Genomic DNA, 286,232 nt, shown 5'->3' on the forward strand with positions numbered 1-286,232 from the left:
GCCTTCCACAACCAAGAGTATGTTAGTTGAGTTTCTTTGGTGATGGAAATCCAACTTACTCTTAGAACATACAGTCCAAGAGAAGAGCAAGAATGGAGCTGGGTTTCAGGTGAAAAATAGAATTAGGAACACTATTGGGCCTATGTCTGTCACCCATCTCTGCTTGTCTCTTCATCCTGGCTTAGTCTTTGTCTACCCACAGAGCAGCTTTATCTACATGACAGAGAATAGGAGTCTTGACTTTTATATCTTACAGCTTCAGCCACCAAAGAAGGACTAATTCAACTCTCTTGGCCCTATTCCAAAACTCCTTGGGGGAGACCCATCAGCCTCGTTTGGATCAGGCACCCATTCCAGGGTCCATTGGGCCATGGGGGCAGGATTATGTAAGAACTGGGTATCTTTCACAGGAGACATATGAATGGAATCATGGGCAGGGGGAAGTATTCAGAAGTTGGGGGGAGGGGAGATGCTAAACAGACATCCCGCAGTTGTCTACTACAGTGATCATGAATTCTGGCACCCAGCATGGAGCCTGCCCATTGGAGGCACAAGACACAGTTGGCTGTAGACAGGGGAACAGGAGAGACGATGGGAGGCTTTTAGTTCAAACTTAATAGGCAGAAGTCTCAGCCCCACCTGCACTCCTTGGCATTGTTCTGCTTGTCTTAACAGGTCAGGGCTTATCCTAGGCCATTTGGTTCTAGGACAGCAGCTTCCAGCTCCCAAGTTTCTGTTAGGATCACCTCTAGGCAAATGCTCAAGGTCAGGTTGGGCTAGATTGGACTAGGGGGCTACCCTCTGGAGCACAAGTGTGTATGTTATCACATTGCTCTAAGACTTGCTAAGCCAACTTGCTGGGGCCCCCAGGCAAGGCATAAGGTAGGAGGGTGCCACCATAGCCAGAGACCATCTGGGGTCCTTTGGGACAGATTTGGGAAAAGCAGCCTTTTTGTGTCCATAGGCCTGGACCACATTTTCAAGGTCAGGGAGTCTGACCTACAACTAGCAGAAAGGGAGAGTGACGGGTGGGTCCCACCAGAGGCCCTACAATTGGAGCAGTTGGCTGGGCTAAAATGGTCAAGGGCAGGATTAATACCTGACTCGGCTCATTCCGCGGAGGTCCTGAAATGTGAGGCAGCCTTCCACGGAGGCAGCAGCCTATTCTCATTTCCCTGCCCTTGGCCCCCACTCCAGCTGAGCCCTCAGCTGGAAAAGGGGGAGGGGGGCTTTGGAGGCCTTTGCATATCCTTTCCCTCATCTCTCCCAGCATCAGGCCCTTAGGTGAATATGAAGGAACCTCTGGAAGTAAGGAGGAATCAGGGGGTACAGCAAGGTTCAGCCTTGGCTCCAGGCCAAGGGCCAGAGATTCCCATCCTGAGCAGCTTCCCCAGAAACCAGGGATCTGGCAAAGCAGAGCCCGGAATTGGAAACTTGGAACTTGAAGAAACCATAGAAACTAGTTTACTGATGGGGAATCAATCTCAGTGTGTTCATTAGGGAAAAAGACTAAGCTGCTATTACAAAGAGACTCCAAACTACAACTTCCTTTCTCTCTCTCATAATAGGTGATAAAAAGTGCAGACTGTGAGGGTTGTTCCACAAGGTCACTCAGAAACCCAGCGTCATTCCATCTTGTTTTCCTGCATTCCTTAGGGTGTTGTTCTTTTTGGCATAGTCAAATCTGGGTGCCAGAATGTCCATATTCTAGCTTATAAGAAAGCTTCCTTCTAAGCGAAAGAGGCAAAAAGTCGGTCTATCTCTCCTGCCTACAGATGAGAATAGTAGCTTGTCTACACCTACTTGCAAGAAAAGCTGGGAAAGATAGTCTCCACTGGAGCAGCCCTGTGCCCCAGAGGGAGGGGAGAACCGAGGCTGGGGACACCACTCGCAGTCTGCCACACTCAAGAAGGAAGAGTTGCTTGAGATTGGCAAGAAGTGAAGTCAGAACAAAAATCAAGATCCGGGCCTGAGCCGTCACCCCCAAGTCTGAGAGACCCCAGGGCGGCACTGCAGGCTCTGAGGGTTTGAATTGGCAGCCTGTCCCCAGGCTATGTGCCACCCCCCCCCCCAGGCTTTGGGTGGCTCGTTCTGCCAGGCTTGGGCACATCTAGTACAGGCCCTGAGTGGTGACCAGCTGTGACCTCCAGCCCTGACAGGACTCAAGTATTTCTATGACTCACCACAAAGGGTGGCCTGAGTGCGAGGGCTCGAAGCCTGGCTTGGAGAAGCCCAGACAAGTCCAGAAAAGCAGTAGCCACAGGGGATCATGTTTCAGGGGTACTTTTTTCCTCCAACCTCATATCATGTGGAAGTTGGCAGGATCTCTCAGGTTGGGCACTGGGTGAGGAGGAACCCCTTTGGCCTCTTTGATCTAGAGGGGAGTGGGACAGGAGAACCCAACTAGAGACTGGGGGGGAGCAGACAGCGAGGGCTCCCTGACCAGCACCGCCCACCACAGCCCCAGCCTGCAGCATCCGGGACTGCTTGTGAGATGTGTGTGCTGTTGGGACATGCGGTCGTAGCTGCAAGGGGACCACCTGTGTGTGGGTGTGTTCACTCTGGGGAGCTTGTCGGGAAACAGTCTGTTCTCTGGGAGTGAGTCACGGTTCTCGCCCCACAGGCCAGTCGGTCAGAGTCCATGAAGCTCCGGAACCAGCACCAGCCTCAGAAGCACGTGGGAACCCCTAGCCTCTGAGAGCCAGCCCAGGATCGCTCCAGGTCTCCAGGCCTCAGTGGACAGGTGATCAGTAGGGCGGGAGAGGGTACAGAGGACCCCTCAGCATGCAGAATGAGGATTCAAATTGAGATTCTGAAGCCACAGGTCAAACTAGGGTTTGGCTGCTGGACTGTGGGTAGCCTCAGAGGGACCTTGGGGCTCTGGGAGTTCATTTGGTGAGGGTCTCTGAAGGGTGGGAGGTGCAGAAGTAAAGCCATTTGAAGACTGGGAGAGTCCCATACTCCAGCCGTGCCTCATTCTAGCTGGCTGGGGAAGCCTGAAAGCTCACCAGCACCTCCGAGGGCTTGGTCATCACAATTTTCAGAGCAAGCTAGTTGGCTAGATAAATCAGAGAGTATAGGGAGATATTTGAGCCGGGCAAATTCTCCCAACTGGGGGGCAGGGAGGAGGATGGTGGGGTGAGGAGAGCAAGAGCAAGTTCAGAATCTCAGAGTTGGGTTAGACCCCAGAAGCCTTCTTGTCCGACCCATTTCTCTCCCAAATCAGGGGCTGGAGGAGAAGATGCAAACACTTACAGCTTAATAGTTTTTCTCTTATCCCTGTCACACAAATAATTATACAAATAACTATGTAATTAACTAGATCATTGTGATAAGAGCTATGGAGGAAAAGAACAGAGGGCTGTGCCAGGCTGTAACAGGGAGGTCTAACCTAGTCTTGAGGGGAGAGGCCACCCCGAGAAGAGACATGACATTAAATCCCAGATCTGAGGGGTGAGCAAGAGGATGTCCAAATGAAGAGGAGAGGAAGAATATTCCATGCAGAGGAAACAGTACATCTGCAGGCCCTGAGACAGGTGTTGGTTCAGACAATGTCAAGGGCAATCTGCTGCCGTGTGGGAGCAAGTGGTGGGTGTCAGGAATGGGAGATGCTTTGGGAAAGTCTGTGCATGCAGAGCCAAGGGACGGGCAGAGAATGGGGGCTTTCTGGGGAGAGCGCCGGGAAGCCGTTAAATGTTTGGGGGTGGGTTGACAAAATCTGATTTGCATTTTAAAAATATCTCCTGGCTGCATCTGGAGTATGGAGGCTGGATTAGTGGGGCTCAGGGTGGATGCAGGGAGGCCAATAAGAAGATCTTGAAGCAGTGTGCAGAAGATAACGATCGCTCGGACTAGGGTAATAGCAGTGACTGTGTGATTGGAGGGAGTGCCAAAAAGGACTCTGACTTATTTCCAAATTTTGTTAAATCACAGATTAATGAAAAGAGTCTAAAAGTGTATAATAAAAAAAGGTAAGACTTTCCCCTTAATTCCCACCTTCCGTTCTCACCTGCTAAGGTCACCATACTGACAATCTGAACAGGGGCAGCCAGGCACATCTTTTCTTCATGTTCATTTGAACAGAAAGAGGTTTTCTTTTAAATGGGGTGATATTACTTGCTACCGCAACCTACTTTTCTAACTTTAACAGTACATCACAGACATCCTCTGCGAGTCAGTAGCTGTAGCTCTAACTCATCCTTTAACAGCTGCATGATATTCTTCATGAGGTTGTACAACAATGTAGTCAGCCGTTGATTGATAGTGGTATTCAGATAGTTTCATTTTCCGCCACCACAGGCAATGCAGAAATTACAGGGTTATCCTTGTATACAGGTGATTTTTCCCCCCATAGGATGCATTCCCAGTTGGAGGATTTCTGGGTCGAAAGGCATGTGCGTTTTTAATTTTAATAGATAGTGCCAGGTAACTTGCTCCAAATTGTAATAGATAGTGCCAGATTACTTGCTCAGCAACAAATGAAATTAGCCATTTTCTCAAATATTTAGCAGACCTGACCATTTTACTCTTTAAAAAGTTTTTGCCAATCTGATGAATTAAGGTAATGAAAACTGATTTTGCTTAATTTGCATTTTCCCTTGGGATGCTTGGGTGGCTCAGTCAGTTAAGCGTCTGCCTTAGGCTCAGGTCATGATCCCAGAGTCTTGGGATAGAGTCCCACATCAGGCTCCTTGCTCAGCGGGGAGCCTGCTTCTCCCTCTGCCTGTCACTCCTGATCGTGTTTTCTCTCTCTCTCTTTCTCTGACAAATAAATAAATAAAATCTTTAAAAAAATTTGCATTTTCCCAACTAATAATGAGGGAAAGCACTTTATTGGCCATTTAGATTTCCTCCTCCCAGAATGGCCTGTTCATACCTTTTTTCCATTTTTCTCCTGGGCATTTGTCTTTTTTCTTTACAATGTAGAGAAATTCTTTGTATATTCTTTGCATATTTTTCCTTTCACTGTTACATATTTTGCAAATATTTTTCTGGTATGTCATTTGTCTTTTTTTCTTTGTTTATGTTATCTCTTGCAATTGAAGTTTTAAAAATCAAATCAAGTATGTCTTGTCTTTTGTTACTCTTGCAGGTATCCACCAAATTCATTCATATTATCCAAATCTATTCAATTTTTCCCCTAACATTTCTAATATTTTCATTGTTTCACTCTTATGTTAAAATCTCTAACTCATTTGGAACATAGTCTTTATATTTGGGGGGTAGGGACCCCTTTTGTTTCTTCCAAATGGACAACCAATATGGCAACACCATTTTTAAAGATGACTTTGTTGAGATATAATTCACATACCATAAAATTCACCCATTCAATACACCTTAGTCTACTCACAGATAGGTGATTCAGTACAATCAATTTTAGATCACTTTCATCTCCTCAAAAAGAAACCCCAAACCCTTTGGCTGTTACCCCCTATAACTCCCAGCACCTGGCACTCACTCATCTGCTTTCTGTCTCTCTAGACTTGCCTATTCTTGGCATTTCATATGAACGGACTTTTGTGACTGCCTTCTTTCATTCAGCATCATGATTTCAAGGTTCATCTGTTTTGTGGCATGTATCAGTACTTCATTCCTTTCTATGGCTGAATAATATCCATTTGCCAGTTGCTGAACATTTGTTTTTTTCCCCCTCTTTTGGCTATCATAAATAATACTATCATAAACATTACTGTACAAATGTTTGTATAGATGTATGTTTTCCATTCTCTTGGCTGTATACTTAGGAGTGGAAGTGATGGGTCATAGGGTGATTCTGTGTTTAACTTTTGAGGAGACAGCAAGCTGTTTTCCAAAGTGGTTGCTCCATTTCACATTCCTACTCACAGTGTATGAGTTCTGATTTCTCCATATCTTCACCAACATTCGGTATTTTCTGACTTTTTTTTTTTTAAAGATTTTGTTTATTTGAGATAGAGGGCAAGCATGAGTGGGGGGAAGGGGCAGAGGGGAGGAAGAAGCCCCGACTTGGGACTCAATCCCAGACCCTGAGATCTTGACCTGAGCTGAAGGCAGATGCTTAACCGACTGAGCCACCCAGGAGCCCCATTATCTGACTTTCTGGTACTAGCTTCCTAGTGGCTGTGAAGTGCTTATTGTGATTTGATGTGTATTTCCAATGATATTGAGCATCTTTTCAGGTGCTTATTGGCTTATTTGTATATCTTCCTTAGAGAAATGTCTATTTAGATGGTAGTCCATTTATTAATTTTTTTCTCTGATGAATTGAAATGCAACTTTTATCATATATTAAAGTCCTTTTTACATTTGGACTTATTTATTGGCTCTCTATTCCTCTGATCTACTTATCTCCCCCTGATTTACACCCTACCGCTCAGATCACAGTGGCTTTGTAGTGTGATTTATTATCCAATAACACAAGTTCTCTCCAACTAATCTTGCTTTTCATGTGTTCTTAACTAGCCTCAGATATTTATTTTTCAAATTGGAATTTTTAGCAGTTCTAAAAAACTTTTTTTTATTTGGGATTCTAAGAGAAATTGCATTAAATCTATAAATTAATTTTTTTTTTTTTTAATTTATTTATTTGAGAGAGAGATAGTGAGAGAGAGCTCGAGCAGGAAGGAGGGGGAGAAGCAGACACCCCGCAGAGCAGGGAGCCCGATGCGGGGCTCGATCCCAGGACCCTGGGATCATGAGCTGAGCCGAAGGCAGAGGCTTAACCATCTGAGCCACCCAGGCGCCCCAATCTATAAATTAATTTTGAAAGGATTCACTGTTTATGAGAATAAATCTTTGAAACCTGGCTGTCTTACTATATGTTCGGATCTTGTTATATGTGCTTCAGTGTGGTTTCATGGCTTTCTTCAAAGAAGATCTTTAACTTTGTGATGGTGGTTCTTGTTTTAAAATTATTCCTGAATATTTTATTGTTTTGTCACTATTGCAGATGATCTGTTTCTTCATTTCTATTTCTAATACCTCATTGCATTTAGGGAAAAAATACATATTTCCATTTACCTTGTATTTAGCTATCTTCCCCATGATCTAATTAACCTAATAGCTTTTGACCTAAATTTTATTGGATTTTCTCGATATATAAGCACATTATTTGTAAACAAACATATTTTCATCCTTTTTTAAACAGCTACTTATTCTGATTAGTTCATTTTCTTGTCTTATTGAATTGGTAAGAGTTTCTAAAATATGTTGAATAATAGTGATGAAGATGAGCATCCCATCTTGTTCCCAATTTCTAGAAATGGCTTTTGAATGTCATTGTTTATATATTTACTACTGGGTTTTGGTTAACAGTCTATCAAATTGAAGTAGTTTTCTTCTATTTCTGTTTTAATATATGATTAGCAATAACTGCTGAATTTTATCAAGTGATTTTTGGCATCCATTACTATCATTGTATTTTATTCCCTTTATTTGTTGATGTCGTGACTTATGTGGATAGATTTTCTGATGCTGAATGATGTTGTCAGTGTTAAAAAATAAACTCTCCCTTATATGGTGTATTATTCTTTTGCTACTTTTCCTATATCCAGTTAGCTAACATCTTATATCAGATTTTGCATTTAAACTGCTCTGTGATTTTTTTTCTTTCTTTTTAAATTCAATCTTTATAAGGTTTGGGAATTAAGAAAATGCTAGCTCATAAAACAAACTAGGAAGATTTCCAACTTTTTCTTTTGTCTGGAATAGTTTAAATAACATTAAAAATCATCTGTTTTTAAAGATTATGTAAAACTCTGGGGCGCCTGGGTGGCTCAGTTGGTTAAGCGACTGCCTTCAGCTCAGGTCATGATCTCCAGAGTCCTGGGCTCAGGTCATGATGTCCAGAGTCCTGGGATCGAGCCCCGCATCGGGCTCCCTGCTTGGCGGGAAGCCTGCTTCTCCCTCACCCACTCCCCTTGCTTGTGTTCCCTCTCTCGCTGTCTCTGTCAATTAAATGGATAAATAAAATCTTTAAAAAAAAAAGATTATATAAAACTCATCTCCAATATAATCTGTGCCTTGTGATATTTTGTATTTTATTTCTAATTATGGTGAAATGCACATAACATAAAGTTTACTGGCTCAACCATTTTTAAGTGTGAAGTTCAGTGATGTTAAGCACATTCATATTGTTTTGCAACCAATCTCCAGAATTTTTTTCATCTTGTCACACTGAAACTCTACACCCATTAAACAAAAACTCACCATTTCTCCCTCCCCCCAGTCCCTGGTAATGGTGGTTTTTGTCTTTATGAATCTAACTATTCTAGGTACCTTGTAACTATTCTAGGTACCTTGTATAAGCAGAATCATACAGTATTTGTCTTTTTGTGACTGGCTTATTCCACTCAGCTTATTGTCCTCATGGTTCATCCATGTTGTAGCAGGTGTCAGAATTTCCTCCCTTTTTAAGGTTGAATAATATCTCATTTTATATATGTATGTGTGCGTGTGTGTATATATATATATATAATGTATATATATGTATATCTATATATACACATTTTGATTATTCATTCACCCATCGAAAGATACCTGAGTTGCTTCCACCTTTTGGCTTTTGTGGATAATGCTGCCATGAACATGGGTGTACAAATATCTATTCGAAAGCTTGCTTTGAGTTCTTTTGGGTATATGCCCAGAAGTGGAATTTCTGGATCATATGGTGTCTTGTGATATTTTAATGGCAGAGTTTTCATTTCTTTTTAAATCTCTTCTGTTTATTGGTCTATTCAGAATTTCAACTTCTACACTCAATTTTATTAATTTTCTACTTTGCCTGGAAATCATCCATTTCCTCTTGGTTCACATGGATTTTCATAGGCTTACACATGTTATTGTTATAATTCTTTAATCTTTTCTGTATGTGTGATATCTCTTTATTTTTTTAAAAATTTTTATTTAAATTCCAGTCAGTTAACATACAGCATAATATTAGTTTCAGGTGTACAATACAGTGATTCAGCACTTCCATACAACATCCAGTGCTCATCACAAGTGCACTCCTTAATCCCCATCACCTGTTTCACTCATCCCCACCATCCACCTCCCCTCTGGTAACCATCAGTTTGTTCTCTATAGTTAAGAGTCTGTTTCCTGGTTTGCCTCTCTCTCTCTCTTTTTTTTTTGCCCCTGTGCTCAATTGTTTTGTTTCTTAAATCCCACATATGAATGAAATCATATGGTATCTGTCTTTCTCTGACTGACTTATTTCTTGTAGCATAATACTCTCTAGCTCCAACCACATTGTTGCAAATGGCAAGATTTCATTCTTTTCTATGGCTGAGTAATATTGTATATTTTGCCTTTTTTTTTTTCCAACCAGTTTTGCCTATTTTGTGGGTCGTTTCAAGAAATCAAGTTTGAGTTTTAATTTTTCTTTTAATTATTTTTTTACTATTATTAGCTTATTTTCTATTAAATTAATTTCTGATTTTGACTTTATTGATCTCTTTCTACATTCTTTTGGCTTAGTTTGTTCTCTTTCTGATTTCTTTGATTAAATACCAAGATTGCTGTAGTCCTTTTTTTGTTTGTTTAATATTAAAAGCATGTAAGGCTATATTTTTTCCTCTAAGTACAGCTGTGTCCCAGAAGTTCTGCATGGCACTCTGTGTTCTCTTTTTCATTTCTAGATGATTTGCAATTTCAGTTTTGATCTTATTTTTGATCCACTAGTAATTTTAAGAGAATATTTCTTCATTTCCAAGCAGCTCATGTTTGAGGCCTGGAAGTTAGTTTTATTTGACATTAATATTGCTTGTTTGGGAGTATTTCTTGTAAACAGCATTTGGCTGTATTTTATTAGTTAACTTATTCAGACTTTTGTCTTTCGATAGAGGAATGCAGTTAGTGTAATAACTAACAGTGTAATAACCTGATATACTTAGCTTTACTTCTTTTCTCTTTCTTTTTTTTTTTTCTTTCTCTCTCTCTCTCTCTCTCTCTTTTTTTTTTTTTTTACTTTTGTTGGCTTGATTGAAATTCTGGTATTAAAAATGGAGTGGCCAGTTAACTGAAACAAGATGAAGAAAGATTTTGGAAGAAATATCAAGAGTTCAATTCGGATTTTAAAATTTAAGATGCCTTTGAGACATCCAAGTGGAGATGTCAAGAGAGCATTTGGAAATACGGGAATGGAACTCAAAGCAGAGATCCTAGCGAAGGTCACACGCACTGGCAGGCATGGATGGCACCCCAGGGGAAGGTGTTCTGAGATGGCCCAGGACCCAGTCCTGAGGAATGTCAACAGCTAAAGACTGGATGAAAGAGGAGAGCCAGCAATAGCTAAGGTGAAAGGCAATGTCCACTGGGGGACGAGGAAAACTCAGACAGCATGTTAGTATAGGGAAAAATCACGTTCAAGAAGGAAGGAATTAAATGCATTATTAAATGCTGGGAGGTCGGGTCAAGTGAGGCCTGAAAATAATCCCTTCGTGTCATAAAAATCACTGGTGACCTTGGCAAGCCTTGTAGAGACCTGATAGGAGTGGGTGCGGGAAGAGCGGGAGGTAAGGAAGTCAGACAAGAAAAGGGAATGGGTGGCAAATATCTCTCAAGAATGATGTGCAGTCCAGGGACTTGTTTGTTTTAGATGAGACACCAGACCTTTTTTCCATGCTATGGTAAACTGTCCAGCAGAAAGGGGAGATTGAAGGGGCCAGGAAGAGCCAACAGAACACCTTGACAGCTGGTAGCAGGTGGGCCAGGGCACCAGCTGAGAAATAGGGCCCAGGGAGGAGGAAGGTCATATTTGCCACTGCTTCGGGAGAGAAGGTGCTTGTGACCAGGGTTCTGCTGCAGATGCTGACGATAAAGGTAGGAGCATAGACTGGAGGCAGGAAAGGGAGGGCCTTCCTGTCTGATACCTTCTCTCATCTGAGTCAGGTTGGAGGTGATGTCATCTGCTGAAACTGGAATGGGGCAGGAGGACCAGATGGTTGGGGAGATGAGAAGGAAATGAAGTATAAGTTCAGGAGCATTGGAGAGCAAGCATGGCCTCAAGAGGCCCTCTAGGCAGGGAGGGGCAGTGCAAGGAAAGCCTTTGATCCGCCTAATGACCTTGATGTAGTGCCCTTCGTGGCTCCTGCTGAGCTCCACTGCCACCAGGCAAAGCAGCCAGTGGGGGCTGCTCCCCTCTCATTGTTCTGGCTCTTTCTTGCTCACACAGCCTTTCCCTTCATGCGCATCATGTAGCTAGCTAAGACAGGTTGAAACATAAAAGCCATACAAATACCAAGTATCAGGTCTCACACATTTACAATAATTAGCCCCCAAATCTGATCCCCTGATTCTCCTCTTCAGGAACCTCCTTTCCAAAAAGTTGTGAGACCTTCTGGGAATGCTTACGTGTGTAACCCAAGTACCTCTGGGCACCATGAGAATTTGAGTTCTGGAAAGTCACTTTCTCATCTCTAACAATTCCAGCGTTGGGAGGTGGGGTTGATGGGCCTGAGGTATAGATGCCTCTTGTGTAATTACAGCTGCTGTCTGATGCTCCTGCCATCTTGTCATCCACTCCATGCCTGTGCTTCTGCCAAGGCCACCAAGCTGCTGACCCTAGCTGCTCTTATCCTTTTTGACCCAGCTTGGAGATACCCCCTGCTCCTAGTGACCAGCTCTTTCAGAGGGGGATCCCATAGCAGAGCGATGGGCCCAGAGTGACCGGGTTCCTCATTTCTACCACTGCTCTCCACTTCCTGGGGCGCTGGTTGGGAGTGCGTCAGGCCCAGCTTAGCACTGTACCTGGAACTTAGCCCACTAAACTCCAGGCCTTGTGGTTCAGTCTGGTCCTGTCCCAGGAACCTCACTCTCTCTCTCCTCCAACATGGCCCCTGTTAGGGACCTCGGTCTTCATGGTAGGTCTGTCCATGTCTGAATCTCAGCTGTGGACTGAGTTCAATGTCTTTCATCAGGGCTTGGGGCTGGGCTTCTATTTCAATATCCCTGACCACTCCGTGATGGTTAAGCTCTCTGAACTCTCTTTTTCTCTGTGACAACTAGGAGAATGGTCTCCTAAGAGCTCACCAGATCCTTGGTTGGGGGGGTGTGGCAGGGCACAGGGATGGCTGGGGGACCTCTCAGGCTGGCTTCTCTGAGTGTGAACTCTGGCCAAGCAGAGATTCTCAATTGTAGGGCCATGCTAGCCCACATGGGGCCCTTGCACAAATTAGAAAAAGGTGCTTTCTCTGAGTGGGTGCAGCCTACACCAGGCCCACGGTTTAGAAAGCAGAAAGAGGGCAGAACTTCAGCTCCCTCCTGCCCCCTTGGCCGATTGCCCTACTGCAGGAAACAGCTATCACTAATGTAGGCAGTGGCTATGCCTACCGACCCAGAGGACTAAACACTATGGAGACCCAAATATTGGGCCGACAGAGGAAGCATGTTTCTGGGCTCCGGTCCCATGCCATCTGAGATCCTGGGGGGGGGGGGGGGCGGAGATGATGCCCAAGTGTCCCTCTTTCTGAGCCTCCATTCCTGTATCTAAATTTCAGGAAAGCAGGGTTCATTCCCCTGCCTCTGCAGCTTCCATTTTCTCCAGTGACCCAGTGTAGACTCTTGATACCGTATCTCTCCTCCCACTCCAGGGGAGAGCTGAAACACTCCCCTCGGGGGCTGATCTCATCCCCCAGGCCTCAACTAAATAATCCACACACCCCTCAGCAATAACAGCCTTCACACAGAGACACCCACTTAGAGGAACAGAGAGGAGCTGTTTCCTTAGAGGATTTTGAGACATGGGCTGGGGCTTCCTAAGCAGAGGGATTCCCTGAGAGGAGTCCCTGGAGCCGGAACCTGCCTGATATGTTCAGTGATAGGAAAATAGTCCAGAGGGTGGGGCAGGAGTATAAAGGTGGTTGCTGGAAATCAATAGAGATCAGTGGAAATAAGGGATAGTGGTGGTCACAAAGACTTCTTCAGATCTCGAGGAAGGACCTGAAATGATAGGATAAGTGTTAGGGTTTTGTCACGAGGACACTGGAGAGCCATGGAAGGTTTTTGAGAAGGGGAGTGGCAGGGTCAGATCCTGACAACAGGAAGATGACTTTAGCGGCTTGTGCAGGATGGTGAGGAGGAGGACTTGCCACACCCTGGTGTGCTTACATTCAGTGCTAGTGGAAGACTGCGAGTAGCAGACTTGGAAGATCATTCTGAAGAGCACCTCTACGCTCCCCTTTTCTTCCCCCAGTTGAGTATCATTCAGTCATTTCACAAACTTTTCAGATACTGCGTGAGTCCAAGTGCAAGGACAGAGGAGGGCAGGGAAAATCAGGATGAGCCTCCCCTTCCCACCTCCGCCCAGCCTTTTCTCCACCCCTCAGTCAGAATGTGTTTTGGTAAGTGGTGGCTTGGGGACAGCCTAAGGGTGACAAAATGTGCCCCCCCCCCACCACCAATTAAATTTTTTAAAAAGCTGCCATGGAAGGAGCGAATATTAGTTTCCTGATTTATAAAGCCAAATGGATTAAGCTCATTCATTGCCTGAGGAAACAAAAAGGAAATCTTCAATACCTCTGTGCACATTGAGAACAGGAACAATACTGGTCTTTAGAAAGCAGAAACCTAATTTGGGGGAATCAATTACCCTCTGTGTCCCAGCCTCTGTGGGCTCTCATACTCGCTCGCTCTCAATAGAGATTTCCTGGGAGGTAAAATGTGAAGTTGGTCAACCACAGACACACCCTCGGTTCAGCCTGGCAGACAGGAGGGAAGAACTAGGCAGAGGGTGGGCGGAGTTGGGTGGGGGTGTGCCTGGGTGGCAGGCACCTGTGGAAATAGGGGTAGAGGCAGGGGCAGGGAGGGCTGTAGGATAAAGGCTGGGGATGGGGTGGGGTGGGAGGCAGTACCGAGATGGGCCAAGGAAGGGGAGCATGGGAACCTGGGGTCTAAAAAGGGGGTGGGCTGGGGGAGCCTGGGGTGGCGGGGGAGGGAGAAGCATAGCCCAGCCAGTGCAGAAACACCACCCACCACTTCCTGATCCTCACATTTCTCTTCTGTGTTCTGCACTTAGCCCGTGGGCTTGAATGTGCAACCGGCAATGCCGGGCAGTAATGAAAAAAGAAAGGGGATGGGGCGCCCACCACAGTAGCCACGGAGTCAAATCCACAAAGTCACACACAGAAGCACTCACAATCTCACCATTCCTGCGCTGGGTCTCTAACCCTGGCCCGCAGTCCCCAGACCCAGAGCCATACCCAGCCCGGTGCACTCACAGTCACACGCACGGATCCCCCACTCACACCCGCGCGGCCACAGACTCAAACTCCCACCCGCGATCGTACACATTCCGCTACCCCCACGCTCACACGGCGGCTCACCACCCCACACTGCCCTTGCTCTGGCGTGTGGTCACACACACACACACACACACACACACACACACACACACAGTCGCTCACACGCACACACTCTGGCTGTGCTTTTGTGTTTTGTCAGAATTAATGAGAAAAGTTCCCGTGCCCTGCGGGTAATTAGTGTCCTTGGAGTTAAATAAGCTAATGGCGGGCACCTCTGGCCCAAGCAATTATGTTTGTGTATTGAATAATTGATTCAAAAGGGGGAAGGGCCGCTAATCAGATCTGAGCATAATGAATTGATTTAATTAACAGGGGAACTGAGGGGCCCTGGGAAACGCAGGCTGCACTCGGCAGAGGCTAGCGCGGCCCGCGCGGACGGAGAACGGGCGCGCGGCGGCTCCGGCGGCGGCTCCGGCCCGGCCCGGGCAGCGGCTGCTCGCGCGGCTCCGGCGACCCCGCGGCGGACCGACGCGCCCCCGCCCCCGCCCCCGGGACGCGCCCGCCCTCCCGCGCTCCCTGCCCGCGGGGCTGAGCTGCAGGCGCCGGTCCGCCCGCCCCAGTCCCCGGCCGCCGCTCGCGGGGCGCGGAGCCCGCGCGGGGCCGGCGGGAGCAGCGCAGGCGGGCGGCGGCGGAGTCCGAGCCGCGTGCCCCTCCGCGTCCTCGGCCCGTGCCGGGCTGGCGCCGCCGGGGGACCATGGTGTTGGACCAGGAGGACGGTAGGTGTCCAGGGTTGGGGGGAGGGCGCGGGCGGCGGCGGCGCGGGCCCTGCCGAGGCCACCCCGCTCGCCTCGCGGCGGCAGCGTCCCCCGCGCCGGCCTCGGCAGCCTCCGGCAGCTCGGCCGCTTCCCGGAAGCGCGGCGCTGGGTGTGCGCGCGGGCGTGCGGGCCGGGGGTGCGGGGCTCAGCCCCAGGGTTCTTCAGCCAGGTCGGGAAGTCACCCGGGCCGCCGCGAGCCCGCCAGCCCCGCACGCTCGGGCCGGGAACTTTCTCTCTGGCTCTTGCCGTCTCGCAGACACCGGGAGCGCCTCTGCGACCCGCGCCGCGGGCTTCCCCGCAGTGCCCCCAGCCCCCGAGTCTCCTAGGCTCCCTGGGTGTCTGCGCGTCCCCCCTTCCGCCCGCTTCCGCCCCCGACTGCGGAACGGCTCCCCCAGGGGGATACCCGGAGAACCTGCAGGCAAACCGGCACGGTCCTGGGGTCCCTCAGATCTGGAACTTCATAGCTGAGGGATGGGTGACATTGCTTCACCCCTGGCACGGTTCCCCCAGCCAAGTGTGTCGGGAGGTGCCCTGCTGGCTAGGGTCGGGCCCTGTAACCAGAATATCGGGGAGCGGATTTACCTTGAAGCCAATGAAGTTTAAGCTTCATAGTCCTTCGGTGGTCATTTTGTGTTAGCAGGCTTGTATTCCTTTTCTTAAAGAGCACCCCCGACCCCTAAACTGCATAAGTAAGCTTGGCTCTCAAAAAATATGGATCCACCCCTGAGCCCAACTCACAGCTTTCCCAGTGTAACTACCGATCTGCAAGAGAAGACACAGCCTGGCTGCCCCATGGGAGGATCCCCAGGGGCTAGGGCAGTTCCTTAGTGCCTGGGGGATGAAGCCCTGAGCAGGAGGCTGGGGAAATTTGAGGCTGGGAGGCAGCTGCTGGTGTGCAGGGAAGGGTCTAGCTGCCTGACCTTTCTCTCTGGCCCCACTAGTCCCTTGTCCCAGCCTACCATCTCCCACTGTGGTCTTCAACTGTCTTGGTTTGCCCGGAACCGTTTGGTTTTAGCCCTGAAAAGTCCTGCCTCCTGGGAAACCCCTCAGTCCTGGACAAACCAAGACAGCGTGTCAGCCTACATCCACAACCTTCTCAGAGCTGTTTTGCAGGGGTGGCTTGGCCTTCTTCGGGAGGATGGGAGAGACTTGCTTTCTGGGTGGCAGATTTGGCCTAGGCCTCCACCAGGCCTAACAGATGGTAACTGCAGCTTCCTAGAAGGTCTTCCAGAAACCAAAGGGGGAAAGTTTGTCAACTGTGTACTTCTCCACTCTAGCTAATTGCAAATTCCTGTGTTTAGGCTGCTTTTGTGTTAGTAGAGGGCAGAGCAGGGCATCTGAACTTGGCCAGCAGGCCTCCTGATTGTACTGCAAAATCTGTGGGGTCACTTGGTCCTGTCAGCTGTGGCGGCCACAGGGAAGGGGCCCTTGTCAGTCCAGATACCTCTGTGAGCTTCACCTGTGAAGCCCACTGGTAACGCCATCTTGGAGACAGCTGCACTGTGTTGGAAGCAGGGCCCTCAGGCTGAGGCACATCTGACAGCCTCCGCTGAGTTCTGGAATATCTGGTCTGCCCAGACCCTGGGGCAAAGAGTCTCCCCCTGCCCCCCTACACACACCTCCCAAACCCAGTGCAGGAACCCTTCCTCAGGACTTTCCTGCCAGGTGCAGGGACAAACTGCTAGGACCTGCCCCAAACTTTGAAAGGCAGCCAGGAGCACCCCCTTTCTCCTCACCATAACCTGGGGGCTGATCAGCTGGTCTGCCTCTGCTGTCCTTAGAGGCATTTCAAGGACATTCCAGAGCACTCTTGGCAACGTTGACTTGAGAGTACATGCTCATCTCCTGTGGACTGTGTTGGGTGCAAACTACCTCCCCCAGCCGCAGGGGATCGAGGATTCCACCCTGGTGTTGTGAGTGTGCGCCTGGACCTGGAGACAGCTCGGGTGGGGCGTAGGCCCCGGGCACAGGGGTTACCTGCCTGCCCAGCAATTCCCCATGAGCTGAGAGGGTGGCTGCTGGATAGGTGAGGCTTATGTCTGGCCCTGTCCATCCAGCAGTCCCCTTCCTGGCTAAGAGCTCCAGTCACCTAAACCCTCCAAGGCTTGCTGGGTAGCTCTATAAAGTGGAAGGCCTCTGTGGAGGCCCTTTTCCAGATCACTGTGGGAGCTCGATGCTCACAACTGGGGGTGCAGAGAGAGCTGCCTGTGGACACAAGCAGCGCTTCACACATAGCAGCGATCCCCTGCTGACATACCCTACCTGCTTCTTCAGCCCCTGGCTCAGCACCCCAGGCCTGCTCCTGTCCCTGAGGTGGGGGGCACAGGGCCCCCGACTCCCCAGAGGGATGCTGATGGGGTAGCTGCTAATTGGAGGCTTGGGGGAGCTGGTGTTGGGACAGAGCCCCAAGCCCAACACATGAACAAGAGAGTGGGAAAATGCCTCCAGCTAGTCAAGTCCTGGTTTGTGGGTCAGGGCCAGACCCTTGAAAGGGAGGAGGAGCGGCCCTGGGACTTGAGAGTAAAGCTGCAGCCCTTATGGAGGGATCAGGTAGCACAGAGGCATCTAGAGCCAGAAGCTACCCCTTGCCAGCCTGTCAGGCCCATTGCCGTTGACCCTGTGTGGCCCCCAGCTCCGGCTGGGGTGAGGGGTTGGTACGAAATGTGCCCGTGGCAGCAGTGCCTAAGCCTCCTTCAGACCCTCAGGGTATAGCTCGGGCTGCAGTGGCAGGGGGGACCTCAAGCTCGCAGTCCTGAGGGACAGTGAGGCTGAGCAAAATGGTATATTTAACATCAAATATACTCAAGGACTATTAGGATTAAGTATTCAAGATGAAGGGGAAAGCAAAACCCTCTGAGCTGCGGATGAGGCATCTCATTAGAAGCAGCCTCTCTTCTATTTTCTCAAAGCCTGACTTCCCCGCTTAGGCTAGAGGAAGATGGGCTGTAGCCCCACTCCCCCATTTCCACCCCTGTCAGGTACCCTGCTTTGGAGCCTCCCAGGGCTTCAGGGGCACAGCCTGGCCTCCAGGTCTCATGTCTACTCAGTAAGTCCCCCCATGGTCGGGGTGCCACAGTTTACAAGGCACATTCACATACATTAGCTCATCTAATCCCCACAGCAACCTTGGATAGCGGAGCAGGTCTCCCACTTCACAAACAGGGAAACTGAGGCCCAGACAAAGTGATTTGCTAAGGTCCACCATTGGTAATAGGCAGAGATGGGATGAAATCCCAACTGGTGGTTCTTGCCTTCTCCTTGCCTGGGTCTAGTCCTCAGAAGTGTCTGCCAGGGATGAACCTCTGACACATCTTCTTGAAGCCCTCCTTGGCCTTTAGAAAATCCATTAATATTTCCATTCCCTCTTGGAACATGGTACCATCAAGAGGGAAAAAAAAAAAGCTCTTGGTATTTAAGAGTGGCCTTCCTAGAGCAGGCAGCCTGGGCACTAGCCCCAAGGCTCTTGGGGAAAAGTAGGGTTCAGGAGGAGAGGAGATGGACACTGTCTTCCTTCCTGCCTCCTGAGTTACAGAGCAAGAATTTTCAACTCCGAAATAGCAGGAATCTTTTGTTCACTGTGGTTTTGCCAGTGCCTTAGAATAATACATGCTCAATAAATAGTTTTGGAATGAGAATAACCTTCAAGGCCATGCTGTGCTTGCTCAGAGAGAAGCTGAGACAGGATCCTGCTCCCTATGGAATTAGGATGCTCTTGGGGGGTGGGGGTTGCTGGGGTAAGGGTGATGCTGGAAGACTCAAAGTGGGAGAGTTTGTACCCTGCAGAGTGTTAACTTTGCCAAACAATCCAGGAGGTAACCAGAAGCCTCCGGCAGAGCTGGTAGGAAGGGAGGGTACGAGATCAGAGAAAGATCGCCCAGGTGGGCGGGGGGGGGGGCAGAAACTAAGGCGGAGGGGGGGGGAGTGGAAAAAAAGCGTGGTCCACGGGACAAATATCTGGGATGAGGACCCTGGGTGCTGCGCAGAACCAAGCGCCGAGCTAGGGCCGAGCGACCTCCAGGTGGCGCTGCGGAGCCGGGCAGCCGCGCGTCTCCACTCCCCATTAACCCGGGAGGGAGGGGGACCTCGGGAAATGTGTGCATTTATTCAGTAGCAGGAGTGCAAACCTCATACATTGAGGGAGAAAGGCAGCGGGAGACGGCCGCCGAGATTCCCCCATCTCTTTGAATATAATTTTAGATTGAGATTCAGATTAAATCCGAGGGGAAAACACTTTATGAGGCTGAAAGCTGTGTCGTTGCCAGAGCCAGGGTTATGAGCTATCAAATGCAATTACATTAAGACAGATTATACTGGGCAAATTGAGCCATTTAGAAGGTGAGAATCAAAGAAACGGCTCTGATCCTCTCTTCCCCCTTCTCTCTCCCTCTCCCTCTCTCTCTCTAAATTGCAGTTCGTAGTTCCTTGCAATTCTGAGGCACAAAAGTAGGTGAGACTGCTTTTGTATCTGCGAAGTGCTTCGCTCCTGAATGTAATTCTAGCTGAGTGCAATCTAGGTTAAGAGCCGGACAAGCGGGTAATTAGAGCCCGCTCGCTGCCCGAGGACCGGCCGCCCCGCCGAAGCGCGCCCGGAGTCGGCGCCCTTCTCCCGGCCGAGCCGAGCTGCGGCTGGACACGGAGCGCCCGAGATGATGGTGCTGGACAAGGAGGACGGTAGGTGGCGGGCAGGGGGCCGCCGCCCCGCACCCCCTCGCCCCCCGCCGCGGCGCGCGGGAGCACACGCCGGGACGCGGGCGCGCACACGCCGGGCTGTGCCGGGTTTGCCGGGGGCGGGTGGCGCGCCGGGGGCCGGGCCGGGGGCGGGGGCGGCCAGGTGGGGCCGGGGGAGGGGTGAGGGAGCCTGCTGGCTGGCGGGCGGGTGGTGGGGCGGCCGCGTGCAGGCTCCGGTCCCCTCGGATCTCGGCGCAGTGGCGCTCCGCGCGCGGCGTCTGGTCTTTGCGGCGGCTCCTCTCACCGCAGCCATCTCCCTCGCGCTCTGCCTCGCGCCGGCCGGGTAACCCGAGAGGCCGGGAGCGCCGAGCAAATCAGGGGCCTCGGGAGAATCGGACGCCAGAGCTTGCGGCCAGCGGGCGCGCGGGAAGACCGTGCTGGCCCCGGGGCGCCCGGCGGGCGAAGCGAAGGCCCGCCGGCCCCTCGGGGAGACAGACGCCTCCTGTGCCGGCCCGCTGTCTCCCCGTCCCCTGAGCGCGCAGGCGGGAGTTTGGCCCCGAGGAAGAAAGTGTCCCGCCACCGGCCGGTAGCACTCGTGCAGGCGAGGCCCTGGAGAATGGCATGAACCTGACGTGACCAGGAGCCTTAGTGCGCCCCAGAGGTCAGAACACAGGGGCTCATGGTAGCTGCAAGCCTCTAGCACGTGGTCCCATAGACCCCAAAGCCTTCCTGACTGGAAGGGTCCTGGTATGTTTAGGAGAGGTTGGGGAACGCAGCTCACTTAAGGGTAAAACCAAGTGGGTGCCCCGTGACCCAAACGCAGACGCGGGCGGCCAAACAGTAGGTGTTCCTTGGCTGGCCCCGGGCCCTCCTGCCCTGTAGGTGAGGGTTGCCCGGTGTGTTGGTGTTGTAGGGAGATGAGGATGTAATTGTTGGCACCCATGCCGTCGCCTGGTTTCTACTAGTAAGGAACTGAGAAGGTGGTTTGCACATGTCACCAGTAATCCTCTTGGATTGATGGTGGTGGCCATTCTCTGACCTTCTACTAGTGAGTCTCCCCTGGGCCTGTGCCTGGGTGAGTGGTGTTACTGACATGGTCACTTGGTGAAAATTCCAAGTTAAGTGACTTGCTCAAGGTCACACAGGACGTGCACTTCGCTGCTACCACATGCTGGTGCCCCTAGCCTCCCCACCACCTCTGAGACCTCCTTTAGGGAGGGGCATTTAAAGTGTCTGGCCTGGGGGTGGCATGTGGGGGAGCCTTGAAGGCTGTTTCTCAGCATGTATACAGTAAGAGAGGAAAGGGGCAACTAAGTGCTTCTGGCCAAAAGAATGCATTTGCCAGGGGCTGGCCGGGGTGCGACCTCCATCTCTAGTATGCTCTCAGCTCTTCAGGGCCTCTCCAGGATCCCTCTGGGGGCTGTCAGAGGACTAGGCTTCTGCAGTTCTGTATAGAATGACAGGGAGAAGGACCCGGTCAGGCCAGACCAGGAGGGAAGAGGCATTTTGTCTTGAGCTCCCCAGGTTCTCTCAGACCAGTCATGCCCAGAGCTAGCCTTCACTTTCCCTCTTGGTAAAATGAGGGGCTTGCAGAAGCCAGTGCAGAGGGCCCCTCCTCGGTGTGTGGAGGTACTCTCCCCATGGGGAGATGTGGACCTCAGGGTATGTCTTCAGCAGTGGTTATTTGGCATGCTTGTTCCCCAGGCTCAAGCCAGAAATGGAGAAAACCCAGGCCCTATACGTGGGAAGCCTCAGGCAGGGAGATTGGTCTCATGCAACAAGATGACCCCACCACTGCCACCTACGTAGTGCTCCGGGCAGGCACCCCAGAGTTCCTTTGAGCTCGGTGATACTCAAGATTTTCGGATGAGCCCTGGATACGAATAGATACCTGGAGGTCATTTTAGCCAGTATCCTGCCTCCAGACAGCCACCCTTGGGCCTGCGTGTTTCCCCTCGTCTCCACCAGATCTGCAGAGGAGAGCTCATGATGCCCCTCAGTCCCCCACTCGGCTCAGTCTGAACAACATGGTGCCCCCTACAGTTCATACCACTGAGCTCTGGGGCCCAGAGCACCAGCAAGGTAGTAGGCAGCTGGGGCCCTGAGGAGCCGTTTGATTCTTGTCCTGCCCAGCCCAGAGGTGTCCTCCAAAAGCCGTCTTTCTGCTCATACATCTGCCCTCCACTCCCTGTTAGAGGCTGGCTTCCCCTAATTCCAGGAAACCCTGAAGGTGGCACCTTCCATTGGGGAAAGGAGAAAGGCTCTGGATCGACTCACCTGTCCCTCCGAGCCTGCTGCCTGATTTCTTCCTGGCACTTATGCCCTTTCAGCAGGTGGCCCTCTGGGCTAGGTGGCAGCCTTGCCCTCCAGGGCCCCCAAGAAGCATATCCCTCCGGGATGCAGCACCGCACCCTTTGTCTGGCTACAGCAGGGACTCGGGGCTCTTATTAACCACCCCCAATGCCTTTTCTCCACCTGACAGCATCTTGTCGGAAGAGGCCGGGGCTCCTCTGGTTGAAGTCAGGTCTGCTAGCTGCCGAGGACCAAAGCTCTTGCTCTGCTGGGCGGCAGGGCTTTCATGTTGCACTTCTGAAAGATAATAAAATATCAATCGCTTTGCCGTAGCAACGGGTTTAAGAGACTTTCTGAAGTATTGAATCGTCAGAAAAAAATTTTTTTTTTTTTTTGCTTTTAAGCACAGTGCATTATTAATAAAGTAATCCATTAGGTCGAGCAGTGAAGGGCCACCACAGAGAGGAAAGATCTGTTTTGCAAATGGTTAAACTTCTGGTTTTAAGATTAATTGCTTTCATTTGGACGCTTGCTCTTGGCCTAGCCATCTCCGCTTTACTGGAACTCAGGGTCCGGGCTTTCTAAATGCCGTCGGGCCTGCCTGTCAGCAAAGGAAGCCCTGCTCCAACTTTCCCGGAGAAAGAGCCCTTCTTTCCCTGGCACGGGTGCTTGAGCTAGCACTCGGCTGGGGGCCTTCCGGGGGAGGGGGGGGGGCTTGCAGTCTCCAAGGAGCAACGGGAGCTCCTGCCCTGAGCCCTGAGAACCAGATTAGTCCTCAGGCCATTGGAGAATCGGCCCTTGAGTACTCAGAGGCAGGCAGCAGAGGGTCCAGGCAACCCCAAGCACAGGGAGAGCCTTGGGTTGTGGGGGGGACTGGGCAGGAGACGCTGCGGGCGCCCTCTTGGGGGTGCGTGCTGGAGAAAGGCAGGTAAGCGGCCTCTGCAGCGGCCCCGTAGGAAGACTGGGGTGACCATAGGAAACAGCAGGCGGGTTGCAGAGCTAAACACCAGACATGATTCTGAGAGCATTTTGAATAAGTAAAATTGCCTAAGGAGAGTGGAGCTGGCCTGAGGAGGGCCAGACAGCGAGTCTTCAATTGTTAATGACCGCAATGAGTGTGGCCTCCGCAGTGGACCTGGTTCATCTGCCAGGGCGGGCTCTTGGCTATTCCTGGGGACTGACCAGCTTTTGCTCAGCCCTCAGCAGGACCTCCTGGGCTATGCCATCATGCCCCGGAGGGCAAAAGTCCCCGGGGTCTCTCCTAGCAGAGTGTGGCCGGGACCCTTCCTGGCCCCAGAGCTGGAGGCAGGGAGTGCGCCCTGATGCTTTTCCACGCCAGAGAGCCCAGCGGGTCGGCAGGAAGGCAGAGCCCAGCAGGCACTGGTGTCTGCCGAGGGCGTGTAAAGGCCTGGGAAGCCTGGCATGGTGGGGACCAGGCCTGACACTTGCCTGGGGCCTAGAGGAGGAGGGTGTCCGTCTGCAGCTAGACTGGCAGCTCTGGCAGCGGCTCCCTCCGCAGCTGCTGGGGACGAGGCTTCACACATCCTGAGCAGCACGGACAGCTGCTTACCCTTCCTGCCCCAGTTCAGCCCGGCAGAGAGCCTATAAAGACGGGTCTCCCTCACCCCCTCCCGGAGCCTTGTGTAAAGAAGCAGGTGCTTCTCTCTCTGTTCCCCGCTCTTCCGTTCATTTGCCCACACGGAACACTAAGGGGGGGGGCGGGGGACAGGGAAACAACATAAATTGGTCTGTCGTCCAGAATCCATGTCTCGCTAATGTACCCAGATTAACTCAACTGTAAATTGTCTCCTTGGATGGCAGTGTCTTGCTAAAAGTTTCCCATATGATTCATGATTTGGATTGCTTTTAACGGCTATTGGCTAAGCAAGCTGGTGACTGTACAAGGTGATGCAATTGGCATTAGTGAGGGGAGGCACGGGAGCGTGTAATGCAGTCAATACTGCATTAACTACTGATGCCCAATTACAGGGAGTGGGAGAGAGCTTTTCAGGAGCATTAGGACTGGGGGAAGCTGAGATCACCGGCCGCCGCTCGCCTAAAAGCTTCACCCTTTGCGTGCCGGGGCTTGGCGCTGACGTGGCCACTCACTTGGCCTCTGTAGCTGCCTTTCTGTCTTACTGTCTCTTTTTTTCTCAACATGTCCCACAAAGATGCTTTTAGCACAAGGAAATGTGCGTTCTCCTAGAGCCGGGGCCTGCCTCTCATCCCTCAGAGAGCTGCTTCCCCACCCCAGCCGGGGTCCCAGAGTCAGACCTGGAGGCCGCCCCACCCACTTCCATTTAAGGAGCCTCCCAGCAGGGCCCCATTTGTGAGTAGGACCAAGAAGAGATCTATTTTGGTCTCTCTCCCTTGGAACAGATGGATGATTGCCAGCGGGCATGGGCGGCCACCCCTCTGTGGTCACGGGCAGAGGAACCTGAGGTTCGGCCTCGGCGCAGTGGGCTGTGCGTGCACGGCTGCTAGAGTTGGGAAGTGGCCATGGTTGGACGGGGCCGGGCCTTCTCTGAGCAGAAGAAAGAGCTGGGGAGCCTACTGAGGGGCAGGACCCAAGCCATTCGGGGGTCTTCAGCAAATGTGGGCCCCCTCCAGAGCTGCCCCCAAGGAGACAGCGGGCCAAGGCTGCTGTTCAGATCCACCTCCATGGCCCAGAGGAGCCACTGATCGGGAAGGAGATTGGAAGGAGTTAGGGAGGAAGGTAGAGAAAAGGGCATTGGTACCACAGTGTGCCAGGAACCAGTGGGCTGGCTGCCACTTCCACCACCCTGCTAAGCTCTGCAGGTCCAACATGTCCACTGTGGGTTTGTACCCCGTGCCCACCCAATGCTCGGGTTACTCTGCCTCTCTAGCTCTCATCTCTACAATGAGAACAGTTGCATCTAACTGGTTGGGTGGTTAATGAGAATGAAATGAGATGATGTCCATGTATACACCTGATAAACCAGGAGGAAGTCTCATGCTTGTGTGAGGTGACATTGTTCTCCACGCAGTTACACTATGATCAAATAATCCGGCGCCCAATGTGGTGCCTTGTTCACTCACTCTACCTCTTCCAGTTTATCCATCATGACCACTGATCACTGCTATCCAGGAGGCAGGCTGACTTCACTACTTACCACTAACCAGATCCCCAAGGCAGGTAACGTTGTAGGAAGAAGCCTCCAAGACCACTCTCTGCAAGCCCTTCCATCTATAGGGGGACAGTCAGGGCTGAAAGTGGGCAGGAGAGTTGCCCGGGCTCATGTAGGGAACCCAGAGCTTCAGCATCTTTCTGGGTTCTCTGCCCAGGTTCCGTGCCCTCTGATCTTTGCCCTGAGGCATGATGAGGCTGGGTGGTAGAAAAGTCCGATTAGGAGGGACATCACCTGTCCTGCTGCCAGGTGCCTGAGCATCCCGGTTGTGGCCCCAGCCAGCCTGCTGACAGCCCACAGGACACAGTTCTGTCCTCAAATGTTAGTCCTGCTGGCAGGTGCTGATGGGCACTAACCTGGCCCGGGTCTTCATGGACTAGAGCAGCCCCAGAGGTACATATGGCATGTAGCCCATCCTGCCTGCCCGCCCTGCCTGTGGTGGAAGGACGCTGAGGCACAGAGGGCATCCTCCCCCCCTCGGGCTTAACTCTTCCCAGTGCTGCTAGAGTGAGTTGGCCTGGCAGGCCTGCACTCGGGATAGGAGCACACCAGTGGAGTCGGCTTGTATTGGCCTACAAGAGCTGATCTTACACCTGTCTTCCCAGCTCTGGAGTTCGGTGGCATCACATTGGTAGCAGGAAATCAGCCATGGTGGGACTATTAGCCCCATGGAAATTGGCGGAGCCAATTGTGAAGTGTTTATCAGCACACAACTGGATTGCATTCATCTGGGGCTCTGGCCCCACCTATTTCTGTTCTGCTGCCTGGCCTCCCCATCCCCCTGGCATCTTGCTCCTGGTGCTCACTAGAGCCAGGGCCCTGGTCTGTGCTGCCCTGGCGTTGTGCGCGAGACCCGGCCGTGCCGTGTTCCAGGCAGACCCCGCGACTGCCGCCGCGCTCTTGTTCATGGTGTCCCCCCTGCCTGGCATGCCCTTTCCCCTGTAGTTGGCCTTGCAGGAGCCTACAGGTGGCCAAACCCTCTTACAGACCATTCCAGGCTGTGCTCAGAGTCACATGCACCCTCCCTTGGTGGTCTTTTGTTGGAGCGCATTCATTTTGTGTTTTGTCTAAGGCAGGCGTCCACAGTGGCCAACACAACTTGGGGCAAATTAAAAGCAGGGGGTGAGAGAGGACTGAGCAGGCTGGTCCAGGTTGCAGGGGCAGATGTCCCAGAGTGCAGGCCTGCTGGGTCAGATTGGGTCACTAGCTCCTACCTCCTGCCTCTTCCCAGCTGAACTTCCTTGAGTGGCCTACTGTCTTCAGGCACAGCCTACTGGCATGCTTCAGGAGACCCGGGTGCTAGTCCCAGCTGACTGCGGTGTGACTCCAGACAACTTACTGGGCCTCAGTTTTCACACCTCTGTAATGGGAGCAGTGCCTAACTGGCACCTAATGTCCGTGTACACACTTGACCAACCAGGAAGCCTCATGCCTCTGTGCAGTGACCTTGCTCTCTGCACAGAGACAGTGTGATCTCTTTGACCTTAGCCTGTCAGTGTTTAGGGCTCATATAAACACACTTGCTATGTGTGAACCCTTACTTAAAAGTGAGGTGTTGTGCTCTGCACATGTATCAGCAAGTTATTGCTGCATAACCAACCGCCCCACACCCAAACTCAGAGGCTCAAAACAACAAGCATCCATTTAGCTCTTGAACCTGTAGGTCAGTGCTTTAGGCTGGGCTTGGCTGAATGGTTTCTCGGGTCTCAGCCGGACTGTCTCATGCCTGGCAGATGGCTGATCTGGACGCTGGGGGTGTAAGCGTCCCTCATCATCCAGCAAGCTCTTCCAGCCCGTTCTCATAGTAAAGACAGGTCAGGAGGGAGACTGGAAGTACACAAGGTTTCCTGAGGCCTGGGCTTGGCTCTGGGAGGTTTTCGCTTCAGCCACATTCTGTAGGCCAGAATGAATCCCAAGGCCAGCCCGAGTTTGGGGGTAGGATGGGGGCGGTCAGAGTCTGCTCTTGAAGGGAGGAGGTGGAAAGTCACATTGCAAAGGGCATGCATGCCTACCAGCAGGAGGGGTAGAGAATTGGGGCCATTTCTGTACTCATTCCACCAAAGCATCTTCCACGTATGATCTCATTGAATACCCTGAACCACCCTGGGAAAAAGCCACATGTATTATCCTCATTTCACAGATGAGAAAACTGCTCTCCAAAGAGGCTGTGTAATTGGTCGCAGGTCCCACACTTGCAAGTGCCAGAGTTCAGGCCATCTTTACTGCAGGGTGTGCTCTGTCGCCTCCCTGTTGCAGCAGGTGGACTGGCGGGGTGGGGGTGGGGGGCGGTTTCAAGGGAGACGAGGAGGAGCCAGAAAGAGGATGGCTGGGGACAAGGGGAGGGAGGCTGGCTGGCCAGGGCAGTTTTTCCGGGGCTGCCATTGGAGGGCAAGTCTGGAGGGGAACCACAATGAGCTCAGCCCCCACTGCCTTCTCAGGCTTTTCCTCTCTGTCCTGCGATGCTACTGGATGGGTGGAAGGGGTGAGAAGCTCTGTGCTTACCCGAGCTGACTCAAGCCTGGGTCTATATGCAGATGCAGCCAGGCAGGAATCAATTCATTGGTTAGCCCCTTGCCTCAAAAACGGGGCAGTAAGTGGGCTGGTGAGAGGCCTGTGTACATTCATAAACCAGCTGATTGAAAAGCAATATTTCAGATAAATACAAGCCAGTGATCTATCAGTGGTTGTAATAAAACCCAGGCTTCAGGCTGTGATTTTATTTTGAAATAATAAGAATTGCTTGATTCTTTTTACTTGAGTTACCATGGTAATTCCGGCGTGGAGCAGTGTTATATTGATTTAGAAAGTGGACAGTAATATTTCTTTTGTGTTATTCTGTTTCTAGGCCTTGATTTCTAATTTCCACTTGGAGATTACTTTTATAAATTTCTTAAGTCCTTCCACTTTTTTTCCTCTCACAGTATAATTTTCCTCTCATACGCCACTGTGTTCTGAGCTTATTGGTTTGCTCTTATTTTAAATTAAACTTGCTGGTTTCAAATATTGAAATGACATCTTTGTCTGTGTCTGTACTTTGGTTTAGCAAAATATTACAGTCTGATGCTTTCTGCTTAATAATTTAAGGGAGGCATTCTGTCGGCCCTCACTGGGTGCTGATAACTTATGACTCAACCAGCGCAGGCCTTAAACTCCTGACATTTTAATATTGTGGGGCGGGAGCAGCCTCCCCTCTGCTCGGAGTCTCAGTGGAGAAACACCCGTATGGTACCCCAGAAGGGAGTTTTAATAATTCAGCCTCGCCGGTTGGTGTGATGACTTGACGGAGAGGGGAGGGAGACCCGTTCTTCCCATGTAAGAGGGAGCAGCTCTGGCCGGGGCTCCTGCAGCCCATGGCTGGCACCTGCTTTGTCCTGTCTCTTCCCTCCCTGAATCTTTAAAAACTCCAATTCCTGATCCCTGGTGTCTGGGAAGGATTGCGTGGGGGCTGCCTACGGGTGCCATCTGGATGCTTGATCTCTGTTTCTCAGCTTCCCCATTTGTAAAGCGAGTGGAACTAGTGTGGGCTTTGAGTCAGACAGACCGTGTTCAGATCCCACCTCTGCCACTTCGTGATTCTGAATAGTGAATTGTAATAGTAGTTTTGACCGGTCAATTGGGTGTGATCACGACTCCCTTTTAGGGCCGTTGAGCCTTCAGTAGGCCAAGCTCCTGATGGTCTTACAGATGGTTGGTACAGTTCCATAAACTTTGTCAGGTTTTAGTGAGGAGCAGGGGAGAAAGCGGAAATGGTTATACTTTGAAACACTTACTCTGCTCCAGACACGCGTGGGGTTCGGAGCCCTGGCAGGATTGCTTTTTGGAAAGGACCTGGGCCTTGGCTTCAGGAGGTGGGTCAGCTCTGCCCACTTTCCCGGCCTGCCCAGCTGCAAGCTGGGGGAATCTGTCCTCTGGGCTCCTCATAGTACCCCATAGCAAGGACTGGACTCTGGAGGGAAACTCACAACAGTATGGCTTATGGGGCTGAGATGGGTCTGCAGGGCACCCCCTCTCTGGCCTGAGGAGAGGCCCCCATCCTGTGTGGTATGCCAACGTGGTAGTGTATTCGCTACCTATTGCTGCGTAACAAATTATTTCACAATTGAGCATCTTAAAACAACACCCACTTGTTAATCTCATCGTTTCCATGGGTCAGGAGTCCAGGTACAGCATAGCTGGGTCCTCTAGCTCAGGCTTTTTTACAGATGATAATTGAGGCATTGGCTGGGGCCTGGTCTCATGTCAAGATTCATCTGGGGATTGAGCTTCCCAGTTCACTCATTTGGTTGTTGGCAGGATTCAATTCCTCCTGGGCTGTTGGGCTGAGAGCTTGCATTCCTCACTGACTGTGGATCAGGGATAGCCATCATTTCTGTGCCACATGGGCCTCTCCAATATGGCAGCTTGTTTCCTTAAAACCATCGAGAGAGTGTCTGCTAGCAAGCAGGAAGTCACAGTCTTTTATAAGATATGACACATCTAATCACAGATGTGACATTCCATCACTTTGGCTGTATTTTCTTCCTTGGGAGCCAGTCACTAGGTCCAGCTTGAACTCAAGGAACTGGGGGTATTACATAAGGTCATGAACACCAGAAAATGGGATCGTTGGGGACCATCTTAGATATCAGCCTACCGTGAGAGGTCAGCAAACTCTGGCCGCAGGTGGCCAACAGTTTAGTTGCCCCCAGAGAGAATGAAACGTCAGCTCCATCCCCAGAAGGCCCGTTGCCTCTGCCTCACACCAGGGAAGGCCACGGATGTCTCAAAGCCTTTCATGAAATCTTCACAGCCCCCTTGGGAGGCTGGGAGCTCAAACACTAGCTCCATTTTGCAGAGGAGTAGGTTGTGCTCAGAGAGGGAAAGACACTTGCCTAGGATAGCCCGGCAAGTCGGTATGTGGCAGAGTTCAGATGAGAACCAGGCCTCCACCTCCCGTGAGCCTGGGGAGGTGGTGGTAAAGGCACTCCCAGGCCTCCCCAGCCCTGGTGGTGAGAGGCAATAGCACTGACTGTAAGCACAAGCAGGGACCAGGACCGGGGATGGGAACTGCTAGATTCCTCGTGTCACAGATGGTAGGTTTGTGGGGGACATTGGGAGCCTGCCGCGCAGCTGTCTGTTACCCTAGGGCCTCTCTTCTCACTCAGTGGTGACCCTGGGAGAGGGGGACAGTGGTTCCTCCCTGAGCCAGTCTTCCTGCAGCTGTTGGACTGAGGCCCTCAACCCCTCCCCGGCTGTTGCCAGGCCAGGGGCAGCCAGCATCTTTGAGGCGGCCTGGGCAGAGACCACTTGAGCAGCTCTTCACATGGGAGCAGGACTGATGGAGGCTCTCCTGTGGGCTGGAGCCCAGGGCTGGGAGCCAGAACTCCTGCATCCACAGCCTGGCTCTGCCCCCCCACCCCTACTGCCAGTCTGTCCCTGGGCAAGGCAGGCCCCTTCTACTCTCTGGGTCTGTGCTTCACCATTTACATTCAGGGGTTGCGGGCTGCTTGCTGCCTAGTGGTCCTGGGTATGGAGACATGTCTGTGGGGAATGAGTGTATTGAGGCCAAGGCCAGGAGAATAACCTCCCTGACCAGGTTTCTTTGTCTGTCTTTGGTGTCCTGGGGTCAGAGAAGTAGAGATCCCAGGTGAGAACATCTGTGGCCTCCGGCCCTCCATACTTGGTCTTGCCACCTTTGAATCCAGGTGGGCTGTCTCATTTCCAGCTATTCCCAGGCAGAGCCTCAGCTAAGAGCTAGAGGGGACCCCTGAAGCAGGCCCAGAGCCTGGAGGCCAGTGAACCAGAAGTCACAGCCTCAGGCCTAGAAGGACCCTGATTAGTTACCCACCCCCCACCCCCCTTTTATGGCAGGGATACTAAGGCACCAAGAAGCATCTGGGTCCTCTCTCAGCTGAATGTCTCAGAGATACTTTCAGGGTAGAAAAGTCTGAAGCCCAGCAGAGGCAGACTCCAGCCCATGACGGGATGCCAGATGGGCCTCTCCAATATGGCAGCGGCCAGTTCCTAGTAGTAGATGCTTAGCAATTATTTGTTAAGGGAATAGTGAGTGAATGAATGAACAGGCAAAGGAGGTTGGGAGGGGAGCAGAGAGGATCTCTTTGCCTGTCGGTCAGAGGCTGTCTCTTGCAGGCAGCTCCTCTCGCTCCAGCCAGAAGCTCTTCCCCATCTGTGAGGTGTCTTGGCAGGGGCTAAGGCTCTGGAGGAACAGAGGGCAGGGGGCAGCTCTCCCTCGGGTACCGGCTTCTGACCTGGTACTCAACCCAAGTGCAGAGTGTGACCTGCCTTTCTGCCCCATGGATGTTTTCACACTGTTCTTTGATCCTCAGAATGCTTTATCAGATCAGTGCTAAAATATGCCTGTGTGTGAGAATAACATCTCATTAATATTATTGAAAATGTAAAAATAAAAAATATGATCGAGGAAAAAAATCAAAATTGGTTGAAATAATTAACACAAAGCAAAACTGGCAACAGTTAAGACTGCACCTGGCAAAATATGTTATTGACTAAAAATTGACGGAGGAATCAAATCTTCCTGAGAAAATTTAGATCTGCCAGAGTTGGCTCAGGAGATATTTTTTGGTAAAATAATTATCACAGAAGAAATCTCAACGGTGTCAAAAGCTGTAGTTAATAAGATTTAATATGAGCCAAAAACTGATCATGAACCAAATAGTCACTTTAAATTTAAAAATAATCAATCCCAATGAAAATAATTCCAAAAAGGAATTTTTTAAAGAAAATTGTTTTAAGTGCCAGGAAAAAAAAAAAAAGGAATTCTAGTAAAATAAAAATGGGGAAGGGGCAAAAAAAAAAAATCTTCATTTAACACTAGTGACTAGAAAATTGATCAAGGAATCAAACTGACTTAATGAAGCTCATTAAGAACTACTTTCTTGACAAAAAATCATCAATGTTAGTATAATTCTTATTAAAATATACGGTTTAGCGGCCAGTTCCTAGTAGTAGATGCTTAGCAATTATTTGTTAAGGGAATAGTGAGTGAATGAATGAACAGGCAAAGGAGGTTGGGAGGGGAGCAGAGAGGATCACAAGGATTGCTTTGTCTCCTTTTTTAAGATTTTATTTATTATTTGAGAGAGAGCGTGCACATGCAGGGGGAGCAGCAGATGGAGGGGGAGAGGTAGACTCCCCACTGAGCAGGGAGCAGGGCTCGATCCCAGGACCCTGAGATCATGACCTGAGCTGAAGGCAAACGTTTAACCGACTGAGCCACCCAGGCACCCCAGACTTACACTTTGTTGAGACTATTTGTACTACTCTGGCATGTTTTCCAGCACCACCCAGCAGTTCTCCAATTCTCAGTGGACACAGACTAGGTGTCCTACAATTTAACTCAGTTCTGACACTATCTAGCCTTAGCTCCTGCAGGTTTAAGGGCTCAGTCCCACAAGACTGCCCCCACTTCAGAGGCCAATCACAAATCCCAGTTGTCATCTCTACTTCTGATCGGCCTGCTATAAATCGGGGTTCCCACAATCCCCTCCTCAGGTTAGAGAATTTGCTAGGAAAGCTCACGGAACTCAGGGAAACATTTTCTTACATTGACCAGTTCGCTGTATAGGATACAGATGAAGAGGTACATAGGGCGAGATCTGGGCGGGTGGTTCCTGAGCCCAGGAGCTCTGTTCCCCAGGGAACTGGGTTGCACCACCCTCCTGGCACCTGGGCGCATTCACCAACCCAGAGCTCATCAAGTCTTGTTCAAGAGTTTTTGTAAAGCTTAATCTCCAGCCCCCTCCCTGTCTTTCCTGGAGGTCTGTCAGTGCATAGGGCTGGAAGTTCCAGCCTTCCTATTGCTTGGTCTTTCTGGTGACCAGGACCAGCCCCACCCTGAGGCTAGCTGGGGGCCTCGCCTTAAGTCACCTTGGGAGCATAAATGCAGGTGTGCTCATAAGGGGCTCCTCACAAATCACAAAAGATAGTCCTATCACTCAGGAAACTCCAAGGATTTTAGGAGCTCTGTGCCAGGAACCAGAGACAAAGACCAAATATATTATACCACAGCTACTCTGGGGAAAATAAATCAGAGGAGATAACATTAGGGGCAGCAAAAACAGTGCATGATGTGAGGGGGGAAGCATTCTTCCTTTTGAGCTTTCCAGGGTGTCCGCTTCCCACCCCTCCAGCCTCAGACTGCTCCCTGCTCCTTCCTTCCTTCGTTCAGTTTCGTGAGCCTGCAGTCTGGGCGTGTGAGGGGGCGGGGTGCAGATGGGGGTCTGGGTGGTCAGAGAGGAGGCAGCTGAAGTCCAGGAAAAGAAGGGTAGAGGGCATGGCTGGAGCTGTGGCCTTGGGAATGTGGTGGCTCATCTGAGGTTTCCCAGGGATCAAGATCCCGACTAGAGCCTCTTAGCTGCCAACAGCAGGGCTTGAACTTCCGGAGTTGAGCCCCAGGGAAGGCAGACTAAAGGTCCTGGCTGCACACCAGGCCTCACCTACCTCCATCCCAGGGGCCCTTGCTTGCTCTGCCCGAGGCTTCCCCTGACCCTCCCCTTCCTCTCTGTTGCTGCCCCATGACCGGACCGAGATCCTGGCTTTCCAGGCTCCAAAGGAATGATCTGAAGGCCATGGGCCTGAGGCAGGCAGGAGCACACCAGGGCAGGGAAGCAGCCAGTCCAGACCTGCCTAGCCACCCATGGGCCAGCTCCTAACCCCTCTGCTTCGTGTGATCTGTCCTTAAAGAGTTTCTTGGCCCTCCTAGCTCTGGGCCAGTTTTCTTTCTCAGACTGGCTTCCATGAGAGCTTCTGATTCTGGGAAAGAGCTACATATTTCTACCTTATCTGTATCTAATGTAGTCTGCCCCCTAATTATATATATAGCTAAGATGGGCCCTGAGAAGAACAGAATCTTTGTGTCTCAGGGCACCTCCGTGTGGTGCAAAGGAATCTAAGGTCTTGCCTCTGCAGTGAGCTGACTCTCAGGGGCATCCGTGGGTGGCCACGCTCCTGCCTGGCTGCCCAGGGCCTCAGAACCCAGCCGGCCCGCTCCATCCTGTCTCAGGGCCACAACCTCTTCTCTGCAGGCCCCACATCCCAGCAGCTGTGCCTTCTCTTACGGGGGGTAAGGCTTTGGATTCCCTCCGCCAAGAGGAGAGAAACCCCCAGAGCATCAGCCCAGATGCAGGCAGATTTGAAATCTCTCAAATTCGCTAAGAGCAACAGCGGCTGCAGGAGCGGGTGACAACCTCCTGCAGAGGCAGCTTTCTTTGGCCTTGGGAGGGAGGCAGTGGGTGTGGGCTTTGGATCCCAGTCCTGCTCTGCCTTCCTCTGGTGGTGAGCTGTCAGGCAAGTCTGGCTCTTCCACCCAGCGCTGTGTGACCCTGGGCCGCACCATGTGTCCTCCCCGAGCCTGTTTCCCCACAGGGAAACTAGGGCCCAGAGCGGCCTCCCTGCCCCTTGCGCAGAACTCAGATGGGAGACTATGTTTGCGTGAGTTTGGCCCATGGGACAGCACTGTGCCCACCCGAGGAGTAGTTAGTGAGAACGTGGTGGCTGCATAAAGGGAAGGGTAGCTTCCACCCCTTACCCCTGAGGGGTCCCCTCAGCCCCAGGACCTGTAGGACTTCGGAGAAGTTTGGAGAAGCTGGGGGATCGTTTCCCTTAAGGGGCTGCTTCCTGAGACAAGCAGCCCATGATGAAGCCATGAAGACTCATGGAACCAGGCTCATGCCTAGAACCCGGGCTTATGTCCTCTCGTCCCCATGGCACAGACCTCCTCCTCTAGTGACCAGAGCTGTCCTGTCCCCTCCTTGGGGCTGGTCTGTGTGCTGAGATGAGGCCTGAGGTGCCCGAGCTTTCAACCTCCAGCCTCAGCGTGGCGGGGCGTGCCTGTCACGGCGTGGGCCTGGCGCCCCCTGTTGGCCAGGGTGCTTCATCTTCTTGAGTCACCCTCTCAGATGAGCCGCAAAGGAAGCGGTCCTGAGCCTGGGCACTGTGTGCGCGCTCTTCCTCCAGCAGTATTCGGTATTCGTTTCACCCAGAGGTAGCCTTGCCCAGTTCCTCCCTGGCCTCCATAGCCTGGATCCAAGCCTGCACACCCCTGTCCCAGGGGGGCTCCCAGGCTCTGGGAGAGGGCAGCACTCCTTAGCTGAGCCTGGGCTGGGAGCCTGGAGGGCCTCACTGTGATCTTATTCATTATGCACATAGCCTAACTCGTGGTACCCAATGTGGGACAAGCTCAAGGTCTGAGAGAGGCACCCTCCCCCATGGGCACGCACAATTTGTGGGTAGGGCATAGGCCTCCGAAGATGCAGAAATTGCAACAAAAGACAAAACGTGAATGCAGTGGTGGAAGCAGACAGATCAGAGGAGAGTGGTGGATCCCTGGGAAGCAGGGCTGGAAAAGTGGGTTCAGCCAGATTTCTGGATGGGGGGACAAGGAAGGCAGGCAAGGGGATGCTCTGGGGAGCAGCCAACAGGAGATGGGGGGAGCAGGGCCTGACTTCCCTGCGAGGGCTGACTGCTGCACCTCCCAGGCACCCTCCCCTGACCCTAGGACTCGACCTTCTTTTCAGCTGGTTTCTCCTGTTCTCAAAGGGGTGTTTGTTTTGTTTTGCTTTCTAATGGCTTTATTGAGATGTTTTTAAATGTATAATTCAGTGGTTTTTAGTGTATTCACAGTTGTGCAACCATCCCCTCTACCTAATTCAAGAACATTTCCGTCACCCTGAAAAGAAACTTCATACCCATTAGCAGTCACTCCCCATCCCCGCCGCCCCCCCCCCCCCCGGCAACCACAGATCTATTTTCTGTCTCTGTGGATTTGCCTGTTCTGAACTTTTCATATAAGTGAAATCATACAACATGTGGTATTTGTGGCTGACTTTTTTCCTAGCCTGACATTTTCAAGGTTCATCCATGTTGTAGCATGAATCAGTACTTCCCTTTTATGACCAACTAATATTCCATTGTGTGTACATATCACATTTCATTTATCCATGCATCCTTTTTAGCTATTGCGAGTAATGCTGATACGAACATTCGTATACAAGATTTTGTGTGGGCACATGTTTTTACTTTTTCTTGGGTATATGCTTAGGAGTGGAATTGCCGGGTCATATGGGAACTCTCTGTGTAGGGATATGTGTTTTTCATTTCAAATAAGCAGTGCCTGAGTATTTCAGAGAGAAATCCTTGGCTGTCTGAGCTTCCTTGCCTGGCCCCTCCTGGGCTGCTAAGGTTCAGGGGAACCGTGGGTAAGTCCTTTCCCCTGCTGGCTTCAGTTTTCTGATCTGTGACATGGGGTTCTCAGGGATCCCTGCTCACCTTAAGGGCCTTTGTTAGTACTTGTTACTTCCATAGCATGTCAGGGATTGCAAAGCATTCTGCTGCTGTTAGCTACTTCGGTTCCTTAGCCCTGTGAGTTGGGTGTCATGTTCCCATTTTGCTGACGGGGAAGGCAAAGCTCAGAGAGGCCAAAGGACCTGACTGAGGTTACATTGTGGGCCAATGACAGAGCCTGACCTTGACCCTGGACTCATCAGAGTCCAGCTCCCTTGCCTGAACTCCTGCCTCACGTGTGTCTCTGGGTGAGGCCGGGCTCTACACTCCGGAAAGGCCTGCCTGAACCACCACCACGTTTCATGCCGCATCCTGGGCACTGGGAAATGAGGCCCCAGACGTGGCCCGGTGAGGGCTCTGAGGTAGAACGGTGCTATATGAATAAGGACTCGGCAAAAGTCCACTTTATAGCTGTGTGTCTTTGGCTAAGTCGCTCCACCTCTGTGAGCCTCAATTTCCCCAACCATAAAATTGGAACTGTAATTGCTACTCCTCACACTGGGGAATGTGCTGAGTTGCTGTATATGAAGGGGCAAGTGTGCCTCCAGGAAAACAGAAGGTGTAACCTACACCCTTAGCACAGGTGGAGAGCTTGGAGAGGGTACAGAGTCTTGCTGGACCATGGAGAAGTGGCTGGGCGGTTCAGGACCGATGCTAAGGAGGAGACATCACCTGGGCTGGCCAGGAAGGTGAGAGGTGGGCGGTCTCCCGGGCAGGCCCAGTGTTCCCCAGCCTGGGGCTGCCAGAAATCAGGAGGGGTTTCCAGGGGACTCAAGAAAGAGCTCCTGCCTCCAGGAGAGTGTGTAGACAGGCCCTGCTGGTGCCCCCAATCCTCTCCCTGAGCCGGGCCCGTAGATGCCTGAGAGGGGGGGCTTGCATGACTGCCTTACTTACCCCGAGTGGTAATAAAACACTTTAAATTTATTGTGACATTTGGATTTAATTAAAAAGTACACACTTAGGGAAGTAGAACATAATGGGGAGAGAGGCAGGGTGGCTTTTCCCCTCCTTTCTTCCCCAAACTAATTAGCGTTGTATTTTAAATTGTTTATGTGCCGCTAATCATCGTAATAAATCATTTATACTGAAAAAGACACACTCGGCTGTGCCCGCCGCGCGGGTTCCGCTCGCCGGGCTCTATCGCGAACAAATTGATCTGGAAGTGAATTTATTAACCACTGGGGAAGAAATCATTAGTGCTTTCTCTAAACATTCCCCAGGTACGCTTTATTGCTGCAGTTTATGCTGTAACTAAAAGGAGCATTACCCAGGCCCATGTTGTAATTTCCTTGCAGAGCTGGCAGCCCACTCCCAAGCTGGAGGGCGGGAGGGGTGGGGAGCCCTGGCCTCCTCTCCCATATGTGGTCCAGCAACCCCAGCCCTTTCCCTGTGCTCCTCATTCCAAAAGGGGCTCCGGGCTCCCTGGGAGGTCTCTGTGGGCCCAAGGCTTCAGCCACCCCTTCTGTCGTCTCTCAGCTGAAGAGTAGTAGTTCACAGTCACTCGTGTTTATGTCTCAGGAGCGTGGCTTAAAGGAACAGTGGCCTGAGATTCAGAGAACTGGGGAGCAGGGGTTGTGAGGTCATTGGGGCCAGAGAGGCTTGTCATGGACCTGCTTCTCCACCCAGAGATGGAGAAGCCATCAGTGGTGGGCCGATCGTACCCTTGGAGGAACAAATGTGGCTGAGCAGGGACCCAGGCAGGAGCAGGGGGACCACAGCTGAGGCTGCCAGGAGCGTCCTCTGCCGGCCCGAGCCTCCAAGGCCTTCCTACTACGGGCCTGGGGGCCTTTTCCAGGGTTTGGCTGAGCAGTCTGTTCTGCTCAGCTGCCTGATGAGGCCTGCTGCCTGGTGTGTCCCTGTCCATCTCACCATGCCAGGCCCAGAACGATACTCAGCACTCCACGATTGTCAGCTCCTTGGTGGCAGACACCATGCCTTAGATGATACGGCCTGCGGCAGCCACACCAGCTCACCCGGCAGCCAGCTTGCCCTACCAACTCACATGCAGGATACTTTCTTTCCCTTTGCGCTGGGGGCTGCAGACCACTCTGACTTCACGGGGCCTGCTCTCCAAGACACACACTCACAGCAAGCTTTCTCCCACCCGGTTTCTGGAAGGGAAATCCACTTCTGAACCAAGATCTCCCTGGGAGCCCGTGGCTGGTCTAAGATGCAAACCCTGCCTGTCCGACTCCCAGGGTCTTCTAAATGGCTTCATCCACTGGTGACCCACAAGCCTCCTCAACCAGGTTGGGAGGGGGACAGGGATCTGGCCCACACAGGCCTTGCCTTCAGCTTCTTTCAGCCAGGTCTACAAAGGAGGGTGGAGCAGCCCCCAGGGTCTCAACAAGAAGCCTCAACAGGCACCCCAGAGGTAGTGCTGGGTCAGCAAGAGCCAAAGGGGCTCCTGTCCTTGTGACCCTTGGGGGCGGGGCACTTGTCCTCCCTTCCCTCGGCCAGCGGGTGGCTAGCAGATAAGTTCTGGATGCTTCGAGAAGGAAGCAGAACCCAGCATCTGGCTAGGCTGAGCCTGCCTGGAGGGTCCCCTCCTTGTGTCTGGAGAACACATTTAAAAGTTTGAATTCAAAATTGATTTTGAAGGGCCCTAATCTCTGATCCCCTGGCGCTCACGGTGTGTCTGCAGCTCCTGCCAGACTCTCGTTTTCTGGTTCAGCGCGTTAGTGCTCATGTCCCTGATGGCTGTGAAATTGAGACTCGTCTGAGTGTCCATGCCCTCCTCCTCCTCTGCAGAGATTGCAGGCCCCTTGGGAGCCCTGTTTCGTTAGATGGGTGATGTGGGCTTTGCGGGTGCCCAGGGAGCAGCTGAGTTGCTGTCTGGGGAACACAGCTTCCAGACGCTTCCCCGCTGATTCCCCACAGCTGTGCAGCTCCAAGCAGCATCCTGTCAAGGGGCCTGGGGGCCTGCTTCAGCAGCCCAGGATAGGATAGGGTTTGGTGGAGGCTACAGATGAGAAAGGCTTGGGCCTGGGGTTCTTCTGTAGAAATCTTCGGGGGCTTTCTCTTCCCATTGGCCCCCAGAGGCTCAGACTTGGCTGGGAGGGGAGAGTGGTCACACCCCTAAGCCAAAAGGACCCTCAGGTGGGGAGTAGGGGAGGCTAGGTCTGTGCCAGGGGAGGTGGGGTGCCTAGGCCACAGGCACAAAGGGAAAGACTGAGCTGCTGAGGTTACACGGATGACTGAACTTTGGGGCTCTACCTCCACCCCCTGAGGATTGGGATGGAGTATTTATGTGCAAAGGGACATTCAGAGGGGGACTTCATTCCTCACAGGTCCGCAGGGGTTGAAGAAGAGGATTGCTGTCCCTTGATCTAGGGGTAGAGGGTTTATATTTGCAAAAGAGCTGTCATTTCTCAGTTGGAGCCCTGGGCTGGGCGTCTCATAGTTCCAGACTGAGGATGGCAGGACCTAGGCACTGCCACAGTTAGCTCTGCTTTGGCAGAGCCACAGAGCTATAGATGCCTAGCGGGGTGCGGCGTGGGGCAGCAACACGCCCGATCAAGGTTCCCATCTCCGGGGAGGCTGCCTATCTGCATCAGTCCCCTCTGGCCAGCAGACTCTTACCAATAATATCTGGATAGATTCTGCTCCGTCTCTTTATTCATTAACTGAACTGATAGTTAAAAAGGGCTCAGTGCTGGAGACACAGTGGATGAATAAGACAGGACTCCCAAAATAGGCCTTTGTGGCACTTTCATTCTCATGAGAGAGACCAATCATTTGTCGTAAGTACAATCACACAAAAAAAGTAAAACAATTACAAATTATGTTTAAAAACTGAGAAGGAAGTGACCAGGGAGTCATTTCAGTAAGGAAATAAGGTGATCGAGGAAAGCCTCTTTGAGGAAGTGACATTTAAGCTGAAGTCCAAGGATGAGAAGGAGCCAGCCACATGAAGAGGCAAAGAAGGGTATTCTGGGAAGGGGGGGGGGACAGCATGTGCAAAGGCCCTGAGGCAGGAGGGAGATCTGGAATGTGGCTGGCACACAGTATGGGAGGTGGAGGCAGGGGCCAGACCGCATGAGGATATCATAGGCTTGTTGAAGAGGGTGGATGTTATTCTCAGCCCACTGGAAATTATGGAAGGGTTTCAAGCTGAGCAGTGACCTGGCCTACTTTGTTTTGAAACATTTCTGTAGCTGCTATGCGAAGAATGGATTGTAGCTAGTAGACATGAGAGGCTGGTAGGGAGCTATGCCGATAGTGTGGTGAAAGATGGTGGTGGCTCTGGAAATGGACGTGAGAGGCAGGCTGGGGAGTGGCAGTCAGCAGGCGAGAGGGAGTGAGGATGATGGAAGATCTGAGGGTGACCCTGAGTCTCTGGCCTGAACATCTGGGTGGGTGACAGTGTTAGTGTGATGAGGGGAAGCCTGGGGTACGGGGACAGGAGCCGGGTTTCGGGGAGGAGAGGTAGAGTCCCGTTTTGGACCTATTGCTTTTGAGGTGTGTCTGGGACTTACAGAAACAACCAGAGAACTGGAAGAGAATGCCTGCACTCATCCTGCAGGTAACTATGCAGTTAGCTGAAGCATCATTCCCCTGACGGACTCCAAAGAACACCTGCAGCTTCTAACGTTTCTAAGTCCCCCTCACCGAAGAACGGCAGAAACGGCGTGCCTCTGGAGAGCAGGTTCCATTTGCACCTGCTCGAGTGCATCATCCAGGCCCCTGCAAGGTCTAGACTGGGTCCCCTAAAGCCACCACCAGACACCAGGCTTTGCTGGGTTTGGCTTCCCTCAACAGCGAGGGCCGATGAGATGTGCGAGGAAACTCCTCAGCCCCTTCCAACTCCAGACACTCGAGGGTCACTGCAGGGTCAGGCTTTAGGACACATTATTCCGAAGGAGGTTTGAACCCCCAAAACGTGCTGCAAAAATACACCTTCATAGGAAATGGCTCCTCTGGGGGGCACTGGGGCCCAGAGGCCTGTCCTGCCCTGATGTACCCCACAAGGGGTCTTTAGAACTTTCTTCTTTTGCAAGGACCAGATTGGGTCCAAGCAGAAGTTCACTTTCCCCACTGCTTAGGAAAAAGATGATGCCATTCTGCCTCTGGCAGGGAGATAGAGCAGGAAGGGGGTGGGGCCAGCCGCCTGGGTCCCAAGCCCCCACTTGGCCACTCCCAGGCTTGCCCTTGGGCAGGTTGTGTGACTTCTCTGACCTCCGGGTCATCAGGAAGATGAGAGTTAGCGAGTGTAAAGCACTGGGCACAGAGTGGGCAATAAAGGCTATTGTCATGCAGTTGGACGTGACCATAGCGGCTGCAGGTGTATGGGGACAGCATTGGATGGTGCTTCTGCCTGCCCTGCTGTGGCGGACTGTGGAAACTGGAAGGGACCTAACACTTTAGAGAAGGCAATTATTGCTGGACCTCCTTTCAGCTGCTTACCCTGAGCTGGGCCCCACTCTAGGTCCCCCTCCCTCCCCTCTTCCCTCATTCACGCACCAGCCCCTGGCTGTTGATTGAGAGCCCCCCCAGCAATTGGGGTCTGGGTCTGGAGCCCCCAGCCCTCCCCTCACAGCTCGGCCCACCCCCCTGAGGACATGTGCCGTCTCAAGGCTTCTTTGTCCCTCTCCCGGCTGCGATGCAAACATCTTAGGTCTGCCTCTACTCGGCCCTTCTGGTCCCCATCCCCTTTCTGGCCCCGCTTCGAAGCCCTTCCGAGGTCCCACAGCAGCTGTAGCTTCTGTGGGACCGCCAGCTGAGCAGAAGTGGCCTGTGACCCACCAGACCATGTGGACTGTGCCCTGCCTGGGCCATCATTTCTCCTGTTCTTATCCAGGCCCTGCTCTAGGCATGCCCCCGGCCCTCACCCCAGATCGTTCTGGCATCGAGGCCACACAGGGGGACCCAGACACCGCCCCAGTGAGCCTTCCTCAACCCGTCTGTGCAGAGAAGCCATGGGGTGTGGGCTGGATGAGAACCTGATCTCCGGAGTCCGCCAGGGGGGAATTCAGTCCCTGCCCTGCGGCCTCCTAGTTGTGTGACCTTGGATAAGGGCTTGAACGTCCCTAGGCCTCTGCTTCCTCGTCTGTTGAATGGGGGTCATCATTAGGACACCAGAGTGAATCTGAGGATTCCCTGAGATCACGGGTGTCGTGAGTGCTGAGTAAACGGTGGGTTTTATGAAGAGGCGTCCAAAGTCTTGGCCGAGGGGTGCCCATCTCAGTTCTTTATTTTTTTCTTGGAGGTGTAACGTGTATGCAGTAAAATGCACACGTCTCAAATGTTCAGTCCAATGAGCTTCTGCGTTTACGTGCACCCCTTTAAACACCACCCAGATCAAGGCTGGGACATTTCCAGTTCTTCACCGGGCTTCCTCACACCTCCTGCCAGGTGATAATACACACCATTATTCTGACATTTCTCGGCGCAGATCGGTTTTGCCTGTTTGTGTGATACATGTAAATGGAATGATACAGTATATACCTTGTGTCTGGCTTCTTTCAACATTATTCCATCTGATTCATCCATGTTGTAGGTGTATCCGTGATTCCGTCTTTTTCGTGGCTGTGTGTTATTCCATTGTGTGAGTGCACGATAGTGTATCATCCATTTTACTGTTGATGGGCATTTGTGGTGTTTGCATTTGGGGCTGTTATGAAGAAAACTGCTCTGGACATCCTTGTATATCCCCTCTGGTGGGCATAAGCTGTCATTGCTGGTGGGGGTAAACCTAGGAAGAGAATTGTTGGATCATAAGACATAGATCATTTTTCTTAGCTGAATTTTTTTTAAAGATTTATTTATTTGTCAGAAAGAGAGAATGAGAGAGAGGATGAGAGAGAATGCTCACAAGCAGGGGGAGCGCCAGGCAGAGGGTTAAGCAGGCTCCCCACTGAGCAAGGAGCCTGAAGCGGGACTCGATCCCAGGAGCCTGGGATCATGACCTGAGCCGAAGGCAGATGCTTAACCGACTGAGCCACTCAGGCGTCCCTTAGCTGATTTTTTTAAGCCGCTATATCAAACAGTGTACTTCATGTCCATACATTGTACTTCATGTCCATTCATTTAATCCTCAGAGTAATTCTTTAAAGTGGGCTGTCCTCATTTAGCAGGTAGGGAAATTGAGGCAGAGCTGGGAAGTGATGGAGCCAAAGTTCAAGCCGAGGCCGTCTGTCTGCAGGGCCCACAGTCTTTGGGTCTACACCACCTGCCTCTTCTCCCAGACCCCCTTGAAGGGACAGTGCCAGAGCCAAAGGGGCCAGTCCTCCAGTGAGCTGGCCGCCACCCCCAGCGTCCCTCCCCTGGCCCAGTGGGGAGTTGGAGGCCACGGGAGCCCGACTCTTCTCCCTCATCTCACGCAATGAGCACACCACCTGCGAAGGGGTGCGCGGAGGGGTGGTAATGAACGTGCTCTAGGTGGCTGTAGCCTCGCGTTTCAACAGTTGTTCTCGTTGGCTTTTGATTCCAAATGAGTAGGAAATGCTATTAGTTCAGGCCTCGCCTGCCACATGGCAAGGCCCTGGGATAGGAGTGCAGTGAGACGAGAAATTGTGGAGATAAAACTGGTGTGAAATGGAGGCCTTCTCACAAGGCTGGATGTGTCCGTGCAAAATGAAGTTACTTCTGAGAAAACGAGATTTAAAGAGATTCTGCAGAATTAGATTACACTTTCAAATTTCCTTATTAAACAGGATTGATGCCATGGAGGGGCCGCTGGCTGGCTCTGTTTGGGACCCTACTCTGCCGTTCTAGGCCCAGGCGCGGGCCCATGTGGGCACAAGCACCTTGCATGTTGGCCGCGACCCAGATTCCCCAAGCCCGCAGACCCCACCCCGCCCCCAGCGGCTGGAGAGGGGATGCGATATGTGGGGCGGCCTTTCTGGAGAAGCACCAGCGCTCCCATGGGTCATCTCGGGTAAAACCCAGGGGCTCTCGCTCTTCCATCTCCTTGGGAAGGTGGTGTTGAGAACAGGGGCACCAGGCCTCTTACTCGTGGGTTTTGCTCAAATCAGAGCTTGATTTTGAGCTACGATCTACTTTCTGGAAATGTTGTTTTTGAAAGGCAGTAAAGGTGCATGTGACTGCTTGTGCATAGATGTGTGTAATGAGCACGCCCATCACGCGTGCGCTCGGATGCATAGATGTGTCTGAGCACTGTGCTGGGTTGTGGAATAAACCACACGGTCCCCCCTCTAGTGGACCCAGCCTACATGCATGTGATTACGTGTCCCCACACAAGTATCCGTGCGCTGCTGTGCGAGTCCTGCGTCCGTGTTGCTCTCTGTTTTAACGCCTCCCTCCTGGGTCCGCGAGCACAGGAGGTTCCTGGCACACATTCCCTGACCGCACAGCCGATCAAGCCAGTGCTTGGGCCCTGGAGACAGCCGGCCAGGATTCAAATCCCAGCTCTGTCACTTACCAACGCTGTGACCCCTGACAGGCTGGAACCTTCCTTGGGTCCTGTTGGTAAACTGGGAATAATAATAATAACGGTATCTATCTCACAAGGCTGCTGTAAGCCAAGCACTAAGAAGCTGAGCCCTGCTAGCTCAGTCAGCCTTATCTCCCGACAAGTTGCCCTTAGCCCTGGGGGAGCCCAGCTTCTGCCCTGGGTGGCCGTGCTGTGGTGTGGAGAAGCACTACTGGGACACTTACAGAGATGATGAGAAATGCCAAGGTGACACCCGCCCACAGCCCCCAAGGAGCCTGCCCTGAGCTGCCACAGTGATCTCTTCCCACCTGCTTGCCTGTCATCCAGGCGGGGCTGCTTCCTTCTACGCACGTCCGCCATGACCACGGGACTGCCCTTCAGGTCACACTGGACTCTAGCCGGTGCCTGTGTGACTTTAACCAGGGTGGCACACTCAAATCCGTGTATTTGCCTCAAAGTTCGTGATCGTCACTATTTGAGGGACCTGAGATGGAGCTGTGACTAAGGTCATCCCTTCCCCTGTGCCAGATGGGGTGACACTAATCAGAGCTAACTGTTGACTGCCGGGTCCAGTCAGTCCTGAGCACGTCACATAGATTTACTCCCTTATTCCTCATGGCAACTCTATGAGATGTGGACTGTTTTCATACTCATTTTACAATAAAGAAAACCGAAGCACAGAGGAATTAAAGTCACACCATCAAATGTGTCACAAACCCAGATTGAAGGATACTCCATAACTGGCCTGTATCCTTCAGAAATGCTAGTGTCTTGGAACACAAAGAGAGGCTAGGAATTCTTCCAGATTTAAGTAGACTAAACTTGACAAGTGAATGCAGTGCATGATCCAGAATGTTATTTTGCCATTAGGGTTTTATTGGGGGAATTGGTCAGATCTGAATGAAGTCTGCAGGTAATAGTGTTAGATCAATGATAATTTCCTGGTGGTGTTAATTGTACTGTGGCTAAGTGAGAGAATGTCCTTGTTTTTAGGAAATACACATCAAAGTATTTAGGAGTGTAAGCCTTCCTGTGTGAACCCAACTCGCAAATGACTCAGGAACAAAATTATAGGTAGATGTATAGAGAAGGATAAAGCAAATATGGTAAAGTGTTCCTATTCAGGGAATCTAGGCAAAAGGTGTACAGGAATTCTTTCTATTTTGCAACTTCTCTGAAGGTTTGAAATTGTGTCAAGATAAAAAGTTACAGGAAAAAGGAAACAAGGGTCAGAACAGGGGGAGGGCATCCTGGGATGCATATTAATAATAGTCCCCAGTCCCCGTGTCAGTCCCCCCTGGAAGCCAGACTCGGCTGTGGCTTCATAAGCATGACCTTGTTCTGTCCCCACCACCATCTGTGTGAAAAGAGACCTTTTTGGCTCCCATTTCACAGAAGCAAGTCAGAAAGATGAGGGATTTGCGCCAGGCCCTCCAGCTCCTTGGGACAGCGCTCGGGCTGGAAAGCAGGCTCTGGGAGTTCAAGCTCCGGCCCCTGCGCCTCACCCCCACTGCTGACTCTGAGTTTGGGTGGAGAGTGGGATGGGTAGGACAAGGCATTTCTTCCTGGGGCCGTGGTGGAGGTCAGGTGCCGGGATAGAAGCAGACCAGGTCCATTTGCAGGATGGAGAGGGATATTATTCCAGATTCTGCAGGGACCAGATCCCGAGGTGCCAAGCAGGACAAAATGGCACGTGGGAGGGGGCCCCGGACCTCGGGATGCCAGCTGGAGCAGCCAGCGGGGGCCGCAGTGGTGCAGGGCATAGCTGGGAGTGACCGGGGGCTGGGTCGGGTGGGCATTCTCGGGTGGAGGACTGGCTTTGGAGGAGCTTGTTCGAGGCAGGAGTGCTCCCCAGCTGGGCTCAGCCTGCTGTCCAAGCTGGAGGGAGGCATCAGGGGGACTGGGAGCCAGGGGGGCTTGACACGCCCGATATGGGGGCAGCGTGGCCTGGGGTAGCTGGGCAGAGATTGCTGAGGATGTGAGTCTGGCCGGGCAGACCCCTTGGGGGGTCCAAGTGAAGAGGAGGGCTTCTCTCCTGGCTGGAGGGTGGGTGCAGGAAGAGCCAAATGACCTCTGGCAGTCCCTCCTGGTCGTTGGGACTGTCTGGCTCTTCCCCAGATTAAAGAGCTGAGGGTTTGAGTGTCTGGCAGCCAGATGAGTCAGACTGGGAGGCTGCTTCCTGCTCCTATCAGCCTGCCTGGCATAGAGGCGGGCTAGGGGTTTGGCCTATCTCCCCTCAAATGGCATCCCCCCTCCCCACACCCTGAGATGGAGGGCGAACACACGGGCTATGTGAACCGGTTATTTTGCCGGGTCCTGTGTGTCTCTGAGCGTGTGCTTGCGCGTGCGGGCAGGCTCAAACATCATCCATTGTAAAATATCAGTGTTTTCATGGGTGAGTAGTAATTACTGGGTAATGCTTTAAAACCTTTCCTGAAGGAGCGCAAAGCTGTTTTTTTCCTAAAGTCAGGAGTACATTAAAAGGATTACCATGTAGATTTGATTTTTAGATAACACTAAAATGGATCCCAAATGGACTTCAGCAAAGGGATGCTATCTCCTTAATGGAAAGTGCATGGCCCAAGGCTCAGCTCCCAGAGCCAGGCAGGGGAGGGAGGGAGGGAAGAGGTGTCTGCAGGGCTGACTGGCAGGCTGGGTGGGGGCTGGGGAGGCAGGGCGGGGAGGGCGAGCCCTGACCCTCTGGGGAACATCTCACTCCCATTTGGAACAGGAGACCAGAGATGCCCCCTTTAAATCTCCTTGCCTTTCCAGGAGTGTTTTCAGGTCTCCTGAACCAGCCCAGTGAGAGAGCAAACACAGTGTGGGTGCCCAGTAAAGAGGAAGGGGTGAGTCAGACTTCTCCCACGACCTCAGCCTTTCCAGGCAGAGAGAGCCCAAGGTCCCTCTATGCTCCGGGAGCTCCTTAGCCAGGCTAGCGCTGGAGGTCTGTGCCTCGGTGGACATCAGACACTGTTTGGCAGGAAGCCTTGTGGCTTCTTAAGAGTTCTCCAGGGCCCAGGAAGCAGAGTTCCCAGGCCTTCCGGAGCCCGGCGGTGTGCCAGAGCCAGCCCAGGCACAGGGAGGGCGCAGGGGACCTGGGCTAGCTTGTGGCTTCGCTCCTCACGGCCTCCCTGGGTCCTGTAGGTTCCAGGCCGGGCCAGCTAGGGCTACAGACCACAACTCTGCGGGCTCTGCGGCCGGGCGTGCTGGGGCCTGAGCTCAGAAGGCCAGCCTGGCCAGGAGCCATGCCAGACGGAAGACGGAGCAGGACAGACACTTCTGGTGCTGGGGTCCCTCCTCGTTTCGGTATATAACTTAGTGGATCCAGTGTATCCCCTGCGTGTGGACATTCTAGTTACTCACACACCTCCTGCTAGTGATAGCACAAGGGTAGAGCCCTGGGCAGGCGAGGGGGGCCGGGCCTGCTGCCCATCCAGGTACCAAGGGGGGAGAACCAGCCTCGGCGGGGCTCTCGTAGAGGCCAGGCCTGAGGTTTTCCAAGTTGGTGCGTGTGTACTTCTAGCTGTGCGGGCTGGGTGCTCCCTTCACGGGACCCAGGGACAGTGGTCCCCCCCGGGACCCACAGACATCCTCACATCCAGCTCTCCCGACCCCTCCCCTGTTTGCTCACAGCCGGTTCCTCCCCGTAGGCCTGGCCTTGGAAGGAGCCCTTCAGAGCCCCCTTAGCTCTCAGGGATGCCCGCTCCCCAGCTGGCTTCCACGGCCGCCTCAGCTCTATGACCAGACTGGGCCCTGCTGGAGGGGACACAGGCAGGCCTGAGGACATAGTCATCCTCAGCCCCCTCACTGTCTCAGACCAATTAACCTTTAGGGCTGCATTAAGGAAATTAGGTGGCAAGCATCCCAGCTAACAGGCCCTGCGGGGTCTGGAGCAAGGAGGCAGGAAAGAGTCCGCTGCTGGCCAGTGCTGCCTCCCCTCGGCCGTCACCTGTCCTGCTCCTGGGCCCTAGAGGGCCCCCTCCCCAAGAGAGGTCTGAAGAGGCCCCAAGGCACAGCAGCGGGGAGGGCCCCCCGAACCAGCTGGATGATGAGTGGCTTGCACTAGACCTGGCCTTCAGACCTTCTGTGCCTCAGTTTCCCCATCATTCCTTGGAGCATTTGCCTGGAAGAGCTCTCAGGGCCCTTCTGACCTGACATCTGTGGATTCTAAGACTGAGGCCCCTTGGAGGCTGACTGTTTTCGGACGTCTGAGGAAGGGTCAGACACCAGCAAGAGGGAAGGGGAAGGAAGCAGCTCAAACTCTGGGCGGAGGGCAGTGAGCAGAGGCAGGGATAGGAGGGATAACCAGGGAGTGGGAGCTGAACCCAGAGCCCTCGAGAGTGCTGGGGTCCCTTGGAGAGGAGGGGGCCAGGAGGAGGGCAGACTTCACGGGCTTGGTGGAGAGCCAGAGAGGCAGGAAGGGGTGGGCTGTTCCCTCCAGAGAGGACTCCTCCGTGCTCCCGAGCCTTGGTCAGGGAAGGCGCACACCCCCACCCCCACTGTCTTCACAAGGGGTTCTCAGGCAACTCCTACAGGTACCCCCACCTGCCCTCATCCTGGGTCTGGACTCCGAGACTCCCTGCACTTCCCTCCAAGCAGTCTTTACCACATTCAAGCCTCAGGGCTCCACATTGGATGTCCAGACTCAGGATGACCTCTGTCCCCACCTCCTCCTCAACTGTTGCTCCCTGAGATCACTCCTTGTGGCCCCAAGGCCAGGGACTAGGAGCCTGAGCCTCTGTGCACATGCCTGCACGTGACTGCGCGCTATGCCTGTGTGCGTGGGGTGTGCATGAGTGCACACACTTGCCTGCTGGGAGGTCAGCTTCTCCTTCCAGTAAACTCCATGCTGAAATTCTTACCCTTTGTATTTTTTCTTATATGTTGAGAAGCATGCATGGGCCCTGGGAGGGGGCCCATGGCTCAGAGACCCGTGTCCTGGTGGGAGGAGCAAGGATTCAGACTCAGAACCTCCCCATCCTCAGGCTAGGGCAGGTAGGAAGTTTGAATCTAGCTAGAAGCATTCCTGGGGGAGAGTCCCAAGGAGGCCAGGCCCAGCTGCCTTCCTGCACACTCCCTCCAGGAGACCCAGAGCTCCTGCTCCCTACTGGGAGTGTCAGGGGGCACCCCACTTGCTTTCTGATCCCGCCACAGTTTTACATGAGTAAACCAAAAGGCTGTAGCCTGACTTTTGAGGGTAAAATGGTCCAAGGCACAAACTATGTCAGGAAGTCTTGAGGTAGCAAAAAGATCTGGGAGTTCTAGTGGACCCCAGCCCGTTGTGAGATTCAGTTCTTGGGGCCACTGGGAGAGCCAGTCAGATGGCGGCTGCCTGTGGAGAGTTTCAGGCCTCCTGTCGAGCAGGCCCCGCAGAAGGCAGTGGCCGGGTGGGGAGAAACAGCTCAGGGGGACTGTGGGCCTTGGGGCTACATGTGTGCTGTGCAGCCAAGCAGATGCGAGACGCGGGGCTCTGCAGTCTGCCTACAGCTTCTGGAAGGACCTTCGCAGGCCAGGGGAACAGCCTGTGCCATGCAGCTCAAAGGACAGGACCTGGGGCCAGGCAGGGAGCTTGCTGGGGAGCAAGTGAGCACTCTGGGAATCCCCACCCTGGAGGGGGCAACAGGGAGAAGCAGTGGGCTCCCATTCCTCGAGGGATGGGCCTTGAGGCCCGGAGCCACAGAGTCCATCCCGTGTCCATCTGTCTGTCGTCTGTCCATCCACAGGCGTTCCGATGCTCTCCGTCCAGCCCAAAGGCAAGCAGAAGGGCTGTGCGGGCTGCAACCGCAAGATCAAGGACCGCTACCTGCTGAAGGCGCTGGACAAGTACTGGCATGAGGACTGCCTCAAGTGTGCCTGCTGTGACTGCCGCCTGGGGGAGGTGGGCTCCACCCTCTACACCAAGGCCAACCTCATCCTGTGCCGACGCGACTACCTGAGGTGCGCCTCCCGCTGGCCCCCGCCCCCCCTCCCCGGGCCTGGCACGGCTCCGCCCCTGCCTCTAGACCCAGGCCCTGAGTGCTCATCTCTGACCATCCTGGCCCGGCCCTGCTCCCCCAGACATCCACAGAGCCCCGAAGACAGAGCCACACCATCAGCTGCTTGGCTCAGCGCCCAGCGCAGGGCCTGAGCCAGCCTTTGTGACCATGGGGCACCTGAGAGAAGTTTCCCAAGGGCACCAGCCTGGCTCTGCCCGTCTTTGCCAGGTGCTTCTGACCCACCCCCAGAGGCCTTCCAGGAGCAGGTGGGGAAGCCCTGACTTCCCCGGGCCCCTCCTGCCTGGTGAAGTTTCCTTGCCTCCTCTTCCCCATGCCCAGCGGGCCCTGGCATTAGACATCTGGGTGCCTGGGCGTCTGGCAGGTAGCCAGACCCTGGGAGAAGGACCACTGATGTCGGAGCTTAAAGACCTGGGTTTGAACTAGCTCCGAACCCTCTGGCTTCTGACCTTCTCCAAGCCCCAGTTTGTCCCTCTGTGAATAGTATGAAGACTAAAGCTTCCCCAGCTCGCATTCCTTGGAGCTCTAACCCACCCACCCCACAACCTGGATCCTATTCCCTGGGGCTGTCTCCCCCAATTAACCCTCCCTTAGGCCATTTGTGACATCAGCAAGGCTGGGAGGAGGCCACAGAGAGGGGGCCTTGGCTGAGACCCAGCATCTACATTTGGCGGGGTGGTGGTGGCCACATCTTGCGAGGAAGGAAGGCCCGTCGCACTAATTAGTAGGTCTGGCAAGGGCTTTGTGGGGCCCTCCCTCTGTTCAGGTCTGGGCTGTGGTAGGGGGCAGGGTTATCAGCAGAGGCTCCCCTACTTTCGGGAAGAGCCTAAGGCTTACCTGCCTGCACCTTCTCTTTCAACTTCTGCCTTCAGCCGGAAGCTTTTAAAGTGTCGCAGTAATCCAGGATCTGTGACTCAGTGCTCCTCGCTGGGCTGGAGGAAAGGGCTGAGGCCAGGAGGAGGGGCTAAGGAAGAATATTTCTGGGGACTCGCCCCTCGATGACCTGGAAGGGCCCTCCAAGTGGGAAGGTCTCAGACATCCCCTGGGGGCTGAACCTCCTGGGTTGAGGAGAATTGGCACACTGACCAGTGAGTCCCCAGGACCTGGACTGGGGTGGGGGGGGGCAGCGCAGGATGGGCTCGTCAGTAGAGTCAAAGCACCTGCAAGCATTCTGAGCCCTGCCAGCTACTGAAGCTTGAAGGTATTTTTTCTGGGCTCTGGCAGAGGCCAAGGAATGACTTTGGGGCCAGGTAGGTCAGTGGGCTGGGCTGGGGGTGGGGCTTCCTTGGGCTGCTCTGTCCCAGAGGGGGCTGTCCGAACGAAGCCTGCCCCGTCTACAGCCATGGGGGCGTTGGGCTGGGGGCAGTGAGGCCCCCCTTGGCAGGCAGATGTTGTGGCCCAGTCTTTGTCTGCCTTAATCTGAGCCACCAGGCAGCTCAGGCTGATGAATAATGGAGCCAAGCTCATCTGCAGATGCCTGAATTTGAGCTGGACAAATCAGGGATTAGAGGGTCTCTCGCCCGCCTCTCAGCCCCCCTTGCCTCACTTGGGGCTTGCTCAGCCGGTGTGCAGAAAAGAGGCAAGGAGGAGCCTGGCCGGCTCCGACCATTGGAACCCCGGCCCGAGACTGGTCTGCTTGGGGAGAAAGTGAGTGCCCCATCCCTGGAGCTCGGCAACCAGCAGCTAGGAGGGAATGGCTGCATGAAAGAGGCCTTGTGCCAGATGGCCTTGGAACTTTCTTTGGGCATCAGTCCTGTTTTAGAAGCATTTGAACAGGATCACCTAGTCCAGCACCCCCTTTTGAAAAAGGATACACTGAGATCCAAGAAAAGGAAAAAGGGATCCAGGCAAGTCACCCATGAGTTGGTTGCAGAAAAAAGACCACCCCATAGGGTTGTTGTCAGGATTAAATGAGTTGGTCTTAGTACGGCCCTCAGAACAATGCCTGGCATGAGGCAAACCCACTCGGTCGAGGCGTTCACTAAGTGGTCCATGACAGAGAGTTAACTGAGGTTTCCACAACAAGCCTGCAAAGGATGCGCTTCAGTCTCCGTTTTAAAAAATAAATGCGGCTCAGAGAGACCCATGAGCGGCCTGAGGGCAGGCGGACTGCCCCCGAGTTCATACCTGTGTGACTCTGGAGTCCTCGCTCATGGCCCAGCCCCGTGTTCTTCCAGTGGCCCTGGGTCCCAGTAGCCTGACCCCAGTGGGAGCCTGCGAGGGGGGCCTTGACAGGCCAGGCCGGGGATGGGCAGTGTCATCCAGCCCCCGAGCCCCTATGCTCCCCTCCCTGGGTGGCTGGGCCGATTTCTCTGAAGCCCAATCTCTTCGCGGAATCTAGAAGCTGCCCTCTGTGCTCCTTCTCCCTTGCCTAGGCCCACCTGCTAAGCCCACAGGAGTAGGGACCCGCGGGGCCCGGGGTAGAGGCAGTGCTCCGCCCCGCAGGCCCCTGAGCCCCCTGCGCCCTTCCCTTGGCAGGCTCTTCGGCACCACAGGCAATTGCGCTGCGTGCAGCAAGCTGATCCCAGCCTTCGAGATGGTGATGCGGGCCCGGGACAACGTCTATCACCTCGACTGCTTCGCTTGCCAGCTCTGCAACCAGAGGTGAGCGCTGCGCCTATAGCAGACCCCAGCTGACACGTGCTGGGGCGGCGCGCGCTGGGCGTGTCCGTGCAAATGCCCACGGGCTCGTAGGGCACGTCGTCTGGAGCATGCATGTGCGTGTGCGTGTTCCGTGTGGCCGGATGTGTGCCCTCCGGCACTGTCGTGTGCGTGTCTGTCGGGCCCAGGTCGGAGCAGTGTGATGGCTCACACGCGCATGTGCTTACTGTGTACGTACATTGTGTCGTGCACGTGTGTGGATTTTTAAACGTGCGCGGACAAGGCAGGTATGGGTGCGCTGTGTGCATGTGTGTGCATGACGGATGAGTATGAACGCGAACACGCTTCAACGCGCATGTACAAGGGGTCTGTGTGCACGCCCTGTGCCCTTGGGTGTCTGCCATTTGTGTGTGCATGCGTGTACATTTTAGTGAGAAGGTGTTCGTGTGCCTGATGGTAGCAGCTACTCACCCCTGTGATTCTGGTTCCAGCCCAGCCACTTTCTGATCCCTACACAGTGTCCCAGCCCCGCGGGAGGCCCCAGGGACTGAAGGAGCCAGAACCCCTCAGCCCTGTCTGGGGACCTAGCACTGGAAGACAAGCCCTTTTCTCAGGAGCCCCCATGTCAGGAAGGAGCTCATGCAAGTGTTCCCAGAGGATGAGGTCCCGAGGGACCTGTAGGGAACACGGAGGGGGATCGCTGGGGGCTTGGACAGACCCGCCACTAAGAGGGCTCGGTGAAGTTGCAGTGCCACCTGGTGGTTGGATTGGGATCTGCTGGGACTGGGCCCATGACCCTGGGGTCTGGCTGAAGCCCTAGCCACCCTGGGGACATCTTTGGGGAAAGGGCTGAATCCTCCAATACTGTAGAAGGACTGGGGGTGGGGGGTGGGGGTAGCAAAGCAAGGCCTTTTCTGGGTGGGAGGGAAGATGGTGGGACAGGGTCACCTCCTCCTGGAAGGATGCTCCAGGAAACCTACAGATTCTGTTCAAAGGAAGAGTTTCATGGAGTCATCCCCTTAAGTTGGGGAAAGGAACAGGATAGAAAAATCAACCATTTTACCACTTCCTCCTTCTCCATTTCTACCTCTCTCGGTCTTTTTCTGTTTCTTTGTCCTTCTCTCTCTTTCTCCCTCTCTGGGACTGGGGTAGGTTATTCCTACACCTTCCTACCAACCCCACCCCTCCAGGGAAGACCCGACTGTGGGCCAGACTTGTCTGTCTGTCTGTCCTACACCCCAGACTACAGGGCCTGGCTGAGGACTGGGCTGACCCAGGGTGATTGACCAGGTTTGCTATGAGACCTTTGGGGATCCCTTCTGGAAAGTTGAAGGAACAAACTCTCCAGGACCTCAGTTCTCACATGTCCACCTCCTGGGCTGGGCTGGGGCCTGTCTGCAGCCCCTACCATCCACTGGGACCCCTCCATGGCCTCTCTCTCCTGCTTGGATTTTCCAGATTTTGTGTGGGAGACAAATTCTTCCTGAAGAACAACATGATCTTGTGTCAGATGGACTATGAGGAGGGACAGCTCAATGGCACCTTTGAATCCCAGGTTCAGTAATGCCCGGCGCCTGGCCTCCAGGCCCATCTGTCCGTCTGCCCGTCTGCCTGTCTGCCCGTCTGCCCACCCGCCTGGCCGGCCAGCCACTCTCCTGCCGATTAGAACTCCTCCGTCCTCGATGGGAGGGACGGCCCTTCCTCTGCCGCCCGTCTGTGTGTGACCCCTCCTGGGGCCGGGCTGGGCCTGAACAGTCTGTCTTCTGTACATAAATGGGAACATTTATTTTATGAGAAATGTAATGCGATTTTATTACTGGCGTGGATTAAACTTATGAATGTTTCCGGGGAGGTTACTGTGCGTTGATCACCTGACTGACACAGACCTGGGGTCCCTCCCCTCTGCTTGGGAGTGAAGCAGGGCCCTCCCCTGGGCCCCTCCAAAGCTGGGCATGGAGCAGGGCATGGGACTCCAGTGTGTGCTATTGCTGAGCAGGGCAGGGGAGCTCCAGGTGGGCTTTAGGGGGTAGAAGCTGGAGGGAAGAGGACAAGCCCACGCATCCCATAGCCAGAGGCGGGACTGGGGGTGTCCTCCCCTCCCCTGGCCCCCAAGATAAAGAGACGTCAAGATGAAACCCTCCCTTCCCTGGGTTCTTGTGTGACCTCCCTCCACTGAGGCCACCAGCCAGGAACTCAGCCTTGATCGCCCCCCACAGTAAGACCCCAAATCCTGAGCCTTCTACCATGGGAATACCATTCTCAAAACCCTCTTCCCTTTCAGGGTGATGGACAGCTTTTGCTGTCTCCTCCCTGCAGCTTGGGCCTGCTCTGGGGCCCACCCTTCTGCTCTTCTGGGTGAGCGAGAACAATCCCGTTGGCCTGTATTCAGCCCACGCAGGCTAGAGGCTTTCATTCATTCATTCAGCAAACCTTAATCCACTCTGTCTCAGCCCCATGCTGCAAGCACCAGACGTGCGGATGAATCATGGATCGGACACAGTCCTTGCCCTTGAGGAGGGGGGAGAAAGCCAGGAAAACAAGTGGAGCCCAGCACAGTGAGGACGAAGCCCGCAGGGAGACCTGGGACGGGCCGGTTGCCTTGCGCGGAGCAGCAGCACTTGGACAACTGCGGAGAGTCAGACAGTGGACACACGCAGGCAGACAGATGGACACACGCAGGCAGACAGATCTGCGCGCCGGCGGGCAGGAGACCCGGACACGCGAGCAGACGGGCGGGTAGGCAGAAGTAGGCGGGGCCAGCAGCCAGCTGCCGCCCTGGGCGTGGTCCGTGCACCGGGCTCCCCGGGGCCGCAGGACGGCTGTCCTGCTCTCCGCTGCAGCCGCAGCACCAAGCACAGAGCCTGCACCCGCGATGGCAACACTGAGTGGTATGAAAAGAGGGACTCGTTGGATCCAAAGGCCGGACGGGGAAGGCTGTACGGACAGGCTCCCCCCACTGTCAGGCCACTTGCTTCTCCTCCTCCGGGGACTGTTCTCAGCCTGGCCTCCGCCCCAGAGCCCAGGGTGGATGGAACCCGCCCACTGCTTCTAGCTCTGCCTGCTCCTGGATGGGAACCGCACGTCACCCTGCCCCAGGCCTGCTCCTCCACTGGGAGTGATGTGGGAGCATGGCTACCTCCCCACATTGTGGTTTTGTGGCCGGTGGTCCAATGCGTGGGCAGGGATCGCTAGGGTCAAGGATCTTGGGGTAAGGGTTCTCATCCGTGGGGCATCCCCCTTCTGTGACGGAGCCACGCCCGCCTGTGTGACAGAGAAGAGGGGCAAAGAGCCAGGCGGCCTGGCCGCAGTGGGGGTTTTGTGTGTGATGTGTCTGATGTGACTGTGGAACTGGGGAGCTGTGTGTGGCTGTGTGAGATGGGGACCGAGTCGGAGTGCATGAATTTGCAGGCTGGAGTCTGTCGTGAGGAATTTTCTCGCTCAGCTTGGAAAAGTGAATCATTTCCCTGAATGGTAGCAGGACCCCCCCCCCCCCGCCCCCACGTTGTGCCAGACCCTCCCTGGGCCCTCAGGCCAAGGAGGGCTCTGCCCACCCCTAGGCCCCCAACTCCTAACTTCAGAGTTTACTGCAGATGAAGTTGTAACACAAGTTAATTACATGGTTATCGAGAGATAACGGAGCCACTCGAATGCAGTTTCTGGGCAATTACAATTGTTTCCAACAGAGTTCCCATATTGCAGCCATGAAATAACATGTCGTTTTGCAGTAATTATGTAATTAACTTGTCTCACCGCTCTAGGTTGCACAACAATTAATTCACTCACAATGAGATAGACTCAACATCAGGCAGCCGGCCTCTGAAAGCCCCCGAGAGCAGAGCCGGCCTTCTAGGAGGACCCCAGCCCCATTCTGCCTACTGTAGACCTTGCCAGGGGGCTTCCTCAGTTCAACATGCGGTGAAATGTGCCAGATCCAGCACCATGGCCCCACTTATGGCTGTGTCATGGTCCCCATCCAGGACGTGGGGCTCATCTGTTTCCCAGGGCAGCCATGAGGCAGAGATCTAAACTGTGAAGTGCTGTTTTTACGAGAGCTGGAGTTACCATCCTGGACATCATGACGTGCTGAGTGGGAGACCCTTCGCCTGGGAAGTCCCGCAGCAGTCCACAGCTGCTCCCAAGAAGAGGCCACACAGGCCTTGAGGACATGCGGCTGGTGTGGAACCAAAGGGAAGGCAGGGGGTGGGCAGAGAGGAGGCTGGGCTCTTCCTATAGCAGGCAGCAGGGCAGGGCTGCTGGGGCTAATTGGGGCCAGGGATTATGCTCCTGGGGAGTGCCCCAGGGGCTCCCAAGAAAAGCCTGATCCCCCTCCCCAGCCACAGTGGCATAGGGGAAACTTGGTTAAGTGCAGGGCGTGAATGGCTCTGACCCGGCTCTCCTTGGGGCTGCAGCAGGAGACTTCCTGTCTCCTACGGGGAGATAGGAAGTACCAAGCATGGACAGCTAGAGGCTACAGCAGCTCGAGCCTCAGCCCGGGGCACGTGGGTGGTGGCAATGTGGACGGACGAACATCATGTGGTGGTCATGCACAGTCCCCTCTTCCTCCAGCCAGCCCGAGGGACCCCATCTTTCCTCCCTGCGTTCCTTGGTGGCCTGTGTCAGAGACACCCTAACAAGGGGCCTGGCACCCACGGAATATGGCGCCTGCTTATGCCCCACTCCTTGGCCTGAAGCTGAACCACATAGTCTGTGTTTGGAAAGAAGTTTGATTCTAATCTTGACAGTGCTGCACGGCCCACCATGAAATCTCTCTTCTCCCAGGCCTCGCCCCAGAAACTGTGCCCCACATCATGAGATGCACAGGACCCACGGCAGAACCCACATGAAATTTCTGCCTAGGAAGTCTGATCTCTGCATGGAGACAATTGCTTTCTCCCTTAAAGCTGTCAGTGATCGTCACAGCCTGACTGCCTATGTCTGGCATGGAGTGCTCCCCAGCACCACCCATCTAGGGACGCTGCCACCAAGTGAGGGTAGATTCAGGAAAGATGCTTTGTGCTGCAACTGTGCATGACCTCTAAAACTACACTTGCCTAAAAATGAATGATAAAGATGGACTGCTGTGAAGATCAGTTGGTCCAGAAAAATACTTGGTCAAGCCTGGTTTAATCATGAGAAAATAACCAGATGAAACACACACACGCGCACACACACACACACACACACACACACACACACTACACAGAGCTCAAGAGTGCTAGATAATCAGAAGCCCCTGGACAAGGTAATCCCTGTGCCTGGGGTTCATACTGCCTTGTCTCAACAAGGGTGGGAGGTCTCTTGCCCCCCAGGTGTAGGGTTGAGGGTATCCCAGATCTCTCAGACTCCCAAGAGTCAGGTAGACTACAAGTCGATTGTTCCTGAGCTCCCTCCTGTTGCTGCCATGTTTGTCACCCAGCAGCAGCCCCTCCTACCAATTGGTCTGCCCCCAGCCTAGCAGCACCTCTGTGTTCTTGCCTGCTCCTGCGGCCACGCTGAGCTCCCTCCGAGGCTCCAGTGGTCTCCAGCACTCACCACCCCTCCCCTCCGGGCTGGGGCTGGTGCTTACACGAGTTTCACATCACACGTCTTTCTGTGGTTTCTCCTTTTCACACCTGCACCTGCTTCATGGAACAGGTGACCTCCCTTGCTGACACTTGCCTCTGGACCCTCTCCAAGGGCTCAGGGCCAGACCTAGGAAGGGGAATGCAGGCGCTGCTCAGCACATCCATCAGGACACGCGGGCAGAGCGAAGGGCGCTTTACTACGCAACTGCCGTAGCAGGAAAAGAAACAAGCTGAGGCCAGGTTTCAGGCAGGAAGGAAATCTGCAGCTCAGAGAGAGAAATGAGCTTTTAAAGCCTATTTCCCGTGGAGGAAAACAGACTTGGATTCAAATATTTTGGACTCTCCCAAATGGTTTTTATTCTGGGGCATCAGCCTTTCCCTTTATGAACCATAGTGAAAAATCCTCTGAGCTGTGGGTTCCCCCAAATACCAATTTCTTCCTCTCTAGACCCCCCTCCCCGCCGCAGGCTGCACACCTAGGCAAGCCTTCCCATGGGTGCCGCCTGGACCTCAATTCTCTGAGCTTAGATGCTCCCAGCCCAACCCAACAGCCCAATCTCCACACTATCCCACTGGCACTGGGTTTGGCAGACCTTGTGGCCTTTGCAGGAAAAGTATGAGCCCTTTGGCTGCTGGTGGCACTGGGTTGGGGTCTCTACTCCTTCGGTCCCCTGCCTTCTCCGGGGGTACAACTAGATTCCAGAGAGGAACTGGTCCAGGGGCTCCTGCCTAGGGCTTGATTTACATTCTTTCCTCCTGAGTGGGGAGCCCCTTTGGGACCTGGGGTTTCCTACAGTTCTGGCAAGTGCAGGTTTGTCTTTTTGAGAGTCTGAAGGTGCTAAGGGACAGAGGCAGGAACATTCCCGGGGCACCCTCTTGTTGTAACAGTCTCCCTGCTGCCCTTGGGGGATATGGGGCTCTCCCCACAGGGGGTCTGAGGGCTCCTCAGAATGACCCAGGATCCCCACCTCCTGCCTCCCGATCTGCCAGCACAGCTTAGGGATCAGAGATGGCACGCTTACCTGAGACAAAGGAAAAGAGAGGGAGAGATGAGAGGGACGGGGGAAGGAAGGAAGGAAAGGGGAGACGGAGAGAGAGACAGATGGGAAGAGATGAGACGGGGCAGGAGAGCAGGGAGACAGAATGGGCAACAGGTCTGGGAAGAATCTAACTGCCGGGGAGGCGTGGGGTGAGGGCAGCTGTGGTGGCAAAGGACAGCGTGGCATGGCGGTGGCATGTGGCCAGGAGCCAGATTACGTGGGTTCAGACCCGTAGCTCCTCTGCGTGGCAGCTGCCCGGCCTTCAGCAGCCCACTTCACTCCCACTTACAGAGGAGGCATTTCCTTATCTTTACAAGGAGGATGTGGATAGTACTTACTCAAGACTGCCCCGAGCAGAGCTTTAGATGAGTCATCACGTGGATGGCACCTGTCACAACGGCAGCCAGCTCACAGTGAACGCCGGAACGTGTAGCTGCTGCTGGAGCATGGACTTGACCCAGCCCCCACTAGGTCTGCCGGTTCTGAGGCCCGGGGCCCTCCTGCAGGAGGCCCGGGCTCCTTAGGGCAGCCTCTTGCCTTCCCCGCCACAGGCCACTCCCTGGAAGGGGCACCGCACCCTGGGACTATGGGGGAAATCAGCCAGCAGACCAACGGAGCAGGCTTTCCTAAATAAAAACATGCTCAGCCCTTTTCAGCTGCTCGGTAACTCAGGGAGGTGAGATGATTATCATCATCCCCATTTTACAGCTGAAGAAACTGAGGCTCCAAGTGTCATTCTAGTAAATAATAGAACTGGATCTGAACTGGGGCCTGGTCTGACTCCAGATTGCAATTGGGGAATTCCTGTGTGAAACCCCCCCCATAGGAGTGGCCCTGGGAGTACACAGGTAGACGGTACCCATGACAAAGCCCCTAGATGCCCCACCTTGCCCGTTTCTCTCTATGACCCCTCCCCCAGCTGAGAAGGTGATCCTTGGGTAAGAGAGGGACAGTAAGTGACTCGGGCACTTCTGTCCCTCACTGCACACCCTGCCTGAGCCTGTTGACGGGATGAGTGGTTCCAGGTGATGTCATCGGAGGTAGCGTGGGCCGGAGCAGTGATCCGACCCGGGCAGCTCGGCCAGTCCCTGGGCTAGAGTTTTATCAGTGAGGCAGGCCCCAGTGCGTCACCATCAGTCCGTCGGGAAGCCAGCCTGCTGCGTGGCCGCCGTGGTAGTGGGTGCTCAGGAATGGAAATCCTGGTGGACGAGGCAGGCAGGGTCCTTCTCTGTGTGGGCTTTACCGTTAATGGGGGAGACCAACGACAAACAAAGAAATAGATCAATAACAAGCTCAAGATAGTGCGGAGAGCCTGGAAAGAGACCTGCTTTAGATAGAATGGGAAAGAATGATCTTTTCTTGCTCACCTTTAGAGACCATCTTCTCTAATGTGCTCACTTTGGGGAAATTGAGGCCCAGACAGGAAGTGATGGCACACTGAGGCCAGCCTGGGTTGGGAGCTTGACTTCTGGCCCTCAGCCTGGCCCCCAGCTGTGTCTCCTGCATCCTGAGACCTTCATTCCCCAGGGGTCCCACTTGGGCACACAGTTCCTAGAGGAAAGCAGTGCTGCTCAGCCCTGACGTCTGCTCAGTGCCTCTCTCCCTTTGTTTTCCAGGTTAGCAAGAAATATGATTCCTGAAGGTACCAAGACAGTGGGCTTGGGTTCTTGGCTGCCATCGCCAGTCTCCCTGCCCCATGATGCCACTAACTTGGGATATGTTGGCTGGGCCCATGGTTTCTGGGGATCCCAGCCTAATTATTCTGAACACTTGGAGTTACTGCCCTCCATAGAGCAGGCACCAAGAAAGCAGTTTCTCTGCAGACTCCACATGACCAGTTTTCCAGGGAAAAAGAGGATTTGCTGTAAAAGCAGGAATTGGCAATGCCCAGAGGGCCAGGGGACAATGGGGTTGGCATGACCGGTCCTCCTTTCCCCTTCCTCCAGACTCACTGCCTTCAGCCTGCTGGCCTGTTCTGAGGGGAGAGGTACTCCAGGCTTGGGCTCAGCCTCAGGCCTGCTACTGGGCCTCCCTGCTTCCAGGGATCCTGAGGGAAGCCAAGGCAAGTGGGTTGCTCATGGCCGTGCATCCCAGGGCTGAGGTGTGGCGGCCCCTGTCTGCTGCCAACAACACATACCATGCATGAGGTGCCCCCTGGAGGAAGGGTTGTTTCGTTTGGCTCCTGTGATGCTTCCCGACTTTACCCTGGGCTCTCATGCAGGGCTGTGGATTTCCAGAACATGGCTGACAGTAGAGCCCCTTGCTTCTAGGCTGGGGACCCCAGACCATCATCCACTCCTAGCCTCTCACAGTGAAGGAGGGAAGGCACTTTGCACAAGGTAGGGTTGGGTGGGCACTGGTTCCATGGGACTCAGGAGACCCTAGACCCCTTCTCCAAGTTCCCACGGGCTGGCTTCCCCTCAGCCTGGGTCCCAGCTGGCCCAGGCCTGTCCTTTACCCCTCTCCTGCACCTGCCTACTTATTTCGGGCCTATTTGGAAGCTAATCCCTGCATTCATTAAGTGACCCCTCTGCCTGTTCCTCTGCTTTCATTAGAGACAAGAGAGCTAATTACCAGCCCCTCTGAGGCCCCACCACAGGCCATTTTAGAGCTGACACAGCTCTTTAAATGATTTAAAAATCCTATTTCCCTGCAATGAAATGGGCTACCCCTCCTTCCCTATTAAAACTAATTATTATGCACTTCCCATCTGAAGAGGGACTCTGCTCCTTGTCCTCCCCAGACAGCAGCTCCTCACAGAAGTCTTTCCAGGTTGCTGGGAAGGGAGGAGGTAGAAGCATCTGAGGCTCTTCTCCCTCCAGCCAGACGTCCCAGTGAGTTCAGGAAGGCTGAGCCTGATGGAGACTGGGCAGGACAGGCTCAGGCTGGAGAGTTGGGTGGAGAGACGGTGTTAAGGAGTAGGGAGAAAAACCAGCCCTGAATGGGGCCACCAGCCCCTCTGGGGCCTCAGTGCTGGAAGAGTTCCCTGCCCAAATCTAAGACTTGATCATGTCCTGTGGGAGGGGGAACCAAGTGAGGGCCACAGAGCTCTCTGGAGCTCTCTGTGGTCCTGGAGTTTTTGAGCCTCAGCCCTTGGGCTCTTGATTGCATGCACAAAGTGAAAGGGGTGGTGGAAAGCACCTCCAAGTATTATGATGTGGGCTATGAGGAGCTCACCATCTCCAAAAGCAGCTCAATTTTATAAAGGGAGGCCCCTGCTCAGGCCCCTCTGACTCCAAGAAATGATGCCAACAGTGACCTTCGTTGTGACCCTTGTCTTTCCCTCTGCCCCATCTGGGCCTTGCAAGGTGGAAAAACCAAACTTAAAAAAAAAAAAAAAGACTACAAGGGGGTTGTCTTAATTTCAGCATCTATGTAAGCTTGTTTCATTTCAAGGATATAATTTTATTTTGCAATTTAGCCATTATATTTATTTTAAATCACATAGGGGGATGCCCTAACATTTTTTTTTAACTTAGGACCTCTAACTTGAGCTCCAGACTTCATCTGGCTCTGTTCATTCAGGGCTTTGCTACATAATGTTAGAGGTCACTCCCCCTCCCACATTCTGGGAGCCCTTGAGTCCCCTCCCCAGCGACATGTGGCAGTGGGCTGTCACTACCTGCTCTCTTCCTACCCCCACCAGCAGTGGATGCACACCTATGTTTAGCCCAGAGCCAGAACATGTTGAAGTGGGAATGAATATATGGGAAAAAGGAAGCATGATCTGCCCCCTCTTGGGGACCCCAAGGCCTCTGCAGTGCAAGTCCCAGGCCAAGCAGGTCTCAGGCCTGCTGCCCTTGTCTCTAATGGCCCTCACCACCAGCAGCACTTTGAAGCATGAGGCACCATCTTCCTCTCCCCCTCTTCCGTGCTCTACCAGTTCTGTGCACCTTCAAGCTTTGCCTTCTGATCTTTTGCAGGGAAACAGGCAAGAATAAAAACTCCATACAGAGGAAGAGGCACAGATTCCAGAGTCCACAACAGATGTAGGTTCCAGGCTCCTGAACCCATCTGGGTGATGACCAGATCCCCATTACACTTCTGGTTGCCTTTATTCCCTAGGGGAATGCTCACATTTCCACCTACCCCCACTGCTCATCAGTAGCCCCTTTGTGCAGCAAAATAATGCCCTTGGGCCTGAAGAGGCTTTAGAGGGAGGATATCAAGGGCTCCTTGCTCCCTGTGGACAGTCTAAATTCCTGAGCTCATAGGTCTGTACCCTCTGGGAACTTAGCCCCAACAGGACCAATGACACTCCCCATACTAGAAAATGTTTCTGCCTATTAAATCCCATCACCTCCTTTGCTGTATTGTGTCTCACAGCGTCCCTGGGAGCGCAGAGGTTACAAGTGAGGAAATAAAACACATCCCACATCGTGATGTAGCTAGATGGTGCGGAGGAGAGAATTGAAGTCCGCTCTTCGGCATCTTGGGACGGGGGGCTGCTCTGTGGTAGCCTAGGCACACACATCAATATAAGCAATACATGGCGAGAATGAATGGATGAGTATTATGTTGCGAGAACTCTGAATGGGGCAGCCCATGTGGCACAAAATACCTGAGAGGAAGCAGAGACTGCGTTGCTTCTTGCAGAAGGAATAGCTGGAGAGATGAGAGAGGCCTTACAGGTATGGGGGAGGTCTGGAATCTTGACTGGTTGGAACACAAGAGGGGACACTGGCAGGGGAGTGGGCTTGGAGTTGAGGTGGGGGACAGGAAATGGGAAGCTGAACAGTGTGTGACACAAAGAGCTGTTCTAGGTTCTGGAGCAGGACGGGGCACACGAGTCCTCTGTTTTCTAAGTCATGGCCACTTTCAATACGTCCGTTCCTGCAGGCACATGGGAAACCTCACTGGCCACCACTTATCAAAGCTCTACCTTGGTAAGGGCAGTTATAGCCTGCAGTGAAGAAAGAGTACCGAGGAAGAAGGCTTTTGGTGGCCCCAGGAAGCAGAATTATTTGAGCTGGGCGTCCGATTCATCTGGGTGGAGACACAGAGAAAGGACACTTCCGGCTGAGACAAAACCCAGTGCAAAGGCCCGGAGGGGGGACAGTATCTGGGGAGCTCCGGGTGCAGCAGGTGGCCAGCTGTGCGGCTGGAAGTAGGGGAGGAGGCGACAAGCAAAGGGGTGCGGTGCATGGAGACACTGGATGGTCTCTGTCTTGAGAATTGGGCACATGATCGAGGTAGGGGTACCCTTTTTGGGGGGATAACTCGAGGCCCGATAGACCGGAAAGGTTCTGCAGGTAGCAGAGTTCGGCACATGGAGTGACGTTTTTCCATGACATCTCTGCCAATAATGCGGAGTAAAAGCAGAGAGGACCACTCTGTCGGCTAAAACTTGAGCATGACATGGCCCAGAGCAGAGCCCTCTGGCTTGTCACCAGGTACTTCCCATCGGATTACCGTTACTTAGTGCTCTTTGGGGGCGGTTCTTCAAACAGCTGAGTAGTATCATGTCAAATGCAGTTTTCCGTCACAGGCATGGATGAGGTTATGAAAGAATTTATCAAAAGTCTGGACACCACAAAGCGTCCCTGATAGCTGTCTGGTGCCCTAAGCAGAAAAAAAAGTCGGATTGGTTTCATTCATCCCTCCCTCCCACTGTCCCTCCTTACCTCCTTCTTTTCCTCCTTCCGCCCACCTTTCTATCTATCCATTGTATGTTGAGCATCTAATGCAGGGTAAGGCCAGAGAGGCACAAAAGGAATGAAGCAGGGTCCCTGCCCTAAAAAACCTCTCACGGGAAGGAGGAAAGTCAGGAGCCAGCCTGTGAAAAAGTCCTAAGTCAGTGTGGTCAGTGTCCTGACAGCTTCAGAAAGAAGGCAGAGGAGGTGGGGAAGTTTCTGGGGAAGGACACTGGAACATCAAACAAGGGAGAATGAGCACAGCAGACAGTGGGGAAAGGCCCAGAAGCGGGAGAGGATGGAGCTTGGGTGAAGGATGGCCCCGAGTTCCCGTGTGCCCGCACACAGACGCAGAGGTCCTGGAGGAGAGTGGCAGGGCCCAGGCGGGGGTTCTCCTGCTGGCCTGGGGAGATGGGCCTTTATCCTCGAGGAACAGGAAAATGTCAGAGCTTTGTAATTGGAACAAGGCATGATCAGATCTGCACTCTTTGAAAGATCACTCTGGGGTGATATAAAGGGAGAATCAGAGGGAGCAGACACCCAGGGTGGGGACACCTGCAGTTTCAATTGCCCAGGTGAGAAATGAGTTTTGCATGACTTCCTCTCATGAGCCCCTGCTGGGCTTTTTTTTTTTATTTTTGTATCCATTCAAAAACATATACTAGAACCGTCCTGGGGATGCAGAGGTGAAATGCTCCAACCTGCAGTAGCTTCCAAGGTCTGCTTTTTCCCTTTTCAGAAAATCCAGCCTCCCAGATCCCCTCCAAGCACCTTCACCCATGATCTGCTCCTAGGGCTTCTTCCAGCAGAGAATAAAATGGCCGAAGGAAAAATGGACACATCGGGCAAAGAATGTCTTATGAGCTGAGATGGACTGTGGCCACCTCCTCAATCCCCCATTACCAGGGAAGACATTTGGGGCTCATAGAGAGATGAATTGAGAATGGTGCCAAATGTCCCAAATGACTCGGGGCGGCGGCGGCGGGGGGGGGGGCATTTTTTGTGATTCAAGGGTTCTGTGAAAGCAGGGGCAGAAATGAGTCAAACACGTCCCTAGCACAGTAATTCTGGGTCATAATTATTGGAGAGAAATTAAAATCAGGGTACTGGGAGGCATATGCATTCCTCTGGTGAGAATCAGCTTGTTGCAGTGGTGAATTTCTCTTAGCTCTCTCCAGGAGGAAGCAATGCATGTCTGGTTGAGAGATTGAACTAGATAGAGTCAAAGCATGAACATCTTTGTTCAAAGGAGCATCTCCCCAAGACACCCTCTGTGGTGCACATTTGGTTAAGTCCCAACCTCCGTTCTGCAGATGATCAGTCTATATGGAAAGGGTGTATATACTCTGCACCATTATTGGTCCAGGGTGAGTAGGTATCCGAGTTGTTCTGATCAGACTAAGGAGGTTTTCTGTCTTTCTTTTCATATGTGAATGAGGAAAACAGGTAGCCCTGTTTGCCACCGGAAGCATCTTATGACCACAAAGGAAACCAGGAAGGCAGAATGACCCCAAAGAGGCAGAATGGAGGAATGGGAAACTCCTACATCCTTGACAGCTTCACCACACTGCTGGTAGCTCATACCTGGGGCCCCGCCATACTTCCAATGTCCCTATTCTTCAAGCCCCTTTGAGTCGGGACTTGCAGTAACTTCCTGTTACTTGCAGCTCAAAGCATCTTTACTATACCCTCTCCAAAGGACTCCAAAGGTGAAGCCTTGTACTCCCTGAACCCCCTTGGTGTGGTACAAGGAACTTTTCGGTCACATAAAATCTCATGCCACCATCTTCCAGCTTCCCATACTGATTTCAGGTGCTTAGTTGAACCCCTCAGTAGAAGAACTGCTTACAACCCCATCCTCTGTGTTAGACTTGGAGAAGACACTCAGAAAAGAGGACCTTTTCCTTTGTCCTCAGATGGGGCGCTGGCCCTGCCTTTGGGTATCACTGCCCAGAAAGGCTTTCGGGACATGAACAGCTCCCCAGGCCTGAGGGTGCAAGGGCCAATTTCCTGATTTTCCTCTCAAGAGACTATCATCATACCCATGCACTCACCTCACCTAAGGGCCAGAAAGGAGGGCCCTGAACTGCAGGTGAGAGGTAGCTGTCCTCTCCATATGCAGCAGTATATTCAATCCCATCGAGCCCTGCATTTCACCCCCTCCCTGACCCTGTTGCTCAAGGGGAGGAGCCATGCACGGGGAGGAGCCATGCACGGGCAGGCGGCAACTGGGAATCCGCTGTGCCCGGGCCAGAGCCCAGCAGAAGCCCGAGGGCAGACTCGCAAGGGGTCAACTGGCAGGCAGGCAAAAGCTGGCAGTTGCCTTTCTCGTCCCCTCAGGCTGAGGTATCAGCTAGACGGGCTCTCGAAAGCTCTGGAAGGTGCCTGCAGTGCAGCCTGCCCTAGCTCCAAGGCATGGCCTGGCTGGGACTGCTGGGGGAGCCTTCAAAGCCGTTCTCCCTCCTCTCCCTGGCCTTGGAAACATGAAAGGGATTCTGATGCCTCACGCTGGCTGCTTTGATACCCAGCCTTACCCACTGAAAAGACCTTTCCCTGTCAGCGCTCTCTGTGTCTCCCCTGTGACTCTTGCCCTGTCTCCTCTTCGTCTCTCCCTCTCTCTTTTCCTACATTTCGGTCTCTGTCTCCTTTTGACTTTCTCCCTCTCTCACCCTCCCTCCCAGGCTCTATGTAGCTAAGATACTTTGTCTCAAGTAAAATCTAAGTCACCCTGTGTAAGACGGTTGGGCTCAGGAGAGAGGTTGCCACAGGGCCTTTGCTGGCCCCAGCCTGAGGCTGCCCATCCCCCACTCTCCATTCTTAGAAAGGACATGAGTCTTTTGAAACTCAGATGCTCACAGGTGGTCCTGCCTACAGGAGATATGAAAGCCTATCTGTGTCAACTGGGAGGCTCCCCCAGGTCCCCGAATAACCCCCAGCCTTGGAGCCCAAAACCATCATTATTAGTCAAGCCACTGGGAGCCCCTGTCCGTGCACCAAGTGACACCATGTATGAGCCACACACTTTCTCTCTGAAAGGCCCTGGTTATCAGAAGGAAGAAGCTTTGGAGGGGTGTGGTCCGCTGCTTGCACAAAATGTGTCTCTCTCAGGTTTGGTTACACACAAAAATTCACACACATCTTCCTAATTCGAGTTCATAATATGGCCTTTTTAAAGTATGCTTTTTATTGAAATGTAAACAAAAGTGCTCAAATCATAAATGCTTAGCTCCACGGTTTTTCAAAAGAAGCACACCTAGGTCACCAGAACCCAAAGAAAAGGAATATCATCAACACCCTAAGAACCCCTAGTACCCTTTCCAGTCACTACCCCTGAAAGGTAACCTCTATTCTGCCAGTCCATAATACATGCTTTCCAAAATGTTTTTAAATTCCTTTCTACGTAGTGAAACTGTTGTTTGCAGGAGCCCATACTTGTCCTGTGGCATTCACAAGCCCTAGCATCGCGCTGGGCACTCCAGAGGGAGAAGCACAGAGCCTCTTCTTGCCCGTCCTCCCAGCAACTTCAGGAAATGAGGACTAGCCTTACTATTTCTGCCACTTGACAGCTAAGAAACTGATATTCAGAGAGATGTGATTTGCCCAAGGCCACTGAGCCTGAGTCAGGAATGCGAGACCCCTGCCAGCACGCTGCGGCTCCAGTGGGAAAGAGATTTGCTTCCTGGAGCCTGAGTTGTCCCATCTGATGAAAGGATTCCCGTTGAGAGCTTGATAACATCATGTTAAAGACCGACAGGGGGCAGGGGGCTGGGGTTTAAGCAACACTGACTCCTAGAACGTGGACATGGGAATGAGAAGAGGGTCCCAGGCAACCTGACCAAGGTGACCAGTGAGCCAGTGGGCACTGCCTTCAGAATCAAGCTCCTGACAGGAGGTGACCTTAGACCTCTGAGCCAAGTGTGACCTTCGACTCCCAGATCCATTACCAAATACTCAATGGCCCTTCCCTGGGGGCAGAGGAGAACAGGACTTGGTCCTGCCCCCATCGTGTGGCTGGGTGACCTTGGGCAGGTCTCCTCCCTCCTCCTCTTTACAAAAGAAGAAACTGGAAGAAATTTCCCAGAAGGGCCCAGTGTGGCTCACAGTCCCCAGGGCACCCAGCAGGGGACGCTGCCAGGGCTGAGGGTCCTGCCAAGGTCACATTAATAGAACAGGGTTCAAATGGCCTAGAAGGGTAGAGCCAGGGCCATGCAGCCCCACTGACCTCCAGGCTGGAGGCCTCCCAGCTCGCATACCCCTAACTCCCTGAGGAAGGCTGCAGCCCAGCGAAGGGGTCCCTAAGCAGATGCCGGGGCTGTAGGAAGCCTGCTTGGGGAAGATCACACCAAATTCTTCTAAAATTCAGATAATTGGAGAAGGTGATCTTTTTAGCTCCTTTTCAAAACAGGGAGTCTGAACCTTGGTGGACAGGAGGTGTTGGGGAGAGGGCGGTGGCCCCCTGCGGAGGACCTCACAGCCGGCCAGGCTGGATGCGCAGAGGACAGTGTCTCGCGTGTGCAACGGGACAGACTCACTCCGCTCTCTCCTGGCCAGACCACCTCTGGGCTTTGGACTTCAGGAGGAGGGTTCAGGACGGGAGCCAGGAGAGAGACCTTGGGGCACAAGGAGCAGCTGTCGCCACTGAGCTGGTTTACCCTGCGGGAGCGCAGCCACGGGGCCGAGGCTTCCCGACTGTGGAGCGGAGGGGTCAGAAGCGAGGGCTCAGGTCTGGCAAAGCGGGGTGTCGTGTCTCGTGCTACTGCTCTCACCAGTGACCTTGCTTCGGTTCCGTCGGGCAGGAACACTAAATGAGGTGAAGCATGACAGGGTTCTGGTATCGTGTGGCACACAGCCGTTCAGCTACTATTAGATACCGTTATGGTTATTGCTGTTATTGGCTGAGTGGCTCTTCTGGGACGAGGGAGACTCGGGGTGGGGGTCGGATGACCCTTCTCGTTATGAAAGCTGCCACAGTGCTGTGAGCTTCCTGCCCCTCGGGGTGTTCAAACGAGAGGCTGACTGACCCACCCCCACCCCACCGCCCCAACTCTAAGGGCCACCTCCAGCTCTTAGCCAGACTTTTGGGGTCCCTTCCACTTTTGTACCTGGCGGGGATGCCCAGGACCGTCTGTCAGACATCCACTGGGCTTTTATTCCAGTCCAGAGCGAAGGACACGGGCAGATGGTGTGGTCCCGGCCAGTGTCGGCAGAGGAGGATGCAAGAACTGCTTCCCAAATCATCTCTGGGCTCAGAAAAGCCCTCAGAATTCCTCTTTCTGAGCACAAGCAGCGGGATAGGGACAGGGACGAGGGCAGGAAGAGGTGGCTTAATAAAAAATCCCAATAAAGCTCTGCAGCCCCTGGTGGCCAGGGGCAGGTCCTGGGCACAAGCCTTCCTTAGACCCGCCCACCCGGGGGCCCCGACTAATATTCCTGGAGCCTCTGCCTGCCCCTGGCTTCATTAACGATGCTGAAGGGGCCGACAGGTCCAAGGGGGCTCCCAAACGCTGCCTGACAATATTGCTGAGCCGCCTACGCCAGCCCCACCCCAGCGCACGTACCCCCCCCCCGCCCACTCCGGACCCTCTGCTGAGGAATGGGTTTGATTCAATCAGCTGTTTGCCTGTGGGACCGTCCAGGTCAACTTATTATGGGCAGACGCCAGCTCCAGGGAGTCAGGCAGCCCCGGCGTGGAATTCGGAGCGAGGACTCATTAAAGAGCAGCTGACATGTGCAAGGCTGGGGTTCTTTCCCCCCCCAGAACACACCCGACCCAAGGTACTCTAGCTAGGGAAGGCCGGGCTGGGGGAGGTCAGGGCAGAAACGGAAGCACTGCCCTCCTGCTCAGAGCTGGCCTCCCTCCACTGGGAGCTCTGGGTGTGACAAGCTCAGGCCCAGCTGCCTCTACCTACACCCTACAATAAGGCTTTAAGGAGCTGGGGCTGAGAAGAGCTAAGTCTGGCCGGTTTGAAGACAGCCAGACAAAGGGCTGGCGCGGGACCGCCCGGAGTGCGAGGCGCCCAGCCCGCCTGCGAAAGCAAGGGAATAGGAGTGCGGACTTTGCATTTCGGCTTAAAAAGCAAACCTGTGAAACAGAGCCAGGCGCCCTCCCTCCCCCTCGCTCCAGCATGAGCAGGAGGGGCTGAAAACATTTGTTCCGAGCGGGGGGGTGAAAAGCCCTAAGTGCTTCTGCTTCCTTTTTTTTGCCAAATCATGCAGAAGATTCTGGCAGCTGCAAAGATTCAATTATGCACAATGCGAAAAATCATTTACAAAAATAATGGCACTCGAAAAAAATGGCCTCTCCAGAAACAGCGTGGAACAATAAATCCGTTAATTAGCTAATTAATATTCAATTGGGGTCAGTGGGCTTAATAGAACCCTTCTTGGAGACCCAAGAAATTCTAAACTGCCGCGAGGCGCCCGCCCACTGCCATTATCTCGGGCGAGCAGGCCCTTATCGGGCCACCAGCTGTGCCCGAACAATACAGGCCCTTATCAGCTGGGGCCGCAGCCCTGGCCGCTCGCTCGGGCTCCCTCCACCCAGAGGAGCACGCAGCCTCTTGGTAATTGATATATGGCGCAGCTTTGTCTGAGGCTGTTGGCTCTGCTGGTATTTAAGGCAGCGCGGGCCCCCTGATTGATTGCCATTGGCCGAGTGTCTGCCCTCAGTGACAGCCTGTCAGTGAGGGACCAGCCAATGACGGTGGCTAACCCTTCTGATGCCCTGGCCATCTGGGCCAGGCGGGAAGCCCGACGCGTGGCAACATGACCTGCTTGGGTTTGGCTTGAGTTGGGTTGCCTTCTTCAAGTGGGAAGCCAAGCCCTCATAGACTTGGGTGTTTGTGTGGGTGACCAGCATCCCCTGCTGCTTTTCGGAGAGGTTGGACCGGACCCTTGCTACTCTAAACGTAGTCCACGGTCTTGAAGCGTCCATCGCCTGGGAGATGATTAGAAACACAAATTCTTGCCCACCCCCCTCACCCTGCTCACATCTCCTGAATCTGACTTTCTGGGGATGGGGCCCAGGAATCTATGTTTTATCAAGCTCTTTAGATGGTCCTGATGCATGAAGTTCAAGGAACATTTGACAAAAGCAGTGTTCCCACTCTGGCCATGTCTTAAGAGTCGCCCGGGGTGGGGAAGAATTAAATATGCACATTGCTGGGTTCTGCCATAGAGAGTCCTGTTTCCCTTACCCACAAAAAGCAGTGGGAGGGGGGCACAAGACACTCTGGGAACACTAGGACTGGCCCCCCAATAGGCAGCGAAACAGGCTGCCAGGGTCATGGCCTGTTGGGGGTCCTGTCCAGAACAATCTCGGGCTCTTCAGGCCTTGGGCTCCAGAAAACCCATTTGGGAGCCATTGTGTATTCAAAATGCATTTTCTACAGAGAATGATGTTCCCTGTGGGAGGATGGGCCCCCAGGCTAGCCCCCAGATATTGTGAGACCCATAGCAAAGCTGAAACTCAGCACGGCCTTAGCAGGAGGTGCCACGGCCCAGGGAAGGGAAGAGAAGGAAGTGGAGAAAGGGAGGAAGATCACCGAGAGGGGATTTATCTATTCTCTTCCCAGGGCCCACACCCCGGATTCAGGCCGTGCCTACTTCTGAGTGGGCACGGCTCCCTCAGTGTCCAGCATTCCCATCCTGCTCTTCCTTTCTCTCGTCACCCCACCGGCCCACCCTCTGTCACTGCACCCGCGCAGGTCAGCTCTGGCTGGGAGGGCTCGTGTTCCATAGCTCGCCTCTCCCGCCCTTCCCCCAACTCAGACCCACATGTCCAGAGTCACAAGCACTCAGGGAGCAGCTGTGGGTGTCTCCACATGTGAAAGAGCAAGCCTGGGTCACTGAGGTAGAGGGCTTTAGTCGGATGTGGCCTTGGAGGCAGCCTAGGATGAGGAAGTGGGGAGAATCCTCCCCCTGATTGTACCCCACCTTCTCTCAGGCGCTACATGGGAGTTAGTCAAGCAATAGGACCCGGGAGGCCATAGGTAGGGACAAACACCGGGCATAATGCCCCTGATCCCACGAAGTCGGGGAGGAATCTGTAGATCACAGAGCTTGATGATAGGAGTTCAGGGCTGTGCTCCCTAGAGAGCCGAGGCCAAGTGCAAGGAGGGAGGAGCATCAGCAGGCGACAGGGCCCCAGCCAGAGCGGGGCAAAGCTGGTCTGGGCGGAGCGCAGCTCTAAGCTTAGGAAGATGGCATCCCTGAGCAGGTGACCCAGTGGGGCCTTGGACCAGTTAGGATGAAGTGATCAGCCCTGGGGCATGAGGCAGGGACCAGATGTGATACTGAGTGAGCCAGAGTGACATCTGCTGGGGCACCCTGAGGCCACAGGTGGCTTGAGAGAGGAAGGAAGGAAACCAAAGAGGCAGCAATTCGTTCCTCTAAGCAGTTCCTTTGTTTTTCATGTGAGTCCACACACAGCAAGGGCTCAAGGTGCTGCTCCTCCGGGGTCATTCCTGTCCTGAGGACCAGGTGCCCTTAGGGCCTTGACCTCTGTGTGGGAGGATTAACAGCTGCCCCAGGCCTCTGGGGAGGCTCAGCCGCAGCCTCTGTCTGAGTCACCAGCACTCAGCCCGGGAAGGAGTTTAGCTCCTGCTCAATGATCTTTTCATTGGTGCCCTCCCTCGGGCAAAGGCTGTTGAATAACATCAAAAGCAGTTATCCATCATCCATCCTGCTAGGTAAACCGACTGCCATTCTATGTCAACAGACCCTAATGAGAAAAATAACCTTCCATTAAGTAAGCAAAACATTGACTTGAGAACCCATGGATTAGCCCAAACCCTAATCTGCCAAGTTAGCAAGTAACTTCTAAAGCTTCCCAGAATGTCAGAAACAGTCCCTTCCTTCTCGCACAAATGTGCACACACATGACTTTTGCCCTCAGAGGGCTCCTTGGTCCCTCACTGAGCAAGTCTGTTCCTTTGGACACCTTGGGTTTGCTCATCTTGTCAGATCTTGGGATTGGGGGCAGAAAAGTGGGCTAGAGTCTTGGCCCCATCCCCTTTGGGGAGTGAGCATGTGATCCCAGGTTGGGGGTTCTGCCTGCACAAGATGGTGCAAGAACAAGATACCCCCATCCTCCTCTGCCAGATCGAATCTGGTTTGGTTATGTTTCAGGAGGCTACTGGATGCTGGTCCCCTTTGGAGAGGCTCCCATAGCCAGCTGGTGGTGGGAGACAGAGAGACAGTGAGAGGTGATGATGGAACAGAGACATGGAGAGAGACATTGAGAGACTCAGAGACAGACTTGGGAGAGGCAGAGAGAGACATCAAGAGTGAAGGGGAGCTCTAGTCATTGGTTAAATTATTTGGGACTCTCCTTTGGCTGCCATAGAGACTTCCATGTCTATGATGACAGATGCCAGGATGGGAGTGGTGGTGGGCTGGGACCCTGGAGGTTTTCCTGACTCCAAGTCCCTATCCTGATCTTGAGTCTCTGGTTTCCTGCGAGTCCACAGTGGGCTCATTCTTGAGCAGAGGAAAAGCTGAGCTTTTTTCCAATCCCCTCTGCCCCTTCTCCTTGAAACACCGGACTATTGGAGCCTCAGACCAGTGTCCACCCTGACTTTATAGATGAGGGACTGGGTCTCAGGGTGCGTTCGTGTACACACTCGATGGGTACATCGAGTCAGGTGCTGGGTTGGGACTTTAGAAACAGCCCTCTATCTCTCTTCAGTTCTCTACCTCCTGCCCAGCCCCTCACTCCCTCACAGGTCTCCACTGCGGGGGAGTTCAGGCCCCACCACCATAGGAAAGAAAGTTTCTGCTCACCTGTAAACCAGCCACAGCAGCAGGGGGCCCTGAGTAGTTTGGAGCTCCTTCAACTTCACGACTAATTGCAGAGAGGCAGTGGGCGGGCTCTTGGCAAGCGATTAGCTGTCCCACTGCATGAATAATTTGCATAGAAAATGCTTTATTTTGGCAATCTATTAAAGGGCCCACAGTGCTGTGGCTTATCTCAGTCTCACAGCAAGGAGAAGGCTTGGCTATCTCGTTAAGTTCTGTTGATGCATAACAATTTGAAATGGGCACAAGCTAGTATGACATTTAAAGATGCCTTCACTTAATTATATTACACAAACATGGGGTTGTTTATCCTTGGGAATAAAGTCTTTTTGAAGTCAAAGTTGGCATGTGCATAAAGGAGGGCATTTTAACTGATTTTTCAAGAGGGGGCCTCCTCACTTCAAACTTGGGGGGTTGCATTCCCCTAGGGCCTCGTAACACAGAGGGTTCTATGGCTGAGATGCAGACTTTGAGATTGGTTCTCTTGTTCTTCTTCTCTGGGGGTGGCCTAGAGTTTTGGCACTGAATACAAAATCGTGGAAAGAAAAGCTTATTAGAGCAAGGAAGAGACTCACTGTGTGACCTTGGGCGAGCCCTTCCCGGTCTCTGAGACTCTGCCGCCTCACGTGCAACATGTGGGGTGGGACTTCCCTGCTCTAAGGCGAAGACCGGCGAGCCACAGTGTATTTTTGCTTTCTCTTTGCCTCTCATCTGGTTGACTCTGTAAATAAAAATACAGCCTCTTTGTGAAGAGCCAAAGGGAACTCAGGGTCCCCATCATGCTCTTTCTAAGGACTGGAAACATGCTAGGAAAGAGAGATTGGGGAAAACTCGGAAGGGGCTTGCAGCTGCAGAGGTATGGGTATGTTTTTTGCTCTGCCAAGCCAGAAGGCCCCAGGAGACTACGGAGCTGGCAGCCTTGCTTCACTTCACTGAAAACCAGGAACTGGGCCCTGGCTGGAGGGAGTGCAAGGAGAAGCCCTAGGGGCAGTGAGAAAATCCGAAAAGCCCCAAGAAGCCTGCTTTGCCCACAAGGTGCTCAGGGAAAAGCTTACGGATACCAGCCATCTCTTCACCTCTGAGCATTAGAGCAGACACCAGGGCTGCCACGGGAGGAGCTCTGGACACGAGGTTAGGTGGGATGGTTTCTGGCAGGGTAGAGCCTTTGATGTTTCCAGCGATAGCGCTGCCTAAGTAGGTCTTTCAAGAGAAAAAGATGCAGAGAAAGGAGGGCTTGTCCAGGGCCCTGCTTTCTAGGGTCTGTGTTCCTCCCGGGGTGAAGCTTTCTGGAAAAGAGACTCTCGTCCCACCTTCCAGTCCCCTCTTTGCCCCCTAGGACTGAAGACTGAATTCTCCAAAGTTCATAGACAACACGCTCCTACTCTGCCTCTTCCAGGCACTTAAAAAAATAGATTTGTGATTAATGGACACATTATCTGTGATTAAGTATAGAGACAATTCCCAGTCCATTATGACTTCCTAGAAACAAAACTCTGTTAAAATAATTGAGAGAGTATTAATTAGCATTAATAGTTAGTTAACCTTGTATTTAACTGATGGGTACCACTTTGAATAAAACCTAAGCAAATGCTAACTCCCAGACACAATTAGGTAACTCCTTGGCTAGTCACTAACTGTTGGTCACTGCCTGCTCTAACATGATTGTCCCCAGGCTTGAGTAAAACTAATCCATTGAATATGTCAATCTTGAGTCAAAACCTTCCTGGTGGTTGCTAGAAAAAGCATCATCTCCAAATGTTGGCACTAGACCGTCAAGGTGGGGGAGCTCACTCACTGTTCGGCTTGTACCATCTTGGATAATAAGAAGCAGGGTTGCCACTCACTGAGCACTTATTCTGAACCAGGCCCCATGCTAAGCTCTTTATTAGGCTAAACTATATGAAATTAGTGTTTTTATAGTTCAAAAATAGCCAACTGGTGGCCACTTCAAATGACTCAACCTAGTATCTCATTTAATCCTTACCATCCTCTTACCATTGTTATTACTCTTTCCATAGCTCACATGAGGAAAATGAGGCACAAAGAAATTAAATAATTTACCCAAATTACAGAGCAAGTAAGTGGGGCCAGGTGCCATGAACATTGACTCCACATGCATTTAGCCCTGACACTTTACCTCTTACCAACATGTTCCCATAAGTATTTCACATGTTTCAATCAATTGACATGCTTAAACTGAACCTGGTACATATTGTGTGCTCAATTCATGTTTATTAAATGGACAGATGAATGAAGGATGGATTACAGGGTGCCTGAGGCCCTGGTAACAGAATGGCACACAGGAATGGGCTGGCTGGATACTACTGAGCCATCAGGCACTTGGCCAAGGACCCCACCCATCTGCCCCCACACACACCAGGTTCTTTTCCAGAGTGAAGTATGGGGCCAGGCATGGCTTTAAATGTGGGGTGGGGTGGGGAGATTGACCCAGGAGCTACATGGCTGTCAAGGCAGAGCACTAGGATAGGGGTTCATTTGGAGAAGTGGAGGAAAGAGGGTAAGCAGAACCATCATGCCATGAGCCACTGTGATTAGGCTAAGAAGCAGAGCCCCCCCAAATCTGAGATTCCCCCTCCAGATGTAAAATGTCCACTAACATCAGAGAGTCCTTGTGCCACATCCATCTAAGTACTTCCTGAGTACTTAGAGTCCTTTCTTCCTGAGCCCCAGGTCTCGTCTCTGGGCTTGAGTCAAATCTTCCCTCTCACAGCCACCTAAACCTCAGCTTCTCTTAACATTGCCCTGTGACCATGTCCAGGGGACTGAGGTTGGGCATATGTAGTGGCCAGCTATGGAGGAAAGGAAAGGCAGGTGAGCACCCATACAGCAGATCCACAGGGCACCCCGTGGTCCCATGCATGGTATGAATTAATGAGTTGTACTGTAATTTATGTATTTATCAATTTTTGGCCAAACATAACTAAGAAATTGAAAACTGTAAAATGACACATAGATCCCACAATAATTATAGCTCCCCTATTGAATAGCTTCCAATAACAAGAAATGGATGTAGTTAGCGTAATTGTTGCTTTCGGTTTTGTATTGAGTCGTATTTCTGAAAGTGATGGATTAATAGATCCTGATGCCACACATTGCCCTCCCTTTGGGCAGAAGCCACACTGCACACTGTGATGGTTATAGAAGTCCATGGTGACAGGAGGCACTTGGTGAAGTTGGAGATTCAGATTCCAGGCTATTTCCTCGAGGCCCAGAGGGATGGGTGGATGGGTGCAAAAGGAGGAACAGCTAATCTCTGGGGAATGGCAGATGCTGGAAAGTCTCACCTTCCCTGGGCCTAAAACCTCCAGATCTGGATCACTACTAAGGGTCTTCTGAAGAAAGAAATTCAGTTTCATTCAATGACTTACTTGGCATTTCCATACTGCCGTCATTGAGCCCTGGGGAACTACACAGAAGAACCACTCACATGTTTTGCCCTCAAGGAGCTTGCAGATTTTGCCTGGCTAAGACCTTATCTTGGATGCCATGCTCAATATCATTACCATCACAGTCCTAACCCCACGCACTATGTTTTATGATCCATAAAACTCTTTCAATTCATTAGCTCATTTAATTTTGCAGTGACCCTAGAAGGGCAGAGATAATCATTCCCAGGGGAAACTGAGGCCCCAAGAGTAAGTGACCTTTCCAAGCTCACTCAACAAGTCAGTGATGATGAAGGGACCACAACATCAATGTTTAATTTTGAGCCTGGAACTCGTCCCACAAAAGCGCACTACCTCCTGGGATGAGGTGAGGGCAGGAGGAGAACCCTGCTCTGCCAGGATTGATCTGGTGTGGAACAAACAGGGTAGAATTCATCTGGCCTTTGGGACTCACACAGAGAACATGAGTCTTCATGAAGACAGCATGCAAACAGGATGGAAGAAAGCAACAAATGGACAAATCCTCTTCCAGACATGCCTACACCTGTGTGAATGGTCCTGAGTCATTTATCACTCATTCAACAAATATTAGCTGAGATCCTACTGTGTGTAAGATACTGTCCTGAAAATATCCTGGATGACATCCTATTACAATCCCCCAACTCTGTCCTCTCCCTTCTCCCACCCTCAGTCTGGCTGTCCCAACCCAGAACAGGAAGGCAGAGCCTGGGTACCACGGACAGCTCAGTGAATGGAACAGTGAGAGCACTAGGCCAGGAAGGCACACACGCCTCCTTTCTCGGGAACAGGCTCATTTCCTGGTCTCACCCTACACCTCCCTTGCATTTAAGACAATCTATACCCCCACCCCTTTGGTGTGTGGCATCCAAAGGCCACGAAAGATGATCTGGATGTTCCAAGGCTGCTCAGAGAAACCACCCAGACCCACTCTTCCTTGCTCTGTCCTCTGCTTTTCCTTGTGACACCATGTCATATGACTCTGTGCTCTTGCTTTACAACCCAAACTCTGATCCTGCCACTATCCTTTTAGGCTTCCAGTTTGTTCTGGGTGTTTCTAGTGTATCAACTTTGATTTTTCCTAAAATAGGGCCTGATTTAGCTTGACCCTGTCCTGCCTTGGATAGGCGCTCCCACATGGTACCCAGACCCCCATGTCAGCCATGTGGTTGTGTTCCCTCCAGGCTAAACCTAAACAGACAATCGGGGTGGACATGTCTTCAAAGTGGCTCCCTAGGAGAGGAAAGGAAAGCTGACTTTAGAGAACCAGCTAGAGCCAATTGACAGAGGCTGCAATTTGTAATTGATAGAAAAGGGTATCAAAGGAGTTTCCCTATGAGGTTTCTTATTCCTTAGGGTTTTCTGATACGAGTGAAGTGAAGGAAGGTTTGAGGACAGGGAATCAATTCTGAAATAGTTTCCCTGGAAAGGAGGAGACAGAGATACTGGGGACCGACAGAGGGAGGGATGGACAGTGCTGAGGGCTCGGCAGAAAGGAGCCCATAGTTCCTAGGGTTCTGGTCCTTGTGTTCTGGTAACCGTCTCCAGTAGCACTCACTCCCTGCATGCAGTGAAGATTAGGATAAGGAGTTTTCTAACAAGGGCAGTGGGAAAACAGAGGTCAGTGGAGCTGAGTGTGTTGACAAGACCTTGCTCTCTAGCCCTGTAAAGTCCTCCACTGGGGATTCCAGAAGCTGTCGCTTTCGTTCCCATAGGCACACTGCCATCTGCTGGGAGGATGGAGGAGCAATCCAGAGGCTGCCTGGCACTTGAGCCCAAGCGAGACCTCATCCTAGGAAAGCCCCTCTCTCCTGTTAGTCCCAGCCAGTCCGTCTTCAGCTTTCCTCCCTCCCTCCCCGCCTGCTTCCTCTGGCCTCCCAAGCCCTCTCTCACACACCATCAGGGTACTGATCCCTCTCTGGCTTGCGGTCCTCTCCCCCAACTCCCCTTCCATCCCAGGCACAGAGGCGGAGGCACAGAGCATGGACCTTGGGGCATACGGCCTCTCGGGCAGGACCTGCTGCCTGTACCCTCCATCATTCTGGACCAGGCCAGGCAGGGAGGAGGCAGCCATGGGGCCTGACTTGTCACAGGTCTGGAGGGGAGGTTACATGGATGTGCTGTTTCCAGTCTGCCTGAGGGTTGTCAGCCCAGAGAACCAGGGCTCTTCCAGAGCTAGCTGCACTGAAGCTGCGCTGGGAACAGAGCATGGCCCTCTTGTGATCCCTGGGAGGAAGGCAGGGAGTCAGCCACCTAGCGAGGGAAGGAGAGGGAAGACCCTCTGGGTCCTCCCATCAGAATCCCCATTTCATGGATGAGAAAACTGGGGCCCAGAAATAGAGTGTATCACACTGCGCCTCCTGATGAGAGGGACTATTAAAGCATATTCCTAAAGGACGCAGAGGACATCTAGTCTAACCCTCTCTCTTATAGATGGGGACACCAAGGCCTGGAGGGTAGCAGGAGGGAGGGATGCTGACCTGGTCCAGGTTGTGATGCTAGTTAGTATCTGCCCTATGCTCTCTCTGTGCACAAGACTGCCCCAGTTTGAAGAGGTCAGCTCCTGATGGAGGATCTCTGCCTGAGGAGGGCTCTGGGGAGGGGATGGGCAGGGAGGCCACCCAGCCTTCTGGAAGAATGCTGAGACAGCTCCCACCAGCTGCCCTGTCCTGCTGCGGTGTTCCCACCCTTTCCTTTGCTGCTCAGAGTAAGGCCAAGATAGGAGGCTTATTTATTCCTGTGCTTTTATTTATTCATCTTTTATTCATTCACATCCTGTCAGTGTATATTGTTTACATTATAAATCATATGTATTCCCACACTCCTTCTTAAGGAAAAGGCCCAAGAATACAGATTGTTGCAAAGCTGTGAAAACGGTGGTGGTGGCGGGCCCGTGCCTCCATCCCCCTCAGGCCTCCTGGTGGGGCTGCAGAAAGCCCTCCTTATGGCAGGCTGAGGGCTGAGACCACCTGGACCTCCCCAGGCACCCACTCCGTGTGGCATGCACATCCCACCCTCAAAAGATGGAGCAGGAGAAGGAAGAGGGTTGAGAGAAGGTGGGGGTCTACAGGGAAACCTAAGGATGGCATTTTCCCCACACCTTTTCCTGAGCTGGCCAGGCAGGGCTGGGCAGGGGCACCAGCGGCCTGAAGCCATCTGAAGGGAGAGAGCCGAATGCGAGCTCGTCTGTAGGGAAAGCCTTAAGCCATCAGAGAGATGGTTGTAAATGACAAGACCAAAAGAAGAGAAGCAGATTTGTGAAGGAGAGATGGAGCCAAGAACTGGTAATCCGGTGAGGCATGGCACTGGAGCAAAAGCGGGTCAGGAGCAAATGCAGTAGGCTCTGGAAGGGCCTGGCGGGCAATCGCGGTTTGCATTTACAGACTGTCCTAAGTGAGTGGGAGGGCCTGGAGTTCTGGCCAGACTGGAGTTGGAAGACCTGGACTGAGCAGATGTATCCTGCAGCTGCCAGACTGAACTAATGAGAACTGGTACATAGATCTCTGTGCGGGGGGTGGGGGGTGTGTCATTATTTTAATTGTGTATCAGAACCTTTGGATGTGTCTAAAGCTATACTCAGAGGAGGAGTCATAGACTCAGATGCATTATTAGACAAGATAAGTAACGAACAGCTAGCACAACAGGCAAACCCCAAAATTGCAGTGACTTAACACAGTAAAGGTTAGTTCTTGTTCATGCTACGTGCCTGTTCCAAACAGTTACTTAAGGGTGCAGGCTGATAGAGAATCCTCTGTCTTGTAGCTGGATCATCTGGAACACATAGCCTACAAGACTGTGGTAAAGTAGAAGGAGGAGGAGGGAGGAAACATACTGGCTCATAACTATTTCAATCCAGACAAAAGATACACCACTTCTGTTCACAATGCATTGGCTAGAACTAGTCACATGGCTGATCCCAAATTTCAAGAGACGCTGTGATATGTAGGGGAGTAGTACATATATATCCAGTGAGCACTGTCTCAGCCACACATGAAACATTAACAAGAAACAATTAAAATAAATGACTTAAGCATCCAACTAAAGAAACTAGAAAAAATAACAAAATCATCCTAAGAACAGTAGTAAGAAGAAATTAATAATAAAATAGAAAATCATCCATTAAGAACAACTTATTAATTAACTGCCCAACTGATGAAAAGACTAAAAGAGATGAATTACTAGTTAATCAGATCAAAAAAGAAGCAAAGAAGCACAAGTAGACAAAGTAGGGAAATAACCACAAATATGTAGAAAATTAATTATAATTTTGAAATTTCACAATTCTATGTTAATATACTTTAAAAACTGTGTGAAATGGTTTCTAGGAAAATGATATTACCAAAATTGGCTGAAGAGTATTAATAATCATGGACGATATTGAGAAAAAAATATTTTAATGGTTATCTTGTATGTATATATGCACATACACACACACAGTTTCACGAGTGAATTCATTCAAATCTCTGAGGAACAAATAATTCTGGAGTTAAACTGTTCCTGTGCATAAAAAGGAAAGGAAATCTCCAAGTTATTTGTTATAGAGCTAATAAAATATTGATAGCACAACTGGACAAGGTAAAACAACTACTACAGATTAATCTCATTTTGATAACAAAACAAAAATCTTAAATAAAATATTAGCAAGTAAAACTTAGCAGTATGTTTTTAGATAATACATAATTACCAAGTCCAATTCAAAGCAGACACAATTCTCACTATCTACTACCTAAACTCCTAGCCAGAGGGGACGTGGTATAGAGGCAGAGCTTAAATGGGAGTCATGAGATCATAGTAAGGAAAACCTGTGACTTTAGGATCCCAGCTGTGAGCCTTCTGGATCTCTTGAAAGCTGAAAACCAATGGAAAACAGGCACCTAGGGCAGGAGAAATAATGTCGCTGAGAGGCTGTTTGCCACAACTCTCTTGAATTGAAGCTGTTAACTGTCTCGGCTCTCCCCTCTCCCCACACTGTTCTTCAACAACCTACTCAACTGTAGGATAATCTACAACCAGTTGGAAGTCACACAGGACCTTAGCAAAGGGTAGGGGGTGGGGAACATAAAAAAAGAACATAAACAAAAAGCAGATGAAGGACATACATTTCAAGAGGAATTAAGCAAAGGAAGGATTCAGACAAATAATTTTCTATTGCCTTCATTAAATTATAGATCACATGATCTCTCTAAAGAAAAGTACAGAGAAGAGACACAAAGGTGTAGAGAAGAGTTTGTAGGGTAACAAATAATAAATCATAAGGTGGCAAAAGTCAAGAGAATAAATGGAAGCAAAAGAAAATAAGAGAGACAGTGAGGGAATATTATAGAGAGCAACCTCACATTAGAAGAAACAAATAACAGGGAAAAAAAATCAGTGAAAATACAGCCAGAGTCCTCGTGATCAGAATTTAAGAAATCACACAAGATAAAGTGGAACAAAAATAAAAATAAAAACATGATTATGAAGAGGTTGATAGATAAGGAAGACTAAAGAAATCCAATATATATAACTGATGTTTCTTAAGATGAAAATGTCCACAAAGAAAATTAAAAATACCTACTTACCTATCTTTCACACATTTTTCCTCTCCCTTGCCCTGGTCTATCTGTATATATGCTCAGAGATTTCTGAAATAATGTTCATCAAGAGTTATAGATGGTTCTTTCCAGGTGGTAGAGTTTAGGAATGAATATTAACTTTCTTCTTTGCATCCTGTATTATTTCTTATAGTAAGCATGTGTTAGTTTCATAAAAACAAAATCATTATATTTAAAAAAAGAAATTCAAACAATAAAAACAACCCATGATTTTGAAATGTCAAGAATTAATAGCAACCATATACAAAAATTAACTCAAAATGGATAATAGTCCTAAATGCAGGACTCTCATGGAAGAAAAACATAGGAGAAATTTTCCTTTACCTTGGGTTAGGCAAAGAGTTCCTAGGTATGACACCAAAAGCACAATCCAGAAAAGAAAATATTGATAAATTGGACTTCATCAAAATTGAAACTTGTGCTCTGTAAAGGACACTGTTATAAGAATGAAAAGATCAGCCACAGGTTGGGAGAAGATATTTGCAAACCATATAGCAGACAAATGACTTGTACCCAGAAAATTTAAAAAACTCTCAAAACTCAACAAGGAACCAACTCAATTGTTTAAATGACAAAGGTTTGAATAGATACTTCACCAAAGAAGGCATATTAATGACAAACAAGCACATGAAAAGATGCTCAACATCACTCGTCATTAGATAAATGTAAATGAAAACCACAATAACATACTAGTATGTACACATCAGATGGCTAAAGTTAAAAAAACAAAAACTGACAATACCAAGTGCTGATGAGGATGGGGAGCAACTGGAACTCTCTTCCACTCCTGGTAGAGATGCAAAATGATACAGCTCTCTGAAAAACATAGTGTAGCAGTTTCTTTAAAAAGTGAAACATGGGGCACCTGGCTGGCTCAGTCACTGAAGCATGCAACTCTTGATCTTGGGGTTGTGAGGTGTAGAGTTTACTTTTAAAAATATATAAATAAATAAATACAGTGTTAAATATATATTTACCTATGTCCTGTGAATCCCATTTTTTTTTTTTTGTTTTTATTCTAGAGAAATGAAAACCTACACTCACACAAAAACCTGTGCACAAAAGTTTATAGCAATATTTTGTAATCACCAAAACCTGGAAACAAAATCCAAATGTCCTTCAATAGGTGAGTAAACTGTGCTATATCCACACAATAGAATACCTCTCAGCAATAAAAGGCAAGGAACTATTAATACACACAACATCTTCAATGAATCTCAAATGCATTTTTCTAAGTGAAAGAACCCAGTCTCAAAAGATTACATACTATATGACTCCATTATTTTGCAAAGGGCAAAAATATAGAAAGAGAAAACAGGTCCATGGTTGCCTGAGGTGGATATAGGGAGAGGATCTGAAGACGAAGGTGTAGCCATGGGAATTCTCTGGGATGTTGGAATTGTTCTGTATCCTGTGTGAGGTGCTGGTTAAAAGGATCTGGGTGTGTGTAAAACTCATAGGAAAAAAAGTGAATTTTACATTTGTAAATTTAAAAACTTTAAAAAGAATTCCCAGTGAACATTCCACTTTCCACATTCAAAACCTTGATGTGAATGAACAGCTGTATCAACTCCGAGGGGGAGAGAGTATAGAATATGCTTGTATGCATGTAACTTATTTCCCGCCAGTTTAGGAGCTTTTTCAAAGCACTTTATCTGTAGAATCTATGCACTGTCATCTTCATTCATCCACTCAAAGAATATTTATTGACACCTACCATGCGCCGGGCACTGGTCTAGGCACGGGGGAAGCGGAAGTAAGCAAAACGGACCAAATTCCCTGCCCTCATGCAGTTTATACTTTAGAGGGGCGAGACAGGAGAGAAACAAAGTAATAAGCTGTAGAAGGAGGTGAGTGTTGCTATAAACTCTATGTTTTTGCCCCTCCAAAATTCATATGTTGAAACCTAATCTCCAATGTAATGGTATTTGGAGGTAGAGGCTTTGGGATGTGATGAGCCTCATGAGTGGGATTAGCACCCTTATGAAAGAGATCCCAGAGAGCTCCCTTGCCTCTTCCTCCATGGACACTGGAAAAAGAGGGCTATCCATTAACCAGGAAGCAGGCTCTCACCAGACACCGAATCTGCTGGTGTCCTGCTCTCAGAGTACAGACAGCCTCCAGAACTATGAGAGATAAAGTTCTGTCACCCCGTCTATTGGACTTTGTTACAACAGCCTGAACTGGCTGGGACAAGGGCCGTGGAGGAAAATAAAGGAGGGCAGGTGGATAAAGGAGTGCACTACCTTACATCGGTTGGCCAGGGAAGGTCTCACTGAGAATGGTGATAGTTGAGCAAAGACTCGAAGGAGGTGAGGGGTTGAGCCATGCAGGTGTCTGGGGCAAGAGCAGTCCAGGTGGAGAGTACAAGTGCAAGGACTCAGGGTGGCGCTGCCCAGGCCTGTACGAGTGTGAGCAAGGCCAATGTGGCTGCAGCTGGAAGCAAAGACATCAGAGGACATGTGTCCAGAGAGGTGAGGACACTATTTACAGACTCTACCTGCTTTGGGACCCTTAACCACAAAATAGTAGGATCCAATCCTTCTCTCTGCCCCTTTCCCTTGGAAGATTGCTGTCTTCCAGTGCATTTGGGAGAAGCAGCCTTTATCCCAAGTGCATTCTTACCAGACATGCAGCAGCCTGCCTCTCTGCATTCACCTGGCCACCCCCCTCCAGCCCTCCATGCACATTATTTCTTGTCACCTCCGTTGTTGGGATTAGCGTTCTCTGCTGATTCAATGCTGCTCCCTCAGCCCTGGGCTTAGGAGATGAGAATGCCTTGCTCTAAGCAGGGACCAATCCCCTCCCAGATTCCCTAGCACCAGTGGCACAGCACGTGGTGTGTCACAGACTTTTCTAAAGGCTTGAGGAAACCAGAAGAGGAATGCAGTGCAAGAGGAAAGCCTAAATATCACCTTCCCAAAACCATAGCCCACCGAGTATCTCTTTCCTGGCTGACTCTCTAGGAGGCCTGCTCCTCCACAAACCATAGGGATTCAAACCCTGCTGTCTCTTCCCTAGTCCCTCGCTGTCAAATTCCTGTCGCTGAGCGTCCAGAAGAAGTCCCAAATTTTACAACATAACAGCCTCTCTGTGAAGGAACACATCACTTTAATTTATTCTGAAAAGCCCTTTGTCCTCATTGTCTTAACCCCGGCTCTGTCCAGGTGACCCTCTGGGCCTCGACTTGCCGAGCCAGAAGATTCCTAGAAGCATTTTCCCTGTGCCAAGGTAAGTCTTCCACCATTCCCTAGAATACAGAAACATCTGCCTGGCAACTTTTCTAAAAATGGCAACATTTTATTTCTGTGGTGCTTGATACAATTAAAAACAATTATGTGAGGGGCGCCTGGGTGGCTCAGTTGGTTGGGCGTCTGCCTTCGGCTCAGGACCCTGGGATCGAGCCCCACATCGGGCTCCCTGCTCGGCGGGGAGACTGCTTCTCCCGCTCCCACTCCCCCTGCTTGTGTTCCCTCTCTCACTGTCTCTCTCTCTCTCTGTCAAATAAATAAATAAAATCTTTAAAAAAAAATGAAATATAATTTTAAATATGTGTTACGGAGGAGGAGACCCATCAGGGCCAAGATAGCAGGAGCCCATGACAGACCTAAAGTGACCTTGCCGCCTGTCAGAGCCTGCCATAATTTGAACCTGACCGGGGCATTCACACTCAGCAGTTTGTCTATGCCATTCAGACTTGGTAACAAAATTAGCAAAATGAACGTGACCCTTAAGCAAAATAAAATAATATTTTTTTTCAAGTTATGAAAAAAGACAAAAGGGAGGAAATTAGGTAGAATTAAACTGACTTCTTTTGTGACTCTTTTTTTTAAAGATTTTATGTATTTTTTTGAGAGTAAGGGAGAGAGAGAGAGAGCATGAGTGGGGTAAGTACAGAGGAAGAAGCAGACTCCCCACTGAGCAGGGAGCCCTACTCAGGGCTCCATCCCAGGACCCTGGGATCATGACCAGAGCCAAAGGCAGATGCTTAACCGACTGAGCCACCCAGGCGCCCCTTGTGACTCTTTTCTAAGTTCCAGGTCCTTGATCCATATTCCTTTCTGGAAGCAAGTCAGACATCGAATAATAATAATATGCACTTAATAATAATAGTAGTAATGGTGGCAGTAACATTGAATCTGAGGCAAGCTCTATTCCAAATGCTTTGCATGCAAACTCACCTATTCTTTGAGAAAGTCATGATACTTTTCAATTGCAAGAAATAGAAATCCAACTCTAGGCAGCTCTTTCTGCCCATGGGTCCTGTCCCCATGCTTTAATAAAACTGCCTTAAAAAAAAGAAAGAAAGAAAGAAAGAAATCCAACTCTAGCCAGCAAGCTTAACACATATGAAAAAAATGGGAGAAGTGTATTGACTCATATGGCTGGGGAGGGTTCAGGGCAACCCACAGAATCAAAGGAGCAGGAAGGAGCAAGGAGAGTCTTGGGGGTTGAGCCTGGATTCAACACCAGGCGTGCTCTCCATCCACCTCATTTCTGCTTCCCTCCCTCACTGAGAGTTGCTCTAGGGCTGATAGCTCTCCAGCAGGCCTACCTTGCTCCCCAGGTTAGAGACCAGCCTTATGCAGAGAGATGCAGGACCCCAACTTGTATGCAGGAGCTATCTGCAGGTGACCTCGAGGGTGAACCAACGGGATCTGAGTGGAGCCCCTGGAACATTCGTTACAACTCCTTACAGCACCATGGCCCCCAAAATGGGGGAGCTGCTTCTCTGCCTCCAGCTCCAGCAAGCCCAGTGAGGGACCTGATCTAGCAGGCTGAGGTCAAGGTCCTACTGTGGGCCAATCACAGGTCCAGGAGAACAGAAGGCTCCTCCCTAGGGAGGGAGACAGATTCGTCTGTTGGAAGAGAAAAGGTTCCACTCGTCCTTTCCTCCACTCTCTTCAGTAACTAAAACCCATATTCGTTATGTAAGTGCTGAGTCCTAAGGCAAAGACTGGCTTGGCTTTGCCCAGCAACCAGGGCACTGACAGACACAAAACTGCCTGGCTCCCCAGTTTTCACCATTTTGATCTCCCTGCAGGAAGAAAACAGTCATTATCAAAAAGGCAATTGTCATTCTCCCTCTTTAGAAAAATTCCCATTAAAGATAAAGCAAATTTTAATTAGATTAAGTATCCAATTACTGTAATTACATTTTTTAAAAATTCACATCATGAAGATGACCCTTTTTAAAAGGGTTACAGGAATAATTAGTGTATTCCTATTAACCAAAATGTATTGGATAATATTTATACCCAGAAGACAAAGTACATTACACACATTTCACCTTTGGGGAAAGCTTGCAAATGTTTTGGCGGTGGCATGAATATTTATAGGCAAGAGTGTGCTTTAGCAAGATTATGTGAGGAAGCATTTAAATGCTCACCAATTTTTACCCAGGGGTAAAGTATACAGAAAATGTAGTGCAGAGATTATGGATATGCAAAGTGTGATTTAGGCAGGGAATTTCTATCAGTTTGCTTAATTAATTGGAGCCAAAGCCTATTTCTTCTCATTCGAGGCAGAAAGGCCCAAGGTATCCAACTGTGACTTCTCTCTGCTCGGCATCCACCGGGGGCAGGGGCCAGTGAGGAGAGGTGGTAGGAGAGTGGTAAGGACACTCTTACCTTGACCACACACCACCTGGAAGCCTGGGTCCTCATGCCCCCAGCCTCTGCCCACCCAGTCCCAGTTGGGGAAAGTTTTAGGGTGAGGAATAGGGGTCTTATAGCGGCTTCCTCCTGATAGGTTTGCTCTGAAACCCTCTCCCCTTTTCTGATTCTAGTTTTCTTCCTTTTACCTGCTTTGAGCTGTAACTACGGCTGTTGTTTCATGTTACACCCAATTGCCTTCCAAGCTCCATCACATTTGCTAGCTCAGGGAGGGAGGCAGCACAAAATCCATTTCACAGGTGACAAAACCGGGGCTTCAGAGCTTGAAGCAGCTCCCAGAACCATGCCACAGAGCTGGCCTCTGGAGAGGTCCCTGCTGCCATTGCCCCCAGGCCTTGTGTGGTCCCAGCTCTGCCTCTCGGGAAGCTGCTGTGGCCACCAATGGCGGGCACATCCCACCTCTGCTGCCCCCTAGGACCATCAAAAATGACAACCCAGCCATTGCTGTTTCCTCTCATAGATAACTTCCAAATGGAAGTCAGGCATGGGTAGGTCTGGCTGGGGAAGCAGTTCTAGACCTGCACCTGGTGGCAAGGGGAAGTATAGTTTGCTGGATTCTACATTGACAATGTGAGGTTCTTGATGTGGATAACATCAAAGAGAGGATATTCAAAAGATTCTGGACATCCACAATGAACAGCTGTTTATCACATTTCCTTCATCCCTGATGGAAATTCTACCCTTCCTTCAAGGCCTGGGTCCAATATACCCTCTGTGTGCATCCTACCCCATCTCCTGCTTCCTTCTTTAGCGTCTTCATTCTGGGCTTTGGAGATACAGGCCTTGCTCCTTTCTGCTCAGTGTTCTGGATATTTGGGTCTCATTTCCCTGTGGACCACCCCAATTTCCTGCCCATATTAAGGGTCCATGACTTTACTGTATTTCCTTTGGGCTCTTCTTTAGAACTGTTTTCAGAGACCAAGGTGCATCCTTGGAATCTCCTGTGGGATAGAAAAACCTCAGTCATGGGAGAATTACATTTTTGGAAATAGGCAAAGTCACTGTATTTTTCTGAGTTCTCCAGAGAAAGAACCAATTGGATGTGTGTGTGTGTGGTCAGGATGGGGGGTGGGAGTGGAGGGAGAGTAAGAGAGTGAGAGAGAAAGGGAGAGATTAATTTTAGGGAATTGGCTGATGTGATTATAGAAGTTGAGCAAGTCCAAAATCTTCAGGGTGGCCTGACAGACTGGAGATCCAGGAGGTCTGAAGATCTCCTGCTGCAGAATTGTCTCTTACTCAGGGGAGATCAGACTTTTGTTCTGTTCTGGACTTCAACTGATTGGGGGAGGCCCACCCACATTATGGAGGCAGTCTGCTTTACTCAAATTCCACAGATTTAAGTTAATCTCATAAAAAAAAAAACACCCTCCCAGAAACATCCAGAATAATGTATGACCACGTATCTGGGTGCTGTGGCCCAGCCAAGTTGACACATAAAATTAACCATCGTGGTCACTAGGGGGGCAAATTTGGTGGATGAGGTAGAGTGACCTATGGTGGGCAAAATCAGTGACTTTTTGAAATGAGATTCTTTGGGGTGACTCTTTTTTTAACCATATCTTTTTTAATTGAAATATAAATATACTGAATATTGACATAGAACATATTAGCTTTAGAAAAGAACATATTAGTTTCAGATGTACAACATGATTCAATATTTGCATATATTGTGAAATGCTGACCAAAATAAGTCTAGCTAACATCTATCACTACACATAGTTACAATTTTTTTCTTATAATGAGAACTTTTAAGCTCTCTCTTAGCAACTTTCAAATATACAATACATTATTACTAACCACAGTCACCATGCTGTACATGACATCCCCAGGACTTATTTATTTTATAACTGGTAGTTTATATATCTACTGTGGTGACTCTTCAAGGAAACTCTGACTGTTGATTCCCAGGAAGATGGATAGTTGCTTGGAGCTGTGGCAAAATCAGTGTATGTGTGTGGGGGGGTGTATGTGTGTGAAACCAGCAGCCTCATACTTCAGTAAGTACCTACTGTGAGCCAGTTCTGTGCTCGGTCATGTCATGGAAAGAAGATATAACCCTATCCTCCTGGAGTTCTAGTCCAGGTGAAAAAAACCCAGCAAACCCATGATAAACAGTGTCCACAGCAATTCAATGAAAGAAGAGTTAGCATGAGCTGGAGCATCCAGGAGAGCTTCCTGGAAGCAGTTCAGATTTATTTGGGCTTCTTTATTAGGCAAGGTCAGCTGTGAAAGGGGTGGAGGGAAGGAAATCATTGGCAGCAGCTGCAGGTCAGTGGCTCCGGCTGTGGGCCCTCCCGGGCCTCATATCAGGGAGCCCTGCTGGTCATTAAAAGACAAAGTAGAACTAGATTCCGAGGAGAGGGAGATGGAGGTCTTCCCCTTCTTTGGGGGTTTAAGGCTGGAAGAGCCCTTCTTTGCTTCCTACTGCACACCGGAGAAAGGTAGGTTTTCTGTCCTGGGTCTTGTGATCCATGAGCAGTTTGTTTCTGGGCTGAAACTGGATGTCAAGATAAGTGGAATAAAGGTAAATCAGGAATGTTGGGAAGGCAACTAGTATAGGGATCAGAACGCCAGGAACATGGGAGAAAGCTTCTAAGGGAGCAATTTACAAGTTCCACGGCAGTGGGATGGCAGGCAGGAGGAAAAAAGGTTTGTTCGGGGGCAGAATGATAAAAAATACATGAGATTAAGCACTTAACGATTAGGGTCAGGCATTTATTCAGAGTTTTGTATTCTCATAAATGCATGTTTGCATGTAAATGACTTAGAAGTATGCCTAGGAGAGCCTGCCGCCGCTACAACCACTCTCAAGACCAGCAAACACAAAACCTACCACTCCGTACAAGAGCGTGTCTTCTGGCTGCTCATTACACCTTCTGTTTCTGTCACCTTCTAACTTCCCAGTAACTCCTTATTCGAGATTTTTAACACCTGGATCACTATCTTCTTTTCCACCCCATTTCTGTCCTCATATTTGGGAACTTCAACATAATGGTGTAATCTAGGTTTCCTACTGTGGCCTCTCCTCACTCTATATGAGCACTCTTGCTGACGTTATCTTCTCCCAGACTTCACTTACTATTGAAGGGCCAATCGCTTTCATATTTGTTTCTAGCCCAAACATCTCTTGTGAGTTTCAGACCCATATATCCAACTGGATAGCAGTACCTGGATATTTCACGGAACTCAAATTCAACTAGTCAAAATCTGAATTCCTTGTCTCACGAACCTGATTCTTCTCTTTTCAAAATGCTGTTATATGGAATCAATACCTATCCAGTCATCCAAGTCAGAATTTTGGGGGTGGGTCATCAGTTTTCTCTGCACCTCTTAGAAGCCATATCCCATAAGGTATCACCTCCCTAGGCTGCACCTGTTGTCTATGAGTCCAGAGCTTCCCTGGTTCCAGAGAGTAAAACTGGGGTTAAGAGCGCAAGTCCTGGAGTAAGCATGGCTGGGTTCAAGTAAAAGCTTTCGACTGATACAGTGTAATTGTTGGGGAGTTACATAAGCTTTCTGCTTCTTGGTTTTCTCATCTGTAAAGTGGGTATATTATATTGCTTCATAAAACTCTTAGAATCAATTGTTATGACATGTAAAATATCTGGAATATAGTAAGTACTCAATAACTTTTAGTGATGTTGATGATATCAACAATGAGGATGCCTGAGCAATGCTGGTAGGGGCACCCACCCAGCTGCAATAATTGAGGAACAAGATTTGGAGGATCTCACCTGCTTCTTAACCGGACTTTCAACCAATCCTTTATTCAGCCCCACTCCACATCTCTGCCTTTAAAGGAACTCAATTCTTAAGACCTCCTAGCTTCTGAGGGGCAAATTAGTTTGCCTCTTAGGGGCTTTCCCTCAGTAGTTACTTCACTTTTTATGCTCTACACCTGCAATGCCCAATATGGTAGCCACTAGTCACATGGCTATCAAGCCATTGAAATGTGACTTACGAGTGCTATACATGTTGAAATAATACTTTGGGTATATTGGGTTAAATAAAACGTATTAAATGAATTTCACCCATTCGCTTTTTTAATGTGGCTACTAGAAAATTTTAAATTACATACGTGACTGTCATTGTATTTCTATTGGATAATGTCGCATCTTACAAAATGTTGACATTTCTTGTCTGTTGTCATATTTTCATTCATTCTCAGTCTTGTAGATACACTTTTTATTTTCATTTTTGTGGAAAGATAAATGGGTGTGTTCCATCTGCCATGTTGAACTGGAAGTTATATCCAGGCTTCTCACAATTTCACTCCTGTTTATATTTGTAGCCTTATCACTTTATATCCTGTCACCAGCCCTATGGCCTGGCCAAAATGAATCACTAGTCATCTTTGGAAGGCACACACAGGCTTTCATGCCTTTGCTTTCTTTGCAACCTTTGTCTGAATACTCCAACTCCTCCCACCTGTCTGTCTAGTGACTTATTCTTCAAAAACTCAAATTTCACCTACTTTCAGGAGCTCTTCTTGACCCCTCCTTCCAGTTGAGCTGACTGTTCCAGAGTCCAGAATATTTCCTGCATTTTCGTGTTTAGATACCTATCTGCCCCAGAAGGAAACCCATCTTACTCATCAGACCCTATAGTCCCATTTCCGGATTTGATACATTGTAGGAACTAAATGTTTATTATTTAATGTTTATAAATAAATGAATAAAGACAGGAAGGAAGGACTGTGGGAATACAGAGGGAGGAGAGGCTGACTGGAGAAGTCTCATGGAGGTAGTATTTTTCAGTTCTTCAGAGTTTTTCACCGGCAGAGATGACGTTAGGAATTTTCCAGGCAGAGGGAACAGGACAAACCAAGCTTCCCTGAAAGCAAAGAATCTGCTGGGGAAGAGCAAATGCTCTAGTTTGGATGCAGCACTGTTCAGACCAGATCGGTCAGGGCCTTGAGGTCACAGAAAGATGTGAGGGTTGTGCTGAGGATCAAGAGGTGTCCGTGAAGGGTTTCACACCGTGGAGCGAGATCATTAGACGCGCTTACATCCTCCCGGTTGGCTGCAGACGGAGGCTGGCTGCGAGCGGTGGGAGCTGCTGGCGGTAAGGAGCTCGCTGGCGTGGTCGGGGGCGGCCGGCGGGATGGGGAGAAGGAAGGGCACAACCGCCAGCCTTTCGCGGGGGCGGAGAACGCACCGCGGGGCGTGGACAGGGAGGAGTTTCCAGTTGGCCCAGACCCGGGGGCGCGGGTGCGAGTACGGAGACGGGGACCGCCGTGCGGGTGCCTCGCGCACTTGTCCCTCGCGCGTCGCCGTCCGCGCAGCCCGCGGTTCGGTCGGAAGAGGCCGCCGGCGCTGCGGTTCCGGTTCCGGCTGGCGTCTGCACCTGTGGCGAGGGCGGCGGCCATGGCGTACTCCACCGTGCAGAGGGTGGCCCTGGCCTCGGGGCTCGTCCTGGCCGTGTCGCTGCTGCTGCCCAAGGCCTTCCTGTCCCGCGGAAAGCGGCAGGAGCCGCCGCCGGCGCCGGAAGGTAAGCGCAGGCTAGCTCCCTCTCGGCTGCTCCAGGGAGGGGTGAGTCGAGGTCTCCTCCACACCGGCTAGAGAGGGCGGACCGGGCGGCGTTGGGGAGGTGCCAAGCCCCGCGGTTCCCTCGGCGTCAGCTGACAGCGGCGACTCCATGGGGCGCCGGGTCCGTCCCGACCTTCTGCTGGAGGGAAGGGCCGGGGCTGCAGGCTCGAGTACCTGGGCACCCTCCAGGTGGTCTCTCGCTCACCCGTTTGCAGCCCTCCCCCCTCCCGTCCCTGGCTTCAGTCAGCTGTCACATCTGTCCAGGTGCTTTTGAGTCCGGAGGGCTCCCGCTTGGATTCCCCTCTCTGGGGTTTCTGTGTGCTTTGTGTCCTGCTTTTCTATGAAGTAAAGATAATTGGCATTGCTATTGTTAATCTGAAGTCCTTGTGTACTTCCAGCGCCCAGCTTCAGGCCGTCTTTGTGCCTTTTTAAATATAATTTGAAGATTTTAATTCAGACTTCAATTACTGAGACGAAAGAATTACTACATTCCCCTTAAGTGTTTGCTAATCCTTTGTTATTGGTATGGTGTATGTGGTGTTTACAAATCCACCCAGTTGGTTGCGTTCAGGTGCTTTTACATAATAGGTGCAAAGGGATGGATGTCCAGGCTGAGAGAAGGAACTAGAACAATTCTCTCTAGCTCCAGAAGTTCTTCTGGTAACTTTTCTCCTGTAAGTTATTGCTGTAATACCCGTGAGGATGGTTTTACAGTCTCCAAACACTTCCAGTAATGTTCAGCCTTTCGACGATTGGACAGCTCCTTTTGAACTGAAATCCACTTCCCTGTAATTTGTGCACACGGACTATCTTTCCACTCTTTTGCACATCATAGATAGAAATACTGCAGATGACAAGCACTAAGCTCTGGGGGTGGAGGACAGATTGAACTGAGAATTCTCTTGATAGAATGTGCTTGATAAACTTTATGCTTGTAAAACTATCTACCTGGAAGAGACTTCTAAAAAATCATGTTATTTTTTTCCTTTCTGCCTTATTACAAAATCCCAAAGGTTTTACTCATTTTGTTTAATGATACTGCCTTGTCTGCCTTGAAGATTAATTCATGATGATCTTGAGCAGTAAAGATTTTTCTAAAATAGTATTTTACTCAATTGAATTCCATTATGCTGAATTATGTTGAGTAAGTTCTATTGCATGTGAGTGGGAGATACTCTTCTGAATGTTGTGTAGAGCCACATTAGTGGCTTTCTCCCTTGAGAACTCAAGAGTTGATATCCAATGTTCTCATCTTAGAATCTTTGCACTTTGTTCTCCTTATTCCTAGAGTGTTCTTCCCTCAGCTTCCTTCTAATTACTCAAGTTTCTGCTCAGATGTAACCTTCTCAGAGACTTTCCCTGTGGACCCTAGCTAAGATAACTCCAGCCCCATCTTTCCTTGTTCCTCATGTTGTTCTATTTTCCTTCTTGAAGGAATTACTATATGATATGAAATGTTCTTATTTACTCACTTTTTTTTTTTTAAGATTTTATTTATTTATTTGAGAGAGAATGAGATACAGAGAACATGAGAGGGGGGAGGGTCAGAGGGAGAAGCAGACTCTCTGCCGAGCAGAGAGCCCGATGCGGGACTCGATCCCGGGACTCCAGGATCATGACCTGAGCCGAAGGCAGTCGCTTAACCAACTGAGCCACCCAGGCGCCCTCACTTTTTTTCTGTTTCTACTTTCAAGAATGTAAGTTTCATGAGGGCAGGGGCTTGGTCTTGTTTACCACTATTTCTTTAGCATCTGCCTAAAATAGCAGTTGATAAATATTTTTAAATGAATAATTCAAGTTTATGAAGCTACTAATATTGTGAATTTTTAAATATTTTATTTATTTATTTGATAGAGACCTAGCGAGAGCAGGAACACAAGCAGGGGGAGTGGGAGAGGGAGAAGCAGGCTTCCCGCTGAGCAGGGAGCCCGATGCGGGGCTCGATCCCAGGACCCTGGGATCATGACCTGAGCCGAAGGCAGACACTTAACGACTGAGCCACCCAGGTGCCCCTACTGTGAATTCTTTTTGCATATATACCAAAGGAATATAATCTAGGAAAAAACTTCTCCTGAATGATGTATTTCAGTAACTGAAATTTTGCTAACTAAACTCTCTGCCCTTGGATGGACCTAGGGGGTATTATACTAAGTGAAATAAGTCAGAAAAAGACATACTATGTGATTTCACTTATGTGGAATCTAAAAAATAAATGAACAAACAAAAACAGGAATAGACCCATAGATATAGAGAACTGATGGTTGCCAAATGGGAGGGGTGGTTGGGGGAATGGACAAAATGGGTGAAGAGGAGTGGGAAATACAGGCTTCCAGTAATGAAATGAGTAAGTCATGGGGATGAAAGTACAACATAGGGAGTATAGTCAGTGGCGTTCATGGTGTTGTATGGTGATAGATGGTAGCTGTATTTTGTGAGCATAATAATGTATAGAACTATAGAATGACTATGTCATACATTTGAAACTAAGGTAACATTGTATGTCAACTATACTTCAATAAAAATTAAACTACTTAAAATCCCTGTGCCGGTATGCTGACATTTTAAAAACAGTGATTCCTAACCGTTTTGGGTTTATATACATATACCCCTTTGAGAATCTGTTGAAAGTTATGGAGTTTCTCCCTAGAAAATTCACGTACTACTTACACATACATTCAGAATTTGAGTATCAATTCTGAGAATTCACAGAACCCTGAAATCCTTGTTTTAGAGAAGGAGACAACCCCAGTTATTGGGAAATTCTTGAAATCTGTCATTGTAACTTTCATTTCTGCCCTTTGGAGTATGTGAAATAAGTACAGTCCCTTTTCCACATGACAGCCCTTAAGACAGTCTTTTAGTAAATACTTATGATGTACTCTTTCACATAGTGTATACACAGTGTACAGATAACCATGGATTCTAAGAAAAATGAGCCAAATCTCTGAGGATCACAGTTTAGTAGAGGAAAATAGACAAAAAATAAGGCCTAAGTGTCCGTTGCATGTACTCAAAGCCCTTGCAGGGAACAGTGGGGACTCATGGTTAGAATGGTCAGGTTTATTGGGGGCAAGAAAGGTGTCCTAGAGCAGGACAGTCTGGTTGTTTTTTTTTTTTTTCCCCTCTAACAGCTTTCTTGAGATATAATTCACATACAGTTCACACCCTTAAAGTGTACAGTTCAGTGGAGTTTGTTCAGAGTTGTTCAGCCATCACCACAATCAATGTTAGAACATTTTCTACCCCACCCCTCACCAAAATCCCCATATTCTTTAGCCATCACCCCCTCCAACACACCCCACCCCACCCCCTTCAGCCCTAGGTAACTACTAATCTACTTTGTATCAGTATAAATTTCTAGAAATTTCATATAAATGGAATTATACAATATGTAATCTTTTGTGACTAGCTTCTTTTGCTCAGCATGTTTTCAAGGTTCATCCATTTTGTAGCATGTATCAGTACTTCATTTTTTAAAAAATTTTATTTTAGAGAGTGAGGGGGAGGAGCAGAGGAAGAAGGAGAGAGAAACCCAAGCAGACTTGGCACCGAGTGTGGAGCCCAACGTGGGGCCCGATCTCACCACCGTGAGATCACGACCTAAGCCGAGATCACGACCTAAGCCGAGACCAAGAGTCAGACGCCTGACTGACTGCACCACCCAGGCATCCCAGTACTTCATTACTTTTTAATGGCTGAATAATATTCCATTGTGTGGATATACCACATTTTATTTATCCATTCATCTGTTGATGGACATTTGGGTTGTTTATATTTTTTATATACATAATGCTGCTATTAACATTTGAATACAAACTTAGGTAGACATGTTTTCATTTTTCTTGGGCATATACGTTTGGGAAATATGAGCATTTTAGTGTGGCTGGAATGAAGAGTGAAATTTCTGGATCATATGATTATTCTGTTTTTAACCTTTTGAGCAACTGCTACTCTGTTTGCCAAAGTGGCTACACCATTTAACATTTCTACCAGCAATGTATAAGCATTCTAGTTTCTCCACATCTTGCCAACACTTACTGTCTGCCTGTTTGATCACAGCCATCCTAGTGGGTGTGAAGTGATACCTCATTGTGGTTTTATTTGCGTTTTCCTGATGACTAATGACATTGAGCATCTTTTTGTGTGTATATTGGCTATTTGTATATCATCTTTGGAGAAATGTCTTATTCAGATCTTGTGCCTATTCTTAAATTGGGTTACTTATCTTTTTGTTGAGTTTTGACAGTTCTTTAGACAAAAACCCATTATCAGATATATAATTTACAAATATTTTCTCCCACTCAGTGGGTTGTCTTCACTTTCTTGCTGGTGTCCTTTTAAGAAGAAAAGTTTTTCATTTTGACCAGAGATGAGACCAGAGATGTTGTCAGGGGCCAAACTGAGGATTTTTTTTTTTTTTTCTGATGTACTTAAGGAGTTTGGATTTTATTTCAAAGGTAGAAGAGGCCACTGTAAGCTTGTAAGTAGAAGAGAAGCTCCAGTCTGGTTTTAGAAAGGACATCCTGGTGGCACTGTAGGAACTGCATGGTGAGGATCTCTGTAAGGAGAAGATAGTTGACGTACTCCGGTTGAGGCCGCATGAGCATCCTTAAATCAGTGTTGTTGAGCTCATCAGTTAGGATCCTCATGACAAGTGACAGAAAATTCAACTTGAACTGTCTTAAGACAAAAAGGGGGTTTATTGCTTTGTACAAATGAAAAGACCTTGTGTTAGAACTGGCCTTTAGTGTTGTCTGATCCAGAGATTCACCATCTGTTCAGGGCTCCAACTCTGATTTTATGTGTGCATTTCACTTCCGAGTTCCTTCTCACGTTGGCTCTGTCCTCTGACTGCTCTCTCAGGATAGCAGCAGTGGTTGCAACAGTACCAGACATCACCTCTCACATTCCACTGTCCAGAGAAGGAGCATGTCTTTTCTTTTAAACTCTTCCCTCACTCCCACCTCACTCATACCTAGCCCGTACCCCCACTCCTCGTTCTTTCCCAGTAGGTCTGACTAACCTATCCATGCATTGTAATGGCTTGAATTAAGTTACTTGCAGTGCTTTGGGTAGAAAGAATATACTGATTAACTACTAATTAACCACTGTGAAGTTGAGAGAGATTCCCAAAGGGAGATAGGGGTACTGGAGGAAGGAGGAAATAGAGCAGGGGAGGCTGCCATCATTGGGTAAGAGGGAGGAGAACAATTTTAAGAGCTTTTTTAAATTTTTATTTATTATAGTTCTCTGGTTTTTATTTTTATGTTTTTATGATTTGAAATTTATTTAACATTGTCAGAAATGTCAGCTTAAGAGCCATTTTTAAAGATTTACTTGAGAGAGAGCGTGTGCACACTCGTGCACACATGAGTGTGGGGAGGGGCAAAGGGAGAGAGAGAATCTCAAGCCGACTCCACGCTAAGCCTGACATGGGGCTCGATCTCACGACCGTGAGATCATGACCTGAGCCAAAATCAAGAGTTGGATGTTTAACTGACTAGGCCACCCAGGCGCCACTTAAGAGCCATTTTTAAATAGAATTGGAAGGTGAGGGGGAGGGAGGCATCTTGGATTAGTCTCAAGTTATTAGCTTAGGTGAATAGACAGATGGTGATGCCCTTCACCAAAATAGGAATGGAGGAGAATAGATTAAAGGGAAAGATGGTGAGTTCAGGAATTTGAAGACTAGCATCATGTTCCCTTTTTCAGTCTTTTTTCCTATGTTGACATCTGTAGGAGTTCATCCATTCCTCATATGACCTAGTTCCAAGTATCTCAAAACAGCCTCTCTAGAAGGCAAATAATAGCAAGTAGAAGCCTGTTAGCTCATGGAAGAGCAAACCTGTTGCCTCCCCCCGCCCCACTCTCCTTTTAAAAACTCTCACTTCTTTTAATGCATCCTGAGGATTGCTTTAGATTTTTGGCATTTTACTTGCTGACCTTGTGGTATATTAGAATGCTAAGCTGCTATTTTTTTTTTTTTTTTTTTTTTTTGATTGCTGCTCATCTAGGTTTTGTCCATTTTGTGCTGTTCACTTTGTTTTGGAACATAGGTGGGCAGGATTAGCAGTCAGCCTTGATTTCTGCACTTGGTCTTTCTGTCACAGTTGCAGACACACCAGAAGGCAGGGCTTTTTCCTTTTGTGGCCAGTGAAAAGGCTTGGCTGCTGGAACTGTAGGGGCACCGGTGTGTGGGGTTAGCTTCCCCTTTCCCAGCACAGGATTCCCTTTGGAGTGGCGCTGGTCCTTGCTGGGTTGTTTGCAGGGTATGGTGGGGCGGGAGCCGCTTTGGAGAGATGCCTGCCAGGCCGTGCAGGGGAAGGTGGGGCTGCACACATGGTACTAGTAAAATAGGTGGAGAGCGTTCGTGCTGGTTTTTGCAAGTGTCTGGCTATCTAGGCTTGGGGAGGGGAAGAGAAATGGCGCTTGCCAGCACTTTTGTTGTTGAACTCTCCTGAAGATACCTGTGCCTCCAGCATGTTCTTTTTTTTTTTTTTTTTTTTTAAAGATTTTATTTATTTGACAGAGATAGACACAGCGAGAGAGGGAACACAAGCAGGGGGAGTGGGAGAAGTAGGCTTCCCGCTGAGCAGGGAGCCCGATGCGGGACTCGATCCCGGGACCCCGAGATCATGACTTGAGCCGAAGGCAGCCGCCCAACGACTGAGCCACCCAGGCGCCCCTCCAGCACATGTTCTGAGAGTAGTAAATACATCTGTCACGTGTACCTCAGGCACTTTTCAAACTGTTGTTTCTATGCTGTGTTTAAAGCCAAGTTATTTATTATGCTTTAAGGCAAAGACTCAGTTTCCTATCTCCCTTTGGCTTTCCTGGAGTTAAGCCGGTTGATTTTTAGAGTACCCAGAGTTAAACCCCACTGATTTTATTTTTTATTTTTTATTTTTTTAAAGATTTTTTCTTTATTTATTCATGAGAGACAGAGAGAGAGGCAGAGGGAGAAGCAGGCTCCCAAGGAGCAGGGAGCCCGATGCGGGACTCGATCCCAGGACCCTGGGATCATGACCTGAGCCGAAGGCAGACGCTTAACTATCTGAGCCACCCAGGCGCCCTAAACCCCACTGATTTTAAAAGCTAAGTTAAGCTCCACTGATTTTTTTTTTTTTTCAAAGCAAGATGTTAATGGGCACTCATCTTCCCAGTGTGGGTCCCCAAAGCCTAGGGTGGGGTCTGATCCTCTAACTTCTCGCTGCTTGTGGCGTCCTTCACATTTGTGGTTAGTCTTACCTGGGTTTTTCCCCAATCTCAGCTCTGCTCCTCTGCCCTTTTTCGATGTGGCCTTCCTCCTCGATTCCCCCTAGGATGAAATGTGGAAGCACTGTTGTGCCAGTCTTTGGGTCATTTTCAGGGTCAGTCACACAGATATAGCTGTTATCTCCGAGTGTGTCCACGACTTAAGCTCAGGATCCTCCTTCTCTGCCATCTGCCTCACAATCTCCTGAAGAATCCTATTTAGAATCTAGTCTAAGAGCTACAGTGTGCTCACTTCTGTATGGGTGAAAAGTCCACCATCCACCTTTTGCAAACTGGAACAATAATCACCTACTCCATTCTTTAAAATTTTCTCTATCAATATAATTTCTTAAAATTTTCTTTTAGCTTAAGGACTTTTCTTGCAGGTTTTTTAGTCTTGGTAGAAATTGCTTAGTGGACAAACTTATTCTCCTCACCCATCTGGGACTTTATTTTTGTCTTTAGGATTGCTGATTCTCTTTCATTTAACCCAAAATTTAGTCCCTTTGATAGAGAATATGGAAGCAAAATAGAAGTTCAGAAGTTCTTCCTCAGCATTACATTTTATCATCAGGTAAATTGCCTTTTTTGCTCTAAAAATACTCCATTTGCTTTGGCCAGCCTTTTTGTAAATCTTATTTTGGACCTTGGCCTCCTGGGGTTCTTCCAAGTCTTGCCACTCATTCACTTATGTGTCTTTTCATCTTTTCTCTGTTCTTTTAGAAGAACTACCTGTACATCTGCTTTTTTTTTTTTTTTTTTTTTGTCCCCTCTGGCTTTCCTATCTGCTTGACAATTTTTGAAATGCTCAAGCAGCAATGCATCTTAAGAGCTTTCCTCTTAGGGACACCTGGGTGGCTCAGTCGTTAAGCGTCTGCCTTCGGTTCAGGTCATGATCCCACTCCCCTGCTTGTGTTCCCGCTCTCGCTGTCTGTCTCTGTCAAATAAATAAAATCTTAAAAAAAAAAGAAAGCTTTCCTCTTAGAAAAGGTCTCATGCCATGGGGCTGTTTGTTTTCAGAACTTAATTCTGCTTTCCTAGGACCTGTGCCACACAACCCCTACTTTGCTGCCACAAATATTGAGTTGGCATGGTCCCTTTCTCCTACAGTTCTCTTTTCATTTCACTGACCAATTTCTTCTTCGGCCAAAGTAGCAGTTCCCCTCCTCTCACCTTCTGCACCTGTTTAACACGAAAGCCTCAGCACGCAAGGTCAGGAGCTTGTCAGCTGTTCCAAGGTTAGCACACTGAGACTTCTGACAGGTGCCAGAGTAGTTGAAGCCCTCCAAGATGACCGTATGCTGCTTCTGTGCTAGAGTCGGCTTCAGGAGAGTCCTGCTCACCACCTCCATAGCTGGATCCTGGAGTGCTCCCACGATAATGTCGTATCTGGCATCTCTCCTCCTGATCCTGCCTGCCCATGTTTTCCAGTGAGGGACTAGCTTTGAGTACTTACAAATAGGTTTCCTTACCAGTACCTCCTCAGTGGCCCTGTTCCTTCAAAATAGCTTAGACTCTTAAGTCACCATGTTTTCCTCAGGTGAGTTTTGCCCACTGGGTCTAGAACTATCTAAGATGTGGAAATATATACACATGTATGTATAGTTATGTGTCCATATATGTATATATACATGCATATATAATACATACACATATTTAATTCTTTGTTATCTTAAGTTAGCTCTTTCTTTTGGTATATAAGTACTTGAGGACGAATGTATTATTTTGGTCCCTTACCTTTTCTTTTCTCCTAATGAAACCTCAGTATCTGCTCTGAAAGAGTGTCAGAGAAGGGAGGAGACAATTTGAGAGCCTGTGAATACATGTAAATTAGGCACTTTTTCAAGTTCAGAAACTTCTAGGGGAATGAGTGTGGAGCAGAGTTGTGGGTAAGGAGCACCTTTTACCAGTCACCCTGGCTGCCATTTTCTATACTCAAAACTAAAAACCACTCAGGATAATGTAGTAAAAAATTATTTTTAATTCTGAGAGTAACTGTGCTGGGTCTTGAGATTCCAGTAAAGGCCAGCAGGCCCAGTATAGTCATCCAGATCAATTCACCAAAGTGTACAGCATGCAAGACCCAGAGCATACCCTAGACTTTTATTCAAGAAGTTCATAGTTTGTCCTTCAGCCACAGAGCACAAGGAATGCCTGTAGTTAAAGAAGTTGGATTTATTACTTTTAGCTAGGGAGAATGCACACCATGGGGAAGCTTGCAACATCACAGTAAGATTGTTAGAAAAACTTTATTATAGGATGTGGGCATGTGTTAGGTGATTTTTGAAGAAGGTGTAAGGATGTGGGGCTTTGCTCTGGATTGGATGCCGTCAGGAAGTGAGGCAAATTCTGTGGCTGGATGGCTGGATATCTTAATAGAGTTTATCTAAAGGGAGAACAGACTAGAGAAGGGCTGAAGCTGTAATTTATGAAGAAGCAGCAGTCCCTCATTATCCGGGAATGGGAGCTATTTGATATTTTTTAGCTTAGACAGTATTCATGTTTTGTCTGTGTTCAGGCAGATTACAGAGTGGTCTTATTACTCTTTCGTCTTGATCCACGGTGGTCACAGAATGGCCTTGTTTAATGTTGATGTTCTGAAATTGCTGACGTTTAACAGGAGAACACCAAGACCTAGCTGTGAGTGCTACGCCAGCTCATACCAACACCAAGGCCTAGCTGATAGTACCAGGCCAGCTTCTGGCTGTCAGAGGCATCTTCTCTGGTGCTCTGATAGGATTTGTAAGTTTTAGTCAGCACTGAATAAAACTGGGTAGAAATAGTACTTACAGGAAGGTTTTATCTATTTCTGTTTCTCAGTCCATTCAAGGAGAGGCTGTAAGGCACGTAAATATAACTTTTGAATAAGGCCAGTTGTGATAAGTGCAATTAAAGAGGATCAAGCAGTATGTTCTAAGTGCATGGGGATGAGATGAGAAAAAGCATGGGGGATGTGGGCAGTATTTGGCCTGGGCCCTGAAGGATAAGCTAGATTTAGACATGTGGAGTTGGAGAGAAAAGCAAAATCACTGGAGTCAGCAAAAAGCAAAGGCTTAGAGGTAAGAAATCACAAGGCAGGCTCAAAGCATGGTGAGAAGTCTAGTTAGGCTGAATCAGGAGTATGTAATGGGAAAGAAATATGAAGAGGTACTTTTGGACTAGATTATAGAATTCAGTTGTTTAGAAATTCAGTTTGTAGGGAAGGCAAAACCAGAATTTGTTAAATACCCACTGTGCATGCAGGGTCCATTGTATATGATATTTAATCTGTAATCTTTTTTTTTTTAATTTTATTTATTTGACAGAGAAAGAGAGCGAGAGTGCACGTGCATGTACAGGTGAGCACAAGCAGGGGGAGCGCACACAGAGGCAGAGGGAGAAGCAGGCTCCGCACTGAGCAGGGAGCCTGATGTGGGCTCGATCCCAGGACCCTGGGATCATGACCTGAGCCGAAGGCAGACATTTAACCGACTGAGCCACTCAGGTGCCCCTAATCTGTAATCCTTGTAACAACCCTGGACAATCCGTGTAACAACCCCAATTATATCCATTTTACAGATGATGAAAATGAGCTCTAGAAAGGCTCATTTAGGGGCATCTGGGTGGATCAGTCCGTTAAGCATCTGCCTTTGGCCCAGGTCATGATCCCGGGGTCCTGGGATCGAGCCCCTCATCGGGCTCCCTGCTCAGCGGAGAGTCTGCTCCCTTACCCCTTCCCCTGCTTGTGCTCGCTCGCTCGCTCTCAAATAAATAAAATCTTTAAAAAAAAAAAAAAAAAAGGTTTATTTAACCTCACTTAAATAGTTGGAGGCCTAACCAGTATCTTAACTAATAACTCTGAAAAGATAGTACTGATTTTACTCACTTTGCTGACTGTGTAACACAGTCTTGTGTTGAAACCACTGAAAGCTTTTGATGGGAGAAAATGGCAAGACCCGTTAGAATTATGCTTTAGGAAGATGACTCCTAACAAAACAGTAATAATTAACATGCGTAGGGTATATGGACTAGGCCCTGTGCTGAGCAACTTAGACACACAAGTATCTCTTCATAGTATGTAGCGTAATTTGGGAGTGCGGAGGTTGATAAAAGATGGAAAAAAATACATGGTTAAATTAGCAGAAAACATCAAAGCAGTGGTGGGCAGAGCACAGCTTTAGGTAGGAGAGGAATGTAACAAGATGAGGGGCCCCTGGAGGAGACTGATGAGGAACAGTCAGCTGTGGTCCCAGGCTCCACTTTAAGTAATGCCGAATTAAATTTGGCCTCTAGAATTTCCTCAGTCTTTAGGGAGAAGCTTACATATCTTAAGGAATTGGCCCATAAGGATCTTTTTTAAACTGCGGTAATCAAATATAAACACATCCAGTTCTTTATTGATTTATTTGTCTTAAGAATGAAATGTTGCAGATGGTTTAATGCTTCTTTCAGAAAGCTCTTTTGTTAACAGTGTTAGAGTTTTTGTTTTTAGCAATAAGGGTGGTTATTAACAAGGGAAAGTAGAACTTCACTCTGTAAAATCCATTAAGTTTGTAGTCAAGCTTAAATGATATGCTAAGTGAAATTTTAATAATTAAATAAACCTAAATATGGGGAAAGCTTTCAATAAACAGGATTTAGTCAAGTCCCATTTTAGAGAATACGTAAGTGCATATAGAGATGGTGAACACAGCTGTTTTCTATTTTGAAAAGTGCAGTTTTAATGTTCTAGTATCTTTAATATCCTGGTCTCTTGAGCTGTTTTGTTTTGTTTTTTGATTTTTATGTATGGGAGAGAGAGAGGGTGGGGTGGGGTGGGAGAGGAGCAGAGGGAGAGGAAGAAGCAGGCTCACTGCTGAGCAGGGAGCCTGACTTGGGGCTCGATCCCAGGACTCCAGGATCATGACCTGAGCCAAAGACAGACGCTTAACTGACTGAGCCACCCAGGTGTCCTTTTTGAGCTGTTTTTTTAAGCAAAATATTTTAAAAACCACAAATCCTCTTTGTAATGTAGCTATAAAGTAGAACGTTTATAATAGTGAAAAATAGAAAATAACCTAAATATTCATCAGTTGGGAGGAGGTGAATAAATTGTGATAATGGACATACTAGGAGATGCTATATGGCAGTTCAAGTGAATGAACTGGAGCTACATATATCAAATCAACATGGTGCATTTCTAGGCCAAAATATTAATCCCCACCCAGAAAAAGAGCAGAAAAGGGAAGTTGTAGAAGAATGAGTATAGTATGATATCATAATATAAAGGTTTTTTTTATTGTAAAATATACATAACAGAAATTTATCATTTTAACCAGTAGGTGTACAGTTCAGTGGCAGTAAGTATGTTCATATTGCTATATGACTGTCGCTACTGCCCATTCATAATATAAAGTTTTAAAACTCAAGACAATATTGTATGTAGTTTATGAATATATACTTAACATAGTAAAGTATAAAGTGCACATTCTGAGAGTACACAAGTCTTCCAGTTACATCTATGTGGTAGGCAGGTATACAAGTGCTCATACATTATTTATACTTTTTTGTACACTTGAGATGTCTAGTTAAAAATTTCTTTTTTAGAAAATTATTTCCAAATGTTTTATAGCCACTGAATTTCTAAACATCCTGGGTTCAGTTCTAAGAAATACAGTACCAAGATCCAAGAGGTGAAGTTGTTCCCTGTTGAAGACAGTTAACTTTATGGGAAAAAAAAATCTCTTCCAAATTGAGCATTCTGACCCTAGCCTACCATCTCAAGAATTTTCTTGGTCACAGGTGGCAGAGGTCATAGGTCTTAAGCCTAAAGGTCTGAGAGAATGACTGTTTTTTGTTGTTTATTTTTTTAATAAACAAAAACCCACAGGAGGAGAGCAGGTTTTAGAAGGTGAAAATGAGTTTCATTTTTAGGTTTGACATGATAGTCCGACTAAAAGGACGTATATACTAATGGAATTTAGAGTAAGAGATGGGAGCTTGAGGGGGAAAGGTCAGAACTAGAGCTTTACATTTTGGAACTTATAATGGATCCATGAGAATGAGTTTGTCAAAGGAAAAAGGATAAAGAAAAAAACATGTTGAGACAAAGATCTTAGGGAGAGGATTAAAGAAGAACCTGTGCATGGGACTGCGAAAGAATAGGTTGAAAGACCAGTTGGTTGGAAAGAAGAACCCAGGAGAGTGGTTCTTGAGATTAGGGCAAGAAAGTTTGACAAGGATTTATTCAGATTAATCCTATATTTATTAAATGAGTAGTATGTGATAATCATTTTCTTGTGTTGCAGTTAAGAGTGAGACCTGAGGGGGAAAAACTATTGGATTTGATGGTTAAGGCACAGTTGCCTTGTTGCTGGAACTATATGGCTCATCTGTAAACTCTTTAATTTAAAGATAGGGACTGTTTTATTTATCATTTATTTTTTAATTTATTTTTTTATTAGGATATGTTAAAGATTTATTTTAGGGAGAGAGAGCGCACGCATGAGTGGGAGGGGTAGAGGAAGAAGGAGAGAGAATCTCAAGCAGACTCCGAGCTGAGCACGAAGCAGGATGTGGGGCTCGATTCCCCTGACCCCGAGATCATGACTGAGCCACAACCAAGAGTCAGACGCTTAAATGACTGCACCACCTAGGTGCCCCTGTTTTATTTATCATTTTAATCTGTGTCTGGCGCACTAAGTGTTCAGTAGTAAATTGTGTGAAGTATTACACCAAATACAAAATGCTGAGATTTCTCCTATGATATAAAACCTATTTTTACCACCTAGCCTATCTGTTCCATTGCTCTCCAATTCCTTCTATTACCTTTGAAAATAGTTTTCCTCCACTTTTCAGCTCTTCTTTGATTCCAGTCTACAAGCTCTTTATCAGTCACGTTTCCCTACTGTTTGAAACCCTACATTTGATTTCCTTTCTTCCGCCCATTACTCACTTATTAACTCAATATAAAGAAGACTATTCTAACAGAGTTGTTCAGAGGTGGCATGAGCTTCCTGGGGGCAATACTGAATTTCCTGTTTGATTGTATTCAGCAAAGTTAGATCTCCATTTAAGGAAGGTGAGGGTATTGAACTCATGTGGTTAGACTAGATGATTTTTTTAAAAACTTGGAGATATAATTCACATACTAGGCAATTTATCTATTTAAAGTGTACAATCAGTGGTTTTTAATATAGTCAGAGTTGTGCAACTATCACCACAATCAATTTTAGAAATTTTTATCACCCCTCCCACATACACACAAAAAATTCCATACCCATTAGCAGTCACTCTCCTTTCTGCCTCCCCCCGCCAGCCCTAAGCAACCACTAATCTACTTTCTGTCTCCATAGATTTGCCTGTTCTGGACACTTCATATTCATGGAATCATGTAATATATGGTCTTGCATGACTGGCTTTTTCTTTTTCTTTTCTTTTCTCATCTTTTCTCTTTTTTTCTTAGCATAATGTTTGCAAAGTTCATCCATATTGTAGCATGTATCAGTACTTCATTCTTTTTTATGGCCAAATAATATTCCATTGCATGGGTATAGCACATTGTATTTATCCATTTATTGTCAGTTGATGGACTTTTTGGTAATTATGAATAATGCTGCTATGAACATTTTTGACACGTTTTTGTGGGAGCCTATTCTTGGGTATATACCTAAGAGTAGAATTGCTGGTCATATGGAAACTTTGTTTACCCTTTTGAAGAACTGCCAGGCTGGTTTTCAAAGTGGCTACGCTATTGTACATTCCCATCAGCAGAGTATGAGAGTTCAATTTTCTCCACATCCTTGCCAATACTTTCTCTTTTTTTTAATTATTACTATAGCATCCTAGCCGGTGTAATATAGTATATCTCATTGTCAGTTTAATTTGCATTTCCTTGATGACTAGTGGTGTTGAACATCTTTTCATGAGCTTATTGGCCATTTGTATATCTTCTTTGGAGAAATGTCTATTAAGAGCCTTTGACCTTTTTTACTTGGGTTATTTCTTTTTATTGTTGAGTGGAAGGAGTTCTTTATCTATTTTGGATACTAGAACCTTACCAGATCTATGATTTACAAATATTTGCTCCCATTCAGTATGTTGTCTTAACTTTCTTGATGGTATCTTTTTTTTTTTTTTTTAAAGATTTTATTTATTTATTTGACAGAGAGAGAGAGAGAGATAGCAAGAGCCAAGAACACAAGCAGGGGGAGTGGGAGAAGGAGAAGCAGACTTCCCGCTGAGCAGGGAGCCCGATGTGGGGCTCGATCCCAGGACCCTGGGATCATGACTTGAGCCGAAGGCAGATGCTTAACGACTGAGCCACCCAGGTGCCCTGATGGTATCTTTGGCAGCAGAAAAGTTTTAAAATTTGAAGTCCAGTTTACCTATTCTTTCTTTCTTTCTTTGTGGTTTTGGTGTCCTGTCTAAAACCATTGCCTAATCCAAGGTCACAAAGATTTATGTCTGTTTTCTTCTAAGAGTTGTGTAATTTTCTTATATTTAGGTCTTTAATCAATTTTGAGTTAATTTTTAAAAATAGTGTAGGTAGGGGTCCAACTTCATTCTTTTGCAGGTGGATATCTAGTTGTCTCCATACTATTTGTTGAAAGACTGGATGATTTTTTTAAGCCTCCTTCTGACTCTGAAGATTACATGATGCCTTGTAGTACATTGGTTTCTGTTATTATCTAAATAGGTGGATAGTCAAGATTTCATAGGATGGCCATCCTTTTCTCAAGAATACATTGTGTCTAAAAACAGGGATTGTCATTAGTCTTATATCAGTTTCTTAAACTTCTCATTTGTTTTCAATTCTGCCCTTCTTTGATTATTTATTTATTTTTAGGATTCTGGTTTGCATCTGGTCTTTGACAGCTCCATTTTCTTTTCTTCCTCTTTTTGCACATAAGTACACCTATCCCACCAACACTTTTAATATGGGAATAGTTCACTCACTTTATTTTTTAACTTTTTCATTTAGGTAGCTTAGAGTTTCTTCTCAAGCCTAACTGTAGCCTAATAAAAATTTCTTCTGAATGTGCCACCAACACCTGGAACTTAGTGTGTGAAAAATGTGTATTTAGTCTTCCCCTTGTCATAAGCCCACCCAGTTTTTTCATTATCTTCTCTTAGTATATTAAACTCCTAACCTTGGAGTTTTCTGACCCTTTCCCTCATTAGTTCTATATTCTGTTCAGTAGTAAATGCTGCTGATCATTCCATGCTCAAGAGCCCTTGGATCTGTTGCTTCCTCTTTATTGTTATAGCCATCCCCTCAGGCCCTTACATTTTAGAGCTTAATTACTGCCTTCTTGTTGATTTCTCATACCCAAGTTTGTCTCTGCATTAGGCCCTATACTCAAATGCTAGATTTAATCCCTTTCAGGTACCCTTTTCATTAAGTCATTTCCCTGATCTTAGACCCATAGTATCAAATTTATCCACCACAAGTTAGCATTATCAACCCTCCACCTCCACTTCCCTCTCCTTATCTCTTGTTACTTCCCTAAATGGGGCCAAACTAATTTGGTAGTTAGCCTTCTTTATTCTTATTTCTTTGTCCTCATCTCTTTCTTGTTGCAGAGTTCTTCTTTCCTTCTGGCATGCCTTTGCTTCTTTATTCTGTGTCTCATTCCCTTCAATGATTGATCCCGTTTGATTCCTCTTTCTTTTTCTCTCTTTGCATTCTTTTAATGCTTAGACATTTAGTTTATCTAGTAATGTCCATGATAACCTGTCCTTTTTTGTTGGTGTTTGTTCTGAATATACTACTTTTTAAAATTCAGTGTGGGAACTGTTGTTTCTATTTTATTTATGGCCCGCTCCTACCTATAGCATAGAGTCCTGAACATAACAGTTGTCCTATAAATCTTCCTGGCTGACAGACTAAAAGTTTTGGGGCGAGAGGTGTAGTGTTTAGCATTGTCAGCATTTTTTAATTTTAGAAGTGCAAAAAAATATTTTTGTGCCATTACCTGACTTTTATTTTTAATTTTCTTTTGTTTTATACCAAGTTTTGGAGACTGCGTTCTCAGTACAGTATAATGAAGTTCAACAACGTATATTACTACAAATATTAAATCTAGTTTATTGAACACTAGCCATCTATCTATCAGATTCTCTCAAGAAAAGGGTTAGCTTTTTGGATGCTGGCTAGGCATTTTTTTTTTGAAGGTGCATTATAGCCTTAAAGCCATGACTCACCATTTAATATATTAAGATCCTTGACAATTTAATAGCTACATAGTCACCAGCACCCAGAATAAGGAGTGTTGACCTGGTTTTCTTCTGTCTGAAGCTCTACTTTTGTTGCTGTCCTCTTGAAAAGCACGTCTTCCCATAAATTCCGTGTCCTCCAAAATCAGTATTGGGAGGGAAAGGAGGATTATTGGAGTGGAGCTGGCTGAGAGAGGGATACAAGACGGAAAGCAGTCTTCCAAACCTAGTAGGGGTTAGCTGTCTTACCTCCCTGCCTGCCCGCCTGCCTTCTTTCTTACCTGAGGAGCACAGCTGACTTAAAGATAGTCATCAGTTTATAGCACCTTATTAACATGAGTGCAAGTTTTTCTTGTTCTTTTCTCTTTAACCCTTTATCTTCAGTCCACATGCCCATTCCCTTTCCCATTCATATGTATCTACTGTGTTTATGTCCCTATACCTACATATTTGCTTGAAAGACCTGCAGTATAATTATGATGTCTTCAGCTTACATAATGGTATTTGCTTTTTACTCAGTGCCGTGCTTTTTAAGAGATTCATGTTGCTGTAGGCACATCTAAAGTGTGATCTCTAAAAGCTGCATAGAATTCCATATTTGTATCCACTCCATTTTGATTTTTCCATTCTTCCAGTTACCGAAATCAAAGTTACTTCAAGTAACTGCTACATTATCGTCACAGCAAACATTCTCACACAGGTCTATAAAGTCTGTAATTTGTACATAGACCATTCTATTTGAGAATTTCTCTGAAATTTATCCACCAGAGTGGGATCACTGGATCACATAGGACAGAGACATACTTAATGTCACTAAGATCTCCTAGCAGAATGGTTGTATCTGTTTACCCTCTTCCCGATGTCTTTGCCAACCTTTGCTGTTATCTACCATTCTCATTTCTGCCCTTCTGATCGGTATAAACAATGCTATCTCATTATCTTAATTTGTATTTTACTCATTGCTTTTACTTTGAATTTGATCATCTTTTCATTTACTTGCTAGTCATTTCAGCTTCTTTTTTCTGTAGGTTCCCTACCCATAGCTTTTGACCATTTTTCTTTTGGGTTTCTTGTGATTTTTATATTAAATTGTAGGAATTCCTTGTCTATTCTAGACATTTACTCTGTCAATGTTAGATGTTGCAGGAGCTTTTCCTTGTCTGTCATCTATTATAGCTCTGTTCGTGGTATTCTTTATTGTACAGAAATCTGTAATTTTGTTGAAGCCAAGTCTAACAGTATTTCTCTATATGGTTTGTATTTTTGGAGTCTGATTTATGAAGTCTTTCTTCTCTCTCATGTTTTCTGCTCTGTAGTGTTAGCTCCCAGTGTTGTTTCCCCACAACCCTGTTTACATGGCCTTTTGAAGAGCGGTCTTTCCTTTCTTACCTGTGGCTCTCAGGAGGCTTGGCAGTTGGTGTTAATGTGTGACTGCCCCTGATGGAGGAAAAAATGCAAGGAAATTGATGCACGCTTTCTCTAAGCCCTGTGCTTCTACTCACAGAACCCTGTGACCCTGTTTGTGCTACATGAATCCTGTCTGCCCAGCAAAAGCTGATCGGAAAGGGATGCATACTTCCCCAAGCAGAGTAATCAAAATCTTCCTCCAAGGAATTTGAAGTTGTGACTAGTCTCTGCTGGCCTCTTGAAGGACACACAAACTGAAGGGTTTTGGGGTGCCCATCTTCCTCCATGTTCACAAAGAAGCTAGAGAAGTGGTCTGCCAGAAGGGAGAATAAAGATCTGCACAGAGAAGCACAGGAAAATGCCTGTGGCACCATAGAGAGGGAGACAAAAGTAGACTGTGAGAGTAGCTGTCCTGGATCCTGATGGCTTTCCAGTTTCTGGTTCTTTTCTCTTCTGAGACCAGATTGCACTTCCTTTTCTGTAGTAGTTAGCGGGGGCTAACTGCTGTAACAGACTCCAAAGTGTATAATGGCCCTAACACAATAGAAGTTTATTTCTCACTCACATAAACAGGTCCAGATGGTTCTAAGTTGGTTGAGTGGCAACACTGGAGGACTCTGTGCCACACAGTTATTCAGGAACCTAGATTGATGGAGGCTCTGCCATTTTCATCACATGACTTCAGAGGTCTCCCCTAGGTCAGCATGAAGCCTGCAGATGGGAAATGAATGTGGAGTTTAATACATGGGACGTTTTATAGGCCAGGCCTTGAATCAGCACATATCACTCCCATTCCTCTGGCTGGAACTCCATTGCATGGCTACATTTAACTGTATAGGAAGCTGAAAAATGTTATCAAGCTGTGGACCTAGAAGGAAGAGAAAATGGGTTTGGTGAACAGCTAGAGATTGCCACATCATATTTATTATGTGTGTCATACCTCTGTATCCTTGTAATCAAGTTCCTGTTTTTTTAACTTGTTTGAATTGGCTTCGGTTATTTATGCCTCAGTGCGTGAGGTGTTTTTCATAAGAGCTATACTTAAAATAGTAGAAGAAATAAATACTGGAGGAGGGGAAAGATGGCAGAGGAGTAGGGGACCCTATTTCAACTGGTCCCCGGAATTGAGCTGGATATCTACCAGACCACTCTGAGCACCCACGAAACCAGCCTGAGATGTAAGAAGATCTGGATCTCTACAAACAGAATATCACAGGCGGTTGGTTTTGAGGTACAAAGCGGAGAGCGGTGATTCTGCGGGCAGATATCGGAGGATAACCGTGGCGGGAGGGTGCCTGGATGTGGGGATCCTACACCGCCGGTGAGTGACAGCCTCACGTGCTGTGGACGGGCACAGACTCGCAGACCGGTAGCCTCGGGAAAGGACTTTAGGGCAACCCCCAGGGTGGAAAACCAGACCGGCGGGGTCGCGCGCACTCGAACCGCAGCCCCCCCCCCCCCCCCCCCCCCCCCCCCGACAGAAACCCGGAGCGACGGTTGCGCGCACGCGAACTGCAGCCTCCGAGAGGGAAACCCGGTGCGCCGGGGTCATGCCGATGAACTGCAACCCCCCGGGTGGGAACCCCGAGCGGCGGGGTCGCGTACGCGCGAACTGGGAGCAGCTGGCGGTTTTAGAAGCACAAAGGGCAGAGACATGCCCCGACCTGGAGGCAGGACTGGGAGCGCTGCGGAGGGGCGCACAACCCAGGCCTCTGTAGTTTATAGCAGCACGGACAGAAACGGAGACAGTGTGGCCTGGAGAGCTCACTGAAGAACAGATTGCGGTCTCTCTGCTCTGAGGCAGAGGGTTGGAAACGGTCTCTTCTGCTCTGACTCGCGGAAGAGACGCGGAAAGCCACCAGGGAAAGGCGCCAGAGAACAAAAGCCCCAAAGACTGATTCCCGCTGAGCCCATCCCCTGCCACAGGGGCGCAGGGCAACTCCGCCCAAACAGGGTTGCCTGAGTAACAGCCCGGCAGGCCCCTCCCCCAGAAGACAGGCTGGGAAAACAAGAGGCCAGCAACCCTAAGGTCCCAAGAAAACAGGTGCATCTTGCTTGGGTTCTAGTCAATCATTTGGACTCTATACATTCCCTCAAACACCCATCAACAGAATGACTAGGAGGAGGAGCCCCCAAAATAGAAGACTCAGAGATTATGACTTATGCTGCAGATTTACAAATGGATGCAGATATAACCAAGATGTCGGAGATGGAATTCAGGCTAGCAATTGTGAAGACAATGGCTAGAATGGAGACATCAATTAATGGCACATAGAGTCTCTAAGGGCAGAAATAAAAGGTGAATCGGCAGAATTTAAAAATGCTATCAAAGAGATCCAATCCAATCTAGATAATCTAACAGCTAGGGTAACTGAGGCAGAAGAGCGAATAAGTGACCTGGAAGACGATATAATAGATAAAAAGGGAAAAGAGGAGGCCAGGGAAAAACAACTCAGAATCCATGAAAATAGAATCAGAGAAATAAGTGACACCATGAAGCGTCCCAATGTCAGAATAATTGGAATCCTGGAGGGAGTGGAGAGAGAGAGAGGACTAGAAGATGCATTTGAGCAAATCGTAGCTGAGAACTTCCCTAATCTGGGGAATGAAACAAACATTCGAGTCCTAGAGGCAGAGAGGACCCCTCCTAAGATCAAGGAAAACAGGCCAACACCCCGGCATGTAATAGTAAAACTTGCAAATCTTAGAACCAAGGAAACCATCTTAAGGGCAGTTAGGGGGAAGAGAGTCCTTACGTACAGAGGGAGGAACATCAGAATAACGTCAGACCTATCCACAGAGACCTGGCAAGCCAGAAAGGCCTGGCAAGACATATTCAGGGTACTAAATGAGAAGAACACGCAGCCAAGAATACTTTATCGGCAAGGCTGTCATTTAGAATGGATGGAGAGATGCAGAGCTTCCACGACCGGCAGAAACTGAAAGAATATGTGACCACTAAGCCGGCCCTGCAAGAAATATTAAGGGGGGTTCTATAAAAGGAGAATGACCCCAAGAGTGATATAGAACAGAAATTTACAGGGACAATCTATAAAAACGTCTTCACAGGCAACATGATGACAATTAATTCATATCTTTCAATAATCACTCTCAACGTGAATGGCCTAAACGCTCCCATAAAACGGCACAGGGTTGCAGATCGGATAAAAAGACAGGACCCATCCATATGCTGTCTACAAGAGACTCATTTTGAACCTAAAGATACATCCCGACTGAAAGTGAAGGGATGGAGATCCATCTTCCATGCCAGCAGACCTCAAAAGAAAGCTGGGGTAGAAATTCTTGTATCAGACAAATTAGATTTTAAACTAAAGTCTGTAATAGACACAGAAGGACACTATATCATTCTTAAAGGGCCTATCCAACAAGAAGGTCTAACAGTTGTAAATATCTATGCCCCCAACATGGGAGCAGCCATCTACATAAGCCAACTGTTAACCAAAATAAAGAGTCATATTGATAACAATACGTTAATTGTAGGAGACCTCAATACTCCACTCTCAGCAATGGACAGATCATCTAAGCAGAAAATCAACAAGGAAACAAGAGCTTTGAATGATACATTGGACCAGATGGACCTCATAGATATTTACAGAACATTCCACCCTAAAACAACAGAATACTCATTCTTCTCGAGCGCACATGGAACTTTCTCCAGAACAGACCATATACTGGGTCACAAATCAGGTCTCAACCGATACCAAAAGATTGAGATTATTCCCTGCATATTCTCAGACCACAATGCTCTAAAACTGGAACTCAATCACAAGAAAAAATTTGGAAGAAATTCAAACACTTGGAAGCTAAAGACCACTCTGCTCAAGAATGTTTGGGTCAACCAAGAAATCAAAGAAGAACTTAAACAATTCATGGGAATCAATGAGAACGACAACACATCGGTCCAAAACCTATGGGATACTGCAAAGGCGGTCCTAAGGGGGAAATACATAGCCATCCAAGCCTCACTCAAAAAAATAGAAAAATCCCGAATTCACCAACTAACTTTACACCTTAAAGAACTAGAGAAAAAGCAACAAACGACGCCTAAGCCACACATTAGAAGAGAAATAATTAAAATTAGAGCAGAAATCAATGAATTAGAAACCAGAAACACAGTAGATCAGATCAACGAAACTAGAAGTTGGTTCTTTGAAAGAATTAATGAGATTGATAAACCACTGGCCAGACTTATCCAAAAGAAGAGAGAAAGGACCCAAATTAATAAAATTATGAATGAAAGGGGAGAGATCACGACTAACACCAAGGAAATAGAAACAATTATTAGAAATTATTATCAACAACTATATGCCAATAAACTGAGCAATCTGGATGAAATGGAGGCCTTCCTGGAAACCTATAAGCTGCCAAGACTGAAACAGGAAGAAATGGACAACCTGAATAGGCCAATAACCAGTAACGAGATTGAAGCAGTGATCAAAAACCTCCCAAAAAACAAGAGTCCAGGGCCTGATGGATTCCCTGGGGAATTCTACCAAACATTCAAAGAAGAAATAATACCTATTCTACTGAAGCTGTTTCAAAAAATAGAAACAGAAGGAAAACTTCCAAACTCATTCTATGAGGCCAGCATTACCTTAATCCCCAAACCAGGCAAAGACCCCAACAAAAAGGAGAATTTCAGACCGATATCCCTGATGAATATGGATTCCAAAATCCTCAACAAAATCCTAGCTAATAGGATCCAACAATACATTAAAAGGATCATCCACGACGACCAAGTGGGATTTATCCCCGGGATGCAAGGGTGGTTCAACATTCGCGTATCAATCAATGTGATAGAACACATTAATAAGAGGAGGGAGAAGAACCATATGGTCCTCTCAATTGATGCAGAAAAAGCATTTGACAAAATACAACATCCTTTCCTGATTAAAACTCTCCAGGATATAGGGATAGAGGGAACATTCCTCAAGCTCATAAAATCCATCTATGAAAAACCCACAGCGAATATCATCCTCAATGGGGAAAAGCTGAGAGCCTTTCCCTTAAGATCAGGAACACGTCAAGGGTGCCCACTCTCACCACTGTTGCTCAACATAGTACTAGAAGTCCTAGCAACAGCAATCAGACAACAAAAAGAAATAAAAGGTATTCAAATTGGCAAAGAAGAAGTCAAACTCTTTTCGCAGACGACATGATACTTTATGTGGAAAACCCAAAAGACTCCACCCCCAAATTACTAGAACTCATCCAGCAATTCAGTAATGTGGCGGGATACAAAATCAATGCACAGAAATCAGTTGCTTTCTTATACACTAACAACGCAACTGTAGAAAGAGAAAGAAACGATTCCATTTACAATAGCACCAAAAACCATAAGATACCTCGGAATAAACCTAACCAAAGAGGTAAAGGATCTATACTCTAGGAACTACAAAACACTCATGAAAGAAATTGAGGAAGACACAAAAAGATGGAAAAATATTCCATGCTCATGGATCGGAAGAATAAACATTGTTAAAATGTCTGTGCTGCCCAGAGCAATCTATACCTTCAATGCCATCCCGATCAAAATTCCAATGACATTTTTCAAAGTGCTGGAACAAACAATCCTAAAATTTGTATGGAATCAGAAAAGACCCCGAATCGCCAAGGAAATGTTGAAAAAGAAAAACAAAGCTGGGGGCATCACGTTGCCCGATTTCAAGCTATATTAGAAAGCAGTGATCACCAAGACAGCATGGTACTGGCACAAAAACAGACATACAGACCAATGGAACAGAATAGAGAACCCAGATATGGACCCTCAACTCTATGGTCAAATAATCTTTGACAAAGCAGGAAAAAACATGCAATGGAAAAAAGACAGTCTCTTCAATAAATGGTGCTGGGAAAATTGGACAGCCACATGCAGAAGAATGAAACTTGACCATTCTCTAACACCACTCACAAAGATAAACTCAAAGTGGATGAAAGACCTCAATGTGAGACAGGAATCCATCAAAATCCTAGAGGAGAACATAGGCAGTAACCTCTTTGACATCGGCCACAGCAACTTCTTTCAAGATACATCTCCAAAGGCCAGTGAAACAAAAGCAAAAATGAACTTTTGGGACTTCATCAAGATAAAAAGCTTCTGCACAGCAAAGGGAACAGTCAACAAAACAAAGAGGCAACCCACAGAATGGGAGAAGATATTTCCAAATGACACTACAGATAAAGGGCTGGTACCCAAATTTTTAAAGAACTTCTCAAACTCAACACCCAAAAAACAAATAATCAAGTCAAAAAGTGCGCAGAAGAGATGAACAGACACTTCTCTGAAGAAGACATACAAATGGCTAACAGACACATGAAAAAATGTTCATCATTATTAGCCATCAGGGAAATCCAAATCAAAACCACACTGAGATACCACCTTACACCAGTTAGAATGGCCAGAATGGACAGGGAAAGAAACAACAAATGTTGGAGAGGTTGTGGAGAAAGGGGAACCCTCTTACACTGTTGGTGGGAATGCAAGTTGGTACAGCCACTTTGGAAAACAGTGTGGAGGTTCCTCAAAAATTTAAAAATAGAGCTACCCTATGACCCAGCAATTGCACTACTGGGTATTTACCCCAAAGACACAGATGTAGTGAAAAGAAGGGCCATATGCACCCCAATGTTCATAGCAGCAATGTCCGCAATAGCCAAACTGTGGAATGAGCCGAGATGCCCTTCAACAGATGAATGGATAAAGAAGATGTGCTCCGTATATGCAATGGAATATTACTCAGCCATCAGAAAAGATGAATACCCAACTTTTACATCAACATGGATGGGACTGGAGGAGATTATGCTAAGCGAAATAAGTCAAGCAGAGAAAGTCAGTTATCATATGGTTTCACTTATTTGTGGAACATAAGGAATAACATGGAGGACATAGGAGAAGGAAGGGAAAAATGGGGGGGGGATTGGAGGGAGAGATGAACCATGAGAGACTATGGACCTGAGAAACAAACGGTTCTAGAGGGGAGGGGGGAGGGGGGATTGGTTAGCCCAGTGATGGGTATGAAGGAGGGCACGTACTGCATGGAGCACTGGGTGTTATACGAAAACAATGGATTGTGGATCACTACATCAAAAACTAATGATGTATTGTATCATGACTAACATAATATAATAAAATTAAAAACTACAAAAAAAAATCAGTATTGAGAATATAAAAAAAAATGAGATAAACTGCTAAAAAAAAAATAAATAAAAATAAATAAATAAATACTAATTATTTTCTCAGGAAAGTTGGGTCGATTTCCACCCATGATGCATCATCACCAGCCACCCTCAGATGGCCAGACCCCTGGGGCTCGTTTCCAGAGGTCTCACCTTGCAGAGGCATTTGCAAAGGCCAAAGGATCAGGTGGAGGCACTGGAGGAGGAGGTCGTGGAAGAGGCCTGATGGGACAGATTATTCCAATCTATGGTTTTGGGATTTTTTTATATATACTGTATATTCTATTTAAGGTAAGTGGAATCATCTTGATTATATCAATAAAATCTAGTGTCATAATAAAAATCATTGTTGGCATTAAAACTCTTTACAGTTCATAACCTTTATTCAAATCATCTTTAAATCTTGCCTCCTCTTTATGAGATACTTAGGATAACTGTTATCTTGGTTTTACAGAAGAGAAGATCTTAGCTCAGAGCTTAAAGGGTTTGACCTAGAATTCACAACTAGAAATGCAGAATCAGGACTTGAGCCTCGGTCTTCTAGTTGCTAATGCAGTGAGCAATAAAGGTCAAAGAAAGCCCCCTCCCACCCCAGTTGTTTTGTTTTTTTTGACTGGATGTCTTTGCAAGCTGAAAAGGCCTAAAGATATTTTAAGGAGAACTTTATTATTAGGATTGGCACAGTGATTTCCAAGTAGCCACTGTGAGGCCCAATAATGACCATACCAACACCACTTTGCCCTCCTTTCCCACTCCAGGAGTATGAGGTGCTGGTTTAACATCCACTGCAGTAATTCTGAAACAAAACTGCCAATCCTGGAAGTAAGCCTGATGTCTCCCTGCTCTGGGGAGATGTGGTTTGGGTCCTTTAAAAGCAGACTCCCAATTAAGTTCCACCTCTAGGCAGGCTTCATCAAGCTATGGGCCTAGACACCGTGAAGTGGAGCAGAAGTCACGTTCTGCAGCCTTTTTGGAAATCTTAAATATTCACTGTGCCCTTCTAACCAGAGTAAGAAGCAAGTCCTTCTTGCCCAGAAACTGCGGGGGGGGGCTGAGTTGCCTCTGTAAGAACACCTCTGGGGGTTGCACATCCCCTTTGAGATAAGTGTGGGTAAGGCAGATGACCTGGCCTTGTGCCTTGATGGTTTTTTCACTTCTTGGGAACCTTCTTTTTTTTTTTTTTTTTTTTAAGATTTTATTTATTTGAAAGAGAGAGGGAGAGAGAAAGCAGGAGGAGAGGGAGAAGGAGACTCCCCACTGAGCAGGGAGCCTGATGCTGGGCTCGATCCCAGGACCCTGAGATCATGACCTGAGCTAAAGGCAGATGCTTAACTGACTGAGCCACACAGGCGCCTCTCTTGGGAACCTTCTTTTGGTTCTTTCTCTCCTTTTTTTTTTTTTTTTGAAATGTTTCTCTGATACTGATATTTGATTTGACTTCTGACTTAATTTTTGTCTCCCAACCTTTTTTCTTTTTTCATTTAATATGAGGGTTTCCATGACTTTGAGGTTCTGAGCTGCTGTTGATGTGCTGTACCTCCTTCAATTCTCAGCTTTCAAAGGGGAAAACTACTGCGGAGGATCGGAAATGCTCTACTGCCACAGCTGGAAACACCCACAGGAAAATTAGTAAGTGCCCCTTCTCAGTATATGCACAAGTTTTATTGAGTCAGACCGCCCTAATACAGTCAGTGGGACAGTCTGTGGGTAGGTCTTAAAAAGCATTTCTGAAAAATTGCCCCAAGTTAATCTGATGCCATTTTTACCTAAGCTCTGGGAATTCTCAAGTTTCCAAATTGATGTTGGGCTTTTAAGAGAAAGAGAGTTACAAAAAGTACAAAACTGTCCATTTACTTTTTTATATATTAGCAAGTTAATATTTCACATTTGGAGTGGGTTATTTCTCATTTCCAGACCTCAGAATATTTGTAGCAGATACCTTTATTTCATAGAGAGGAAAACTAAGGAAGAGAGATCAAGTCCTTGCCAAAATCAGTTATTAGATCTAGGGACAGGGTTTAACACTTCTGACTCATGAAACATGGTCATCAAATATTTATTGACCAAGTAGAATATTCTGTGCTCTCTGGGGAAATGAGATGTATATGGCATAGCTCTTCCCCCTAATAATTCATAGTCTGGGATGAAAAATAACTTGTGCCAAGTTTACTGTCTAGAAGGGGACTTGGGGAAAGCCTTATGGGAAACGACATGGAGCTGGGTCCTGTCTGATGGACGGGATGGCTTGAGGAAGACACAGCCTGACATAGGACGGCTGTGGGAAAGAAGGCCTTGAGGAGTAGGTAGGTTAAGCCATGTTGTTGAAGGCCTTGGAGGCCAAACTGCCTTATCCTATGGATAATGAAGCCTCATCAGAAGTTTTTAAAAGAGAGACAGCAGCAAAATGGAGTGAGGCTGAGCCGCCGCAGCATCTGCCCTTGGCCATAACTGCTTTTTGGGTTTACTCCAGATTCTCTGTGGAAGTTGATACCCCAGTCACAATCTGCATCCTTTTTAGAAATCTTAGATATTCAAGAAATCCTTTAATAAAGCTCTTGTGTTCTTAATTGAGATAACATCTAACCAACAGTGATGGTAAATGCATCGGTAAAATAATTTAAAAAATGTTTGGACTCTGTCGAAGAATAACAAATTCTGTATCCAGTCACATAATGCATTGAAAACAGAAGTAAATAAAATGAATTCCTAGGATCAGCTGTTTTATAATGTAGCAGTTATATCTGCTTCTTATCCTTCAGTTTTGAATCATGCAGAAAATAAAAATAAGCATTTATGTGGCACAGTCCTCTAGACACTTTGCAGATATTAACTGCATGCATAAGAATTTGTTCTAGAAGTATTAAAAGGCCTTTGAAATACTGTATCTTACAGTGGCCTTCTAAATATATCTGGGTAGAAGGGTACTCATGTATGAAACAGAAAAACTGGATTATCTGCGTAATGAAGAGCATTTTGTTTTCCTGCTGCCTTTAAGTTGATTTCATGTACTAATTGATCTATTTTTTCTGCTCTACTTTTTAGGGTCTTAGTGTTCATGTCAGTAGATCTATGTGATCTCTGTTGACCTTTGTTGAGAATACTGGGGGCCAGGGTTGCACCACTTCACCCCAAATGACGAGGGTAGGAAACCTTGGGCAGGGAGGCTTCAGCCCTCATTCAAGACTTCCCCTATTGAAGAAGCATAGCATTGAAATCATGATCTTCCAGATATGTTTTCAAACTTCGGGTGCAGGTGAACTATTGCTCATTTCAGGGTCTTAACTCCTTTTCTAAAGTACCTTGCAGGCTTGGTACTTTGACCCTCAAGCATCACTGGGACTAGAAAGGATAGGTTTATCTTCTTCATTTCTTCTTGGGTGACTGTGTTGAGGTTTGTTTTGTTTTTTTGCTCCTGGGTATTTTTCTTTAGCTGGTCCTGCTGTATTTCTGTGTGTAGGAGGAGTGATTTGTGCATTACTCCCTAAACATGTATCCTTTAGATCTCAGTGCCCGCACCTTGGTACCCCTCGTGTCCTGATTGGACCAGCTGGAGAGACGTGGAGTCTCTTCTCTGAATCTCTGAACCAGCTGGGATGATTGTAGGGTGTCACAGCCAGCCAATTTTGGACAAGAGCTTTTGGAGTTGTGTATGATGGTTCTTAGATTGATGCTTGTTTTTCAGCCAATTTTGAGCTTGTTCAACTGCAAGAAAAACTAAAGGAGACAGAGGAAGCTATGGAAAAATTAATCAACAGAGTGGGACCTAATGGTGAGAGGTAGGTTTTCACACACCAGGACTCAGACTATTGCCCATTTAGAGAATCCATTCAGAATTTTGTTTTTCCTTGATTTCTGGACCACTTACTTTCATTTTATATAATTATCAACTTATTTGTCATTTACATATTATTTCTCACTAAGCATCCATTTTCATACCATATGCTTTCAAGAGTCTCAGCTTTCAAGAGTTTTTGTTCAGTGTTGTGCACATTATTGTGAGGAGAGGTTCATGAGCAGTTCTGTGGGGTGAAATAACCAGGTTCTAATGAAGATGATTTCATAGCTGTCTAATAATCTGGTTTTACTTAAAATTATGCCTTTTTAAATCTGCTTGAGACAAAAAGAAGAGGGCAGGTATAATCAGATCAGGCATTTGTATTTTGTGTTGACTATGCCAGAACAAGATTAGACATGTAAAGTGGGTGTCAGGAGTCACACTGGCCTTTTAGGATGCCCCACAGGGGAGACAGCCCTCCTGCTACAGGGCTCGCTGAGGATCTGCAAAGGTAGCTTCAGAAGGTTGATGAAAGTGGGCAAAAAGAAAGAACATATGGATGTGGGGACGCCAGGGAGGAAAAGCCAGAATGTGAGATTGAGAACAAAGAGGGATTCAGTCTCCGCTAGGCCTTCTGACAAGGATGGAGGAAGAGCTGGGAGGTGAGTGGCAAAATCCCAAGTGCTAAAAGGTCCCTCCTGTGGCCCTGGGCTCACCGTGGAGTCTTTGCCCCAGGAAACTGCTGCTCCGCCATGGCCTCTTCTGTTGGCCCTCGTGGTGCTGCTAGTGCCTGGTATCCTTTCCTTGGCTCCTTGGCTCCAGCCTTGTGCATCTTTGGCTAGATAAGGCAAGAGTGAACATCCTCAGATTGCAGCTCCTTGGCTTGGCTTTTTCTACAATGTCTACAATGCTGCTGAAATGACATTTATGAGGCTGAACCTTGCCTATCTGCGCCCAGGAGCCTTGACCTTCTTTTGGTCCAGAAAGCAGAGTGACTATCCAGACTGTTGGCCAGAGTGGTAGAGGAATGTGTACATATTTATACATGAATATATCTCTGTAAGTGTGTAATACAATTTGATACTTGTTGAGCACTTACTAAGGACCAAGCTCTGAGTGAAGTGCTTTATATACATTATCTAATGTAGGTGTTTTTGTAGGAGTGTGACTAAACCAATTTGTACTATACTTTTCTGATCTTTTCTGCCCTTACCCTCTACTACTCACAGTCTGGGTGGGAAACTACCAGCCTTTTATGACCCTTGTCCCTCAGAAAGTATCTGTACCCTGGTTCTGGTCCATTTGAAGACCCATGCCACACCTAAGGGTCATGAAAACCATAGATGAAAACCTGTGGGCAGGGCCTCCTACCTGGGAGACTAAACCACTGGGCCTTGGAGTAAGAAGCCAGAGAAAGATATTTTCTCACTATTACTGCTGTTCACACTCCCTTAGCTCAAATCCCATAGCTCTACCTTCCCACCTGTATATACCATCTGTGCATTGCCCAAGCCAGCGATGTGGTACTGTGACCCTGACTACTTTCTGTGCTTTGTGCTAGCATTACTTCTCTGTAAGGCAGAGGAGTTGTCCCCACCCTGCAGCTGGAGTTGTGCCATCTCATTATTTCTGGGGCCACAGGTCCTAGCTCAGAACGTTTACTCCTTTTAAGATGCTAAGGTGTGGACTCCTTGAGAACCTATTGATTCCAGCCTGCCACATGGCAATGACTGTAAGACATTCTCTGCGCAGTACTTCTCAAGAACTAGGGATCGGCTTTCCCTCCACTGCAGAGAACATAGCTTGTGGCTCCCTTTCCCAAATCTTTCCTCTTCCAGTCCTAAAAAGGTGACCTTCTCCCTGTCACTCCTAATCCAACACCTTTTATCCTTACAGGTAGGCCCTATGAGACTTCACCTCCAACACTGAAAGGCCCTGGTAGCCCCATGTTTTACATTGTTTTCCTTTTTATACTTCTATCCTTTAACCTTAGTCTCTGTGGCATTAGTTCTTCAAGTCTGTGTTTCTGTGATTATTAGAAGAGCCCCAAATACCCTAGTATTTTTCCATCAGATCAAAATTGAACACATTTCCAGGCTCTGGGAGTCTGAGAGGATTTAAGACATAGAAGACATGTTCATTTACAGCCTTCGAAGTCCCTTTATAGAATGTTAATTCCATAATTTTAAGATTTTCTTAAAATTCCAGAAATAGTTTCTGAGACTTCATCTCCATGCTTATGTAAGAATCAAAATATGGGGAAGATTTTTAATATTATCTAATAAAACTTTCAGACAGCTTTTACCTGTGAGCAATATGTCTATGTATGTGTTTAAGCCTTGTAGAAGGTTGGTATTGTGTCATGTTATGCCTGATATTAAGCACAGTATCCATCCCAAGGACATAAAGACTAAGAAAAGGATCTAGGAATCAGAATTGAGGTGTCCTTATTTCTGTCCTTAAGATCAGCAGCGCTTCCTTTCTGGAGCAGCATGTCTGGTTGTAATCCTTCACCTCCTGGAAGCATGACATGACCTGAGGGAGCAGTGAGGGTGCAGCCTGGGGCAGAAAACAGCCGTAGCAGGCATGCTGAGGACGTGTGTGGCCCTGTAGATTTAGGGCATGCATTGCTGGGATATAAACTTACAGAGGACAGACTTAGTCTGTTTCGTTCACTATGTTCACATAGTAGATACTAAGGAAATTCTTATTGTTGAAAAAGGATAGGTATTCACTTTTGAAATAAGCATTTGTACATGTATTATGGTAGAAGAGGTAATCATGGCATTCTTTGCTAAGGTCTTCTCTTCATTTCCTGTCCTCTATATTCAGGGTCCTACTGAACATGTCTCATAGATGACCTGCCCTTCTTCAGTTAATAAATGTCTTTTGAATGAATGAATGTGCAAAATGAAAATCATCATCTATCCTCAACTGACTCTACTCCACCTTTAATATTCTCCATCTCCTCAAATGGCTCCACCATCTACTTAAAAGCCCAAAGCAGAAATCTAATATTATCCTTGGTTTACCTTTTCCTTCACTTCCTATGTCTCTTCGATCATCCTGTCTTGTCATTTCTTCCTAGTTAATAAGTCTGTCATCCTGCAAAAGACTCTAAGCTCTGCTAGGGCAGGGATTATTTGTATTATTCCCAGAGCCTAGCATAGGCCAACAGTAGGCTCTAAAGTGTTAGTTGAAATGGAAGAATGAGTGAGTGAATGAATTTTTTTTTTTTGAAATATAGTTGACATACAGTGTTCTGTTAGTTTCAGTATATGTTACGTAGTACTCACCACAAGTGTAGTTACCATCTGTGACCATACATTATAATATTATTGACTATATTCTCTATGTGGTACTTTTCATCTATGTGGCTTATTTATTTTATAGCTGAAAGTTTGTATCTTTTAATAATTTCCTTTACCCATTTCACCTATTTCCCTCCGCCCCCCACCAGCAACCACCAGTTTGTTCTCTCTATTTGAGTCTGTTTCTGTGTGTGTGGTTTTTTTTTGTTTGTTTGTTTCCACATGTAAGTGGTAAGGTATTTTGGTATTTGTCTTTCTCTGACTTATTTCACTTAGCATAATACCCTCTAGGTCCATCCATGTTGTGAATGGCAAGATCTCATTCTTTTTTATGGCTTAGTAATAGCATTCCATTGTGTGTATATATATACATATATATATATATATACACACACACATATATATACACCACATCTTCTTTATCCATTCATCCCATTGATGGACACTTGGTTGCTTCCATGTCTTGGCTATTGTAAATACTGCAATAAACACAGGGGTGCATACTTTCTGAATTAGTGTTGCTGTTTTCTTTGGGTAAATGCCCATAGTGAAATCACTGGATTACATAGTATTTTTTAATTTTTTGAGGAACGTCCATACTGGTTTCCACAGTGGCTGCAACAATTTACATTTCCACCAACAGTGTACAAGGGTTCCTTTTTCTCTATATCTTCGCCAACACTTGTTATTATCTTTTTGATTCTAGCCATTCTGACAAGTGTGAGGTGATATCTTATTATGGTTTTGGTTTGTATTTCCCCGATGATTAATGATGTTGAGCATCTTTTCATGTACCCGTTGGCCATCTGTATGTCAATATCTGTTCAGGTCCTCTGCCTATTTTTAATTGGATTATTGGCTGGGGAGGCAGTTTGGTGTTGAGTTGTAAAAGTTCTTTATATATTTTGGATATTAACCCCTTATCAGAACAATCGTTTGTAAATATCTTCTCCCATTCAGTAGGTTGCCTTTTCATTTTGTTGATGATTTCCTTCACTGTGCAAAAACTCTTTATTTCAGTGTAGTCCTAATAATTTATTTTTACTTTTGTTTTCCTTGCCTGAGGAGACATATCTAGAAGAATGTCACTTAGGCTGATATAAAAGTGATTACTTCCTATGTTTTCTTGTAGGAGTTTATGGTTTCAGGTCTCACATTTAGGCCTTTAATCCATCTTGAGTTTATTTTTGTGTATGATGTAAGAAAATGGTCCAGTTGTATTCTTTTACATGTAGCTGTCCAGTTTTCCCAATACCATTTATTGAGAAGACTGTCTTTTCTCCATTGTATATTCTTGCCCCCTTTGTTGTAGAGTAACTGACCACGTAGGTGTGGGTTTACTTCTGAGCTCTCTATCCTGTTCCATTGATCTATGTCTGTTTTTGTGCCAGTACCTTATTGTACCAAAGTGGATAACTACAACTTGGTAGTTTATCTTGAAATCTGGGATTGTGCTACCTACAGCTATGTTCTTCCTTCTCAAGATTGCTTTGGCTCTTTGGGGTGTTCTGTGGTTCCATACAGATTTTAGTATTTGTTGTAGTTCTGTGAAAAATGCTATTGGTGTCTTGATGGACATTGCATTGACTCTGTAGATAGCTTTGGGTAGTATGGACATCTTAATATTCTTCCAGTCCATGAACATGGTATATCTTTCCACTTGTTTGTGTTGTCTTCAATTTCTTTCATTGGTGTCTTACAGTTTTCAGAGTATAGGTCTTTTACCTTGTTCTGTGAAAGGGAGGCATATGCAAAATGATCTCCAAAGGCCTAAGGAGCCATAAGATGGAAGAAAAAGGCTGAAGAATCCAGTTTTCCAACAAGTGGTTTATTTTTTTATTTTTTATTTTTTTTCAACAAGTGGTTTATTAAAGGGACTTATGAGCAGAAGTGTGTTGTGGGTGGCTGCAAGACAAGTAGATCTGCACAACCCCACCTACCATAAGTCCTGCTTTTATAGCCTTAGAGACTGGGGAGTATATATGCTGGGAGGAAATGTTTCAGAATCACAGTCCTCTCTCCAGAGAATATCAAGGACCTTATACCTCAAGGGAGTACCTAAGGGTGTCATCAAACAAAGAGTATGTGTGGTGGGGGAGTGCTATACTGAAGAAGGCTTCAGGTCACAGAGTGGTCATCATGGTGGATTTGTGCAAGATGGTATTAGTCTTGTTCACACACACTTCCTTGGTTACATTTATTCCTAGGTATTCTTTTTGGTGCAATTGTCAATGGGATTGTTTTAATTTTTCTTTCTGCTACTTCATTATTAGTATGTAGAAATGCAGGTTTCTATAAAATAGATTTCTGTATCTTTGGTATCCTGCAGCTTTACTGAATTAATTTATCAGGTGTAGTAACTTTTTGGTAGAGTCTCTAGGGTTTTCCATATATAGTATCCTGTCATCTGCAAATAGTGACAGTTTTATTCCTTACCAGTCTGGATGCCTTTTATTTATTTTTTGTCTGACTGCTGAGGCTAAGACTTCCAGTACTATGTTGAACAAAGGGGCAAGAGTGAACATCCTTGTCTTGTTCCTGATTTTAGAGGAAAAGCTTCCAGTTTTTCACTATTGAGTATGATGTTCACTGTGGGTTCATTGTATAGCCTTTATTATATTGAGGTATGTTCCCTCTAACCTCACTGTTGAGACTTTATCATGAATAGATGTTGAATTTTGTCAAATTTTTTCTGCATCTATTGAGATGATCATATGAATTTTATTCTTTGTTTTGTTAATGTGATTTGTCATGTTTTTGTGGAAATTGAGCCATCCTTGCATCCTGGAATAAATCCCACTTGATCATAGTAAATGATCCTTTTAGCATATGGTTGGATTCGATTTGTTAATATTTTGTTGGGGATTTTTGCATCTTTGCTCATCAGGGATATTGCCCTGAGACCTTTACTTTTGACATAGGTCAGGACTATCTCATGTGGTAGCTCATGTGATTTTCTTTTCTCTAATTTTGCCTTTCTTCAATTCACTGTCTCTTCCAAACAAATGGATTGTTTTTTGTTTTGTTTTTTTGCTTTAACGCTTTAACAGGTCCCCGTTGCTTTTGGTAAAGTATAGAATCTTTAACTTGGCTTACATGGTCTTGGGTGACATGGCCCTACATACCTTTGTTGCTTTATCTTTCTCCATCATTCTCTCTCTCTGCTCCAGCCACACTGACTACTTGCTTTTCCTCGAAAATACCCATCTGCTTTTGCTTCTAGGACTTTGCAGATACTTTTTTCCTTTATTGACTGTCTCCCCGACCCCCATCCCACACGCCCTTATTTTAATTCTTTCTTATAGGTCTCAACTTAGACATCATTTTCTCTTAGCATCCGACCCTGAACCTCAAACTTGGTTAGGTGTTCTCTGATGGGCTTCCATGCCACCTCGGTTGGCTGAATATTGTAAGCATCCTATTACTTTCTGATCTTCTGTTAACTTTTCTGTGCTCCCTAATGCCCTGTAATCTTCTTGAAGATAGGAAATTCTCATTGTTCAAACTTGTATTCCTGATGCTGGTGCACTGACAATGTCCGTACATATTGAAAAAATGAATGAGGTAGATCTAAAGAAAGTACTTCAAATAAAGCAGGCTGTTTCAGCAATAATAAGAATATCTTCTCTGGCACCTAGTTTGATTTACTCTTTGCAGCCCTATGTGGTTGTCAGTGGCAACTATTATTTTCTCTCTAAGGAACTGTATCTCCGAGCAAGTGTGCTCCAGGGATGGCATTAGTTTTCTGTGGCCGCTGTAACGAATGACCACAAACAAAATGCCTTAAAACAACAGTTATTATCTTCACAGATCTGTTAGATGTCCTGCACTGGGCTAAAATCAAGGTGGCAAGGTTGCATTCCCTTCTGGAGGCTCTAGGGGAAAATCCATTTCCTTGCCTTTTTCAGGTTTTAGAAGCTACCCGCATTCCTTGGCTCAGTGGACCCTCTCCTTCATCTTCAAGGCCAGCAGCAGTGGGTTGCGACCTTCTTACATCCTATTACTCTGACCTCTTCTTCCTCTCTCTTCCATCTCTAAGGACCCTTACAATTACATGCACCCTCACAGATAATCCAGCATAATGTCTGTTTTAGGGCCAGCTGATCTGCAAGCTTAAATCTATCTACAACTGTAAGTCCCCTTATATATAAAGTAACATCATTATAGGTTCCAAGGATTAGGATGTGAACTTCTTTGGGGAGTGGGAAAGGGAACATGATTCTGTCTACCACAGAAGCTCTGTGGAAAAGGAGGAATTTGAATAAGCCTTACATGATGAAAGGATCTCCTCTTGCACAATTTGGTTGGGGGGGGGGGGGACATTTCAGAGGGAGAGGGTAGTAGCATAAGCAGCAAACAAGGTTAGAAAGTCAAGGCATGTTTTTGGAACAGTAGGTAGTCCTGAGTAACTGGAGTAGAGCATATCAGGGCTGGGGTAAATGGGTAGGGAGGTAAGGGAAGAAAAAACTAGAAAAGTAAACTGGGCCCAGACTGAAAGGCTGTGAATGGTAGGCTGAGAAGTTTGAAATTCATTGTCTTTATAGTGGGATGTCTCTAAAGGCTTTTGAGGAGAAATGTCGTGATCTGCTGTACTTCAGAAAAGTAACTCTTCTAGTGACAGGTAGAACGGCTGCATGCTAGAAGGTTATAGAAAAAGTTCCAGGGAAAGGTAATAAATAGGTCAGTGAGAGTGGAAATGAGGGTCCAAATCAAGGGGACTTGACAGAAGGGAGAAGAAAAATTGCAGGCTGTTGGGTGCCTGCGTGGCTCAGTTGGTTAAGTGTTTCCCTCTGGCCTTCCCGCCCACTTGTGCTCTTTCTCATTCATTCAATCTCTCTCAAATCTTTTTTTTTTTTTTTTAAGATTTTATTTATTTATTTGACAGAGACAGCAATAGAGGGAACACAAGCAGGGTGAGTGGGAGAGGGAGAAGCAGGCTTCCTGAGCAGGGAGCCTGATGCAGGGCTCGAGCCCAGGACCCTGGGATCATGACCTGAGCCGAAGGCAGACGCTTAACGACTGAGCCACCCAGGCTCCGCTCTCTCAAATAAATCTTAAAAAAAAAAAAAAAAAATTGCAGGCTGGGGGCACCTGGCTGGCTCAGTCAGAAGAGCATGTGACTCTTGATCTCGGGGTTGTGAGTTTGAGCTCCATGTTGGGTGTAGAGATTAGTTAAATAAATAAAAAGTTTTTAAAAATCACAGGCTGTTTTCAGGATTCCTTGGTAGCAAACAGCCAACTCTGGGGAGCAAAAATTTGGAGACGGCGACAGAATTTATTGGAAAAGTATGGGATAGCTCATAATATCAAAGGAATAGCTGAAGATCCAGGTTTCAGAAAGAGGGGGAAACAGAACAGCTCTGGAGAGTTAGAGGACAGAAACAAATGGACAGGTTCTTCAAGGACTGCTGTCAGAATGAATTAACATGAGAAGTTTTCAGATCTGACTTCACTGCATTCAACACCCAGTTTTAGGAGAAAGTACAGTTGTTCCAACTTGGGTCCTGTGTATATCACTGAATCAGTCACTGCAGCCCAGGGATGGAGTGTGATGATTGGCTGTGGGCCATGTGGCCACCCTTGAAGGAGAGGTAAGGGAAAGGATAGCTTCACTCTAACCTTTACACTATGAGCAAAAGAGGGGTTGGTTCCCCAAAAGAAAAACTAGGTAATAGCAATGAAAGAGAAGAAAGAGATAGAGATGAGTTGGAGATTTGTGGCCCAAATGACAAGGAAGATTATAATACCAACCAAGATAAAAACACAGAAGAGGAGAAAGAAGATAAGGCTTTGGTATAAGGATCATGAGTTCAGCTTTAAATATGGTTGAGGTGCCATCAGAACATCTATGTATGATATACAACAACAATAGGAAATTTGGGTATTGAGGTCAGAACAAAGGAAACAAGTTTAGAAGTCATTTGGCTGGAGGTAAGTAAGGGTCATGGGGAAAGAGGAGATCAAATTCTTTTTTTTTTTTTCCTGAGTTTTATCGTTATGTTAATCACCATACATTACATCATTAGTTTTAGATGTAGTGTTCCATGATTCATTGTTTGTGCATAACACCCAGTGCTCCATGCAGAACATGCCCTCTTTAATACCCATCACCAGGCTAACCCATCCTCCCACCCCCCTCCCCTCTAGAACCCTCAGTTTGTTTTCAGAGTCCATCGTCTCTCATGGTTCGTCTCCCCCTCTGATTTCCCCCCCTTCATTCTTCCCCTCCCGCTATCTTCTTCTTTTTTTTTTTTCTTAACATATATTGCATTATTTGTTTCAGAGGTACAGATCTGAGATTCAACAGTCTTGCACAATTCACAGCGCTTACCAGAGCACATACCCTCCCCAGTGTCTATCACCCAGTCACCCCATCCCTCCCACCCCACCCCCCACTCCAGCAACCCTCAGTTTGTTTCCTGAGATTAAGAATTCCTCATATCAGTGAGGTCATATGATACATGTCTTTCTCTTTTTGACTTATTTCACTCAGCATAATACCCTCCCGTTCCATCCACGTCGTTGCAAATGGCAAGAGAGGAGATCAGATTCTTGAGGCACATCATACTGTGTGGCAATAGCTTGCAATCTTTTGCTGGTCTGAATTCTGTTCTAATCATGAATGGTGTTGTAAGAAACTGTTTCATTCTCTTTACTTTTGGATTCAGAACTTGATGATTCCTCTGGGTTTATAATACTCAAATTCTGATCAGGTATCTTCCAATCTGACCTTCTATTTTTCTAGCATCTTGGAATCTGCCATACCCAACCTCTCCAAACCTGGCTGCTCATGCAGCTGTTCCTCATCCTGGGCCAACTAGGCCCTGTTTTGGAAGAGTGGGTTTGAGGTTAACTGCATTAATAGCAAGGCCTCTAAGTGGAAATGCCCTAGATCACTGGAGTTATGAGACTGGTTTTCATGTGATAAATCGGGATTAGAGGTAGAGTATGGGTATCATCCATGTAGAGGCAGTGGTTTAATTTGTGATACTGGGTCTGCTTCCTGAAAGATGACTGTAAGAATGGACAAGTGAGAGCCCGAGGATTTAGCCTTCAGGAAAACCATGTGTTTAGAAGGCGGATGGGGGAAAGTGAGCTAGGATCAGCAATCCAAGGAATGGTTAAAGTGGGAGGAATATGGAGGTCTTAATAGCCAAAGGAAGAGAATATTTCAAGGAGAGGATGGCCCAGTACAGAGAAGTCAAGAAGAATGAAATGTAAAAAAAGATTCTTGGACTTGAGAGTAAAGTGGTGTTGATGATTTTCACAAGTTTTGGTATAATGATGGAGTAGAAGCCAGATTTCAGGGAGGTGGGAGAAAACAGACGGTAAGGAAATGGGGACCAGTTAAACTAACACATAGTTATTGAGTGCTTGCAGTGTTCGTGGCACTGTGCCTATACTGTCCTGAATTCATCAGTGCCCTCCAGGACTATCAAACCAAGTTGAGACAATGAGGAATCTATGAAAACCTTCATTCCATAGATTCAGAAGCTGTAAGGCAGACCATGATTAATTGCCTAATGCATGATATGGACAATAGGAATATGCTTGTTTGGAGGTAAAAGAGGATGCTTTAATTTAGAATTCTCTGAGAAAGCTTCACTTGCCTGTTTATGCTTCTCCTAGCAGAGCTCTCCCTTTTAAAATTAGGGGTTCTGGTTTTCCGTGAGTTAGGAAACAGAGTCAAGACTGTTTCATTCAGTAAAAATCAAAGTGCGCTGAGTACAGTCCAGAGAAGTAACACGTGCGCCCAGGGGCCAGAGCTTTGTGATAAGCACATAGGCTCTTTTTTTTTTCTTCCAAGTTTTTATTTAAATTCCAGTTAGTTAACATACAGTGTAACATTAGTTTCAGGTATAGGATTTGGTGATTTATCACTTACATACAACACCTAGCACTCATCACAAGTGCCCTCCTTAATCCCCATCACCCATTTACCCCGTCCCCCAACCCAACTCCCCTCCAGTAACTCTCAGTTTGCTCTACATAGTTAAGAGTCTGTTTCTCTGTTTGCCTCTTTTTTCCTGCTATGTTCATCTCTTTTGTTTCTTAAATTCCACATGAGTGAAATCATGGTATTTGTCTTTCTCAGACTTATTTTGCTTAGCATAGTACTCTCTAGCTCCATCCATGTCATTATAAATGGCAAGATTTCATTCTTTTTTATGGCTGAGTAATAATCCATTGTATATGTATAGCACATCTTTACCCATTCATCAGTTGATGGATATTTGGGCTCTTTCCATAGTTTGGCTATTGTTGATAATGCTGCCATAAACACTGGGGTGCATGTACCCCTTTGAATCAGTGTTTTTGTATCCTTTGGGTAAATACCCAGTAGTACAATTGCTGGGTCGTAGGGTAGCTCTATTTTTAACTTTTTGAGGAACCTCCATACTGTTTTTCAGAGTGGCTGCACCAATTTGTGTTCCCAGCAACGGTGTAAGAGGGTTTCCCTTTTTCCACAGCCTCGCCAACACCTGTTGTTTCTTCTGTTGTTGATTTTTAGCTATTCTGACAGGTGTGGGGTGATATCTCATTGTAGTTTTGATTTGCATTTCCCTGGTAATGAGTGATGTTGGATCATCTTTTCATGTGCCTGTTGGCTGTCTGTACATGGTCTTGGACAGAAGACATTAATAGGCATTTTTTCTATTTTTTGACTGGGTTGTTTTTTGGGTGTTGAGTTTTATAAGTTCTTTCCATATTTTGGATTCTAGCAAATAGGCTTTTCTAGCTAAAAAGGTGCCCTAGCTGAGTCAGAAGCCCCCCACAAAGTGGGTTGTTGTAATAGTAAGAATTAGGAGTTCTATAGAGCAGATGAGCAGTTGTGACAAGTCAGGACTCCTGACTTGATAGGAAGACTAGAGCTGTAAGAGGCCTGCTACATGTAAGATTTAACTGAGTGTGGGACAGACAGGCTTCTTCAGTTCATGGCTTTGAGGCCCTTTAGTGTGGAAGAAGTGGAGCTCATGGTGCTTCTGTTTTCTTCCCACTGAGGTCTGTGGAAATGTTGCACCTTCATTTTCCTCACTTAACCATCTTAACATTGGAGGGAGGAACACTTTTTTCCCCTGCTGGTCATTAAGGCTAAAGTTTGTTAGACTAAGCATAAAAAGGAACACAGGCTGGAGACTGGCTGATTAGAAAAAATTGATGGCACCTCTGTGAGGCTATATTAAAGGTCATTTTTCCTTCATGAATTTATATTGCCTTCAAATGTTTTGGATTTTTAAGAGGAGAATAAGTAGTCTCTGTTAAATCCTGCCACTAGGTAAAACTGGTTCCAAACTAGTTTTCAGTCTTCTGAGTAGGACTTTGTCTGCCTATGAGTGTGATGCAATGCTTCCATCTCAAAGAAAATTGTCCTACTATTAATCTTGAGCCTCATCTTATTTTTGTACACATCTGCCCAGTGTTATCCAGCTAAATTGGGACTCAAACCCAGGTTTTCTAAAGTGGAACTTGAGCATTGTGCTTTAAGAATTGCATAGAATGCTATCAGAAGTCAGAAGACTTTAGTTGTAGTTCAAGTGATGGCATTAACTAGCAGTAGGAATAAATGTAGAATTTCCCCTCTGTGGGCCTCAGTTTCTCTGGTCTCGATGACTGATTTGTCAGAATGATCCAGCTCTGAAATTTTTGGATGTATCTTTATTTCTGCATAAGTATATGCAGCCTAGTGATTCCAGGGTTGGGCTAGTAGGATATTTTTCCCTAGTTGAGTCTAATGACTCAGCACATTTTCTTTTGATGACCTTGCTTTGGAGAAAAGTGGCTTATAGTAAATGGGTAATAAGAGTAACAGTGAAATTTCTTAGAGATTAGAGAATGAGGGCAGTGAGGTATACTGAAAGAACACTGAACTGAAAGCTGAAACATCTGGGGTCTGGTCCCAGTATTGGCCTTAATTCATTGTGGGACCTTGGGCAATCACTTGATCTTTTCTAGGCCTTAGTTTCCCCATTTATAAAATCAATCAGAACATTGAACTAACATATCTAGTTATCAGCAATGCATTTCCAGGACCAATTTCTAGAATATTTACCTGCTGCTGTTGGACTTCCTATTCTAGGATCCAGACAGATCATAGTGATGTCTATATTCATTGCCCAGGAGTTCATTTACCATTAAATGCCTGGGTTGTCTGATATCTCTAAGCAGAGCACAGACTGTGACTTCTGACCAAGAAAAACGGTTGCTGCATCAGCTCCGAGAAATCACCAAGGTCATGAAAGAAGGAAAATTCACTGACAGGCCCACTCCAGAGAAAGAAGCTGAGGAGGCCCCTTACATGGAGGACTGGGAAGGTAAACAGTGTCTTGTCATTTCTTGGTAAGCTGTCAGCCCAGAAAAGAGATCTTAAAAATTTTTTAAAATATAATGTATATATAATAAAATTCACCAGTTGTAAGTGTCTGGTTAGATAAGTTTTGACAAATGTGTAGAGTGGTATAATTATACCACAATCATGATCTAGGATGTTTCCATCCTCTCAGAAAGTTCCCTTCCCCTTTGGAGGGAATCCCTTCAACTGCCCTGACACAATGTAACCACTTTCTGTCCCTATAGTTTTCTATATAAATGGACCATATTGCACATGCTCTTTTGTTTCTGGCTTTAATTTAGCATAATGCTTTTGAGAGTCATGTGTTGAATGTATCAGTATTTTTTTTTTTAATTGCTGAGTAGTATTCTGATACATGGATATACTGTTGTTTGTTTTTCTGTTCACTAGTTTAGGAACATTTGGGTTGTCTCCAGCTTTGAGATCTTATGAATCAAGCTGCTATGAACTTGCATACACATCTTTGTTTGAACATATATTTTTATTTCTTTTGGGTATATCCTAGGAATGAGATTTATCTCTGGGCTTTTATGTTAAGTGTATGTTCAACATTTTTAGAAACTGTCAACCTGTTTTCCAAAGTGGCTTTGCCATTTTGCCTTCTGCCAGTGATGTAGGAGTATTGTAGTTACTCCACATCCTTGGTAACACTTGATATTGTCAGCCTTTTTACTTTTAGCCATTCTAGTGAGTGTATAGTGGTATCTCAGTTGTGACTTTAATTTGCATTTCCCCAGTGACTAATAACGATGAACATTTCTTAATGTATTTGCCATCTGTGTATCTTTAGTAAAGTGTCTGTTAACATTGTTTGCCAATTTTTTAATTGGGTTGATTTTGTTTTTATTGAGTTACAAGAGTTCTTTATATATTCTGGATATAGGTTTATTATCAGTTAGGTATTTTACAAATATTTTCTCCTAAACTGTGGCTTCCCCTTTTATTTTCTTAGTGGCATCGTTCAAAGAGCAGAAGTTTTTATTTTGATAAAGTTCAGTTTATCATTTTTCTTTTATGATCTTTACCTAACTCAAGGTTTGCCTGACTCTTACGTTTTCTTCTTCTAGAAGTGTTATAGTTTTAGCTTACATTTAGGCATATAAGCCATTTTGAGCTAGTTTTTATATATGGTGTGAGGCATTAGGACTGAAGTTAATTTTTTTCCATGTTGATATCCAGTTATTCCCACTTATTTTGGAACATTTAATTACTTTGGCATGTTGGTTGAAAATCAGTTGACCATGTATGTATGGGTCTATTCTGGATCCTCTCTTTTTAAAAATTTTTTATTCAAGTATAATTAACATACAGTATTATTAGTTGCAGGTGTACAGTATAATGATTCAACAATTCTATACATTACTCAGTGCTCATCATGATAAGTGATGACTCTTAATTCCCTTTACCTGTTTCATCTATCCCCCACCCACCTTTCTGGCAACCACCAATTTGTTCTCTATATTTAAGAGTCTGGGTTTGTTTGTTTGTTTGTTTTAAGTTTATTATTTGAGGGACAGAGAAAGAGAGCAGGGGAGGGTAGAGGGATAGGGAGAAGCAGACTCCCCGCTGAGCAAGGAGCCTGATGTGGGACTTGATCCCAGAACCCCAAGATCATGACCTGAGCCAAAGGCAGACGCTTAACCAGGTGAGCCACACAGGTGCCCCTGTTTCTCTTTTTTTCTGTTTTGTTTCTTAAATTTCACATATAAGTGAAATCATGTCTATACTTATACCAGTATCACAATGTCTTTATCACTGTGTCTATATATTAAGTCTTGAAATCAGGTAGCGCAAATTCAACTTGTTTTTTTCCCTTTTATTTCAAAATTATTTTGGTTATTCTAGGCCCTTCATATTTTCACATAAATGTAGAATCAGTATGTCAGTATCTATGAAAAAGCCCAGTGGGATTCTGATTGGCATCCTATTGAACCTTTAGATCAATTTGGAAGAATTAACATCATAGCAATATTGAATCTTCCAGTACATGAACATTTTATATCTCATCATTTATTAGATCTTTAATTTTTCAGCAGAGTTTATAGTTTTCAGTATATAGGTCTTGTACATGTTTTATAAACTTATGCTTAAATATTTCATATTTTTGAAGATAATGTGTTTATTTTAAAATTTCTAATTGCTTGTTACTATATAGAAATACAATTGATTTTTGTATTCTGACCTCATTTCCTATCACCTTTCTAAACACACTTAGTTCTAGTAGATTTTTTTTCTTTAGATTTCTTAGGATTAAATTTCATAGAATTTTCTACATAGAGAATCAAACTGTGAATAGACAGTTTTACTTCTAACTTTCCAATCTATATGTCTTTTATTTTTCTTGCCTTATTGCATTGGTCAGAAACTCTAGCACAATACTGAATAGAAGTGGTGAGGGCAAGCATCCTTGCTTTCCTGATATTAGAGGGAAGTACTCACATGTTCTCCATTAGTGTGATATGAGCTGTTGGTTTTTCATGGATGCTCTTTTTCAGGTTGAGGAAGCTTCCTCCTAGTGTTACTTTGCTGAGAGGTTTTTTTGTTTTGTTTTTAAAGATTTTATTTATTTGAGAGAGAGAGAACATGAGTAGGGTGAGGGGCAGAGGGAGAAGCAGACTCCCCGCTGAGCAGGGAGCCTGATGTGGGGCTCAGCCGGGACTCTGGGATCATGACCTAAGCTGAAGGCAGACGCTTAACAGACGGAGCCACCCAGGCACCCTTGCTGAAAGTTTTTAATCACAAATGGATATTTAATTTTGGGGAATGCCTTTTGTTAACTGAGATCATATTTTTGCTTTCATCTGTTAATCTAGTGAATTACATTGATTTTTTTTTTATTTTTTTAATATTTAAACAACTTTACATTCCTGGGATAAACTACTTTGTTATGATGTTCTTCTATATGGCTAGGATCAATTTGCTAAGGACTTTTTATTTTTGTGTTTATGAGGGATATTGGTTTGTGCTTTGCTTTCTTGTCATCTTTTTGGTTTTGATTTCATGGTAATGCATTGCAATGTGTTTCTTACATTTTCTGGAAGACTTTGTATAGAATTGCTATCTTTTTCTTAAATACGGAATTTTCCAGCGATACCATCAGGGCCTAGAGTTTTCTTATTGGTAAGAGTTTATTAACTACAAATTGAATTTCTTTAACAGATACAGTGCTATTCAGATTATTTCTTCTTGAATGAGCTTTGATAGCTTGTTTCTTTCAAGGAATTTATGTATTTCATCTAAATGGTCAAATTTATTAGTATAAAGTTGTTTATGTTCATTTAATGTATGTAATGTATAGGGATGTTCTCTCTTCTGTTTCTGATACTGGTAATTTGTTCTTTCTCTAAATTTTTTCCTGATCAGACTGGCTGGAAATTTATGTCTTTTCAAAGAACTGTATTTTGGTTTCTGTTTCCTATTTCCTTGATTTCTGTTCTGTTTCCTTCCTTCTGCTTACTTTTGGCTTAATTTGCAGTTTCTTTTTCCAGTTTCTCAAGGTGGCAGCCTTGATCTTTGATTTCCCCTCCCCCCAACCACTTTGGCCATTATTTTATTAATGATATCTCTTTCTCTTTTTCTCTTTCTGTCTTCCTCCTTACCACTTCTGATTCTCCAGTTGCACATTTGTTAGACCTTTGAAATTGCCTTATAGGTTGTACATAGACTGTTCTTTTATTCATGCCATGCTAAATTTTGGATAATTTTTCTCACTGTGCCTTTAAGTTTGTTAATCTTTTCTTTAGTAGTATATGATCTGTTCCTAGTCTCATTTAATGTATTTTTTTTTAAAGATTTTATTTATTTATTTGACAGAGAGACACAGTGAGAAAGGGAACACAAGCAGGGGGAGTGGGAGAGGGAGAAGCAGGCTTCCTGCTGAGCAGGGAGCCCGATGCAGGGCTCGATCCCAGGACCCCGGGATCATGACCTGAGCCGAAGGCAGATGCTTAACGACTGAGCCACCCAGGCGCCCCTCATTTAATGTATTTTTAATTCAGATATTGTATTGTCATTTCTAGAAGTTCTATGTGGGTCTTTTTTAAGTCTTTCATTTCTTAAATATTTCATTTCTCATATTCTTATACCTTCTTTAAAATATGAGGCATATTTGTACTAGCTTCTTTAACAGTCTTAGCTGCTGATCTTATCTTCTGGGTCTATTTCTAGTGATTAATTTTTCTCCTTGCTGTGGGCCCTAATTTCATGCCCTTTTTACATGCCTGGTAAATTTTGACTGGATGATGGATATTACTTTTATATTATTGGATTCTGGATTTTTGTTTTAGTACTTTAAATAGTTGCTGGACTTCTTATTAACACACAGTTAAGTTACCAGAAATGAGTTGGATTCCTTTAAGGCTTGTTTTTAAGATTTGTGAGAATGGGTCCAGAGCAGCCTTTACTCTGGCTAATTTAGCCCCACTAGTAAGGCAGTACCCTTCTTAGGATTCTGTCTGATGCTCTGCAATGTTTTTCTACTCTGGCTGGCAGGAACATGAACTATTCCCAGCTATGTATGAGTGCCAAGAATTTTTAGGCCTAATGCTTTCAGTAGTTCTTTTCCTGGCCTTGGGTAGTTCTTCCACATATATGCACAGATCAGAACTCAGCTAAAAACATGAAGAGTTCTCTCTGAAGATCCCTGAAGCTCTTTTTCTACAAAGCTTCTTTCTAGTATTCTTCCCTGTAAATTCTAGCTGCCCTGGCCTTCCTAAATTCTAGTCTGTCTTCCCAACTTAGTGGGACCACTGGACTCTGTTTCCCTTTTCTCAGGGATCATGCTATACTGCCTATTAATGTTTGAAAATTGGTGCTGCCTATATTTCATTTGGTTTTCTGGCTGTTTAAAGAAAGGGGTCCCCATGTTTCCATCATTGCTTGAGCAGAAGTAAGAGCCTGCACATTTAACAATGAAATAATTCCAGATATATTAAGTAGTTAGGGATGGAGAAGAGGAACCTTTAAAGAGTAGAAAAAATTGTTGCAAATATGTACTGGCTCTTTAGCAGGAAAGGATTTCTTGAGCATAAAAGCAATGCAAGACCCGTTCATAATAAAAACTCTGAGAAAAATAGGAATAGAGGTGAATTTCATCAATTTGATAAAGAGAATCTACAGAAACCTACAGCTAACATTATATTTAATAGTCAAAGGCAAGGGTGACTACTCTTATTCAGCATAATACTAAAAATTATAGGTAGTGCAGTAAGGCAAGTAAAGGAAATAAAAGGCCTACAGATTAAAAAGGAAGAAAGAAAACTGCTCCTCTTAGCAGATTACATGATTGCCTATGTAGAAAACCCCAACTCCCAGAGTTGGGGCACCTGGGTGGCTCAGTCAGTTAAGTGTCCAACTCTTGATCTCAGCTCAGGTCTTGATCTCAGGGTCATGAGTTCAAGCGCCATGTTGGGCTCCACGCTGGGCCTGGAGCCTACTTAACAACAACAGCACTCCCAGAGTGTGTTCAGCAAGGTTGTAGGATACAAGATAAACAGACAAAAATCATTATATTTCTACATATTAGCAATGAACATGTTGATAGCAATTTTAAATTTGGTATCAAAATTTTTACCAAAAAATGAAAGACTTAGGTGTAAATTTAGCAAAACATGTACAGGGCTTGTGTGCTGAAAACTATACAACACTGATGAAAGAAATCAAAGGTGTAAATAAAGGGGGAGATCTATCATGTTCATATATTGGAAAACTCAACATAATACAAATATCCATTCCCACATTGACAAATGCGTTAATGCAACCCCTATCAAAATCTCAGCAAGATTTTTTTGTAGATACAGACAAGATTATTCTAAAATATATATGGAGGGGCAGAGAAAATAGAATAATTAAAAAATTTTATAAAAGCAGGAGGAGTTAGTTTACTTGATTCCAAGACTTACTATATAGCTAACAATCAAAACTGTGTGATATTGGTATAGGAATAGACCCATAGATCAAAGGAATAAAACCGAGAACCCAAAACCATACAAACATGTACAACTGATTCTTGACAAAGATACAAAAGCAGTTTTGATAGCCTTTTTAACAAATGGTGCTCTAGCAGTTGGATATCTATAGCAAAAAATAATAAGCCTCGAACTAAGTTCTACATATTACACAAAAATTAACTAAAAATAGATCATGAACATAAATGGTAAAACTATAAACTTTTTTTTAAAGATTTTATTTATTTATTTGACACAGAGAGACAGACAGTGAGAGAGGGAACACAAGCAGGGGGAGTGGGAGAGGGAGAAGCAGGCTTCCTGCCGAGCAGGGAGCCCGATGCGGGGCTTGATCCCAGGACCCTGGGACCATGACCTGAGCTGAAGGCAGCCACTTAACGACTGAGCCACCCAGGTGCCCAGCTATAAACCTTTTTTGAAAAATGTATAGAAAATCTTGGGGATCTGGGGTTAAAGAGTTCTTAAATTTGACATCATAAACACAATTCATAAAAGGAAAAATTGATAGATTGGAGGTCATCAAAATCTAAAACTTTTGCTCTGCAAAAACCCTGTTAAGATAATGAAAAGACAAGCTACACAGTGGGAGAAAATATTTGCAAATCACCTATCCAACAAAGGACTTATATCTAGAGTATATAAGAACTCTCGGAGGCGCCTGGGTGGCTCAGATGGTTAAGCATCTGCCTTCGGCTCAGGTCACGATCCCAGGGTCCTGGGATCGAGTCCCACATCGGGCTCCCTGCTAGGCGGGGAGCCTGCTTCTCCCTCTGCCGCTGCCTCTCTCTATCTCTCTCTGGACCTCAAAAAAAAAAAAATTTAAAAAAAAAAAAAAAAGAACTCTCGGGATGCCTGGGTGGCTCAGTGTCGGTGAGGCATCTGCCTTCGGCTTGGGTCATGATCCCAGGGTCCTGGGATTGAGCCCCTGAGTCAGGGCTCCCCGGCTCAGCGGGGAGTCTGATTCTCCCTCTCCCTCTGCCCACCGCCCCCCCCCCCCCCGCTCATGCTTGCTCTCACTCAAATAAAATCTTTAAAAAAAAAAAAACTCTCAAAACTCAACAGTAAAAAACAATCCAATTAGGAAATGGGCAAAAGATACGAACAGACTTTCACCAAAGAAGACATACAGATGGCAAATAAGCACACAAAAAGATGTTAAACATCATTAGCCACTAGGGAAATACAGATTAAAATCACAATGAAATAACCACTACACATCTATCAGAATGGCTAAAATAAAAAACAGTAACAACACCAAATGCTGGCAAGGATATGGAGAAACTAGATCCACTCATACATTGGTGGTGGGGTTGTACACTTACTCTGCAAAACATTTTGGCAGTTTCATAAATCTTCAACTACTCTACAACCTGGCAGTTGCACTCCTGGGCACGTATCACAGAACTTAAGACTTAAATTCACATAAACTTATACATGAATATTTATGGCAGCTTTATTTGTAGTCACCCCAAACTGCAAACCATCCAAACATCCTTCAACAGGTAAATGGTTACAAAACTGTGGTACATTGATACTTTGGTATACTACTCAGCAATAAAAAGAAATTGATACATGCAACAACCTGGATGAATTTCCAGATAATTATACTGAATGAAAAAGTCTAATTCCAAAAGGTTCCATACTGTGCAATTATATAACTTTATTGAAATGGTAAAATTATAGAAATGGAGAACAGACTGGTAGTTGTCAGAGGTTAAGGAGGAAATAGAGGCAGGAGGGAATAGGTGTGGCAAATAAAGGGCATAAGGGATCCTTGTGATGATAGGAATGTTCTGTATATTGACTCTATCAATAATAATATCCTGGTTGTGTACTGTCATATATTTTAGCAAGATATTACCATTGGGAGAAACTGGGTAAAGGGTACATGGGATTTCTGGGTTTTTTTGTTTTTTTTTTTACAACAACATGTGAATCTGCAATATTTTTTTTGACACAGAGAGAGAGATCACAAGTAGGCAAAGTGGTAGGGAGAGGGAGAAGCAGGCTCCCTGCTGAGCAGAGAGCCCAGTGTGGGGCTTGATCCCAGGACCCTGGGATCATGACCTGAGCCGAAGGCAGACACTTAACTGACTGAGCCACCCGGGCACCCCTGCAATTAAATTTTTTTAAAAGCAATGAAGAAAATTGTAAGGGAAAGTTAATGTAGCCTCAATATGTAAAACCTTTACTTAGATTAGAGAATACCACACAATTTAAAGCCAACACTAAACTAGAAAAAGTATTCGTGACAAATGACTGAAAAGAAGTTGATACCTTTAATATATAAAGTGTTCTACAATTTATAAAACTGATATCCCCCTGTGTAAGCAGTACACAGAACAAAAAATGCACCTTGCTACAAAACACTAGAAAGTATTTCAATCTTTCTAGTAATCAAAGAAATGAAAATTGGCATTTTCTCCTCTAAATTGCAAATCTTTTTATATAACCTTGTTATATAAGGTTAAATCTTTATCATGTTTATTTTCTGTCTTCCTCTTAGGTGGTGTTGAAATTATATAGAATTTTAGCTCCAAGTGATATTAACTTTCAAATATATTAGCCTATTTTAAGTATTTTAACAATGGCACTAAATTTCTAACCGTTTACATTGATAATTCTTATTGATTCATTGTTTACCACTTTCTCATATACAGTATATTCTTTCTCAGATTTTTAAATTTTTTTTGTATTTGTCAGAATTCTTAAGTACCTCCACCCCCTACCCACTCACCCCCTTATAGATTGGTGTATTTTCTGAGTACTTGGATATCTACACATACCATTTTTCACCTTTATACAAATAATTATTTGATCATGCCATTTTTCTTTGTAAGTCTGAAAACTTTGCTGTATTAGCTTTCATTTGATGTTGAAAATGAGAAATCTTATCACAGTCTGATTCTTTTTCTCAATAGGCAGTCTGTTTTTAGTTTTCTGGCTGGAAACGTATAATCTTTTAATACTTAAACATTTGAATTTGGGCAGGTTCATTGGCATATATCTGAGTGTGTGAGTATGTGAATTTTTCATAGTATTTTTGCCTAGCATTTAGTGACTCTTTTCCATCTGAAGACTTGAATCTTTCTTCAGCTAAATGATATTTTCTTTTATAACCTTTTTTTTGGTTATTGCTTCCATTTAACCTACTCTGCCCTCATTCCGGAATTCCAATAATTTGGAGATTGGATGTCCTGGATCAGTTTTCAATGCAGCCTATATTTTTTTTTTCTCACAATTTCCATTTCTTTGTCATTTTTACCTTTGTCATATAAGAATTTCTATACTTTGACTTCTAATATACTAATTTGGCTTTTAGCCCTGTCCGTTTTAATCTATATTCTCCCTTTCTCAAGTTTAAATATTTTCTATTTCTAAAAGCTCTTATTTCCTGTTTGCTCCCCTTTTTATATTGAAGTCTGATTGGTTTTATCAGTGCAGTAGTATTTTGAATATTACTGGGAGTATCGGTTACAAGTTGATATTAACTCTTGTTTGCACCATTGACTGTTGTTTTTTTTGTTTTTTGTTTTTTTGTTTTTTTAGGGGCTGTTTACATAGTTTGCTTAGTTTGGTTCCCCTGCTGACTTCCTCATAGGATCAATGAGTTTTATAGCTTGCTCATATTTTTAATGAAGTTCTTGAATAACCAGCGATGTTGGCTGATAGTGTGCTACCTGAGCAGCCCGTTTGTGAGCCTCTATTTGGTTTTCCTTAGCAGGCCTTCCCCTCTTAACCCAAAGCAGATAGCCATGGAACTCCAAAGGTAAGCTTTGTCCTAGGTGTGGAGAAGGCAGGAATATGCCAGAAAATGGACTTCTCTTAAGTATTCAGTGGCTGGGAGCTGATTAGCAAGTATGTTTCTCCAGCCCCTGCCCTTGACCAGGGAGGCTGTGAGGGCCTCAGGTGACTAGGCTGTTTGACCTCGCATTCCATCCACAGTGAGTTAAGCCAGCGGACTGACACTGCTTCACATGCCACTGGCAGTGATGACGAGGATGTGATCAGAGGGACAAGTTTTTATGTCACCGGTAGGACGGAAAATATACATTCTTCTGGAAAGCCATTTGGTGGAGTGTAAAAACAGGCTTGGAAAATGTCTAATCCCTTTAGTTCTCACATTTCTAGCGGGCTATCTTAAAGAAATAGGGAAGTGGACGTAGACTTCTATTCAGAGATCCTAACTGCCAAGTTACTTATAATAAGGGGAAATTGGAAAGAACCTACATGTCTTACAGAAGAGGCTCGGCCAGTCGTGTCCGTTATGTAGCTGTATGATGGGATGTTTTGCAGCTCACGATAGAATGCTGAATGAAAAAATCAGAATATTACATTTTACACACAGTATGTTTATACATGATAAAAAGGCCAGAAGTAACACAACAGATTATTATCAGTGGTAGGATTCTGGGTGACTTGTGTTTTTTTTAAAGTTGCCTGTGTTTTTAAAAATTTTCTGTAGTGAGTTTGTATGACTTTTATAATCAGAAAAAAAAAAAAAAACAGTAAATGTTGTTAAAATAGGTCTCTCCACACTCTACACTGCATCAAAAAAGACCCCTGCTTTTCAGAATCTGCAGGCAAAAAGTGGTTTGCATTAGGGTTGAATTTGCCAATTATCATAATGTGCAAATGGATTTTGGATTCGCTGGCTTCTCGCATCGTGTAGGGCGCACGGCTGACGCGCCCGCGCCGGCGTACGAGCTCGGGTGAGGCCCATCTGCTGTTCCAGCACAGCTTGGCGGACACAGATTTATTTCAGTTCATTCTTTAATTTGGCAGTATTTCTTCTTTTCTCATTATCATAGCTGGGATTCAGTACCAGTATTACTCATTTTGTTTACTGGTTTGTTGTCGTCTTTTGTTCTATTTTGTGGAGACGAAGAAGCCAACAATGGGAATTCTGTCTTGTGAAAACACAGTGCTTGTCCTTTGGGATCTTGGGCATGTCTTGCTGAAGGGGCTCTCTCTTTCTGACACTCGCAAGCCGTTTCAGTTGTTTCGATTAGTCGAAGCCTTCGTGGTGGTGTGTTTTTTTTTTTTTTTTTTCCAAAGAGCTTAGTCTTCCTTCCCCCCCCCTCCCCCCCCCCCCCCCCCCCCCCCACCGCAGGAAGATTTGGAAATGGATCCAAATAGAAATTATAAACATTAGCCTTGAGCTATGCTCTCTCCATCTGGTGTTTGGTACTTTTTTTTTTTTTTTTTTTAACTGAAGGCTCACGTTGTTTGATCTTAGTCACTGCAGAAACCAGGGGAGGGGGGGCGAGACTTCCACTCTGCCCTAACCACCCTGCACTTGAGAAGGGATTTTCTTCTGAGTTGGTTTGTATTTCAAAAAACACTGGGATAGTCCGCCAGATCGCTAAGAATTTACTCAAGTAAAACTTTAGAACTGTTAGAGTCATCTTAGAGATTTTTTGAATGGATTTGTTGGGATAGGATGGCTGCCGCCTGAGAAGCCTCTTTGAGCCTGATACTTTCTGTTGAAGAGACATTCCTTGTAAGACTTTGTGCTACTTTTTTCTCTAGGTTACCCTGAAGAGACTTACCCAATTTATGACCTTTCAGATTGCATCAAGCGTAGGCAAGAAACAATCCTGGTGGATTACCCTGACCCCAAGGAGCCCTCTGCTGAAGAACTAGCTGAAAGAATGGGAGTGCTGGAAGGTGAAGAATCAGATCATTTGGGTTGGGAAATGCCCACTGACCCCAGAGTCGGGGAAGAGAATTCTGTTACCTCAGGTGACGCAAAGCCACAAACCTGTTCCTGCTGTTTTCATGAAGAAGAGGATCCTGCTGTCTTGGCAGAGAATGCTGGATTCGGTGCAGACACTTACACTGAGCAAGAGGAAACCACCAAAGAAGTATGGCCCCAGGACTTCAGAGATGAAGGCCTGGGCATCAGCCCTGATCAAGTATATATAGGCGGCACACTGAGGAAGCGGAACCCCCAGGTTCTGCTTTAGTTGGTTTGGGGAAGTATCCATTACTCTAGTTCCAAGGTGACCTTTCTCTCCTCTCTGATTTCATCCTTGGCCCTGTGCCCTGAATTTCATTCTGTTTTTAAATATCCTAGCTAATCAGGCCACTACCATGGATATCATGTATCCTTCCTGGTGCTCACACACCTGTCACCTTGTAAAACACCGTAGCAATTAGTATGAACACAATACAGCTTCACTCTCTCTCTTCATGCCTTTCTTCCACCAGAGAGTTGATCCACTGAGGAATTATGTTTGATCTGTTGGGCCCTCAGGGGCAGAGGTCTGACTTCGTGCTAGGAGGAGCGGGTGGTTTACCTGTGACCAAACATTAGTGTACACGTGATGAGGACTTAAGGCTGCAAAAGTGAAGATTATCGAGTCCAGGACGCCTTACTCTGTGGGCCTTGCGCAGGTTAGTGGTCCCCTGGGTTCAAGAAGAGAACATTTTGTTAGTGGGTATGATGGGGCCAGAGCAGGGTAAGACTCTGCTGTGTGAACTGAAGAAGCCCCTTCCTCACAGCGAGGGCCTTTTGGGGAGCACTGCTGCTGCCTCAGATACCCGCTTTTCTCCAGAGTAGCAGAAGGCTCCCAGCGACCTGTGAATGAGCCCAGAGACCACTTGGGGGACTGTTACTCTGGTTTTGCTGGGTCTCTAGCTTCCTTTATACCTGTTCTGTTTCACAGAACTGCCAGCCCAGAAGCACCATTGTACCTCTGGCCTTCAGTGGCCAGAGGAAGCTTTAAATAGAGATTTTAATCCTTGCCCTGCAAAGCCAAGGTTGGAGGCTGGGTGGTGGACCTCCACGAGATGGTCAGAGAGCGAGGGGTAGGGAGAGAATCTATGTACTTAAGGACAGCTATTTCTAAATGTTGTGCCCTCTGGGAAATTTGTTCTTACCACCACATGAATTGAAACAGAAATGAGGAGGACTGAACCTATAGACAAAGTGCCAGCCCGAAAGGAAAGTTGCAGTGTGTCTGTTGCAGAGAACCTATAGCAGTGCCCAGGGAAAGAGACTATTCTATATTCAGGTATCTGGGTCTTTTGAGAAAGCTGGGAAGGGGAGGAGGTTGGTCAAAATCCTCCCAGTCTTAACCTCACTAAAGGCCTAATTTCTAAGGGTGCCACCTGTCTTTTTTTTTTTTTTTAAAGATTTTATTTATTTGAGACACAGCAAGAGCAGGAACACAAGCCCGGGGAGTGGGAGAGGGAGAAGCAGGCTCCCCGCTGAGCAGGGAGCCCGATGTGGGGCTCGATCCCAGGACCCTGGGATCATGACCTGAGCCGAAGGCAGATGCTGAACGACTGAGCCACCCAGGTGCCCCTGTCATCTGTCTTCTTGAGATAAGATGGCACCCATGTATCCTGTCTAGGAAGGATGAGTGAATTCAGTTTACATGTATGACCTGAGAGTTTAAAGAAGACACATTCCCAGGAACATTCCTTGTCATGAAATGTGGAAGACTTGAAAACTAAAAAATGATGTAAAGGTCGATAGGGCTTTTGGAGTTCCATTGTTCCTGGTCAACCAAAATGCCAGGAAAATAGCTAAAATCAAACATATAGGCATATAGACTGCTGTCAGAAGGTTATGGGACCATATTTAGATAACATGTCAGCTAATAATAGGCATTTCTTAAATTAATGAAATTAACGTTTCTTGTTACAGAGAAAAGTCATTGAAGACTAAGTCTGTAGGAAAAGTATATTGCATCCATCTGTGTGTGGAACCTTTGATTCACTTTAGAGAGTATAGTTTTAAAATGTACTAGAAGTGATCTAGATGTAATGCTCAAGGTAAAAAAAGAATGTAGGTGCTCTTTACTGTTTTGATAAATCATTTTCCCTGTCATTTCCCTTTTTTCACTGCAAGGGGTTGATTTATAAGGAGTCCTGGGTCCCTGGTTCCTTCTTTTTTGCCTTAGTATATATGGTTCCCTTATTAGAGATGTGCGTTTCTTTCTAGCTTATTCATTCATTCATTTAGCACACACTGCCCACAGCTGGGCAGTAGGAACAGAGCCTCAATTCCTACCTTTAAGAAACAAAAAAGCTTAGTGTGGGAGCCTTGTCCAATTTTTTTTAAATGAACGATTAACTGTAAAAGGGCTCAAGATTGTGAATTCTGCAGGCAGAGGAATAGTGGTCATGATTCCATCCCGGCCTATTGTGTCTGTACTCTTGTTGGCTCCTTACCCCTCCTGAGCCTTGGCTTTCTCCTGACAGAGGGGAGTCGAAGTCCAGCTCTCCCAGGGTGGGTAGGAGGATTAAATGTGAATCATCAGTGCATCTAAAACAGCACTGGCCCTCCCATCTCCTCCATGCTAACCACTCACTAGGTGGTAGCTAATTTACTTTTATTGTACGAGGTTTTACGCTGTAATTGAGATGTGGACCCAAATCTGCAGGAACACAAAGATCATTTTTGCCAAAGTACTTCCAAGGAGCTTTACTAGGGAGTTGGATCTTTAGGCATGCTAAGAACTTCTCCAGGTGGCCAAGGAAAAGAACAGTCATTCTTGGCAGAAAGAGCGGTGTTGGACAAAACAGAGACAAGTGTGGAAGTATGTGGATGTTCAGGTATTTTTATGAGGCTGGTATGTAAGATGTCCTATAATCAACTCTTTATTTTGAATGTTAATCTTTGGGGGAAATTGGCTTATGGAACTATCTCCTGCCAGGAGTACTAAGAGCTCATGATGGTTCCCACTGCCCTCACTCTTGGTTGGCTTATACAGCTGGGATATATTAACATATTTATATTTCAGAAATATTTATGTGTTTGGTCATTTAGATTAGTGCCTTTGTGGATTTTCCCCAATTATTTTATCCTTCAGGGATGACAATTATGTGTATATACAACCCAGGATGACCAAAATCAGAGGACTGGTTTTTGTCATGTGTACTTTTTCCTTATGGTCTTCACTTCTCAGAACTGGTCTGGGCTGTGAACTTGATCAGCCCCCACGTACTAGGTCCTCAGTGACCTTTGAGCACTGTGGCACAGAGCCTGAAGTCCTAGCTCTGGGGATGGATAAATGGCCTAGGAAACAAGGGCATCACCTGGGACTGTGCTTGGTTAAGTTAGGAGGGCGAGCCAGTCAGGAGAGCCTCCTTCCTAGTCCTAATAGGAGCACAAGGAAAGCACTTTGTGAGCTCCAGGACTAGCGGTGCACGTGCTCTAAAAAACTAGGCCCAGGGAGGAAGGCATGTTGAAGAATAGAGGCATACTGGACCTTTAGAAGAGATGGCCTATGAGAGCCACTCTCTCTGTACCTTCTATGGCTTGGGTGATCAGATAACTCATGGTCCAAACTAAGGCTCCTTGAGAGAAAGAGAAAAGGGAGCTTTAATTAGAATGATGCCAGGACAATAGGTATAAACCGGGACTGCCATGGACCTATGGTCACCCTGTCCTTGGCTGTTTAAAAGATTTGTCTTTCACCTGACCGCTAACCAACAAAAACCTCTGGTCAGAACCTGCATCTGCGGTTTCCCACAGAGGCAGAGCCAAGGAGCTGGGCCGTGGTTTTGGCAGGATCTTGGCCACATAAAAACGCCAAATCTAGGGTAAAAAACTAAAACCAGCTCTCCTTTTGTCCTAAGAACCAGACCCCTAGGGGCATATTGAGGAACTAAACCGCCCATGCTTGCAGAGGACTACTCTAACCGAAAGTCTCTTCTATCCAGCCCTTCCCAGCCTGGGTGTGGTTCTGCCCAGCCTTAAATCTGACGAGCTCAGCCACAGGGAGGACAGCGTCAGCCCACACAGTAGTATTTTCAAACAAGCCGTGAGCCCTTCCTACCCACCCCCAGGCTCTTAGGACAGACGGAACGAATATGCTTGTAGGTAAGAAATGTTTGTTTTCTCCCCTTTTATAGAAAAAAAAAAAAAAAAGTGCACAGCAGTGTTGAAACAGTTCAAGTTTAATTTGTTGCTATATGGTCTGTCCTTAGACAAACACTAAGTTCTACAACATATATAATGTCAACATGGGAAAATACCAACTTTGTCATTGCACATACCAGTAAATAAATACATTTGCTCAAGAATACCAGAGTTTATTCAAAAAGTCACTTAATAAAAGCACAGTTTTGCAAGTTTGTCTAAAACTCCAGATAATTTGGAACAAAAATAAAATGACCACTCCAGAATAGGAAAAGACAATCTTGTGCAAATGGACATACATATTCTAGGCATTAGGAAAACTGGCTAAATGGCTAATCCCAGCAAGAGAAGTGCCCCCCATCCTGACCAAGTCCCCTTTGAAACTCTGCAGGATTAAAGAGGCCGGAGTCAGGCTTCCCTTTCTAAGCCACTCAAAATTACACTCTAGGAAACTCTGGATCTTGGCCTGATCTGCAGCTCTGCCTGGACCTTGATGGGGGAAGGGAGAGGGGCAGTAGAACGGGAGAGAGGAATGGGTGTGACATGTTTCTGAGGAAAGAAAAAAGGCACAGTGATGAGCCAGAAAAGGTAGTGATGAAAGCAAGGAGCAATTTTCATTCACCCTCATTCTTATGCAGCTGTGACAGCCTAACCTCAGTGTGTGGATGAGAAAACGACCTAGGAGGATCACGTGGTTTGCTCAGAATCACATAGCTAAGTAAGTGCACTAGTGCTCTCTAGAAGACCAACGTGCCTCGCAACGTGGTCAGAAAATTAAATCTATCCGCACGCTTCTGCTCTGCCTCCCCCCCCATATCCTGAGATGGCAAGACTGCAAACTGGAGGTACAGAAAGGGACCCAGCACAAACAGGAGCCCTGCCCCTGCTCTGTTCCTGGGGGCCGCTACCGGTCAGTGCTGGGCCCCACAACACAGCAGACTCCTTCAGCTCTCTGGGAAAGTGTGCTCGGAGGTCACAGGTACAGCTCAGCTGGGGCAAAGAATGCTGGAGGGGCGGCCAGTGTGCCGCAGTGAGGGACCACCAGGGACTCCAGCCAGGAGAGGGTTTGTGCTTGCGTCACAGAGCCACGGGCCGCCCGGCGTCTCCCCTCACTGCAGACCCCACTGTGAGGAAAGCATGTCCTTAGGAGGTTTGAAATCATCACCACTGCTTATTAAATTTAGAATTTCCTCTAAATGTAAACTTAGAGGTAAATGCTCTATTTCCAGACCAAACACAAGCTTCTGCAATTTTGTTGCCCTTTTTGTCACTGAAGGACACAGACTCCAAATTTTCACACTCGCTGGATTCTAACAAACACCTGTCTTCAGCATGCATCTGGACCTTAACTGCTCCTTCTGAACTAGTGTCGTGATTTTTAAGGCACATTCACTAGACTATGTTCAAATTCATCCCAAAGCATGCATGTAACATACCAATTTCTTCAGGTAATGCAAATTGGAACTGAAAAACCAAAATTTCTTAGACGGTATCCTCCTAATCTTTCTCCCAAGAAAGAGCTGGTACTTTCCCAGGTTTACTTTCTGACCAAAGACCATGAAATGAATGAACAAAATCCACAGGTAATCGTAATATCCTTATTCCTTTCCTACTCATCCTTAGAACAATGATCGTAGTAAGAAACCTCAGTGGGTGAGTTACAGATTGCCCTTTTCCCCAAATATACACAGACATGTAGACACACAGACAGAGACAGAGCACCTTGGAGCCAGAAGGAAAGAAAAGCTAGAATTGGAGAAGAGTGGGGAAGTGAACATCACAGCTCTACAGAAGAGCTGTTTGGGGGAAGAGGGTGTGGCCCCAGGAGCAGTGACAGAAGGAGCTGCCTGAGGTCCCAGCTGCCCACCACCCTTAGGGCTTGCTCATTCCATCATCCAGTCCCATCTGGGTAGAGGGTGTGAAGGACAAGAGCTCTTACCCTGGGAGATGCTGAGCCCAGGTGGGCTCCAGGGGCCCTGGCAGCTTTTTGAGTCTTTGGGCCCATGGCTAGGAGGCCAGTGGTCAGGGAAAACCAGCATCACCAGGAATGGGGTCTTAAGAACAGACCTTGTGAAGCTAGGTCTTGAGCAGGTGACTCAACTGCTCTTGTCACTCTGTGCCCAACAGAGTTTTGCTGCTGAGCTACTGTCCCCACTTCTAGGCTGGGAAGCTCAAGCCACGTTCCTAACCCCTCCTCGTCCTCTCCTGCATATTCAATGGAATGCAGGGTATGAGAGTTTGCCCTTGTGCTTCTGCCTTTTCCACACTGGCGCCAGGCTTTCCTCTCAGATCAACCTGTTCTACTCTAAAATCCTAGACCCAGAGAAACAGCTTAAACCAGACTTCAGAGATCTAGCTTCCACCATCCCAAATGTCAACAGGTCTCTTCCCAGTCAGGAGAGTAAGAGCCCAACTGGGATTGTGGAAAAGTGGACCAGCCCCAGTATGAAAAAGTCTAGTGCCCTCAGAATGACCCCAGGAGTGGTCCAGAAACTAGTCCCGTAGAGGGGCCTCACCCAGATCCCCGCTAGAACACTCCACATAGGACATCTTCTAAGGCAATGAGAACACACTGCTACTACCACTTAAGTCAGAAGCACTCCCCCTCACTACAGAGCCTCACTCGAATGTTGCAAGTAGGACTTATTTAAACCAAAAATTTCTATGCAGCCTTTCCAAGCACATCATCTCCGCTGAAGGGAAGAACAACTCCTGCTTGCTTCCCACTGAGTTCTGGCCTCCGTCTGGGCAAGCAGCCTCGGCCAGGGTCAATGGCAGGCAAGGGCTTAGCGTTCCCAAGGCTTCAGGGTCAAGGGTGCCATCCGAAGAGGAGGATGGTGGAGATCAGGCCCCGCCCTGGAACACTCACGCCTCACCCATCACACCCCAACAGAGAAAGGCACAACGGCCTTGGTGAGGCCTGCCCTCGGGGAGAAGCCAGACACTGGGCAGTCCTGATCAGACTGATGTTCAAAAAGCCAGCTTTCAGCAGGAAACGGCCTAATTTCCCTCTGACAACGGTTTCAATTTCGTACATCAACTCCGACATTTCTAAGTCTCTGTAATCAATCAGACAAAAGGGGGAGGGCATGCAGACCGGGGGCCCAGGAAGGCCAGAGAACCAGAGAGAGCAGTTTCTCGGGGGATGGTAGGAACAAAGAAATCGAGGGGGTGGAAGTTCTGAATTCTGCCACTGACCAGCTAGGTGACCCGTGCAAGTCCATCTTCTAAATGTGATTCACCTAAAGTGACACGTTGTACTAGTTCATCTTAGGCTTCTGCCACCTCTCCTCTCTTGTGGTTCTAACGTACTCCCTGCCTTTCTTCACCCTGTCCCATTCCCACCCCAGAAGAACCACACGCAAGTCCTCAGCAGCCCCGACCTAGGCTGCGCACAGGGGCTGCGAGGCACAGGCCAGAGCACCTAGAGCTAGACTTTCTTCCTGGAACACGCCATGGCTTAGGACCGCTGCCCTGCCAGCTAGAGGCCCAGGCCTGCCTACCTGAGTGCCCTCTGAGGCTGGGGGCCCGGCCCCGTCCGCGTCTCCTGGGCATTCTGCACGAGCCGCCCCGCAGAAAGCTCCTCAGGCAGCCTGTGCCATGTACCTCCCACATGCTGAGCCTGGGGCCCGCAGACCCCGGCCTCTAAGACATCTGGCCTCCTGCTGCCTCCGTGCACACAGAGAAAACCTAGAGAAATCAAATGGGCGGGAACCCTGGGCCACCAACCAATTCGCAGAGCCGGGCCCCCGCAGTCCTGACAAGGTCTTGCCACTCTCCTTTCCCAAACCCCCATAACTTCTCCCAGCCTGGCTGAGCCCTTCCGCAGTCAGAGGACTCTCTGGAGTTAGCAAAGGGCCTGGAAACCGATCCTAGACCTTCTATATAAAATCGATGTACCCAACACACACATACACACCCACACTGTGCCCTTCACTGTCGGGGACCCGCTGTCACCTGATTCCTAGACTGAGTGGATGGCTGGGCCCCAGTAGCCCTGCATTGTGCTTCCTCTCCCTCTGTTTCTTCCTACCTTCCCAGCTGAAGAGGCTGCCCAGCTTGGCAAACACGGCTGCAGCAGGATACTAACTCAAGAGTGGGAGTGTGCGTACAGACCTTGGGGCCCAGGAAGAATTCACGCTGGCGCCTCACACACACACCTCCCCCACCTGGTCCTGTCTCCACAGTGGAGGCAGGAGTCCGGTCTGAGCCGGCTGGGCCAGGGAGCCACTGAGAGCTGAAGGTTCATCTGGCGGGAGGCCTATGTACAGAGAGAGGGTAAGCAGGGCTGTCTCTGCAGGCAGGCAGCTCCACTCCAGGCTGGGCAACCCCAAAGGGCACAGGGGGGCCCTCTACTCGCAGGCCAGCTTGCTGTCGAAGCTGGACAGGGCGATGGCAAAGGCCTGCAGCGCGCACAGTGGGTAGTTGTAATCCATGGTGAACACATCCTCTGCCACACGGCCAAACTGCATCACAATGTAGTCCGCTGGAGCCCGGCACACGCGTGCACAGGGAAAGCCACACAGGACAGGGCAGAGAAGGGGTGGGGGGGGCGGACCGACAAACCATAACGGGCAGAGAAGGTGAGCAGAGATGCCCAAAGGAGGTAAAACAATTGGGAGAAGTGGTGGGAAAGAGGGAGTAGATGACAGAGGAGAACGAGAGGCACACAAATACCAGGAGACAGAGAAGAAGAAAAAAAGTCCATTCAGAGGGTGTTCCCACACCTGAGACTCTGCTGAGTGCACAGAGTCTAGGGTTAGGGCTCCAAAGAAAGTTCTTCCAAGGGCCTCCCAGTCATAGGGTCAGAGAATTTTTGACCTCTGATCGAAGCCATGTAACCCACATCCTTGAGCTCTGGCCTATGAAGGCAGGGCTGGGTGAGCTGAACCCTGAGCTAAAGGCTCTGGGTGTCATGGGGACAGTCCTGAGGAAGGGCAGAAACACTCACGGTCATTGCCATGGATGATCTGGAAGTTCTTCACGGAGGCCTGTGTGACGCGCCCATGGAAGTTGAGTACGTAGGACTGCGTGTCGTCATTCCAGACAGGGGTCTTGTTTTGCAGCTCGATGATGCTCTCCGTGTTCTTACTCTGCCAGCGTGCTAGCAGCGTCTCGTGCTCCTGGGAAGGCAGCCTCGCCTGAGTCACACCTGGCCCCGTGCCTTGGCCGCACAACCGCCCTAAAAAGGGATCTGCCCTCGGGACGGAGTCCTTAATCTCCCTAGACCTCCACCTAGAGCCCCGGGGCTTCTTCCACTGCGTCCCCTACACCTAACACAGCACAGCTGCAGTTCTGCTCCCAGAAGTGCATGCACATGATGGGATGACGGGGGGTGGGGAGAGACTCACGTTTCGCGGCCGGATGGAGACTCTCTCGTGAACCATGTTCATGCCTGGGACAATCACACTCATCTTCCGCGGCCCCTTGAAACCTAAGACGTTGGTCTCCTGGGAAACAGAGAGAGGACTCAACACTGGCCATCTGAGGACTCTACTTACCTAATGGAGAGACTGGGAGGAAGGGAATAAAGCTGACGAGCTAGTTTTCACCATCTCCGCCTGAATGTCTAACAGGCATCTCTACACTTAACCCAACCGAACTGAGCTCCCGAATCTCCACTCTGCCCAAACCAGCTCCTCCCTACCGTCTTCCTCGCTTCAGTTGACAACTCCGTTCTTCCATTTGCTCAGGCAACCTACTTTGAGTCATACTTGACTACTCTCTTTTGCTCACAACCCACTTCTAATCCATCAGATGATGTCACCTCTCCCTTCAAATTCTATCTGGAACTCAACCACTTTACCAGCACCGTCTCTCCCTGAGGTCACAGTACTAGCCTTTATCTGGATTCCTGGTTTCCGCCCTTGCCCTGCCCATCTGTTCACACGGCAGCGAGTCGTCCCGTTAAGTCACATCTTTGCCTCCACTGTTCATGCAGATTAAAAACTGAAGGTCTTGACTGCAAGCCTCACGTGGTAGGGCCCCACTACATTCCTCTCCCCGCCACCTACTCTCCTCTGCGCTTTGCTCTACCCACCCCCCCGGCTGTTCCCCACACATGCCAATCACTCAGGACATCAGTTCAGGCTGTGTTTTCCACTACACGGCTGGCTCTCCCTTCCTTCTGGGCCTTACCCAAGTGCTACCTCAGGGAGGCCCTCCCTGCCATCCTTACTGAAAGCTTCCACACATCTGAACATTTCATTTCCAGGCCTGATTGTTTCTTCTTCACATTTATTTATTTGTTTTACTTATAAATCTGTTTTATAGCTTGTCTCCCCACTAGGGGTTTAAGTCCCATAACGGTATAAATTTGCATCTCTTGTTCACTACTGTATCCTCAGGGCCTCAAACAGTATTAGCTGGGCTCAATGAGCATTTGAAGAGATTCGGGCTGCCTCCCCAGAGGTGGCCAGCAGGTGGCACCCCAGGCTCATACAGAACAGCTATGGCTTTCCCGATTGGCCTCCAAGTACCCAGGCCCAGATTAATGGGTGTACCAATCCCTCATTTTAAAATAAGGTAGAGGGTGCCTGGGTGGCTCAGATGGTTAAGCGTCTGCCTTCGGCTCAGGTCATGATCCCAGGGTCCTGGGCTGGAGCCCGACATCGAGCTACCCGCTCGGCGGGGAGCCTGCTTCTCCCTCTGCCTCTCTCTCTCTGTCTCTCATGAATAAAAAAAAAAAAATAAGGTAGAAAAATTCCCTGTATTTACATTCCAGTTTGGTCACTTATGTGCTGTATGACATTGGCAAGTGACCCAACCTCTCAGCTTCAGTTTCCTCATCTATACAGTAAAGGAAATAGGACTGAGCTCTCAGGCCATGCATTCCATCAGATGACTATGCAAAGGGCCTCGTAGTCCATGCAGGGCCCAGGTGCTGGAGGGAGGGGTGCAGGGATGCGCCAACACGATCTCAGGCCTCCTGCCGCCTCCTTTCCCTGCGATCCCCAGGCTGGGCTGCACAGAGCTCAGCCTGGTTCCCGGAGCTCCCCAGGCAGATGGCTTTCTGTGGCCTGAGCTCTGAGGACAGACAGGGGCCATGCCAACAGAGGGCAGCCCAACTCTGTACAGTCTCATCTGCTCACAAAGATAGATGGAACAGCCCACAGTCCGGGCAGCAGGTCCTCAGGGTCATGTCTAACTTGGAGACCAGAGACTCAGGAACGCACGACTCACGTAGCACACGGCTGCCAACTCCTGACGCAAGGCTCCACTTTCCAAAGTAGAGGCTGATGCCTTCTGGGGGTTCACTCCATTGTCATAAACGGTGAACTTAGTGCCCATGAGGTTGGACCTGAAGGACAGGCAATCAACAGAGGATCATGCACCCTCTGCCTCAGGGCAGGGAGCAGCTCAGTCTGTCCCGTGAGGAGCCTGCAGAGCATTCTGGGTTGGGCCAGGAGCAGACCTGGGAGCACACTGCACACTGAGTCCCCATCTCTGAAGCTCCTTCATGGGGAGAAGGCCTGGACTCGCTCTGAATAGAATCAAAGGGCATCTTAGTTGAGTGAGGGAAATTCCAGGAGATAAGTCTCAGTTCCACAGGTTTCCCTGGAGGAGCAGGAGTGCTCCCCTCATGGGAGGCGAGCAAGCAGATGGCATCTGGCAAGACTGCAAAAGGCACTCAACATCCCACGGAGAGTGGATGACACAACCTCCTCTCTCCTGTCCAGCCTGTTGAGGGTTGGTCTAGCCCCATCTCCAGCATTAGCTCCTCACCTCTAAGCTTGATTTATGCTCCCCAAATCTGGCACTCTGTTCCTTGGCAAACACTCCCCTAGCTCTGAGGCCCAGCTCAGAGCCTTCCCCCGACCCCAAGGTTGTGCTCTCTTCCCTCAAGGGCTCACTCACAGCCTTCCCTCTGGCACTGACCACGGGGCCAAGGCAATTCTTCCAGGGTGGCCCACATCTTCAGTGACTTCCTGAGGTCTGACCTGTCCCTCTTGATGGGCCTATGTCCCACCGACCTGGGAGTAGCTTAGGGTAGGGTATGTGAGCTCCATCTCCGAGTCTGGCTCTAGGCTGGCACAGGCCCGGGCCTATGGTTGGAGCTGACGGACAAAGAGGATTCTATGAGAGGATCTGACCCCTGACCCAGATCTCCCTCAGGGACAAGACATGCCCACTCCAGAGTCTGGCCCTGCCCCTCCCTCCCACCCCCACCTGCTTCCTAGGGGAGTGCTAGTACCGCAGTTTCCCGATGTAGCTGTCCCCTCCTCGAGACAAGTCTGTTGGGTCCACAGAGATGAGGTAATTGGAAGTTTTACTCTTCTTTCTCTTCCTTCCCGCCAAAAGGAACACCTTGGGGAATGGAGCAAGGTCACTTTCCAGGCCCAGCCTCTGGTCACAATCGTGGGTGTGACTCACACACACACGGCTCTCTCTGGCTTCAGCTCCTGAACATATGTACACGTACACACACGTACTTACGTACACACACACACACACACACACACACACACACCAGCAAACACAAAGGTACGCACTGACCGGGCACGGAGGCTTCTATCCCTTGGGGGAAACGGAAAGCTCAGTGTTGGACCTGAGGCTTCCAGTCACATTCCAGCCCATAGGACCTCAAGCCTGCCTCAGGGAAACTGCAAGTTCGGGCCAACCTCACCTTCTTCCCATCCTCGCGGTCCAGGTGCAAGAAGTAGGTGGGGTACATGCCCCGGTCCATCCCCTTCTTGTCCCGCGTGATGCGGCACTTGATGGTGATACCTTGGGGGGCTGGCCTCAGTGCAAACTCCTCAAGATCCTGGACCTCGACATCCGCCGAGGGTCCTGGGGCTGTCGGGCTGGGGGCTGAGGCTGCCTCCTACAGGGGACAGAGTAGGAGCCCGAGCCCCAGAGACCCTGAGCAGCTGCAACTGGCGGTCTGGGACCCAAAGCTGCCCCCTGATGTGGTGGTGGTGGTGGTGGGACCTAGGGCAGGGTCCCTGGGATGTGGGCCCGGCCATCCCGGCCCTGGGGTCAGCAGCTAGCTCCTCAGCCCTTCCCCCACCTCAGTCGTCCCCAGGGCAGGGGGAGATGGAGGATGTGGGCAGGTTCTCAGGGCCATCCCTTCCAACTCGAGCCCCCCCACTCCTGGCCTGGCTGAAGAGAAGAGAAAGCAGGAGAGGACAGAAGAGCCCTGGCCAGAAAAGCTCCTGCTCGGTTTCTAGGCCCAGTCCCAAGAGAGCCAACTCTCCATTTCTTCACACGCAGACCTCTGGGGACCACCGCCCACCCCCCCACCCCCGCCCCCCGGGCAGGGGAAGCGCCTCACCCTGACGGACTTCCCGCTAGTAGCAGAGCTGGGGCGGGTGGTACTGTTTAGCTGGGAGGAGCTGGAGCTATTTTCATCCTCATCCTCCTCTTCCTCTTCAAAGCTCATGCTGCTAGAGACACCTGGGCAGGGCAGAGGAACGGGAAGGGACGAGTGGTCATAGGCGCGCCCGGACACCCGTTCCGAAGCACTGAGTCACCCGTGCACACACAGGGCCGTATGTCCACACATGCGTCCACACACATACATCCAAATATATGGAAGGACATGTTCTCTCGAGGGCATGCATGAGCTGGGGCTGGTCACCATCCTTAGGGTGTAACGCCCCCCACCCAGCTTTCCGCTCAGTCCTCCCATGAGACCCCCCTCTCAGGCAGTCAGTGCCCATCTGCTGGGCAGCGAGGCCTGAGTGGAGCTGACCCTGTGCCGGGAGCCTTCGAGTCTACTGGCGGCCTCGGCTGGCACAGGCCATGGAATCTGCTTGGGAGAGGCCCAGCTCCTTCCTCCCCCGGCCTGATGCACGTGGCCCACTGACTCCTCTCCCAGCCTGCCTATGGCCTTCTGTCTACACATTTCTCCCCACCTGGAATGCTGTCCCCAGCCTCCTGCTGCCTCGATGGCCCTTCCTCCAGGAAGCCAGCCCTGATCTCATTTCTTGGAACGTGTGGCCCTGCCAGGCTTCCTTCTGCCACCCTGTACCAGGGACTCCCTGGGGCGGGGCTCCTGGTGGGGAAACTCTCTGGGCAGCAGGTTTCCTGGGAGGATCTGCCCTGCCTCTGGGCATTCTGGCCCTGCTCCCCGAGCTCAGCAGATGAAGGGGAAACACTTTCAAAAGGACCTTTTTCAAAGGAGGGAAAGGGAAAGGAAATCTGTCTCCAAACCTGGGTCTCCCTGGGGACAGGAGATGGAGGTGGGGAGAGAAGGCTGGGCTGTGGACTGGTTGCTTTCCCTAGTTGATTTCCCTGAACTTGACCTTATCAGGGACCCCTACACCCAAGTTTCTCATTGGTCTCGCACTTGCCCCCTACCAGGGCCATGCTCCTTAAGAACGGTGCATCTGAGAACCTGGGACTGAGCTTTGGGGGTGTCACTGAACCCCCACAGGGCTCACCCTTCCTCTGCATCGTGGCACGGAGGTCCTGCCCGCTGGGCTGTGTGCCCCCGCCGGCTGCCGTCTCCCCCGCGTCCTGAGCGTGGTCTGACTGGCCCACAGTCAGGATCCGCACCGGGTCTTGGGCCTCAGACTTGTCTTCTGCCAGTGCAGCTGGCCCGCTGGTGCCTGCAGGCCACGTGGGGGGGGGGGGGGGGGAGAGCCTGGATTCTCAGACGTCTTTGAAGTGGGTGAGGGATGAGTGGGGGGAACCCTCTGCAAAACTGATTTTTAAAAACACTAATGACTGCTGCCAGCCTCTTAACGATCAACAAGCTACAAAGGGACATGGGCTTCGTTTCTTCTGCTGTTCCCCCAGATTAGTTGCCGAGGGTTGGTCTGAAATGCCTCACATCCCTAGGCAGAAGACAGCCATCTACAAAACCAACTGCACAGTGAAAAAAATAAGATGGAGAACAAGGACCAATCATGACCATGGCCAAGGCCACCACTCGTTCAGACACGGTCACCTCCCAGTCATCAGTGCTGATCTCTCTCTCTCTCACGTGCACACACACACACACCCCATAACTCACACACATCATTCAAAACACATGGGGCCCCTTGAAAAACACAGAGGTCGGCTTGCACTCCCCTTCCCAGATGGAAGCTCTCCCATCCCACGTCACCCTGCCCAAGGTGCCCAAGTAACAGAAGGCCTGGCCCACACAGGTGGCAGTGCCCTGCCCGGCTGAGCTATGCCCCTCAACGCCGCAGTCAGCTCCAAAAGCCTATGAACCCTGACACACCACTGCCCAACCACGTCTCAGACGCCTGGGAATCACTGCGCATGCACACGGGTTGGGGACACAGGGTGTCTAGCCAGCGGAGACAGGACTCGTGGCAGGAGCCACCGTAACGGCCCTTGATCTCTGGGGATCTTTTCTGGAGAGAGAGGAACCGAGAGAACAGACTGGTCTGTGGGCCCAGAGGGTGGAGTTAGGGCTAGAGCGGAGAGTCGAGAAAGCCCACGTGACAGCCTCGAGTACCGCACAAGGATGGGGCAGGCTGCCTGGGGCAGGACAGAGGTGGAGGGTGCTCAGGCCTGGTGGGGGAGGGGCTGCCTGGGCTGGACCCAGGCGAGCTGCACTTCACTTCCTGGCAGTGCGGGGAGCCTGCCCATGCCCACGGGCAGCCCAGGAACCCCCGTGAGCTAGAGGAAGCCTGAGCGCCAGCTGGGTGGGGGCCCAAGTGCCCTTCTGCGCCTTCATGGAGGCCTCCCACCCTGTCCCTTACCTCCAAGTCTGGAGGAGAAGCCTCCCCCCAACCCTCCAGTGGGAGCCAGGCCTCCTGAGGAGGGGCTGTCGTGGAGGCAAGCCAACCTTTGTGCTTCCCCTGCTTCTCCTTCCTAGAGGCCCCGCCCTGGCCCCCCGCTGCAGCTGCTGCCTTGGTTCTCTTGGCTGAGGCTGGTGCTGTTGGGCGGGCGTCTCCCAGCTGCGCACTGGTAAGTGAGTCGGCCTCTTGAACTGCTCAGGCGAGAGCCCGAGAGAGAGAGAGAGAGAGAGAGAGAGAGAGAGAGAAACATGGGCCCTAGGTGAGACCAGAGCTCCAAGTGGAACTCCTCAGCACATTTGCCAGGGCCCCACCACCACCCAAGCCCTGCCAGGGCCTCTGTCCCACCCACCTCTACAAGACAAAGGGGCCGGGGCAGGCCAAGCTGGAAGGAGGTGGTTCCTGAAGCCCCATGTGATAGTCAACAGGCTGGCCCACGGCATGATCAACCAAGAAGCACGCAGTCAGAGCTCTGGGCCAGCAAACTGTGTGAGCCTGGGGAGGGCGAGGGAGAGCATCTGGGAGAAAGTGGGTCACTCAAGGTGCTGAAGACGGAAAAGGCTGCATTTCCTAGAAGAGCCCAGAACTCGTAGGGCAAGCACTCCAGGGAGCCTGCACCGGCCCGCGTGGGACAAGCCCATGGGAGCCTGGCACCCAGAGTACCCCAAGCAGGAGGGTAACTCTGGCCTACAAGGAGCTGCACACACCAACAGGGTCACAGCTGGGGGGCCTCCATAGTCTCCACACATCAGAACCCCAACCTGCTCAAAGTCTTTGAATGACTTCTCATTGCTCGTAAGATGAAGACCACCATTCTTCCGAAAGTCTGGCCCCTCCAGCTCCCTTCCACTTGGCCTTGGCCTTCACAGCACACCCCTCATCTCCCGGGCACCCCAAGTCCCAGCCCCACCAGGAGCTTTCATTGCCTTCCCTCTTGCCACAGGGGCTTTGCTCTACTTTCCCACCGTCTGCACTGTCCTCACTCCGGACGTTGGCCCCCCTGACCCCAACTAAACTCCCACTCAACCTATGGATTCCAGCTCAGGCGTCACCTCCTCAGGGAGGCCTTCCCTGGCCCTCGTCTGGCAGCAGTCTCTCTGCCGTTCACTCACAGAGCCTGTTTCTCTCCACCAAGCACACCTGTGACCACCTGTTTAACTCTCTCCCTTCCTAGACCTCCAGGTCCATGAACAGAGAACATGCCTGTTTTGTGCTTCCCCAGGACCCTCAGCCTCTAATCCAGAGCCTGACACAAAGTAAGCCCTCAATAAATATTTAAAAAATGAATATACAACATGGATGAGCATGGTCAGTGAAAAACTGTTCGCTGGGAGCAGTTCTCACTGATGCCAAACCCCCTCAGCCTCTAGAACCGACCCCCTTGTATTTCACACCAAGAGCCAGCAGAGGGCAGAGCAGGCGGGGCTGGAGGGGCCCTCGGAACCAGGGACCCCGGGTCAGCCAGCCGCGCCTCCTCAGGGCTTGGCGCTGGGCAAAGGCCCCCCCCCCCCCCCAAGCCTGGGCAGCAGTCTCCGCAGGGAACAGCATTCACGACTGGACCGCGGGACACACAATGGCCGCTTCGATTTTTAAAGCCCCAAGATACAGGATGTTCCTCAACTTTACGAGGGGAGAAAATAGGCCGAGAGAGAGTAAGTGACTTGCTCACAGCCACAGGGGAGCAGAAACTATCTTCCGACGGGCGCGGGACCCGCTCTCTCCGGAGGGGCTGCAGCCTTTCTGCGGGCCCGGCCCTGCCCCGGGCACGCGGTCGGTGCTCAAGGAACACCCGCCAAGGCGCCCAAAGCCTCAGGATGCCTGAGCACATGCAGGGGCCCCGGACTCCAGGTCCCGGCCTCCCTCCACCTGGGCTGGGCGTCGTCCGGCCTGAGCAGCCCGACGGGAGGAGCCCCTCGGCCGCCCCGGCCGGCCGGAAGTCCGTGAGGGGCTCCCCGCAGCAGTGCCGGCGGGAGGGGGGCGCGAGGCCGCAGCACCGGGCCCTCCCCAGGCCCTCCCCGGGGCGGGCTCTACCTTGGTAGCTGGTGCTGCCGCTGCTGCTGAGGTAGGACTCCACCAGGGGCGCCTGCTCCTCCGACTGCCGGGCCCGCCGGCTCCGGGGCCGCCCGTCCGCGTTGGCCTGCACCATCAGGGGCTCCTGGCGCTTCTTCTTCTGCTTCTGCTCCAGCAGGGCCCGCTGCAGGCACGGGACAGACACAGAAGTCGGCGGGCCCTGAGAGCGTGGCCCGCCGCTTCCACCCGGAGGGCAGGCTCCCAGCTGGGACCAGAGAGAGGGCCCCGATCGCTCAGCTCGGTTCTAGGGGTTGCCGGGGGGTCCACAGCCCACTTTGGGCCGACGCTCCGTGCCCTTGGCACCTGGAGACTCAGGGTCCGGGAAAAGGAGGCACAAGTCAGCTCAGGTGGCCGCCCCGGCAGGACCACGGCACGGATGTCCGGTGCTCCGACCGCAGCCACCAGCTGCCTGCCCGGCAAAAGCCCTGAGCTCTGGGGCAGTGCTGATGCTGAGCTGGTCCAGACAGGGCTCGCCTCTCTTCTGTGAGAGCCTCCTCCCCACCAGCCAGGGTCACCCCAGGAAGGGAGACAATCCTCGCTCTCCACCCAGGATGGGGAATGCTGACTGCCCGTCCTCCCGGCCCCGGCCCCGGCCCCGGCCCCACTCACCTGCCGGTCCAGCTTCTGCTGCCTCAGGTTGCTGCCCTCATCATCTAAGACACTGCAGAGGGAGACAGGGGCACTCAGGGCCTGCCGGCCGGCTGCCACAACAAAACCCAGAGCCCGCCCCTCGCACATCTGGGTTCTTTAAACCCCTCCCGTCAGGACTCCTGGGTACAGAGGAGGGGGGGAAGGGTGGAGCTACTATCTGGAAACTGGCTCCAGACAAAAAGGTGGGAGCTGTATTTTGGCCACTTTAGGAGCTTTCTCCTGCTGGGGTCCCTGCTGACCCAAGGAATTCCTAGTCAGCCTGGCCCCGGTAAGTACAGAAGGAGACATGCCTGAGATCCAGGGGAACCTGCCCAGAGGCGTCAGGTGCAAGCCAGGCCCAAGGCTGGGCTTCAGACCCAGGCGCCTGTCGGCTCCAAGTCCCTCTCGGATCTCACCAGCTCTTCCCATCTTTCTGTCCTTCCTAGAGGAGGCTGGATCCTTTGCGGCAGACTCTTTCCTCTTCTATTCAAACTCCTGGCTCTCCAGGTGGCAGAATGGAGGTGCTGCCCACCCCCTCCCCTCTTAAAGAAGGCTGAGGGTCCCCTCATTTGGGAGAGCGAAGCTAAAAGACCAACCAGCCCCTGAGGGCAGGGCTAGGGCCGGGTGGGGATATCTGCAGGCAGACACAGCCCAGCAACCAGCCAACATGGCCCAGGGGGCACCAGGGCATCAAATCCTTCAGTCCCTAAGGTCTTGGAACGGGCAGCGTCACCTCACATAGGCTGGACCTGCCTCCCAGGAAGACAAGCGTAATTAGGGAGCTCCAACCACTTAGCATTCCTTCTAGTCCAAGATACATCCGTGAGCCGTAGCCCCCAATTCTATAAAAGCCAAGGTTAGGGGGTAGTAGGGCTGGCGTCTGAGGACCTGAGCCCTGGGAACCCCCAGACTACCCTGGCCCAGTGATGCTGGAGCCTGCCCCTGAAGCAGACCTTGAGCGGGTCCCTGCACAGGCATGCCTGAGTGCATCAGGTCTGTATGCGAAGCTCTAAGTATACGTCGTGCGTGTGCACACACCGGGAGGTGTCCACATACACGAGCACATCTACAAGTGTGAGCACACACCGCACAGCTGTGCAGATGAGCGCCTGCGTAAGAAGTGGGTGCGCTTGTGTGCAGGTGAGCACAGTAGGCGTGTGAGGAGGGAAGGTGAGGGCGAGTCACCCCGAAGACAGGCTGCAGCCAGTGCCACCTCCTCCTGACGACAGGAGCTCTTCTACCGGCAACAGTCATCGACCTGCAGTGTCCCTTCGGCTCATCCAACTACCCGTGTGCCCGTGTGCCGGGGGCCCGGCCAAGGGTGTGGCAGGAAGTGCATGGAGTCCACAGCCCACCGCCCACCTCCCCGGCCACAACCTAAGACAACTGCCCGGTTTTAACTGGTAGCTGTCCTCCTTACTTGAAGGCCTTTCCTGACACCCAGGGGCTGCCCTGCGCTCAAGAGGAGCCCCAACTGTGCTGAGTCTGGTCACAGCCTTATTCTCCAAAAGCCTTGGCTGCCAGAACACAAGGGAAGACACTACTAAACAGACGTGCTTCTCAGTCAAGGCCTCAGTCCACCTAGAATCGCCCACAGCTGCACGTGGGACTCCCTGAGGGCACTGCCAGGACCAGGCGGCAGGGACCCGGCTCCTAAAACCTCAAGCTGGCTGGCACAGGGAGTGCCATCCGAGAAAGCAGGCACCCCAGGCCGGAGGGCGGCAGCGAGAGTTCTGAAGGAAGGATGCGTTTATTCGGGTGAGCAAGGTGCCTGGGGGCCCCGCCAGGTCTGAGAGGCTACACCTCTGCCGCTGGCCTCTCCACCTTAAGTCAGTGGCCTGACTGAAAACTGCCGAGGCCACGCATCCGCTCCCACAGACCTCAAGGGCTCAGTCCACAAACGCCACGGTCCACCGGGGTCTGCGGCATGAGCAACGCGGATTCCTTACAAACCAGCGGGAGATGGATAGAAACGGCACTCTGGACTCCACGTGGCACCGCTGACGGCAACAACGGGGCCTGAAACCCAGCCGCGCTCCGCCTGCCAGGCTCTGTGCCTGGGTCCACGCGGGGCAGCCCGTCATCTCAGTCATGCTAGCGCCCTGGCCACAGGAGCCCACGTCGCCTCCACGAGACCGCTGGCTCTGAGTCCTGGGGCAGGAGGCAGCTTCGTGGCTCCCTGGCATGGCGCAAGTCCCCTGCACTTTCGAAGGGCAGGGCCAGGGACAGCCAGGTCATCCGGGGACTGAGCTTGGGGAGCAGGGCAAAGCCCCGCCCTCTGTGGTGCTGACGCAAACATCTAGGGTCATTCAGAAAAGGGGACATCGGCCGTGAGTTAAGCTGACACAAGCAAAGCCACCTCCAGAAGCGCCGGGTCACAGCTGCAGCTCGACGGACAAGGGTGGCTCTGGTGTCCCTATCCGTTTGGGGGGGGGGGGGCCGCACATCCCTAGCCCAGGCTACCGTCCCACTGCCCGGACTCTCCACAGGTCAGGGTCAGGGTCAGGGTCAGGGTCAGGGCAAGGAGGCTGCTTTCCTCCTCCTCCGGCCCCACCTCCATTCCCTGATCGGGCAGAAAGAGCCAGAGCCGCAGGCCTTGGTACCGCCGGTCACCTGGCAGGACTACAGGTGGAACGGACTTCACGACCGGCCCTCACAGAAAGATGGATGAAAAGGGGTAAGCTTCTGAAGAGATTCCAGAAACTCGGATAGCCTGGAAGTGCCTGGAGAGCCACGCCCCACCTCCCTGGCCACCCCGCAGGGCACACTGGAGCGGCGGGGGGGCCGGCCTGTGCAGGGGCGCGGCTGGGAGAAGCCACGTGCGCCCGGCCAGGGGTGAGGAAGAACGTGCCTGGCTGCGCAGGACCCCCCCGGGAGGGCCGGCAATCCACGCAGCTCCGAGCGGTGGCTCCAAGAGTGGGCGACGGCGCGTCCAGGAAAGCAGATTCCTGCCAGGGCCCTGTTTCTAGGACAGCGGACCACGGGCCCCCCGCAGGGACGAGCCCGGACAGCCTGACAGCACTGTGTCTGAGGCGCACATCGGCCCCGATGGAGAACAAATCCCCCGCAAGCCCCAGCGGCTGCTGAGAACCACGGCAACAAGGGGGGCTGTGTCCAGAGAGTGGAAGGAAACCCCTCTCCCCTCCCGGGCAGGCCCCGCCCCCGGCCCCGCCCCAGCCCCACCCCTCCAGGCAGCCCTGCCCCTCAGCTCCCACCAGGGCTCCTTCCTTCCTGTCCCGCCGCCACTCCCTGGCCTGCCTCTACCCGATGGGCACTGTTCTGGGCAACACTAAATGGTAACCACAGAGGAGAAAGTAATGGCTTTTTAACAACTCGGGCTCCAATTACGGAATCGCTGCCAAGCCCGGGCTGGCAGCTGAGGCCCCGCCAGGAGCCTCGGAAAGGAGACAGGGCACTGATGGATGGGTCCTCCAGCTGACCCTGGCGGCTCCTTCATCACGGTCGCCTCCTGCTGGGGACTGGACCAGGGAGATCCAGGAACGCACCGGCCACTGGCTCCTGAGGGTAGGAGAAACCCAGTCGGCCGTGTCCACCAATCCACCCATTCTGCCCAGGGCCAACGAGGTGGCCCTTCGCCTCCCAGGGAGACAGCCCCTCCATGTCTTGCCTCTCCCGAGCTGCCCAACAGGTATCTGGAGAGAAAACCATGCTTGATAACGAATGAGAGGAGGGGCACTGCTCCCAGGGGATGGAAAAGCCAGCCGTGGACAACACATTTAGGAAGCCGGGTCCCTGCCTCTCTTTAGACTCCACCCCCTGCATGCTCAGCTAACCCACCAGAGCTGACCAGAGCCCTGGGGGCCAGGCTACCTAGGGACAGGCCCGTACTCCACGCCCAATTCACTCTCCCCTTTTATGCCCACATTCCTTCCACTCAGTCACAGCGGAAGCTGCCCCTGCTGGACCCAGGGAGACAGAGGAGTAAAGAGCACGCAGGGAGCCAGGCTGCAAGCCCTGTACCTGTGCCAGACTTCCCCACCCCCACCCCAGCACGCCCAGATCTGCCCCTAGTGGCTGCCTGGAACACCAGGGAAACACAGTACGGGTGGGAACAGGGGCAGCCCCAAAAGGGAGAAGCCCACAGGGCTCACAGGAGTCCCAGCCTCCCAGGATGGGCCCTCTCCATTTCTGCCCTGGGCTCCCAAACTTAGCACGTCATTAAAACATTCGGCCCTGACTTGGTGATTCAGAACTGTTGGGGAAGTTAGCCCAGAATCAATCCCTCACCTCATTTTCTCTTTTAAAGCAAGAAACATAGGTGATTTTAATGTTCAGTCATGCAAATGAGGGCCATGAGCCACAGCTGGTGATCTCTAAAGAACAAAAAAGAAATCCGAGAGTTGCTCAAAGTATGCAAATGAAGCCTTCTGTTCAGATGGGGGAAGAAATCGTAGTCTGTAGATCGATCAGTCTTACACAGGCCCCAGGTAAGATCATGGGACAGATTCACTGAAGAGCTAGAAGACCTAGTGATCAGCAGGACTGAGCCCAGTCGGCCAGCAAGTCAGGGCACATGCCCCCAGACCTACCCGGGAAAATGGGAGGGCAGCACAGCCAGGCTGCCACATGGAAATCGCAAGGATCAGTGACAGTCACTAGTGGGCAAGATAAAGCAACGTGAGTGGCATGCTCCTCCAAAGAGACAGGGTTTTGCGACAATAAAGCATGCCATAATCAGAGGTTTCCAGCATCCTGCTTCGCTTGCTTAGCATGTTTACTGATGACCTAAAGACAAGGCAGGCCTCCCAGCAGACTTAGAGGTGACACAAAGTCGAAGTGATACTAAACTGTTCATTAAGACAGTAGGACTTCAGAAGACACCGGAGAGCTTGCAGAGTCTAACCAAAGGAAACCTCACAGGGGAAGGTCATGTCTTACATGTGGGTCCCCAAACCCAGGTCTGCCCCACACAGGCAGAATGGGGGACACAGGGCTTGACATCAGCCTGATGAGACTTTGGAGTTCTGTTTACAGAGGCCTCAAGGTGACGAGTCAGTGAGCCAAAGCTGTCCCCCATGACAGGGAAGGCCCAAGGTCAACAACGGGAGCAGGGCCCCCAGCAAGGAAGTAACAGCCTCCCTCTGCTCAGGGTGGGAGAGGCCACACCCAGGAAGCTGCAGGTGGCTCCAGACGCTGGAGGAGGGCAGAGACCAACCTGAGGGGAGCCGCACAGTCCCTGCTCCCTGAGTCCTCTCTCACCCCTGTGTTCCTGCTCCTTCCACCCGAAGCAGCAGCGGGACGACTTCCCCAGACTTCCCCAGGGCGCCGGGGCTGGGAGTAGCCAGAGATTCTGCTCCTCCTCCCTGCTGCCGGAGGTGAAGCGGCCACCATAGCATCCACGGCACCCCGAGGCTTCCCACACAGGCAGAGCTGGAAGAGCCAGGTCTTGCTTGGTCAGCAGTCCTTCCACTCCCCCGAAGCGTCGTCCGGAAATGGTGGGAGGACCCTCACAAGAGCCAAGAGGAGGGAAAACCCAGAGGCACGCTGAGGCTCACCCCGAGGAAGAGCTTTCTAACGGTCACCCCCACGTGATGGAAGGGCGCATTCACACAGAGGACCCGACAGCCTGTAAGGGCCCTCCCAGCTGCGATGCTCATTCTCTGACGCAGGGCCACACTTGTCCAGCACTATTCCTTTCCCTGAGGGGAGACTACTACATCCCTCGGGTGTGCTGAGAACCCAGGTGTGCAGCCAGGAAAGCCAGAAAGTCTGAAAAGCCATCTGGGGATGCCTCTTTGACTCAAAGTAGTGCGCATCTTGTCTATGCTGGGCCACGCCAGGCACACAGCCCAGGACCAAGTGCGGTCCCTGCTCTCCAGGAGTTCGGGGCCGGGTTGGGGGGAGACAGTGCAGAGAGAGCACTGAGGACAGGGCCCGCCATTGCTCCTTCGCTCTTAATGCTCCACCTGCAACTCATAAAAGGTTGTGAAGCCAGGGAGGAGGGGCATTTAATACTCAAGAAGAACACAGATGAAGAGAAAATGGCAGAAGTGAAAATTATTACTACTAATAATAGAAAAAAATCAAAAGGCAAAACATTATTCCAGTTGTTCAACTTTATAAACTAAATGGCTCCCTTCTGAGTCAGAATGTGAGATTAATCCATGATCATTATAAACTGAGCCACAATTACCCTTAAGAAGATTATCGCCAACTGGCAGTTGCTTCAAAGAAAATGAGCCAGGCCTAGGGAACGCAGGTGCAGCCATCACAGAGGGAGTAAAACCCCCACCAGGAGAGCTAACAAGAAATCGACCGACCTCTCTCCCCCAAACCAAACAACGCATTCCAGTTCTGACACGCTGTGACACTGGGGAAACCTCATACGGAAGCACGTGCCCACGTGCCCATCCCCCTCATCTGCAAGTAAACGGCCTTGCCTGTCTTCTGCCCCAGTTTTCTGCGATCACACAGGCATGTGGCTTTAACTGCAATCAGCAGCCCAGTTAATGAGAGAGGCAATTTGCATCTCCTCTTCTCAGCCCAGGTCTCCCCGTTCTGGAAGGCTACACCCAAAGTCCAGTGCTTTCCCAGGCTCAGGGCATGCTCAGAAAGACCCCAGCAAGGCAGGAGAGATTCTGGCAACTTCTGACTATAGCCTGCCCCCGCTCGAGACCCACCCTCCCTGCCACAGAGCAAGAAGGCAGGGGTGACAGAGCAATGGGACCGCAAGCAAGTAGGGCCACAAAGGTGCCAAGCTGCTCCTCAGGGATAGGCTTCCAGGGCAACAGGATTCTGTGCTCCAGGTGGCGTGTTCGGGCCCAAGAAAGGAATGCGGGGATAGGGTGGTTGGGCCTAGGCCGGGGCAAGTGCCAAATCACCCCCTGAAGGATGCGAGTGCCCTGGGCGCCGCTGGAGGACAAAGCCATTTCCCAGAGACAAGCCCACCTCCCGAGGGACCTCTTTCCTAGAGGGAGGCTTTCTCTAAGACTTGTGCACTTACTCTACACACTGTTCTGGTCTTTGGCTTCTGAGAGAGGCTTCCTTGACCCATGATCTGGCCTGGACCCCCGTTCTGCCAGATCCTAAACACACCATCATATCCACAGCCACAAGGGCTCTGCCTTCCTGCCCTCCTAAGTCAGTCTGTGGCCACCACCCTGCCACGTGCCCCCCCCACTCGTACTTCCACAGCGTTAGAGGCCACTCAGCCTGCAGGTGCTCCCCAGGCACCTCTGCTGGGCGGCTAGAAAAGGTTAATGGTACTCCGTGGGGCTGCACGGTCTTCTAGAAGGTCCTCGGCACAGACGCGTCAAGCCAGGATGCTCCAGAAACTACCTGCGCCCCTAGCCTGGATGCCCGGTGCAGGGAAGCAGCTCCTGAGTCAGCAAGGCCCCAGTCTCCCGATGGGAGTATCTCCCTGATCTATGGGAGACTCTGAGGTGTAACTGCATTATGTCTGCAGGAAACCCTATGGGTGACTCGTGTGTGTGCACGTGTGTATGTTGGTGGGAGGGGCACCCACAAATTCTAACTTGGGAAGCCCTAGAGCCCCCAAAGGAGCTTAGAGACAACAGTTCTCAGGAGAAACCCTGAATCCCCAGGTCAGTGACAGGTGCTTGTTTGCAGAAGGATCTCCTTTTAACAAGCCTCAGGCGGTTTCAGCTGGTTTCCATTTTGGATGCTGTCTGGACAGACTCCTGGAAGAGCTCTGTCAGAAGTATTTTCTATCGGTGACCAGAATCAGGTCCCTTCCCCAGAGCTGGCTGTGTTACAAGGCGGGTCTGGAGGCTCTGCTCCTCCAGCCCGCAGGCATGAGCACCTCGGCGGGCAATAGCACAGTGGCCCTCAGCAGTCCAGCACCCATCTTACACACGTGCCTCTCTGGGAGGCCTGGAGACAGCCCCGTAGCCCATGGCAACCAGGAGCCAATAGGTGGCCAAGGATCTGGCGCTGCCATGACGATGAGCTCTATTCCAGGGGTAATGGAGAGAATGAAGAGTGGATGGGGGAAAGGCCTGCACCTGTATGAGAAGCCTCCAACACCCCTCCCCCACCCCAGCCACCAGGCAACCGGCAAAGCCCATCTATCCTTGGGACAGACCACAGAGTCTGGGGACACAGGGTACCCGTGCTTTCGTGAGTGCTCTTATGCGTGTAAAGGCGGTCTATGTATTGTGAGTTGGTGGGTGTCCAGGTATAGACCTGTTCGCAAGTGCATTTCCGAGTCTCTGATATGAGTAGTACCTGTGAATGGGTAGCGGGTGTCAGGTATTGTCCAAATACAGGATGTGTTATGGGCACGGAGAGTAGGAGTACACCTGTGTGAGACCAAGAATCAGTGTAGGTGGAGACGTACGGGGGCATGTGTGTATGAGCGGCCTGTGCTCTTGGTTCAGAATAACTGTCTCCAGGAATTCATGCTCTGCGTGTGTGAACAGACCAGCAGGAGTGTCTCTGGCCCGAGGCACCCACGGGGGGTGCATGCCTGCAGCTGTACGGGTGTCTGTCCACAGCTACACCGGCGTGTGACCCGCTGTGCTGGGCCTAGGAGGAGGGCAGAGCAGTGCGCTCCCTCCCCGGGCGGCCACATGGCGCTGCCCAACCCAACACGGCCCACACAGGCCCAGAGCACTGGCCCCTTCCAGCAGCCCCGGCGGACGAGAGACGGAGCAGGGCAGGCCGGTTCAGTCCGCCCGGGGCCCAAAGTTGGGGTAGGAAGGCCCGGCGCCTCCAGCCCGCGCCCGCAGTGTGGGATGGGATAGGTACGGGGGCCCTGCACCCCGGGTCGGGGTGGTGGGCGCCGCTCGCCCCGAGCGCTGGAGGGTAGTGGGCCGAGCCCGCGCCCCCGAGCTGAAGGTGGGGGGTGGGCTGGGCGCCCGCGTTACCTGTAGGGAATCCAGTCGGAATGCGGCTTGGAAGTCATGTCTCCCGGGGGCGGGGCGGCGGCTGCGGCTCTGGAAGCCGGGGCCCGCAGGGGACGGCGCGGGGGCCCTGCTCAGCTCCCGGGCCGCCCCGGGCCGCATCCTCCCGGGCCGGGGCGCTGGGCCCCGCCGAGGCCCGCGCTGCACGCCAGGGCCCCGGCCGCGGGCTCGGCGAGCGGCTGTCTGCGCGGCGCGATGGGCGAAGCGGCGGAGTGCGCGGGGCCGCGGCGGGCGTGCGCGCGCGTGGAGGCGGGAGAGGCTCGCCCGCACCGCCGGGCGCCACTGGAGGGGCTCGGTCCCGCGCCGAGGGGCCCGAGCGCTGCGCGGCGGCGGCCGCGGCCCGCCCCCACCCCCACCCCCGCCCCCTCGCCCCGCCCCTGGCAGAGACCCCACCCCCGGCCGGCGCCGGCGTTCCGAACGCCCCCGCCCCCGCTCCTTCCCCGAAGCCCCGGGGGCTCCCGCGCCGCACACGTGACCGCGCCCGCGCCCACCCTGGGCTAAGGCCGCGGCCGCTGGGCGGGTCCCCAGACCTCCGAGCCTCAGTTTCTTTCTCTGTGAAGCGGGGATATTTCTAACTCCTACCTGCCTGCCTGCCTGGCTTACCTATCTCCACCAAGGGACGGGAACCGCTGCTTAGATGGGGAGTGGGAGGAGCAGTGGGGGGTGGGATCCTTCGGTGCGGGGAAAGAGCTGAGGCCTGAGAAGAACCGAAGAGGTCTGGGGGAACCTGCAGATCCGAAGTGTGGAGGCTGGCCTTCCCCTCTCTGCCCCTTCCACTCCCCCACACCCCCCTCGTCACAGGCCCCAGGGGAACCTTTGTTTTTCAGTAAGGGAGCTGCTTTCTCAAAGCCGTGGGTCTTTCCCCTCTAAGCTGTAGCAGTCAAGAGAAGAATAACATACGCTGTCTATTGCATTCCCAGCCCTTATAAATTTATATTATTTAAGCTCCACACCAGCTTTGAGAGGCAAGTATTTTATTCCTATTTCCAGAGAATAAAGCCTCAGTAATGCTAAGATGCCCAAGAACATAAAGCTACAAAGCGATGGAGCTGAAATGGAACCAGGGTCTCCGTCCTCCAAAGCTCTTTCTAGGGGCCACACTTAAAAGGAGACAAAAACTTCTTTTAAAAGGTCATCTTAAAAGTCTCTGGGTGCTGAGGAGGTCTTGGCTGTGACTCACACCAACTCTAAAGCCAGCCATGGCATGATGAAGTGAAGGACAGTGAATCCCCAGCTGGGGAGGAGAGAACAGGTGATTGGGCAGGGGTCTTCGGAGGGGCACAGTCTCCACACTCCATGTGGGTGTCCTCACGTGCACCCTGGATTCAGCAGCGCGCACACCCTGCAACCGTGCAGGTCCATGTGGTGCAAAATAGGCCATCAGGACTGCATGACTGGGTGGGAGGGAGTGTGAGAAGAACCAGCTGGGCTGAGAGAGGGCCCCGTCCTGCTGCCCTAGGTCCACAGCCAGGACTCCCCACCGCAGGACTCTCCCAGCCTTTCTGCCTGGCCTGGCCTTCCCCATTAACTATTAAAAACAATATCCAAAATGTTTGGAGCATTTGCTGAGCTCCAGGTGCTCTCTACACTGTAACTCATTTCATCCTCACAACCACCCTAGGAGGTGGATGCTATTATCATACCCATTTCACAGCAGAAGAAACTGAGGCACAGAGAAGGCAAAGATCTTGCCCGACGTCATAGAGCTATTCAGTGGTGAAGCTGAGATTCCCACACAGCAGTCTGGGCCCACAGCCCTTGCCCTTAGCCTCCGTCCAGCCTAGCACGGTTCGTGCCACATGCCACACACCCGGTCTCTTTCTTCAGGTTTCTGGAGTGCAGGACAGGACAGATCCATCTCTGTCTGGCACAGCATCAACAGTCTCTGAAGGCTGTGACCTCTGATTATCAACCTCCAAGAGCTATCACTGTCACAGCGGACAGAAGGCAGACAAAAGAAATCACCCCAGAGTGAGGTGCAGGGGGCAGAAAGCAGGGCTGTTTTCTTGCCTGCTGGGACACTTGGCATGGGCCTCGGTTCCACCCATCGGGTTCCCAGGAAGGTCAGCAGAAAGGGACTGGCCCCTGCTTTGGAGGCCAAAGCACTACCCTGAGGGCCTCTGTCCTTTAGGACCAGAGGACAGAGCCCTGCGTCCCTGCCTAGCAACAAGAGGCTGGTCCTACCCTCCAGGCCACCCTTTCCCAAACTGCAACCCGCAGCTACCACTTCAGTGATGACTGACTAGAGCCTGGAAGACTACCCCTTCAAGGATGTGAATGCTTTCCCCATTTATTCCCAAATTATCTGACACCTTAAAGCAATCAGAATCAAGTTGGAAGGTCTCAGGAGCCTAAAGTAATTGAATCTATTAAATAGATACTTTAGGTTCTGTCCTGAGAGAGCAAAATCTGGAGGCAGAGTGAGGTGCAGAAATAAGACAGCTCCCCATGTCTCTTCCTGCAGAGGCTGTGCGCGTGCCCATGGCATGTGTGGGAGCCAGTGGGACTGCGTGCCATGTACCCACGAGTGTGCACGAGCGTGCGTGTATAAGGTGTCCTTGCAGCTGGTCTGCACAAGAACATTTGTTGGACGGCATGGGGAGGATCTCAGTATGTGCTTCTGTGAGTTCTAAGGGGTGTGTAAGTGCTCACACTCAACTCAGAACTGGCAATGGGTTTTCCTGCTCAAATAGTTTCCCTGGGGGCGCCTGGGTGGCTCAGTCATTAAGCGTCTGCCTTTGGCTCGGGTCATGATCCCAGGGTCCTGGGATCGAGCCCCACATTGGGCTCCCTGCTCAGAGGGAAGCCTGCTTCTCCCTCTCCCACTCCCCCTGCTTGTGTTCCCTCTCTCGCTGTCTCTCTCTGCCAAATAAATAAATCTTAAAAAAAAAAAAAAAAATAGCTTCCCTAGTTGACATTTTAAGTGTATGCCCTTGGCTTCCACTGAAAAGCCACTCCAGAAAGCCACAGGAGGTAGATTGTACTAGGCCATGGTTAGAACACAACTGTGCTATAGGGTGACCCTTGAGAAAGGGCCTAGGCTTTTCAGATTTAGCCTGCAGAACCAGGTGATCGCTCCCAAAATGCCGCCACATAGCAAACCCAATGCCTGCCTCACCACCTGCCCAAATTCTGCAAGGGTGGATTTAAATTCTCCTTGTTGCCTTTTAGGCATTTTCAAACATGGCCACGGTTTGTGAGGGGAGTGCAAGAGTTTAGGCCGAAGGAGACCCTCCCATCTGCTACCCCAGCTGGAAGACCCCAGTGCAAGCTCCTCGCAGCGAGACTAGTTCACCCAAGGAGGAAGGTTCGCACCTTCTTTCGGCACCTTGCCACTTCATGTGGAATTTTAAATTTTCAGTTTCTAATTTAACAGTTGTATTGAGTGCGGCCAACCTCTAATCAATTTTGGAAGCAACAGGATCTGAATAATAAGTGAATATCTATCCAGATCGGGCACCCAGTCCCAAGGTGCCCCACCTCAGAGCTTGGTGTTGCCTCCCTTCGGGCTGAGGAAGGCGATGGACTCGACCCGCCTGGGCTCGCAGGTCCGTGCAGGGCTCTGGCAGGCGTCAGGCCTGGTTCTGCTCCCAGGGAGCTTTCAGTTGGCGGGAGAGACGCAGAGAAGCCGGGTGCTAGGGTTACAACACAGGTGTACCAAGTGCTGGGGGCACAGAGGAGGGGTGGCCAGTGGTAGTGGGGTGAGGGAAGTCGGGGTAGGACAAATCTGCCCTGAGAGTGAAAAAGATGACCTTTGAATTGGTCCTTGAAGGATGAGTAGGATTTTGATAGACTGGTAAGAAAGGAAGGGGGGAGCTTTCCAGTTACTGAGATTCTACAACTGGCCCGGTGCTGAGCTGGGCTCTTTCACCAAAGGGCATTCTAGACACAGAAGATGACGTGAGCAAAGCCATGGGGACATGAGAACATGTGACCAATGCAGTTGATAATCAAAATGCAAACCCATGTGGTAGCACGGAGGTGAGTGGTTCCATGTGGCAGGAGAAGGGCCTAGAAAGTTAAGGTAGGGCTAGATCACATGGCACCCTGAACACCAGGCTGAAGAGTTTGAATTTTATCCTATAACCAACAGGGAACCACTAAAGGGTTTTAAGCCAAGAGTAACCTGCCCAGGTGTACTTTTAGAAAGATATAATTGGGAGCAAAATGGAGGACAGAGGGAGACAAGGCCAGACGTACCGACAACTGCTAGCTGGGTAATGGGAAAGTCCAGGACAGGGATGAGCAGACCCTGCACCAGAGCTCGGTGCCTTTTCAAAGCTGTTGAGCAGACATGATGGCAAAATGGTAGCATATGTGTGGCGGCCAGATAGTGCCCTCCAAAATTTCCACTTAAATAACTGCAGAATATACGAAGACCACCGCCCCATTTCTACCTGACTCAAGGGAGATAAATAGGCTTACTGATGTATTTGAAAAAATGTAGGGTAAGCACTGGCAGAACTAAAAGCAATATGCTTATTTTCCAAATAACTGCAGGAGATAATAGCAAATTAAAATCTCCACCACCACCACCATCATCACCACCATAAGCACAGTCTAAAGAAAACATAAAATTGGGATAAAGCCAAATGAAATAGTGACAGAGTGAGTGTAAGTGGGGGGCCTGTGGATGGGATCACACACGACCATCACTGGTTGAGTGCATGCTCTGGGCCGGGCACTCATCCCCGGGTTTCATAGAAAGCAAATATGGGCAAGAGGATGACGAAATGCAACTCTCTGGTCTAGGAGCCGAGTGAATAAATAACGCGTTGCCGAGTGCGGTGGGATAACCTGCGGTGGGATAACCCCGACCAAACAGGACCTGGAAGAGAGGGGGAGGAAACCCGGGTCTGTACCATTAGCCGACGCCTACCTCTAAATTGTTAGAGGCTTAAGGGGAATTTGAGAGAGAGCTTCAGGGTCCAGTGGACCCTCGTGGGAGCAGGGAAGGTACATGGCCTTTGCCTCAAATCCAGAGAGGTGGGCTTGAAGGAGAACCCCCTAGGATGGTCCTGAGGTCCATGGGGCACAGGCAGCGGATCCAGGCCTGCCAACCTGAAGAGCAGGGGGCGGGTGGCTGCCCTGCTGGCTGAGAGGGCTCTGCTCCTTCGGGGTCGGGTCTGTGCGCTTTTCCTGTGGACCAATGTGGGTCCTAGCATGAGGGCCAGATGCTGTTATCTTAGATCTCAGCTGAGAGGGCCCCATTGTGGGAGGAGGTGACAGTGGGGAGGGGATGAGCTCAGGCTTCCCAGGGCCTGAGAAAGGAACCAGAGTGTCCTGTGGAGCTATGGGGAGCGAGGATCACCCGCATCCAGGGAGCTGAGCTTCTGGAGACAGCCCAAGCGATGGAGTGGTGTCCAAGAATCCCAAAAAGCACCCAGAGGAGGGGGGCGGAAAGAATTTTCCTGCTCCTCTCCTCTCTTCTTCCCCTCCCTCCCTTCCCTCTGGACCCTGGAAAGGGTCAGAACTGCAAGCTGGACCCTCTCCGGCAGGCAGCTGGCTCACAGAACACTGTGATGGGCAAGAAGAGTTGGTGTAAACCTGAAATTCAAAGATTTTTTTTTTATTACAATAGACAGGACATATGAATTACTGACAGGACAACCTTTGGTTACCTGGAAATGACCAGAGAAGTCATGGGACTTACCCTCAATTTCATCTAGGTTTGGGGGGGGGCGGGGAGCAGCGCCAGAGAATAAAATTAAAGAGACCGTGGGAGACAAAAATAAAGTTTGCTTTATGATTACATCTCATGAGTCATGCCTATTCAACCTAACTGTTACACATGGCTCCGCTCACTGAACCCTCACACCACCACTATGAGGTAGGTACTATTATTATCCCCATTTTACAGGTGAAGAAATGGGAGGTTACATAACCTGCTTGAAGTCACACAGGTAATAAGTGGGAGAGTTCAAATTCCAGCTCAGGCACCAGAGAGTTCTAGAGCCACAGGCTTCACTGCAATCCTCTAGAGAAAACCAGACGATGAGAGCCTTAGCCCTTTGACTCATTAATTCCCATTCTAGAAACCTGACCAAGGGAAACATGCAATGGTGTCAAAAGTTTACGAACAGAGATCGTCGGCACCACTTTGTTTCTAACGGGAGAAATCGGCAGGAGTAGGGGGTACGAAATGCCTATCATTTGGGACTTGATTTTAAGTGAAGCATTCTGTGTTCACAGACTAGATCATTAGGCATCCTTTACAGGGAGGTTTTAACGACGGGGGGAGCAGGTTTACGAGATGGGATACGATACCGCCGGAGGGTAACGTGCTCTGAGGAAGCCCCGCGTGCGTGGGCTCATAAAAAGCTGCCTGGGGGGAGAGAGACACAGTCGAGTGCCATCAGCTAGGCCACCCGAGGACCCCATCCTCTCTGTGTGGCTCCTTGTTCCAGGTGCTGGCTTCCTCACAACTCTGGTTTTCCGCTCCTGTGAGGGCCTAGTAACCCCTAAAGAGTCCGGGCGACAGCCCTGGGCCCCCTTGGGTGGGAGAGGGACAGTAAATACCGTCCATGCACAGTGGATTTCGTAAGTAAATAAATAAATATTCTGGAAGCTGTGCAATTGAAATCTCCTTAGTCACCTAGTGGAGCATGATCTATCACCAAGACGACCCCCAGGTGGCCGCACTGTAATGTGTGCGGGCATTGGAAACGCCTGCAATTTGGGGCCAGGTTATTTATCTTGGAGGGGCACAGGGGATGTGGGGGAAGGATGCTGAATCTTAATACCTGCCCCGTGCCCCCTTCGCCAGCTCCACTCTGAGAATCGGCTGAGTTTCGTGCTCTGAGGGCCGGGGCTGGGGGCGGGGAGGCCGGGCACTCAGTGGCCCAGTCCAGGACAGGCTGTCACTCCCAGACATATCGCCCCCCCACCCCCCCGCCACCCACTTCCTGACAGGGCTTCTAGGCCCTGCTCTCCAGGGAGCAGGGGCTGAGGTTATAAACACAAAAAGGCTTCTGAGAAGGAGCCGCCAGGCCCCTGTGCTCAGCCTGCGGGAGGGGTCTGTTTTACCAGCATTATTGGATTTGCAGATAAGCAACAAGGAATTAAGCTGATCAGGAAGAGAGGGACAGAGCTGTCATTTGTTCAGAATGCAGGATTTATCTAGCAGAGCCCTCTCCTTTGTCAAACAAAGAGCCAGTGCTTCATATCCTCTAGCAAAGAACATTTTATTTTGTAACCTTTCAGAAAAGCCTATGAGTGTGCGTTTTTGACCTGTTATTCTTCTTCACCTAAGAAAACCTTGGTTATTTAAAATGTGAAATGCATTTTAAACAATCCTACTCTGAATTCATAAAACCATCTCTCTAGCAAGAGGAATCAGACCCTGAAATGCAATTTAAACTATTGCAAAGTTTATTACTCCCAATATACCAATATTTCGCTCCATGGCCTTCCCTCTTGCCGAGGATAGTTCATAAATACCAGACTAGCCCTACCAGGTTACTGAGGACGCAGAGTCCCGAAAGGCAGTGCTATGGGTCTGAAGTCAATAGTTTTGCCTCTCTGGCTCAGGTTTCCTATCTCTGAAACGGGAATGAAAGTTCCAACACCTATAACAGTAGTGAGTATAGAAGAAAGAACACGAGACCCAGGTTCCAGGGCTGGCTCTGTCACTAATGTGACCTTGAGGGAGTCTGTAACCTCTCTGTGCCTCGTGGAAATCAGGGGGTGGAACCATCTTGAGGGCTACCTCCCCCAGCACTAAATTTCTCTGATATTTTGACCTTGCAGCCCGAGACAAAAGACAGTTATGGCTTGCTCAACTCTGAAATAAGGATAAAAGTCTTGTATTTTATAGAAAAAATACACAAGAGTGAAAACACACTAGGTGTAGGGGAGGAACTCTTGTCCTCTCTGTGCTGCCAACTCACTGGGTGGCCAAGGACCACCGGCCCAGACTTGCCTCAGTTTCCTCATCCGTGAAGTGGGGACAACGCACGTCTTGCCTACCGCGCAGGGTGTGAGCGGCTGAACGGAGAGAAGGAGTGTGACCGCTGTGCGGGAAGTCGGAGGCGCCACGGAGAGGTGACAAGGATGGCAGTGAGAGCTCCCACCTAGCGAGCCCGCACCCGGGCCGGCGCTGTGCCAAGCGGGGCTGCATTCTCTCCCTGCTCACGGCACCCCGAGGAGCCAGCATACAGGGGGAGGCAGAAGCACTCCGACTCTCACAACAGCCAGGATTTACTCGGTCCCGACCAAACACTATGCCTCAGAGCCCCCGGCTTGGCTGAGGAGGAGGACAGAAGTCCCAGGGGCGGCTGCCTGGCCTGGGCTCTAGGAGGGAGGAGAGGGCCGCCCACCCCTCCACGTCGCCCAGCTCTGGCACAGGGAGGAGGCCCTGTGGAGCCCCTTCCAGGCTTCTTGGATGAGCGAAGGGCCGGGCGGCCGGTGGGCCCGGGCAGGGCAGCGTCCACTTCTGCCTTCCTCCAACCCCGGGCTGTTTCGGACCTCTCTGCATCTCCCCCCGATTCCCAGCCCCCCTCACAGCCCACCTTCCTACGCGTCTCCTCTGCAGGCACCACCCTCCCCACTGCCACGGAGCCTGCGCCCTCCTAACCCTAACACCTTGAGGCTGGCAGGGAAGGGCGCCTTGGGGACAGGGGTTCCGCTCAGCAGGACAAGGCCCTGGATTCTGACCTGGTCATCATAGGCCAGTTGGCCCTGTCCTGGCCCTCACACTCATCAGGACTTCTGGGGTCTCCCTGGGCAAGCCGGGCCCACCCTTCGAATAGACTTCGGAGGTCTCCATTCTGCAGGGGGTGGGACCCTAGGAGGTGCCCAGTCACTCACCTGCTCTGCCCCAGCCTCCTGACCACCTGCTCCCAAATCCCCCAGGTCTCTGTAATGTGTCCTAGCTCCCCATACTCACATCGCAGCCCGTCTGGTTTTCGTGAGCTATCCATACCCATTCCCCTGGCTCCGCCAACTTGTTCTCAGCTTTGCTCCACCCCACCCCTCGGCTGTGATACACTGCGGGATCCTCCCTGGCCGCCCACCAGGACAGGCGACCAGACACTTTTGGATGTTGCTGGCCACACCCTCCCTTGCACTGAAGATGCCGCTAAGGTCTGGATGTTGGGAAACAGATCTAGGTGTCAGTCCCCGGCCTCCCATGTGACAGCAGACAAGTCCCAGTTTTCTTGGCCTCGACGTATCAATTTTTAAGATGGGGGGGTTGATGTCTAGGGCCCCCAAGATCACTAGAGTTCCATTATCTAGAGCCTCATCAGATAATTTACATGAAAAGGACATGCATTTCTCACCTCCTACCCCACTGCCTTTGGAGAGCAGAGTAGAGAACACTCAGATCAGGCTCACCTTGCTCTCATATCCCCCAGGCAAAAGGTATGATGAGCAGAGACCTGTCCCTTACCCAGTCACACACCCGGAAGACAGACATAAGGTGCAGAATGCACCCTAGCAAGGCAGTCTGAATTCCTTCCCTCCCTCCCCATGAAAAAGAGTAGACGTGATGTGCACACAAGAACAACCCAATGGAAAAGTGAACAGACAAGTCCCAGAGAAACTCCAAGCAGCCACACACATGTGGGAAAACGGGTAGCTTGATATCTCCCCCATCCTGGTATCCAATCCCTCACCCGGTCCCATTGATACTCAATGCTAAGTATCTCTTTAATTGGTCCCCTTCTCCGCACCTCCAAGGCTACCACCATGGCCCCAACTACTCCACCTGTGGCATGGAACAGCTGAGCTGCTTCAGAGCGGACTCTGGAGCCAGATCTGCTGGTTCCGAGCCAGGCTGTGCCATGAACCACCTGTGTGCCCGGGGCCTGGAGAGTTAATATACACGAGCCCCTGCAAGCAGCACCTGGGACACAAGCAGGAGATGGATGACTTAGCTGTCACATAATGTTGTGCACCCCTTTCCCTCTGGCCGCCTGCAGTCTCTTCTCACATGGCGGCAAGAATGATCTCTTCACCGTTCAGATCTGCCTTTGCACCTGCTGCTTCCAATCCTTCCCTGACTTCCCTTGCTTACAGACCAAACATTTTAAAGTGTCTACGAAGCCAATCACGTTGCTCTCCATACTGGTCTGCTTTTAGACAAGCCTGGCTCACACCCTCTCCAGCTCTGTGGGCGCCATCTCCTTGGTCTGGAATCTACCAGTCCCAGTCCCAGGCCCTGTTGCCCAGCCCAAGGCTGTGGTTCCGTGGGGATGGAATGGGCGCAACTACCTGTATTTTTAGAAAGTTCCTGAGGGCAACACTGATGAATAGTCATTAGTCTACTATATTAGAAAGGAAGAGTCATAATTTATATTATTGTAAGTGATACATTGTACGGGAGATCCTGAGAAGACATAAGGGAATCAACGAGAAAACCTCTAGAATCAGAAAGTTCGATAGTTGCCAGATAAAAAGATAAAAAGAAAATAGCCAATAACATTCCTGTTATTATTACAAAATAATAATGTTTTCCAGAATGAAAATGAAGAAGATACTTCATTTACAACGGCAAGACTATGTGTGAAATGCTTTAAAATAATATTAATGAGACTTATTTGTGATTCATATGAAGGAAATGATAAAATACTTGAGAGTTAGAAAAAGAACATGAGTAAGTGGAGATTCCTAGTATATTCCTATGTGATAAAAAGACTATTTTAAAGAGAGTAATTCCCCCGAGATTACATTTCATTTATTTTTTTTAAAGATTTTTTATTTTATTTATTTGAGAGAGAGAGAGAATGAGAGAGAGAGAGAGAGAAAGCATGAGAGAGGGGAGGGTCAGAGGGAGAAGCAGACTCCCCGCCCAGCAGGGAGCCCGATATGGGACTCGATCCCGGGAGTCCAGGATCATGACCTGAGCCGAAGGCAGTCACTTAACCAACTGAGCCACCCAGGCGCCCCTCGAGATTACATTTCATTTAGTTCGAAGCAAAATACCACGGGAGTCTGAAGCTTGATAAAGTGCAGGGATTTCATAAGGTTCCCTCAGATGATGATCTAAAGAAAAGAGGTGAGCAAGCCGGTTTGTGAACGTGGGCTCTGTGAGAAGGAAGCGGAAGGGACCACCCTGACTTGCTCATGTCAGTCACCAGGGTTCCTGAATTTTGTCTCAGAGCGGTTGGGTCAGTGCCTGGGTCCTTGCTGGCAGGTGGGAATGCAGCAGGGCACAGCCGTGCCCATTCAGAGCACACATGAGCCGGGCCTGCTCCCTGGATTGCCCCCTACACGTGAAGCTGCTCAAGGGGTCCTAGTCTCAGGGAAAGCCGTGGTCCTGGGACAGCAGAACTGGGGACAGCGGTGACGAAGTGGGGAGTTGGGAAGTTGATGACACTACTTCCTTATCTGCCTCTTTCCCCTGCCCCCTCCTCCCCATCAACGGGCCTCTCTTCCGTTTTCAGAGCCTGGCGTTAAGAGACCTCTGACAACACCCACGATTAGGGCAGCCTGGGATAAACTATTCACTGCCCTTAATTCCTCTAGATAATCCAGGTAAAAATATTCTGGAAGAAAAAAACAAAAGTAGGTAAGAAAAAAAAGAAAATTCTGATAATGATGGTTAATGAGAGGAGGACCAGTCCCACCAGATAGTAAAATATATTGTAAAGCTACCACAACTAAAACTGTGTGGTGATGGGCGTGAACCACGCAGGAAACATCGAGGGAAGAACATAAGCGACCCAGAAATTCACCCCATTGTCCACAAGGACCGAATTTAAATGTCAGTTACCAAAAAAGAATACGAAATAAGAAAATGAGAATGCGAAATTGTGATCACAAAGGTGTGGAGGGTGCACGCAGTGATCCCGAGAGGAGGAGGCCGCTGCAGAGCTAGGAGCCCGTGGGCTGATTTACAGTAATTGTTGTTACCCGAGCAGGCAGCTTACAGAGGCGAAGAGCAAAGAAGAGAGAGAGCAATGAGCAAAGCAGAAGGACTCTGGGCACAAGGCTGGGGTCTGAATTCTAGTCACAGCCTTCCCCCGGGGCCCAGGCTTTCCCCTTTCAGGGCCTCAGGCCAACATTACAAAGATAAAGGATTGACACAGATGACCTCTACTGGGCCTTCCAGCTCAGCCATTCCGGGATCTGACCATTTCTGGTTTCTGCCTCAGGACGAGATGGGAGAACAGAAAGACGGTCAGTCTTTCCCTGCCCCAAATCAGCAGGCTGGCTCCGTTCATTTCAGTGTTGAGGCTCGCTCTGCACTCAGCCTGGCAGTCACTGGAGCCCGGAGATGGATAAGACATGGCACCAGCCTGTGAAGACCGCAGGGCAGTGGAGGACGAGGCATGGGTGGACGAAGACGCAACAAAGGGAAATCCCAGGTGGAGGGAAGTCGAGGGTCTAGGGGAGAGGGCGGTGGAGTCTGATGGGGGGGGGGGGGGGGGGGGGGGGGGTCAGGCAGGGCTCTGTGGCAGAGATGGCCTTTGAGGCCGGACTGAAGTTTATAAAGGTAACGAGGGAGACACGGGAGGCAGGAGTGTGTTGAGGTGGGTGGTGTGACTGGGACCCATGAGCAGGAATTTAGTGGGGGAAGAAAGGGAGGTTATTCGGTGCCCCCCCCGAGTGTTTGGCCTTGGATCTCTTAGCAGTGGGAAGTCCCCAGGGGTTGCTGGCATTGGGGACATGACAGGACGCAGTTCCTGGAGCAGGGATCTGGTGTGCGGGCTCTTCAGTAGCCCAGGCCAGAGTGGCCTGGCCAGTGGCAGAGAAGGGGACTGGGTGAGGGGTCCAGGCGACCCCACAGGACCCCAGGCAGGGTCGCACAGGGGTAGGAAAAGCCCAGCCTTTGGAGACAGGCTTCAGAGGCCAGACTGCCTGGGCTTCTCCCCCTGGCTCAGCCCTTTACTAGCAGTAGGGCCTTGGGCTGTTTATTAACCAGGCTGGCCTCAGTTTTCTCCTCTGCAAATAATGGGAACTCTTTCATGTTCTTTGCATGTCAAGAGAGGAAATGACTTAATACACGAAAGGGCCTGACAGGGCCAGCGCTCGGTAGGCGGTGATGCTGTGACACGTGGTAAAGACAGTGATGGGGGGGCAGCCGCATGTGTGAGGTGGGGCTGCAGGGCACTGGGACCCTCCCCAGGAATGCAGTGGGGGGATGGAAATTCAGGGGGTCCTACAGGGAAGATGCAGACTGGGAGGAGGGGAGGGCTCATGGCAGAGGCTCCAGTTTGTAGCTCTGGAAACGGGAAGAATCTGAACTCCCTGAGGGCAGGCATTTCTCTGTTTTGCTCCCTGCTGTGTCCCCTGTCCCTGGGAGAGTACCTAGAACAAGGCAGAAGATTGATACAAATTTGCTGAGTGAATAAATGAGCAAAATTCTTCCAGTCATCTACTCTGAATATGAGGCACAAAGTAATACCAGAAGCAAGCAGGTATTAAACACCTACTGTGGGGCACCCGGGTGGCTCAGTCGTTAAGCGTCTGCCTTCGGCTCAGGTCAGGATCTCAGGGTCCTGGGATCGAGCCCCGCATCGGGCTCCCTGCACCGCGGGAAGCCTGCTTCTCCCTCTCCCTCTCCCCCTGCTTGTGTTCCCTCTCTCACTGTCTGCCTCTGCCAAATAAATAAATAAAATCTTAAAAAAAACCCCACCTACCGTGTGCTAAAAGCTGCACATGCAAAGTCTCATTTCATCTTTAGGGCAGCCCTACAGGGAAGGTTCCCATTTTACAGATCAGGAAACAGGTTCCAAAAGGTGACACAATTTGCCCGAGTTCCGGCATGGCTAGTAAGGAGCAGGGCCGCCGAACCCAGGGCTGTGTGATCCCTGGAGGTGCTCTCCTTGACGCTGGCCGAGCAGGAAGGAAACTGGGGGGAAAACCAGCTCACGGACAATCCCATTGTGCTTGTGCCCCAGTGCACACTCAAGAGTGAGCGTCACTAATCTTGTTGGTGGAAGGAGGAGCCAGAAGCAGGAGCCGGAGGAGCAGGACCTAGTGAGTGTCAGACTTAGTGGGGTCGTCGACAGACCAGCGGCTTTTGAGGCCGGCTGCTGGAAGAATGGGGAGCAGATGAGAAAGCAGGAGAAAAGACTGTAGGGGTTCAAGGTTCAGAAGGGACGTCAGCAACAGAGTGAGAGCAAGGAGGCCCACCGTCGTGTTGTGATGGCAGGGTGTGGGTGTGTGTAGGTGTGTGCGGGTGTGCACACGCTGGGGAGGGGAGGGGGGCTGCCCAGCGGATCAGGCAGTGCACACAGATCCTGGGTCGTCCCCGGCCATTTGCAAGGTGCAGGACTGTATGGCCGGCGGGCTTGAGCTTGTGCAGACAGCCTCATGCCGCCTCAGAGTGCTTCTGTAACCAAGGCCGACGGTCCCCGAACACCGCCAGCATTATTCCTAGACCACGAGCTCCACGGGACCGGGCCCAACTCTGCCCCCTGCTGCATGCCGAGCACAAGCACAGCGCCTGACACTTGAGGGCATTTTCCAGAAAGGGACTCAGAATCAGACAGGCTAGAGTGTGCCAGGTTTCAGCTTGCAGGGGACAGAACGGGACTCAGAACCCGAGAATCCTCTTGCCCCACAGCCACGGTGCCCAGAGCAGGTGGCCCTGGCGGAAGACTGGAGCAGCTACGGCCTGACTCTACCCCAGTGTCTGCATCCTTTGCCTGGTCCTCCTGCCCCCAGAAGGGAGTAAGGTCCAACCCCTGTGCACAGTGAGGGACCAGGCCTGGGATCAGGGCCAGGGCACAGGCCGCTGGCCTGTCCAGGGACTGAACCCAGGGCCAGCTCCCCCTGGACCCCTCCATCCTCACCCACTCCTGCCCCGGGCTTGGTGCCCCCCGAACCTCTCATGTCTGTGCTGTCGGCCTCCGGTAATGGCTCCTGCAGGGACAAGGCTGTCCTGCCGGGTGCCAGACGAGACCTCGGCCCGGTGCCTGTGCACACTGCCTGCCACTTGCCTCTGTCAGGACCCCCTGTGTGAGGGAGGAGAACCGCTGAGCATCCCCAGCACACCCATGGGTCCCAGGGACCTCAGGGCAGCTTCCTACTGGGCCCTCCCTCGTCAGCCAGCGCTGGGATGACACAATCCATCAGGCACAGACGGAACCAGCCAGAGCACTAACCACAGCTACGCCCTGGGCCGTGTCTGTCAAACCCCAAGCTGGCCTCTGGGGTCGCAGAAACTCCCCACATCGGTAGGATTCGGAGGTGCACAGAGCTGTCAGCAGCTACAGAAACCACTCGGCCCTGCTCTGGACACCTGCGGAGGTGTTCACCGAGCAACAACTCTGTGCTGAGCACGCTCCCGTGTTCTTTTCAGCCACACTATACTGAGTATCTCCATCTTCCAGAACAGGAGACCGAGGCTCAGCGATGTTAAACTGAAGCCACAGGGTAGCACCGGGATCGGACAGGTTGTGTGAATGTCAAGTCCATAGTTCTGCTGCACCCAGCCATGTCTCAACCCTGTCTGGTCGCCATTTGGGGGTCCTGGGGCACCGACCATGTCTCCTCTGTCCATGGCCACCTGCCCCAGCCCCACCCAAGCTGGCCCCATGAACAGCAGGCCAGGAATGAGAGGGAAAGGCGATCTGCTGCCTGCCCGAAGCCTGGAGGATGTAGGTGGGCCCAGGGGAGCTCCCTGCTACCCCACGACAGGCATGCTTCACCCTCAACCTGATGCCCTCCATCTGGGCTTGCCCTCTGCACACAGGAGCCCTGGGCAAATGCAGCCGTTGGGCTGGAATGTGGATCCCCTGCCCAGCTGCCAATTCCCCTCCGAGAGGCTGGGCCCTCCTGTCTGCACCACACACTGAGCCTGTGCCCTCCCCTCCCCCAGCACAGGAACTCTAAGATCCCCTTGGTTTTACAAACTGCCCTCCTGCTCCATCCTGCCCAGAATACCCTTGAAGGTCCGTATCTGTCTCTTTGTTCTCAAGTTTTCGGAGTCCTTTGACCCTGTGACGTCAGTGTGCTCTGCTAACTCGCACTGCCCACCGGCCACGTCTGCTTGGACCCCCGCCCTCGTCTGGTCTGTCCTGAGGGCAGAGGGTGCCCCGTAGCCCTGCCTGCAGCAGCCGTGGCATCCAGACTTCGGCACTGGGTCTTGTGCCTCTGAACCTCACTACCTCTGTCCTGAGTCCCGGATGGCACTGATGTCCCCTCTCTGCACTGTGCAGGCCACGGTCTCGGACCCTGACTCAGGCACTGTTCCCTAAGGCCCTTCCTGTTCCAAACTCCCCGTGCTTGGGCCTCAGCCAAGACACAGGGCCCAGACCTCAATACACACTCCTGGTCTTCCCCGGCTGGCTGTTGGTCAAACCCTGGTTTGACAGGCAGTGGGCAAACTCTGGGGCAGCTCCCCTAAGGGTCTTCAGGACCGAGACAACAGCCAAGTGTACTACAAAGCCTCCGGTCTGGTTTCGCCCCATGTCCACAGGCACAAGCACAACACGGTAGTCTGTGTACCCAGTAGGCCACAGCTGGCCAGGTGGCTGTGTTGTCCCCCAGCAGAGCGTGCTGGGTCAGGGACGAGCATGGGGCCAACGGGGTTCCCTTGCCCCTTCATTTCAGCCTTCTCCCCAGGTCGAGTGCTTCTGCTTCCAAAGCACACCCAGGATCAGAGCATTTGGGACAGTGGCCCTGGGGTGCATGCTGGCCTACTGCTGGGGGCTGTGCTCTAAGCCTAGAGAACCAAACTCTCTGTGTCCTGGCCCCGGTCCGGGCTTTGGCTCAGAGCTGACCCCACCATGATCCCTGCAGGGCAAATGATGCCCACCAGGTTCTCGCAGGCCCTCAGACCATGCCCGGCGTCACCAGTCATTACAGTAATACACGCTGAAAACAACCTGGCAGCACCCCTCCTGCCTAATACAGCAATGGGGAAAGCCCAAAGCCAACAATACAGCTCCACATAAAGAAAAACAATGAACCTTCATACTGGAGGGCTGGAGGGACAGCCATCCATAATTGGTGTCATGGTAGACAGGTTCAGTGCTTCTGAAGAACTCCCCAGGAACGTGACAAGAGCTACAAAATTGCTCATGCCCTATGACTTCGTAATTCCACTTGGGGAATGTTTCCCAGTCAAATACTAAGAAAGTAATTTGTACAGAGATATTCATAGCAGTGATATTTATAATAGCGAGGAACTGGAAGGAGCCCAAAGGTTCAGCACTTGGGGACTGACGCAGCGAACTGGGTCAAGCGGGCACCTCAGCAGCTCCAGGGCCAGGAGGCAGGGAAGGGGGCGGCGTCAGGTGGAGGGGAGGCGCGCCCGGTGGGACAGGATGGGAAGGGAACGGGCTCAGACCGACTCAGACTCCGGCTGCACCAGGCAGTCACTTCATGTCAATTCAGTGAAGTCACGAGCCTTCGTGTTAATGATGAGCGCTTTCAGGGTCATTTTAAATTAAGTGGATTCTTTTTTTAAAAAGATACATCAAAAACGTTAAAAAGCAACTCCATCAACCAAACGCCACAACTCTCCTTGGCACGCCTGCCTTCCAAGCAGTCCACTCTCTTGAGCCCTGTTCTTCCTTGTGATGTCTGCGCAGCCCGAGCCAGGCTCCCCCGTGGGGCTGGATGGGGCAGTGCAGGGGCTGGGGTGGCCCCGGGTGCCACGTGCATGCTGAACCCCAGATGCTGGGGTGCAAGGACCCTTCCTCCTGAGGTTCCTGGGCCTGCATCCCTCTCCTTCCTAAGTCTTTCTGCCTCACAGGCCCACCCGGTTCACCATTCTTTTGCCTCTCGCGGCCTAGGAAGAGGTTACTGAAGAGCACATTGGGTCTTCCCCTCGCGTGAGATTCTGGACAGTCAGAACATCTGCAAGGGGCAAAGCAGGAGGGCCTAATGGCAGTACCGCAGGCAGAGGCCCGGCCTTCCACACGCTTCCGGTAAGACTGGCCCAGGGTAGGCGTCCCCCTACAGCAATGGTTTTCTCACCCAGCTCCGGCTGTCTATCAAAATCACCAGGAGGCTTTAAAAATAGAGATTCCTGGGCCCCATCCAGACTCTTTGGGGGTAGGGCCTGGGAATGTGTATTTTTTAAACCCTCTCAGAGGTTCACGTGAAGCAAATCACTTTTCTAGAGACTTTGATGCCTAAGAAAGAAGACATGCGCCTGCATTCCTGGATTCCTGAGTTCAGAGGGTTTTTAATTTGGGCCAATGAAGTCAGTAGTCCTGGCAGAGACCACAGCCCCTCATTGTGCAAACACACACACACACACACACACACACACACACACACACTCTGCTCAAAGGAAGACCCCAGCCCGGTGGCCTAGGACATCGGGGAGGGTCCGCCACAGGCCCCTAAACACACCGGGGCTTCCTCGTTCCCCAAAGGCCCAGAGCCAGCCCCTGCCTCTGCCCAAGCTCTTGTGTCTCCCTGACACCGGTGGCCTCCCAGCTCTCCGGGGTCCCCCACGGCCTGCCGCAGGGGCTCCTGGTCCGTGCCCGCGTCCCTGGGGGGGGAGGGGGCATTGGGGGCCTGTGGCCCCGCCCGCCCGGGCCATACTTACGGAGTCATTTTATAAAGCTGCGTCCTCCTCTCAAACAGCGACCCTCCCCAGGCCCAGGGCCACACCCCGGCCACGGGCATGGCCTGGACAGACTCGGTCTCACCGCCCCCTGTCTCCACGACACTCTTCAGCTCCACATTGGTGCTTGAGTCCCCCAGCCTGTTGTCAGGAAACACCGAGAGTCGTCACCCCTGCCCCCACGCAACCACCCTGCCAAGTGAGAGCCGGTCCAAGTGGCCTCTGCGGTCCTGGGGAACCCAGAGAACAGGGGGAGGAACAGGGAGGGACTCCAGGGAGGGGCTGGAGGGGGCTCCTCTCAGGGCCTTGGAGAAACTTTCTGAGCCCATCTAAGATATTGAGGAAGGACAGGGAGGAGGCCACTTCTGCTGAGATCTTCCTCCAAACTGTTCCTAAAGTAGCAAGAGACCCCATGTGCCCTTTATCCCTTTATCCCTTGGGGGGTAGGGGCAGGGGCAGAATAACCTTCCCAGCGATGGGACACGAGCTTGGGGTGAAGGCATGTGGGGATCTGTGACCCTCTGGGTTCACCGCGGAGCGCCAGAGCCGGCTGCCCCTCCACAGCTCGGAGGCCCTGCCCTGAGGGAGGGGATGCTGGGTTCCCTCCGGAGGCACTGGAAGGGCACCCTGCTCCTACTCTGGGGCCTCCCTTCTCGTGGCCCTCCCACACCCCGGTCTGGACCCAGCCTTGCCTCCAGTTTGCCCACAGTGCCTGGCTGTCGGGGACGTCCGGGGGAGCTTGGTGGGGCTGGAGGGCAGCCAGGGCGGGGCGCTACCCTGCTGAGGCCTCCTGCGCACAGTGGGCGCCATCACGGAGGTCAGGCTAGGGGAAGAACCCAGGGTTTCGTGTCCTGGTCTGAGAACCTGTGCTCTCTGGAGAGACCATGGACAGAGAACAGCAAGGGACAAGGAGGCAGCCTCACACTGCATTTGGCCTGGGAGCAGCGGAGAAGGGCCCGCGTCACATGGAGCCCACCTGCGGCGCACCGATGGCGGAGGCTGGTGACCCGCCAGCCAGGAGGAGGAAGCAAACCAAGCTGCACCCACGACCGCCATCACCTACGAGCAGGCAGAGCTGGGGCCTGTGACTGTGGGCGCGACCGAGACTCCGCTACGTGGGAAATGGGCACTGAGGCCCACACAGGGTCCGTAAGCGGATACTTGGTTTCTCACTGTGTTTTATTACTCTTTCGTCTCCATCAGGGTCTATGTTGACAAGGCGTCCCAGACTTGGGATCCTCTGCCCCAGTGGTTTTCAGCCAGAAGCCAACAGGGAACACAAAAAAGCAAGCGGCTCTGGATGAACCTGGGGGTGGGGCAGGGGCTGGAGTACCAGGCTCTCAGCTGCTCCCCTCCCTACCAGCACTTCCCTGGGGATGCTTCTGGGTGACCCCAGGGCTCCAAATGTCATTTGAAAGTCACCGGTCTGGTCCAACCTTCTCTTTTGCAGATGAAGAAGCTGAGGCCCAGAGCGAGTAGTGATTTGCCAAAGGTCACACAGCAAGTTGGTAGCAGAGCCAGGACTGGAGCTAGAAACAGGGCCCCACGACTCCTAACCATGGTGGCTTCCAGCTCTTCACTGAAGGCAGCCAGCTTGCCCGCCCATGGTTCTGAACTCCTCCAACCCTCTCCAGCCCACTCTCTGACTCTCCTGCATGGAGGGACCTGGCAACTGGGCCACCCCTTCCAGAAATGAGACCAAGACAGACACCTGAGTTCCCGACCTTCTGGGGCCAAATCTGGACAGCTGTTCCAGACTCTTCTCATTCTGTGTTCTCCCGGGTGAGCTGTCCACTCCCATAGCTCCCCCACCTAACTGCAGGGACTCCCAAATCTACTTCCTGGGGGCTCCTCCAGAACCACCCCCAAGTCTCCAGGTCCAAATCGGGATGTCTATCCTTCCAATCTGCTCTTCTTCCTGTTTCCGGCGACACTGTGGGCCCTGCCGTGAGCTCCATCACCAGCCCAGAAGCCCAGATCCACCCGACCTCCCCTTCCTTCTAGCCCAGCCTCTTCTGGGCTCCGTACATGCAGTTCTGCCTCCTCCAAGAGCACACACCTTCCAAAGTCAATCTGAGCCTGTCACCTGTCTGCTGACAAGGATCCTTCGACAGCCCCTCATTCCACAGGACAGAACCCAGCCCCCTTCACGCCACCTGCGGGGCAGTGTGAGCTGCCTGCCTCTGCCACCTGCCCCCCTCTGCCCCCCTCTGCCCTCCCCTCTCCCACCAGACTGCCCGACTCTGCTTTGCTCCAGCCACCCTGACCTCCCAATGCAACTTCATCTTTCTCGTCTCGCTAGAACGATGTTTCTCCAAGCGTGGCCTGGGGGCCACCTGCTTCCCCATCCCCTAGCAGGCTGCAGACTCCCGGGCAGCCGCCCTGCCCAGACCAGCCAAGAGAGAGTCTCTGCATTTTTAACAGAGATCCCACGGGGGCTATGCATTCAATGCCGAGGACCACTGCTGCAGGGGGAACATGCCCGTTCTCCCTGCCCCAGCCCCGCCCTTCTCCAGTTGGGCAAGGCTTCGCCTGCCTGCCCCCCACTCTCCAGGGAGTAACCGGCTGTGATTGGGTGTCTCCTCCTCTGGGCCGTGAGCTCCAGGCAGGCAGTGAGCACGTCTTCCCCTACCTGTGAATCCCCAGCACCGGGCACAGAGAAGGGGCTTCAGTAGCCAGTACAGAACGAACTCGTGCCAGGTGAGTTCTGACCACCTGGCCTGGGACCAGGAGGAAGTCACACCTGAGCTGCTGACAAGCCACAGCTTTTCTGGAAATCCCAGAAGCTGCTCCGTGCACCTGCAAGTTGCACCTGCCCTCCTTCACCTCCCCTCCTGTAGGATAAAGGAGGCCTGTCGGGGCGTGTGGGTAACTAGGGACTCGTGCGAGCTTGAAACAGCGATGTTTAACACCCGGCTCTCCAAAAAGATGTTTGTAGGCATACATACGTAAGTTTATCATAAATTTTACTGATCTGAAGGATGTATGGCACATAATTTACAAATAAAAATTCCATACAGCCAGTTGATTGTCCCAGAAATCAATGTGTTCATTGATTTTTGCCTCACTGTTTATCTGGAGCCTACCCACGGTTGCAGTGACAAATGAGCATCGTTCCAACTTGAATGATTGTTGATATTTTCGTTTAACAAATAAGGTGAAAGTAAAACAAGGAAAATATGTCAGAACTTCACTCATTCATCAGTGATCTGAGTGACTTCTTTGCTGACTTGGTTAATCATTTTTGAACACTGGGAGAATAATTTCTACAATACTTGGTGCTAGATAGCTACGCTGAACGCAAGTGAATAGCACAGAGCAGCCACAGACAGGACAAGTTTTGAAGTTTATCTGCACGACTCTTGTCTAAACAATCAACAAAATAAATTAAGTCTTCATTAGCATTTCCTGACTAGGGCAGAATAAATACACCTTCTCTGGCCAGTTTTGTGACACAATGCGGAGCTGGGAAGAGTATTTCTACCACTCAGATACAACAGACATGAATCACCTCAAGAGCACAGGTGGAGTCAAATGTAGTTAAAAAAAAAAAAAAGTGGTAAGTTTTGTGTATTTATCACCGTTGTTTTAAATTTAATTTATTTAAGTTTATAGAGTTCAAGTCTTAATAGCAGCTATATTTAACAACTGACTTACAAGAACTTTCCTTTACTGGCCCTGAGGCCGTGTGGACCAGCTTCAGTCCAGTCACCCAGCAGAACTGAACATGACCCGCCATAACCCGCCGGGCCACCAGAGGGGTCAGTCCTGGCCCCTGCCCTCTAGAGTCTAGGCTGTGGGCTGCCAGAGATGGGATCCTCTGTGAGCCTCAGGTTCTTCATCTTTTTGGGGGAAAATCATGGCCATCATCTCTCAAGGTGTAGGGAGGATTATATGCCCACATAACCCTCCTCCAACATGCTCCGCACACCCATGTGCTAGCTCACGTGCATCGCCTCCCTCAAATGCACCCAAATACACACGGCACCTCACCCGTACCATGCACATATTTTGAAGCCACAGATTGCCCTCCCCCTTCCAAGCCACACCACACGCACCGACACGTCGGCCCCTCCTCCACCACGCACAGACCAGTTTGCGTGTCCACAGCTGCCTCCCATATATTACCTCAGACACTCCACGTGCACACTTGTCTCGGGCTGTGTCTCTCACACACACCCGTCACCCGCCTACCCAAACCACCACACGATACTCATACATGCATATGTATGTGGAACTCCTTCACATACTTCAAACACGCACACCCCCACCAAGTACCTATTACCCCCCAATTCAAGGCATGTCACGTAGCAGCGGATACCTTACCCTAGCCACCACACGGCCCCCATCACTCCAGACAGACCACACACAGTTCCTGCCCTCCGCAAAACACACACACACCACACCTGTGTATCTGCCATGGCCGACCTCTATGTCTCTCCACACTCGTGCTCACAGGCACCCACACATGCCACCCTAACCACTGAGCTCCCACACTCAACACATTCCCATATCACCCCCATGTTCCACGACAGAAGACCGCTCTGCCAGCCCCTAAGCCCACCCCTGGACCCAGGAGCATGAGGGGGATCCAGGCAGCAGGAGGTGGAAGAGCTTGAGTGAGCTTCCCTGGGGTGACAGCTTGCTTCCCTGGAGGTCAGACTCTGGCCTGAGATGCAAAAGGGCGGGGGGAATAAAAGGACTGGGGGGTGGGGGGGAGGGATGGGACAAGGACTGCTGGCTAAACACCCTAGTTTCCTTTAGGCCCAGCCTCAGGCACCATGGGGGGGCTCTAGCAGCCCACCTCCTTGCTGCTCTCCCCCAGATCCCCACCCCCAAAGAAGCCCCACCTGCTTCTGGAAGCTCCTCCCACACCCAGCAAGAGTAGGCCTCTATGGGGGTGTGTGGGCCTTGTTCAGGGTGCAGTGAATGCTGAGCTCAGGCTCTCCTGGCCTCGTGGAAGGGACCAGAAGGCAAGAGGCACAGGATCCTGGTGGGAAGGTAAAGAGGGAAGTCAGGACTCCCAACTACAAACCCCGCAGATACTCTCAGAACCCCAGGGCATGTCCCCTTCCTGCATCTTGCCAGACTGAGGCCGTGGCAGAGGCACATCCTGTCCTTGGGTGTCCCAACTCCCAGCTCCATCTGAAGGTCGGGGCCTGTCCAGTCCCTCTGGCCATCGTCCTGTACTCCTGCACTGCCCTTGCCTCCCGGCCTGTCAGCAGCAGAGGTGAGACCTGGGGTGAGGGGTCTGTGTCTGCTCCCGGCACCCCGGTGTCCATGTGGCCTGGGTAGGGGCCTCTCTCCTGGACCACCCCATCATCTGAGGGAGGAGGAGCCAGCGTCCAGCGTCCAGCAGCTGCCAGCCGGGCTCCAAGGCCCACGACGGGCAGATGCCAGCACTTCGGACCAGCACCTCCAGCTCACTGTGAGAGCGGCCTCAGCCTGGGCCCTGGCAGACACACGGAGGCCATCTCAGTGGCACATCGCCCCTTCTTACAGCACCACCCAGCAATGATCCGGAGTAATCCAGGCCTGGAAGGATGCTAGTGGGGCAGGCACCTCCCTCTTTAGAAAGTGTGGGCTTGTTCTCGCTCTTGTGCACATGCAGGCTTGCACTCTCTCTCTCACACACAAACACACACACACACAGACACACACACAGACACACATACACTTGGGCCCAGAGACAGGCCATCCTAGCCTGGCCCCACCTTAGTGCAGCCTGTTCTCTCTGGACTCCACATCCTGGTCCTCCCAGAAGACACTGCTTTCAGGTTTCCATGGCAACAGCAGTTGGGTCCCCGATTGATGAGTTACAACAAGTCCTTCCCTCTGTCTAGCCTGGGGAGTTTCCAGGGGACACAGGCCCTGCATCTAGGTCTGGGCTCCAGACTTGGCTCGGCCATGACTCATCTCTGGCGTGGGACAAGTCCCTAATCCCCTGGTGTCAGTGTCCCCGGGGCACAGGGAGGGTGAGGCTACACTCTGACCCTTTTAGATCTGACACACTGACTCTAAATAATTCTACATATCAGAAACATCTAGTTAAAAAGATAACATCAAGAGATCTTACAAAAGCAATAGAAGAAAGAACAGATCCTGGGAAACTTCACAATAAGCATCTCAGACATACACAAGAACACACTAAAATGCTAATAAAACAAACTTGAAATCTTACCTATACAAACACCCATGATAAAAAGAAACTTCCCCTCTGTTCCTGTATGGTCCTGTAATTTTGTCCAATCAATGTACACATTCGTGCCATTCTAATCACAAGTGCCATAGGATTTCTGTTTTCAATGGGACAAATTTATTACAAAATTCATCTGGAAAAATAAGACAGTTTTCCAAGATAACCAAGAAAATGTGTAAGAGAAAAAGAATAAGGACTTGCCACACCAGCTACGAAACTGTACTACGAATCTGAAATAAAACCTCAGCACGGGCCGGGGAATGACCAACGGACCAATGCAGTGTGGAAACAGACCCACATCTGCAGAGGAAATTGGGTTATGCTAAAGATGGCCTCACAAAATGTCGACGAAATGTTGCACTATTTAGTCAATGGTTTCCAGATAAAGTTGCTATCCACGTGGGGGGACAAAAGTTCTCTCCCTCCCTCACGTCACACACAAAAACACATAACAGATGCATTAAAGACATATTGTAAAAAACAAAAGAAAACAAAAAGACTACAAGTAGAAAATGTTGGAGAATATTTTTCTGATCATGTGTAGGAGCTTTTCTAAGTATGCTCCTAAATCCATAAGGGTTTTATAAGGTTAAAAACAACAGTCTCTTGTACAGCAAGAGACGCTGTGCGTGGGACTGAAAATAAAGCTGGCAAACAGTACTGAGGGAGGGCGTGTCTGGGGGGGAGGGTGTCCTCATGGGTAGTCTTTCTGGAAGGAAATGTGATCCTATGAAAGCACCAAAGACCTTTAATGAATATCTCTGAGGCAGTCCTTCTTTCTGAGCCAGGAATTTCACTTCCCTGAAGCTATTCTAAGAAAGTTATCAGGTGAGCATGGAAATTTACGTACAAAGATCTTCATCACGGAGGATTCTGGAATTCTTGAAATGACGCAAATAGGAAAATGGTGAAATACATTTCAATAAGTCCATAAAAGAACCATGATATAGCCATTAAAACAAAATTCATCTAATAATGTTTAATGATATGTAAAAACATGTTACATAGAAAATTTAGAGAACAAAACAGCTACACGACTTTGTTAAGATATACACACACAAACCTGTGTAATTATCACTTGTGAACAAACTCATACTGTACATTTTTTCAGATAACACCCAAAAAGAGGTTTTTTCCAAAATAGCACCTCAAGAGAATTGAAACCCATCTTTTTTTAAGCAGCCTCCGCACACAGCGTGGAGCCCAACACGGGGCTCGAACTCACGACACTGACATCAAGACCTGAGCTGAGATCAAGAGTCGGACACTTAACCAACCGAGCCACGCAGACGCCTGAGACCCATTTTTTTAATTAACAATTTTATGAAGTAATAACACAACACAAAACACCCTTACTTTTGGCATCTACTCTGCGAAGCTCACACCCCCACTCACTCCGCGCAGCTCCCTGCTGTTCCCAGCAGCACAGCACCAGTGACTGGCTCTCAGCACGAGCTACCTGAGGCTTCCTTCCTGACCCCGAGCTGAAGCTTCTCCTCTGCGACAGCAGCCTTTCTTTGAAGACTATTCATGCAAAGTTCATAAAAATGCATCCTTCCCCCAAATACCAATGCTATTGGCAGAACAAGTAAAAATTAAATGGTTGACAAAAGCATAGGAAGAAAGAGCTAAGAGACAGAATAGCAGCAGAGCATTTATTTTCTTTTAAGCCTAAGATAGGCAGAACTTACTTTTAAGATGACAGACTTCACTGAAAGGAAAAATAACATACGACTTTACCCGGGCGTTTCTGCTTTAGGGTTTACCTTACTCGTTTTCTTTTTTTCTTTTTCTTCCTTTTTTTCCCTCTCTTAGTGAACTAGGGGTTACCAGGTGGGCACATAAGTAAAAGATTAAAAAGAAATGCACTGGGGCGCCTGGGTGGCTCAGTCAGTTAAGCGGCTGCCTTCGGCTCAGGTCATGATCTCAGGGTCCTGGGATCGAGCCCGGCGTGGGGCTCTCTGCTCAGTGGAGTCTGCTTCTCCCTCTACCCTTCCCCCCGCTCGTGCTCTCTCTCTCTTTCTCTCTGTCAAATAAATAAAATCTTAAAAAAATAAAAAAGAAATACATGAAGGAAAAGATGTTCAATTTTATTATTCACTGGGAGATACAATTCCAATATCACAACCAATAGTGCACACTCACCAGAACAGCTAACATAAGACAGGAAAAACCAAAGTTTGGTGAGGATGTGGAGCAAACCGGCCTCACGCACTGCTGGTGAAAGGGTATTGGTAGAACCATTTTGGAAAACTCTGGCAACATCTACTAAAGCTGAACATAAAACTCAGCAATTGCACACCTGGGTACCTGGCCCACGGAAATATACACATATGTGCACCAAAGGACATGGACAAGCCTGTTGTTAACAGCACTAGGGTCGGGGCGCCTGGGTGGCTCAGTCGTTAAGCGCCTGCCTTCGGCTCAGGTCATGATCCCAGGGTCCTGGGATCGAGCCCCGCATCGGGTTCCCTGCTCGGCAGGAAGCCTGCTTCTCCCTCTCCCACTCCCCCTGCTTGTGTTCCCTCTCTCACTGTGTCTCTCTCTGTCAAATAAATAAATAAAATCTTTAAAAAAAAAAAAAAAAAACAGCACTAGGGTCATAACCGCCAAATACTTTAAAATTCCACAATGCCATTGGATGGATATATAAACCGTGCTACAGTCACACAATTAAACTCTATATAGTGACGGTAAGTGAACTACCGTGGAACTATATACCTAACACAGACGGATCTCCCAAATACCATATTGAGCAAAACAAGACACACTCAAATTGGAGATAATGAATTATTCCATTTATGTAAATGCTGAACATGAGCAAAATTAATCGATGATGTTAGGGGTCAGGACAACTGCTTTGGGAGGAGGCAGTTACCAGAAGTGGCTCAAAGGGAGCTTCTAGGGTGCTGGCAACATTCTTAGTCTGGGTTTTGTTAACATGACTGTATTCAGCTGTGAAAATGCATTATAAACTGTACATTAAAAATCTGTGCTTTTTAAAAAATTTATTTTTAAGTAAGCTCTAGGCGTTGGGCTCGAACTCATGACCCTGAGATCAAGAGTCGCATGCTCCACTGACTGAGCCAGCCAGATGCCCCAATTTGTGCTTTTATATATACTGCACATACTTCGAAAAGTTACAAGATAGAAATAAATCAAAAAGTTAACAGGAGTTATCTCTAGGTGTCTTATTTTTCTTCCCTATATTGTTTCATATATTCCAAATTTACTGCAATGTTTTAAAAAATATTTTAATCTATTTTACAACATATGTTCATGTCACATGATGCCACCATGCTTCTAAAAAAGGTGTTGTGAAGTTGGCCTGGGCAAGAAGCTACCACTTCTCTTCCTAAGGAGTATCTACTTCCTTTTTCCTGAGCCTGGGCCAGTGGTTCCCAAATCTATCTGGATATCAGAGTCAACTGGGTAGCTATTTAAAAATTCCGATTCTGGGGCCCCACTCCCAGAGATTGGGATTCAGTTGGTCTAGCATGGGCTCCAATATGGCGTCCCTCAAGCTCTCAAGCACTGGGACTCTGCACCACAGTGTCTGAACTGTCATAGCTTCAGCTCCCCCTGCTGGACAGGGGCTGGGAAAGCCTGCCTGGGGCACCCACAGTCCCCCTCAGTAGGGCTGGGAAAGGAGGACTAGGCCCTAGGATTTGGGAGTTTCCTGGGAGAGAGAGAGCTTGGAAAGCCCAAGGCCTGCAGGCCTACAGGACAGGGAGTACAGCAAAGCCCTTAGGATCACAGATGTGGAGTTAAATAGACAAGGGCTCAAATCCTGTTCTGTAACAAGCTCCATGACCTTGGGCTTAACCTCTCTGATCCTTAGCTATCTCACAGGAAATCTAACACCTATTTCACAGAATTATGAATATGAAAGAAGACAATGTATGTAAAACATTTAACACAAAGCCTGGCATGTTGTAAGATCACAATGTCAATAGTAACGATATACACTATGCTAAGGATTATGCAATACTTAACACAGTATTACTACATTTGTATATTATATAATGTTATATATATACTATAGAGAGATGTACTGATACTGAATATAGACAGTCCAAATTATGGAAAATCAGACGTTGTGATGATTGTTTTAGGAAATACACTTTTGTCTATTATGGTCTCCTTTTGCAGATGCTATAAATCAAAATTCATTCATTCATTCATTCATTCATTCAATCAACAGAAGTTAAGGGTACAATCTTTGAAAATTTGCCTCCCCAGTTATGTGACAAAGTGACCTTGGGCAACTTACTTATCCACTCCATGTCACAGTTTCTTCATTTGCAAAATGAGAATGATAATAGTATCCACCTCAGAGGGTGGTTCTTACTGTTGTATGAGTTAATCTGTGTAAATGGCTTAGAAGTATCTGTGGTGTGCTTTAAGTTGTCAGTAAATTTCAGCTGTTATTATCCCTTCAACATTTATGAGTGCTTACTGTGTATACACAGTCTGCTGAGGACACACAATGAAAAAGAGAGGGAACACAAGCAGGGGGAGCTGCAGAGGGAGAGGGAGAAGCAGACTCCCCGCTGAGCAAGGAGCCCAATTCGGGGCTTGATCCCAGGACCCTGAGATCATGACCTGAGCCAAAGCCAGACGCTTAACCAACTGAGCCACCCAGGCGCCCCTCCCCACCCCAGGACACTCTTAAGGTTACTTGCATTGAAGACTGGGGGAAGGGGAATCTGTACAGAGAGTATGAGAATGATTATTTTTTTCAAATCACAAGTAAAGCATTTACTCACTACTTATTCATTCATCATTTCTTACAACCAATAAATATGTATTGATAAAAAAAAAAAGACAGACATGGTTCCTGCCTTCATGGAGCTTATAATCGAATCACAGTAAAGTATATACTTTTTTAAGTGGCTGAGCAAGTGGGACCTTTCCCAGCAGAGTTATATTGTGTGGCTGCACATCCCAGTCATCAAAGCCCTTCATCACGCCCTATCCTAAAATCCTAAATTTCCTGTGACACATCAGGCTTCCTGTGGCACAGTTTATGATCCTCGTACAGGAGAAGGCTCTGCTGAGGAGCCAAAAGTCCAGCCACCCTAAGACCTTCCATGGGGCTCAGCCCACACTGGCTGGGATGATGTCGCAGAGCTCCCTCTGAAACAGGTATATGTAGCCACTGGAAAGCTCACAGAAGTCTAGCCCCTGTGCAGCAGAGCAGGGGGATAGCATAAACCCTAAAGTCCAGTACTGTCCAACTCTGGAAGGAAAGCTGTGCTGCACTGAACCCCTCCGCTCTGGGCTGGAGAGCCCTGGAGACATCCAAGCCACTGGAAGGCAGCTGGCCTTGGGTCTCCTTGTTTCCACCAGCCATGCCTCCATACCCGGCTTTCATTCATTCACTGCACTTATGTGGAGCACCTACTCTATGTACAGCCCTCCACTAAGGGTACACAGCCAAGCAAGACAGGGCCTTACCCTCAGAGTCACAGCCAACTCGCACATTTAGATATAACCTATGATTAAAGTTGACTAAGACTTATGATAGAGTTTAGCACTTTGTGTGACTGAGGACAACTGAGTGGGCTTCCTGGCAGAGGTGGCACTGAGTCCTGAAGGATGTCGGGAAGTTTACCAGGTGAAGATATGGAAGGAACCACAGGTACAGCCCCGAAACGGAAGACAGAACATGAGTTTGCTGGACTGGTGCAGATGGGAAAGAGATCAAATCTTCGGCTGAGTGCTGACCCGATGTGAGGAGCCTGTGTGATCCCGGTAAGAAATCACCAGAGAGAAGTAGGCAGAAGAATCCCAAAAAATCACAGAAGGTTGGGAATAGTTTGTGTTTCGATCAGTCAGAGTATAAAGACCTCCTAATACACAGGACATCAGGCAGAGTCCTCAGAAGAGTATTGCTTTAGTAGTGAGGTTAAATTAGCCCTTGGCTAAAGGCTGCTCTGGACCTACCCTAAGAAAGATTAAAAGAAAACCTCAAAAGGATCCAAATTCTAAATAATTTAACTGTTTCAGAACAAAGTCCAACACTATCTAAAGGAATAAAACAAAGTCCAGCACCCAACAATGTAAAATTCACAGCATCTATCCTTCAATCAAAAATTATCAAACATGTAAAAAATCAGGAGGATCGAACACATAATTCAGAAGAGAAATTAGTCATGAGGAAAATATCTAGAGATGACATTAGCAGACCAGAATGTGAAAAGAGCTATTACAGACTTACTCCATATAGGAAAGAAGGCAGAAGAAAATATGACTATAATAAGGAGAGAAATGGAAGATGTAGCTAAGACCCAAATCAAACTTCTGGAGTTGAAAAACACAATACCTAAAACAAAAAATACACTATGTAGAATTAGATACTGCAGAAGAAAAGATTATGAATTCAAAGACACAGCAATAGAAATATTCCAAAATAAAGCTCAGGAAAAAAGTGCTGAAAAAAGAAGTTATCAGTGAATTGTGGAACAATATCAAGTTGTCCAACATACATGTAATTGGAATTCCAGGGGTGGGGGAGGAGCTGAGGAGGAGAGGCAGAAAAAAATATTTGAAGAAATAATGACCCAAATCTTTTCAAATTGGATGAAAATTATACACCCACAGGTCCAACAATGTCAAAAGACTTCAAACAGAAGAAATATAAAGAAAACTACACTGAGATACCTCATGATCAAATTACTGAAAAGATTTAAAAAAAAAAAAAAATCTTAAAAGCAGCCAGAAAAGGGGAAGGGAACGCACACTGCAAACAGGGACAAAGAAAAGAAAGGCAGCACACACCTCATGAAACAATGCAAACCAGAACACAGTGCAGCAACATCTTTACAGCACTGTGGGGGGAGGGGGAGCCCTGTCAATTTTAATTTTATTTCTGGTCAGTTCAAAAAGGAAAGCAAGATAAAAACTGTTTCATACAAATAAAATCTGAGAGAATGCATCACCAGCAGATCAGTACTATAAGGAATGTTAAAATAAGTCCTGCAGGGAAAAGGAAAATGATACTAGAGGATGATTTACATATACATATGAAGAGCATTGGAAATGGTAAATATGTAGGTGCCCATGAAAAGTTTTTCTCACTAAACAAACAAACAAACAAAACCCTGAATCCAGCAACATATAAAAAAGGATTATACATCTTGATCAAGTAGGACTTATTCTGGGGATGCAAAGGTGCCTTATCTAAAAATCAGTCTTAATACGATATTGATACGATATACAATATCAGTAGAAAAACCACATAATTGTCTAGTGGATGCAGAAAAAGCTTTTGAAAAAATTCAATACCTCTTCATGATAAAATCATTCAACAAACCAAGAATAGAAGGGGATTCCCTCAACCTGATAAGGGGCACCTATGAAAAACCAAAAACTGAAATCGTACCTAACAGTGAAAGACGGAATGCATTATCTACCCTTAAGATCAAACCAAGGATGCTCGCCCTTGAAAAATCTGTTGTACTGGAGGTTCTAGCCAAGATGATTAGGCAAGACAATGAAATAAAAGGCATCCAGATTAAAAAGGAAGATGTAAAACTATCTGTATTCATTGATGACATGATTTTGTATAAAGAATATCTAAGGTATCACCAAAAAACTATTAGAACTAATAAACAAGTTCCACAAGCTTACAGGATACAGATCAGTTATATTTCTATACACCTGCAGTGAACAATCCAAAAAATGAAATTAAAAAAACAATTCAATTTGCAAGAGCATCAAAAAGAATAAAACACTTGGGAATAAATTTTTAAAAAGAAGTACAAGACTTTACAATGGAAACTACAAACTTCTTTGAAAGAAAGTGAAGAAGACCCAAATAAATAAAAAAGGATCCTGGGTTTATGGATCAGAAGTTTAAATATTTTTAAGATGGCAATACTCCCCAAATTGATTTACAGATTAAACACAATCCACATCAGAATACCAGCTGGTTTCTTTGTCAGAAATTGACAAGCTGATCCTAAAATCATATGGAAATTCAAGGGACCCAGCATAGCCAAAACAATCTTTAAAAAGAACAAATTTGGAGAGCTCACACTTCCTGACTTCAAAAACTTACAACAAAGCTACAATAATCAAAACTGTGGTACTGGTATAAGGACAGATACATAAATCAAGGCAGTAAATTGAGAGTCCAGGAATAAACTCACATTTATAAATCAATTTTGGGCAAGGATGCTAAGACCATATAATGGTGGAAAGAATAGTTTTTTCAGCAAACGGTGTTGGGACAACTGAATATCTAAAATGAGAAAGACTTGGCACCCTCTACCTCACACTCTATATAAAAATTAACTCAAAATGAATCAAAGACCTAAATGTAAGCACTACAACTGTAAAACTGTTAGAAGAAAATGTAGGCACAAATCTTTCTGACCTTGGATTAAGCAATGATTTCTTAGAAATGACATCAAAAGCATAAGCAACAATAGAAAAAATATACATTAAAGTTCATCAAAATTTAAAACTTTTGTGTTGCAAAAGCCACCATCGAGAACTTGAAAAGATAAGCCAGAGAATTCGATAAAGCATTTGCAAATCACTATCTGATAATGGACTTGTATCTAGAATACCTAACAAATGGTTACAACCCAGTAATAAAAAGACAAATAACTCATTTTAAAAATGGTCAAAGGATCTGAATAGACATTTTTCCAAAGATATACAAATGGCCTGTAGACACATCATTAGTCATTATTAGTCATCAGGGAAATATAAGTCAGAACCACAATGAGATACCACTTCACACTCAGTAGGATAGCTATAATAAAAACCACAAATAAAACATTTATTGTCAAGTATGTAGAGAAATTAGAAACCTCATACATTGCTGGTGGGTATATGAAATGGTGCAGCCACTTTGGAAAATAGTCTGGCAATTCCTCAAAAGGCTGAACATTAGATTCCCAGAAGTTCTACTCCCAGGTATAGACCCAAGAGAAATGAAATGTGTCCACAAATTTTGACAGCAACATCATTTATAATAGTGAAAAAGTGAAAACAATCCAAATATCCATCAATTGATGAATGGATAAACAAAATGCATGTGCCCATACAATGGAATATTATTTGGCAACAAAAGAAATGAACTATTGAGACATACTACAACATAGATGAACCTTGAAAACATTCTGCTAAGGAAAAAAGCCAGTCACAAAGACCACATATTACGTGATTTCATTCATATGAAATGTCCACAATAGGCAAATCTGTAGAGAAAATAAGGTAGCAGTAGCCTATGGCTGGGGGTGGGTAGAAGAAAGGGGAGTGACAGCTGATGGGCATGCAGCTTTTTTTGAGGGGGGGGAGATAATGAAAATGTTCTAAGACTGATTGTAGTGATGGTTGCACAACCTAAAACCCATTGACCTGTACACTACATATAGGTGAATTGTATGGTATATGAATTACATCCCAAGAAAGATGTTATTTTTTTAAAAAGACAATTGACTGTTTAAAGCAAAAAAAAAAAAAAATTGTGTATTGTTGGGTGTATATCATAGCTAAAAGCAAAATGCATGACAATAGCTCAAAAGACAGGAAGAATGAAGTATACTGTTGTAAGGTTCTCAATGATATTCATGAATGGTATAATATTATTTTAAGGTTGAAGATGTATAATATAAACCCTAAGCAACCACTAATAAAAACAAACAAAAAAAGAATTTACAACTAATAAGCTAAGAATGGAGATAAAATAGACTCACACACACAAAAAAACCCACAAAAACAAAACAAAACAACACGCAATCTAAAAGAAAGCAAAAAAAGAAGACAAAGGAACAAAGAACAAGCAGGACAAATAGAATGCCAATGGAAAGATGGCAGATTTAAACTCAACCATATTGATAACAACATTAATTGTAAGTGGTCTAAACACTCCAATTAAAAAGTCAAATTTGTCAAATTGGATAAAAATAACACAATTACATGCTTTCTAAAAAAAAAAAACTTTGAAAATATAAAGTCAGAGAGATTAAAAGTACAAGGATAGAAAAAGATATGCCATGCAAACACTAGTCAACAGAAAGCCAGAGTGATTACACAGACCAACTGGAAATATTACCAGGGATGAAGAACATTTTATATTAATGAAGGGATTAACTTCTCAAAAGGATATAACAACCTTAAATGTTTGTGCACCTAGGAACAGAGCTTAAACACATGATGCAAAAAGTGATAGATCTGAAAAGAAAAAATGAAATGAAGGAGAAATACCTAGGTAGCAGCTGTAGTCATCAGCTTAGAGATGGAAGCTGAAGCTACGACAATCAGATGAGCAGAAACAAGTGTAAGGGAGAAAAGACATCAAGACAGAATGCTGGGCCACTTTAGCACTGCCAGGGTGATCAGAAGAAACTCTCAAGAAACAAACAGAGAAATAACTATCAGAATAGGAGGCAGAAAAGGAGAATGTGAGGTCACGGAACTCAAGAGAAGAGGGCTCCAAAAGGCAGAGTGTGCTCAGCTACATCAAATGCTGCTGAGATAAACTAGGACCTCATAGGCTGCAGCAGAATTTACAGAAAGAATCAGTGGAGACACGGGGATAGTGGGAACAGAAGCCAGTGGATTGAGCAGGAGTTGAGGCGATGAAGATAATAAACCCAGATTTTGATTTCAACAGCCTTGGCTGAGAAGAGTAGGAGACAGAGGAAGTTGTAAAGTCAAGGTATTTTTGTTTTGTTTCTTAACTGGGTTACAATGGAAAGAGTCAGGAGAGTGGAGACGATGAAGATCCAGGGTACAAGGAATGAGCAACAGAAGGGGGTACTCGGGCAGGGGTTGAGGGAAGGGTTACCAGATCTCCTGTGGAGAGGCTAACTGGAAGAGGGACATCTATCTCTCAGTATAATGGGGGCCAGAGGCATGGATAGACATGGATGCAGGTCAGTTTGGAGCCCAGGGCAGAGGTTAAAGAAATTACCTCCTGCTAAGTTTTCTTTTCCTTATAAAGAGAGTGTTTAGGTCAGCTGCTGGGAGTGAGTGGGGAAGCTGTGGTGTGGAAAAGCAGAGGGGTATGTGAGAGCTCTGAAATAGCTGGGGGGGGGGGGCGGTTGGAGTAGACGTAGGCAGCAGGACTGCTGGGCACTGCTGGGGGCTCAGTTGAGGCTATGGACCATGAAGTTGGACGAGTGTCAATTCATGAAGGGATTCCCATCCCCCATCTCAGCCTTATAATAAGCCAGGACTGGAGAAGTCAGGCAGTTACCACGTTCTAGGGGTGGGGTGGGAGGCTATGGGGCCAGGTGGTGAATGGTGAGCAGTTCAAGTAATAGGCCATAGCATCCAGATTGGAGGGGAACAAGAGCTGATTCGGGGTGAGGGGAAAAAGTAAGAGGCAGGAGCCTGAAGGTCTCTATGAACAGATATGGTGGAGGCAAGGGAGACAGAGCACATAGGAGGTATGCGGAGATTAAAACTTCAGAGGTGGAATGGTTTCAAATGATGACCAGATCATGGAAATGGGTTGCTGAAACAGAGGTGACAGTCAGTGAGTTGAAGACAAGTAACTCAGAAGCCAGGGTTTGGAGGAGCTGTCTTCGTAGACATGGAAGCTCCTGGAATGATGGTAGAACCTAGGACAAAAACACTGTGACAAAATTCTTTTGCTGTCTGGGTCCCTACATAGCTGGATCATCTAACTTTGCCCTTAGTTATGACTATTGCCAGCCTGCAGAGATATAGCCTTATAACTCAGCCTTCATCCCTGAGGCTGCCTGGCTTCTCACCTCCCTTGTCCTGCTAGTTATAGCCTCGTGTGCCCTTACAGGACTGACCACAGGTGAAATATCATGCTTGTTGGCACCATCTTGAATTACATAGTTTTTAAGAGATATTGGCAGAGCCTTTAAACATGGAAGAGCTGGAGTGGTGTTGAGAGCCTGGTGTAAGGGGCACCAAATCCCAGAAACCCAGGATGGCCAGGAGTGCTTGCGAGCTAGCCATCAGCCAGATACACAGTCACAGTATGCTCAGAGCCTCTGTGCACAAGAAGCAAGGTCATAACCAAAAGACCACGCACTCCCAATAAGCCCCTTGACTCCCATCCAGCGAGGCTGGCTCCCTGGCCTGCAGTGAAGAGAAAGAGCCTTGAGTAGGGGGCCTGGGTTCTAGTCCTGACTCTGCCATGAACTTGCAGTGTGACCCTGCCCTGAGGCCTCGGTTTGCCTGTTACACAAGGGCAGTGGGATCCCAAAGATCCCACTTGCAGCCTAGATGGTCTACGGGTGTGGGTGGAGGAAGGATATGCTCATCAGCTCACAGGGCTCAGAATGCACGGGCTGCAGAAGTCTTCAAGCTTCATGAGAGTCTTTTGCAGAGTCATCCCTCTGGGGTTCACTCCCTGTACCCCTCCTCCTCCTCCTTCCTGAGATCCTCTGAAGTAAGCTCAAGTGGTACCCCCATGCCTCCCATCTTTCTCTTCATGAGATTTTCTTTAGGCTAAAAAGTCAACCTGGTTTGAGGCTGTGTTGAAAAGGAGAACACAGGAGGCCCCAGCCACACGGCCATACCAGAGACCCATGGCTCTCCACAGAGTTTCCCTTTTAGGGCACATTCATCCCAACCCCCATCAGAGACTCAGGACCAACAACCACGAGAGCTCCAGAGGCCCCAGTTTGTCTCTGGCCTGGTCCTTGGAAGGCAGGCAGATTCCTCAGATACCAGAGACCCTCAGTACCCCATGTTGCAGCTGGTGAGGGGATCCCATCATGTGGCCTCATGGGTACCCAGGACTGAGCCCCCTCCTTCACAAGGTGTTTCTGCCTATCCCCTGGGCCAATGATACATCCTAGGGCCCTTGACATCAGTGAAGAACAAATGAGGTCCTGTCAGGAGTCTTGGGAAAGACCCACTTTGTGACTGTAGAAGACAGGCCTGGGTTATCAGCCTGGTGCAGGTAGCATGGGGGGTCCGGGCGTGTGGACAGTGGGAAGGAATTCCCTCAGTGATGCTGGGCCACAGCTTGAGGACACCTTCTCTCTGGGGAAGGCCTGGCCAAGAGTCCCCCAGGATAGGCTGGGGAGCAGAGCCTGGGACCCTGGGGACTCTGGGCAGCACCACTTGGCTGGAGCAGGGCAGAAGGACCACAGAAGGATCTAAGAGGAACAAACCAAGGTCACAAGAGCCATAGTGAGTACAGCCTTTGCCTGGGGCCACCCCTCCCCTGGGCCCCGTTTCACACACACCCCCAGCACGCATGGGCTCCATGGCCACCGAGCTGCCCATGTCCTCCCCTCCACCTCCCTGCAGTCTCCTGTGAATGGCCCTCTCCCAGTCAGTGCTCCCTCCTCCCCTGCCAGCTCACCGAGCGATCTCCCTTCCTTCCTTCCAGTAGTTCCTCCTGGTTGTTCTCCTGAGGGGGAAAAGAAGGGGTGACTCCACGCCCTTGTCGCCTCACTTCTTCATTCCTGCCCCTTGTCTGGCCAGACCATGGTCACTCAAGGCCTCTCTTGGGGCCTTGGTCACTTCAGCTGGGAATCCAATGGGATCAGGGTGGACGGGCTCTGGGACAGCAAGCAGGCAGCCCAGAATGAGGACAGTAATGAGCAGAGCCGGGGACGAAGCAGGGGGGCCAGGTGGAGACTGGGAAGAGAAGCCCACCAGAAGAGACAGAAGGCAGGAGTATGGAGCTGCCAAGGGCAGAGGCCTCGCTCCCACCTGGAGGAAACCCCTCCGATCTGGGGCAGGTGGAGGAACAGAGCCTCCCTGTTCACCTGTCTAGAGCCTGAGGCTGTGGGAGGACTGTGGGATCCCATGTGGTGACAGGCAAGTGGTGCGGTCGAGCAGGGTGGGGGGGTGGGGAGGACCCAAGGGTGGGATCCTTGGGCTAAAGGCAGGGGTGCCGAATGCTTACCGATCTCCTCGGTGGCCCCGTTTCAGGGGCCCAGGCTTCCTGTGTCGCTTCGATTGCTGAGATCCCATGGGCCGGGGAGTGCCTCCTGGGAACAAAACCCCTGTCTTGGCAAAAGGGTGCAAACCCAGGAAGAAAGCAGAGGGTCCTGTCCTCCATGGCAGCCAAAGGCTGGGGGGAGTCCGGAGGCTGCTGCTGCTTCAGGCTGCACACAAAGACTGGGATCCTGTTGCAGTTCCTTACACTACTCAGCTCCCAACTGAAGCTGCCACAAGCCACCTGGGTGTCTCCTTCCATCACCGTGGCAACAGTCACACTAACAACCACCATCAGGATTCACTGGGACACAGAAACCCTCTCTGCTGGTCACAGTCCCCCTCCCAAGCCCTTCAGGACCAGCCCGAATCTCCAAGGCTTCAGTGGCCATGCCACTCAGGGACACGCAGCTGCTCGTTTCCATGGCAACACCGAGACCCTGTATGCCTGCATCTGCGGTTACTATAGCAACCCAGGCAGAGCCAGGTGCACTGAGGACAAAGTCCCCATCTGGAGGAACCACAGCCAGAAAACACATTCACTGCCGCTCTCTGTGGCCTGCCCTGGGTTGGTAGCAGGTCTGTGCTTGTGCGTCTTTGAGAGATTGATGGGGGATCTAGGATTTCCTCGCCTGTGTCCTCAGCCTCTTGTCCTCCCACTCCACCTAAAAGGCACCCGAGTGATCTTCCCCCTCACAGGGCTTCACCTCCCACAACCCTTTTAAGAGAGAGAGAGAGAGAGAGCACATGTGGGGGGCGGGGAGAAGAGGGAGAGAGAGAATCTGAAGCAAGCTCCACACCAGCCCAGAGCCTGACGCAGGGCTTGACCTCACAACCCTGAGATCATGACCTGAGCCGAAATCAGGAATCAGACACTCAACCAACTGAGCCACCCAGGCGCCCCAACCTCCCACAACCCAAGAACATCCACGCCTGCATCGTGGGCCCACTCCTCTCCTAAACTCCAGAACCCTCCATCCACCTGCTCTCTGGACACGTCCCCCTGAATGTCCCACACAGCAGCTCACACTGAAGGACGCAGCTAGGACTTCCTGTGAGTCTTATCTTACAGATAAGATTTATCTTATCCATGCTGTCTCCGTGAGCCACACAGCAGGCCCCCAAGACACCGCCATAGCTTCCTGCTATCTCCTTCCACCTTCCCTGCCCAGGCCGGCAATCGTGAAACCCTTCTGATGTCAGCCAGCAAGCATCTGTCCAGTCCCTTCCCTAGGTCCACATCCTCAGAAGGCCAGCCCGGGGTCGGGGCCCCACTCAGACAGAAGCTGAGTCCCGACCAGACGTAGTAGACAAGAAGAAATGAAGGGAGCAGGGGTTAGGGCCCAAAGGGAAATGAGGGGGAGCTGAATGAGGTGCCAAAAGACTCAGCTATCAAGATAATATTTTAAGTCAAATTGAATGCAAAAATACCCCCCATACACAAAACAACCAAATTTTAAACTATGACAGGGTTCCCCGGGGCCGGAATTAGGCAGTGAGGCCAACCCTGCAATCGAGGGTTGGATCCTCTATTCACATTTTGATTTTGTTCATTATGGATGTTTTTGCGTTAGTTTTGATATTCAAAGGTATTGCATTGGAAGTAGACACCAAGGGAGTCCCTGTTGCCCAGATCTTGGCATCAGGATGGTGTCTGCCTCAATTTGCCCCCCTCAAGGCCCTCCTCCACGGCTCCGGAGTGACCGTTCTAAATGCAAATTTGATCATGTCTCCTGACCCTGCTTAAACCCTTCAGAAGCTCCCCACTGCCTCAGGACAGAAGCTAGGCCACTGTACTCTGCCCAAGTCCTGCGACCAGGTGCCCACGCTAACTCCTGGATCACATCACCTCTCCTCTCTCCCCTAATTCCACCATTTCTTCCCCTTTCTTGCCCACCCCTGGCCATGTTCTCACAACAGTGATACCCAGACTTTCAATGAGGTGCCTAGATCGATAATGAGGAGTCTTTGGGATGTAATTTCAAATTTCTGAGGGGAAAATGATGTCTAGATGCAAAACTGGACATTACCGACCCCACTCTGACTAGATCTGAAAACCTCGGCCCCGAGGTCTGCCCAGCAGACAGAAAATCACGGAGACACTGTACGTGGCCATAGAGGAGAGGCTCCTCTCCTCCACTCTCATGGGCTCTAGAAAGCAGGAGGTCCCAGACCATCAGCTGAGAGGGCACCTCCACCCTTCCCCGTCACGTCAGATGGGAAAATCAGGCTCAGAGGGAGGAAGGTCCAAGACAGGTCTCCCAAGTCTGCCTAGGTTCTCTCCAAAGCCTGCGTGAGGAAGTCAGCACAAAGGGCTGGTGTGCAGATGTTCTACATGGGGTAGTTTCCAGGAGGGGGGCATATGTGTGTGCCCATCTGGAGGTAGAGACCTCATCCCTCCATCTCTCCGAACTTCTCTTTCAGATGCCTTCTGTCCTACTGCAGGCAGAACGGAACTTTCCAGTCAGAGGGCATCTCAAGCCAATGCTCAGGTCAGTCCTTCCTCAAACCCAAGGTCCTGCTGTTCTCCTTCCTGCTCAAGTTCTCCGGTTTCTACACTGGTCCATCCATGAAGGCAGGGAACGTGGAACAGGAAAAAGCCAGTGACGCCAGCGGCCTCACCTCCAGGCTGATGGGGGTGGAGGTGGGGTGGGGCAGCTTCAGGACCCTCTGGGAGAAGTCACACGTAAGGTCACACCCAAGGGCAGGAAGTCCTTTGGAAGGATGGACAGGTGATAATGAAACTCCTCCGTGCACATTGCCGGCATCAGTGCTCTCTCCTTCTAGAGTGCTCCCTCCACCTCGGCCGTTGGCGATGTCTTCTTCACCCCAAGCCCAAATACGCTTCCCTTTGGTTGCAGTTCTGTCCTCCAGAGCCCCACAGAGCATGACTTTTCAGTCTGTCACGGTGCTTTGCAGTTCAAAGCACTTTTACATAGGTTAGCTCTTATTGGTGAGCACGACCCTCTAGGGAGGACATGATCATTGATATTTCCCAGAAGAGGAAACTGAGGCCCAGAGAGGAAGTGACTTCCCGGGCAGGGCGGGCGCTGGGCGACAGACTGCCAGGCCGGGTGATGGAGAGTGTGCCGACTCGGTGGTGCCGTGGAGGCCTCGGAGGGGAGCTCGCGGAGCAGAACAGCAAGGGCAGGAGTGCTTCTGACACGGCTCCCGAGACCCTCAGGCCTCCTACGGGGACAGCAACTGGACACTGAGGGGCGGAACTACCTGGTCCTGGACCTTGACATGACAATGCCCCAAGACCCAGAGAGGATTTGGCATCCTGGGCACCCTTCCACGCTGATCTTCCTGAAATGATTGTTTAGCCCCGAGGCAAGCTGACCACGGCCTGGTGTGGCCGGGAAGGGCAAGGGGAGGGCCGGCAGCTGTCCGGGCAGGCGTGCCTCAGCTCACAGCTTCTGCTCAGCAAAACGAAAGCCCCTCAGGGAAGTAGACCTGCCCTCCGCGGGAGGCTGGTTTAGCCAGCACCCACGCTTACTTCAGCGCTTTGTCCCCCCGTCACAAACAGCTTCACGGCCTTCCTTTAGCTCCACGCTGTCCTCTCCCCGGGACGGATTCCAGAAGATGTGACACTCTCCATCTCCACACACGCGCAGCAGTGTGTGAGCTGCCTTTGAGATTCGTGCATCAGGGACCCTGTCAGGCGTCGGGCACTTACCCAGCCCTGGTTGGACATGATCGTGAGACAGGAGGGAGACCTGCGTGTTCTGTCTGCCCAAGACTGCGGCAGTTACGGGCAGTTACCATGGCAACTGTGGACCTCTTGGAGGGTCTGAAGGCCGGAGCAGGTCCAGAGGGATGGAGTGGAGGATGGGCACGAGGAAGGCCAGCCCGGGGTTGGCGCCCCACTCAGAGAGAAGCTGAGCCCCGACCAGAGGTAGTAGACAAGAAGAAATGAAGGGAGCAGGGACTAGGGCCGGAGCAAATTTTAAACTATGACAGGGTTCCCCGGGGCCGGAATCAGTGTGAGGCGGTGAGGCCAACCCTGCAATCGAGGGTTGGATCCTCTATTCACATTTTGATTTTGTTCATTATGGATGTTTTTGCATTAATTTTGATTTTCAAAGGTATTGCATTGAAATATTAGTTATGTCAATTCCTGAGCTTTTCAGCAGTCCCTTAAATTTTGTACCTGAGGTAAATAAAGGCCCCACGTGCCTCACGCTAGTCTCGGGCCTGAAGGGGAGGGCAGAGGAGTCAGGGGCAAGAGGGCCCCTGCTGCAGGTGAAAATACATCATATGACAGGAGCCAGGAGACATGCCTTCTGCAAACTGCAGGGATTCCTCTCAGTTCTGACAGAATCGGATTCAGACTTCCCGAGACTCTGCAACATGAAGATTGCCGATGAAGAGCCCAGGCGCCCAGCGTGCACGCGGGCCCCCACATGTGGGGGTGACAGTGACTCAGAAGGGGGCTCCCATCTCCTGCCCTCCCTCAGGCTGGCTGCCTAGGGGAGGGGAGGGGGGAGCAAGGAACGGAGGGGCGAGGGGGCGGGCAGGGAAGGGGCAGGCAGTTCCTCGAGACAGGGAGCAGGAACTGCAGATTAGCTGTAATTGCCTGAAGCTGAGAGAGGCTGTTGATATATGTTACTAATAATCAGCCTTCAGATCTGACACCCAGCTCAGGCTGGGATTACTGTTTTGAATGGAAATCGAACCCAAACCAGTAATTACCCCAGTGAACGACGCCAGTCTTACGGTGGAGCCTGTTCCAGGCAGAGAAATGGCACCTGCGTGTCAGTGTCAGTCCGTCAGGGAGAAGAGTCTGCAAGGGGTCACACCCAAGGGCACAAGCTGGCCTGGCCTCCGCTGACTCAACGGGACACGGTTTCCACCCTTCTTCCTAGGAACTACAGCGGGTGCGGGATGCTCAACGATCATCCTTAGTCTCTAGGCACGGTCCAGACCTCACACCTCACCCACACCGTCCGTCCGCCCTGGCGCTGGGCGGAGGTCCCTTGCTGACATCATCCCTAGCTATCAGAAGCAGTTGCTTGGGGAGGGGGTGGCTGTCCTCCCCAACACAGATGCAGCCCTCCAAACCTCCATCTGGGACACTAGGACAGCCACACAGTTGGGCCCTGTTAGACTGGGAGGCTCCTGGAATGGCCCGAGTTGGGGCCAGGTGGGAGGGGCAAGGCCATCACAGATGCTAAAGTGGGTCCCAGCCCCCACCTCTGTTCCTGATGAGCATGTGCTTGCTCCCAGTGCCAGACGACGCCAGGTATGCCTGGAAACGGAACCCAGAAACAAGCAGCCTGCTATGGCCCTAGCCTAGGATGCTGGCACCAACAGAACCAGGCCAGAGCAGGGAAAGGCTACTCCTGTCTCCGAACCAGCTCCCCTCCCAGGGTACAGGGGCCTGGATCCCCCAGCCCCCACCCGGCTTCCCAGCAGGATAGCCAGGACACCCAGATAGGAAAAAAGCATTCACTAGCTCCGCTCCAGTTGAAACCGCCCAGGCAGGCAGAGCAGGCTCATGACCCCACCGCACCTAGTCCTGCACCAGCAAAAGGGGTGGTGTACCGTCGTCCCCCACTTCCCAAGGCTCAGGGGAAGAAGAGGGAGGGAGAGAGCAAGCCAGTCTCTCCCCCACCCCTACCCAGCCCCGCAGAGTCAATTCTCGCCAGCACACCTGCTCCGGTGGCGGGCAGAGACGGCAGCACTCTGCCCTAGTGAACCTCACTCACCACCACACACTCTCCCTGCCGTGCCGGGCCCTGTGCTCCAGAGTAAGACAGTCCCTGCCTCCAGGGAGCCCTGGGGAGGAGGAGGATAAGCAGGTAATAATGACTAGGACTGCAGGTCAGGCTGATGAGCCCTTTGGACTCGCAGGTAAAAATGCCCTGAAGTACAGAGTCTGGAGGTATCGGTGAGCTGCCTCAGTGGGCAGACAGAGCTGGTCAGGCCTGGCGGGATTCAGAATGTGGGGGACCGCAGCCTCGCAGGCGGTGAGTAGACCAAGGGTACGTGTCCGGACAGGCGGAGCCCGCCCCGCAGGAGCCGGCACCTCGAGGGTGCCACCTAGTGATGGCGCGGCGGGAGTGCAGCTCTGTCTTCAGGCCCTGGGCTTTCCCTCCGCTTTGCTCTTCCCCTGAACTCAGCTGTGTGAACAGGAACTGAAGAAAAGGGTTTAGTCTCGCTCACAAAGGCTTGAGGCTTGGAGTAGGGAAGGCACAATGGGCCCCAGGGTCTGGAAGCTTTAAGGCAGCAGGCAGGGGAAGGCTCCTGCCTCTGGAGCGCCCCGGCTGCATCCAGAGCATTCTGTGCCCTGTAATTATCTGTTCACACAGCACTGTCTCCCCACCATTCCACTGGGACCTCAGCTGTCACCTGCTCCTGGCATGGCCCACAGGGAGAGGTGACAGGAAGCCCACGCCGAGAACTGGCCTGCCCAGCCTCTCAGGTGCCAGAACTGGGTGCTCACCGTCAGCTAACTCACCTTGCTCCTACGGCCTCGGAAGGGGCTCGCTCTCAGCTTGGGGTCAGGCACGGGTGCTGCAGCGGCTCAGCCCTCAGCTCTCAGACAACCTACTGAGTGCTTGGGAACACTGGTGGCCCTCAGTCATTTTCCTTTCTTGCCAGAGAAAGCAGTAGTGATAAGATGTGAAGTGGTGGTCCCCAAAGTCTGCGTTCCTAGGTGTGGCGAGCACTCAGCCTGGCTGAGCCAGTGGTGTGGGGCCTGCGGAGCAGGGCAGGAGGGAACCAGCCCAGGTGTAGGGTAAAAAGGAGCAGGGACTGCAGAATAGGTGAGGGGGTGGGCAAGCATTTTCTTAGAGGGCCAGATGGTACATATTCTAGGCTTGCAGGCTGAGCTGTACTCAGCTCTGTGGCTGTAGTGGGAAAACAGCCAAAGACAGTATGTAAACAAGTAGGCATGCCTGTGTCCCCTTAAACTATTTACAAAAACAGGCTGCTGATCCAATCCAACCTCACTGCCCACCACAGTGGCTGTCCATGTTGGACCACCCGAGGCCACAGCCCAACACGCCAACTTGTACCAGATGCTCTCGATGGAGCACCAGCCCGTGTCACAAGCGCTCTCTCTTAGGGCAAGGCTGGGTGTGGTGTCACAAGGCATAAGGCGCGGGGGCTGGAGTCGAAAGGTCGGGGTGGTGAGGAGCATGGCCAGTCGGGACCCCCAGACCTCAGTCCTGCCCCCCCTTTCCCAGCACGCACTCAGGGCTCCGGACACTCACCTGCAGTGGGAGGCTCTGCGCAGTCACCACTACTCCCCTTCCTTCCCCTAAGGGATCTCTGTTCGTCTAGCTGATGCCCCTCCAGCCCCTTCCAGAGCAGGAAACTCCCAAAGCCAGGTGGGGGATGGGACAGAACTGCCCCAAGGACCGGTCGCTGGACAGATGACACCCTGGGGAGCGCAAGGTGGCCTGAGGCGAGAGGAGGTGTAACCCAGCACCAGGACTCAGGGGCCCTAGGAGAGGCCAGGCTGGAACCGACCCCCCTGCCCGAAAAGGCCTGGCGGGCTGGCCCCCACCCGGTCCCGGGACAGTCCACTGGAGCCGGCCCGGCCTGCCCACCCCAGCTGCCGTCCCCCGGCGGGTGGCGCCGTGGTGAGGAGATCGCCAGGGGCAGGCTCGGGGCTGAGCCCCAGGCTCTCCAGTTACACTAAAAGTGAGACCGTGGAAGATGGTATCGAGGCGCGCGAAGGCAGCGTGGGCTCATCCAACATTGATGCAGCCCCGGACTGCCCCAGAGCTCCTCGTGGCAGAGGCAGGGTTCCTGCTCCCAGCTCCTCTGGGATGGGCCGGGTCCTCCGCCGCCCTCCCCTGCAGCTCATCACCCGAGGTCACACAGACATCGATCAGCTCCCACATGGAAGCGGCCCCTCCCGCGCCTTGCTTAGTCCGCTGGTTCTGCAGCCCCCCTGCCGCGCAGAAGCCGCCCAGGCGGAGGCCGAGCAGGCTCATGACCCTCATGCACCTAGTCCTGCCCCGCGGAAGGGGTGGTGTACCATCCTCCCCCACTTCCCAAGGCTCAGGGGAAGAAGAGGGAGGGAGAGAGCAAGCCAGTCTCCCCTCGCCCTGCCCCCCAGAGTCAATTCTCTCCAGCACATCTGCTTCCATTCAAATACATCTCACACACACACACACACACACACACACACACACACACACGTCCACATCGTTACTCTTGATGGCACACATGCAGCTGCCTGCAAAGGTGCACAAACTCATCCATACACACTCAGTGGTGCACACACACCCTGGCACAACGTGCCCATTGCCCAGATACACAATTACTGGTACACACACTCAGGTCCACGAAAAACACACTCCCAGAAGCCTTCTCCCAGGGGAGCCCAGACCATCACTGCCTCGGCTCTCTGACACTTACTTGGTGGCGGAGAGAAGGCAATACCACCCAGACTGTCCCACCCAGGGCAAACCAGCCTGGGGGGGGAGGGGCCGGCGCCAGGACAGTGCCCGCTTGGTGCACTGGGGCGTTCCTGGCCTGGTGATTAGTGGGTCTGCAGTGCCGGAGAGGGCCCAGGAGCAAAGCCGGGGTGGGCTTAAATCCTGGCCGAGGAACGTGACCTTGTAAGAAGGTGATTCTGGGTCCCTGTGACCCTGACGCAGGCTCAGGCGGATTCCAAAGGTTCCTGGATGCCGGGCCCTCATTCTGACACTAGGTTCCAGTCGGATGGCACAGTTCTCTAGCACCATTAGACGTGCAGACATCTGCCTCCTCTGGCGACAGCATGGGCAAGCTGGTCCCTAATGCCCACCGACGCCCCGACAGCTTGGCCTGGCACTCATCAGTAGACCCACCACGCGCACGCACACACAGACACATACACCTGTCTAGGGTTTTCTTTGTTACTCTTCAGATTAGAGGAGACCAAAACGTTTGCCCAGAGTTTCAGAGGGGGACATTGATTTGGAACACACACCTGAGCCAGGAGCTCTAACTGCTCGATGTCAGGACAGCCCACACTGCTCAGGATGGAGAAAAAAGGTACGCCGCTCTCCCAAGTACATGCTGGGTCAGAATGCCCCAGGTGAGACCCAGGCTTGGCATTTATCTGTCATCAGGGCACAGGATTTTTCAGAATGAAGGGGTCAGATATCAACGGGTTCCTGTGAGTCCCCACTTAGAAAAAAACTGTCCTCCGGACTGTGCCTTTCTTTCTACCTTTGGCCACAGACATGACGTTCCTGCCCCCAGGGTCTGCTTTTGTTTAAAAGCATCCTGTCACTCTACCTGAGAAACCATACTGCCTGATGACTTCAAACATCAGTGTGGGCAAGAAATCCTTGCCTCACCTCCATGACTTGCTCCTGTCTCTACTCCCTTATCACCCTGAGCCCCAATCACACCAGCTGCATGGGACACAGACCAGCATTCGTCACGTCCCTCCTCCAGAGCTATTCCTCCCCTGACCCTGCACCACCACTCCTATTTGCCCCAGCCGGTACAGTCATTTTAGTCCTACAGCTATAAATCCATCAGAAGAAAAGTAGCTATGTTCCAAAAGCTCTGGAACAAAGCAGGACCTCCAATCACCTGTCTCGGGTGTCCACCCCAGCCTCCCCTGCCAGCAATCCAGAAGCTGGCACTGCCATGGCCAGGACCTCCAAACCCCAGCCTGCCCTGTTCTCATCCCCCACCCTGGCCTTGCCAACCACAGAACACCCAGCAAGGCCACGGGTCACGTACTCACAGAACACCAGAACTCCAAGAGAGCTCAGTCAAGCAGTCCAGCCTCTTCAACTTCAGGGGAAACAGGCGCAGAGAGCCAAGTGACTTGCCCAGAGCCAGAATGGGAATTAATGGAGTAGCCAGAATGAAGTCCTGGATTCCGAGCTCCCTTCACAGTGCTCTTTCCAACATCCTTCCCTGCTTCATAAAGCCCAGGAAAAGCATCACCTCCATCTCAGAATAAGCTGCTTGCGAACTTACCTGCCACAGGGGTCAGACTGCTGCCCCCAGGCCTGGTCTGCCCCCCTCTACTGCCCAGTGCCTCCCAGCTTCTCCGCTGGTTCTGACTCACCAGCAGTAGGAACTAGAGTTAGCTGGCTCATCCCTATGGCTCCCTCTGTGAGATCTCTCAACAGCTGTGGCCTGAGTCCAAGTCCTAAGGGAAGGGTTTGTTTCAGTGTCCTGAGGTGCTTGCGAATTCTTCACTGGGGCTAAATGCCTGGCCCTCCCGAGGAAGCTGAACCTTGTCACCCAGGCCTCAGGTACTGGCTAAGGTCCCCAGCTCCCGAATTCCCATCTGACCCTGCTTTCCATCCCTAGCCTGGAGGTCCTGCCACTGTGCCCCTCTCACCCAATTGGTCCCAACTGGTACCCACCAGGTCCTCACCAGCCATGTCTCTTCAGTCCCTGGACTACCTCCCTAGGCGCCTCAGCCGCCTCCCCTTACCTGCCCACTCTCCTCACACAGCTCCACCTTGGGGCAGGGCCTGCCTGGGCCACCACACCTATCCCTGTTCTAGGAATGACCTAATTTTCAGGTTCAACTGGACAGAAAAGTCCTGATATTTGTAGAGGAGACTTGCTACGCGCCCGCTCATAATAACCACAGCCAGCACATAATAGCACTCACCATGTGCCAGGCACTGCCCCAAGCACTCTATTAAGCTTTGCAAATATTAAGTCACTGAGTCCTCCCAACGATAGGTACTATTTCCTGTAGGTACTATTACGTCCATTTTAGTGATGAGGCCACAGAGGCTCATGGCAGTTAAATAGCTTTCCCAAGGTCACACATGCACTGTGCAAGTGCTTTGAATACTGTGAAGGAACAACTTTCTGGAACGTTAGGAAGCTGAAGCTGGAGCCATTGTTCGGAAACATGCAGACACTGAGCAGCTTCCCCTCCCACTCTAGCCCCACCCTCGCCAAAAGTATGTGGCTTTGGGGACATCACGTTGGTTTAAGAAGAGGAGAGCCTAACATTTTTTCTTGTGACAAGACAGCCTACATCTTGAAAAGAGAAGCACACATTGTTTTAATGTCAAGTACTCTCAAAACGGTGAAGTGAGCGCTAAGTACAAAGGGCTACTTTTACAATAAGAATTTGGCTACTTCCTCAACTTGGCAGAAACCTACCTTTGCCAAGAGTATCGCCAGCACTGCGTGTCCTGTGTGGGAACCAAGGAGCCAAAAGAAACCTGCACCAAGATGTGTTGTAGAGACTCCTGGCCAGTGTGGTCCCCTTGTCACCAATAAGCTCCAGGCCAATTAAATTAGGAGTTTGACTCTGCCTAGAGTGGATATGCATGTGGTCTGTTTCTAATTCACAGCCTACCTAAGAGTGTACACAATTCAATTCCCACTGTGACCCTTCACTATAAGAAAATCATCACCCCGACTTTATAGATGGGGAAACTGAGACTAAAGGGTATTAAGTAACTATCTACTTAATACACTTCTAAACTGTTTCAACTTTGCTTCTTCTATTTCTATAAGTGGCACACATGATTTTTATAATCAACCAAAACAATAAAGATGTTCCCACCTGGGCTACATTTACACAGCTAGTAAGAAGTGGAGCTGGGATTTGAACCAGGTCTGTCTAATAACAAAGCTCAAGCTCTTTCTAATGCCCCCTCTATGCCATCTCAGTGACCCACTCTTTTGGGAGTCCCAGCCCTCCCTAGACATGTTTGGTACAGGTCACGTCTTGCTTCCTTGTCCTTTTCTCCTATCCAAAACTTACTATAGGGGCGCCTGGGTGGTGCAGTTGGTTAAGCATCCAACTCTTGGTTTCAGTTCAGGTCATGAGTTCAGGGTCATGATCTCAGGGTTGTGAGATCGAGCCCCACGTCGAGCCCTGCATCAGGCTCCCCACTGAGCATGGAGCCTGCTTGGGATTTTCTCTCTCCCTCTCCCACTCTCAAAACAAAACAAAACCTCTCCCCCACCATACTCTCTTTCTCTCTCTCAAAACAAAACAAAACAACATTACAAAGCTGCAGTAATCAAAACAGTGAGATATTGGTATCTCCAAGAATAAATTCATACAGGGTGCCTGGGTGGCTCAGATGGTTAAGCGTCTGCCTTCGGCTCAGGTCATGATCCCAGGGTCCTGGGATCAAGTCCCACATCGGGCTCCCTGCTCCTTGGGTGCCTGCTTCTCCCTCTGCCTCTCTCTCTCTCTCTCTCTCTGTCTCTCATGAATAAATAAATAAAATCTTTAAAAAAAAAAAAAAGAATAAATTCATACATCTATGGCCAATAGATTTTTGACAAGAGTGCTATGTCCATTCTATAGTGTCTTCAACAAATGGTGCTGAGACAACTGGATACTGGATTTCCACACGCCAAGGAATGGAGTTGGACCTACATCTCACCAAAATAAACTCAAAATGGATCAATGACCTAAATATATGCTCTAAAACCACTTAGAAGAAAACGGTCAATTTTCATGACTGTGGATTTGGCAATGAATTTGTAAATATGACACCAAAAGCATAAACAAAAGAAAAAAATAGATAAATTGGACTTCCTCCAAATTAGAAACTTGTGTTTCAAAGGGCATTATCAAGAAAGTGAACCTCTGTTCACTGTTGGTAGGACTGTAAATTGGTACAACTGCTATGGAAAATAGTATAGGTTCCTCAAGAAATTAAAAATAGAGCTAGAACTACCATCTGATCTAGCAATCCTGCTTCAGCATATATTTCCAAAGGAAATGCAATCTGGATCTCAAAGGGATATTTCCACTCCCATGCTCCCCACAACATTATTCACAATAGCCCAGATATGGAAGCAACCTAAATGTCCACTGACAGAGGAATGGATAAAGAAAATATGGTGTATATATATACAATGAAATATTATTTGGCCTGAAAAAATAAGGAAGTTGCCATTTAGGACCACATGGATGAACCTGGAAGACATTATGCTAAGTGAAAAATGCCATTCACAGAAAGACAAATACTGCACGATCTCACTTTATGCGGAATCTAAAATAGTCAAAGTCATAGAAGCGAAGAGTAGAACTGTGGTCGCCAGGGGCTGGGTAGATGGGGAAAATGGGGAAATGTTGGCCAAAGGGTACAAAGTTTCAGTCATCCAAGATGAATGAGTTCTAGAGATCAGATGTACAGCATGGGGACGGTCGTTAACAATACTGTATTGTATCCTTGAAATTTGCTATGAGGATACATCTTAAGTTTTCTCATCATACACACAAAGAAAAGAAAAGAAAAAAAGAAAAAGAAAAGAAAGAAAGAGAAAGAAAGGAAGAAAATGGTAAGTATGTGAGGTGATGGGTATGTTAATTAGCTTGACTGTGGTCATCATTTCACAATGTATATGTATATCAAAACATCAAGTTGTACTCCTTAAATATATATATCTTCTACGTGTCAATTATACCTCAGTAAAGCTGAAAAAAATCAAACCACCAAAAATATCAACCAAAAGACATGCATTAAAATGTCCAGCGTTAATAATAACCAAAGCTGGGACACATCTCAAGTCCCTGTCACAGTGGAACGGATGAATTATGGTAAATCCACACAGAATACTACACAGCAATGAGAGTGAGCAAATTGCAATTTCATGCAAAACCATAGATGAATCCACTGCTAAACTAAAGACGGAAGACACAAAAGAGTACCCCTGGTACTCCTAAATTAAGTTAAAAATAGACAAAACTAATCTCTCCAGTTAGAAGTCAGTCTAATTGAAGTCAGGATGGAGGTAGCCTTGTGTTAGAGGGCAGAAATAATTCAAGGCAGACCTTGAATTCACTTTATGAAAATTCACCAAATTCTTCACTTATGACTTGTGCACTTTTTCATATGCGGGTTATATACTTCAATAAAGAGTTTATTTAAAAACAAAATACATAGGCAAAGGACTTGAATGGACATTTCTCTAAAGATCTATGAATGGTCAAGAAGCACATGAAAAGATGCTCAACATCAGTCATCAGGGAAATGTCAATCAGAACCACAGTGAGAAACCATTTTGCCAGTCCCAGGATGGTTTAAAACCAGAAAATAACAGGTGTTGCCGAGGATGTGGAGAAATGGGAACCTCAGGCACCGCTGCTGGGAAGGTAAAATGGTGCAGTTGCTGTGACAAACAGCTGGGCAGGGCGCCTGGGGGGCTCAGTCAGTTAAGCATCTGCCTTCTGCTCAGGTCATGATCCCAGGGTCCTGGGATCGAGCCCCGCGTCGGGCTCCCTGCTCCACCGTGGGGAGCCTGCTTCTCCCTCTACCCTCCCCCGCTTCATGATCTCTCTCTCTCTCTCTCACTCTCTCTCCTCAAATAAATAAAATCTAAAAAAAACCCCAAAAAACAAAAACCAAAAACCAGCTGGGTGGTTCCTCCAAAAGCTAAACATGGAATTCGTACATAATCCAGCAATTTCACTCCTATTATACACCCAAAAGAGTTGAAAACAGGGACTGGAACACATATTTGTATGCCAGTGTTCACTGCGGCATTTTCATAATGGCCAAAAAGTGAAAACAACCCAAGTATCCATCAACAGAGTAAGGGAGAGGGGTGCCTGGGTGGCTCAGTCGTTGGGCGTCTGCCTTCTGCTCGGGTCATGATCCCGGGGTCCTGGGATCGAGCCCCGCATTGGGCTCCCTCCTCAGCGGGAAGCCCACTTCTCCCTCTCCCACTCCCCCTGCTTGTGTTCCTGCTCTCGTTGTCTCTCTCTCTCTGTCAAATAAATAAATAAACAAATCTTAAAAAAAAAAAAAAAAACAGAGTAAGGGAGAAACAAACCATGCACACAGTGTGATATTATTCAATCAAGAAGGGAAAGATGTACTCATGTACGCTACAACATGGAAGGACCTTGAAGACATCATGTTAGGTGAAGTAGCCAGACACAAAAGGAAAAATACTGTATGCTTCCACTTACATGTAATATCTAGAATAGGAAACTTCATAAAGACAGAAAGGAAATTGGAGGTTACCAGGCCTAGGGAGAGGGGCCAGTGAGGAGTTACTTCTTACTAAGTACAAAGTGTTTGTTTGGAGTGATGAATAAGATTTGGAAATAGTGGTGATGGTTGCACAACACTGTGAATGTACTTGATGCCACTGAACTGTACACTTAGAAATCAAGGAAATGGCTAATTTTATGTTCTATATATGACTACAGTAAAAAAAAAAAATACCTGCATTGCTATACACTGACAATTAACTATTGGAAATTGAATGAAAAATATACTATTTACAGTATCATTGAAAAATATGCAATACTTCAGGATAAATCTTATAAAAGAGGTGAAAGACTTATACTCTGAAAACTACAAAGTACGCCTGAGAGAAATGAAAAGATCATCTAAATAAACAGAAAGATATATCACGTTTATAGGTGGAAAGCCCAACATTACCAAGAGTCAACTCTCCCCAAATTGATCTATAGATTCAACACAATCCTAATTAAAAGCCCAGCAGGCTTTTGTTTTGTTTTGTTTTTGCAGAACTTGAAAACCTCTTTGTAAAAGGAATGTGAAATTAACAAGGACCCAGAATAGCCAAACAGCTTTGAAGAAGAAGACCATCCTGGTTTCTCCAGGGCTTGGGTGAATGACTCTCCAAGTCATTCTTTTGATCTTGCTTTGACTCCACACTCACCAGGCAGCCTTTTGATTTTACTTGCCAAGTAGCTTGAAGATTGGGTATGGGCCCTGGGCAGGGCCATAAACACTGCAATAACTGCAAAGAGATCTTCACAACTCTAGAGTAATAAATGGGTCTTCTGATTGGGGAGCAGGGAAGAAGAAGAAGAAGAAGAACAACAACAACAACAACAAAGTTGAAGGTCCAAAACTACCTGATTTCAAGACCCTTTACAAAGCTATAGTCATCCAGATAGTGTGACATTGGCATTGAGAAAAGCAAATAGATCAATGGAACAGAATAGAGAGTAGAGAAATAAATACAATGACAACTGGTTTTTGAGAAAGATGCAAAAAAAGTAAAGTCCTTTCAACAAGTGGTGCTGGAACAATAGATATCTTTCTTTTTTTCAATGAACCTCATTCCATATACAAAAGTTAACTCAAAATGAAGTGCAGACCTAAAATGCTAAGCCTAAAATTAGAAAATTCCTAAGAGAAAACGTTTGTTGCTTTGCATTAGGCCATGATTTCTTAGATAAGACACTAGAAGCACAATCCATACCCCAAAGATACAGATGTAGTGAAAAGAAGTGGTACATGCACCCCAATGTTCATAGCAGCAATGTCCACAACAGCCAAACTGTGGAAGGAGCTGAGATGCTCTTCAACAGGTGAACGGATAAAGAAGATATGGTTTATATATACAATGGAATATTACTCAGCCATCAGAAAAGATGAATACCCACCATTTGCACCGACATGGATGGAACTGAAGGGGATTATGCTAAGTGAAATAAGTCAAGCAGAGAAAGACAATTATCATATAGTTTCACCCATATGTGGAACATAAGGAATAGTGTAGAGGACCACAGGGGAAGAGAGGGAAAACTGAATGGGGAGAAATCAGAGAGGGAGACAAACCATGAGAGACTCTGGACTCCGGGAAACAAACTGAGGGTTACAGAAGGGAGGGGGGTGGGGGAATGGGGTAACCGGGTGATGGGTATTAAGGAGGGCACGTGTTGTGATGAGCACTGCAGCTAATGGATCGTTGAACACTACATCACAAACTAATGATGTACTATATGCTGGCTCACTGAACATAAGAAAAAAGACTACATTGGTAAATTGGGCTGCAGAGAGCTAGATTTCTGCTCTTCAAAATATATGAGACTGAAAAGAAAGCCACAGACTTGGAGAAAATATTTGCAGGTCACATATCTGATAAAGGACATGCATCCAGAATATGCAAAGAATTCTCAAAACTCAATAGTAAGGACACAAATCACCCAATAACAAATGGGGAAAAGATTTTAACAGATACTTCCCCCAAAAGAAGCACGGATGGCAAATAAGCACATGAAATTATGCTCAATATCATTAATCATTAAAAAAATGCAGATAAAGTCACAATAACCCATCACCACTACATAACTGTTAGATGGCCAAAATTTAGAAGACTGACCATACCAAGTTGTCCTAAGGATATAGAGGAATTGGAACTCTCATACACTGCTCAGGGGAATGTAAAATGGTACAACCACTTTGAAAAAGTTGCAGTTTTTAAAAAGTTAAATGTATACCTACCCCCCAAAAATAATGTATACCTACCAGGTGATCCAGCCATCCCATTCGTAGGTATTTATCCGAGAGAAATAAAAACATATATCTTATACAAAGGCCTGTGCATAAACAATCACAAAAGTTACATTTGTAAGAGCCAAAAACTGGAAAACACTCAAGTGTCTACCAACAGAGGAATGGATAAACTGTGGCATCGCCGCATAATCGAATACTACTCAGCAAAAAAAAAAAAAAAAAAGAAAAAGAAATGAACAACTGAGTCATGCAACAACATGGAAAAATATCAAAATAACTATGGCTGCATGAAAAAAGTCAGACCAAAAAAGAAGTACCCACTGAATGATTCCAATTATATAAAATTCTAGGATATGCAAACAAATCAGATCAGTGGTTCCCTGAGGATAGGAGGAGGGTAGGGGTTGGCGGAAGGAAGTATTATAAAGGGACACGAGGACACACTGGCCTCCTTGCTGTACTGAAATACACTAAGCACACTCCTACCTTACAACCTTTTTACTTGCTGTTCCCCCTTCCATGGAACATTCTTCCCCATTCACTCCCTTGCTTTGTATAGGTCTCTGCTGAAATATCACCTTCTCAGAGTTTCTCTTACTGTCTGGTGGCAGGGAGAGAGACACGGACAAAAGTGTGCATAGGCTATGTCATTGCTAAGTGACTTATATGCTAAGTGCAAAGAAGAAAAATAGAGCTGAGCAAAAGGGAGAGAATATGACTATGTAGAGGTTGGGGTGGGGGTGAATATGTAGTATTATATTGTCTGGTTGGGGAAACTCTTGGCGTGGCAGTGATGTGGAGTCAGGAAGTTACAGAAGATCCAGGCCGATGTGATCTCAAAGGAGCAGGAGGAACTATCATCTGCTTAGGGTTTGGGGGTGTGGATAGGGTCCAGTAAGAGGGGCCTTGACTATGATGCAGAAGAGCAGCTGTGGGGGAATGGGAGTGAAGCTAAGCAGGGAGAAGGGAAAGACTGCTGACGGCACAGCAGAAGAGGAAGTCCCTGCACGTGGTGACAGTCGGCAGGGCTGCACAGTTGTTGTGGCAGTGTTCTGATGCCACGATGACAAAGGAGGTGGGGGTTCTACTGCTGGTCCATGCAGGACTGGAGTGGTGGTGAGCATGTGCAAGGACACAGAAAGTGATGGTAGTGAGTGATTCAGATGATCTCCCATGTGGTCCAGGCTGGGAAAGGAAGAAGAGAGACCAGGAAAATGCTGGCAGGAGAAAATGCAGACATAAAGGCACCGGATGACTCAATAAGGTGGTGCGAAGAATGTATGAGGGAGGTACAGGAGGCCAGAGATTGGGATATTAGTGCGTAAGATATCAGAAGTGAGGCAATCTCAGGGGCCAACATCTAGGAATGTGTCCTGTGAATAACTGAAGAGAAGTTTCTAGAATGGCAAAGGTCCAGAAATTGTGAGTGAAGAGTGCTACTTGGTGATGTACATAGCCCTGAAACCTCTGGGATCATGACTGGAGCTTGAATGGAGGCAAGAATGTTAACCAAGTGCCAAGCTCTTGAGAACACATAGACTTGAGGGTACATACTGCGTGCCAGTCATCTTTCATGAATCATTTCATTTTACCTTCATAACAATGAGGGATATAGATAAGAAGAGACAGATAGAATGGTGAGACTTGGAGAGTTCAAGGTCACTGTCAAAGTTTTGAGTTCCTTTGGCTACAAGGATGCTGAAGAGGGAATACAGAGTTATCAGTGAAGGGTCTGGCTTTGAATACGTTGAGTTCAGGGTGTTGGTGGAATATATATGTGGAGATGTCCACAAGGATTTAGAGATGTAAGGTTCAGGCTCAGCAAAAAGACTGGAGTTGAAGATATGGATCTCTATGTTAAAAGCACTGAGGTGATAACTGGGACCAGGGTGTAGCCTGAGAATAGAATGGAAGAGAGGGGAATTTTGGCATGTGCTCACACTGGGACAGTGGGGACCAAGAGGAGTGAGCAATTAATGTAAGCTGCATATTGGGGTAGATTGTAAAAATGGCCACAAATTCTTTACAGCTCTTCCCTTCGAGAGGTGAAACTTATTCCTCTCCCTTGAATGTGGGTTGACAGTTTTACTTTCTTTGACCAATACAATGTGGCAGAGTGATGTGCATGTCCCAAACCTAGGCCTCAAGAGCCCTTGTAGCTTCTGCTTTCTCACTGGGAATCTACCAGCATGTGCACAAACCTGGGCTAGCCTGCTGGAAGATGAGAGAGCATCATTCTCTCTCTCTCTCTCAATCTCTTGCCCCCCTCCCCCCAAAGAGAGAGGCTCCAGATGTGCTAGCCCTCCCAGCTGAGGCACCGCACACGTTCACAAGTACAGCCTAAAGAAGCCACGCCTGGGCCGGATCACAAAAACTGCCCATCTGAGCCCAGCCCAAATGGCTATCCACAGAATCTTGAGCTAATTAGAACAACTAGTATTTTAAGCCGTTAAATTTAAGAGTAATTTGTTACACGGCACTAGATAACTGATATACATATGGCCTGAGAAGCAAAGGTGGAAACAGATGAAAAGAACAGGTAATATAACGCAGAGAGGTCAACTTCTATGGGGATGTGGAGGAGAGTGGTTTCCCGGGTTCAAAGATGTGGTGGGGGCAGAAGCCAGAGAACAGGGTCAGAAAGTGTTAACTGTTAATGGCGGGGTGGTTTGCTTCTAGGGGGTGGGGATGGGGGCAGCAGGATCACAGAATTTCACTTTTATTTTTTTATTTTTTTTTAAAAGATTTTATTTATTTATTTGACAGAGAGAGACAGAGAGAGAAAGGGAACACAAGCAGGGGGAGTGGGAGAGGGAGAAGCAGGCTTCCCGTGGAGCAGGGAGCCCAATGTGGGGCTCGATCCCAGGACCCTGGGATCATGACCTGAGCCGAAGGCAGATGCTTAATGACTGAGCCACCCAGGCGCCTCAGAATTTCACTTTTAATACCTGGGTACTACATACATGTGTTGCTTATATAGTATTTTTAACAGTTTATTGAGGACTGTGCAATTTTTAAATAATTCAATTCTTAAAAATTTTTAAAAACTAAGTACTAACAGGAGAATGGAGGTGGGTGATATAGACCAATGCTTCCAGAGGAAAAGCTGAACCAGCCCTAATCAAATCATCTGGGAAGGATTATGCAAATCTTGACACTAGAGTTCCACGTCTGGAGATTGGGATTCAGTTAGTTTGGACACGGGCCAGGGAAGCGACTTTCTTCCCATGGCTCCCCAGTTTTGAGACTGTCAGGGTGAGAAGAAAAGCATGCTGAGGACAGAACCCCAGGAAAACTCTTTATTCAGAAGTCTAAAAAAGAGAAGGATTTTCAGACTAAGCCTCTATGTTCTCAGAGATATTTACAATATTTATGAATAAAACAGCAATGGGTATCACTTATTACTATGTTATCTCATCTAATCCTTCTAATCCTTCCCACTTCACAGAAAAAACTGAAGCCTAGAGAGGGAAAGCAACTTGTTCCAGGTGAGTTGGGTGGAGTCAGGATTTGAACCCAGGTTGTCTGATTCCAGAGTCTTGCTGTTTTTGTAGGGAAAATATTTAGTTATTATATAGAACTTTTCAATTTAAAATTTCCCTTCTATATATGTATTAGGCCTTTGGCATATGCTACCACTGATTTCTACTAGAATCTAGACTGTGAGCTCCTCTGGGGGAGGGAACTGTGTCTTTTTATCTCCTTATCTCCAGGGCCCCACACATAGTTTGCAGTCAATACATATTTGTTGAATAAGCAAATGAATGTGTGGTTTGGGATTTGAACACAAGCTTGGAGGGTTTATTATTTTAAGTTTAATACTCTGATCATTTTTGACTCCCTCTCCATAGGAAACACTACTTTTCAAAAGGGCACCTTCACTGGAATTGGGCGGTGGGCAGCAAGCAGATGGCTAGGATTGCACAGTGCAGGGTTCAGGAGGAAACAGAATCAACCAATTCAGACCACATTTCCCCCCCAAAGAAGGCCTTGAAAGCAAACAAAGGGGTGTACCAGTTGCACTCGTCTTGAGGAGGGAGACTGACAAGCTTTAATAGGTTTACAGGCTGAGACATCGACAGTAGAGGGAAAGGCGAAAAAGGAAAAAGATGGGATCAATTGGGGGAGAGTCAATAGGGTCCTAGGGGGATGCAGCTGGGGCAGGAGGGACACCTGTTCCTCTGAATCTCGAAAGACCGGCTGTCAGAGATGCAGGAAGGTTTTTAGCAGAGTGAAGGGAAGGAGCGCGCCAGAAGCAGGATTGAGGAAGGGGAGAGCAACCCAGTTCATGAAGTTTCTCTTCCAGCTCTATTTAGGGCCATGGATCAGAAAATTTAACTCCAGAGATCCTCATGGGGTTATGAACTTTGAAAACAACAACAACAAAAACCTATCTACTATCATCATGGTTTCATTTTAAAAAGCGAAGTGACATTTAACACACCAAAAATAGGCAGAAAGGACAAAAATCTCAGAATAAATCTCTGCTTGATGACCAACTCATTCGGTTGTCCTCATTTTTCTCACTTCACCTGGAAGGATGATTCCTCCCGGCAGGACCAGTGCGTGGGGAGCGCGGCGCCCAGCCGCCCACGCCGGCAGCCTCTCTCGGTCCCCGCGGGGCGGGCGGGGAGCCTGGCAACGCGGCGCGCGCCCCGACAGCCGGCCCGGGGCTGCCCTCCCGCTCTGCGGAGCAGGCGGCGGGCGACCCGCGGTCCGGGCAGCGAGCGGGGGCGCTCTCCCCCCCCACCGAGGGGACCCCTCCTCGCCCCACTGCGCGGCCCGCCCGGCAGCCCCTCCACGCTCCCTCGTGCAGTTGCGGCGCTGGGGGGGCCACCGCAGGGCAGCCGGACTGGGGTGGGGGTGGGGTGCGAGGTGGGTGGCCGCTCGCGGGTCCCGGTACCCGGGTGTCCTCCTCTGCCGGCTCTGCCCCGCAGGTGTGAGGACACCCTCCGCTCGGCTCCGGCTTCGGATGTCCGCGGCTCCGGGTTCCGACGACCCGGACGCTCCAGGGTCCGGGTGCAGCCCGGGGGTCTGCTCCCCGCCAGCGCCGCTTCCCCCGCCGCCGTGCGCGCGGGGGAGGGCGCCCACGCAGGGCCACGCGGAGGGCCGGGGGAGCCCACGCTGTAGGCGGCCACCCTACCTGTCGTAGCTCCAGCGGCTGTAGGACAGGGTCCGGTGGCTGCTGACTCCCTCCATCGCCGCCTCCCAGCTCGGCTCTGGGCTCCGCGGCGGCAGCAGCGGCTGCGCTGGGCTCGGCGCTCGCTCGCGGCGGGCCGGGCCGGGGCGCGGGCGGAGGACCGTACCATTCGGCCCCCCCACTGGGGGGGGGTGACCCCCCCTCCGGCTCTGCCAATGGCGGGGACGCGAGGGCGGCGGGGACCCGGGCCCGCGGGGCCCCCTCCCCCGCGCTCCAGTCCCGCGGGGGCGCGGCTGCGGCAGCCTGGACGGCTTATTTATTTATTTCCGATGTGTGCTCCGCGTCGCCATGGCAACCGCTCCATCTTTTCCGGCGTCACTAGGGCACCGCAGCTTTCAAACCTTCCCGGGACAGGGATTGCTACGAGGCCGTCTCTTCTGCTCGCCGTACTCGGGCCCCCTCTGCAGAGACGCCTCCCCCTTCCTGGCGTGGAGTCACAGCCATTCACTCCCTCCAATCTTCCACTTCAATTACTCTCCTTCTCAGGAATGGGAATACTCACCCCTGAATTTTGAGGACCTCGGCCACCTCCCAGCCCCTTTTCCCCTAGCACGTAAGTCCTTTACCGGAGTTCCCCCTCTCCTAAAAGTGTCGAGACTCAGCCCCCTCGTTACCCAAATGAAAACCCACTTCTTCCCTATTCCCCCGGTTCCCTTGGCCCTATTTAGCATAAAGCGGCCCCCTTGGGTTCGGAGGACTAAGCTCTGAGAACACACCCATTTCTAGGCCAGCTCTGTTTATTTTCTTTGTGCTTTCCCTTCATTACTACTAAAATTACTTTGGAAAATATCCAGCTGTGTTGGCTCAACTAGCGGAGAGTGTCTTCTTCATCTATACTTGGCGGTGGATGACCCAGGGAAGGCCCTGGGGAGAGGGGCCGGCCCCTCCTTCCCCTCCCTTCCCCCACCCTGGGCTGCTGGCTGTGGGGATTTACAGGTATAATCTTCTTGCCGAGGTCGTGGAAGCCTAAGAAGGACCTTTGGGTGCAGCTGTTGTGGGGAGGCTGAGACCAGGGGCAAGAGTGGAGGTGTCCGCGTTCCCTGAAGGGGGAGCACTGGGCAGTAGCCGTTGAACTCCACTAATCCAAGGATCAGGGGCAACTCGGTGAAACCAGACTCGCTGTGAACCTGTGGGTTACAGGCTTCCAAGTGGCAGCACCCCTGTTGCATCCAGCCCACAAACGTGGTTTTGTTTTTCATTGACTAAGTTGACAACACTTAATGGAGAGATTAAATAGATTGGACTTTTTGTCCCCTCTTGAAAATTAAACAAATCTGGCAACCCTTGGACCTGCCTGCAGCATGGCAGGCATAGGGCCGAGAAGTGGCTGCCCTCCTTACAAGGAGCATGTGTTCTCCTATGGGCCTCAGGCCCCAGCCCGCCAGCTTCTTTCACTTTTATAACTGGTCCCTGCAGCTTTGGAGTTCTCCACCCCAGGCAACAGTCATCTCTCTAACCCATGGTTTCCCATGGCCCTCAGAGTTGAGCAAATGCATCATTAACCAGTATTTACCAAGGACCTGGTCCTCAGCAAAAGGCTGTAAATAATAGCAAGCAGAAACGGTCACTCCCTTGCGAGGTTTATAGACTGACATAAATGGACCGACTCCCAAAGAGAACCATTGTTTCTGAACCACATCTTGGCATATCCATAACCTCAGGAGTGGTAGATTGAGACTCCAGAATCAACTTGTTACAAGTGTGTGAAGCCTTATTTCATTGTTTGGGTAATGGCGAGTGGAGAATGCCCCTATCTGGAGAATGTGTGGGGTTTGTGGGACCTCCCACAGACACTGCAGAACCAAAACCCATAGCTGCTGACTCGTATTAGATAAGTGTCCAAGGATGTTCTTTCTCCAAAGGACTGATGGAAGGGCAATAGAATCTAAGAAGGAGACACCCTCAACAAAAAAGGTCCTGCATCACCCACTCTAAGCCATGCTCGCTCAGAGCCAGGAGTCACAGAGACCCCCTAAGGCTGACACTGGGTACGGGCTGCCTGGCCCCTGCAGCCTGCCTTGGTGAGGCCACTGCAGGCAGGAGTAATAAACACATACTCTACATCATCGGGGAACCAGGTAGTTGGCACAAGGCAAAAGTTCTATAGCTAGAAGAGCCAATAGCAGGTGTGCTGGACTCTCAGACCCTCACCTCCAAATCCTGACACCCCTAGATGTACAAATAAGAAGCCCAAAGTCAGGTGTCCTGAGCCAGGGCTGAGAGCTGTGGAAAAGCTACATCCTAGACATTCTGGGATGATCCCTGGAGAAGCTCTGGGCTAGGCAGATGGAAGAGCTTATCAAAGCCCCAGAGGAAAGGACCCTTGACCCTTATCAATTGCAGGAGCCATGTGTCAGCATTCTGTGGGAGGGAGATTGTGGCAGATTTAAAGCATCGTCGCTGAATCTTTGACATTCCTCTCATTGAGAAGTAAGGTCTGTGATACCTCACCGTGAATCTCTACGCTATGTGATTTCTGAAGTTAAGTAATAAATGGCCTCTCAGTTTACTGGAAGGGACCCCATATAAGAAGTTCGACTACCCTGTGGCCACTGTACTGTGAGGAAGTCTAATCTGCAAGGAAAGGTCATACATAGATGCTTCAGTTGACAGTCCCAGCTGAGCCCAGCCTTCACATCACCCAAGCACCACACATAGAAGAAAGAAGCCTTCGGCAGAAAACAACCCCTCATCCTACAAGTCATTTCCAGATGCTTGAGTCTTCCCAGCGGAGGCCCCAAACATTATGGAAGAGAGACAAGTCAGCTGTGAGTGCCCTGACCTGACCCAGAAAATCTGTGAGGACATAAAAACGGTTGTTGCTTTACACCACAGATAACCAGACAGGCAGAATTCATCTCAGAGGAGCCGGTTCTTTTTCCGTGAACACTGAATAACGGGTCTTTTGGATGTGAGAGGAAGGGTCCCATTTAGTTTACACAGAAGAGCTGCAATAAGGAAACTCGAATGCTCTGCATAGTAAAGCAACAGGAAGGTAGGAGTTGTCCTCTGGTGGCTAACTGATGGCTGGAAAAAAGGCTGGAGCTGGGAGAGAAAGAGGAAGGCTGGGTAAGAAGAGAAGGTGAAAGGGCAGAGGGCTAGAGTCTGAGAAGGAAAAGAGCTGGTAAGAAACTCCTAGTCAGGGCTGAGCAAAGAACCTGAGGAACAAAGATATCTAATATGCTATTTTAAGTTGGCTTCTGCTCTCCGGTGGTGCTGTTCTGTCAGCCCCAAACCTCCAGCAGAAGTCTGATGTGTATGTACCACCCCCTCTTCGGAATGATGCTTGGGGAATGTGGCAGGCAGGGCACGGTCCACACATGGGACAAAGGGCAGCAGGAGGAGGGCAGCAAGCTGAGCAGCTAGCTGGAGACTGAGAATTAAGTTAGGAGCAGGAATGCAAAGGAGACCAAGAGAACATGCCCTTCTTGGAAATCCTTCGGCGTATTAGGGGGGGCCTTCTAGACTACCCCAAATAAAAGGAGATGGGCTATAGATATTGGTCCTGGACCTAGGGTCCAGGCTACCTGGATCCCCCATAGCAAGGTGGGATCCCTCAGCCATGTGAGGCCAAACTGTCTAGCACGTTTCTGGGAGAGCAAATAAGCAATGGAGAAACCCAAAACTGGGACTTAGGACCAAGAGTCACTATGGCAAAATGAGGAACAGGGACCTGGGAGCCTATGTCCCTGGAGAATAAATCCTGGAAGGAAAAATCCTCTGGAGTAACAGAGGTGGAAGGCTCTAAAGGGAAACCACCCCTCATACTACAACAAGTTCCATACCCTCCAAAGTAAGACTCTGGAAGAAAGCACTGCTGGCCAGAACCATGTGCACACTACACTGTGCCCCTAAGGCCCACATTTTCCCAGCAGTTTCTAGTCCCATTGCTACCACCCACGTTTTGCCCTAAAAGGCAATGCTCCCCTTTAACACTCTGGTCCTGGCGGACACAATCCCTATGTTCTCTTAGTGTAGCTAGAACAGGCTAGATCTTTAAAGACTTCATTAATTTTAGAGGAAAGACAACAGGAAAATAAACCAAGCCATCGCATGAAATGCACAAATGCAGGGTCCAGGACCATGCACCATTCACCTGGCCATTTGCAGATGTCTATAGTCTGATTCCAAAAGGCAGACTCTCTTATCGGATTTCTTCCCTAGACATCCTGACACCTGCATGCCCACCGTCAAGAGGGGATGATACCCATTTCTTTTCTGAGAGATGGGCTTCATCTCCAGGTGAATGGCACTTTGAATGACATCACTAATGTGATGGGCCATCCCCACTCCCGCACTCAGAGTGTGGCTTCACCCTCACAGGCCCAACTGAACAACCACAATATAGTCTCATCCATTAACCTCCACCTCCCTTCTTCTCCATCCCAAACACATAATGACAGGACGACAAGAACACCCTCTCAACCCTACTTTGAGTCCTCAGGGCTTTCTATATGTGAACAATGAGGGTGGAGATAGAGATCTAAAAAGTCCACACAAATTGATAGTTGTTCTTAACATCCCTGACTCTGCTGTCTAAGGCAGGAACAGGCCTTTATTTATTCCCAGGTATGTGGTCCCACAGTTGCTAACTATGGCTCTCATTGGGTTGGGAGATGCTTGCTTTGGACTATTTGGAAACCTGAGCAAGGGGCCAGGCAGGGCTCAGCTGGTTGTAAATCAGTGTCAATGTTCAACCATTAAGCTCCAAAACAAACCACCATCACTATCACCACCAAAAGGCTCTTAAAATTCATGGTAGAGATTTTAAAAGCAATTGCAGGAGTCCAACTGTATATGCAGTGAAGTTTTGTTAAGTATCAGGAGGTGCCAACTGTCCTAACTCTTGTTTCTATGACGTGACGGTCCATTAGCACCAGAGGTCCCTATTAGACAAGAACACTGTGTGGAGTCTATGGAAAATTCCAGTAGGAGATCTTTTAGGCTTGAGAGCTAAGCCATGCCTTCTACAGCACAGAATGACTCATATCTGAAAAAGCAGCTCATGGTGTGCTGGGCCCAAGCAGAGCCTGTGAATACCCGATAATGGGATATCAAGACACTATATGACTAGAAATGCCCATTGTAATCTGGGCCACCAGTCATAAACTGGATTATTTATGTTGACTAGTTCACCAGTCTTAAGTGGGCAGTTCATTGTATGACGATAGTAGTACATTTGGGATTGGGTCCCGGCAGGTCCAGAGAGCAGCGAGTGAGCCATGTGAAAAGGTGATTTAGACTCTATGCCATATAGCCCTGCTGCACCCACCTGCTCCCTTAGCTCATATTCCTGCTTGTGGGGGTGTTCCCTACAACCACTGTCATAGGAGGAAAAAAATTTGAGCCTGGAGTATGTTTGGGTTGACTTCATACAATGGTACAAAACAAAAATGAATTGTGGCCATACCAGATACCCACTGAGGACAAGTTCTAAAGGCGAGCGGTGAGGGAAATCCTCCTAGTGGGCAGTAAACTTGTCCATCAACTTTGCATGTAGGGAGGCATGGCCTGAGGCAAGAATGTACACGGGCCTCTGGGCAGTGGAGAATAACTCAACCGGTTGGTCAGAGGCCTGGATGGAGCAAGATTGGAATAGCAGAGAAGGAAGCCTGGGGAAAAGGTGCATGGATGGACAAATAGGAGAGGTGTCTGATTACGCAGACCTTTGAGTGTCATGTCAGTGCTCACTGGAAAGCTTCTGCTGCAGAGGAAGCGTCAATAGCCAGGTACACACAATGACTTGTCTACTGGTTTCTGTCTCAACCAACCAAGTGCATGGGCCCATGAATGGAGACGGGGTGTGGCAGAGATGGAGGCTCTGCATGGGCCCGCCAAACGGGGTCCCCCTCACCAATGCTGATTTACCTACTGCTGCTCCTGAATGCTCAACCTGCACTCTCAGAGGCTGGACCCTCATTATGGTTGCATTCCTTGAGTAGACTGCCCCAGCACTTGGTGGTAAGCTGATTACATCAGACTCTTCCCACCCTGCAGAGGGCAGCAATGTGTTCTTGGAACTGAAATCTTTTTGGAATATGGATTTATGCTTGTAGTGCTTCTCCAGGGGCTCCAGTATCTAATTATCAACCTGGAATTCTGTATAGTGTAGTCTTAGTTGAAAGGGTGTATTTTATGGTAAAGGATGTGTGAGACAATGGTTTTGTAAAACAAGGGGTCTTACCATGTACTTCATTACCTGGAAACAAAGGGTAGAAGGTGGGAATGGCCTTTTAAATTAAAGGCTTAGCTAAGGAGCCAGTTTTGGAGTGACATCCTATGGAAGAGATCACTGTCCTCCAGAATGTAGTATATGCATTAAACAATCAGGTCACATACAGTGCGATGTCCCCGTAGTTAGAATACACAGGGCCAAGTAACCAAGGGGTGAAAATAGGATTGGCTCCTTTCATCATCACTCTGGTGAGATCTTTACAGAAACTGTTTCCCATTTCTGTGGCTGGCTCTGTTGGATTAGAGATCCTGATTCTCCGGGGGGACGTCTTCTACTGGTTAACACAGGATTTTTCCACTTCGGGCTCCTCAAGGCAGTGGACCATCAGGTAAAAAATGTTTTATTATACTGAAGGGAGCAATCATCCCTGACTGTCCAGAGGAGCTAAGGATGCTGCTGCATAATGGGATCAGGGGAGATTCATCTGAAACGTGTGTGCTGGAGTGTCTCTCGATGCTTTCAGCGCTGGGGATGACGGTAACTAGGCAATCACTGCCAACAAAGCCTGGTAACGGCAAAGCAGACAAGGGCTCAGCCCTTCGGCATGAGCAGCCCAGACCAGCTTTGATGTTGGGGTTGCGGGGGAAGGAGATGACGAATATTAATTGTGCCTTAGAAGTAGCTGCAGCAGGGGAACTCTAGTTTATTCCACTAACACCCTCCTGTTGAAAATCCTTTTTAAAAAAAAAAAGCATGTAGCTGACCAGTACCTTCAAGAGTCCGTGACAGAGTGGAGGAGGAACAAGTCTCAGCAACGCAAGGAGTGTACCTTTGCAGACACTCTCGGTGCCCTGTCCTGACTTCTGCACACTTGGACAGTTTCGTGCCCATTGCTCTCGTGTCATCTCAAGTTCTCCTAACCAGCCAAGAAAGGACACTTAGCCCACCCACGAATGGAGCCTACAAGTAGGAAGAAGTTAACCTCCTGAGAAATTCTTCGACCAATGGGAGAACTGGTTAAATGTCCCAGTTTTCAAGTCTTTCAGAATTCGAAGGGGTAAAAAAAAAAAAAAAAATTCGAAGTGGTATTTTACACAGTTCCTTAAAGGGTTCTCAGTGGCATGGAAACAACTAGTTTAAAACCTTCCACTGTATTGGTTTTCCTCCCTGCCTTGTCTTCATTCACTTCTGCTTCTTGGATCATATTATGGGTTGACTGTATCCCCCACCAAAAAAGTATGTTGAAGTCCTAAGCCCTGGCACTTGTGAATATGACCTTACATGGAAATAGGGTCTCTCCAGGTGTAATAAAATTAAGATGAGGTCATTAGGGTGGGCCCTATCCAATATGACTGGTGTCCTTATAAGAGGGAAATGTGGACACAGACACACAAGGAGAAGGCCATATGATGACAGGCTGAGACGGGAGCGCTGCAGCTATAAACCAAGGAACATCTGGGGCTACCAGCATTTGGAAAAGGCAAGGAAGGATACTCCTCTAGAGGCTTCGGAGGAGGAATGGTCCCACAAACACCTTGATTTCAGACTTCTAGCCTCCAAAAATTAAGAGAATAAATGTCTACTGTTAAAAGACACCAAGGTCGTGGTACTTTTTCTAATACAGATCACCTTCCACATAAACTATCTCCTTCCCCCCAAGTCCCTGTTCTGCTTTCAGGGGACCCAAATTAAGTATGTTCCCCCTCCAGCTCAATCTTTAGGTCTAAATTTGGGGTTTCCATCCCTAGCTAACCCTTACCTCAATCCATCTCTTGCCCCCTCAAATCAGCTTAGCAGTCTTACCACCACCCTGCCTTGCACCTTCTCCTTCTTCCAACCTCCAGAGTTTGGTGAGGGTCCCTCACTCACCTGCCAAAAACTCTAGTACCATGTAGAAAGGCCATGTTCTTTTATAGGGGTCCTAGGACTATACACTAGCTCTGGCACCACCCCTTCCCTGGATAGAAAGCCCCAGAAACCTCATTTTGGTCTTTAGGGCCTGGGCCAGGGTCTATCCTGGGAAGTGGCAGCTCCAGTACTTTTGTATAGAGGGCTTGTATCTTATAATCTGACCAGAAAGGGAGCGGGCCCTAGGAGTTTTACTTAAAACTGTGTTTCCAAACCATGTTTTGAAAACTAGTATGTGTTTAGAGTGATTTTGGAGTGGGGACAGAGTATGATATTTTGGTGTCATCACTCTGTGGCTCAAAGGTGACCAAAGGTGGTCCTGGAGGTGAAGCATCTCTAGAAGCTTTGGTCACTCATTTTGCACCAATCTAGCCCCTCCAAAGTAGAAGGTGCGGCCCTTGGAAAACTCAGGAACAAGGAATGTGAACTGGCAAACCAAAGGCCTTTAAGTGGTGCAAGGCAGTCCTCTAGTGGCCATGACTCAGAAGGCCTCAGGCATAGATAGAGCTGTGCTCCTTACCACCACAGACAGGAGGACCAGCATAGTGGGACAGAGACCATTATAAAACTGATGACCATCAACACGGAACAGAAACATAAGCATGGGGCTGGCAACCCCAATGAGGCAGAAGATAGACCGGGACAGACCAGACAGATCATCCTAATCACAGCCTAGATCATCACCAAATGCAATTATTTTCCCTTCTGGGAGACACACCAGGGTAGAGGGAGAAAACTGGAATTCTGTTAGCCCTGTAAGGACTTGCATAACCGAGCATGCATGGATTCCTGAACACTGCAACGAGAACCAACGCCGTTCCAGCGATTTGGCCCTATTTGAACATTCCTGGAAATGCTGATCATGGCTAGTATGTGGTAGAAATGCTAATTTCTTCATCAGCTCTGCTAGAACCTGATACCATAGTAATAAGCTGTGCCAAGTAAACAGATCGCTTGATTCTTCGAGGAGGACTAAGTGAGGCTTGTTGGGGTTAGGTCTGGCTGTTAGCTATTCTGTGGGTGTTGGAAGGTAAAATGGTCTCTCCATCCAGGATGGGCCGGGCAGAACCAAGCAAGATGCCAATCCCCTGCTGAAGCCCTCACCTCATACACCTAGTCTCAGGAGAACATGAAGACTCAGTTTACCTGTTCAACTACTCCTGGCCAGAGCAAGAATCCAGTAGGAGCCCACACCTGCTTCCCTCAAGGGTCCACAGATCACTGGGCCACACCCTTGCTAGAGATGCCTCTGTACCAGACTGCCAGGATTTCCCTGGCCCACCAGGGACAGAGCCCTAAAGTAATCTCTCCCAGGACTCCAGCAGAGCCCAGAGACTTTCTTACACAAGCAGCCCGTAGGCTCAGGAGAGCAGATAGGCTGGGGTTGATAAAAGGGAACCACATTGAGGTTTCCACATCTCTAGAATCCCTTGCTCTCCAAAGCTACTCTGAGTTTTCACAGGGACTCTGGTTTAGGCTGATGGAGGAGAGATTTGTGGCATTTATGGACCCACGGAGGGCAGAGGAATCATATTTTCTCTGGTCCCCTCTCAGCTTCCACTCCCTCCCTCTACAGTAGAAAGAGGGTAAGCAGAAGCTGGAGATGTACTTTCATAATGGTCTCCTTCACATGCAGAGGTTGGGTGGCACTGTGTGGGTTTCCCAGGTGACAATGTGCCACACAGAGTAGAGGACAAAAATTATTCTAAAGAAATAGAAAGTCAAGACACTCGTGTTTGCACATAGCTGTTCAGCATGGAATGATATATTCGCACAAAGCTGGAAACAGCCCACATGTTCAATACTAAAAAATTGTTTAAATAAATTAGAGTTTGTCTACATAATAGAAACTTACGAAACTATTCAAATTAAAGATTTTTAAAGATTTAATGACATGGATAATTATTTTGTTAAAAAATTATTTTGTAAAATCCAGTTAAAATTTCAAAATACAAAGTTGACTCCAAGTTCAGAGACTTGTAAGATACCCCAGACGACTTTCTGGAGGATCTGTAGGCGGGTATCCCGCCCCCCCGCCCCCCCCGCGCCGAAGGCAGGAGCTGGGTGACAGAGATACTGTCTTGTGGCTGTTATTGCTACTATATTTTATCTCTAGGCTGTTGTATCTTTGGAAGCACAACACTCCATATACGGGCCATTGTAAAATTAAGAGTAATATTTTGATCTTCATCCCTCTTCCTTCAAAGCTCTTCCTCTTCTGTGCCTAGGCACTTACCTATGTCTCTTCCCTTCTCTGACCCTCTGGTGGATTTAAACGTGCTCTGTACTGTGTCTTCCCAAGACCTGTTTCTATCTCTTTTATAGCAAGTATTCCATTTTGTCACGATTGCTGATTTTTGTGCATCTCCTCTGTAAGACTGAAACCCACAGAGGGCAGAGAGCAGTTTATTTACCTCTAGATCCCCAGTGCCCAACACTATGTCTGGTGAAGAGCAGGCATCATTAAATATTTGTAGAATAAATGAGTAAAACAAATAACCTAATGTCTGCTGTGCTCCCTCCCTCCAGGCCCTCTCCAAAGGATCCTGATGACTCCTGATGAATGATCATGTCCACAGTGCCTTGTGGTAATTATCCTGCAAGCCACCAAGTATTCCTTCATTCATGTCACAAACATTTATCAAGAAGATATCATGTCTAGGTTGGCTCTAGGATCTAGGAACGTAACAATCAACAGGATAGACTATCTTGACCCTCACAGAGCTTGTGATCCTATAGAGTGTGTTAGAAACAGAACAGGCCCAAAATAGTCACTTATGCCAGGCCCACTTGAGCATATGCTAATCACTAAACTGAGACTCCATTACAGTTTCAGCCTCTCCCAGAAACGGACTTGTAAACCAGACCAAGAATCACCTTGTCAGCACTAGTGAGGTAATCGGCCTCATAGACCCCTGCCATCCCATGAAGGAAAGCGACCTTGCCACAACCATCCATCAGTCCACTAGTATAGTCCTTGTTCTCGCTTCCTTCTGCCTATAAAAGTCTTTCATTTTGTACAGCTCCTCAGAGCTCCCTTCTATCTGGTAGATGGGATGATACCTGGTTTGAGTCACTGAATAAAGCCAATAAGATCTTTAAAATTTACTCAGTTGAATTTTTCTCCCCCTCTCCCACCCTTGAATTTTATTTTTTAATGAGAGTAAACAGATGAGTCCAAACGGTGGGATAAATGCTAAGATAGGAGCATGTCATGCACTCATGGTGTAGGGGCACCTTCCAAGAGGAGGGCACACCTGGACTAAAACCTACAGGAAGAGCAGTAGGAAGCCAGGTAAGGGGGCATATATTTTAGACGGAGGGCAGAGCAAGTGCAAAGGAAGCCCAGGCCGGGAGGGTAAGGTATGGAGGTGGAGAGTCAGGCAAGATTATGATAAGCCTTACAGGCTGTGGTAAGAAGTATGGACTTTAGCCTGGGCTGTGACGACAATGGATCAAAGAGGATGAACAGGCAAACTTTCATTCTACTCTGCACTTACTACTCCCATCAAACAATTCTGCGACCAGATGTGCAGGTAATTTTCCCACATCAAGCAATTCTCAGACACCAGCTGAGTGTCCTACAACTTTACTCTATTCTGACATTATATACCTGGAGATAGTGTCAGATTCGAAGGTTAGGGGCTCAGTCCCACAAGACTGCCTTCCTCTACCCCCTTCAGATACCAGTCACAAGTCCAAGTTGTCCCCTGTGCTCTGACATACCAGCTTATATATAAATTGGACCTCCTCCTTGGGTTTGATCAATTTACTACAGCACCTCACAGAACTCAGGAAAACGGTTTACTTACCATCACTGATTTACTAAAGAACATTAAAGGATTCAAATCAACAGGTGAAGAGATCCATAGGCTGAGGTCTGGAAAGGTCTCAAGGAAAAAAGCTTCTGTTTCTGGAATTTGGGGTTACACCACCTTCCTGGCATGCACGTTGTTCCTAGATGCATTCTTATTCACCCACCCAGAAGCTCTCTAAACTCTGTCCTATGGGTTCTTATGGAAGCCTCCCTTCATAGGCATGATTGATTAAATCACGAGGGTGGAAAGGCAGGGGAGAATCTAGGATTCATCCAAGATTTCTGGTTTTGACAATAGAGTACCTGGTGTGTCATCACCTGAGAAAGGAAATTTAGGAGGTGATTTGTGGGTGAGGAAGAGACAATCAGTTCAATATGGAGCATGTTGAATTTAAAATGCTTTTGAGACCTCCAGGTGAGATATCTGGTGTCCATTTTACTAGTCTGCAATCAGTTCTGAATATGGGCCAGCGCTAGAGCTGAAGATTGGGAATCTTTAACCAATTGGCAATAATCGCAGTCAAAGGATTCTAGGAAATCTTCCCGGCACAGAGTGTGGAGTAGACAGTGAAGAGGCCCAGGACGGAAGCCTAGGGAAATGAAACCTTAAGGGAGGCTCAGAGGAGGAAGTGATGTGGGAAACAAAGGCAGAAGAAAAATTATTAAATTTCTTTACTACCTACAGCCCACTGACAAGTCCTTGAAACAGAGTGACATTCCTCTAGGAACTCAGCCGCCTCAATGTTAATACTTTGCTAAGGGCAAAAGGCAATCTTAGCCTGCCCCCCAGGGATCCTGTAAGTCTACTTTAACATATAAAAATTCCTTTGGAAACTTCCTTTTTCTCTACTCCCCAACCCCCTAAGATACATGTTAGCAATCATCCTCCAAGCATATGGCCCACTGATATACATCTGAAGGGTCTCATGAGTGAGTTTTTACCAAACAGTAATAAATGAACTTTTCCTAACAATAGCTAGCCCCCTCAGGATCCTGGAAACCTTATTTTCAAAACACCTGGCAGGCTTATACTTTCCCTAACCACACCCCCCAACTTGAAAGTATACAATCGGCCACTCCTCATGACCCCAGTGCAGCTTTTTCTGCCCACGGGTCCTGTCTCCATGCTTTAATAAAACCACCTTTTTGCACCAAAGACATCTCAAGAATTCTTTCTTGGCCATCGGCTTCAAACCCTAACATCTTTTCTACATCAGAAGGACCAGGCTAAAGCACAGAAAAGACTGGTAAGGGGGTTGGGAGAAAATCAGAGGACTGTGGTGTCTTAGAACTTAGATAACACATACTATCTGTCTCATCCAGACACATTCTGAAGTTTTTAGCATATGCACAACCACATACAAAGAGAATGTGTGAACACACATTCATAGTAAAAATAAACTCGTGCACATGTTAGCACAGGCTGTTAAAAAAAGAACAGTCCCATCCTTTTCCCGTCAACCTAGCACAGTGTTCTCTCCTTACGAACATCTCCTCAGCCAAGAGTCAGCAACGACGGAGCCACATGGCTGACACTGTCTGAGCCTTTGCCAGCTTTCTGTGCTTAGAATGCTGTTTTCCTCTCTCTCCTTTTTCAGTCTGTTTCCTCCAGCTTGGATTTTACTTCCTAACTGGAAGCTGTCCATGACCTCCAATGCCTTGTCATTCCCAAAGCAATCACCTTTGTCTGTCCCCTCCAGCAGGTTCTAAGCGGGCACCAGAACTTCTTGCTTAGCATATTGTTGGCAGCTGGTTAAGTATCACTTTACTCAAACGAGTAAATTCTTCAGCCTTTCCTCAAAAAGATCTGGTGCAGCCCCAGTTTATCAAAGACATCGCAATTACTTAGCTGCATTTAAGACTTCACCATTTGGTCTGTTAAAGAACAAAATTCAACTGAGTAAATATGAAGATCTAATTGGGTTTGTTAAGCGATTCATGAGTTGGGCAGCAACCCATCTAGCAAGGAGAGATGCTCCCAGGAGTTGTACAAAATGGAAGATCTTCATAGGAAAGAGGGTAAGGCAAGTGACCGGCAAAATAAAAGGATTGGAGGCGCCTGGGTGGCTCAGTCGGTTAAGCATCTGCCTTCGGCTCAGGTCACAAGCCAGGGTCCTGGGATTGAGCCCCGCATTGGGCTCCCTGCTCAGCGGGAAGCCTGCTTCTCCCTTTCCCTCTGCTGTTCCCCCTGTTTGGGTGCTCTCTCTCTGTCAAATAAGTAAAATCTTAAAAAAATAAATAAATAAATAAAACGATTGTTTCAGGCCAGGACATATCCTTTTGGAGGGGGGAGTAAGAAATGGCAGGATTTTTCATTATGCAGATTGCCTCACTAGTGTTAGTCAGGAAATTTCAGATTTGACTGTTAAAAGGTGACATTCCTGGGATAGGCTGAAACTAATTAAATCTCGGAGGGGGAGGGCAAATGACTCCATTTTGGGCTTTAACAGGTCCCAACCTACTCCTCTAATCTTAATTCTGGACACATCTCTGTATCCTCTAAACTTCCACCACTCTGGAGTAGCCAGGCTTTCCATGTGCTACCATCCCTTCAATCATCTTTATCAGAAACTAGGCAACCTCCTAAACTCACAAGTCTCACCACCCAAGTTCAACCAGTCTCCACACCCTCCTGAGTCTGCCTTATAACACCCTCTTCAAACGGAGTCTTGTCACCATCACTACCACCAGTCATCTGAGCAATCACAGTGGCCCTGACTGGTCTTCCCACCTCCTGCTTTTCTCTTTCCATCCTTCCTCCCCACTACCAGGTGATCTTCCTAAAATCCCTAATTATCTAGTGCCTTCCCACTTCTAGAATAAAATCCAATCTCCATAGCCTGAGGGCCCTTATGGTCGGCCTCCTGCATTAGCCTCCTTAGGTTCTGAACAGGTTAAGCTTTTTAAAATGTTTCCTCTGCTCCATTTATCCTTTTCTGATTTCCTTGTTCAAAATAAAGGCCAGCTCAGGTATCACATCTGGGTAGAATCTTCCCAGGCTCCCTATGACAGAGCTGGTCAATCCTTGTAATATGCTCCTGTTACGTTGCATTTTCGCTCTAATAATTATTTCATTGGGCCACGAAACTGAAGCAGAGGGCTACAGAGAAAAAAAAAAAAATCCAGACCCGAATTAAAATTTTCATCACTTACCGTGTTCCCTACCTTAAGTACTCAACTTCTCTGAGCCCAGCTCCCTCTGTAATATGAATTGACCAAACAACATAGGTGCTCAGTAAATGCTAGATCCAGCACTCATTTTCTACTGTTTTGCAACTAATCATTTACTTTTGCTTTCCCCACCAAAATGTAAACTCCTTAAGGCCAGTAACACGGAGTGCACATTATTCACCTAGTGCTGGCATGATATTTGACAAATACTAACATCTTAATACTGAATGATAACAGTGAATACACAGCAAATGGTGTTAGTGTGCACAGGGTTACTACCCGTTGTGTGTGTCAACGAGATACCTTCAGAGACTCATTGCCACTTGGCATCAATCTGCCCATTGGGTCAAGTGGTCCAGAATCAGAGTTCTTTCAGGGTTAAGTCCAGAGGCTCAGTATACCAGAGGATGCACGCCTGTGGGATCGATCTGTTCTGAGTCAATGCGTACTTCTAGGACCCAGATGTCCAAGGGCTCAGGGTACTTTATTTAGGGTTAGGCCAACCATTGAGCATTCTCCTAATGTCAAAATGCTCACGATCTCAGTGTAAATCCTAAGGGATTTACAGGATGGTAAAAGGGAAGGTACAGGAATATGCCATTTACGCCTATGAAGCGAACGTTCTCTATCAAAGCAACCATTAGCATGAAGCTCCAGGACACTGGGTAAACTAGTATTGAACAGCTTCAGTGGGAAGAGGGATTGAGAAATGGATGGATGGTGGGTCCATGGCTTAGTAGGGCTAGTTGGTTGGCATGGTTTGGAGGACTGAAAGGACTAATTAGTTTGGGGTGGCTAAGGTCTGTGGACTGTTTGGACACGATTTTGGAGTAGGTAAGATAGGTTAGTATTTGAAGGTTCTAGTGCAGGAAATGCTTGGGACTGATTGGGGGTTCTTTAGAAAGCTGTTTGAGGAGTAGGGGTAGGAAAAATTTCGCTAAGATTGTTGAAGAGCCCTAACAGGGAACATCATGTGACAGGGCAGACATGCAGGGTGGGGGTGGGGAGTTTGCCAGCTCTGGAGCATTATCTTCATCGGTACAGGCTTGTTCCATTTCTGCTCGGACTGTGGAAGTGCCATCTTAGCCTTAACTTCCTGTTTCCAACAGATTGCTGCTTCTCCCCGTCATGGGATGCTCAGAACTGCTGGCAGTCACTGCTTCCACGTCCCACTCTGTACGGAATGGGAGGGTGTGTGGCAGCCACCAGGCAGAGCAAATGGCAAAGAACCCTGTACCGTGTGCTCAACCAAGGCATGCCAGGCTGCCGTTTCTCATGTGTTCTGCCTCTTCGTTTCCTGGGCCTCTTAAGGTCCTAATTCACGTTACCTACAGTTCTCCCTTGGACCACTCCACCTACCTTTCAGATGACCAATGGCATCACCCTGAAAGGTACTCCTGTCTCTCTCAGAACCTTTGCAGAGGTCTTCCTAAGCTATTCTGGGGCTGCCAAGCCTGCACCAACCACTCTCTTGCTAGCTGTCCTCTGCACCATGTCTCTTCACTGTGTCCAGGCCACAGTCTACCTTTGCTTCGCTCAAGCTTATTCTCACTCCCAGGAACACCTCCTTGCCATCTTTCAAGTTCCATTCCTGGGATCTAGGTTTACCTCCTCAGTGAAAATCTTCCCCAGTGACTCTTCTGGCCTTCTGTAGGTTTACAATCTCAATTCCAGGAGAAATGCTTTTGGCTGCCCTCGGCTTGAAGACAGCACATTTCTTGAGAGATGGTATTTCTCTTGTCCCCTGTCCTATGCTTCTCAGGAGGGTCAAGGGTACCAGGCTCTCAGCAGCCTCTAAGGAAAGAGGAAGGGTTAGATTTTGCATTTTGACTCTGTAATATGTAATGTCTCCTGAGACTACTCTTTTTTATTCAACATTTTAAGATGTCCTGCTTATAGTTGCAAGACAACTTTCTGTGTCCATGTTTTAGTTGTGTCTCCTGCAAACGAAGTATGGCTGGGGTTTGTTTTGCTTTAAAATTCAATCCTTTTTTTCCTCGTTAGTTTAATCCTTTTTACATTTATTGTGGTTACTATATCTGGACTTATTTTTGCCATCTTTATTAATTTGCTTTACCCACTTTTTTCATGCTTTCTCATTTCTCAATTTAAAAAAATTTCTTTCCTTTTCCTTATTCCATTATTTCCTATCACTTTCATTTGGAGGTTATACATATTTTCAGTGATCAACCTTGGCATTTTAGCACGCATATTTAAAAAAACTAAAGTTGGTATTAAACCACCCACCCAAAAAATAGAACACAAACACTGGAGCTCTGATCAACCCTTTTCCCATTGTGCATGCTATTTTTAACCTCACAATTTGGCATAACTTTTATCATCTCATGTATTTATGTTTACCTACATGTAAAAAAGTATCTTTACTATATATATAACCCCAAGAACTTGTATTTCGTAAGGTTACATATCAGAATCAGAATTGGGATCCAGGATGGGGTTCATAGGTTTCTTACTACTTTTGAACTGTACTCAGCTTTAGACGTAATCGCTACCACTTCCCGTATGCTTACTGTTACCAGGCACTGTTGTCTGCACGTTAACCTGATATTCATTACTTTATCAAATTCACACAGTACTCTAATGGGCTATGTATTATTATGATCCGCATTTTATGACCCTCAGATTTTGTCTTTCCTAAGGTTACAGATCTCAGAACCAGATTCAGGATCCAGGCCTTTTTGATACGCACTTGCCTTCATTCGCCTTTTCACTCCAATATGTAACCAAGCCTCAGTCCCTGAATAATGACCCATTTCTTTCTCAACCCAAGACATCTCGCAGTGCCCAGGTAGAACACTCTAGGATATCAGACGAAAGGGCTGTTTGAGGTCACCACTATCCTACAAAATCCCTGGGAAATGTCATCTAGTCTTTGCTTAGATTCCAAAGGGTGGTCTCAAGTTACATATATTACCCAAGAAATTTGGGAGTTTTGGGGAAATCTCTTTAATCTATAGATACTAATTTTGCCCCCCCAAACCATAGTGGCAAAAAGTTCTTGAAATAATTATTCAAGTAGTTTATGACTCTGACCACATTCTCTACTCTTTCAGTTCAGATTAAGTATCTAATTCTCTTATTTTCCCTCCATGGATTCTCATTTTTACTTCTTGTGGAAACCACATGACCCACCAAGAAATGGTTCAGAGTATTGTCAGTGGATACCTTTCCAGACTGAAAGCCAAAAGAAAAATTTGGTAAAGCGCAGTTAATCCTCAGAAGACTGTCTTTCCACCAGCATATCCTCATGGGTCCCAGGACTGAGATTTGTACCCACTCCCTTCTTTCCTCTCCACTCACTCACTAGCACATGCTCTAGGTACTCCTAACTGTGCACAGGGCACCACTCTGTATTGCCATTCATTTAAGGTGCTACGGAAGAGAAGTGATAAAAATCTATTTTTTGGAGGTTCAGTTTGCTCTGATCATAGGCAAAAGAGTGGGAATAAAGTACCTCTAATAAAACCAGTGTGCAAAGAAGGCTATCTGGTCTGGAGTCAGGTGAAGATAAAGTGGCTTGAGCTTGGGCTATGGGTGCAAGCAACCACTGATGGAGAGTCATAAACACACAACCAACCCCGAGTATTCACTTCCTGGTTTCTATGTGTGCTCTAGAACAGTTTTCCCCCCCCACCCAGCAGTAAACTCATGTAAGATGGATTCATTTACAAAAGGTAGGCTATATTTATTTAGAGTCACAAGCAGTTGACTGACTCAGTGTGACTCAAACCACAAGAAAACCATTCTACTTCACTCCATTCTGAGTCCTAGGGTGGCCCAGACTGGCAGGAGTGCTGCGTGGGGCCCATTCACAGGTTTACAAGTTTCTCATTGAGGGCAATCTGTGACTGCGTGAGATTGGCCAGGTAGGTCACCATCAGCAGGTCCTGGAAGAGGAAGAAGCCACAATGAGTGAGGGATTGGGTGGAAAGGGAAAAGAAAGTCTGGCATTGGCCAGCTCATGGTGAATACTGGGTAGGAGGACAGCCTGGATAAATGACAGCTCAGGAAGAGGCTGGGCAAGAGTCGAAGGTGGAAGATAAGAAGGAAATGTTTGAGAACACTTTTTCGTCCCTACCGATACACTAATAAACGTGGGGTGCTTTAGCCAAGGTCCATGGGTAGAATATGGAGGAGGGAGTGTTTGTGAACTCAGATGGGGAAAATAAGAAATTGCATTTTCATTAACCTCTGGATTTACCATTTCTTTCAACCATGAATCTACATAACAAGTCACAGTAGTATCAGTACCTGAGATATGGAATCAAGGAAGAGAAGGCGGGGGCATCTCCAAGCACGTGTACTATCTCTTCCTTTCTCCCAACCTGGACTGCAAGGGGCCAAAGGCAAAGCCCCTCCTCCTCTCCCCTCTGGGTCATCTCCCCCAACTCCCTTCACATTTGTGCATGAGCTGAGGTGGGGGAAGACACAAGATCCCAGAAGCCCAGGGACGGCACTCACATTGATGTTGCTGTTGAGCATAGTCTCAAAGTCATCGGGAACTATCTTGGGTACTTGGTTAACCAGACTCATCAAGAAGCGGCCCACGGTATTGTCAGCTGACACCTTTCCAGACTGAGCACCAAACAAAGATACAATGAGGCACAGTTAATTCTCACCACCGAGGACTGCCACTTTGCCAGCACACCTCTCAGTGATCTCGGAGTGGAGATCATGCCCTCCTCCTTTCTTTCCTTCCCCCCCTCACCAGCACATCCTCTGCATACTGCAACACTGTGCTTAGGGCATCCTGGATGCGAGCTGATGCCCCTCCTACTTGCTGCAAGTCGCTTGAGAGCCCAATCACCCGGTTGGGGCTAAAACAGGTCTTCATGATCAGGTCAACTGTGGGAGTGAGATGGGGAATAGAACAGGCACAGAGATTTCAGTCACCCCATCAGGAAAGAGATGATGTCTAACCATTCTGCTAACTTCCCCATCTCCCTCTGGACATAGCCAATTTCTCTAAACTCCCCTGCTCTGCCCTTGTTAGCTTTTCTTCTTCCTGCTAGAGCTCAACTTCTGTACCCAGTATGCTGATCGCTGGTTTTGCTCTTACATGTATGGCCACATAGCCTCTGGTGCGGATAATTTCCCACCTCTAATAATTCCACAAATAATTCCTGGCAGCCGATTTATATCACAAACCTTAGATCAATGGTTCCTCTTCAACCCCCCCAAAGCCCTCCACTCGTTAGAGTGGCAAACCCCTCCCCTGAAAATACCAGACCTCAAAAGAAGGAATGGGAAGGTTACTCACCTCCAATGCGTTCAGTGTCATAATATGCATATTTCACTGTCAGAGGTGTGAACATCACCCCCATGGTCCTCCCAGGGACACCCATTAAAGTGCTGGGGAGAGAGAAGTCAAGGTAAACAAATGGACTTGGGGGAGAGCTTCCTAGTCTAAGCTGGGAAAGCACTTATACCAAGAGTACGGGTTCCACAGTTCTGAGATAAGGCTGGAACCATCTAAACCTCAGATCTCGTGGGAGCAAGTCACTTTTTTTTCTCTAGCTCATTCCACATACAAACCCTGGCCTGGGAGAGGGCACTCAGCGTTCAGACCCGACCTGGCCTTCAGAGGACTGCTTCACTCACTGTGCAATCTCAGTGATGAAACAAGACACTGGATTTCCCTGTCGAGCTGGCTGCCCAGATATCCACCCCCAAGGAAAGAAGAAAAAGGATAGGTCTTCTATGAGACTGAGCCCTTCATCAGCACTGAAAAAAAGCCAATTGACTCCAGCCCACCAAGACTAGATTAGGTGCTATAAGTAATCTCACTATAAGGTGACTGCCTTTACTATGTCAACAGTATTATTTTTAACTGGACCACGAAGAGTCTGAAATATCTGGAAAGACTAAGAAATCAGGCAATGAATAAGGCTTAGTGGTACACCAACTAGCCCATAAGCACTCGGCATCCACCACCACTGTCTCACCGCATCATGGCTAACTGCTTACATCACAACACACACAAACAGCACAAAGTCAAACTCAGTAAGATAGGCACTAACAAATACCTTCACTCTAACCAGGAAAGACAATCCTCCCAACTCCTCTAGCAGCCCCTTTTTCAGCATGCCACTGGAGTCCTTCTCAACCTCCCCCATCAACGGGCATTTTAACTGCCTGCAAGCTCAGTATGTCAAAACTATAATCTTATTGTCATCAAAACTGTACTCAACCCTGGAGTAACAGATGTATTCAAAAAAGGACAGTCATCCTTTAATGTGTACTACCCAGAGTCCTGTGTTCAGTTCTCAGGATAATGGCAAACTAAAGGGTGACTCAGAAAAAAACAGAACGTGGTGAAGGATCGTGACCAAAATACCACGTGAGGATCAGCTATAGGAGCCGTGAAGAGTTAGTTTATAGAAAAGATGACATGAAAAACGTGATAGTTTGCGCAAATACCTAAAAGACTGTCATTTGAAATTGGTTAAGACCAATGAGTAGAAATTTGGTGTACAACTGGTATCTGTGAGTGGATATTTCAGGGACAGATTTGTTTCAGAGTAAAGCCCTTCTAACGATACCTGTTGAGAGTGAGGAATGGGCTTCCTTAGGAGATAATGAGCTATACACTGAAGGATTAAACCTGCTTTGCGTGGAGGTGGGTGTCATCCAGGCATGGTATGAACTAGATAAGCCTTTTACGCCTTTGTGTCCCAAAACACTGGTCACCTGACATAGGCCTTGATGCTCATGCGGCCGTTCTGGAGGCTCGTGTCCACAGTGAGGTGAATGGGGTTGGGGGCTTCCCGGCTGTAGTACTCGTGGATCAGCACAGAGTGCTCTGTAATGTCATGGCCTGTAGCATACCTGGAAAATGGAACACAGTGTGGATTCATGTCTACATGTGACATTAAGACCAAACACGATGGTGACATGGGTGTCTCTAGGTGCCTGACACTCCTATGGTAGCGTTACCCCCCGTGACTCCCCAAATGTAAAAATAATAAATACACTGAAAACTGTACCAATCAAATCAAAGGCTGACTCTCAGAGCTCTTTCAACTTTATAAGTCACCAGCAAGGCAAAAATACTTGCTTAGTAAAAGCTACGTTTCGAAGTAAATATTCTTGGCCTCATGAGATCAGAACTGCCAGCAAAACACACTAAATTTGTAGATCCTTGAGGTAATATACTTCCAATATTGTCTCCAAAACAGAGTGTAATGTCTAGTCTGGTCGCAAAAAACCTTGGCAATCACCGAAACTTTCCATTCTCCCCACTCCAACTTACCAGCCCAGGATGAGCTCATTTGGAGAGACTTTCTTGTGTAATTCATACATGTTCTTAGCAAATTCCATGTCAACAGCCACCTAAGAGGGCAGGCAGAAAAGGAAGCTAAGCCAGAAGTCCATAGAAAAAAATGGAAGAAAAGGACAAGCGGCCACCCCCAGCAGACAAAAGAGGGCCAGCAAGTATGTACACATAGAAAAAAAGCTCTTTGAACTGTAGGACTTCTAGTTATGAACTCAACATACTGTGCGGGGCGGGGGGGGGGCGGGGAGGAGGGAGGGGGTTTAGGGAGAGCCTAGCAAACGAATAGCTACAGACCACACAGTGGCAGCTCAAGCTCCCACTCACCTCATCTTCTGACTCGTTGTGCGGCACTGAAAAGCAGTTAGTAACCTCCACTGAATGCTTGTCAACGGTTCCTGTGAGAGAGAATTGTCCATGTGTTATAAAACCCTAGAGCTCTCAATAGCCTCCGATTACTTTCCAAATACTTTCAGAGGCTTCCTCAAAGTCAATGAACAAAAAATTGAACTCATAAGCTCCAAGTTCAGCCATGTGCATCAATGGAACCAGGATTCTCCAGAGAACTGAAACTCTGAAGTCATCTCTTTACTTTAACCATCAACAAACAAGGTCTATTCTTCCTTCACAAGCTCTTCTGCTATCTGTTCTTTACTGCTACCAGTCCTGCTCCAGATCTTCACTCTGTGACCTTCACTTTTCAGCCACTAGACTTTCTCTTATAATTCAATCCACAAAACTCTGACAATGTCTACGTAAGCCACCCATACAGAAGCCTAGCCTCAGAGTACAATTTTAGGGAGCTTCACCTGTACCTCCTTTCAGCCATCTAGTCCCGTGGTCATAACCTTAACCCCATCATCATCCAGAAACCTTCTACCTGTGAACCTTAAACATCAGTTTCAGTCTTTTACCACAAGCTTCTATTCTAGTTCTGATACCTTTACTCCCACTACATTTGTTTCTTGACCTAAGACTGCGAGTCCCTTGAGTTCTCCATGTTTCTCTAACCTACTGGCACCACCCATACAAGGCTTCAAGCACTTCCCCCCTTTACCACAGACCACAATGCTGCCACACCTGTCTGTTTAATTCCACTTCACTACGGTTTCTGCTCCTGTAGCTGAAACTATGTCTCCAAACCCAGTGGATAAATATGCTTTATCTTATTTGACCTCTCATCAACATTCGATAAACTTGACAATTTCAAACTTCTGAAGCAGTTTTAATTCTTCTATAGTTCCATGCCACTACAACACCCTTTAGTTCGAGCATTTATCACATTGTATTCCAATTATTTACATATGAGTAGATCTTCATCTTGAATTTAAGGTTAGAGTAGTTGTTTTGTCAAACTTTGAATTCTAAATACCTAACAGTTTTGTGATACTTAAAAGGTACCAGTGACTTCATTTAACCAAATTAATTATGTTTCATGAATTAATACCTGAGACAATTTTAAGCTCCTAGTGAGCAGTCTTTGTTTCATTCTTTAGTAAGTACTGTCTCTATAACACCTAGCACTGTACCATGATCCCAGTCTGGAAGAAGGATCTGAAGATCTAGATTACAGTCGGTCTAACTAGGATCACTACAGTATCTGGGGCACTTAGTGGTCTCCCTGGGTGGAGAACTGTTTCTTTAGTTAAATAGCTCCAGTGAGTCTGGAACATTTGGCACTGGAGCTAAAAGAGTAAATCAGTATTTGTCAGTGCCAAGTTAGTGTTGCAAAAAATCATTTATAACAGGAGCTCAAAGCAGGACACAGTTAAGAATGGAGGTGAGGCAATAGCCAAACTGTGGAAAGAGCCAAGATGTCCATCAACAGATGAATGGATAAAGAAGATGTGGTATATATATACAATGGAATATTAGGCAGCCATCAAAAGGAATGAGATCTTGCCATTTGCAACGACGTGGATGGAACTGGAGGGTATTATGCTGAGCGAAATAAGTCAATCAGAGAAAGACATGTATCACATGACCTCACTGATATGAGGAATTCTTAATCTCAGGAAACAAACTGAGGGTTGCTGGAGTGGTGGGGGGTGGGAGGGATGGGGTGACTGGGTGATAGACACTGGGGAGGGTATGTGCTATGGTGAGCGCTGTGAATTGTGCAAGACTGTTGAATCTCAGATCTGTACCTCTGAAACAAATAATGCAATATATGTTAAGGAAAAAAAAAAAAGAAGAAGATAGCAGGAGGGGAAGAATGAAGAGGGGGAAATCGGAGGGGGAGACGAACCATGAGAGACTATGGACTCTGAGAAACAAACTGAGGGTTCTAGAGGGGAGGGGGTTGGGGGGATGGGTTAGCCTGGTGATGGGTATTAAAGAGGGCACGTTCTGCATGGAGCACTGGGTGTTGTGCACAATAAATCATGGAACACTACATCTAAAACTAATGATGTAATGTATGGTGATTAACATAACAATAAAAAAAGAATGGAGGTGAGGGTGGTAGTATGAGATGAAGGACTGACACGTAACCTTTTTCCTGGGATCCTGGAAAATGAGTGGAACTTAAATGAGGGAGAGCAGGGAAGGTATTAGTGGCAAAGAGAATACAAAGGCTTAGTTTGAGGAAAACCTTGACAATGTTTGGAAGATTATGGGTCCGTTGAAGTTCCTGTACAACGCTAAACCTTCAAAGACAGACAGCAGGGTGTGTGTGTGTGTGTGTGTGTGTGTGTGTTGGGGGGTGTACAGCGCTGATGTGGGGGAGGATGGCAACCAACAGCCATCTTGTACCTAATGTGTGCCAGCAGTTAGATGCCTTTAGTGATAATTTAGTTCCTGCAAAGACTAAGTCTAAGTAGCCCCCGAAAGAACTAGACTTTAGGTAATTTGTCCCAAGGCACATGGTTAATATTTGGTGAAAACTACCTATAAATCTTGTCCTCTTTGCAACACACCGATTGTCTTCTATGGTGGAAGGACTATTACGTATTTGAGAATACGAAAAATGACGATTGAAGCTAGAGTGGATTCACAAAGGTATCTAAAATTGGTGACAAAGATGGAGTGAAATGACTTTGATGGGATCAGCAGTCCCCAGAGAAAGGGGCCTATTATCAGTAATCCTTCTTTACTGCTTCTCAGTTTTACAAATTAACATATCAGGGAGACTACAGACAGAAGACCAGCATTAAATGTCTAGGAAAGCAGAATATTACTGAAACCCTAAATGAGTTTCTGCCAAACTGGTTTACTTGTTGAAAGGGATGTCTTTTTACAGATGTCCCCACTCCTTTTGCCAACTGGTTAAAAACGTCTTTGTAAACACCTGGAAAATAAAGACTTTTAGTCGGGGGGGGGGCGAGGTCACTGGGTTTAGGGAGTCAAACGTTTTTGACTTCCTAGTCAGCATTCTGAATTCATTTTTGGTAGTCTGGGACTAATCACACTTGACCTGAAATAATGCTGGGAAGATTAAAAATAAAAAGTAAATCATTCGGCACGCGGTATTTATTCAGTAACTCACTACTGCTTACGTATTTTATGTCGACCGAAGTGACAGCATCTGGCAGGAAAGCTCAAGTTCCTTAAGGAGATAAATCGCGGCAGGAAGGTGGGATGGAGGAAGAGGAAGAAGTCAATGGGGATGGGACGAGAAGTGAACAAGATAAAAGGGAGGTGGGAGGTAGAAGAGAACGTCAATTCGGTCTGACCACTCACCCAGCAGAGTCCCGATAACTCGGGCAGCGCCCTCGTTGCGTCGCTCGTAGCTGTCCACGATGGAGGCCAAAATGACCGGGTGCAGCCGGACCACACGGCCGCCAGGGAAGGGGCCTGGGAGAGCCGGACCCGGCAGCGACTGCGCCGGAGTCTGCGCTGGGGCTGGCGTTGAGGCCGGGGTCTGGCCCGGAGCCGCAGTCGTGGCCGCTGCAGTCGCCGAGTCTGAGGATGAGGCTGGAGCCGGCGTTGGAGCTGGGACCGGCGCTGGAGCCGGAGCCGGCGCTGGCGCTGAGGCTGGGGTTGGAGCCGGGGCTGGGACCGAGGCTGGGGCTGCGGCCGGGGCGGGGGCTGGAGCTGGAGTGGCGGCAGGAGCACTCGCCGATGCTCCCGGTGTGGCCATCTTGTCGAGAAAGAAAAAGCCAGAAGCGGAAGGGGGTGAGTTGAAGAATATTAGCAGCACGATAGGCTGAATTTGAACCACGTGAACTAGATCTTTGCGCCTATTGGTTATGGATGATGCTCCTCAAGGCACTACAATTTCCTCCTCTGGGTTTGTGCTTTTTGATTTTGGTCCGATGAGCACTCAGTGAGAACCGAGCTAAATAGTTCCGAACAAACTTGGGACGGCGCTGAGAGAAGAGGACCAATTCCATCTGCGCAGCTGCCGCCAGATGGACCTAGAGAGCGGAGAATGGGTCGCAATTCCTGTTTTGACTTCAAAAGGATAGTGAATGTTAAAGTGCCTTTTTAAAAATTTTTTTATTGTTATGTTAATCACCATACATTACATCATTAGTTTTTGATGTAGTGTTCCATGATTCATTGTTTGTGCATAACACCCAGTGCTCCATGCAGAACGTGCCCTTTTTAATACCCATCACCAGGCTAACCCTTCCCCCCACCCCCCTCCCCTCTAGAACCCTCAGTTTGTTTCTCAGAGTCCATCGTCTCTCATGGTTCCTCTCCCCCTCCGATTTCCCCCTTCATTCTTCCCCTCCTGCTATCTTCTTTTTTTTCTTAACATATATTGCATTATTTGTTTCAGAGGTAGAGAGCTGTAATTCAACAGTCTTGCACAATTCACAGCACTCACCATAGCACATACCCTCCCCAATGTCTATCACCCAGCCACCCCATCCCTCCCACCCCCCGCCCCCCACTCCAGCAAGGCACTTCTTGACAGCGTGGTAAGATGTCAGTGCAGTGGCTTACTCATTTACCAGTTTGAATATGTGACAAACGCTGTCTTAGGCGCTTGGAATATATATATCAATGAACAAAATGAGGATCGTTGTCCTCGAAGAATTCACAATCTAGTGGAGAGAGACAAATAAATACATCATATAATACGTTAGAAGGTGATGAGTGCTATGAAAAAGGAAAAATTAGTGCGGCATGGGGGAATCAGGAGTTAGGGTAGGTAACAATGAGAATGTGAGATTTGAGTGGATTTAAGGAGGTGAGGGAGGTGGCTATTATTGGGGGGAGGAGCCTCCAGGTAGAGGGATAAGCTAGTCAAAGGCTTAAGGCAGGAGCAGGCCTGGAGTGTGTGAGGAGGCTATTTGGTGGCTGGAGTGTTAAGATCATGGCAGGGAAGAGCAGGAGATGGACCTTTGAATAGGGGTTGCAGAGCAGATCATTAGGGACGTCCTAAGCCTTGGAAAGGACTTTGACTTTTAGTCTGAGGGAGGTGGTGGCCATTGCATGGTGTGGAGCAGGGGAAAGTCATGATCTGTCTGGGTTTTAAAAGGATCACTCTGCTTTGAGAAGAATAGAAGGGACTGAGGTGGGGTGGCTGCTGAGGAGAGGAGGGTGAGAGAGAAAGAGCAGGGAGACATGTTAGGAGATTAGCAGGTAACCAAGGGAGAGTTGATGGTGGAGGGGACCAGGCCAGTAGCAGTGGACATGATGAGAAGTGGGTAGAATAGGGATATCTTTAGAGACAACAGGCTTTTCTGAGAAATTGTATGTGAGGTGTGAAATAGAGGAGTCAAAGATGACTTCAGTGTGTGTGTGTGTGTGTGTGTGTGCACGCACACGCTGAACAAGTAGAATGAAGAAGTTCTCATCAATTGAGATAGTGAAAGCTACAAGTGGAGCAGTTTTTTGGGAAAAGATCCTCAGTTCAATTTTGGAGGTGTTGCCCTTGAGATGTTTATTAGACAGCCAAGCAGAACTGTAGAGTGGTCAGGTGGAGATGCTAGTCTGTACTTTGGGAGAGGTTTCAATGAGTAAACCTCTGTGAAGCTCTTAGCATGTGCCTGATTTACAGCAGTTATTATTATTAAGTGGTAGCTATTATCACTGCTGTGTAATGGAAGGAGCTCTGATTCTAACGTACTACATAACTTTGGACAATCTATAATTTTTTCTGAGTCTCAGTTTCCTTCTTGGAACAGCGGGAATGAGAATATCTGCATGTCAGGAAACCAATCAACTCCCTTAATTAGGTCAAGTCCTGGCATCCAGTTGACAAGGTGGATGGGTGAGGTTGGACTTCTTAGCCCTGACTCTCATGTCCAAGAACTGCTTTCTCTTTGGAGCTACCTTCCATAAATAGAATTCACATGATCCAGCTCCCCTGTCAATGCTCTAGGCAGACATGCATTCTTTCTTTTAATTCTCCCAAAACACAGCTGAACAGCCTATCAGAGGAGGATTGAAAGGGGACTTGGATTTGGTAATCCGGATCTTTACCAACCCTAGCAGAGCAGTGTCCGTGGAACTGAGGGTGGGGTGGGCATGGAAATAAGAATTCAGGTGTGAGAATGGTCAGTTTGAACTGATGGCAGTGAGTGCTGGCTACTCTATCAAGAGAGTTGGTGGGAAGGAGAGGAGACATTTAAGGCAGTAGCAGGGGGAACAGTAGAACTGAGAAGGGGACAATTTATTTATTTATTTTTTTAAATTTTTTTTTATTGTTATGTTAATCCCCATACATTACATCATTAGTTTTAGATATAGTGTTCCATGATTCATTGTTTGTGCATAACACCCAGTGCTCCATGCAGAACGTGCCCTCCTCAATACCCATCACCAGGCTAACCCATCCTCCCAACCCCCTCCCCTCTAGAACCCTCAGTTTGTTTTTCAGAGTCCATCGTCTCTCATGGTTCTTCTCCCCCTCCGATTTCCCCCCCTTCATTCTTCCCCTCCTGCTACATTCTTCTTCTTCTTTTTTTCTTTCTTAACATATATTGCATTATTTGTTTCAGAGGTACAGATCTGAGATTCAACAGTCTTGCACAATTCACAGCGCTTACCAGAACACATACCCTCCCCAGTGTCCATCACCCAGTCACCCCATCCCTCCCACCCCACCCCCCACTCCAGCAACCCTCAGTTTGTTTCCTGAGATTAAGAATTCCTCATATCAGTGAGGTCATATGATACATGTCTTTCTCTGTTTGACTTATTTCGCTCAGCATAATACGAGAAGGGGACAATTTAGACTGCAAAAATTTTAAGTATATTTTAAACTAAAGGTAAGGATCTAAAGGAAAGAGAAAGATTGAATTGAGAAAGAGAACCAACTAATGAAACAAGGAGGGAGGGAGAAAGACCTGAAAGGACAAGGAAGATGAAAGGGATGGCCTTGCACAGGATGAGGGACATGCTACAGAGACTGCCCTAGGCTGTGGCCTCCCTTATGGGTGCCCAGTGGGAGTCTGCCTTAGCAAGGGCTTATCCCTTGAGATCATTCCGTGGGAAGAAGGCCAGAGGAGAGAATCACCTCTGATGAAGAGGTGTTGTTGCCCCAAACTGACCATGCACACCCCTGGGACCTCCTATCCATGTATTTGAGTTGGGTGTGGACACTTCACCACCAAGAACTTTGCCTTTACATCAATGGCCTAAAGACCTTTCTCTCTGGGAAGAAAAGAGAAAGAGGTGGATGAAGAATCAGAGACACTTTGAATTGGGGAATGAAGGGAAGTTGCAGGACCTCCTGTCAAGTGATGTTTTTCTTAGGGAAGTGGAGCCAAGGTGATCTGTTAAGAATGGCAGTGCAAGGGTGGGGTTCAGCCTTTGGGTGGTGGAAGAGGGACCAAAAGTGAGCCATCAAAGGCATTGGTCAATTATGGGAGGGCCCAGCTGAGCCTGGAGACCTCAAGGATATGGTCAACTTTTGTATTTTTCTCCAGCCATATAGCTAAGAGGCAGGCAGGGAGAGATCATTGGCATGGTCTTCCTGGGAATGCTGACCAGCCAGGACAAGGAAATACATACATCCAGGATGCTGGCTTTTCAACCATTGACTGAGGGATCCAGGGAGGCTGAATGCTATAAACAGACACTCTGAGGGCTAGGTTCATCAGGAAAGGGCAGAAGGCATGGGGAAAGAGAAAATGAACTATCCCCTTGAATATGGGAAATGTGTTGTACACATGGTATATGCTCAGAAGAACCATGTATATATTAAATATACATATATTTAAATAAGGGATTGGCTCATGTGATTATGGAGGCTGAGAAGTCCCAAGATCTTTAGTCAGCAATCTGGAGACCCAAGAGAGCCAATATATAGTTCTAGTCCAAAAGCAGACAGACTCAAGACCTAGAAAGAGCCTATGTTTCAGTTTGAGTCTGAAGGTTAGAAAAGACCAGTGTCCTGCTCAAGCAGTCAGGCAGGTGAAGTTCCCTCTTACTCCAGGTGGGGACCAGCTCTTTGTTCTATGTAGGCCTTCAACTGATTGGACAAGGCCCACCCACATTAGGGATGGCAATCTGCTTTATTCAGTCTATCAATTTAAATGTTCAACTTATCCAAAAGCACCCTCACAGACACACCTAGAATGTTTGACCAAATATCTGGAGATCCTGTGCCCTAGTCAAACTGACACATAAAATTCACCATCATACCTGGGATCCTGGCTGTCCTCAGCAGTATACTTTACAGTCCTTCCTGAAAAGATGAAGGTCATAGCTACAGGCTCATGTTAAAACTGGGGCCCGGAGCTTGACGAACCCATCCCACCTCTTCAATGACAGGCTGGAGTGAAGGGAGCTTTGACTACAGCTCCAACTACGGGAGGGCCGCAAGGGGGAGCCCTAGGCTCTCTCAGAGCTGCGAGTGGGACTTAATGAGCCTTTCTTGGTGGGGCAGGGCTGGGCAGGACCCATACCTTGGTGGACCCCCCGCCCCCCAGCATAGGCAGGCTTGTAGGCTGCCTCCCACAGTTTGTCTCGGCTCACTGCTCACTGCCGGCCGGCTTCAGGAAGTTCTGCGCCTTATCCAGGCTCCACTAGGGCTGAGACACTCCTCTGCTACGCTGGAATTTGCACAGAAGCCCCTCTGTCTGAAAGCCCTTTTGGGCTGGGGTGGTAAGGAGCAACTCCCACACGGTTTAAAAGCAACAGTGTCACAGACCTGAAGCCTCAGACCTGCACGGTGAATGTTCATCTCCACTGGGCTAGATGTGCCCATCTTCTCATTCCTGCAGCCTGGTGCGTTGCTCTGAGAGTGGGATGGTACTTTTCAGGTGTCCATGGACCACATTCATTAGTGGAGGTTCTTTTGACACTTGATGTCTCCCAGATGGAAGAAACTTAGTGCTCTTTTTTTCTATCACAGGTACACAGAATTGTAATAATCATACTCTTTAGTTCATGACACTTTGGCTCATTCATGAGCTTCTTTTTTTGTTTCGTTCATTCATTTGCTCATTATTTTTAAGCTTTTTTAAAAAAGATTTTATTTATTTATTTGAGAGTGAGAGAGAGTGAGCATGAGCTGGGGAGGGGCAGAGGCAGAGGGAGAAGCAGACTCCCCATTGAGCAGGGAGCCCGACGATGTGGGGCTCGATCCCAGGACCCTGAGATCATGACCTAAGCCAAAGGCAGATGCTTAACTGACTGAGCCACCCAGGTGCCCGTCACTCATTATTTTTTAAATAACATAAAGAACAGGACTTATTATCCAAACCAAGAATAGAACACTCATTCATTTTTTAACTAATGAACAGAACCTACAACCCAAACCAAGGATTAGAACATTATCAACGGTAGTATTATGAATTAATATTATATATTAGAATAGGTATTTATTATAATAGAATTATATACAATAGAATTTATTATGAAAATTAGAATATTATAACAGATAATATTATTATTATGAGTATTAGAATATTATCATTCAGTGGTATGCTAGTAAATGTTTAACAATGTTTAAACAAATGTTTAAGCTCCCTGAAAAAAAAAATGGCCCTAGTTTTGGCATTGGCCAATTTCTACAGTATAAATACTCCTACCATGGCTGATTTCAAGCTACTAGCAGTTTAATAACTGGCTCTCAAAATCCCTGAAAATGTAACAACTGGCATTTAGGAGCCAGTATGAGTTCGCTCCATCACTGTTGCTGTACATAGACCTAGTGCTCTCCCCCAATATTTCATTGCCCCCCGTTCCACCCCGAGAAATGACTACTCACCTGAATTTTGTGTCCAACATAATTTGCTTCAAAATTATGGTTTCAAATATATGTGGATGACTAAGTAACATATTATTTAACTCTGCTAGTTTTTTAACTCTATAAATATAGCTACCAGATCTCCCTTGATACATACATTCTTAACATATCTTTTATCCACTCTTTTCCTTTCAAGCATTCCATATCTTTATGTTTTAGGAGTATCTCTTGTAAGTAGCATATACCTAAGTACTTAAAAAATCCAACCTGACCACCTCTGTCTTTGAATTCACAAGCCTAGTCTATTAACATTTTCTGTGTTGACATATTTGGATTAATTTCTAACATTTTTTGATTTTTATTTGATTGACGTTCCATATTCTTTTTTCACTTATATTTAACCTTTTAATGGGGTTATTTGACTGATTCTGTTTTCTTATTGTTTTTGTTCTTCTGCTAGTTAGGAACCACATGTTCTTTTTAAAAATTGTTTTAATTTAAATTTAATTTAGTTGACATATAATGTATTATTAGTTTTAGGAGAATTTAGAGATTCATCAGTTGCATATAACACCCAGTGCTCATTACATCACGCGCCCTCCTTAATGCCCATCACCCAGTTACCTCATCCCCCCACCCAACTCTCTTCCAGCAACCCTGAGGTTGTTTCCTAGAGTTGAGAGTCTCTTATGGTTTGCCTCCCTCTCTGTTTTCATCTTATTTTATCTTTCCTTCCCTTCCCCTATGATCCTCTGTTTTATTTCTTAAATTCCACATACGAGTGAAATCATGTGGTATTTGTCTTTCTCTGACTGACTTATTTCACTTAGCATAATACCTTCTAGTTCCATCCACATCGTTGCAAATGGCAAGATTTCATTCTTTTTGCTGGCTGAGGAATATTCCATTGTATATATATACCACATCTTTATCCATTCATCTGTCAATGGACATCTGGGCTCTTTCCATATTTTGGCTATTGTGGACATTGCTGCTAGGAACCACATATTCTAATTTCAGGATTTTCATTATTACTTTTGATTTAAACCATGCATTTTTTCTTATTTGTTAATTATTTATCAAACAAGTGATTCCTTAGTACACAATATTCATGTTTCATAGTTCAGGAATACAGGTCAGTGACAAACTTCCGTGGAACTCAATCCAAATAAATCCTTTGCACTCCAATATCATTTTCACTCTGAAGGACACCAAGCTTCTTCATCTCAAAATCTTTCATGGAATTCGTACAGACTTCTTTTCTTGGCTCAGCCACAGCCAACTTAAGAGAGAGTGGAACCCCAGAGGGATACAGTGAATGCTCCAACAGTATGAAATTGCAGAGGCTTGGTATCTGCAAAAACCATGCCTCTGAAGTTTTGTCAAAGCACTGGAAGCCATGATAGTTATTGTCCTCAACATCAATTCCCTTCCTGACTGATGGAGAGCTAGTGCTCCAGCAGCACACAGGTGCAGAAGTTACCAGGCATTTAACTCATTTGTTCTGAGTTTAAACAGCTCCACCAATGATACAAGAACTTTGAAATGCAAATGCTCTAGCTCTGATCATTCTCATTCTGATTTGTGTATGTGCTTTGCCTGCCTGTCTGTTTTTCTGACTACCATCTTGCCAGCAGTTGCCAAGTCAATGGGGAGGATGGAGGCAGGTCTCCTTCTCCTCCAAGGCCATGTGGGAGTACTCTTGAAAAAAGACAGCCTCTCATAGCAGAGATGGATACTTCTAAATGGCCGCGAGGGTCCTCAAGAGGACTTTTAAACTTACCAAGCTCACATACTAACTTCATCAGAACTGACCAAGCTGTAAAGGAGAACATGGTGACCATTGTGGGGACCAGAAGGTGCCTCTTCAAAGGGCCCCTTGCATGGAAGGGATGGTCTGGGGTTGGGGTCCCTGCCTATTTTAGGCAGAAAGAGGCCTGGAAGCAGGAGGGTGAAGATGTGGACTCAACTTTGCCTTCGCATCTGCCTCCACGGGTGAGGAAAGATTACAATGCAGGGGACTCTGGTAGCTTGACTCAGAGACTCCAATTCCTCCACACATATTTCTAGTTATTCTTGTTTCTTGAGAGTTTGCTGTTAAGAAAAACCGTCTTTGTAGAGTGAGTGTATAAATGTGTGTGCATGTGTGTGCGTGTGTGTGTGTGTGTGTGTGTGTGAGAGAGAGAGAGAGAGAGAGAAAGAGAGACCCATGCCCATCAGCTAGCTTCATCTCTCTGTCTCTCTCTTTTGGACTTCCTGTTTTGTCTGCTTATTCCTCTCTTCTGTCTATTTGTGTCTCTTTTCTGTTTCCACCCTTGATCTCTGTCTTTTTTGTCTCCATCCCTTCCCTTCTGGGACTCAGTTGCTCCAGTTGTCAGTTCCACCCACAGCCAAGCCAGGGTGAACAGGGAGGGAGGCCTCATTTCATGTCCTGCTTCCACCCTTCAATTAAAATCAGTTTTTTTATATCTCACTTCTGTTCCTTCAGGTATGACTCTCATTTCTGTTCCTTCCGGTGTGCCTCAATTTCATATCCTCCCTCCACCCTTCAATTAAAATCAGTTTGTTTTTTTTTTAACATCTCATTTCTGTTCCTTCAGGTGTGACTCTCAATCCCTGATCCATCATCTCCAGACCTGGAACCTTCTAGGGGAGGCTGATCTGAGAGCCTTCTCAGCTAGCAGACTCTGTTCTCTGCATCACATGATCTGTGTGGCTGTCTCACTCAATTTTCCCATTTTGTCTCTTGGGCTTGGTTCTTTGCTGTCTTGCTTCTGTCTCTAGCTTCAGCTTGGTTAAGGCTCTGGGAGAGACCAATTCCCTTTCCTGCCTGTTCTCCTGCACTCTGGCAAAACTCACTGAGCACTGGGCATGGGAGGCCTTGGACAGGGAGGAAAAGGTACACAGGAGAGGCTCCAAGCTGCTCCCTCATGGCTTCTCCCCTCTTCTCCAGCCCTCTCACCCTTAGGAGATGCTCTTACTCATCCTTCATAGAGAATACAGGGACCATAATCCATGAGTACCCTCATGTGACCACAAAACCCATAGACCTGCCTTGCTCTGCCAAACAACCTTGTCGCTTTCCTCAGGCACGGATGGAGGATGTTCCCTCCATCTTCCTGTCAAAGGCCAATCTTTTGCCTTTGCTTTGGGTCCTTCCTCAACCCACAGCCCAATTCTCTCCCCTTGTACTTCTCTCTTGTCTGCATTTCTAACCCGATCCCTCTGTCGGATGATTTTTGTCAGCATTCAAATCCTTCCCACCTTCTCCCCCATGTTAAAACAAACAAGACCTTCTCTTGGCCCCACATTCCCCACATCTTCTCAGTACCTCTCAATTCCTTTTGTCATCAAGCTCCCTGAAAAGTATGTCTATACCCTTCCTTCCTTCCTTCCTTCCTTTTTCTTTCTTTCTTTCTTTCTTTCTTTCTTTCTTTCTTTCTTTCTTTCTTTTTCTTTCTTTCTTTCTTCCTTCCTTCCTTCCTTTCTTTCTTTCTTCCTTTCTTTCTTTCTTTCTTTCTTTCTTGTTGAGGTTTAGTTGATATCATATTAATTTCAGGTGTACAGCATTATGATTCAATATGTTTATATTGTGAAATGATCACCTCAATAAATATAGTTAACATCCATTATCATACATAGTTCCAGAAACTTTTTTTGTGATGAGAACTTTCAAGATTTACTCTTAGCAACTTTCAAATATGAAGTACAGTATTACTATCTCCGCTTCTTTATCCCTTATTCTTACTTTGCTAATTTTTATTTTTTGGAAGTAATATATGCTCATAGTTTAAAAGGTCAATTAACACTAAAAAGCTTATGCTCCAAATCCAGTACTTTCCTGGTCCACCTCCACAGCCCCCCACACTACTACCTCCAGTCTCTCTTCTCTGAAGCAGCTACTTATATATTTAAACTGTTCCTTCTTGCATCTCTGCGCTTCTAAATAATACATGTCTACTGCTACATTTGACTCATAATTTTATGCATTATCTGTTGACTTCCTATGCCAGAACACTCCAGAACATTCTACCACTGTCCTTTCAATATGGTTATATTATACATTTTAGTTAGATCAATATTCAGTGGTTCTGTTACTATTTCTATGCAAACATTATTCACACCTGAGTGTTGTAGTTTACTCTTATGTAAACTTCTGTCTTTCTTGTTTTTTGTTTTTCCTAGAACTAGTGATTTCTTTATTTTATCCATCTGTGTAGTTTTCTTGGTACTTAATGTTAGTTTCTCCATACCTTCTAGTAGCCTCTTGGTAGGGTCTTCCAGAGGGCCTGGCAGCATCAGTTAATATGTCAGTTCTTTTCTTCCCTTGGAGATGGTCTGAGTGCCCTGTTCTCCTCAGTTAGGGCTTCTGTCCTGTCATGGCGCTCTAGGCCCTCTGACCAACTGCCTTGAGGGACTTTGTTTTCCTCCTTGTTTGGATTCCTGTTTCATGGAGCTCCTGTCCTTCTGCCTTTTCACTTTGGTCGAGCACATCCTCCAGTGGTTTCAACAACTTAAAGAACCGGCCAAGGACATGGTGGTGACAGCGCTTCAATTGCTTTGCGTCTCAAGTCAAACTGCCCCAGTCTGGCCTGGCTCAAGTTGTAGGAGAGCACTGGGGGTTCAGAGAGGAGACGAAGGGGTTGCTGGGCTCTTTCTTTTTCTTGGTGACAGAACAAGTCATCTCTTCGGCCCCTCCTTTGTTTCTCAACGTAATATGTGGAGGAATGAGGTCATGTTCTCCTCTGGTGAGCAATACTCATCCACTGACAGTCAGATGGAACGTGTGGGTGTTTGTGTTTCTCCGAGGAGGCCCAGGCGCGCTTCATCTGTTCCAGCCCACACATTCTAGGGCCTGTTAGGTATCAAAGGGGAGGTGTCAGTGTTGTCCCATCTGTCCTTTTATTTTTTTATTTTTGAGAGGGAGAAAGATGGGGGAGGGGCAGAAGGAGAGGGAGAGAGAGAATCTTAAGCACACTCCAAGTCCAGTGGGGAGCCCAACACGGGGCTCAATCTCACCACCCTGTGATCATGACCTGAGCTGAAACCAAGAATCAGACACTTAACTGACTGAGCCACCCAGGAGCCCCCAGCCATCCTCTTAATACCAGCACCACCAAGCAGACGTGAACTAGTGGGTTTAGGCTAAGTGGATCCAGGCTTGGCTTGGGGTCTGTCTGAACTAGAAAAAAAAAATCGGTTTCTACTCAATCCCCAGGACCTGGCTTGTTGGGCTCTTGCATCAGGGAGGTGAGTCATCCCTGCCTCACCTCCAGCTCTTTGAGTCCAAATGGCCTGAAACCTAGACCCCACATCTCCTTGGCAGCCTCTGGTGCCATCTTTTCTTGCTCTTTCCTGAATTAGCTCTGCCAACAGCAGAGATTTTCAGGGGAGTCTGAACCTTTATTATAAATCACTCCTATGTCAACAGGTTTATTTTTGCGAACTACCCCATGACTAGCACTCAAAGTCCCTTGTATTCTATCATACTCTTAAATTTCTTTCTCTGTTTTTGGTGTGTAGTTAAAATGCTGATATTTGAATCTCAGCAACTTTCCCTGTTCCCAAATACCTTTATCTAGCTCTCAGACATTTTGCTATAGAGGTGGAGTCCCCATTGACTATAGATCAGAGGGCTAATTCTGGACTCTGAAAGTTTCTGCCAATAGTTGCTTCTCTTCTTCTGAAGACTGCCACCCCACAACTCAAGATCCTCCTCTCCCTGCACTGCTGCTTCATATCTACACATGTCTCCAGTGTGGGATAGCGGTCAGTCTAACGACCTGCTTTCTGCCTCTGTCTTGGATGGCTTTGTCTTTTCACCGCTTTCTGACCCTATTTAGCCAGGTCAGAGGCTGTGATTCAAATCCTGCCTCTTTGCCCACTGGTCCAGCTCTGGAAAATTCTGGAAAACCACTCTTCTCTGTCAAATTTCTCATCTGGAGCGATCCCCGAGACAGTTTCTGTGATGATCAAAAGAGATAATAACTAGTGAGCCCTCAAAGCAGCTGTTTCTCTTATTATTTGAACTTGTTTCCTTATCTGAATTAGAAGACTTCCAGTTTTGAAATCCTGTGTGAAGCCGAGGGGCTGATGAATATAGTTTCTACCTTCTTGCCATTCCTCAGCAGTCCCAGCAAATATGCTCCAACTCTGTATAGGTTCACAAAGTCAAGGAGGGGGTCACTTGCAAAACTTAAAAAAAGCATATATTTTTAACCCAAACTGCCTTATGCAGGCATTTAGTAAACAGTGTGCATGAGAGGGAGGAGGCAGGAGGAGAGAGATGGAGAGATAGAGAGAACCTACACACCCACATGCCTTCCTTCCTATTTGCTGGCACAGACACACGTCAGCTCACAAAGAGGCACAGTGCAGAATGAGGAAGAAAATTCCCTGCTGTCCCACCTGCTCGCCTTTCTTGGAACTTGGCACATATCTCTCTCCTCTCTCCTTGGCCCGCACTCAGCAGCTTGCTAAGCACCCAGAAAGCTGAATGGCTGAGGTGCCTGCAGGCTGCTCTTCCCTCAGCGCCCGCCTCTCTTCTCCTCTCTCCTGCTTCTCCCAGTCACTGGTCTGAACTCAACCATTCACCCCAACACCATGGCCCAGATCCACAACCCCCAGAAGGCATTGCTCTGGGCCTTGAGTGACCTTGAGGAGAAAAGCTTCCAGCTCTTCAAGTTCCACTTACGGGACAGGAGCCTGCTTGAGGGGAAGCTGCCGCTAGCACGCGGGGAGCTGGAGGGCCTGAGCACTGTGGACCTGGCTTCTCGGCTGATTTCCCTGTACGGAGCGTGGGAGGCCATGAAGGTGGTGCTCAGCATCCTGAGGGTCATGAACCTGTTGGAACCCCCGGACCGGCTCAGCCCCATTTGTCTGAACGGTGAGTGCCGCAGGAAACAAGGGGAGCTCAGGGTGCCACCAGGACTCCCCCACCCCCATGGCATTTCCAGAGACTCCCCCAGCCTGTGGTTTATGCTGTCTCTCACTCTTGCCCCCGGTCTATGCCGAGGAGCGCCAGTGCCCAGGGTCCTGGTGGTCTCCAGCTGAAGGCTCTGACGCCGTTGGGGTAAGGCCTGAGCCGAGGGTGGGGTCTTAGAGAAAGACTAGTTATCTTGTGGCCATAATGCCCCACCTCCTACCTCCAGTTGTAGTACCAGAGAAGAGGAGGGTAGAGGAAAGGGGCTTAGAGATTGAGCGTGGTGTTGGTGAAGGGGTTTCCACTAACCAGCAGAAATGGCATCGGGGTGGGGGTGGGGGTCAGATCTTTCCTTAGCTGCTGTCCCAGCAGGCAGCTCAGGCCGCTTCCCACAGAGGACAGCCTGCTCCTGCGTCCTGCTCTCTCAAGGATCTGGTAGATCGATGCTGCCCTAGAGAACAAGGTGGGCATGGAAACCAGAAGGTCTCCTATCCCTTCTTGTGGGCTTCCAGGGGAGGTGCCTGTGCTCCCTCCATAAGCCCCTGTCACCCCGAGAGCTCTTCTGACATACTGTCAGGGCTTCTGCTCAGGAGCTGGTTTATCTTGAGCACCCGGCTTGATCATTGCCAAGAACAGGCTTCTATTACTTACTTCACCATCCTCCAGCTTCCCTTTCCTTTCTCCACCCTGTCCTCACCATTTCAAATGGGGATGTTTCATAGGAACACCCAGATGTTCACACACACAGACACTTTTGCACACATACATATTCTTACAAACGCCCACTTGGCTGATGCACACTGACACGCCTTCCTCACACAAAAATACACAAGCTTGCATAAATGTGCTCTCATGAGCCTGTGTGGATACAAACACTCACTCATCCCGCACCGATATGCACACACACAAAACACACAGTTGCATACTCATACGGATGTGCACATGCACACCATGCATGTGTCTGTGTGCAGGTACACACACATCCAGGGGTCCCTCCCCTTGAAGCTTGAAGTATGAACTTCAGGAAGATACAAGTTAGAGAGCATACAAGATGAAACTAGAGAGCAGAGTCCAGAGTTTGAAGGGCCGTCTTTATCTTTCTTTATTCCCGTCTGACCCGCTAACACCCCATGTGTCTGGCTCAGATTACAGAGAAACATACCGAGAGCATGTGCGCTGCCTAGAGGAGAGGCAAGAGGGAGGAATCTGCGGCAGCTACAATCAACTGCTCCTTGTGGCCAAGGCTAGCCCAGGGAGCCCAGAATCATCTGCCTGCCCCCTCCCGGAGCAGGAGTTGGACTCTGTCTCGGTGGAGACTCTGTTTGATCCAGGAGAAAAGCCCTACCAAGTCCCGCCCACAGTGGTGTTACAGGGGTCCGCCGGGACTAGAAAGACAACGCTGGCCAGAAAAATGGTGCTGGACTGGGCCACTGGCACCCTGTACCCAGGCCGGTTTGATTATGTCTTTTATGTCAGCTGCAGAGAAGTGGTCCTGTTGCAGGAGGGCAAACCGGACCAGCTCCTCTTCTGGTGTTGTGGGGACAACCAGGTGCCTGTCAAAGAGATGCTGAGGGAGGAGGAGCGGCTGCTGTTCATCCTGGATGGCTTTGATGAACTGCAGAGGCCCTTTGCAAAGGGCTTGAAGAGGCTGAGTCCGAACCCCATGGAGAACGTGCTGCACCGTCTAATTAGGAGAGAGGTGTTTCCCAGGTCTTCACTCCTTATCACCACCTGGCCCGTGGCTTTGCGGAATCTGGAGCCCTTGCTGAAGCAATCGCACCATATTCACATCCTAGGCTTCTCTGAGGATGAGAGGAGGAGGTATTTCAGCTCGTATTTCACTGATGAGGAGCAAGCCAGAAATGCCTTTGACATTGTACAAGGAAATGACGTTCTATACAAATCATGTCAAATTCCAGGCATTTGCTGGGTGATCTGCTCCTGGCTCAAAGAACAGATGGAGAGGGGCAGACAGATCTCAGAGACTCCCAGTAATGGCACGGATATCTTCATGGCCTATGTCTCCACCTTCCTGCCGCCCAGTGACAATGCAGGCTGCTTCGAGCTTACCGGGCACAGGGTCCTGAGCGGTCTGTGCTCCTTAGCAGCTGAGGGGATCCAGCACCAGGGGTTCATGTTTGAAGAAGCTGACCTCAGGAAGCATAATTTAGATGTGACCAGGCTTGATGCTTTCCTGAGCAGCACGAGTTACCAAGAGGGACGTGACATCAAGACGTTCTATACCTTCTGCCACATTAGCTTCCAGGAGTTTTTTCATGCCATGTCCTACCTGCTGATAGAGGACCAGAGTCAGCTGGGGAAGGAGTCCCGCAGAGAACTGAATAGGCTTCTGAATGAAGGGGGGAAGGCAGAGAATGAGGAGATGACCCTCAGTATGCAGTTTTTATTGGACATATTAAAAAAAGAGACCTCTTCGAAATTTGAGCTAAAGTTCTCCCTCAAAATTTCTCCCTTGGTAAAGCAGGAGTGGATGCATTTTAAAGAACAAATGAAATCTATAAAGCATAAAGGGGCCTGGGATTTGGAATTCTCCCTGAATCCATCTAAAATAAGGAATCTGGTGAAAGAGTGTTCAGATAAACGATGTATCGTTTAAGATGGGACAGTCAAATAAAAAGAAATCCCAGGACAGGAACTCATTTTCTGTCAAAACCAGCTTGAGTAATGGACGGAAAGAGAAGCAGAAATGTCCTGTTGTGGGCAAAGATAATATAGCAAAGACACAAAAGGAGGCTTCTAATGGAAAAGGCAGAGATACGGAGAAATGAGAGACGCAGAGGGTAGGAGCAGTAGGATGGGAAGTAGATAAATGAGACAGTAGAGCTGAAGGGTCAGGAGGGTGGTGGGGGGAGTGGCAGGAGAGGGGGGAAGACAGAGTGTAAAAAGGAATGGAGAGATGAGAGATTTAATTAATAGGTACTGGAAGGAGTGGAAGGACAGGGGAGCAAATAGAAAAGAAAATTAGATAATACAGGATCAGAAAACTTGGAACATAGGACATGGGGAAAGGCCATGTGGACTGAGTCCCTAGGAACAACCACATTTACCATCAATGGCTCAAATTCAGTTATTTAGCATCCCCTCCTCCTAGAGAAGCTGTTTACAACTTCCTCTACTGTGGAATTTAATGTTAATTTCAGTGAGCAAATGTGATTGGGCTCTTTTCTATAAAATAAACCTTCAAATACAATAAACTGTGGACTGTGCTCATTCTATAAGATTGGATAATATGAAGCATATCAATATCAACATTTAAAGGAAATATTGTACTGTGTCATAATGGAATATCCCTTTGACTCTGCATTTGTGATCAATTGCTGCTTAAGTAAATAGTAGCTTCATATCTTCCTAGAAACTTCTAGAATTTCTGTGTTGGAAATGAACCATATCTTGTCACAGACCTCTTGTCTTAGAAACTCTACTGTGACTTGACCTAGCTCTGTATTAATACCATGTTACTTGTCCCCAGGGATGCCATTACCGCCCTTTTCTTTTTGGAAAGACCAGTTAGTTCCCAGAGATAACTCATAATCTCTTTTACCGCTCCAGCTCCCTCTGTGTAGAAAATAAGAAGAATTCAAAGGTGTAGGTGGGGTCAGTTCCTGACTCTTATGTCATAGACGAGAATATGGAAGTTCAGTTAGGAGTCCCATCCATTTCTGGGGTTCCTCAGAGAAATATCTTAGTTCCTGACCCTCAGCCAACAGGTTGGAGGCCCTTGAGGCCCTGGTGCAGGCACCGAAAACCTACCCCGCCCCAGCTGTTGCTGCTGGCGTCAGTACAGCCAAGAATGCCGCTGCTGCCTTGGACCCTCAGTGCCCCACAGAAAGGTTACAGACACTCCTCATTTTGCTTTTCTTTTTTTTTTTTTTTTTTTTTTTAAAGATTTTATTTATTTATTTGACAGAGAAAGAGACAGCGAGAGAGGGAACACGAGCAGGGGGAGTGGGAGAGGGAGAAGCAGGCTTCCTGCCGAGCAGGGAGCCTGATGTGCGGCTCGATCCCAGGACCCTGGGATCATGACCTGAGCTGAAGGCAGAAGCTTAATGACTGAGCCACTCAGGCGCCCCTCATTTTGCTTTTCATACATTTTTATTCCTGTCATGGCTCCTCACAAGTTGATTCCATGTGTCCCAATTCCAGCCATCTGCTGGACATGGCCAGATGTCTGAATCCAAGGGAACTTATCTTTGGGTAGTCAACTTGCGGTATCATAACACTATTTATTATTAACTCTTTTTTCACACAGGAAGTTTGGTGGCTCCACATTTGATAATTATATGCATAGCATATTGAACACATAGATGGTGTTTGTATCCAGAATATGTGTACCAAACAGTATGTGTGTGCATGTACTTATTTAAAGAGTAATTTGGATTGCATTACTACAGAGGCTGGCTGGCATCCAGTGAGCGAGGCTGTATTGCCGCCCAAGAGCTTAGATGTTCACAGCAGACCAGCTCCTGATTGTCATAGAGAATTTGGGAACAATGGAACAGGTGCCCAGCCACACTGCTGGATTTTCGTGGGGCCAAGGAGGCCTAGTTTTTTGTTTGTTTGTTTGTTTGTTTTTAATTTTATGTTATTATGTTATGTTAGTCAGCATACAATACATTACTTTTTGATGTAGTGATCCATGATTCATTGTTTTCATATAACACCCAGTGCTCCATGCGATACATACCTTCCTTAATACCCATCACTGGGCTAACACATCCCCCAAACCCCCTCCCCTCTAAAACTCTCAGTTTGTTTCTCGGAGTCCATCATCTCTCATGGTTCATCTCCCTCTCCGATTTCCCCTCCTTCATATTTCCCTTTCTTCTCCTAATATCCTCCATACTATTCCTTATGTTCCACAAATAAGTGAAACCATATGATAATTGACTTTCTCTGCTTGACTTATTTCACTTAGCATAATCTCCTCCAGTCCCATCCATGTTGATGTAAAAGTTGGGTATTTATCCTTTCTGATGGCTGAGTAATATTCCATTGTATATATGGACCACATCTTCTTTATCCATTCATCTGTTGAAGAGCATCTTGGCTCTTTCCACAGTTTGGCTATTGCGGACATTGCTGCTATGAACACTGGGGGGCATATGGCCCTTCTTTTCACTACATCTGTGTCTTTGGGGTAAATGCCCAGCAGTGCAATTGCTGGGTCATAGGGTAGCTCTATTTTTAAATTTTTGAGGAACCTCCACACTGTTTTCCAAAGTGGCTGTACCAACTTGCATTCCCACCGACAATGTAAGAGGGTTCCCCTTTCTCCACAACCTCTCCAACACTTGTTGTTTCTTGACTTGTCAATTTTTGCCATTCTAACTGGTGTAAGGTGGTATCTCAATGTGGTTTTGATTTGAATTTCCGTGATGGCTAATGATGATGAACGTTTTTTCATGTGTCTGTTAGCTATTTGTACATCTTCTTTGGAGAAGTGTCTTCTGCCCATTTTTTGACTTATTTTTTGAGTGTTGTCTTCTGCCCATTTTTTGACTTATTTTTTGAGTGTTGAGTTTGAGAAGTTCTTTTTAGATCTTGGAAATCAGCGCTTTATCTGTAGTGTCATTTGCAAATATCTTCTCCCATTCTGTGGGTTGCCTCTTTGTTTTGTTGACTGTTTCCTTTGCTGTGCAGAAGTTTTTATCTTGATGAAGTCCCAAAAGTTCATTTTCACTTTTGTTTCACTAGCCTTTGGAGATGTATCTTGAAAGAAGTTGCTGTGGCCGATGTCAAAGAGGTTACTGTCTATGTTCTCCTCTAGGATTTTGATGGATTCCTGTCTCACATTGAGGTCTTTCATCCATTTTGAGTTTATCTTTGTGTATGGTGTTAGAGAATGGTCGAATTTCATTCTTCTGTATATAGCTGTCCAATTTTCCCAGCACCATTTATTGAAGAGACTGTCTTTTTTCCATTGCATATTTTTTCCTGCTTTGTTGAAGATTATTTGACCATAGAGTTGAGGGTCCATATCTGGGCTCTCTAATCTGTTCCATTGGTCTATATGTCTGTTTTTGTGCCAGTACCATGCTGTCTTGGTGATCACTGCTTTGTAATATAGCTTGAAATCAAACAACGTGATGCCCCCAGCTTTGTTTTTCTTTTTCAACATTTCCTTGGCGATTCGGGGTCTTTTCTGATTCCATACAAATTTTAGGATTGTTTGTTCCAGCACTTTGAAAAGTATCATCGGAATTTTGATCGGGATGGCATTGAAGGTATAGATTGCTCTGGGTAGCATAGACATTTTAACAATGTTTATTCTTCCAATCCATGAGCATGGAATGTTTTTCCATCTTTTCCTGTCTTCTTCAATTTCTTTCATGAGTGTTCTGTAGTTCCTAGAATATAGATCCTTTACCTCTTCGGTTAGGTTTATTCCGAGGTATCTTATAGTTTTTGGTGCTATTGTAAATGGAATCAATTCTCTAATTTCTCTTTCTACAGTTACATTGTTAGTGTATAAGAAAGCAACAGATTTCTGTGTATTGATTTTGTATCCTGCCACATTACTGAATTGCTGTATGAGTTCTAGTAATTTGGGGGTGGAGTCTTTTGGGTTTTCCACATAAAGTATCATGTCATTTGCCGAGAGAGAGTTTGACTTCTTCTTTGCCAGTTTGAATACTTTTTATTTCTTTTTGTTGTCTGATTGTTGTTGCTAGGACTTCTAGTACTATGTTGAACAATAGTGGTGAGAGTAGGCATCCTTGTCATGTTCCTGATCTTAAGGGACAGGCTCTCAGTTTTTCCCCATTGAGGATGATATTTGCTGTGGGTTTTTCATATACGGATTTTATGAACTTGAGGAATGTTCCCTCTATCCCTATACTCTGGAGAGTTTTAATCAGGAAAGGATGCTGTATTTTGTCAAATGCCTTTTCTGCATCAATTGAGAGGATGATATGGTTCTTCTCTCTACTCTTATTAATGTGTTCTATCACATTGATTGATTTGTGAATGTTGAACCATGCTAGCAGTCCTGGGGATACTGCAAAGGCGGTCCTAAGGGGGAAATACATAGCCACCCAAGCCTCACTCAAAAAAATAGAAATATCCTGAATTCACCAACTAATTTTACACCTTAAAGAACTGGAGAAAAAGCAACAAATGATGCCTAAGCCATGCATTAGAAGAGAAATAATTAAGATTAGAGCAGAGATCAATGAAATAGAAACCAGAAATACAGTAGATCAGATCAACGAAACTAGAAGCTTGTTCTTTGAAAGAATTAATAAGATCGATAAACCACTGGCCAGTCTTATCCAAAAGAAAAGAGAAAGGACCCAAAATAATAAAATTATGAATGAAAGGGGAGAGATCATGACTAACACCAAGGAAATAGAAACAATTATTAGAAATTATTATCAACAACCATATACCAATAAATTGAGCAACCTGGAAGAAATTGATGCCTTCCTGGAAACCTATAAACTCCCAAGCCTGAAACAGGAAGAAATTGACAACCTGAATAGGCTAGTAACCAGTAACGAGATTGAAGCAGTGATCAGAAACCTCCCAAAAAACAGAGTCCAGGGCCTGATGGATTCCCTGGGGAATTCTACCAAACATTCAAAAAAGAAA

The 286,232-nt window shown here is 48.6% G+C and overlaps 5 protein-coding genes across 14 annotated transcripts; 3 read left to right on the plus strand and 2 right to left on the minus strand.

Moving 5' to 3' along the window:
* Window positions 1-14,905: 14,905 nt before the first annotated feature.
* On the plus strand, window positions 14,906-55,284 carry LMO1 (LIM domain only 1). 2 transcript variants are annotated; one of them, XM_032427380.1, is made up of 5 exons: window positions 14,906-14,995; window positions 19,446-19,705; window positions 50,563-50,776; window positions 53,311-53,436; window positions 54,892-55,284. In XM_032427380.1, exons 2-5 carry the CDS (start codon window positions 19,681-19,683, stop codon window positions 54,995-54,997), a joined length of 471 nt encoding a protein of 156 aa, XP_032283271.1. In that variant the 5' UTR covers window positions 14,906-14,995; window positions 19,446-19,680; the 3' UTR covers window positions 54,998-55,284. The 2 variants fall into 2 exon arrangements, with proteins under 2 accessions (XP_032283271.1, XP_032283272.1); XM_032427381.1 differs by lacking the exon at window positions 19,446-19,705 and having other exon boundaries at window positions 14,919-14,995.
* A 39,569-nt stretch (window positions 55,285-94,853) lies between these two features.
* Window positions 94,854-152,316, plus strand: RIC3 (RIC3 acetylcholine receptor chaperone). 5 transcript variants are annotated; one of them, XM_032427030.1, is made up of 6 exons: window positions 94,854-95,226; window positions 121,789-122,015; window positions 123,278-123,353; window positions 125,407-125,500; window positions 138,975-139,123; window positions 150,660-152,316. In XM_032427030.1, exons 2-6 carry the CDS (start codon window positions 121,812-121,814, stop codon window positions 151,094-151,096), a joined length of 960 nt encoding a protein of 319 aa, XP_032282921.1. In that variant the 5' UTR covers window positions 94,854-95,226; window positions 121,789-121,811; the 3' UTR covers window positions 151,097-152,316. The 5 variants fall into 5 exon arrangements, with proteins under 5 accessions (XP_032282921.1, XP_032282922.1, XP_032282918.1 ...); XM_032427027.1 differs by lacking the exon at window positions 94,854-95,226 and adding an exon at window positions 95,259-95,652; XM_032427029.1 differs by lacking the exon at window positions 94,854-95,226 and adding an exon at window positions 95,259-95,652 and having other exon boundaries at window positions 150,699-152,316.
* Window positions 152,317-155,026: 2,710 nt separating this feature from the next.
* TUB (TUB bipartite transcription factor) lies at window positions 155,027-239,336 on the minus strand. Of its 5 annotated transcripts, XM_032427382.1 has the most exons (13): window positions 216,824-217,576; window positions 216,275-216,322; window positions 169,380-169,431; window positions 168,732-168,894; window positions 166,751-166,894; window positions 165,390-165,557; window positions 164,279-164,400; window positions 163,631-163,828; window positions 163,199-163,311; window positions 162,187-162,304; window positions 160,356-160,454; window positions 159,956-160,127; window positions 155,027-159,490 (listed from the first exon to the last, which is right to left on the minus strand). In XM_032427382.1, the coding sequence occupies exons 1-13, from the start codon at window positions 216,889-216,891 to the stop codon at window positions 159,357-159,359; spliced, it is 1,599 nt and encodes a 532-aa protein (XP_032283273.1). In that variant the 5' UTR covers window positions 216,892-217,576; the 3' UTR covers window positions 155,027-159,356. The 5 variants fall into 5 exon arrangements, with proteins under 5 accessions (XP_032283273.1, XP_032283274.1, XP_032283277.1 ...); XM_032427383.1 differs by lacking the exons at window positions 216,275-216,322; window positions 216,824-217,576 and adding an exon at window positions 239,185-239,336; XM_032427386.1 differs by lacking the exon at window positions 165,390-165,557 and having other exon boundaries at window positions 216,824-217,574.
* Window positions 239,337-257,993: 18,657 nt separating this feature from the next.
* Window positions 257,994-265,694, minus strand: EIF3F (eukaryotic translation initiation factor 3 subunit F). Its single transcript, XM_032427387.1, has 8 exons — window positions 265,288-265,694; window positions 261,934-262,004; window positions 261,586-261,665; window positions 261,024-261,161; window positions 259,594-259,685; window positions 259,042-259,178; window positions 258,795-258,908; window positions 257,994-258,220 (listed from the first exon to the last, which is right to left on the minus strand). Exons 1-8 carry the CDS (start codon window positions 265,685-265,687, stop codon window positions 258,143-258,145), a joined length of 1,110 nt encoding a protein of 369 aa, XP_032283278.1. The 5' UTR covers window positions 265,688-265,694; the 3' UTR covers window positions 257,994-258,142.
* A 12,608-nt stretch (window positions 265,695-278,302) lies between these two features.
* On the plus strand, window positions 278,303-281,410 carry NLRP10 (NLR family pyrin domain containing 10). Its single transcript, XM_032426824.1, is given in 3 exon segments — window positions 278,303-278,585; window positions 279,767-281,205; window positions 281,207-281,410. Coding segments are annotated over 3 exon segments (1,926 nt in total).
* Window positions 281,411-286,232: the final 4,822 nt, after the last annotated feature.

Source organism: Phoca vitulina, unplaced genomic scaffold (assembly GCF_004348235.1).
Source record: "Phoca vitulina isolate PV1807 unplaced genomic scaffold, GSC_HSeal_1.0 scaffold36, whole genome shotgun sequence".
Lineage (NCBI taxonomy): Eukaryota > Metazoa > Chordata > Mammalia > Carnivora > Phocidae > Phoca > Phoca vitulina.

Bases quoted from the DNA above. Each gene is read 5' to 3' on its own strand.
- TUB (XM_032427382.1), bottom strand. From the start codon at position 216,891: ATGGGATCTCAGCAATCGAAGCGACACAGGAAGCCTGGGCCCCTGAAA. The intron at 169,432-216,274 runs GTGAGCTGGCAG...CTCCCTCTGCAG, and splicing joins GAAGGAAGGGAGATCGCTCG to TGTCTTAGATGATGAGGGCA. The intron at 164,401-165,389 runs GTGAGCCCTGTG...TGCCCTGCCCAG, and splicing joins TGCCACGATGCAGAGGAAGG to GTGTCTCTAGCAGCATGAGC.
- EIF3F (XM_032427387.1), bottom strand. From the start codon at position 265,687: ATGGCCACACCGGGAGCATCGGCGAGTGCTCCTGCCGCCACTCCAGCT. The intron at 261,162-261,585 runs GTAAGTTGGAGT...TCCATTTTCCAG, and splicing joins AATGAGCTCATCCTGGGCTG to GTATGCTACAGGCCATGACA. The intron at 259,179-259,593 runs GTGAGTAACCTT...TCACTCCCACAG, and splicing joins TGACACTGAACGCATTGGAG to TTGACCTGATCATGAAGACC.
- RIC3 (XM_032427027.1), top strand. From the start codon at position 95,529: ATGGCGTACTCCACCGTGCAGAGGGTGGCCCTGGCCTCGGGGCTCGTC. The intron at 125,501-138,974 runs GTAGGTTTTCAC...GATATCTCTAAG, and splicing joins GTGGGACCTAATGGTGAGAG to CAGAGCACAGACTGTGACTT. The intron at 139,124-150,659 runs GTAAACAGTGTC...TTTTTTCTCTAG, and splicing joins TTACATGGAGGACTGGGAAG to GTTACCCTGAAGAGACTTAC.
- LMO1 (XM_032427380.1), top strand. From the start codon at position 19,681: ATGATGGTGCTGGACAAGGAGGACG. The intron at 19,706-50,562 runs GTAGGTGGCGGG...GTCCATCCACAG, and splicing joins GGTGCTGGACAAGGAGGACG to GCGTTCCGATGCTCTCCGTC. The intron at 53,437-54,891 runs GTGAGCGCTGCG...TGGATTTTCCAG, and splicing joins TGCCAGCTCTGCAACCAGAG to ATTTTGTGTGGGAGACAAAT.